At 42.9% G+C, this 288358-nt stretch overlaps 6 protein-coding genes and 1 pseudogene across 27 annotated transcripts; 5 read left to right on the top strand and 2 right to left on the bottom strand.

The window, feature by feature from the left end:
* Window positions 1-113343: 113343 nt before the first annotated feature.
* On the top strand, window positions 113344-153221 carry LOC143844162 (uncharacterized; annotated as a pseudogene). The gene is made up of 5 exons (XR_013233831.1): window positions 113344-113767; window positions 123615-123684; window positions 127945-128102; window positions 149182-149460; window positions 151980-153221. The product of XR_013233831.1 is annotated as an uncharacterized LOC143844162 (transcript).
* A 3372-nt stretch (window positions 153222-156593) lies between these two features.
* Window positions 156594-194063, top strand: LOC143845078 (enoyl-CoA delta isomerase 2-like). 6 transcript variants are annotated; one of them, XM_077353101.1, is made up of 10 exons: window positions 156594-156746; window positions 177522-177687; window positions 179037-179135; window positions 180750-180935; window positions 183217-183286; window positions 184318-184420; window positions 186538-186658; window positions 188620-188709; window positions 190445-190588; window positions 193164-194063. In XM_077353101.1, the coding sequence occupies exons 2-10, from the start codon at window positions 177580-177582 to the stop codon at window positions 193317-193319; spliced, it is 1077 nt and encodes a 358-aa protein (XP_077209216.1). In that variant the 5' UTR covers window positions 156594-156746; window positions 177522-177579; the 3' UTR covers window positions 193320-194063. The 6 variants fall into 6 exon arrangements, with proteins under 6 accessions (XP_077209216.1, XP_077209212.1, XP_077209217.1 ...); XM_077353097.1 differs by lacking the exon at window positions 156594-156746 and adding an exon at window positions 156753-156885; XM_077353102.1 differs by lacking the exon at window positions 156594-156746 and adding an exon at window positions 166623-166808.
* On the bottom strand, window positions 193433-200672 carry LOC143845080 (testis expressed protein 56-like). The gene is made up of 3 exons (XM_077353103.1): window positions 200400-200672; window positions 198307-198487; window positions 193433-193745 (listed from the first exon to the last, which is right to left on the bottom strand). The coding sequence occupies exons 1-3, from the start codon at window positions 200638-200640 to the stop codon at window positions 193481-193483; spliced, it is 687 nt and encodes a 228-aa protein (XP_077209218.1). The 5' UTR covers window positions 200641-200672; the 3' UTR covers window positions 193433-193480.
* A 5028-nt stretch (window positions 200673-205700) lies between these two features.
* On the top strand, window positions 205701-222731 carry FAM217A (family with sequence similarity 217 member A). Of its 3 annotated transcripts, none has more exons than XM_077353095.1 (7): window positions 205701-206224; window positions 211477-211576; window positions 212892-212973; window positions 213060-213085; window positions 214234-214302; window positions 214417-214496; window positions 221410-222731. In XM_077353095.1, the coding sequence occupies exons 1-7, from the start codon at window positions 205995-205997 to the stop codon at window positions 222569-222571; spliced, it is 1749 nt and encodes a 582-aa protein (XP_077209210.1). In that variant the 5' UTR covers window positions 205701-205994; the 3' UTR covers window positions 222572-222731. The 3 variants fall into 3 exon arrangements, with proteins under 3 accessions (XP_077209210.1, XP_077209209.1, XP_077209211.1); XM_077353094.1 differs by lacking the exon at window positions 205701-206224 and adding an exon at window positions 208787-209371; XM_077353096.1 differs by lacking the exon at window positions 205701-206224 and adding an exon at window positions 210114-210828.
* Window positions 222732-224179: 1448 nt separating this feature from the next.
* LOC143845076 (protein FAM217A-like) lies at window positions 224180-241183 on the top strand. Of its 3 annotated transcripts, none has more exons than XM_077353091.1 (7): window positions 224180-224677; window positions 229929-230028; window positions 231343-231424; window positions 231511-231536; window positions 232685-232753; window positions 232868-232947; window positions 239862-241183. In XM_077353091.1, exons 1-7 carry the CDS (start codon window positions 224448-224450, stop codon window positions 241021-241023), a joined length of 1749 nt encoding a protein of 582 aa, XP_077209206.1. In that variant the 5' UTR covers window positions 224180-224447; the 3' UTR covers window positions 241024-241183. The 3 variants fall into 3 exon arrangements, with proteins under 3 accessions (XP_077209206.1, XP_077209205.1, XP_077209208.1); XM_077353090.1 differs by lacking the exon at window positions 224180-224677 and adding an exon at window positions 227240-227824; XM_077353093.1 differs by lacking the exon at window positions 224180-224677 and adding an exon at window positions 228566-229280.
* A 3905-nt stretch (window positions 241184-245088) lies between these two features.
* PRP4K (pre-mRNA processing factor kinase PRP4K) lies at window positions 245089-271354 on the bottom strand. 9 transcript variants are annotated; one of them, XM_077353086.1, is made up of 20 exons: window positions 271196-271354; window positions 264321-265517; window positions 263652-263822; window positions 262480-262632; window positions 261123-261204; window positions 259209-259419; window positions 258190-258263; window positions 257563-257653; window positions 256196-256343; window positions 254951-255088; window positions 253955-254108; window positions 252405-252519; window positions 251422-251573; window positions 250675-250761; window positions 249757-249852; window positions 249076-249210; window positions 248503-248548; window positions 247895-247979; window positions 247103-247148; window positions 245089-246195 (listed from the first exon to the last, which is right to left on the bottom strand). In XM_077353086.1, exons 1-16 carry the CDS (start codon window positions 271237-271239, stop codon window positions 249109-249111), a joined length of 3015 nt encoding a protein of 1004 aa, XP_077209201.1. In that variant the 5' UTR covers window positions 271240-271354; the 3' UTR covers window positions 245089-246195; window positions 247103-247148; window positions 247895-247979; window positions 248503-248548; window positions 249076-249108. The 9 variants fall into 9 exon arrangements, with proteins under 9 accessions (XP_077209201.1, XP_077209198.1, XP_077209196.1 ...); XM_077353083.1 differs by having other exon boundaries at window positions 249076-249852; XM_077353081.1 differs by having other exon boundaries at window positions 247895-248548; window positions 249627-249852.
* Window positions 271355-271426: 72 nt separating this feature from the next.
* Window positions 271427-277998, top strand: LOC143845075 (uncharacterized). Of its 4 annotated transcripts, XR_013234275.1 has the most exons (5): window positions 272904-273357; window positions 273911-274176; window positions 274307-274855; window positions 276220-277682; window positions 277822-277998. XR_013234275.1 is itself a non-coding variant. In XM_077353088.1 (4 exons), the coding sequence occupies exons 3-4, from the start codon at window positions 274324-274326 to the stop codon at window positions 276663-276665; spliced, it is 978 nt and encodes a 325-aa protein (XP_077209203.1). In that variant the 5' UTR covers window positions 271427-271809; window positions 273911-274176; window positions 274307-274323; the 3' UTR covers window positions 276666-277759. The 4 variants fall into 4 exon arrangements, 3 of the variants coding, with proteins under 3 accessions (XP_077209203.1, XP_077209204.1, XP_077209202.1); XM_077353088.1 differs by lacking the exons at window positions 272904-273357; window positions 277822-277998 and adding an exon at window positions 271427-271809 and having other exon boundaries at window positions 276220-277759; XM_077353089.1 differs by lacking the exons at window positions 272904-273357; window positions 277822-277998 and adding an exon at window positions 271847-272794 and having other exon boundaries at window positions 276220-277759.
* The last annotated feature ends 10360 nt before the right edge of the window (window positions 277999-288358 follow it).

The raw sequence follows: 288358 nt of genomic DNA, 5'->3' as shown, positions 1-288358 counted from the left end.
CCCTAGTTGACACTTTCATTGACTATCCACTATGATTCCGAGATCTTTTCCTCTTTGTCTCAGCAAATTCAGACCCCATTAGCCAATACTTGAAGATGGAATATTTTATCCCAATATGCATCACCTTATACCTACCAACATTGAATTTAATTTGCCACATTCTCACCCAGTTACCCAGTTTGTGGAAATTCATCACATGCTTCAAATTAAAGTGCCACTGAACTCCTGCTTTATTTTTCTAGTGTGTTACAGTAAAGGCCACTCCACTACAATAAAGGCTATCCATCCACTACTTATAGAACCCTCCCTGCAGGAAAAAAATATATATGGCCTACTATTGCCCAGTGTCTAATTTATCCTTTCTGGGCAATCTCATTGATAGAGCTATAGCTGGCATAATCCAGGCCATTTGGGATAACTCATCTGCTCTGGACTCTTTTTAGTCTGGCTTCAGGCTGGGCTGTGGGACAGAGACAACCTTGGTGACGTTGGCTGGTAACCTATATCTGAACATAAGCCAAGGCCATTATTCTTTGTTGCTCCTACTGGACATATCTGCAACCTTTAATACAGTAGACCAGGCCATCTAGTTGAGGTAGTTGAGGCAGAAGTAGGCCTTACAAGATGTGCTCTGAACTGGTTCTAATCATTCTCACAGACTGGACTCAAAGGGTTACCATCAAAGCCCTGTTCACATCCATGTGGAACCTGTTTGGTGGGGTTTTACTGGATGCAGTCCTATTCCTCATTCTATTCAACCACTCTGTATTACTCATAAGGTAAATCATAGTTTCGGGGTTAGCTGAAATCAATGTTTTGATGACACCCAGCTCTATTAATCCAGATCTCCTGGTGATGTGGTAAAAGTACTGATAACTGCCTGTCTGCTGTATTTAAATAGCTAAGAATGAACAAATTGAAGCCAAGCCTTGACAAGACAGAGATAGTGCTGGTTTTTTAAAAAAACACACACACACCCGTTGCAACGAATATGCGTTGATTCGTTGCAACGGAGAGACCCATCCAGCTAGCAGGTGATGTTTGAGCTGACGTTTCATCGTTATCACGCTCCCCCCAAGTGAAAAAAAAATCCCCCCCCTCACGGGCGCGATTTTCGGCCAAAAACAGTGTGAAAAATAAAGTGGAAATAAACCAGCAAACGGGCCTCTGCGATGCTTGTGCTTGGTGACTTTAAACAGAGGGACTGCAACCGGGGAAGCCTCACTGGGTAAACGAAGGCTTGCCGGTGCGTTGATCTCCATTCGCTCGGAGAAAAAAAAAATGGCGATCGCTTCACTGGAAGATCAGAGGAGAGAGCCAGGGGGAGGGACTTTGCAGAAACCGCAACAATGGTAACGCACAGAACTTTCCCGCTAGTGTTGCAGATTGGTTGCAGGAGTGTAGCGCTTTCCGGAGGGTGAATCCACTTTTTGGGATTTCCCTGAAAGCGCTACAACAAAGCGCTTTTTGCGGATCGGTTTCAGGAGTGTTGCAGATTGTCAACGACGTTGTGCATAACGGCAAAACTGTAGCGATTTCAATTAGTAACCATTGTGCTATTTTGGACGAATGCGGAATGGCCCTCTGAATAACTAGATCAATTGGAACTAGCAATCAAGGATTCCGTTCAGAAGAATTTTCCAGTTTTTCCCTATCAGATTTCGAGAAAAGCTGTCAAGAGTTTCAGAACTGATCTGGGCAGGGAAATATTACAACTCTACTTGATACAGAAATATTTCTCTGGCAGGCTGACCTGAATTTGAAGCTAGCAAACCGAAATGTCCAAATGGGTCTCTGAGATGTAGTACCAGAGAAGTGATACAGCTATAAGCTGACACCATATAATTACTGTAGGTCAAAGTTTAACATTCTTCATTGCCTATTGGCTCTACCTGTTGGAATTAAACCTGAGGACCAAGCTAATTATATCCCCCCTCCATAAACACACACAATGACTTGTTTAAATGGTAGGTAGATACAAAGGCTCAGAGGAGCCTTTACCTGCTGATTGCCAACTCAAGATGGTCTCAAAACAGTATTTCAGTCTGTAGGGAAAGAATACAATTAAGGGATGACAGGATGTACATGCATATGCAAACTATTAATACACTTTTCAGATTTTGGAGGCTAATATTAAATTAAGCTACTGATAGTCCAAAGGATCTTAAAATCTAGATTCAGCCCTGTATAAAAAAAACCTGTTGCTAGTTTTCAGAATCTGCCTAGTACTATGAAAATGAAACCATATACAGGTACTGCTATAAGACACTATATGCCTAGGAAGATCAACCTTATGTTAACTTTTAATTAAGTTCAACTGAGGCGGCCATCCTGTCATTAAATTGCACATTCGACTTGGCTCACCTCTAGCAGTTACAATTGTAAACAAGTGTGCAACAGGAATAATGACATGCTGGATTGCTTTTGGTATTACAGAAGAGGTCAGGGAACTCCTTCAAGTCTGTATCTTTATCTTCTCATACTAGCCCTACTGTCACTTAAATCTACTCCTGTATTCACTTTCAGTACAAACCTAAGCAAAGTTAGACATGTCCAAGTCAATTAAAGCCATATTCAAGTGGTTTCATACCTCTTTCAAAAAAGAAAATAATCTAGCCCGACTATTCGATGTATTCATTCTTTCCCTGGTTGCTGTGGTGCATAACCTGGTATTACTTCTGTGCCACTTGAGATGTCCTTCTCCCATGGATGGCAAGTCAGCCATAAGCAATACGATAATATATCAATTTAAAACAACACTATATTTACCAGCATCATGGACCAGGTTTGTTTTTTGTTTTTTGCATGGCAACAAGGAATCAAACAACTTTAGAGTGCTATAACCGATGATGAGCTACAGCACAGGGAAATGTATCCTTATTCCCGAGATGTCACAAATTATTTTATTACATTTTCTAAAATTTATTTCAAGGGAGTGGGAATGACAAGAGCAACAGGGGTTGTTCTTTATGGGTGTTATAATAAGGGTTTTTAGGGTTGAAAATTTTGCAGGTGGCCAATGCCTCACCCATTCAACAAGGAGGACTAGAAATCTTCTGCAAGCGTGGTTAAACTGAGATCGACTCACACCAACACCAACATAATAAAACAAGATGGAATGCCACTCCAGACAAATGTGGCTGTGCTAGGCCCTACCCAGTATGGAAGCAAATAGCAATGACAGCTCACCCTGTATAAAAGGCTAAGGTAAACACAGTGAATCACCCTGGCTGGAAGACACTTCAAGGTATCCAAATAATCAAAACCATAACTTCTGTATGCTTACCATAACCTCCCTTGCGCAGCCATCAGCCAATGTCCCAAATACCTGAAACACCCACACTGAAGTCCTCAGAACTAGCTGGATTTCTACACCTACTGAAAAGCAAGTGGTACTCTCCCACATCATTTTTGCAGTGTCAAAGGACTTACTCGCTCATCTAGCTCTGGCTGTTATCCTCTAGAGCTAAGACTGTTCACCACAAGTTATGAGGAAAACTTGTGGATCCTGGTCCTAAAAGAACATACCACTTACAGCTTTTGTGCCAACAATAAACACAGGGTTATTCAGGAATCCCTTCCTCTGAATTTGCAAAAGTCCTCTAGAGCAGGGGTAGTCAACCTGTGGTCCTCCAGATGTTCATGGACTACAATTCCCATGAGCCCCTGTCAATGGACTACAATTCATTTGATTGCATGAATTGTAGTCCATTGACATCTGGAGGACCACCGGTTGACTACCCCTACTCTAGAGTATGGTCCCTAAGGACATGTCATCACAGAAAACAACTCATGTGGTTATTTCCACGGGGTTAACTGTTTTTCAAAATGTGGCTGCCATAATGAAGCGAAGCAAGGAACTGAGGTTAATTGTTTCTGTCAAACAGATCAGGACAAGAGCACATATATCTGCTCTGAGTTGGATTGCTAGCTGTGGGTTGGGAAATACCTGGGAATTTGGAGGGGGTAGAGTCTGGGGAAAGAGCCTTTTGTGGCGCAGGGTGGTAAGGCAGCTGACATGTTGTCTGAAGCTCTGAACATGAGGCTGGGAGTTCGATCCCAGCAGCCGGCTCAGGGTTGACTCGGCCTTCCATCCTTCCGAGGTTGGTAAAATGAGTACCCAGCTTGCCGGGGGGTAAACGGTAATGACTGGGGAAGGCACTGGCAAACCACCCCTTATTGAGTCTGCCAAGAAAACACTAGAGGGTGTCACCCCAAAGGTCAGACATGACTCGGTGCTTGCACAGGGGATACCTTTTATACCCTGGGGAAGAGACCTCAGAAGGCTATTATGCCATAGAGTCCATCCTCCAAAGCAGCCATTTCTCTGGGGAAACTAATCTTCATCATATAGAGCAGCCCTCCTCAACCTTCCGGGGGCCACAGTCCTTTTAGGAGCTCTTCTCAGGCTCCAGGGCCCCTGTCAAACAAGGATACAACACAACACGAATAGACAGACAGAAATTCATTTATTGTGGAACATCCGGAAAACCTGAACATTCCAACATACTGGAAAGACTTTGTAAAAGACTGCATGAAATTATAGTTTAGAACGTTCGACCAAGAGAAGCATGTGCAGTCATTGTTTTTCTTGAATGCCTTAATTCAAGCACACACAAAGAAACTGATTACATTATTTCTTTTTCTTTCCCTTGATGGGCAAACTTATTAGCAATTAACGGTGTCATATGTGACCAAAAAAAGGGTATTTCATCGGTTCAGTTACCAGGACACTCCATAAACCATTGGGCTACCCTTCTCCCATGGTCCAGTATGTGGCCTGTTCAAATGTGCCAGGGAGAATGGCTGGTTTAGAGATCAGTTCTAATAATAGGAGATCTCCAGGTGCTGCCTGGAGGATGGCAACCATAACTATGAGCAGAAACTGCATAAGTAAGGTCAAAATTTCTAAGGGTGTACAACTATATCTCTCCCTTTAAGTCCCTGCACTTGAGATCTTCATGAAGCTTTCATCTCCATTCTGAAGGATGCTCTTGGCTGCTGTAATGTTTATTAGATAATGTTTTCCTTTCCCAAAACTTAGCTGATCTGGCAGTGTTGATCTATGGTTTTACATTCTCACAGTTAGATTACTGTGAGGCATCTATGGCTGGCTCTCTGATGACAACCTGGAAGCTGCAGCTGGCCCAGTATGCGCAGCCCAGTTAAAGTCAGGTGAACATATTTCTCGTATCCTAAAATGACTATATTTCCTGCCAATTTTGTTTCTGTGTCCAATTCAAGGTGCTGGTTCAGTTTTGTTTAGATTATTTCCATATAAGATCAGCTCAAGAAGTATTAATAAAAACAATAAAACTGTCACGTACAATAGCCAAACCAACAAAAATGGGTTCCGTATGCCATTATAATCTAGCATTAGAGGGGGAGTTTATTTATTTATAAAATAAATGAAGACCCAGCTTGGTATAGTGGTTAGGAGTGCTTCCTTCTAATCTGGTGAGCCAGGTTTAATTCCCTGCTCCCCCACATGCAGCCAGCTGGGTGACCTTGGGCTCATCACAGCACTAATAGAACTGTTCTGACCGAGCAGTAATATCAGGGATCTCTCAGCCTCACCTCCCTCACAGGGTGCCTGTTGTGGGGAGAGGAAAGGGAAGGCAATTGTAAATCACATTGAGATGCCTTTTGGTAGAGAAAAGTGGCATATAAGAATGAACTTTTCTTTATTTAGGAAGTAGAGCTGGGTGTCATCTATGTATTGATGACACCCCAGCCCAAACTACACAATTAGCTGGGCTGGGGGCACATAAAGATGCTAAACATGGTGGTAATGATGATGATGTTATCCGTTCAGTTGTGTCCGACCCTCGGCGATTCCATAGGAAAGTTTTCGCCATGTGCCCCTGTATCTTACTGCTTCTTTTAGCTGGTTCATGGCCATGGTATCGGCTTTGATTGTGTCGAGCCAGCGGATCCTGTGGCAACCACATTTCCTTTCAGTGCTGACCATGCCGAGCATTAGTGACTTTTCTAGCAAGTTTGATTGCATGATGTGTCCAAAGTAAGTGAGCTTCAGCCGTAATATCTTCCATTTTAATGATATAGCTGGTTTGCTCCTCTCTAAAGCTATCTTGTTGGTAAGTCTGGCTGCCCATGGTATTCGCAGCATTTGTCTCCAACACCATAATTTGAAGGCATCTATTCTCCTCCTGTCTTCCTTCTTCAAGGTCCAGCTTCTGCATCCATAGGCTGTTATGGGGAAGACAACGGCATTGACTAGCCGGCACTTTGTATTAAGGCTGAGAGAACCATAAATACAGTTATTCTATATTTTATACTGTTTTATATAAATTTAATTTGATTTATGCACTATGATCAGCCTATGATGGCAACAATAAGAATCTGAATAGAGGGCCAACATGGTATAGTGATTCTAGTTTTAAGGATAGGACCAAAAAGATCTTGGTTCACTTCCTCATTCTAGCATGAAGTTCACCGGGTAACCTCTGACCAGATTGTCTCTCAGCCTATTCTACCTCATTAGCTTGTTGCAAAGATAAAACAGGAAATAGGGCACTGTGCATGCCACTCTGAGCTTCTTGATGTGATAAGAATGTAACAGATTACTTTAACTAAGGTAGACTTGGTATAGAAAAACATAGACAAATAACCACTTGAGTGATATGCATTTGTTACGGTCTATGAACGTCAGCTGACTCTGTCAGGTATCAAACACTGTTTACTGTTTATCTTCATACCTTCATATTTCAGCTAATATTATTCTATCCTTGTTTTGTTTCTCACAAAAGGGCTCTGAGAAGAACAGAAGTGCTGAGAACATGATGATGACAGTGAAATGCTTGAAAGTCTTCTCAGTGCAAAGCGACAGGGAATGGCCATTCGTGACCTTTTTTGACTGTTCTCTTAAGCAGCTGTGGAACAGGATGAACAAAATGCATCCCAGTCAATGGACGTGTTACAGCTCATGGTGTCCCAATACGGCTGGTAGCATTCTTTCTACAAGCAGCTTTTCACGTTAAACAAAGATCGTGGGGAAGGGAAAGCAAGCCCATGTTGCACTTCCTAGTTCTGCATTTCCCATACAGTTCACCCAGAAGAAGAGTCAGTTTTGAAACCCTGCTTTTTATTATCCACAGGAGTCTCAAAGCAGCTTGCAATTGCCTTCTCTCCCTCTCCCCACAACAGACATCTCGTGAGGTAGATGGGGCTGAGGGAACTCCAAGAACTGTGCCTGGCCCAAGGTCACCCAGCTGGCTGCATGTGGAAGAGTGGGGAATTAAACCCGGTTCTCCAGATTAGAGGCTGCTGCTCTTAACCATTACACCACACTAGCTCTCCCACAGGCCCTCTAGGAGAGCCAGCTTGGTGTAGTGGTTAGGAGCGCTGAATTCTAATCTGGCGAGTCGGGTTTGAATCTGCACTCCCCCACATGCAGCCAGCTGGGTGACCTTGGGCTGGCCACAGCTCTGAGAAAACTGCTCTGACCGAGCAGGAATATCAGGGCTCTCTCAGCCTTACCCACCTCACAGGGTGTCTATTGTGGGGAGAGGAAAGGGAAGGCGACTGTAAGCCGCCTTGAGCCTCCTTTGGGTAGAGAAAAGCAGCACATAAGAACCAACTCTTTGTCTTTGTCTTTCTCTTCTTCCTCTTCCTCTTCTAGTTAGCTTAGCTGTATGAAGGCACAACCCTGCTATAGGGAAAGGTGTACAAGTTTGCATTCTAGATATTACCAATTCAATGTTGAATAAGTAAACCAAAATGAGTGAGGCTGCCATCATTCCAAGTGGTGGCCGGAGGTCTCCTGCCATTATAACTGACCTCCAAGCAACAGAGATCAGTTCTGCTAAATCTCTGGCTGCAGAGATGGATGTGGATACTGGAAGTGATTTTTCTCCATTGTGACCCCAGCATGGTACAACTTAGGGCATTTCTGCACCTGTTAAATGTAGTTATATTCCGGCCCCTCCATATGACGTCACCAACATCCAGTTTCTGGGCAGTAACTGGCTGGCTATATCCTCCGTTTTAAAGCACTATTTGGGGAATCACATAAAGTGGATTCACCAACCTATTTGGCGCTAGCTACCAGAGAGCAGCCAGCAGGATACCAGCAAAGGGAAGGTATAGAGGCTCAAATGCAGTAAAGTCATCTGCCTCATCCCACCCTCGCACCCGCCTCCCTCTCCCTTGTTCCTAGAGACAGGAATTTCAATGGAGAACTGTGAATTAAAAAAAAAATTAGCTGGCTCACGGGACCATTAAAACATGGAGAAAGGGGATTGGCTGCCTGGATTAACTGACAGGTGGAAGAGAGTTGTGTGCAAAGCGCGTTGCTCTCTTCCGCCATTTCCAGCAGCACTTGGAGGGTGAGAATCACAAAAATGCGACAGACGAAAGCGAGACAGCAAAAAGGTGAGGGGGGGCTTGGAGGCTCAATAATGTTTAGTGCTACGCCATTCAGCTGGCGTAACACTATACTTTCTAATGTGCCAATAACCCCAAAGAATTTACCTAATACCTCCCTTTAAAAAAAAACCCTAACATATATACAAGCAAACCATGGTCAGTTTTCATTTAAGCTGACTGGATCCAACAGATGGATCTTTCCCAGTATTGGTCAATTACATTGTAAGCTATGATCCTGCCTCGGACCTCAAACTCAGTCCTTGGCAGGTTTACAGACACAACAAATTCATTGGAGAAATGGCTGCTTTGGAAGGTGCACTCTATGGCAGGGGTAGTCAACCTGTGGCCCTCCAGATGTCCATGGACTACAATTCCCACGAGCCCCTGCCAGCAAACGCTCATGGGCAAACGCTGGCAGGGGCTCGTGGGAATTGTAGTCCATGGACATCTGGAGGACCACAGGTTGACTATCCCTGCTCTATGGCATTATACCCCATTTAAGTCCCTCCCTTCCCTAAACTCTGCCATCTTCAGGCTTCATCCCCCAAATCTACAGGCCTTTCTCAACCCAGAGCTGATCTCCTTACAATGAGTTGTATTTCTTTCCCCCTTCTTCAGTGTCATGAGCAGTTTCTTTCTTTCTTTCTTTCTTTCTTTCTTTCTTTCTTTCTTTCTTTCTTTCTTTCTTTCTTTCTTTCTTTCTTTCTTTCTTTCTTTCTTTCTTTCTTTCTTTCTTTCAGCAGCGGGCCCACAATGGGTTGGTGCCAGTATAGCAGCCGTGATACGGAATTAGGGTGCCCTGTAAATGAGGAGGAAAGCAAATTATGCTTGAAGCTGTTCACTTGAGTTATTTTTAAATATTCATACAGAAGGAAGTGACTTGGCATGCATAACTCTGCAGTAATTTTTAGGAGGTAAAAATATATTTTTTTAAAAAATCACATCAAGACAATATAATTAAAATAAATATTATTTAAAACTGTCTTTAAATTACTAATCCTAGTTTTATCACAGATTCCAGGCAGAGAAAGATTACTCATCATGCTTTATATTACAATGTACACTCTGATCCAAATTCAGGCCTTTGATATTATGTCAGAGTCTGGAATCCTCTTAGTGTGAAAAATGCAGTTTTCAGTACCACATTAAATGAGTAATGATAGAAAGAGAAATATTAAGATCAGTCTACATTCATATGGGAATATATAGGCTTGAATTCACTATTACTTCTATGGACAGAAGGAATTTCTATCTGAAGAGCTCAACTTCCCTTCCTCCCTTCTTTCACTGCAGCTTCGTCTCCTTAGTTTTCTTGGGATCCCCTGTCCCCCCAGAAGCAGTATGGGGAGCATTTTGGGTTGCAGCAGAAGGGGGAATCAGGTACAATGGCCCCCTATCTGTCTGCAGAAATTCTCTTTTGGATCTAAGCCATACATCTTAGCATCAACCTACAAAACATGGAACTCCACTCTTAGCGGCAGACTAGACAAGAAGAGAGGGAGAATCTAGAGATATTAGCTCTAGGGCCACTAATTCAAGGGACAGGAGACTGTCAAAATATCAGCTGTTCCTTTCATGTCATCCCAAGTCTTCTTTCTGTGAAGGGATGTCAACAGGCTTGCCTACTCCAGGTTGGGAAATTCCTAGATATTTGGGAGTGAAGCCTGGAGAGTTTGGGGTTTGGGGAAGGGAAGGACTTTAGAAGGGTATAATACCACCTTCCAAAGCAACTATTTTGTTATCAGGACATCCATTGTAGTTCCCGAGGATCTCCGGACCCTAACTGGAGGTTGGGAACCCTAGATGTTGAGAGCCATGCACAAAGTGTCTCACCTGTTGGCAGGTGGAACAAGGAGAGCATATAACACTGAGGTTTTAAGCAGAGACTGCCTTGGCAGGAAAAGGGTGGGGGGATTAGCAAAGACTTTAGAAAATGCAAACTGTTTTTCCCAGTGTCTCTAGGTCAGGCTTTCCCATCCAGGGGTTCGTGAAACCCTGGGTTTTCTTGATGGTCTTGGAAGGATTTCCTGAGTGGATGGGAATTAATCAAATTTCTATATATTTCTGAATTTGTAAGTTATTTATCAGGTGTTACGACCATATATGGGCCTGGAGGGGTGGGAAAGAGAAGGGCCCCATGTGGGCATGTACTCAGCTTTGCTTCCCAACCATATTCTGCATGATCGTGCCACTTCTGGGTTTCTCGAAGCCTGAAGAATGTTCCAGGGGTTTCTCAACGATAAAAAAGTTGAGAAAGGCTGCTCTAGGGTAGCGATCTCCAACCTGTGGGCTGCGGACCACATGTGGTCCTTTGACTAATTGGAGGTGGGCCGCAAAGGACGCCTTCTCCCCCCCCCCCCCCCGGCCCTTTACTTCATCCCCACCAGCCCTTTACAACACACTTCGGGTGCCATTGTCTCCCATCACTCCCAGATGGGACTATCTCGTTACAGAGAAACAAGCTCAGGGTTCCTATTGATTTGTCATTGTCATGAGTTAAAAATTTCCATGAAAATAAAATGTTCCTTATGTTCATTGTTGTGGTGTGTCTGTATCTTATTTTGAAGGGATGTTTAAACATTACCATAGCGATCAGAGAGCGTTAGGGCAGTGGTTGAGAGTAAAGGAGTAAACTACCCCCCCCCGGGCCTCAGTAAAATTGTCAAGCATTTGAGTGGCCCCCGATGATAAAAAGGTTGGGGACCACTGCTCTAGGGGAACAATGGGATCTCAAACAGAATTACACCCTTCTTACTGATTTGGAAGCTGTATCTCTGCTTAAAGCTGTGCTAGAAGAATTGGTTTTCTTTCTGTTGCTACTTGGACACTGGATGAATATGCTTCACTGGTATAGAGACCTCAGGATATCTCCATGAATCACAGAGGGAGAAGAAAAAATAAAGGAAGGTCAAAAGTAGAGGGACTGTGACCCAATCAAATCGATGGAAGCTTGCCAAAAGTCAGAGTGAGTGCATAACAACAGTAGACTGAGAGAATTTAGGTGTCAGAAACTTTTTAGCACCCAAAAAGCCATTGCAAATGGATTAAGAGATGTTATGCGTTGATATTTCAATGCAATGCTATGCAAATAGCCTGCAATGTGTCCTGACTCAAAGGACGTGGGTTCAAAGCTACTCATCTTTCAACTGGGTAGATTATGGATTTAAAACCATGTGCTGCATAAGTAGAGCAAGATAAGGAGGGTACCAGGCACCTGTCTTTTTCTTTTGGCTGGTATGGTGCAGTGGAAAAGAGATATTGTACGGCAGTTTGGGGGCTGAGGTGCACTTTCTTTTTTCCTACTGGGTACACATTTGTGCCCCATTTTCCTTATCAGATGGGGAAATGTTCAACTTGGCCCCAGAGATAAGAGAAAATAGCAATGTAGACCAAAACATGCAACATTTGTGACTGGGCATTCTTGGAAAAGATGTTGTCCTCATCTGGGGCTTTGTTTCGTGACAGAAAATGTAGACAAACACAAACCATAATAAAGTGGATATTTATTGTGCGCAAAGCTTCCAAAATATGAAAAGACCATTAAAAAACAAGTGTGAACAGGTAGCATTTCTGCAGCTGTGGTTCTCGGGTCCCGTACGATGCCTTATAATTGTATCATTAGTCATGGCATCCACACCATTAACTTCAATAAATAATTCAGACCCATTGAATTGTGAATATACTTTTAAAGTGATTTCAGGATGTGGATCTATGTTTTTGTGCTTTACGTATTATCCTGTTGCATCTTTGGAGTGTGTGATTGTCTCTTCCATTATCAATTAGTGTGGCAGAATGCACATATGGATGCCAAAGTAACAGAAAATTTGCTGTAGCTACAACTATGAGTTTATAGCAGGGGTAGTCAAACTGCGGCCCTCCAGATGTCCATGGACTACAATTCCCAGAAGCCCCTGCCAGCATTCGCTGGCAGGGGCTTCTGGGAATTGTAGTCCATGGACATCTGCAGTGCCGCAGTTTGACTACCCCTGGTTTATAGTAATGTATGGTTTGAAGTAATAAACCCTGCACTATTTTACTGCACTGAATGATAGCTTCTCCCTGCTACCCTCCTCTTACTATTGATACTGGATACTGGGTTTTATTTGCTCCGATTTTGCTTTTCTTTAAAGGTGGCCTTCTGTAAAACTAATACAGACAGCTCTTGAGATCTCTATTCATAGCAACAGGATCCCAAATCCAGAAATATTGTGAATGCAATAAGATAATTACATAGCACTTCAGAATCTGACAAGAATTCCGGTGTAGTTATTTTAACCAATGGTAACTCTAATGAATTGCGAATGGAAGCACGATAGCTTTCCACTACGGAAGATGATTCTCTTTAAGCCTTTTTGATGCATTGGTGATTAATGTAGACTCTATTTGTTAATTTCTTATCAAATCCCGGAAAGCCTTTTTTCACAGACTTCAGTTATGTGCCATATTATTTGCATATCAAATTATCTACTACAGTTTTTTTTAAAATCATGTTATAGACTTCCAGGAGTTTATTGCCAGGTTCCCTACCCCTTGCTGCTATATACTGAATCTCGCTGAAATAATCCTTACTCATTATCTTTAACAATCATTGGCTCTCTTCTTAAATGTTTTTATGTTCTGCCAAGCCCATTGCATTCACAAATACAATGGGTGCTAGATTGGATTGGGGGTGGGGTGGAAGAACTCTGCAGATGGCCTCTCTCTCCCCCCAGGAAAGGCTGCAGGCTGGAGGCCCCCTGGAAGGGAACTCACAGGCAGGGGCAGCTCTCATGCAGCAGGGATCTGCAGCCTCTGAGCCTCAGAAGGAAGCGGAAGGAGGAGGGGGTGGTCAGGGGTGGGGAACGGAAGGCAATTAGCTGGCCGCTAGACAGACAGGCAAGCCGGTTGGAGGAGGAGGTACTCAGGGGAGAGACAACCACCCTGAGTGGGTATTAAACGCTGAGTGGCACAAGCTATGAGACACGCCCCTCCTCCAAGGCCTTACCAGAAATATATTATGTGGGACAGATATCAGTGCAAAAGCACTTGTAGTCCATTATTGCTACTGAGCTTCATGAAAGTGGTTCTTTTGTTGCATGGAGCTGTGTTTGCCATATTATTGTACACCAGAGCCTTCTCTCTAGCTCAGGGACGGCCTTCCAGATGTCCATGGACTACAATTGCCATGAGCCCCTGCCAGCGTGGTAATTGTAGTCCATGAACATCTGGCGAGCCACAGTTTGGTTAACCGTTCCCTAGCCCCTTCAGATTACTGGATCAAGGACTCAATTAAAAAAACAACCTTTAATGTGCAAATTGCACAGAATGCATTTGTGCAATGGCCTTGGGTGGCTACTGCCTTCCTTAGGGTTGCCCTAACTTTGGGGCAACCCAGCACCCAATGAGTGGGAGCCACTGCTGTTGCCAGAAGACAGGTTTGAAAAGGGTTCCAGCATAATGAAAAGGGTATTGCCTCCCTCCAGACCCAATGCAAGCTTGTTTCTTCCCTTTCCCACCAGGTTCAACCAGCAGAGGCTGAAATAAAAGTCTTCATTTTAATGTCACCTCCATGCTCCTTGACCCAACGCCATTTCACCAAAGACATTCATTTTAAAAATATGCATTTTACTGGAACAAGCCTCTTTACTTACAAGTTTCTTTCCTAAGGAAAATACTGGAAGGGCAGAGAGTGATTGCCAGCTTGTGTGCATATATGTGTGAGATAAAGGAAACTGGTGTATTACGTGACAGACAAAGATTCTACGATCCTGTGCCTGTGATTTTGAAGATTTGTATACTTTGTGTACCCTCACTGCGACGAGGAGTGATTATGTGACTGAGCATGGCTGAGGGGGAGTGAGATGGTGTGAGACTCTTTTTTTGTATGAGAAGGATTAGCTGTGGTTGCCTAGCTGTGCGTAGGAGGCTTTGTGGGTAGTTGTAAGAAAAAAACTGGGCAAAATGGGCTTTCAGAGAGCCGATGTGCCTCAGAAAACCAGATCTTGTACTTCACAGCTAGTATGCATAGCCGGGAGTCTGACTGTGTCTCTCCCTTCTGGCAAGCAGGTATGTCCACATGTGCTGTATCAGCATGTAGGCACTGAGGGTGTGGTGTCCCAATCGTTTTGCCAGCGCATCACAAAATGTGCTATTATACAGGTATTTCAGCTATGATTCTCTGGCACTGAAGGCGTATGTGCCAGCAAATGTGCAAATTAGCTTCAATAAAGTACTGCAGCCTGCCTACTTGGTGGATTGCAGCTGTCCCAGTATATGCCAAAGTAAAGGGCACATTGCTATAGTTAAGACATATGCAAGCAGTTCAGAAGCATTAAAAAAATACGCTCTACCTGGGATGTTCCAATGGCTACTATAACACCTGTTCATTTGTCCATCTGGATTTTAAATAGATTTTAAAAGAAACAAAAATGTAAAATGTAGACTAGAAAAATACATCCCATCCCATAACCACGGCTTATTATTCCTCACCTCCTTAAAACTGACAATGAGAACACTTTAAATGTTCTGCAAATAATGTTGCACTTTATTTATTAAAATAGCATATAAATAATGCCTTGCCTTTCTGCATGTGTGAGCTTGTAGTGAAAAAATAGCTATCCTGTATGTCCCTGCTGTTTCTAAACTTTGGTTCTCAGGCCTCAGACTGATCTCTTTGTGAAAGTATGTGCCTTCAATGAAGCCTTAAAGTGAATTGTCCTTGGGGAGTCTTGCACCTGTGGCCTTGAAGCTTAGTAGCTAGTGCTGTGTTGACCATTTGAAGATAAGGCATTCTCTTCCCAGCTTTCTCCAATTAACACCATGAAAATGTGACCCAGTGTTGGTGCAGGTCACAAGTATGTCAGGTTTTTGGGGTTTTTTAAAGCTATGACCCTGATTGGCCATTGTCTTAGCTTACTACCTTGACACCAAGTATGACATTGCCCTAATTATTAATTGGAATACGAATTTGATTGGCCTTGCTTAGGAAGATTTTTTCCAATCTTGTATTACATTCGGTGTTACCCATTTGTCAATCCCCCTTGATGTCTTGGAAGCTGTGACTTCCCTTCAGACCCCTCGGTCCAACCATCCGGAAACTTGGAAACTCTGCTCATAGGAAGCTGACCTGGTTGGTTTCTGAGGATCATCCCCAATGGAGGCTCGCAGGGGCTGCCAGGATCCCAGCAACCCTGGGGAGATGTGGGTATGCAAATGAGAGACCGGAACAAGAGAAAGCAAGATTTAGCATGTGCCGTCAGCTGCAAAACTAGTTGGCACCATGGCCATTTGGACCTATAGCCTTGCCACTGGCCATCTAGGGACAGAGCTAACATGCAGGAAGAAGCTACTGGAATATGTGCAGAGACAACTCGTGGCCACTTGCAATCATCCTAGGGCCCTGTGATTGCAGAGATAGGAGTACCCGCCTGATGCACAGTGGGTTCTCAGGGCTTGCACCACCAAGGGAGCAGCCATCTGTGCAGATGTGCAGTTCCCTCCATGACACCACCGTTTCTTAGTTAGAGCAGAGATCAGTCTGGAGGCCTGAGGATACAGGTAGTTTTGGGAGAAGTCCTTAGCCATTAGGAAAAGTTTACATATAAGTGAGCCTCTTGTGGTGTAGAGTGGTAAGGCAGTGACATGCTATCTGAAGCTCTGACCATGAGGCTGAGAGTTCGATCCCAGCAGCCGGCTCAAGGTTGACTCAGCCTTCCATCCTTCCGAGGTCGGTAAAATGAGTACCCAGCTTGCTGGGGGGTAAAACGGTAATGACTGGGGAAGGCACTGGCAAACCACCCCCTATTGAGTCTGCCATGAAAACGCTAGAGGGCATAACCCCAAGGGTCATACATGACCCGGTGCTTGCACAGGGGATACCTTTACCTTTGCATATAAGTGTGAAATGGACAAACATTTGCAATGGTCATGGGAATTCCTAGGTCTGCTGTCACTGTTGCCCCTTCCCCTTTTCAGGGATCCTGGTATGGTTAAAGAATAGATATTGGATGCTGGCCTCAGTCAAAGAAAGCCTCTTCTGTTTGGCATTGTTTCACAATGGCAATTGGCTCCACACCTGTTTCTTGTGTCTCCTGACTTGGGCCGGCTCCATCACTGAGAGTTAGCTTATTAACATCACCCCTTGGGGAGGGGCTCCATGGGGTTTGGATAGGAATGCCTGTGTCCCCCTCCTGAGTTGTGATGAGCTTGAATGGGGGGGGGGTTGTTCCTATGGAGGACTGGATGTGGGATCCAAGTCCCATGACCCTTTGGATAATTTGGCTGTGTTAATTTGGAGCCCAAGCAAGAGAAGTCATGGCTACTAGCCATGCCAGGGGACTGTCTGTTAGGCAGCTCATTGTCGTTGCTGATCTGTGCATACATCTCCTGCTGTACACCAATGAAAAGGGCAAACATGAGTATTTTTCTAATGCTATATCGGAAGAACCACCTCTCTGCCAGCAGGCCTCATCCCAGAGGCTAGTGCCATGGAGGGATTTGCCAGCTGTGTGAATGTGCATTTCCCTTTATGACCCCCCCCCCCCCCGTTCCATCATCACAGTGGTTGGTTGCTCAGCCAGCTGTAATTGCTCTATTTATATAAATGCTTGATGGCAAAAATGATGATGTGGTTGTCCCAAGTTGTGTTTTTACCATTGCTCTTTACCCTCTTCAGGGGATCCTCGAGTGGTTTAAGGATAGATGCTGATTATTGATCCTGGGCCCAGTGAGCTGCCCATCTTCTTTTTTAAAAACTTTTATTCAATATTCTACAAAATACTAAATAAGAAAAGTAAACAAAAGAAGAGAAATGAAGAGGCATCCGATTTTATCTAAAACAATTATAAACTAAGTTATCTGTTACACTATGATAACATAGAAACATTTAAAACCATTCTTTGTTCTGTGCTTTCATATTTTTCTCTTAATCCTCAAAGCCGTAAACCAACATTTCGTTTTTATTCGCACCATGCAGAAAGTCCATAAAAGATTTCCAAATAGTCGAAAATACTGCGGTTGCCTTTTATTTAATTAAAGCATAAGTTCGGCCATTTCATCCAATTCCGTCATCTTTATCAACCATTCTTCAATCCTGGGTAATAATGAGTTTTCCAGTGTTTTGAGCATATAACAGTCTGGCCGCTGTAATCATACACAGAAATTAAGTTCTATAAATTCTTTTCAATCTTTGCTATTCTGTAAGCTTTGGTAAGTTTTGTTTTCTGAGGTATTCATAGAATGTTGCCAACAGGATGTCTTGACCTTTATGTAAATTAGAATAATACCTGTGGATCTTTTTTATTAACCTCATTATTTGTTATTATATTATCAAATTTATTGCACTTTTGAAATCATTATTTCCTTTTGCTTTTCTCAGTTTGCAAACTCAAAGTTCCTCTGTAACACAGTTCAATTTTATTTCATTTTCTCTTACTTACCATAACCAGATCCAGAGGGTGGCTGTAGGGGTGAGTTATCGCACCCTTATTAGCTCCCTTGTGGAGTCCCACAGGGCGCAGTGCTTTCTCCCATGCTTTTCAACATCTTTATGTGCTTTCTGGCCCAGCTGGTCGGAGCTTTGGACTGGGTTGTCATTAGTACACTGATGACACTCAGCTATATGTCCTCATGGACGGCCGCCTGGACTCTCCCCCAGATCCATTTGCCAGATGTTTGGAAGCAGTGGCTGAATGGCTTGAGCACAGTCACCTAAAACTCAACCGCTCCAAGATGGAGGTCCTGTGGTTCAGCAGTAGGGGGGCAGATCAGGAAGTGAGCCTTCTCACCTTGGCCAAGATGCAACTGAAGATCGCACCCCAGGCTAGGAATCTGGGTGTGACTAACGACGCCTCACTAACTTTGGAGGCGTAAGTCAAAAGAGTAGTTGGCCAGGCATTTTACCATCTTCGCCAGGCCCGGCTACTAGCGCCCTACCTGTCCTCTGAACACCTGGCCACAGTGATCCATGCAACGGTTACCTCCAGAATAGATTTCTGTAACTCGCTCTACACAAGCCTGCCTTTGGACCTGATCCAGAAATTACAGTTGGTCCAAAATGCAGCTGCTAGGGTCCTGACTGGAACATCTTGGAGGGCCCATGTCCAGCTGGTGCTGAGGCAGTTGCACTGGTTACCAATTCTGTTCTAGATCCAATACAAAGTTTTGGTTTTGACCTTTAAGGCCATATGCTGTCTGGGCCCCGTATATCTGAGGGACTGCCTGTTGGCCTATGCCCCCACAGGGCCTTACGCTCTGTGGGTGTGAACCTTTTGGTTATTCCCAGACCCAGAGAAGCGTGCCTGGCCTCTACCAGGGCCAGGGCCTTTTCTTTCCTGGCCCCGACCTGGTGAAATGAGCTCCCAGAGGAGCTGCGGGCCCTGCAGGAGCTACTGGCTTTCCACAGGGCCTGCAAAACGGAGATCTTCCACCAGGTCTATGGGTGAGGCCAGGCGGCCAAGTAGATCAGGGTCCCCCCCACAGAAGTGGTGACAGTGAATTCCATCAGTGCCCTTTCCCTTCCTCTCTCTTTTCTCCTCCCTCCTTAAGATGGTATTAGGGGTTGATTAAATTGGGATGAGATTTTCTTTTTGACATCTTGCTGGTTTTTATGTAGAAGTTGTTTTATTGTCTAGGTGTTTTATCAGGGTTTTAATGAATTGTAACCCGCCACGAGCCCTTGGAGAGTGGCAGGAAATAAATCGAACAAACAAACAAATAAATACTGTGAGCATAGATAACTGTTGCTGCAAAACTCTAGCTTGTTGGGTAATATTTGTATTCCTAGGGATTTCTATGTCTTTTTTCTTAATTTTATCTAGAATATTTTGCGTTTTTTCTTGTCTCTTTTCGTCTTCAGAGTTATGTTTAATTAGATATCTGCTATCAAAGGCTTTACTTGCATCCCAAATCATTCTCAGATTTGTACCTTTATTAAGATTAAGTTCAAAATATTCTCTTAGTTTATTGTTGCAGTCCTCCACAATAGTTTCTTTTTTGAGCAATGCTTCATCCTATCTACATCTAAAAGCACTTGGTTTTTCTTTTTAGGTTTTTCTTTACAGGTAGAATCTCTACTTTTGATACTTTCATAGCTCTTTAGAAGTCCATATATAAATTCTTAAAAGAACCTATGCTTTTCTGAAAAGTATATTCTTTAGAGGAGGCTTTCTCAAACAGGATTTCTTGACAGCTCTGAAAGGGTTTCCCAAATGGGAGGGAGTTAATTTTTATTTATTTTTAAAATTGTTAAACATGTATTGGGTGATATTATCATCACATCAACCTGCTCCCTGTTCCAATGATGGGCCTGGAGGTGGTGAGAGGGAGGGGCCCTGGGTGGGCATGTACATGGTTATGCTTCCTAACTATGCTCTGCATCATGCTACTTCTGGGGTTTCTCAAAGTCTGAAATATGTTTCAGGGGTTTCTCAATGGTAAAAAGTTGAGAAAGGCTGCTCTAGAGGTATGATTCCTATGAGCCAGGAAGTGTTCCTTTGACCCTGCATGACCTAAGCAGTATGGGTGGGGAAAGGAGTGTTGATATAAACTCTTGGCTATAGGGGTTGATATAAGCCCTTGGCTCTCTTTGGCATAGGTCGTCCAAGCAGGCAGGATGACTTACCTGGGCTCTAGGGCTGGGAGCCATCCATGTAGCTGGCTGAGCAGCCAAAATAGCCCTTGAGGTAACAGATATGCAATAGAACTTTGTAATCTCTTAAATCTGCCTTACATCCAATATTTAGTGAGGTATTAGAGGAGGGACAGAGGATTTGAACTTTTTACCCAAGTTCTTTTGGATTCTCTTGCTTTAAAACTGTGCTATGCTTAAAAGTCTGCTTTAAACGTTTTCCTTTTAAGAAATCTTTTATCATTATGAATGCTGTATCAGTTCACAGTCTCACATAATCCCTCACCAGCTTGGAAGCACTAGCCAAAAAGGGAATCCCAGAGTGGGGGAGGGAGGAGGCCCAGCTGCTTTCCCTCCAGGAGTGGACCGATCAGTTAACTGCCCCCATTGTGGCCAAGGTACTGGTCAGCGGGTGGTATAAAGGCTAGGCCTTGGTTTTGGAAAAGGGAAGCTGGGGGTTTTGATACTCCCAGCAGGTAGCCTAGTACAAAGATTAGGTGGTAGTGGTGATACCCAGAGAGAGAAAGACAGAGCTCCTCCAGGAGTTGGCAACCCCTAGGAGTGGAAAGGACAGAATAGGGCTTGCAGAGTCATAGCATGCCTGTTCTGTCACATTAGGTTTAAAATATTTTGGGGGTCATTTGCCTTGTGTAATTTTAATATTTGCCCATTTGCAGAGAAATTACACCCTTCCAATCACCCATCAAACCCTAGCTACTATATGAAAGCTCAATCACTTATGCTTCATTTGGAGCATAAACTCGCAACAGCAAAGTATTAACCCCTGACAATTCAATCTCAACCCCTACATATCTGTTGGAATATGCAAGATCTGGGCCGTTTTCGCAGTGACTAAAAACTTCACTGCAAAACCCATAAAGCTCTGCAGAATTTCCTTACATTCGCATTAAAATCTCCTGATTCAGGTGCAGCCCCAACTGCACTCCCTGATTGCTGCATGTTTTGTGAATCCCAAGAATACGAGAGTTTTCCCCCTCGGGAGGGAATTTATAGTAACCTAAAGTGGAACTCACAAGTTGCATTGGCTTCCTCCACTCCCACCTCAAAATGATGACATTTGAGGTCCAATCAATGCTGTATCTCTGTCCGTCCTCTACTCCCCACTGTATTTTTTAAAACAATATGAACAGGATTACATTACATCGTAATTCCAAAGTAGTACAAGCAGGACACACACAGCCTCCCCATCTCTTCCTCTAGCACAGGGGTAGTCAACCTGTGGTCCTCCAGATGTTCATGGACTACAATCCCCGTGAGCCCCTGCCAGCAAATGCTGGCAGGGGCTCATGGGAATTGTAGTCCATGGACATCTGGAGGATCACAGGCTGACTACCCCTGCTCTAGCAGGATTGAATGTTCTTTGTCAATTTCATGAAGAGAAATCCAGCCATGGTCAGTTTCAGGCAAGGAGACTACAAGCATTGCTAATTTCATCCAGCAGTCTCCTTCCCCAAAGTTCCAAAAAATAAAACGCTTCCTTGTTTTACAACATAAGAGCAAACTGACTGTTGTTTCTCTCCCAAAGAAATAACATGCATTATATGGGGAGGAAGGGGGGGGGGAGGAAATTGAAGTCATAGGATGCTTGCCTGAAGTGGCACGCTTAAAACAAAGGTGCAAGCAGGCCCCATTTTTCCCAAGAAGTCTTTTAATTTGCATTGCTCCCAAAAAGGTTTTTTTTGGGGGGATGGATGAGCCACCCAGCCTGTGGAGAAGGGAAGCTCTTGGGTTCTTTTCCCACAGGAGGGGGAGGAGGGAAGGGGAGGTTGGCAATGAGAGCAAACAAACAAACAAAAACAAGGAAGGGGGTGGCACCATGCACCGGAAAATAGCAGGGGAGGCTGGACCAGCTGCCAGTGTCTCCAAAGAAAATGTGAAGGGCACAACGTGAAACCAATCTGCGGTATTGCTGTTCGGAGATGACATTTGCAGAGAGCTAGGCACAAATTCGATGCCAGCTTCCAGAGACCAATATGAAGGAAACTTGGAGAATATGAACAACTGCAGAAAACCCCCTCTAGTGTGCATGAGTTAACAGAATAAGAAGAATATCCTGCAGGGGGCATCGGAGATTATCTTTATTTAGCATAATTAGATTTGGAACTTCATGGTATTTTTCAAATATTCTCTTCCAGAGTCCTGATTGATTGATTATAGATTTCTTGTTCCTTTGGGAACACTTCCTCCCTTCTTGTCTCCAGAACAGAACAAATAGAATGAACAAAGAACAGAAGAGGTAGACAGGACTTTCTATATAAAGTTTATTTCTCTATATACACTAAAAATATATTTTTAAAGAAGCGTGGTACTTTGCACCACTTTACATATTTAAACACTACCAACGATATCTACATTTATCATCTACCGGTACCAACTTTGACTTTAATGTTACATTTATTAAAAACAGCTCCATTTTTCTTTTTATTATTTGCTGAAATTAACTCCTCACCCAAAAGTTTATATATCAATAATTTGTTCCATTTATATTCCACATTAGAAATGTGTAATTCATATTTAGGCCTTTGGTTGCTCCAAGACTGTTTCCACACTAGTGACATCATATTACAAGGCTGTTTCTATGGTTTTTTTAAAAGCAGTCTTGCACAGCAGCATTATCCTTATCCATTTTTCCTCTTAATATTTGTGAAATGGCCCTGGGGGTGGAATGTGTCCTGGCTGTCCGAGTTGGAATAGGGCCAATCAGGGCGCAGCCAGCAAAGTTGGCCATACCCTGATTGGCCCTGCTCCTACAGCTCCCGCCCTACCTCCCTGGAAACAGGGAGTTGACTCATAGCATCCAAAGGGAATTCAAAGTGAGACTAAAAATGCATGGCTCCTAATGTGGAAATGTTCCAGGTCCATCTCTAGGCATCTGATCCTTTAGTTTCTTGCAGCTGTTGTTGTAGGTCTTGCAGATACTGTTCTTAACTCTCCCCCATTTCCTCTTCATTGATTTTGGATGGAATTCAGTCTAATTCTCTACCTTTTTAGCAAAAATAAACCACCTTCCAATTTGTTCCAGCAAAATGGAATGGTCATCTGTTTTAACTTACCAGCTTGAAAAGCATTGTCTTCTCTATTATGTAAAATTCTAATTGGAATTTCTTTTAACACAATTAGGCCAACATTGTCTATTTTTAGTCCCCATTCCTAATCATAATGGCCAGAGTATATGGCAGTACCCAGTTCCTGGAGATGTCCCTTACTATTATCAATACGATTCTTTACAGGTTGCATCGTCTCCCTGCACCTTACTAATTGTAAATAGGATTTAAGTTGTAAATAAATATGGGATCAACCAATCAGGCATCATGGACTTACCCATGCTACCGTTTGGCATGTGGAGGGTGGGAGAAAGGAGCGGCAATGCTGGCGGCCATGCCATGGGTCCCCTGGGGGTGCGCTGTTGCGGCAGCGTGCATGGCTTGGGAGGCGGGGCCTGGAGCGTCCTTATAGGATGCTGTTGGGCTCCTTCCCGCCTCTTTGCCTGAACGCAGGCAAGTGACCCACCCATCCTCCCGGTTTTATTGGGTTTTCTGGTTTATTGTTGTATTTTGTCACAGCGTATTTTGCACAAGAGTATGACCCTGTTTTGAGGGGAGCCACTGTGCAATCAGCCTCCTCGCGGGGAGTGGGTCCATCTTAGAGAGGTGGTGGTAATGAGCCACAAGAAGACCTGGTGGGGTAGGCTTGGGTAGTTTGTTCATGACCAGATGGCTCTGGAGGTAGCCAAGGAGGTTTGCGCCCTTTGGCCCTCCATGTAGGGAGATAGGAGATCCATATCCCGGCAGGGTAATTGATGGTCTCCTTTTGTGGGTTTGCATGTGATGTGCAGTCAGCGGACTGCCTAGTTCAGGTTCATACCCTTGTTGCACCAGTCCTCAGTGTGAGGTTGCTTAATAAAGCTGTGGCCATTTAAATGCAAACAATCGAGTCCCATCTTCTTTCTCCAAACTGGCCTCCTGCCTGCCAATTAGGTGATTATGGCTGAATCTTTACAATATGCCAACCATTACAATAATGTTTAGATTGGAATGTACTAACAACTGTCCCATTGCAAGGATTCAAAACTAGTGCAGAAAAAACAGTGCAGCATTGTTAACAAACAGTGGAATACAGGAAAGCAATAAGATTTATTTTCCAACACTGAAACTATTTGTGGTTTGTGTCCAAAACAAGTATCAACATGTAATTGAAACAGGCTTCAGGGTAAAGATAATAAACGATTACAGAAGTTAAATAAAATACTACTAATAAAACAAATGCTGTCTATGCTATAACTATATAAAACAAACAGGGATTTATACAAATTAAGAATTGTTTGTATGGGGAGCTTATAAATAATATTAAATATGACAGTAAAGGATCTAGAAGGGCAAAGGACAAGCATCTAGGGAGGTTTTAAGAATACATTAGGAATGAGACCTTGAATGCCCATTGGCTGTTTCTTTTTTGTAGTTGGAAGGGAACAGAAATGATTGTTTAATACAAGCAATTAAATGGTCTGATAAATACTATGTATTAAATTGATACCAAGCAATAAACATTTAAATTAGCGGAACAGGGTAACTCACATCGGATTTTCTTTTTTGTTCTTGCAAACAGCCTTTTAATGGAACTGAAATCCTGGAACTGGAAAAGACCCAGATGATGGATCAGGAAGACTTGAATACCAGTAATAACATCCAGTAGGACAGTACAATTATTGGCTAATTCGTAAGATAGCAATACTGGTCAAAGAATGCAAAGGGTAATATGGGAGTTACTTAAGAGGTAGCTAAATCATAGCAACACTTTTCAACCGGAAATCAAAGCAATCGGTTGTTTGCATGTGAATCTACGAAGGCACAATATGCAGGAAACTTCTCCTGCAGAAGTTCAATTGAAGTAAATGGTAGTTCCTGAATAACTGCTTATTTATTTGATTTCTATACTGCTTCTCCCTACAAGCAGGCTTGGGGTGGTTTACAATAAATAATAATACAAATAAAACCAATATCCATACCTCACCCTCTTAATTTGCCCTCCACTGTGTCAACTGGATTGGAAGAATATTAAGTGGGGGGGAGGGGAGCCAAGATAGAAGAAGGGAAGCCTATATCATTTTGGATAGGAGCAGATACAAGGCCTCAGGGCTTAGGAAAAGCAATGGGCATGACCCAGGAAAATGTAGTTTTGGTACATGGTTTGTGGTGTGCCCAGTTTACAAACCATGGGCCATCATGAACTTTTTGAAGCTAGACAAAATGGTTCAGTTGGTGCAGGGTTGCTGTGGAATAACTAAAGGGGTGTGCCAGAGATGTCAGACTTGCAAGGGATCTCCACTGAATCTCCTCTATCTGCCCTCCAAGTTTGGTGATGATTAGAGGGTGCCCCATCCTCCAACGTTTCCAACCTGGAATGGGGGGGGGGGAGATAGCAAGAAAAAAAAAAGGCAAAAGAAGCCAGTAAGGACAGAATCAATGTTCCCAAGAATCTCTGCAGTAGAAACTGAAGGTGGGGGGCATTTTTGCATGCTCAGTTAAATAATTCCTAAAACAAACCCTTATTACCAAAAGCTTATTTGCCACCACCTAAGTGTTTTAATCAATATCCCTTGAAACCAGAAGCACACTCTTGGGACACAAAACAATGAACCTCAATGCTCCCCCCAAATTCCAATATTTTAGAAATTAATGGGAATACAGGGGGAGAGGAGGATACTGGGAGAAAATGCAGGGAAAAGCATTTAAGATAGAAGAGAAAGCAAAAAGAACCCAAATCAAAAGCTCTCCATAAATACACATCAGACCAAAAAAAAAAAAAGAAAAAGGGGGAAACAAGCAACAAAGCTTCACCCTCCAACCTCTCCCACAAAAAAAGGAAGACAGTGAAGGATAAAGGAGCTACAGAGAGAGATAATTCAAGTAAAATAATAGATTAAAAAACTAACAAACAGGCAGAACCTTCCCCCACAAGCCCCCAAAAGAACCAAAACCAAGTTTCAACGAACTCCAAAAAACCAAAGCCAAGAACCAAAACAGAAGGAACCCTGGGCCTCCCCCTACCCCATACCAGCAGGTCCCAACGGCAACAAAAGCCCACAAAGATATCTGCAAGTCACAGATTTTGACCTGACAATTTAGTTCTGGTAGATATATGGAGACAGAGAAATGGTAACTCTCTAGTGAATATACGTACTTTTCAGAAAGGCATAGGTCTTTTTCTAGAATGTATATGTTTTGGATTTAAAAGTACATATTCTACCAAAGACTTTTTCAAATCATAAACCTGTAACTCTGATTTATAAAAGAGGAACCAATGTTTTTTGATGGAAATTGAATGAAGTGTTGCTATAAAAAGAAGGCAGCCAGTTGGGTGACCTTGGGCTAGTTGCAATTCTTTCAGAGACCCACATATCTCCCAGGGTGTCTTATGAGAAGAGAAAGGGAAATGTTTTTGTAGGCTGCTTTAGGACTCCTTTGGATAATGAGAAGTGGGGTTTAAAAAAAACAGATCTTCATATTGTGGAGGATTGCAAGAATAAACTAAAGGATTTTTTGAATTTAATTAAAAAATCGATAACTAATTAAATATAACTCTAAGAAAAAAAGAGACAAGAATAAATGCAAAACATTCTATATGAAATTAAGGGGAGGAGTCCTGGAGAGATCCCCAGGGAATACAAATATTACTCAACAAATTAGAATTTTGGAACAACAGTTATCTGGGCTTAAAGTAAATGAAATAAAATTGAACTATGTTAAGCAGAGGAATTTTGAGTTTGCAAACAAACCAGGAAAATGGTTGGCGTATAAATTAAGAAAATGCCTGGGAAGGGCAAGAAAGTTGCAAATGTGTCTATTAATTTTTTTCACAGGTATTATTCTTATTTATATACACATCTAGACATCCTGTTGGTAAAAATAAAAAAATACCTTAGAAAAATCCTAACAATGCTTACCAAGCAAAGATTGATTATGAATGACCCTGATTTGATAGGTGAATTGGTATGGGTCATAAAAAATTAAATTAGGAAAGGTTCCTGATCCAGATGGATTATCTGGTTTTTATTATAAATGATTTGATGGTGAAATTTTGCATCCTTTACTAATGACAGTAAACTCTATTTTACAAGGAGGAAAAATGACCGACTTGGAAAGCAGCTAATATAACTTGAAAAGCCCTCCCGAAGAAAGCCACCTATGAAGTCCACCTCCAGACTGAAATCTAGTTTCAAGAGAGCTGAGTGATACATTTGTCTGCTGAAGCTGAAATGGTTTATTTCAAACAATTTTAGCATAATTATATTGTTGTTGTTTTTTTGCATATTTTGTTCTTAATGCCAAGAAAGGCTTCTGTATCTTTAATAATTTTTTTATTTAGTTTAAATCTAATTTTAACTGTATGTTCTTAACTTGCATTGAAATATGTTTACATATTGTACACTACCCTGAGCTGGTTCACTGGAGGGATGGTATAGAAATTTAACAACAACGACAAATACCTAAAGAAGGTCTATATCTGTCTTCAAATTGTTCACCACCATTTTAGCAGAAAGACTGAAAAAGATCTTGCAAGACTTTATTCAGGAAGATCAGTGTGGGTTTTTACCAGACAGGTAGTCAAAAGCCAATTTTGGAAACGTGTTGAATACTTCATTATAATGAGAAAAGTACAATAAAAAGCAGGAAGCACTGATTTCCTTGGATGGGAAGAAAGCTTTTAATAATCTGGATTTCTTCTTAGGGTTCTGGAATATATGAATTTTGGAGAGAAGTTTTTAAAATTGGTGTAATCCATTTACACTTCACAGTCTACACAAATAAGTATAAATGGAGATTTAACTTAAGTTTCAGCTGGTGCAAAATGCAGCTGCTAGGGTTCTCACAGGAACATCTTGGAGGGCCCATATCCAGCCCATGCTGAGGAAACTGTATTGGTTACCAGGCAGAGGTTTCAAAATTCTGCAGGCCATGAAAGTTGGAGCTCTTCTGCCAGATCTTTGGTTGAGGCCGGGACTGTTAAAACCTGGGATCCCCTTGAGCGAATAAGATCGACATTGCTTCCTATAACCTCCCCCCACCCCCAAGGTGTTATATGTCTGTTGTGACCAGGGTTAGGATGGGGGGGGGAGTCAGTCACTACCGATATGTACTGTTTTACAATTTTATGTGGTAAGGGGTTTTCACTGGGGGTTTTAATGTGGGTCATAATATGGCTAGCTGACATGAGTCAGTCAATGGGGGTGGCGGGTTAGAAATGAAATAATAAACAAACATACAAATACTAAGACAGGGTTGCCCAGCTCATTACTATCTGCAATTGAAGAATAGTTGATAAAGATGGTAGAATTGACTGAAGTGGTCAAACTTACTCCTTTAATTAAAGAAAAGGTAACTACACTATTTGTAGCTATTTGGAAATCTTTTATGGACTTTCTGTGTGATACAAACGAAAGTAATATGATTGTTTATGGCTTTGAGGATTAAGTGGAAAAAATGTATGTATAGAAATAAGTGGTTTTAAACTTTATACCATCATATAATCAGATATAAGAACTTGATTTATAATTATAGATAAAATTGGAAGCCTTATCTCTTCAATTCACATTTTTTCTTCTTTTGCATTTTTCCTCTTTCTCACCTATGTTACATTTTAAAATTGTGAATTAAAAAAAAATCTGCAGGTCACAAAACCAGAAGGCTCTAAAACCTAAGAATAAAAGCAAAGGGAACAAAAGATTTCCTCAGACCCTTGGCCACCCCCACCCTCCAATTACCAGGACAAAATAAGTAGCAAAAACTCCAAACTGCAAGCCACAAAAACAGAAGAAACTAAAACCTAACCAAGCAGAACAAATAAATAAAGAAAAGACCTGAGGTACTTGGCCTCCCCTTCCCCCTACAACCTATCACCCACCAAGCCCAAAGAACAACTAACAGTAAAATAAGAAAACTTAAAAAAATGTTCTTTAGTCAAACCAGTAACTGTTTTCACTCTTCTCCAAGCAGACAGGCAGGTTCTAATCCCAAATGCACAGAAGAGTATCTCAGGAGTCGGGTTTAACACAGCAGTTTCTACCAAAGCCAGTGTACAATCTCCAAACCTTTCTCAGCAATGGAGTCTAGCTCAGCCAATCTCTTGCTTTTAGACTCATTGCCCATGCACAGAAGAATTACACACAACCAGACTTCTATAACTGGCTAAAGAGCAGAGTTCCCCATAATCTGAAATTCCTATTTGCCAAGTGTTGTTGCCACTACCATTTGCAAAAACACTACAATGATTGGTTGTAAGGCACTACAGCTTTCCCTAAGATGCTTCTGCTGCTGAGATGCTTCTTCCCCCTCCCTTCCCACCAGAGCAAAAGGTGGGAAAAAGCCTAAGAGAACTGAAAGTAGCCCTTTAAACTTGGCAGCTCTTTAAACCTTGCCACCAGCAGCTATTCAGTATAACTGAATATACCTGGGAAAAAGCTGGAAGAAATTGACTTTATTTGGGACTAGCTATGCCAATAGCCTTGACAGATTCCCTCTAAGTATTCAGCTTTTAAAAATATCCAAAAAATACTCGTATTTTTTGTTTGGCTTGGATACAGCTAAATATACACCCTTTGTATACACCCTTAGTAATGACCATTGAGGAATTATACAATTTTAAGGTTCACAATGAGGAAAATGACTATTTAAATCCTGAGGTTGAGCAGGAAGTGGTCAGAGCTGACAGAAAAAGAGCTGTTTTTTATACCCTGCTTTTTACTACTTGAATGGGTCTTAAAGCAGCTTACAATCACCTTCCTTTCCTCTCCCCACAAAAGACACCCTCTGAGGAGGAACTCAAAGAGTTCTGAGAGACCTGTGACTAGCCCAAGGCCACCCAGCTGGCTGCATATGGAGGAGTGGGGAATCAAACCTGGTTCTCCAGGTTAGAGGTCGCAACTCTTAACCACTACACCAAGAGAGGATCAGCGGAGCTAATCAGGGAGTACTTTGATGGTAGGATGAGCCAGGTGAATGCAATCCCCTCCTTATCTGAAGCCTGAACTACCTGGAGATCAAGACTTTCTGGTTCTTCCACTGAGGATATCCCCCTTTTTGCCAAGCTCAGGCTGCCCCAGGTGCTTTCAGAATAAATCTTTCAGCCTCACCAGAGAGCCAGGAAGATGGAAGCTCCCTTAGATCTTCCAGGAGGCCGTTTCACAACATGGAAGAGCCATTGAAAAATGCAGGCCAGTAATGTTGCAGATTGTGCCTTAGATAAAGGGGATACTGTGAACAGATCTTGATGAGAAGGATGTAGGTGCTTCTTAGGAATATCAGACAAGTGGACCTTCAAGTAGGCCTTTAAAGGTAAGCATCACACATTGAATTGGACCCAGGAAATAATTGGCTATCAGAAAAGGACCTCAGAATGAGAGTATGGCCCTCCTAATAACCTGTTTGCACCACTAGTGTTTCTAGATTGTCTTCAAGGGCAGCCCATGGTGTAGTGGTTAGGAGTGTCGACTTCTAATCTGACAAGCTGGGTTCGATTCCGTGCTCCCCCCACATGCAGTCAGCTGGGTGACCTTGGGCTCACCACAGCCCTGATAAAGCTGTTCTGACCGAGCAGTAATATCAGGGTGTCTGTTGTGGGGAGAGGAAAGGGAAGGCAATTGTAAGCTGCTTTGAGACTCTTTCTGGCCGAGAAAAGTGGCATATAAGAACCAACCCTTCTTCTTCAGTAGTATCAAGGCCCCCTCAGTCTCCCCTACCTCACCGGGTGTCTGTTGTTAGAGAGAGGAAAGGGAAGGGGATTGTAAGCCTTCGGCTAGAGAAAAGCAGCATATAAGAACCGACTTCTTCCTCTTCTTCATGTACAGAATATTGCAGTCATCTAACCTGGAGTTTCTTGGAGTATACTAGCTTCCCTTCCATTATGGCTACCTCCTTCCCTAGCCTCCTACCCAGAGAACAAATGTTGCTGATGTTTGTATGACAGCTGTTCTATGATTACAAGTGGGATTAAATGTCCTATTATGAATTCATAATTGTTTTTAAAAAGACAACTGTTCAGGTGTCAGCTTACTGACACATTTATTTCAGAAGCTTTTATTCAATGTGCTGTGTCAGAGGAAATTAATACAGCAAGCTGGGAAGACTCTTCACTAGGGATTGTTGTTAGGCAACAACCTTTGGTGTATGAACAGGGATTCCTATTCTCAAATGCCTGTTTCCAGACGAGACATGTTGGATGATGTGCTATCTGTTTGAGTTGGTAAACTCCAACATCCTGTAGCCTTGAGGTTGACAATAATAGATTTCAAAGCAGAGCAACAGTTGCTTGTGCTGAAGCAGTATGCAGTGTAACTCCCACTACCATAGAATTAACTAGGAAAAGGCCCATGTATTTGCTGGCAGTAGAATTACCATGCTGCTAGTATTTCAATGGGCCAATCACTAAAAACTGAGGTCTGATAAACTGAAGCTTTTGCCAAACTTTAGACACCTGGTTTGGCTCTATCAGTGGCTTTCAAGCTTCTATTCTGGCTCCATCCTTGTATTGGCACAAGGTAGTACCTATCGGCTGTTAGGTTTAAATGGCTGGTAGCCATTTAAACCATCCATTTTTCTCCCCCCTGCTTAGAAGCAAGTGAAGCAAAATAGACGACTAAAATGGCTGTCAGCTTCTAAGCAGGAGGGAGAAAAATCCATCACTGACATGGCACACAGCCATTTTAGCCAACTGTGGGTTCAGTTTGGAGATTCGGTTAGGAATACCCTGAAACAAAGTGGAATTTTCAAGCCCATCTCTAGTGGCAGCCTAAGAAGAAGAGGAGGAGGAGAAAGAAGAAGTTCGTTCTTATATGCCACTTTTCTCTAAACAAAGGAGTCTCAAAAAGGCTTACAGTCCCTTTCCTCTCCCCACAACAGACACTCTGTGAGGTGGGTGAGGCTGAGAGAGCCCTGATATCACTGCTTGTTCAGAACAGCTTTATCAGCGCTGTCGCGAGCCCAAGGTCACCCAGCTCGCTGCATGTGGGGGAGCAGAGAATCAACCCGGCTCACCAGATTAGAAGTCCGCACTCCTAACCAAGAGTAGGACGAGAGCCAGCTTGTTGTAGTGGTAGGAGTTCAGCTACATACTTGGAGTTTGGTGGGTGCTGGCAGGAGCATCCTCCTTGACATCTGGGTCCTGGACCTCTTCTTGGGGGGAAGATGGCATCTCCTGTTGTTCTTATTCTGGTGCCTGTCTGTGTGGAGGGCTCAGCCACTCTCCTGGGTGCCATGGTACCTGAAGAGGCCGGAAGAAAGAGGTAGTGGGGGACAAAAAAGTGGGACTTGTCTCCTGTTAATTGCGGTGACATGGGTGCCCAGTGATGCCAAGAAAGGTGAGGATTATTGCCGGAAACTGGGATCTGCTGTGGGGTGGCCTGCAATTAAGGGACTCACATCTGCCAAAGGCTTCCAGGGACAAAGACCCCAGTGCCTATGGCAGAACACAGATGGACTCCTGAAAGACCAAGGCATCGTGTCTCCTGTCATTCAAGCCCGCCTCCGCATCTATGAACCATCCAGTGTGGTCCACAGTCCCTTGCAGGAGCATGGAGCAAAAGCTCTTTCTGTTGCCATACTTCCATATGCTTCTGTTTGGGGTTCGTATTGATATACGACAACTATCCACAGTGCCAATTCAGTGGGGGAATCCCAGCCAGTCAAACCCGTCCATGTTCTGTAGGATAGCAATCCCCAACCTGTGGGCCGCGGACCACATGTGGTCCTTCGACTAATTGGAGGTGGGCCCTGAAGGACGCCTTCTCCCCCCCCCCGGCCCTTTACTTCATCCCCCCCCCCGGCCCTTTACAACACACTTTGGGTGTCATTGTCTCCCATCACTCCCAGATGGGACAATCTCGTTGCAGAGAAACAAGCTCAGGGTTCCCATTGATTTGTCATTGTCATGAGTTAAAATTTCCATGAAAATAAAATGTTCCTTATGTTCATTGTTGTGGTGTGTCTGTATCTTATTTTGAAGGGATGTTTAAACAGTACCATAGCAATCGGAGAGCGCTAGGGCAGTGGTTGAGAGTAGAGGAGTAAACTACCCCCCCATGGGGCCTCAGTAAAAGGCGTTGAGTGGTCCCTGGTGCGTGGTCCCCGTCGTTGAGTGGTCCCCGGTGATAAAATGGTTGGGAACCACTGCTGTAGGAGACACACGAACAAAGCAAACCCTTAAGACAAAAGCAACCTCACTCCCCAAACCATGCCAGTTTTCCCTGCAGATGCCCGGGGGGGGGGGCATAGCAGTGCATAAGTATTGTCACATGTCTTTCTTGAAAAATAAAATAAAATTAACAAACATGGCAGGATCCCAGCCTACTTACATTGTCAATCTTTTCTCCCAGGCACATCACCTTGCTATAGAGCTCTGCCTCCATTGCAAAGCAGGCCTCCAGCACGATTTCTCCAACAGTGGGCATGCCAGGCCAACTGCTGGGAGGCATCTCTGAATGGGATGCTGTGTGCCAGCAGGTACCATATAGCCATGGTCACCCTCTTCTCCACCAGGATAGGCAGGCACATGTAGCCTCCTCCAACTTGGCACTGCAGCCTCCTCTGAGCAAAGGTGCCTCGGCTCTTCCTGAAGTTCAGGATCCATCTGTCATCACTCTAAGTTGCCAGGATGAAATTCTCTCACCAGTTGGTGCTTCTCCTGTCCCCCCACAGCTGTTTGGGGAAGCACACCTCTGTGAGAGTGAACCACCTCCGCCTTGCAGCTCTCCTAGACCTTAGGGAAAACCTTATGCAGTGGCTGTGCTGGGCACACCTGGAGAGAGATCAGCATGGGGTCCACTTGAGCCTTTGCTGGATCATCCTCCCTGATCCAAGTGAAGGTGGCTGAGTTGGACAATGGATGCCACCTGACCCAGAATGGTCATCAAGAGATTCTCCATTGTGAATATACTCCTGAAATGGCCACACTCAAAAAAACAAAGGAAAATGGTGGAAAGGTGTGCTGCTTGGCGGGCTTACACAGGTAACATGAGAGGGGAGTGTTCTGGGCTGGGACGTGTGCTTGACATAACAGCGAGCTGCAAAATGAAATGGGAAAGTTAATCCCTATCGTAGAACAAAGCAATGCTTCAGTGCTGTGTTAACGCATTGCAATGCATAAATTTCCATTTAAAAAAAAAATTAATTTTGGTGCTCAGGGAAACTTTACAGACCCCCAAACCTCTGCTGAGAGGGGATTGCTTGCAAGTAGTGATTGACAGGCTGTGGAGTGGTAAGTAAAGTACGTGTTAGTCTCTCTTCTGCCTTCTCCACTGTCTCGTAAGGAGGGGGAAAGGCTGTGGCTGAGAAGTGCGGGACACGTTTCCTGTCTGGAGGGCTGCAAATGTGAGGTTTACAATCGTGTGTTTGCAAGCCAGAGGCCATGTGCATTTTAGCCCTCCATGCAGAAATGGTCTTGCGATTTCTCTCATCCCGAGGCAAATATGGGCAAAACGTGAGCCAGTCCCTGGACAGCCTCGGGATGCAGGCAACTTCATGTGGAGGGGGCCCTAAAACCTGCCAATAACCAGATGCTGTCCAGGGGTAGATTCCTCATATGGAAACGGTCCTTGAATATAGGCTTAAAGAAATGTAAATGGGAAGGAAGTTCTGTGGTTTTGAAGGTTAGGATTGAAATGTCTTTCAGTTTAAAGCAATACATTTCAGTTTAATTTGGTTATATATCTGATTTGTGGGAAGAAAGTTTGTCCCTCTGAAACTTTATCTTTAGTAGTATAAAAGTAAAGTTTCTGATAAATAACGAATGTCCCAAATGCAATAATCATTGGGAATTCAATAAGACTTTTTTTGCTCACAAAGGTAGACAGAAATTGTTTCCTTAATCTAAATTCCATGACTCTATCATGATATTTACTCTTACTTGCCATGTGGTACTAGATTATTCAACCTGCATAACAAAAAACTTCAGTTCAGCAATTTCACCTTTCTCTGCTTCCAAGACAGATAATTGAGAGGCTATTCAAGTATGGAATTGTGCTCTTTAGGTCAAAACACTCGACAAGCCTATACTTTTACACTTAGGAAAAACATGATAGCAAATGAAATTTGTCTTTTTTCTCTTTAAAAGGGCGTGAAGAATCTGTAGCCCCTATTTCCATAGTGACGGCATGTGTTGAACACAGTGTTCCATTGTACCAGCCTTTTTGTACTGAAGATTAAAACAAGCATTGTTTAATTTCTCGATATCATGAAGATGTCAATTCAGAAGAAATGTGTTTGGCAGTGTCTGCCATATTGCTAATGCAAGAACATGGCAATAATGCAAATAGCTTCCAACTTTAAATTTAAATTATTTAAAGTGTGTGGGTTTCTTTGTTGAATAGTTGTAAAAACTAATATATAGCAAACACTAAAAGAAAAAAAAAGAGTTGGGCTTTATACCCTGCTTTTCACTACTTGAAAGAGTCTCAAAGCAGCTTACAATCACCTTCCCTTCCTCTCCCCACAACAGACACCCTGTGAGGTAGGTGGGGCTGATGAAGCTCTGACAGGACTGCTCTGTGAGAACAGATCTAACAGGACTGTGATTAGCTCAAGGTCACTCAGCTGGCTGCATGTGAAGGAGTGGGAAATCAAATTCGGCTTTCCAAATTAGAGGTCACTGCTCTTAACCACAGCACTAAGTGGTTCCTAGACATCTGTTCTAACTTTATAAAAGAGTGAGAGATGAGAAGGAGAGAGTACAAATCCAGAGATTTTATGCTGATGGTAGTCAGCAATAATAAGAACCAGCAACTTTTGGGAGAGCTCTCCCAAGTCCTGAAGGGAATTGGTGGAAATCAATGCAACCTTATATATTCAAACTGGTACATAAAAATAACTTGTATAAATCTATTGTTCAAATTTGTTCAATAGTTAGGGGCTAGCTTAGAGACAGACTATGGAAGCATAAGATCCAGAATAAGAAGAAGAGTTGGTTCTTATATGCTGCTTTTCCCTACCCGAAGGAGGCTCAAAGCGGCTTACAATCACCTTCCCATTCCTCTCCCCACAACAGACACCCTGTGGGGTGGGTGAGGCTGAGAGAGTCCTGATATCACTGCCCAGTCAGAACAGTTTTATCAGTGCCGTGATGAGCCCAAGGTCACCCAGCTGGTTGCATGTGGGGGAGTGCAGAATCAAACCCGGCATGCCAGATTAGAAGTCCGCACTCCTAACTACTACACCAAACTGGATCTTTACTGTAAGTTCCATATCTACAATTTTTGTGTGTGTGAAATTCTTGGCCAGAGAAGCCTGGAATGATGACTTCACAGCTCTGCTCAATAAAAAATTTAATTTAAGGAACGTACAGTCGCAGTATTCACAGAGATGCTGAGTATTAAATTTAAAATTATTGAGATGAACATGAGGCTAGGCTGTTAGACAGAGCAAAGCTAGAAACAGGTGGGCAGAACAACACCAAACCTGCAACACAATCTGAATATTGTGTAAGTTAAACAAGGCTCTTCACCCCCCACCCCCCCATCCCCCCATCCCCCCACCCCCATCTTTCCCAAACTACAATCTATGGTTGTAGTTCTTGGTGAGGAATTGAGGCCAGTTTTTAGGGGAAAACTAGATATGGGGCTGTCATTTTATCCTCTCCCCCAGGAATACTTAATACATGACATCATGGGATCATACTGCTCCTTTACTTTCCCTTTCGTTGTCTTAGGGGTTAAGGAAAGGCCAAGCATTACTATTACTATTACTATTACTATTACTATTACTATTACTATTACTATTACTATTACTATTACTATTACTATTACTATTACTTAACCTGCCACTCCCTTAAGGCTCGCAGCGGGTAACAACATATAAAAACCCATAAAACCCCTAATACATAAAAACATCCTACAAAACAAAACATTGACATGCTGATGATGCATCCTAGATATTCTGGACCACGTTTTCTAATTCCAGTTTAGGCCTTTTTAGTTTGTCCACAAACAAACTCATTTCCTTGGCTTCGTTTACCCAAGCTGTGCGTCGTTAGCGGCCACTTGGCTCAAAGTTATTACATTCGTGCCTCCAGCTTCTTCTGCTGGGCTGTAGGGGCCTATAGCAGAGAGCCAGGGCTGGTCCAGCGTTCCCTCCCTGCCCCCCCATCCCCATCAAGGTAACAGTGCAAGCTCTGTGTCTGTAAAAATGATCTCACTTGCCAACAGTGAAACAACAGCTGCTGCTGCTGCTGCTGTCTCCCAGCCAGGCTCTGCAGAGTGAAAAAGCTTCTTCAGGCATTGCCTACGCTGCAAAGCAGCCAATCCGCTATCCCAGGGCTACACAAGAGAGCCAGGGCACACGAATCTGCTTTCGGCATGGGGAGGCCATTTTAAATAGCTGCTTGTAGCCCGGTGCTGTGTCCTCTGCCAAGTGCTGCTGCCAATTCGCTAAGGGCCAAAGTTTAAACATGCAAAGGGATGAAGCACTGGCTGCTGGAAGAATAAATAGTCTTATTGAGAACTGAAACAACTTTGTAAAGAGAGGGGAGGGGGAGAGAGTCCTAGTGGTTGAACCTGGTGACTTTGGGGGTGAAGCCAGGAATGGGAGAGATTTGGGGCAGGGAGGGATCTCAATGGAGTCTCTTGCTTTGGGGGCCACCCTCCAAAGCAACCATTTTCTCCAGAGGAACTGATTTCTGTCTCCTGGAGATGAGCTGTAAAACCAGGGGATCCCCAGGTGGGACCCTAAGTCCAACTGACTATGTTCTTCTACTGATGGCAATTGGGAAGGAAGTATGCTCAAAGGAGCAGGAAGTTTCCAACAGCCAATCAGGACACAGGAGAAGATTATTTGAAAATATCAGGAAGTTCCTAGCCTAAATACGTTAATTATACATCTGCTCCAATGCCCTTTGTAGGATATTCTTCATGTATGCTGGGGCGTTACAAATCCTGCATATTCCAGAACTAAGTTGGCTGCCTCTACTCAGTAATTAGTTTCTGTTCTGATGGTCGCCATGGAAATGGGCCATTTCTCCACACCAAATTGGCCTTCATTTTTGGAGGTGTTCTGTAGAATTTTTTTTGTTTGTTTCCTGTGTCTGTGGAACACAGAAGTTTGGCCACATGGAAGCAAGTCATTACCACACAGTGCATTTTGAATTAGTGGCTCCCAAAGTCGACAGTACACCATCTTGGGGGTATTAGAAGGATTCAGGGATGCAGTGAGGAATTTGGGGGCAGTAGGGGAGCCGTAGTCTGACTCTTCCTGCTGTGGCTGTGTTTTCCTAGCATGAGAAATTCCAAGGTTGCTTGCCATTGCCTGCCTCTGGGTACCAGGTACCCTGGTCTTCCTTGATTGTCTCCCATTCCAGTGCTGACCAGGGCTAACCCTGCTTAGCTGCCGGAAGAAAACAACAGCTTCAGAAGGTGGGCTGGAGAGATATTGCGGCTGAGCTCCTTCCCCTCCTCAGACTGGCCTTCCCAGGGTCTACTCCAGATCTCCAGGAATTTCTTAAATCAGGGTTGGCAACCTTTCCCCAAAAGTCTCCATCTGGAAAAGACTTCTCCTGCTTGCTCCTGACCATGGGCTTTTCCATTGCTTGCCCCCCCCTCCTCTTTCCTTCCCTATCTCTCTTTCTTGTCAAAGTGGCTTTTACAAATGACTTTTTCCCTGACTAAAATATGGCTGCTGCACAGCAACCCAAAAAAATGTAGGTCATATAGTATGTTTTGAATTTGCAGTAGACCAAACACCAGGAAAGAGGAGTGTGTTCATATACATGGGGGGGGGGGCACTAGGGATGTGGCCTGGGAACCAAGAGGGTGGCAGCTTGAAAAAGTCTGGTTTAAAGAGACCTCCACAACAGGATTACTTCTCAGGCTGTCTCTCAAACAATCCTTATCCATGGTTCCTCTATATATTTCTGAAACAGCCTGGAGGGGTGGTGGAATGTGTCCAGCTGTCCCTGCAGCTCCCGCCCTCTGTCCCTGGACTCTAGCCTCTTTGCTCTCAGACGCGCCTCAGTGCCTGGAGCCAGCAGCAGGTAAGGGGAGAGGGCCCTGGGCAAAGGGTCGTGGTAGAAGGCCTGCTAACAAGGTCCTCTTGGCCTGCTAACGAGGGCCTCCCAGCCTGCTGACTGCCTGCTAAGGAGCTCTGTCCAAGGCCTGCTAATGAGCTGGCCAGCCCCCGCCCGCCCCACTTGATCTGGCTGTGAGCTGCGGCCAAAGCCACCTTAAACTGTCTAGCCGGGGGAGGGGACCCTTTCAAGGCCCGTTCTTAGGAACGGGCTTTGAAGCTAGTAGAATTATGAAGTTGCATTGTACAAAGTAAAGAGATAACCATCTTTTTGGACACTTATGTAGCTGGCTAGTTAAAGATTTTTCATAATTGGTTGATTTGATGTATTTGTACCTCTTTTCAGATTGGGTGTGCAAATGGATTAGATCACATCTTTAACACTTAGCTGTAAAAAATATTTGTGCAGAGCCCTCCTGGGTGGAACAGGTCCGGCCTCTGCTTCCGGTCCCTGGAACAGCAAAGCTGTGCGCATCCTGATTGGTCCAGCCCCATCCCAACAAACTGGGCAAGGAGCACTCTGGTGCACTTGCCACCATTCAGAGCTTGAACGCCACCAGGAAAGGAGGTTATCATCTATACCTCCAAGCACGAATGCCCCAGAAGATAGACCTTGCCAGCGAGGGCACCTACGGCCCTCCAAGTGCAACCCCCCCACCCCACAAGCTCACCCTTCAGAAACTCCTGAGCCTAACTCACCCCTTCATGGCACAGCGAACGGCAGTACAATGCAGCCCCCCACGGCCCCAGCAGACAGCCCCTCCCCTCCCCTCCCCTCCCCTTCCCACTGATGAGCCCAACACACCCTGTGGCACTTCGCCCCATATGGCTGCCTGCTGCCACTGAGCCCTTCCAGAACCCCCGGCGCCCACCTCTCATGCTATCACCCATTGTGTTTGCAACTCTAACGGCCTCGGCTGGCCAGCTCAGCATGAGGGGGGGGCTAGTTGTATTTTGAGATATAATGGGGTTTTTTGCTAGTTTTTAAATAAAAGATGTTACTGCGGGTCACAGTTCTTCTGGATTTCGGATTTGACTTGCTTCAAGGTCAGTGAGAGCTTGGCATGCCACTCATACCTGTCTAGCATTGTCAACTCTGTGTGAGGAGATTTGAGGGGTAGAACTTGGAAAGGGTGGAGTTTGGGGAGGGGAGGGAAGGAACCTCTGCTGGGAATGGCAGAGTCCACCCTCCAAAGTAGCCATTTTCTCCAGGGGAACTGATCTCTGTAGTCTGGAGATCAGTTGAAATTTCAGGACAACTTCAAGTCCCACATGGAAGTTGGCAGGTCTATTTCTGACTGAGTCAAGACGAAAAGACAGCATGGCATAGATGACTGAAAAGGAACAGTTTTGCTTATTTTTAATTTAACCAGAGAAAAAGTCACATTGTTTGGGATGGTGGCGTGTCCAGAAGCAGCCCTGGAGAGCTCCAAGGGTATGCTGTTACCTTTTGGGATGGATGCTGCTTTGAGGCTAGTGATATTGCTGTGAAATGTTTTTATTACATGCTAAAAAATCAATCAAATTTCCCCCACTTGTAACACCTTTTTCTTTGTCTGATTGATTTCCACGCATATTTGAATGGCTGAAATGCATTTTTAAATTAAGACCTGTTTTGTGTTCGTGTGCTGCTTTTGCATTTATACAGTGGGTTTTCCGTGTCCACTGTCAATCTGACAAAAGAGAGGATATACCCCTGGGGCCTGGCTAACACCCAACCAAGAGTGGCTTGAGAAGATGTGATGGGTGTGGCTTCTGCCCAGCATTGTTTCCTAAAGATTTACCACTCAACCAAATCTAAGACTATCCCTGGCAGCACTGGGCTTAAATACACAACAGGGAATGCGCTGAATCTGCTTGGGTCAGCAAAATGTCTTAAGCCTACTGTGTAATACAGAATGCATATAGATGCCTTCCAAGCCAGACAAACCGCATTTCCCCAAGCAGCAGAACAAAAAGGTGCATGCAAAAATAGTTGTGATCTGATCTCCCAATATAAATCAAGTCCCCCCCCCCGAAGTGTTTGATGCTCCTCAGAATTTGGGATCAAAGGACAATTCAAGTGGAAGAGAATACACAAACAAACTAGCACTGCCTGCATACCTCCTCACAATGAATGTTGTCTTTTAAAGTTTTCTGAGAATTTTATATTGCTCAAGGAAGTAGAGGGCATAAAACAGACTTTATCAACCAGGGTTTTGTGAAACTCTGGGGTTTCTTGATGGCCCTGGAAGGGTTTCCTGAATGGGTGGGAGGTAATTAATTTTTTATAAATTTTTAAAATGTGTTAAATATTTATTGGGTGTTATGACCATATTTGACCACCCCTCCCAAAATGGCCAGCGATGGGTCTGGAGGGGGTGGGAAGGGGAGGGCCCATGGGTGCACTACGCAGCTATGCTCCCAAGCATATTTGGCATGATTGCTCCACTTGTGGGGTTTCTCAAAGCCTGAAGAATATTTCAGGGGTTTCTCAGTGATAAAAAAGTTGGAAAAGGCTGGCATAAAGTAATATGCAGTGAATGGGAAACTTTTAAATGATCACTGTTGAGCAAATAGACAATTTTCTTTTTTCTTCTTTTTTTTATCCTCCCCTCATAAACATTCACCGCTCCATGTGGAGAAGATACAATTATCTCCAGGCTCAAATAAACATAGCAGGAATAGAATAAAACAAAGATTTCCTGAAGAAATTTAAGTTTAATATAATGGATTTCTTCATATATTATTTGAATAATGGCATATGAGGGAAAAATGAAAAACAACGTCTTGTAACATGCCCATGATTTTCCTGGCATTTGATATTATAACAGGAAGCCATCTTTAGGGTTCATCAAGAGATTCATTATGGTCTTTCCTCATTCACTGTGCATATAAAACCTTTACAATTCTTAATGGATTCTGCTTATTTTGTTTCACACTAGAGTTTTACACTATCCCTGATTAGATTTTATGTTTATCCTGCTCTGTCCATCCTCCAAATTTATGTGTATACTTTACCAAATTTGTACAAATTGATTTCTCTTTGGCTATTGTTTCAAAGTGTCCCCTTTCTAACATCTCCCCAAACCAACCCACCTGTTACTTGTAACTCAGAGTATTTATTTATTTAGAACATTTCTATGCTACCTACCCAGGAAAACTGCTTGAAGTGTCTTACAGGTAAAATTTGATAAGACTGTCACTCAATTAAAAACTGTTAAAAATTAACAACCTATTAACGTAGCATTTTAAAAAACAGTCAGAGTGTAAAGCATTTACCAAATATTTAACAGTTTTAAAGGTATCTTATAAAACACGCTAGAGTGGATGGTGAAAACAATTTTAAAATATCAATCTCTAAATTAGGCTTTCTCAACCAGGGTTTTGTGAAACCCTGGGGTTTCCTGAGAGCCCTGGAATGATTTCCTGAATGGACGGGAGTTAATTATTATATTTTTAAAAAAATTGTTAAATCTTTATCAGGTGATAAAACCATATATGGTCATGTTGACTCACCCACTCCCTCCCAAAATGGCCAGTGATGAACTTGGAGGAGTGAGAAGGGGAGGGGCCCTGATTGGGTATATACACAGCTATACTTCTTTACCGTATTCTGCATGATCATGCCACTGAGGTTTCTTGAAGCCTGAATAATGTTTCAGGGGTTTCTCAATGGTAAGAAAGTTGAGAAAGGCTACTCAAATTACAAACCAGGATGCATTCTGCACACATTGGATAATGCACTTTCAGTGCACTTTAAAAGTAGAGTATCCTGTTCTGCACCGAAAAATCCAGCTGCAAAAGCACATTGAAAGTGCATTATCCAAGGTGTGCAGAATGGGCCCAGGATAGAAAGGAATGTTTAGCCTGGCAAAAAAAATACTGACAGCACCACAGGACTGATAAAATCCCTGTATTCTATCCCTGATAAAGTAGCCTTGTTGCCATGTTTTCGACTGGCTGAAATTTCCAGACAAGACAGCCCCACATAGAGCACATTGCAGTAATCTAACCTGAATGTGATTAGAGCATGGATCACCATGGGTAGATCACACTTCTTAGGAAAGCTGCCATAAAGTTGCTATGTGCCACAGACGAGACCTGCACCTGCAGCCAAAGGTTGAGAGTGAGACTCAGACCCAGACCCATCCCCAAGCTATGGACCCATTCCTTCAGAGGAAGTACACCCCCCTCCAAGACAGGCTGCGTCCTCCATACTCATGCAGCTTTATCATTGATCAACAACACCTTAGTCTGTCTTGACTCAGAGTTTATCAGTCCCCATCCTCCCCATTATCTTCTCCATTTTAAGGGCCGACCTTCCCCAGGCAGCTGATGAAGAGAGCCCTGCTTCTCAAAAGCTTGAATACGAGTGGTTAGTGTTAAAGATGTGGCACTGTTTTATTTGGCTGCAATTGTTTAACAATGCAATCCTAAACAGAGTTAGTCTTCTAAGTCTATCGAAGGCAATGAGTTTAGAAGGGTAAAGCTCTCCAGGATTGTGTCAACAGGATTATCATCTTCTATTTCTGTTAAACATTCTCCAAGGAACCTACTTTAGGGTTTTGTGGCTTCTTTGCTTTATTTTATCCTTGTTTAATGTGAACATCTCTTTGCAGTTTCCAAAGCTCCCCTCATTATTACTAATTCTTTTTGTCTTTGCTGTAAAACTATTCCTGAATTTTGCCCATAGGATCAATAATGAGCTTCCATGAACATTTTCTTAGTATTTTCAAAAGTACAGGTTACAGGACACAGTTCTTCTGCCAACTCTCGAGTCCCAACAGGAATCCGAATGGGTTTCTGATGCCTTCCTCTGACATTTGTAATGTTCAGCAGTGGTCTTCATATCTGATAGCATTGAAATAGAAAATAAAAGGGAAGTTATACTGCTTACATTTATTAATATGTGATAAGTATTTATTTATACCCTGCTTCATTCCTCAAAGGGGACCCAAAACTGCTTATATAACTTTCTCCTCCTCCTTTTTATTTATTTATTTCTTAGATTTATCCCTTGCCTCTCCCCGGAGGACCAAGGTGAGTTACAACATATAACCCCCCCACTAAAACCATCTAATAAAACATATAAATCACATCCTACACAATCCCCCAGACAGTAAAACAAGATGCAGTAAAAAGCACAGGTCATATCTGCACTACCCCTCGGTAACCCACTATAGAAGGGGGGAGGACAGAGGGTGCCAGATGGACTTTGCTACTGCCGCTGTAAGGGGGGCTAGATCATCCATGCGGCCCAGCCTCATCCCGCGACCTGGCGGAAGAGCTCCATTTTGCAGGGCCTGAGGAACACTGAGAGCTCCCCCTCTCCACAACCAAGTTATGAACAAGAAGAAGAGTTGGTTCTTATATGCCGCTTTTCTCTACCTGATGGAGTCTCAAAGCGGTTTACATTCGCCTTCCCTTTCCTCTTCCCACAACAGACACCCTGTTAGGTAGGTGAAGCTGAGAGAGCCCTGATATTACTGCTTGGTTAGAATAGTTTTATCAGCGCTGTGGTGAGCCCACAATCACCCAGCTGGCTGCATGTGGGGGAGTGCAGAATTGAACCCGACTCACCAGTCCGCACTCCTAACCACTACACCAAACTGGCACTATGAGACAGCAAAGTTGATAACTGGGTCTGGGGCAAGTTCTGGTACCAGTGTCCATGTTCAAACTAGATGTATTATTGTGGATGAGGAGTTGTTTGAGACTGGTGGATTATGATATTAATACATTTCAGGAGAGGAGTCTCCTTGATCTGTAGCAGGAAGGACAACTTACAGCACAGTCACAGAGTTACACCTTTCAAAGCCCTTTGATTTCAATGGACTAGGAAAAGTGTGCCTAGTGTTAGAATTGCACTGTAAGAGACCTGTGGCACTTTAAAGACTAACACATTTATTGGCATTCATCCATTTGGGTAGCCCTGTAGATTCAGATACCTTTATTGGCATAAGATTTGATATACATAAAACAAAATTTAAAACAGAAACAAATTCCGGTCATAGACATATGGACGACACTAAAAAGGCCTTATGTCGTGTAGTCGATCTGCAGCAGAGATAGATTAGTTCTTGAGGTAATTGACAGGATTTTTGCAAGGCTCCTTTACACTCAGCAACATCTTAACTAGATGTTTCTCATTGATGCACAGATACTTCACTTTTCCCATAAACTCCGCCCAGGTAATGATGGAACATCTGAAATTTGGAGCAATTGAATAGTAGGTGGCTAAGGAAATCTGGTACATTGCACCCGTGAAGACAGCTTCTCTCATTTCGAGGGATTTGAAGGAAGCTTCCTCTTGTTAGGTTTGAAGGGAAGATGTTTAGGCGCACAAGGAGAAAGGAAAGAGTCATCTAACACTTGAAGATATAGGGGCATTAATTTATAAGACCAGGGGATGTCCCAGTGGCCTGGTGAACAGATCCTGTGGGTTGATGCACCTATTATCTGAATATCCTGGTTTTCTAGTCTTTTAGTGATCAGCTTCAGGACTGTGCTCTCATCATAATTAACTAGAGTAGACAAATCTAATCCTAAGCAATGAAGTTTATGGGTAACCCTGTAGTGCATTTGGGCCATGATCTGTTGGGGGAGATTAGGGATGCCGTTCTCCAGGTGGGACCTGAGGATCTCCTCGTATCCAGACTAAAGAGATCAGTCACCCTGAAGAGCTTTGGAAAGGGGACTCCATTGTATTGTATTTCACTGTGGCTCCTCCCCATCCCAAATCCCACCCACTCCCAGCTCCACCCCCAGATTCTCCAGGACTTTCCCAACCCAGAGCTATCAACCGTAAGAGAGATAATGATACCACTAAGGCAATGTTCACTCAGCCAATAAAGGGAGATGTGTTACAATTCTATCTAGAATTAATATTTGTTCTGTTGCTGTGTGCCCCAGCAATAATCCTGCAAGCCAGCGTGAGTCAGAAGGAGTTTGGCTAGAACTCACAATAAATGGAGCCCTTGATGCTCACTGGCAAAGACAGCATTGCTCCACCTGGCCTTCCCCAGTGCAGATGGGAGTTCTTCTGGACTTAAAACAATAACAACAGCCCTGCTCTCTTCCCTTAATGTAAACAACATGCAGCCTTCCACAAACACAGAAGCCTTGCTACTGTACAGCAAGAGATACAAGATGAGACATAACAGAGAAAAGGAGTGAAATGCCAACAGAGCAAAGCAGCGAACTGGGTGTGTGTCTCTTTGTCTGGGAAGGTCTTCCTCTCTTGCTGAGTAGCCAATTAACCAACACCCAAAGGCCAGTCTAGCAGGAACAAGGTGGTGTCAATTCAGCAGCTGAGCTCAAAGCAAAGCCCTGCATTAATACTGTGCCTGACATTAATAAGCTGGAACCTGCGCCTAGACACCTGGCCATTTCATGTTTAAATGTACACTACCTAAATAAGCTCACCCTCTGTATTTTACTTCTCTCAATAGTATGTGTACTTTTCATACAACAGTGCAAGGAGATGTGTTGGGTGCCATGTTAAAAACAAATAAGTAATTTTCAAACAGGTTGCGTCCAATTTCTTTACATAAACATTTCCAGAACAGATTGTGAGACAATATAGCACCTAGCTGAGACCAGTGCTATTTGTATCCTGTGGAGATGGATGATCCCCCATCTGTGCATGAGTATCAATCACAGAGGAAATTTCTTTTAAATTTATGCTTTTGAATTGAGTCAATAATCTTGATCTTCTAAAGCACAGTGAATTCTCAGATAAGAGTTGAAGACATTGGTACAGTATGGATGGGGGTCATAAACATACCGGTCAGGTGACCCAGACAACAATGTGAAGATGTTCTATCCTTTTGCAAAGACACATTGGTTCCTCTGTTACTGAGAGGTATACTCTGCAAAGATTTGTGAAGTTCTGCTTTGAAAATGACAGGAAGGGGGTAACAAGGTTAGGATGTTTTCATCTTGATGGAGACTTGTCTAGGATGGAAAATTCTGCTATCTAAATGTTCATGTTAACCACATTTTTGGTTAGATGTAGCTGTTATCATATAATTAAATCAGGAGATTAAACTATACTCAAACACCAACTAAATGGAAAGGGAGATGCAGAGAGTATCTGGGAGGTCATAGAGATCTCACAAAGAAGACTGTATGTTTTTATTCTTAGAATGAAATAACCATGGGTGAGAAACAGGGGAACAATAGCCCCAATTATGCCTGTGTGCATGCGGTCAGCTAAGGCAGGGGTAGTCAACCTGTGGTCCTCCAGATGTCCATGAACTACAATTCTCATGAGCCCCTGCCAGCAAATGCTGGCAGGGGCTCATGGGAATTGTAGTCCACGGACATCTGGAGGACCACAGGTTGACTACCCCTGAGCTAAGGGATACACACAGATATAGATCAAGGTCTAGCCAGAAATTTGCATTCTATTCTATTTACGTTCTATGTAAACATTCTAAAATGTTTTATGTAAACCGCCCAGAGCCGTAGGGAAGGGCGGTATAAAAATCTAAATAAATAAATAAATAAATAAATAAATAAATTAGTAGCAATCACCAATTGACTAAATTCAGCTCTATGCTCCCTTTCCAAAATAACTGATCAGAAGTTTACCATGTATACGGTCAGCTGCACAACCGCATTCCAAGTTAATATGTAAACATAGGATTAATTTTTTAATGTAAAATTGCCTATCTGCCTAGGTATCCTCACAAAGAAGCTTGTTCTTGTGCATTTGAAGCAAAGTGTTGAAATGATTGGAGTTAGGAACCACAAAGGTTGAAAAGAAATAAAGTTAAAAATGAATTGAAATAAATCAATTTATTATTCAATGTACTTAAAATACACATTACAAATACACAGGCTTTGAATTTAGCCATTAGATTGAAACTACCAGACTCAGAAGTCCTCAATGGGTATTATGTAATACAAATGAATACCAATGTGTGGATGACACACATCAGACCATAAGTACAGTAAACCATGAGGCTGGGAGTTCAATCCCAGAAGCCGGCTCAAGGTTGACTCAGCCTTCCATCCTTCTGAGGTCGGTGAAATGAGTACCCAGCTTGCTGGGGGGTAAACGGTAATGACTGGGGATGGCACTGGCAAACCACCCCGTATGGAGTCTGCCATGAAAACGCTAGAGGGTATCACCCCAAGGGTCAGGCAGGACCTGGTGCTTGCACAGGGGATCCCTTTACCTTTACCTTTACCTTTACCTTTACCTTTACCTTTACCTTTACCTTTACCTTTACCTTTACTGTAAACATAGATACACATTACACTTCAAGAACACTTGCTGGTATACCAAGCCAAAACATCTGTGTTTTGAATTTATATTTTAAGTGTGCTGTACAATAAATGGATTTATTTTGTTTAATTCATTTTTGACATTATTTCTGTTTAGTCAAGTTCCATTTAAGTCAATATCAAGGAAAGTCCAAGAACATGCAATAAAGGTAATACTAAAATGGTATTATACCTCAATTAGGGTATATCAAATGAAGAAATCTGGGGATAAAAAATGTTGGAGAGGCTGTGGAAAGGAGGGAACTTTTATTCATATGTGGTGGGAATGTCCAGCAATAATGAAATTCTGGGAGAATTTTTTTTGGGAAATTAGTAAAATTATAAAAGTGAAATTGAAACCTTCAGTCCAGTTGGTTCTCCTCAATTTATTTCTCAATGAAAATGCTCAATGTAAGCAGAAAATATTGGTGAACTTTCTGATTCTAGCTGCCAGGATGTTAATTGCTACTAACTGGAAAAACGCAGATAATATCTAATTAGATAATTGGCGAAAGAAATTAGGCAGTTTATGATGTTGGAAAAGTTAACAAATAACATTAAAGTAATTCAAGGGGAGAAAAAGATTGATGATTTCAATATAATTTGGCTTGATTTGGCAAATTACTTAAGGAAGTTTTCAGACTATAAGGTATATGAACTAGTGTTGTAATGGGTGACTTGGAATTATGATGAACAGTTGAAATGTAATAGATGAAATGGACATTGTTTACAGGATTCAAAAGGTTTTTGAAGCTACAGAGTTATGTTGGGGTGAATTTTGTTTTTGGTAGGGTGTTTCTGTTGATTGTCTGTTATTTACCAATCAAAATAAAATAAAATAAAAATTCTGTTTAACCTTGCATTTGAGGAGAGGGGCAGCCTATCAACTTTCATTCAATCAGTCAGTCAGTCAATTCACATTTTGTCCCAATGGTGACATTGTTAAGATCATGGGTCTTGTTCCATTATTTTCAAGCTCTAGCTCAGGCATTCTCAACCCTGGGCTTTCTTGATGGCCTTAGAAGGGTTTCCCAAATGGGTGGGAGTTAATTAATTTTTTATATATGTTAAAAAAATTGTTAAACATTTATCTGGTGATACAACCATTGTGTTACTGGAAATTTGTTTTAGGTAATCCTGACATGTTTTTATAGTTTTATAATGTTTTAAATATTTCATGTAAGCATGTTTTTATTGCTGGATTTTTGTACATTGCCCTAATTTGCTAGATTATGGTTTCATAAATTGTGTGGGTTTTGTAGCTGGCTAGGAGCCGTATTACAGTAAATCTAATCTAAATCTAACCTATGATCATAGGTGTTCATGTTGACCCACCCACTCCTCTCAAGATGGCCAATGATGGGAATGGAGTGGGCAGGAAGGGGAGGGGCCCCGGGTGGGCATGTACACAGCTATGTTTCCCAACCATTTTTTTCTGCACCTTTGTGCCACTTCTGGAGTTTCTCAATGGTAAAAACATTGAGGAGGGCTGGGTTGTAGGATTTGTACATACATTGACTGCAATAATAAGATGTAGGAGAAGGAACCAATGTAGCAGTGAGAAGTGGGATACTCCTGCTATTTTGCCTATGAGAATGACAAGCAGAATTTCTGATTACTTTACAAATTATGTTCTGCCTGCATTTCTTCATTGGGCAGGAGGGCTGCAAGGGGGCCTGCCACAGGTCAGGGCGTGCTAGCGCCCATTGTATTACAATATACAATGGGCTTTAAATCTAGTTATTATATATTTATCATATGGCAGAGTTAGAGCCAGGATGAATAAAATAATACAAAATATGTAACCAAGTTGATCGAACTGTTATGCAGACAGAGTGGGCAATCTCCATAAATACTAATATCCGGACTCAAGCTTCAGACTCATATGACTACTCACCTGAATCTATATTTCAAAATGGAGAGCCATTAAAGAGCAATTAAGCAGACTTTTCCAACCTTTTGATCATGGAGGAGCCCCTGAAATAATTTTTCAGACTTTGAGGAGTGCCAAAAGGCATGTTAGCTGGCCATGCCCCTGGAAGTAACATCGCTACCCGCAACCTTAGCCCTCCTTTTGCTCCCTCCCCCCACCTTTTCTACTGCTATGATGGCTCTGCCTCATATAGACTGGAAAGAAGAGTAGGAGCTAAGAAGACAGTCTGCCCCCCATAGCACAGTATGACCCCCTTCCCATGGACCCCCTTCAGAACTCCCACAGACCCCCGGGGTCCACAAACCCCTGGTTGAGAATCCCTGGATTAGAGTGTCAGGCTAGGATCTGGATTCAAATCAGCTATGGGATTGTGATGGGTGACCTTGGGCCAGCCACTTTCAGCATAACCTACCTCACAGGGTTGTTATGCAGATAAAATGGAGGAGAGGAGAATAATGTAAATTGCTCTGGGTCCCCACTGAGGAGAAAAACAGAGTATAAATGTAGATATATTTGAACACGGCAGGTTGTTTGCAGAATTGAAAATGTAGAAACGATGACTCCACAATCATCATGTAAATCTTCCCTTAATCTGGATTGGTGACGTGAAAGTCACAATGGATGCTTCCACAGCCACTGTTTCCCCTCAAGTGGATAGTAGCCCTTGCCTTTTCTCTTAGAAGGATAGTCCATGTCAAGTTGTGCACTTTCTAAGCATGACATGGGCTTCTCAGGGCTTGCCCCATTGAGCTGGCTTTTGGATGTTGGTCTCAGCTGAGTCTTACTGCTATTTTGTACTGTGGCCCAATGGGCAAGAGGAAGGATTGCCAAGCTGTGGGGTGTCAAAATTGTCGCTTGTACTGTCAGGCGTGGCTGCTTCTGCACTGGTGACACAGTGGGCGGATAGGAGGGAGGGCATGGTGGAGGTGGCACCAAGCACAGGGAAAACAAGGCATATAGACACCTTGCCTGGCTGCCAGACAATCCTTGGACCTCCTGGCTACTCTACACATATCATACGATAAAGAAATAGAGAGGGTGCATTTCTGTACCCCACATGTGGAGGCAGCTTTGGTTGCTTTCTTCAAAAAGTGTCTTGAGGAATGGCCTTAGGGTTAATCGTCTTATGCAATGCAGAAGAGGAAGTAAAATCTATGAAACAAAGAATTGTCCCCGGCTGCTGAAGAAACTGGGGAGGGAAAGTGGCATCGAGTAGCACTTGGAAGGGAGAGCACCACAGGAGAGTCTACTGAGGAAAGCAATGGCAAGCCAGTGCTGCTTCTCACTTGCCTTGAAAAAACTTGCTAAAAACACTAAGCAATGGATAAAAACAGAAGATCAGTGCAAAGAGACACACAAGGGAACCCATAATCATGTTTTACCCCCCCCCCATGCTTCAAGCTGATCGGCTTTCCAATGTCATATAATCCCAAATTAATAACTGTGGCTTACTGAGCTGCATAGTGACAAGGACATTGTTAAGCATGTTCTACGACGTTGGCATTTCAAATCACCATTTCCTACAGAAGAAAAGGGAATGATTGCCGTGTTTAGATGCATTTAGCGCTGGGACACCGCTGCTGGTTCATTGTGCAGCTTCCAGAAATAATCGAATGTTATTGAATCATATGGAATTCATGCAGGCTGTGCTATTGCAGCCATAAATTAAAATGACAATTCACAGGGGCGGCTGCTTTTCCTTGGGAGCAGTATCTCTAATCTCGTGTTGTCTTTGCTAAGCGGCTTGCCTAGTACGGCACGGATGATGTGATTTTCTTTTACAGCTAAATTATGATTCTGGTGTGATTGATCTCCCCAAGCTATGTTGAGATTTCTAGCTGCCCAGTAATGTCGATACTGGACTGGTTATTGGCTAAGTCTTTGCGCATGTGAACCCTTTCAGTGGTTTTGATGCCATGAAATGGTAATTTTATCTGAAGAAGTGTGCTTGCGCATGAAAGCTTATACCTTGAATAAAAGTTTGTTCTTCTTAAAGGCGCCGTTGGACTTTGTTCTGCTGCTTCAGACCAACATGGCGACCCATCTGAATCTATGATAATTTTATATGTGGCTTACCTGCAGCACTGAAGCCAGAGGCTTGGCCAGTCTTGGGATGGTATAACACTCTTTTGGGTACTTCTGAATAGGATTTCCAGCTCTGTATTTATTCATTTAAAACATTTGCATACAATGTAATGCTGTGGAAACATTAAATTTTTGAAAGCAATTTCCTTTTAAACCATATATTGTTTATAATCCCCCACTAGATTAACTTTCTTTCTGTTCTAGTTTCCCTTCCCCCTTGGTGGTGTCACGGATTCCAGCTTTCTTCACAATTTTGCAGGAGAAATCCAAAGGGCTGCAAAAAGAGTTTGGCATCTCTTGCATTGTGCTTCGTCTAATGGCCTTGAGAACAGCTCTGTTGTTTTGAAAAGCTGCCAAAAGGAATGTAATGTTAAAAAAAAAACCTCAAGAATTTTGCTTCTACCACTTCATGGAATATGTGAAATTCTCATCACTCTTGGAGTAACATCACTGAGTCTCAAAGTCAGGTTATGCTATGTAGTGTTTATGGAGTATATTCATGTAACGAGATCACCGTGTAGCAAATGCAATGCCCTTGAATATCAGGCGACTGCCAGTATTACCTCTTTTTCACAATTTCTAATCTATCAGATTAAAAAAAAAGAAATATGGTCCAACCAAAAACACATCTAGATATTTTCTGTGCCAGGTGAGAAATTGAACAAAAATGGATTGAAGCATTCAGAAAGGAATCTTTTTCTCCATTCACACACACACACACACAAAATGTGAAATAGTAATGTTTAAAATCTGCATGAGCTTAGTTCTGGTTGAGAAGCAACAATCCATAATTAGGGAACAGCAAAATAATATATTTTTGTGTAATCTGGGGTTATTTCTGTAAGTGTTGTGGGAGCTGCTGGGGGTGAGGATATTTCATATTTCCCATCCACCCTGACTCCTCAAGAATCACAAGACCATGTGCTGCTGTTGTATTGTTATAATTTGAGGTAGTTGAGGCTGCAGCAGGGGTAGGGGACCACAGTTACTCCACTGGCCACTTTTGTGGCTCCCTTTAGCTCTGAACCATCTTGGCAGCCTCCTGGAACTAGATGCCAGTCTTTGAAGGTCTCTTCTACCATATGCTCCAAGACAGAGATCACCCTGCTCACCATCTCCTGCCATTTCACTGACCTCCTTTACTTTGGTTTGGTCCCATAACTTCATTCATCCCAGGAAGACTTTCCCTCTCACCCCTCCCCCCTCCCCCAACAGCCAAGCCCAAGTGCACCTGGGTGTCCATTAGGTTGGGCTTGCCATTCCAACCACACCTACCCTGCCAGGACAAATTTCCTCCTCGGCTCACAAGGGGGCATCCCCCCTCCCACTGCCATGCTGAATGGGCTGGCTCAGAGAACACCTTCCTCTTCCACAGCCTTCTTAGATGGACAGTGACTGCAGGATGCTTAGGAAAAAAAACAACAAAAAGTAACACAACATTTTCCAAACTGCTGAATCCCTTTCATTTCAGGGCACTCATGACAATTTACGACTGCTGAAGAGACATCCACTAAATATTATGAGCCACCAACATGACAAAGGACTGTTCAGCCAGCAGTATTGCAGGTTAGAGAAAAGCTACTTTTCATCCATAAACTCTGAACCACAGACCCCCCAATGCTGATGTATATTTTTGGTTCACTGTTTGCTCCTGCAATACCAAGCCCCAGAAAATCAGGATTTTTTGAGGGGGGAGGCTTCTTCTAATTTATAAAATTATATTTTAGTATGCCACCCAGGGAGTCCTCCAGCCATGAAAAAAACCTCTCCCTAGTTGATGGGTGCCTCTGTTTAGCTGATAGGCACAGAACCGTTGAGTTCTCTTTTGGGACAACATGCCCAGTAGCAGTGCTAGCATTTCTTGATGAAATTCTCACAGAATGTCAAAAGGGAAACTATATAGATCAGGGGCTACATACACTGAGAGACTTTGAGAGCCAAACCAGCACTTTTGATTTCTGTATCACTGGGTCTCTGGAATGAAAATGGGGATATAGGTGAACAGAGGGAAATATTATTCTCACTCTGATCATTAGGATTGCTACGAGTTCTGACCCAGTAGTAATGTAGAGCAGGGGTAGTCAACCTGTGGTCCTCCAGATGTCCATGGGCTATAATTCCCATGAGCCCCTGCCAGCAAATGCTGGCAGGGGCTCATGGGAATTGTAGTCCATGGACATCTGGAGGACCACAGGTTGACTACCCCTGCTGTAGAGAGCTTGTCTCTGTTTTCTTCCATATCAGTGAATGGTATCCAGTCATCCCTATCTAGAAAAGTCAAGTGCAGAGTGTAAAAACAGTACTGGAGTACAGATAACACTTGCTCAGCACTCCAATACCGTATGTCTCTGCTGAGGAGTGTCCTTGGGCAATATGAAACTTCTCTCCCAAAACAGGAGTTGGGTTTGGCAAGAAGATGAGGGAAGACACATATGCAATAATCTGTATAGGTAGGAATTGACATTTAAAAATCTGTGCCCAGAAAAGCATTTTAAAAACTATTGGCTTAAAGCCATATAATTGTGATCAGGAGAGAGAATGAAAGTCTGGCTTCCCGAGAGGTTTTGCTTTCCAAGTGAGTCAATTTTCCTGCTCCATTGGAAACACTCTAGAATTATGGACTATGATGAGGTTTTGACAGTTATTATCTATATTTATTACAGATCTATATTATACCATAACATGTGTTTAAATTGAAATGTTGCTGCCTAGTAAGACTATGATGGTTTACATTAGATATGGTCACTGTATCTAATACAGTATCTAATACAGGTAGCCTTGGACAGGCCTCAAAGTACATTTTTGGTGAGTGCATTTCCAGTCCTTTTAAGAGTCATTTAATTGCATATCTATACATTGGAGCTGAAACATGGGTATTTGTCACAAATGTTGGTCCACATTAGTTTTCCCTATGCTAAATCTGCCATGTATGAGGCAGCCCCTACAATGCCAGGGGGTGCAGCTTTCATCTTAAAATAACAGGAAGAAAGGAAACCACATTCTTACCATCAATAAAGGGCAAGCAAGCAAGCAAAGAATGATGGCAAATATAGATTGGGTTGCCAGGTGGTAAAAACAAAAAAGAGGTACACAGGGAATGAAAAAACCCAGAAAGTAAGGGAGCTGTGTAATATTGGCTCTAAGAGAAAATAAATGCCTCCAAAAGTGCAAAAATATTATTTATAGAAGAAGAAGAAAAGTTGGTTCTTATATGCCGCTTTTCTCTACCCGTAGGAGGCTCAAAGCGGCTTACAGTTGCCTTCCCTTTCCTCTCCCCACAACAGACACCCTGTGAGGTGGGTGAGGCTGAGAGAGCCCTGATATCACTGCCCAGTCAGAACAGCTTTCTCAGTGCTGTGGCAAGCCCAAGGTCACCCAGCTAGCTTCATGTGGAGGGAGTGCAGAATCAAACCCAGCATGCTTGATTAGAAGTCTGCACTCCTAACCACTACACCAAACTGCTCTCATAAACTATACATTAAAACAAGCATGAACAAAAACATGTACATTTATAGATTTGTATACAAAAATACAATGGGTATAGTACCAAAAAAGGTTCATCCAGTCTAAGTACAAAGGAATAGTTAGTTGGAACTAACTGTTGTACTACATCTGTAGTAGGACGTCTGTTATTCTTATTCTGCTGACACTCAGATCTTTCTCCTGATAGATGGTCAGCTAGACACCCCTCCAAGCTCAATGGTGAAGTGTCTGGAGGCTGTTGTGGAGTGGCTCAGAGTAAGTCACCTGAAGCTGAACCCCTTGAAAATGGAGGTCTTGTGACTGGGGAGGAAAGGGTTAGACCAGGAAGTGAATCTTCCCAGACTGGATGGAGAGCAGCTTTCAGCTACATAGATGTCCAGGAACCTGGACGTAATCTCTGATGCCTCCTTATCCATAGAGGCTCAAGTTATGAAAGTAGCGCAGCCAGCATTTTTACATTTTTGCCAAGCTAAGCTACTCAGACCCTATCTGGCCCCAGAGCACCTGGCAATAGTGATCCATGTAACAGTTGCTTCCAGGTTTGATTACTGTAACTCAGTTAAGAGGGACGGTGAGAGGCAAAAAAACCCCAACAACAGCGAAATATTTAATAAACTGAAAATGAATGAAAAGCAGAATTTCAGAATCAAAGAAAATCTGCTGAACTTGAACTCAATTGAAGAGTTATCACTTATGTTCCAAAAATAAATAGAGCTCGGTAAACAGCATTGGGTGCAAGCTGTTTTCTAATCTGATTCTTCACCAGAACCTAATTATTTATCACTGTTCATGTTCATGAACTTATTGAGGAACATACTTCTTCCTTGGATGCTCTGGCTTGGTGGAATACAGGCACTCTCATACTGGAGGGAGGAATTGGCAAGTGCGTAGAACCAGCACCCCAAACTTAAGAAATCGAGCTGCGGAGGAAGATCTCCCTGCGTATTCCCTGCTGGCTCTGCCGCTGGGTGGGGCGTTCAAGGGCCTTTGTTCTATTGTGAGCTGCCGGCCTGGGAGGCCTTCGGAGCTGTGCTACCACTTTAAGCTACGAACCGGCATTACGAAGATCTACCATCCTGCACTCTCTAGTGGCTCGACCTGGCAGGGTCGTGAAGATCATCCGGGAAACGCAGCCCTGGACCTCCAGCGTCATCTACTGGCCTCCAGAATAATCATTCAAGATTATCAGGATCATTCTGCTGGACTAGCAAAACAGCTGCCTCCTGGAGTTACCATTGGAAGCAGGCGACCGACTAAAGTGGAAATTGGACTCAGCACCTGCACGAATCAGCTCATTAGGGGGTTGAGGGGGAGGGGCAAGATAAGGATAAGATAAGGGAGGGAGGTTAGGGTGGGTTTAGTGGGTGGAATTGGGTTGGGGGGGCTAGGGTGGGATATTCAGTGCGACCTAGGAGTATTAGTGCTAGGGTTCTAGGGCAGCTAGTTAGCTGAGGGTTTGTTCCCCTGGGAGTATGATTGGAGGGGTACCGCCACGAGGGGGGGGGCCAAGTTGGGGCCGGGATCTCGTCCATAATGGGTCAAGGGCGATATGGCTGGGGGAGGAGGTTAGACAAGAGAAGGTCAGAGAGCACTTGTGTTAGTCCTTGGGCCAAGCTGTGGTTACACGGCAGACGCCCGAGGCGTGCTCGCTGCCCTTCTAACCTCCGTCCCATCCCCAGATATACGGGGGAGGAGGCAAGGGTGGACCCGGTCTTGGTCCTGTGCAATGCAAGGTCAATCAACAACAAGGCCTCAACTCTGCAACAATTTTTCGCGGAGTCTGGGGCCGACCTTGCGTGTGTGACTGAGACCTGGGCGAGGGGTGGCGAAACAGTCGCCTTAAAGGAACTTGCCCCCCCCAGGGTTTGCGGTCCTGCACCAATCCCGGGTCCATAGGAGGGGAGGGGGGGTGGCAATCTTGGTCCGGGAGGATTTCTCCTACAGGGCTCTCCCGGCCCCAGACATCAGGGGAGTGGAGTGCGTCGGTATTGGGTTGGACTCGGTCGAGAGTTTGGCCATCTGGTTGGTATACCGTCCGCCCAACGCCCAACCAGATGTCCTGCCGAGCCTGCTGGAGGCGGTGGCCGCCTGGGCCTTGCAGTACCCCAGGCTTATAATCTTGGGGGACTTCAATGTCCATGCGGACGCGCTGCCCCCAGGACTTGGCTCGGACCTAGTGTCGGCCATGGCGACGCTGGGGCTCTCGCAATTTGTTGCTGGGCCCACCCATCAGGCCGGCCACACCCTCGACCTGATCTTTGGGGCAGGGATAGAGGTGGTTCTGGATACAGCTTTGGCCGTACCATGGTCAGACCATTATGCCCTGCGGGCTCGGATCAAGACCCCACCCCCTCCCCAGTTGGGCGGCGGGCGCATTTTTGCCCGCCCAAGGAGACTCATGGATCCAATTGGTTTCCAGAATGCTCTGCGGGACCCGAAACCTCCCGGCATCTCGTTAGCGGCCATGGTGGAGGACTGGCAGTCCCGCCTGTCGGCTGCCATAGACGAGATTGCTCCTAGACGTCTTCTCTGCCCTCGACTCAAACGGGCACCCTGGTATACTGGGGAGCTCCGGGAGAAGAAGAGGGAATTGAGACGACTAGAGCGAGTGTGGTGGAAGGCCCGTGACGAGGCTACAAGAACATCTCATCGCACGTTTATGAGGGCGTATGAGATGGCAGTGAAAGCGGCTAAACGTGAATTCTTTGCCGCGGAAATTGCATCCGCTAGCTCTCGCCCAGATCAACTATTTAGGGTTGTTAGATCTCTTACCGCCCTGGAAGATGGGCGCCAAAATAGTAGGAATTTGACCATCAGCTGTGAGGCATTTGCGAGCCATTTCGCGGATAAAGTCTTGTCGCTCCGCCACTCCCTTCCAGCTACAGTTAATACAGTTAATGAACTAGAGGCCCGTTGGCCGCCTTTGGAGGTAACGTTTGATGGCTTCAGGCGGCTCTCTTTATCCGAAGTGGACGGGTTGCTGGGGAGGATGAGGGCAACCACCTTCCCCCTTGATCCCTGTCCGTCTTGGCTCCTTAAGGGGAGGGATGGACGGATAGGTGAGCAGCTCAGGGATATTGTTAACTGCTCTCTCCAGTTGGGGGAGTTTCCTGAGGTGCTGAAGGAGGCGATGGTGTGCCCTCTCCTCAAGAAGCCATCCCTGGACCCACATGACCCTGCAAGCTACCGCCCAGTAGCGCATCTAGCGTTCCTGGGTAAGGTGGTGGAAAGGGCTGCGGCGAACCAGCTCCTAGTGTTCCTGGAAGATACTTCGGCACTCGATCCATACCAGTCTGGCTTCTGCCCTGGTCATGGGGTGGAGACTGTGTTGGTCTCCTTGTTGGATGACCTCCGTCGCCAGCTTGACCGAGGTGGCTCTGCTGTGCTAGTTCTTTTAGATCTGTCGGCCGCGTTTGACGTGGTCGATCACGAGCTGCTAGCGAGCCGCCTTGCCGGTACGGGGATAAGGGGTACAGCGTTACGCTGGATACGCTCCTTCCTCCAAAACCGGACACAGAGGGTAGCCGTGGGAGAGGAAGTATCGGGCCCTTACCGGCTCCCTTGTGGGGTCCCACAGGGCTCGGTGCTCTCTCCTACATTATTTAACATCTTTATGCACCCTCTGGCTCAACTGGTACGGAGCTATGGGCTGGGTTGCCACCAGTACGCTGATGACACCCAGCTCTTTCTCCTCATGGATGGCCACCCGGACTCCCCCCCAGATCCATTTGCCAGATGTTTGGAAGCCGTAGCTGGATGGCTCGAGCAGAGTCGCCTGAAACTCAACCCCTCCAAGACTGAGGTTCTGTGGTTGGGCCGTAGGGGGGCAGATCAGGAAGCGCGCTTACCCTTTCTGGCTGGGACGCAACTTAATATCGCATCTCAGGCCAGGAATTTAGGGGTGACCATCGATGCCTCACTAACACTCGAGGCACAGGTTAAACAGGTAGCTAGCCGGGCATTTTTCCATCTTCGCCAGGCTCGGCTACTAGCGCCCTATCTGTCCTCTGAACACCTGGCCACAGTGATCCATGCGACGGTCACCTCTAGACTAGATTTCTGTAACTTGCTCTACACCGGCCTGCCTCTGGGCTTGATCCGGAAACTGCAACTCGTCCAAAATGCGGCTGCTAGAGTCCTCACAGCTACACCATGGAGGGCTCACATCCAGCCAGTTCTGAGGCAGCTGCATTGGTTACCGGTCGCCTTCCGAATCAGGTTCAAGGTTTTGGTTTTGACCTTCAAGGCCATCCGTGGTCTAGGCCCAGCATATATGAGGGACCGCCTTTTGCCCTAGATCCCCCGCAGGGCTTTACGCTCTGCGGGGGCTAACCTACTGGTCGTTCCCGGCCCCAAGGAAGCCCGCCTGGCCTCGACTAGGGCCAGGGCCTTTTCGGTCCTGGCCCCAACCTGGTGGAATGAGCTCCCGGAAGAGCTGAGGGCCCTGCGGGAATTACCAGCATTCCACAGGGCCTGTAAGACGGAGCTCTTCCGCCAGGCTTATAACTGAGGCCGGGCGGAAAGAAGATCAGCCCCCCCCTCACAAACTGGCGGTAGAGAGCGTCACCCCCCACCGTAGATGAGGATGCGGAGAGCAAATGAGTAGGCTACGCCATCGCTGTTACAATTATTGTAAATCATTGGTTTTTATTGTCATTTTATGGTTTTAGGGGACGGGTTTATGTAAGCCGCCTCGAGCCTTTGGGGGGAGGCGGGGTATAAATATAATAATAATAATAATAATAATAATAATAATAATAATAATAATAATATAATGCTGGGAAAATTCTAACGGTTATGTTTTGTCAGTTAGCGTCAATCAGTTAACAGAATCTCAGTCAGTCAGTGAATCCTTCTGCATCTCTTTACTTATGTGTTTCAGGCAGAGTCAGTGTCTCAATAAGTAACTGAAGCAAAAAGAAATGTTTCCCTCAGTAAGAACATATGAGATTGAATCGATGTTTGTTATTACAATTTTACCAACTGAGAAGAAAAGAGAAGAGTCTGTCAGCTGCATAAGAAACATTCTTCATGTTGGTTAACTATGAATAGAAGAAAACGTCTCTAACAGTTATTCAAAGAAAACAGAACGATCATTTCAAGACTGCCTAAATTCAAAACCAGCTGATCTTGTTCTTAACCGATGCAGCAACATTGCCTCAAACAAAACCTTCCCCGATTACTCTGGCTAGGACTCTGTGAAGGCTAAGAGCTATCACGCAGATTTATTCTCACGTTCAGCAAGGATATTGGTTTAAATCATGAACCCGGCACAAAAAAATTACATTTTTACAACAGTACCTTCCATTTTACGATAAAGTTACCTGTCGTTTATGTACTCGCAACGTGACTGCCTCGTCTTCAGGATACAAAACAGCCATATTTCAGTAGAGAGGAGCGAAAGACAGAGACAAAGGAAAATAATGAATAAAATGTAGGCTTTCTAAATATTGCCAGCTCAGAGGCCGTTGATTTGTTTAACACATTTGCAACTCAGCTGCAAATAGTTATGACACTGCAAGAGAAATGTTGGGAATACTGCCACCCTAAAGTAAATGAAGCCCTTGAGAGAGATTAGCTACATATGAGAGCTCCGGAAAAAAAGAGAGGCAGATACTTTTGAATCTTTTATTATGAGTCTCCGACCCAGACGTGCCATTTTGGAGATTTGCCCGCAAGAGATCAGGTTATAATTGGAATTAGGGATTGAGACTTTACGAAAACAGATTGTCAAGGATCTCGATTAAACTTGGGAAAGGCAGTGATCATTTGCCGAGCTACAGAAATGGATGAGGTCAGACTGTACGTCTGGAGAGGAAACAAGACAACACAACTCAACAGCAAACTGGATCAGCCAGGCAAACTCAGAGCCAAGAGAGCATGCAAAAACTGACACAGCATGGAATATTCCAGTGTGAAGCACTCTGAATGAATCTGCAAAAGACTATATAAATGATTGCTCACTGTAGAAGCAGGCACAGATCGAGTCAGTGTCCTACTTTTGGAAAGTCCTATCGTGTTGGCAGGAAACAGATCACTTTGCAGGCAAGCACAGAAGGGCACCACAAAGAAATAAGCTCCCAGAGTTTATTGCGGTACAGAAAGCATCACCATTGATCCGTGTAGAGAGGACTGTAGCAACAGAAAGGGAGCACTCTCTTTCTTGGGAGGTCTGCAAGAGCTATCAGCATCCAATGGCAAGATGGTTACATAAAAAAAAAAAACTCTTGTTATTTACTCGCTAGACACCAAAGCTCCGGTGAATGTGTCATCTGAGAGGTTACCCTAAGAGGCTTTAAGGGAAAGCCAAACCACAACGCACAAACAGATCTAATTCAGCATGCAAATACACATGACCAAAATAGGATGCTGCATTGGTAGCTGTATAATTACATGAATAAATATTAATAATCTAGCATTACCAGTCGTACTGAGTTGACAAAATTGTGAGGTCTGATCCACACACATTAAAACTCTTCTGGCTAGTACAAATACTTTTGCTCAGACATGTGTTTGGAGTAGTGTACTTGGAACTCAGTTCTCAAGCATGAGCAGGCATTGCTTGGATCAGGCCCATGTCACATGGGGAGAATGGACTGAAACCGTCCCGGTCACATAGGGGTGCCAACCTCCAGGTGGCGCCTGAAGTTCTCCCACAATTCCAATTGATCTCCAGACAACTAACATCCGTTCTCCTGGAGAGAATAGCTGCTTTGGAAGGTGTGTTATATGGCAAAAGCTGAAGGCGGCAAGAAAAGAGGAAGACACAACATGAAATGGGTTGGCCATTTAAAGGAAGCTGTGGCTCTCAGTTTGCAAGACCTGAGCAAGGCTGTTAATGAGAGGATTTAGGGTTAATGGAGGACTTAGGGTTGCCATAAATCGGAAGCAACTTGATGGCACTTAACACATGTTTTATGAGATTATACCCAACTGAAGTCCCCTCCCCAGGTTCCACTCTTTCTTTCTTGATCTCTAGGCATTTCTCAACCCAGAGGTAGCAAGCAACCCTACCACTGCACCATTTTCCTGACCAGAAATGGTTCAAGGGGATCATTACTTATAGGGAAAGCTTCATATAAATTTCTCCAGAAACAAAGAGCAGATGTTCAGTGCCATTTCTGGTCTGAAAAACTACCAGGGTTGGGGGGAGAGCTAAAAGCCATCTCCCCATCTGTGCTGATTCTAATCTGAATCAGTGTTATACATGCCTGGGAAATGTGTGAACCATATCTGTCAACTCAACACAAGGACTTTATAAAGCATAGATAAGGCCTATGGTTAGGGGCTCAGCAACTGAGGAACATGTTTTGCTTGGATGAGTAAGAGCATGTATTGTGTTGACAATATAATGTTGTTTGCAGATGAGACAGTTGGTGAAGATAACCCAGGTTAGCCTGATCTCGTTGGATCTTGGAAGCTAAGCAGGGTTGACCCCAGCTAGTATTTGGATGAGAGACCTCCAAAGATTCGGATGGAGTTCCTCCAAGAAACATCAGGGCTCATGATGTGGAGGCAAAAAATGGCAAACTGTCTCCAAACTTCCCCTGCCTGGTTGCCAGGCAATCCTAGGATCTTCTTGCTATACTACACACACCATATGATAAATAAATAGATCCTGTTGAACAGATACTCATAAGGAAGGCAAAGCATAACGCAGGTAAGACCCTCCCTCCAACAATGATCAATGTAAACAATGCTTTGAAGCATGTTTTGAAGTGTCAACCTTGATATTTATGAGTGCAACCGCCCCCCATTATGTTTTGTTCTTTCAGAACCCATTATATTGCCTCATCCTTATCTCTACCATATATTAATGTATTTCCAACAACCTAGAATACTTTTGGCATCCCATTGATACTGATAAAAATAAGCTTGACTTTCCTACTTCATCGGTGAATGCTGAATGAAGGACATATGCAAGACACTTCATGAATGCAGATCATTGGACTGTGAAAAGGCGTCATTCTCCGTTTTATAGAGTCATCTGGAAGGGCCACTGTAGAGACATGGTTCATGCTGTCAACCAGAAGATGGACCAATATAAGTAGGAAGCCTGTGAAAAGAGGATAAGCCTGTGAAAAGAGAATAAGAACTTTTACCATGCTGATGGTAAAAACATAAGAGTTGCATTCAAAAATAGATGATACTTGCTTTAGACCAGAGATTCCCAAACAGGGTTCATGGACCCCCAGGTAGATTCAGCGAACTTTTCCCTCCCACCTTAATGGACTTGGCCATTAAGGGAACCAGCTGATTCCATCACTCTCCTTCCCCCCACTCCTGAGTGTGAGTTTTCTCATGTTTTCTGCTCTCAGGAGGGAGTGAAGCCTGTATGCCTACTCCTGCTTTAAACTGCCTCTTGTCCCTCCCTCCTCAGTCCTCCTTGAGCCTGCCTGTTAATGCAGGTGATGAAGTCACTTCTGGTGACATGCCACTTCCTGGGGGGCATGACAGGGAGGCATGGCCATCTGACACCATTTCTGGGGTTCCTCAAAGCCTGAAAAATTATTTCAGGGCTTCTCAACAGCCAAAAGGTTGAAAAAGGCTGCCTTAGACATACCATGCCTGTTGAAGCTTGATGTTGTGTCCGTCTTCTACAACAGAGCTGACTGCCAATTCCACTATTTCCCCACCAAGGTTTCAAATTATAAATGTTTCCCCAAACTTCAGTACTATGGATTGGGAATGTCTTTCTGTGAAGTGAGGAATCTTCAGTTAATGGAAAGCTCTTGGTGAACATTAAGCTTTTTTATTATTAGGAAATTCCTCACATAGCAAAAGATATCATTATGATCTAATGCAGTGAGGTCATTTAACTCAACACAGTCTTTCTGCCATCAAACATAGACTGTATGAGCAGGGCTACTACAGGGATGCACAGAGAGAAATGACATGTCTGTTCCAGAAAATTCCTGCCCATTCTCAGGGAGCATTACAGTACATTGCAGCTTATCAATCTGTTGAAATGCTAACAATGACAACAAACACAAAATTTTGTTCTATGGCTATGACTGAGCAAGAAGATGAACTGTCAATCTCTACTATCATCCAGCATATATTAAGTGCAGGGCCCAAATGTCTAAAGACATAAGTGTGAGTAAAGGGTTCATAGTTTGAACATATTTGCACACAGCCCACATTTAGTCCATACTAAATTTCTAAGATATTTATGTCATATTACTAATGTGGAAAGGCATGTACAAGGCACTTCATCAATCTATGTTTCAGCTTTAAGCAACATAATTCTGTGGGATTCAATGCACACAATTATATGTAAGTGTACATGCACACAGGTACACTAGTGTGTCTACTTCTACATACATACATACATACATACATACATACATACATACATACACTTGAAAATAGACACACTAGTGTACATATGTAAGGGAAGGGCAGCATATAAATTGGATAATTAAATGGCAAGAAGCTTGTTTATCTGCAGGAGGGCCTCTTACCTCAGTGGAAGTCTCCTCATGCTGGAAGGAGTTGTTGTTAGTGGAGATCCAGCTCAGTCCAAGGGAGATCACACTGTAGCTGAAGATGGAAGGGCCACTGCTTTAAATAGGGTTATTTTTTCAAACATAGTTGGTACGTAACTTCCACAGAAAGACTAAATTCACGTCTTAAGGTCTTCTCTTGTAGAAGAAGACCGCAACAGCCACTGTCCCCCTTGTTACATCTAGTTAAAAAGGTAAAGGTAAAGGTATCCCCTGTGCAAGCACCGAGTCATGTCTGACCCTTGGGGTGACGCCCTCTAGCGTTTTCATGGCAGACTCAATACGGGGTGGTTTGCCAGTGCCTTCCCCAGTCATGACCGTTTACCCCCCAGCAAGCTGGGTACTCATTTTACCGACCTCGGAAGGATGGAAGGCTGAGTCAACCTTGAGCCGGCTGCTGGGATTGAACTCCCAGCCTTATGGGCAAAGCTTTCAGACGGCTGCCTTACCACTCTGCGCCACAAGAGGCTCTACATCTAGTTAGAGTAGCTTTTAATTACTTCTTTTCACAACTGGGAAAGTGCCTGCCATTAATCACTGACCTGACATTTTTATTGTCTCAATGTTTTTGTAAATGACAATTGAACCCATAGGACTGATTGGCTTTTATAGCAAATAATTATTATACTGCATATTTGGATTTATGATGCTGTTTTCTAATTTGCTACTAATTTACTTCCTTCTTATATCTGTATTCTTATGATCCCTGTTCCATTGTCTGAGGAAGTGAGCCTGCCCACGAAAGCTCATCCCTGGAATAAATCTTTGTTGGTCTTCAGTATTTAATTGTTTTCCCAAACTTACCATCCCAATCTCTAAGTCTAAGTAACCTCACAGGATAAAGTGGAGGAGGCAAGAGAAATGTGACATGCCACTTTGGGTCCCACGAGGCAGAAAAGCGGGATATATTTTTTAAAAGAATCATAAATAAATGCAACAAAAAATATTCCAAAAATTTAAGTATTTCTTTATGATTCTTTTTAAAAAATATATCCTGCTTTTCTCGCTTGTGGAACCCATTACTCTCACCTGGGGTTCCTCTTCTCCTCAAACTCCACCTTCCACAGGCCTTGCCCCCAAATCTCCATGAATTTCCTAAGAAGAAGAGTTAGTTTCATCACTAGGACATCTTGAGGGGCCCATATTCACCCGGCACTTCGTCACCTGCATTGGCTACCAGTCTGGTTCCGGATCAAGTTTAAGGTGTTGGTATTAACCTTTAAGGCCATACACAGGCTGGGTCCTGCTTATCTGTGGGACTGCTTGGTTGCTTATGCCTCCCGCAGGGCCCTTCGCTCTGCGGGTCTGAATCTACTGGTTGTCCTGGGCCCCCAGGATGTTCGCCTGGCCTCAACCCGGGCCAGGGCCTTTTTCGGTCCTGGCCCCAACCTGGTGGAATGAGCTCCCGGAGGAGCTAAGGGCCCTGCGGAATTCCACTCTTCCACCAGGCATACGGTTGAGGCGAAGGAAGAGCCCGGGTTCTATCTTCCATTGGCCAGCTCCCTCTCTCGTGAGACCAATTTTATGACCTCTGACTGAACAGGTGGGGGTTATAGGATTAGAACGCCATCGTTGTTATTATTACCTATCATATAATGGAAACTTATGGGGTTTATTGTGATTTTAATGTTTTATTGTGAACCACCATGAGGCCTCCTGGCGAATGGCAGTATACAAGTTTAAATAATAAATAAATAAATAAAATATTTTTGGGGCCCCACTTTTCACTACTCAAAGGAGTCTGAAAGTGGCTTACAATTGCCTTCCCTTCCTCCATCACAATATATACCCTGTGAGGTAGGTGGGGCTGAGAGAACTCTGACAGAACTGATCTGTGAGAACAGCTCTGTGACTAGCCCTAGGTCATCCAGTTGGCAGCACTGGAGGAGCGGGAAATCCAGCTTGGCTCTTCAGATTAGAACTGGCTGCTTTAACCACTACACCAGCCTGGTCTTGGCAACCCTACCTACCATTGAGCAACAATGAAAATGGAAGGAGTAGTCATTACTGGAAGGCACAGAAATGGATTCTGGGGAGGCATCATGGTGCGGTGACAGAACATCGGCTTTGCATGCAGAAAGTTCCAGGTTCAGTTCTCACCATTGCCAATTAAAAGACTCATGGTGCAAAAAATTCTCTATCTGAAATTCTGGATAATACTGCCCTTGACCCTGTTGGTAGAGTTTAAATATACAAATGTGAAGGACCAGCTACTTAAAGAATAAGTGGCTTTATTGGGATCTGAAAAATTTGAGAGAGTCCTATCAGACTAACTGTTCTTCAATTGAAGGCAAGTAGGGAGGAAGTGTGCTCAAAGGAGCAGGAAGTCTCAAACTGAGCCATTCAGGACACAGGAGGAAATTATTTGAAAATAACAGGAAGTTCCTAGTCTGAATAATCTAACTATACGTCTTCTCTGATTTCCCCTGTAAGACATTCTTCAAATATGCTTCATGCACACTACAGATCTTGTGTATTCCAGCAGATAGATCAGCTGGAGACCCAGCACGGTGTAACGGTGGACTAGGATTTTAGAGACATCGTATTTTTAATGTTTGATATCAGAATAAAGAGGCAGCCTGGTTTTAGACAAGAGAACAGTTTAATAAGTTCAGTACTTTCACTGTCTGGAGCTATAGTAAATACCATTTCCTTTCTCCCTGTTCCTGTCCACACCATGTCCTAGACTGCACTACGAGTATGGGCACAAGCTGGCTGATGAACTAGTTGTTATGTTGTTAGTTGCGAAGTTGTTTCCGACCCATCGCGACCCCGTGGACAATGATTCTCCAGGCCTTTCTGTCCTCTACCATTCCCCGGAGTCCATTTAAGCTCACACTGACTGCTTCAGTGACTCCATCCAGCCACCTCATTCTCTGTCATCCCCTTCTTCTTTTGCCCTCAATCGCTCCCAGCATTAGGCTCTTCTCCAGGGAATCTTTCCTTCTCATGAGGTGGCCAAAGTATTTGAGTTTCATCTTCAGGATCTGGCCTTCTAAAGAGCAGTCAGGGCTGATCTCCTCTAGTTTGTTTGTTGACTGGTTTGTTCACCTTGCAGTCCAAGGGACTTGCAAGAGTCTTCTCCAGCACCAGAGTTCAAAAGCCTCAATTCTTTGACGCTCGGCCTTTCTTATGGTCCAACTTTCACAGCCATACATTGCAATTGGGAAGACCATAGCCTTGACTAGACGCACTTTAGTTGCCAGGGTGATGCCTCTGCTTTTTAGGATGCTGTTTAGATTTGCCATAGCATTTGCTGCTGTCCCCATCTGCAGTGATCTTGGAGCCCAGGAAAATAAAATCTGTCACTACCTCCATTTCTTCCCCATCTATTTGCCAGGAATTGAGAGGACTAGATGCCATGATCTTCGTTTTCTTGATGTTGCGTTTCAAGCCAACTTTTGCACCCTCCTCCTTCACTCGCATCAAGAGGCTCTATGGACAATATCATCACAAATTTTGGCCAGTTTGTGGTTTGTGAAGTGATGTTCATGAACTGAAGAACCATCATTAACTTCCATGAATTTTGATGGAGTTTATGGTTGTTCGTGAACAGCAGAAAAGCAAAAAATCAGCTCAGCTTTAAATGGCTCAGAGTGGTCCCACTGCTCAGCTCTTTGGAAACCAAACCCCAAACCTATATGAAATGGGAGGCTGCTTTGTTAACCCACCCAGTTTGTATCAGTTTGTGAGCCATTTAAAGGTTAACCCTCTGTTTTCTGCTCCCCACAGCTTTCCACAGGGAGTAGAAAGCAAGGGGTTAAACTTTAAATGGCTCACAAACCGATATGAACTAGGTCGGTTCACAAATCAACCTCCCATTTCATATGGTTTGTGATTTGCTTCATGGTTCAGCCACAAACCATGAACCAACCTGCAAAAAATGTTATTTGTTTCCACTCCTAGTAGACAACGGTAGTCTAAGCCACTCCGCTGGATTGAAGGAATGGACTTGTCACAACACCACACACAAGTTTTCATAAACACTTGAAGTCACCTGATACTGAATCAGACTATTGGCCCACCAAGGTCCGTATTCTCTGCTCCCACTGTCAGCGACTCTCCAGGGTCACAAATAGAAGAAGCTTTCACATCAACTCCTGCCTGATCCTTTTAAGTGGGGATCCTGGAGATTTAACCAGAGGCCTTCTGCATGCCAAGCAGATGCTTTACCACTGAGCTACAGCCCCTCCCCAAGAACTGAACCCACTCAACAATGGAAACTCACTGTCTCAGTATAACACACTTGACAGAGTTATTGTATAGAGAAACTAGAGTAGGGGAAAAATATTGTAAACCACTTTGGGCCCTCATTAGGGAGAATAATGGGGTATAAATGAAGAAAATAAGTAAATAATAAAGGAAGTGTACTGTGGATGAGCAGCAAGCAGTGCCTGATATGGCCAGTGGCATTCTCAATCCATGTCCATACAGAGGGTGTTGCTAGACATCCACTAGCAGTGTGCTGGTATAGTGCTGTCAACATAATGTTGTTTCCACTGTCCTCTAATGTTGCCAATGACCCCAGGGGTGGGGTAGATTCCAGTCCCTCAGTTCCTATCCAGTGGCAGAAGCCATTTGATTGGCCGTCTACCGAACCTCACTAGCATTTGCAAGAATACATTAGTAAGTACATTTCAATATTTTCCCCCCATTTGAATTATTTGTAGAGAGGAAACATGTGATCCAATTGCAATTTGAATGAAAGCTTGCAAATAAAATGTCAGCATTTTGCAAAGAAGGAATCCTGCTGTGAAAATTCCTACTGCAGGACCAACCTGTCCTGTTCCATCTGTGAATAACAAGGAACACTGAGGTCTGGGGAAAACAACAAGTAAAGTATACTGACCTTGGAGGAAAAACATGTTTAGACTTGATCGGTGAGTGTTCGTGTGCTCTGGTTATTTCCAGATATTATACAGTAATATCTATGACCGCTACTAATAACATGATTTCAGACCCAGGGATGTACCATTAAAATAATTGCAGTTGTTTCACTTGAATTGATTCTCTGTCGACAGGCATGCCATACCAAATACTGTGCTATTAATTACTATGTTGGTAAATGTGAGCTAATACGATAATGCTTACTTGTTGATACAACAGGTTGGATCGTAGAAGCTCCTCTGCTAACATGAGAGGGCAAAGTAGTGATTTGATGCAAATGCCACTCTTCACTGCATCCCCATCCCACATGGCTTTGTCTGTGCAGGTCCCACAATTCCTGCTACAGACTTTTCAGGGGTCAAAAGAGGGTTCTCCTCCTTCTGGCACCAGTCAAAAATACAACAGGATCCAACCCAGTGCAGAGAAAGCCAGTAATTTACACATATACCCAAGAGAAACCAAACTGTGCAAGACACCTTGGAATGAAAATACCATCTTGATCTATCAAAAATTCAAAAATTTCTTGTAATCTGATGTGCACCAGAAGATGTATTCAAAATGATGATTCTGAAGTACCTGGGAAAGTGTCTATGAACACTGGGACATGTGGCTTCTGAAGTATCAGAGTACACCGTCTTGAATAATTTACTACTTAGTTCTGCTGTTTCTGTAGATCTTAATGCCAAAAGTTAATTAATACTGTCTTCAGTAGTTACTGTGCATTGCACTTCAAAAATATGTAGTGTTATCCAGTAGGAATGTGTACAATCCAGCCTGTATGAAATAGATATGCAGGTTGCTTAGAACCATCTTTTAAAGGGACTGTCACTCTAAAAGGAAAAAGAAAAAGAACTAGTGTGTGCTTCTAAGTTATGTAGAACTTTTCTACAAACCACACATGTCCATACAAGCAGTTTCCTATGATATCGAGTTACGGAGAAAGAGAATTAAAACACAATAGAAAGCAGTCAGATTTGCATATGGGTTATGCTTGCAATCCTAAACTCAGTCCAATTTCAAAGGTGTGACACCACATCACTGGATATTCAGGAGATTTTATTTAGATTCTGTTACAGAACCAGCATTTCATTTTCAGCACTGGTTACTTAACTCTTTTACTCTGTGGCCCTGATAAGTCAAAAACAGTATCCAAGAATGTGAATGATACTAAATACATTTTTAGAATTCTATTTTTGTAAACAGCACTTTAAAAAAATCATAGTGATATGTTTCTTGTTGGCTTTTGAGTCACTTGGGGGACACAAAATAGTACTGGTATGGATTATTATGGCACGGATCCTAAGAACTGCAAGTGACCATCCATCGACTGAATGATAATGCAATCCCAAACAGAGTTATTGACTTACAAAGGAATAGCTCTTTTTAGGACATCCATGAAATTCTCATTTTTTTAACCCCTTTTCTCCTACAGTCCCCTAATTTCTCCCAAAAACTACTCTTGGGGTTCCAGGTCCGGCATGGAACATGGCACTGGAGAACATATAATGTCATGGGTTGATACATGGAATGACCTAAACATATAACATAGTCAAAAGTAACATCTGTTCCACTGAAAGGGGATGGCAGGTTACAGTGAATGAGTGACAGGGTTGTGAGTGTCCTGCATAGTGCAGGGGGTTAGACTAGATGACCCAGGATGTCCTTCTAACTCTATGATTCTATGATTCTATGATTAATATTTCTGGTAAGGTCTTGGAGGAGGAGCATGTCTCATGGCTTAAGTGCCAATCAGCACTTAACACCCATTCAGGGAGGCTGTCCCACCCCTGAGTGCCTCCTCCTCCAACTGGCTTTCCTGTCTGTCCAGCCAATCACTTTCATCCCCCCAACCTTGACCACCTCCCCTCATCCTTCCTCTTCCCTCTGAGACTTGGAGGCTGCACCCTGCTGCGTGAGAGCTGCTTCTGCTGGTGAGTTTGTTAGGGGTCCTGGGGGGAGGGAGAGGCCATCCACAGAGTTCTTCCCCTCCACCCCCCTAATCTAGGGCCCATTGTATTCCTGAAGGCAACAGGCTTGACCCCTAGTCAACAATAATCCAACAGTGGTTCTAAATCAACACAATTTCAATGCTTTTGTTCATGTAAAAACTAGTTTGGAGCAAAACCAAGACCTCCTGGCATTCAGCAGCATTAGATGAGAGCCAGTTTGGTGTAGTGGTTAGGAGTGCAGACTTCTAATCTGGCATGCCAGGTTCGATTCTGCGCTCCCCCACATGCAACCAGCTGGGTGACCTTGGGCTCGCCACGGCACTGATAAAACTGTTCTGACCGGGCAGTGATATCAGGGCTCTCTCAGCCTCACCCACCCCACAGGGTGTCTGTTGTGGGGAGAGGAATGGGAAGGCGACTGTAAGCCGCTTTGAGCCTCCTTCGGGTAGGGAAAAGCGGCATATAAGAACCAACTCTTCTTCTTCTTCTTCTTCTTCTTCTTCAAAGTAAGAGAAATTTAGAAAACTGGAAGATGAGACATAGAGGGGAAATAAGCTCACAGAAATTAAGGCATAGCTGCAAATTCTGAGTAGGCATGTTCTTTCTCCCACAGGTCAAAGGCTGGTCATATAGCACCATATACAAATGTTGTGGACAGTAAGGTTTTACACACTGAGATCTCGTAGTGAACAACACATAACAGCTGTGGGAGTGTGCAAACTAGATATTCAGGAAGATCATGATACAGGAAAGTTATTTTTTGCACTTCTGTATGCATCTCAGACAGTGACTTATGATTTGGGGTGAATACGTATGGCCTTTTACTAAATGGTAAGTTACTGTGGTGGGCGTGTACTTATGTGAGGTGGTGACCAGTATATAACTCATATAATTAGGAGAGGTTCTCTAAGGCCACACCAAATAGCCAAAAGTGAACGTTTCCAGTGCAAAAAGGATGCTTTTTCACTCTTCCAAAATACTCACCAAATCTTTTGGCTACTGTTTAATATTTATAGGTGTAAGAGTCTTCTTGTTGCATACAGAATCCCACCCATTCAAAGATCATATAGGTAGTCCATGTAGTATTGCGTCGGTGCCCAAGAGGTAAGGTGAATTAACCATAATGACATCAAAAAGTCAATGGAAGCAACTAGTAGAAGAAGTCTTAGAACCACTGATTCTAAGAAAAGATAAATAAACCTCATTTGTTTAAAGGAGGACAGGGCTGCTACCAATGTGCTTCTCAGAGGTACCTAAACCTTGTGCTGAACTTCCCTCTCTTCCACCATTCTCCTCCCACTCATCTTAAGTAACTATTATTTGGGGCTATGATTGTACCTGAATGGCCTTGTATGCTGCCATTCACTGCCCTTCACAAGATCACAGGTTTAAACTTGTTGGAGGTGTTGCCAAGGGTGCCAGCTAGACTACCTACTTGCCTTCCATGTTCTCTCCCCTATTCTGAGAGGAGCCACTAGTCCTGCCCACCTTAAGCACTCCTCCCAATCTCTTGCTCATTGTGAGGGGAAATGATCACTGCTAGATGTGCACTACAGTGGTTAATGGGTTATGAATGTGTGTGTACTCCATAAGAATAACTCACCAGAGCCCATTATCTGCATTGGGTGCACTGAAGAAAATCAAGGCAACACAGTTCTTAACAAATGTGCTGTTCCAGTTCAGCTGTATTCATTGTTCAGTTACTTATGCATCTTTGTTCTAATTAGCTCCTCCTGGCAACTAACCCCTCCTACCTATATGTAACATTTAAGGAAATCTGCTCCAATCCGAAGGCATGTGCATCTGGACATGCCTTGTGTTAAATCTGTGGGTTCAAGATTGCCAGGACCCCTCTTTATAGTGATCTCAACATGATGTTATAAGAGGCAAAACTGAACTGAGAAAAACCCACCAACAGCCCCAATTTATATATATATATATATATAAAAATTCAGAACAAAAGGTTCTCTCCACCCAGTAACCTCATGGGTCCTAAGTGGAGACCTTTCATTGGTTGTTAACTCTGGCAATTCATTTGTCACCGGATAGGGATAATCCTTGTTCCCATTGGCTGTTCTTATGATCCCCAGCTGGGATCTCAAGGTCCTGATTGGGTACTTTATAATCCCAGCTCAGATTTCAAACCCTGGTCATCTGGGGAACTACAGAAAAACTGTGGCTACCATCCATTGTATAGCTTTGTTGTCAAGATGGTATAGTATTGCTGTTTGCATGGGGATATTGTATTTTATCATTTTATGTTTTATTGTAAACTGCCATGAGCTGGCTGGTCAGAGAGTGGCAGTATATATGTTGAATGAATGAATGAATGACACAACACAGTCTCCCATTTCCAGCTGACACTGGACCCAAACTTCTTCTCATATCTGTTCATTAACTCTTGCATTTGTGTGCTTATTCACAGCCATTCAAAGATCTTGATTACTGCCTAATTTCAGGTATTATTTCTTATACATATTCACTCTAACCAGCCCATTAACCACCCTCTTTTCCTATATATAATGGTTGAGGCTATTCTGTTTCATTGTATCTGATGAAGTATGTAGGCTCACAAAAGCTTATATATCTTGAATAAAACTTTGTTGGTCTTAAAGGGGCCATTGGACTCACACTGACAAAATAAAGATCAATGCCCCCCCCCCACAACGATATGAGCAGTAGATCGAATTTTGACCTCCTTCCTCATCCCTCTGATAGTGGAGATGGGTGGTGGTGGAGGGTTTCCGCCATGTTTGGGATTTTTATATCTTTTAATGGGGTTTTAATGGTTTTTTATGAGACTGTGTAACACACCACAAGCCTGCCTTGGAAGTGGTGGGAAATAAATCTTAATAATAATAATAATAATAATAATAATAATAATAATAATAATAAAGCATATTCATATGTTCAGTACAGCCAGGAAAAGGAAGAAATGTTATCCCTATATTAGTTGGGTACCTGAATATTGGGGGAGAGAAAACATTTTTTAAAGAAACAGATTAAATTAAAATATATGTGTTTATTACACAATGCACTAAAACTATACATGAAAAACATAGGCACATACCACCCTCAAAGTGGTAAATGAAGTAAAAGTCCTGAATCTATATCATTTAATACATATCCATATTCCTAGGTTAAAAACTAGGTTGAAAACCTTGAACCAACAGCACAGACCAATAATTCAATATATCTAGGTTGATAGCCTTGAACTTTTGCTTCCTATCCCCATCTTAGTGACGTGGAATTTAAGTACAGAGATAGGAAGGAGAATGATCTAAAATAATGGTCTACTGGGGGTGGGGGAGGCAGCAGAAAAACCCAGATCTTCGTGGTACCAGCCTCATTCTTCCCATTAATTTAAATCTGTCCACCCATTTACAAGGTCTTGAAACATATGGGAGACTTTAAGTAGAAAGGGAAGTCTGGAAAATTTTATCATACGGTATTAAGGCAGATGTGGAATCTTTCACAAAACGATACTGAAATCACTGCTATAAGAAATGCTGAAGGGAAATGAGAGCGCAGGATGTCTCCAAGACTGCATTGGCTACTGTTTACTGTTAGATCATTTTCTTGCACCAGTACATTTCCAGAAGGATGTACTCCTTGCCAACATTTCACACATGGAGTCCGGCCAAATGTAAGAGGCTACCTTACCTAGACATCTGTGAATGTTGCAATGTGGTGGGGGTTTATTTCCTGGAAGTTTATGTTTTCATGAGCTGCTTTGGATGGATGTTTTTTTTTTTTCTTCTCTTGCTTCTTGAATAAAATCTTAGCGTGGCTTGTATGTGCTATGTAAGCTGTCTCCATATAAGTATACCCAGTATAAGTTTATCCTTCCTCCAAGGAACTCAGGGCTGCTTACATGGTCCTCTGTAGCGTTGCCAGGTCCTTCTAAATGCGGCAAGGGAGATGGGATAGGGCTGCCAGATCCAAGTTGGGAAACCCCTGGGGATTTGGGGTGGAGCCTGAGGGGGGGACAGGAACGTCAGTGGGGTACATTACTATACAGTCCATCCTCCAAAGCACCCACTCTCTCTAGAGGAACTGATCTCTGTAGTCTGGAGATGGGCTTAAATTCTGGGGAATCCCCAGGTCTCACCTGGAGGCTGGCATCCCTAGTTTCCTCCATTTGAGGCACTCATTTGTGAGGTAGTTTAGACTGAGAGAATGATTGGCCAAAAGTCAAGCAGTTTCAGAGGCTACCACAGAAAATGTGTGAGATACTCACACCTCTTTTTTACCTCAGAAGCTTGTGTGACATTTCAAGGAGCTCTCAGAGCCGACTTAAAAGCCCATGACCAATATGATATGGGGGTGTGGGAAATATCATTTTACACAAAGATTAGTTTAAGAACTTCTCTTCAACAATTAAGTCAGCAAGGTTACCTCTGAGTTGCTCTGAACAAGTGCCCCACCCCCAATAATGCTTCATTATTTTCCCATTCTAGTATTTGCAGATGATATGAAGTTGGCTCTCATTAAGTAAAATTGGATTGCCATGTTTTTTTATCCAGGTTTAATCATTACTGTTCTGGGCAGTATCTAGAAGAAGGAGAAGAGTTGGTTCTTATATGCTGCTTTTCTCTACTGGAAGGAGTCTCAAAGTGGCTCACAATCACCTTCTTATTATGATAGATGTCAAGTGATTATTTTTTATATACTTGATTCCTTGCTCATGATCAGGTGCCAACTGACACGTTGATTCCCGCACCTCCCCTCACCTCCACAACACGGCGCTGGCTACTTCGGGCACGAGTGACCGTTTCGGACGCAGAAGCGCCCAACCCTACTCAAAACCAATTGTTACCCCACTGATGGCCCTGATTTTCCAACATCACTTCCAGGTGACACCAGCATTTCACATTAATTTCCTGTTTTCTTGACTTTAAAGTTAATAGGAGGGGGACAGGGATGAGGTGCACCCAGAAAGTGGGACACAATTGACTCAGACCAGGGTACCTGGCAACCTTACACTAGTTTCAACCAGCGAAGACCCGTCATCCATGAAGCGATCAGCAGAAATAAGTCTCAAGCTGGCAATGGCAAGCACAATTATTTATTTCAGTAAAGGACAATGTCCCAAAATTTTCAAACCCTTCATCGATCCCTTCATCAGTATATAAATACATGAAAAACCATATAGTATGTGAGCATATTATCCCCATGCAAAATACAAGCTTAATTTAATACATAAATAAAACTACACCTTAATGTTATTTTAAACAATACATTAATCTTTTTCAGTTGTAGAAATGTATCAGAATGAAACTGACCTTGAAAATAAATAATGTTACATACTTGTTTATAATATACAATAACGCAAAATAATAATTAAATAAACCCATTCTACCTACTTAATCCTTTGTTATGATATATTTTGTATATAATATCAACCAAGAGAGGCATGTGCATTCTTTTTTCCCCTTGAATGTATTAATTCAAGCTTGCACAAGGGAATGAATTACATCATTTTGATTTTATTTCCCTGGACAATGTTGAACTTTCTAGCAATTAATGACAAAAAGGGTATTTAATAGGTTCAGTTAGCAGGGCCCCCCACAAAACCTTTGGGTTCCCTTTCTCACATTTTTCTGTCTGTGGCCCCCTTCAAATGTGCCAGGGCACCCAAGGGAGTTATAAGACATGACTCATTAAAACACATGAGGGTTAGTTGATGTTTAGCCAGTAGGTAGGTGGGTTCTCAAGCAGGGAGGTCAGTATCTTCATGGTGTTATTTCCTGCAGAAATACATAAATGAGAGATTTTGCAACTGTTTGCAACTGTTTGCTGTTACAACAAATCAAAAAGACCCACACTATTAGCAAACTACTAACAAACAGCGGTTGCCTCCAAACTGAAAGAGACAGAATGACAACACGATCCTAAGTGGAAATACTCCCGTCTAAACTCATGAACTTCAATGCATTTAGAAGGGTGTAACTCTGTCTAGGAGTGCACTGTAAATAACAGTCATCACTCAAAGGGAAGAAGGTGAATTGGAAGATGGAAAGGAGGAAGATTTGATTTGCTCAGTGCTGCTGCCGCTGCTCCTGCTTTTACCCCCCAAGACAAAGCGTTATGAACCAGATCAGCAAAAATGATATGAGCAAGGAAGGATGCAAGTAAGGAGAGGGGAAAGCATGCATGAGAAAATATTCAGAACATCAGGCTGAAATTATCAGCAGGAGGTGATGCAATACTCCCCAGGGTGCTGAAAGAACTGGTAAAGGAAGTCTCAGAACCACTGATATCTATCTTTCTAGAAAATGCAGAGGACAAGCAAGGTCTCAGAACACTAGAAAGGGTTTTCTTAAAGTTATTTTATTACAGGATAAGTAATTATTAAGGCAGTCCAGGGACTAGGGATGCCAGTTCCCAGGTGAAACCTGGGGATCCTCTGGAATTATAGCTCATCTCCAAGTCAAAGTGATCAGTTCCCCTGGAGAAAATGGCTGCTTTGGAAGGTGGTCTCTATAGCATTATACTCCACTGAGGTCCCTTTGGGGCCACCCCCAAAGTCCCCAGGTATCTCTCAACCCAAAACTGGCAACCTTAGGTAGGACCTGGGGATCCTCTGGAATTCTAGCTCATCTCCAGGAGACAGAGATCAATTTCCCTGGAGAAAATGGCTGCTTTGGAGGGTGGACTCTATAGCATCATACTCCACTGAAGTCCTTCCCCACTCCCAATCCTGCCCACTCCTGGTTCCACTCCTAAAATATCCAGGTATTTCTCAAACCAGAAATGGTAACCCTTGGTGGGACCCAGGGATCATCTGGTATTATAGCTAATCTCCATACTAAAGTGATCAGTTTCCCTGGAGAAAATGGCAGCTTGGGAGGGTGGACTCCATAGCATTACGCTCCACTGAGATCCCTCCCTGTTCCAAATCCCACCCCTCCCAGTTCCAGCCTCAGTCTCAGGTATTCCCCACCCCAGAGCTGGCAACCCTATCAGTGACTGAACATCTTTTCTTTGACCCAACACATACTTCAAACTTGTATTGTTGCTGTGTCGCCTCTACTCATATAATACACTATTATGTACCATGAAAACCACCACCACTACCACCCTATTTTATTTTATGGTGTTTATAGATGAAGTCATAGAAAAGGGGTTGCAGCATGGACTGTCCCAGGCTCATACAGAGTATACTTGTCCCTCCTCCCCATCATGGGACCTGGAACTGTAAATACCCAGAAGAACATCACAACAGAGTCTCATGATGATAGTACTTAAAGGATAAAGAGGGAAGCTACCAATGCTAACCAGACTAAGGGCTGTCGGAAACAAGAAATTGGTTGAGCAAAGTGAAGCATTTGGTTTAGCATGTCCATCTGGCATACCATTTGTTTGTTATGCAATTGTTTTGCAACGCTACTGAGATAGCAGAATGAAACTTGATGAATGTGTTGATCAGGACACTTCTCTGGTCCGCACCAGTCTGCAAAATAGGGAGGAAAATGCAATATGTTGTATGGAAGATATCTGCCTCGACAAATGAGATGCTGGGCTGAGTATTGGTGCACAAGCCCAGGACATTCCATATTCCAAGTCTGGACAAGAATGTGGCCTCTATACGCATCACTATCTGTCCTTAAGCACTGAACTTGATTCTATGAACCTGGAAGAAGTACAGGGGATAGCAAGCAAGATGATTAGGGGTTTAGAGCGGGGCCAGTGTATCCATGTAGCACATATAGCATGTGTTACTGGCCCCACACTCCCAGGGGCCCCGCATGGTCTCTCCCCCCTCTTGGATCAGGGCTGTAGTCTCTCTCCTCTCCATTTTTATTTAAGGACACTCGGAGTGACACCCCTGTTCAGATACCCCAGCCCTGGCTGTCCTCCCAAGCCTCCAGGCCAGAGACTGGATGTCCCAGTGACCCCTGAGGAGCTGCCCCCCCCAGATGGCTCACTGGTGGACAATTTTGGGTGGTATACTAGGAGGTGGTATAGATAATCAACTTTTGTGCATATCTTTGTGAGCAGGCAAAGGGAAGTAAGGTGCACTATTGCTCCTGGTTAATAGCAGCAGAAGTGTCGAGGTGTTACCTGAAACAGATGTGTCTCCTCAATTTATGATGGGGGAATTAGCAGTTCTAGGAGTCAATACGCTATGCAAGAGGGGCAAGAATTAAGATACTCCACCAGAGTACATGATGAACGTATCTAGTCAAAAATCTTAGGCAGAGGAGTTCTTAAAATTAATTTAAAGGATTTTATTAAAACAAATAAAAAGGACCCAAGCAACATTTTAACCTAAACACAATAATACAGATGAAAAAGCAAGAGACTATCCGGTGCGATAGAGGATTACATTTCGGTCAAGGAAAGTTATAGTTATCATCTCATGAGAAGAAAAGAGTCCGGAAGCTGAGTCCCAAAGCCCATCTGCAAGCTGGGTTTCATGTATAGAAGAACCAAACATGAGAATGGTGAAGCTTTTCTTTGTACAGGCATCGTTTGGCTTATTTCTGACACACAAACCATTCTGGGTAGGCTTTTCTTGGCCTGATCATCCTTGCTTATAAAGGTAAAGGTATCCCCTGTACAAGCACCAGATCATGTCTGACCCTTGGGGTGACGCCCTCCAGCGTTTTCATGGCAGACTCAATACGGGGTGGTTTGCCAGTGCCTTCCCCAGCCATTACCGTTTACCCCCCAGCAAGCTGGGTACTCATTTTACCGACCTCGGAAGGATGGAAGGCTGAGTCAACCTTGAGCCGGCTGCTGGGATTGAACTCCCGGCCTCACGGGCAGAGCTTTCAGACTGCATGTCTGCTGCCTTACCACTCTGCGCCACAAGAGGCTCTTATCCTTGCTTATAGTGAACCAGAAATAAAATGGAGGATGGCAGCTGCTTTTCTATTTGGGCTGCAAAAGGCATACCTGGAGCATATCAGGGTGTGTGTGATGTGAGATGGGCAGTCCTTGTGCAACATCACTGCTCATCCAAGCACTGAGCCACTGTGGGTTTGCTCAAATGCTGGTCACCCATTTGGCCAGATTTTGAGGGAACTTGCGCTAAAGTAACAGGGAAAGTTATTAAGTTATTCATTTTCAAGGATAATAATCAGTTGCATGAAAATGTCTGTCAGTAAAGAGCCATTGCCCAATTTAAAGAGCTTTGGGCTGAAACTCGTTCCAGTGTTCAGAAGCACGCATATCTGCATGAAAATCTTCTCCATAATTAAATATGTGAAGTCTAAATGCTATAAGAAGGGTGGAGAGTGACATGCTTGGCTGTTCTTTCTCACTGTCATCACAAACATGAATGTCACCAATGGGATTGTTCTCAGGGATTTTACTCATGCTTTGCATCTGTTGCCCCCTTTTCTCTCTCACTCACCTAGGCCTTCTTCCCTCATTCTGTCTGTCCGTCTGGTTTCCCCCCCCCTGCCCACAGATCTAATCCCCATTTCAGCATTTATTGTACACAGTCATTCCACACCCTCATCACTGAAGGAGGCCTAGGCACAAGTGAGACGTACTGCATGGCTCAACCATATGCCACAGGCTACAAAAACTGTAAGAACTCTACCATACATCTCTGAATCTTCTCTCCCCATCTCAGTTTTTACCACCAGACTGGTACATCTTAGGCCAAGATTTACACATGAAGAAAAATGAGATAGCAAAGTCATGAGGTGATAGAACGGATGGCATTCCTGGTGGAAGATCACCAGGTTTCTGATTCTCAGTTATGATTTGCTGGCGTATTTTCACCACATTGGATTCTAAATGTCGACCCTGAACTTGCACTTAACATTCTTCATCTGTGGTTTTCTCCCGTCACTAGTCAGGAATCCCATTTTGGCATGTGTTTTGCATTCCTGTCAGCAGAGTGGGCGGTCTTGCTTCCCATCATGTGTCCCCCCTTTATTTTGGTCTAAGCATACGCAATAATGCACGTGCCATAATACAATCAAAAATTTAAAAACTGCACCCTCTTCCCTTGATTCCTGTGGCACGAATCACCCAAGCAAGGGGAGGAGTCTCATGTTGACATACACTCAGTCATTATACATGCATGAAGGCAAAGCATGTTGGCTGCCATTACACATCTGCACGAAAGTTACAAAGTGACTTCTTGCACCTTAAATCATGAAAGTAAAGTGAGTTTAGATGCTGGAGGGGGAGTTGGTGAGGCAGGACAGGAATGTGGAGTCCTCAGTTTTGACTTATGGTTAACTTTCTGGAGTGTCCCCAGAAAGTGGGTACTATTGTTCTTAGAAATTTGTGTTATAATACAATCAGGTTAATTTTTTTTTAAATAAGGGAGGAAAGAAGAGGGAGGGTGGGAGGCAGGCAGAGCTGATACGTATCTTTGACCATGTTGCTGGAGTTGGGAATGGTGGAGGAAGAATACTTGAATCCGGAGCTTCCTCATTGGATTATTGCAAATTGCCTTCCAAGGGGAGCAGGAGAAATTATGTTTTCTGAGAATTCACAAACCATGGAGCAAACTGGGACTGCATTTGGATCTACACCTTAAGAGCCAGAATCTGGTGTAGAACCTCTGCTATTCCTCAGAGTTTTATGAGTGCTGCAGCAGTTTTTTTCATGACTGAGGAACCAGTTAATGTTTCACCAATGTGTAAAGTTTAGAAAGCAGGAACATACAAACAAATCCTCCAAATCCTTCCTTATACACAAATCAAGTATTAATTCTCTTTAGTAGAAGCTATTTCCTTTTTCTGGCTTGAATGGGGAATCCTCCTTGATCCACTCACTCTCTTAGCCTCCTTCCCAACCCACAGTTAGCACTTCCTCTTCTTCAACTGTCAGTTCCCAACTGCCATTCTTTACCTGACTATCTCAACAGAATTCCGTTTGAACAGACTGTCACTCAGTTCTCAGAGTCTGATAAGAGTTAACCCTTGACAATCCATCACAGTTCCCGTCTGTGAACTCCCTAAAGCTAAAAAAGTAGCACAGCAGAGCAAGAGAGCTCTCCATACACACACTGTGTTTGTTTTCTCTGCCCAGAGTTGTCTGTGTGAAATAACATTCAAAGTTGGGACCCACCACCTATAATCTGACATGGTACAGTCCAATCTTCTTCCTCAGGTCTCTATCACCTCACTGCTGTCTCATTCTTCTGTTTGTGAAAACCAGGCCTTAGATGTTGCCACAAAGAGGTGGGAAAGGGCCACAAATGGTAGAAATTTGTACTTCTACAGGCTGAGGAGCAATTTGTTCATGGAAATGAAAAATGTAATGAAAAATGTAAAACAAATGAAAACTGTAAGAATAAAAGGGGACAAAAAGAAGAGGAAACCATACTAGGCTTGGTGGGTAAACTAGCACAACATCACTAAAACAAAGACTTCTTTAAAAGAAGAAAGGGTTATAAAATAATCAGAAGCAACACTCTGTACTTTCACTTACTAGGGGGCACAGTCATGTTAAATGAACCTATTCTCTTATCCTGCCCCCCCCCCCCCCAAGCTGTAACTGGGGAATTCACTCAAAGGATCATTAGAAATCCAAGTTGTGGCTGACTTGGAGAACTAAAAAGCAGCAAATGCTCTATTACAGATAAACATCGAAATGTGTTACATGGCTTTTTAATGCCTTGAGGATTTATGGGAATATTAAACAAGAATATATAACAAGATCATAAAATGCTGTTTAGCAAATTATTCATCATAACCTGTATTGATTTTGAGTCCAGTGGCACTTTAAAAACCAACAAAGTTTTAATAAAGTATACATGAGACTTTGAATAAAACTTTGTTGGTCTTCAAGGTGCCCCTGGACTCAAACTTTGTTCTGCTTCAGACCAACACAACTACCATATGAATCTATCTTGGACTGACTTTATTCTGCACATGTTGGATAATGCACTTTCAATGTGCTTTTGCAGCTGGATTTTCCAATGCAGAACAGGAAAAGCTACTTCTAAAGTGCATTGAAAGTGCATTATCCAACATGTGCAGAATGGTCGCTATGCAGCCCAGGCTAGCCTGATGCCATTCTGCACATGTTGGATAGTGCACTTTCAGTGTGATTTTGCAGCTGGATTTTCCAATGCGGAACAGGAAAATCTGCTTCTAAAGTGCATTGAAAGCGTATTATCTAAAGTGTGTGGATTGGGTAGAACTCGCAAGCTAAACAGGGTTGGCTCCAGCTAGTTTTGGGGAGAGGGACCACCAAGGAATACTGGGGGCCATTCCGACCAATGTTGCCAATTGCTTTCACAAAGTGGAAACGCTATTTTACATAGTGGAATCTCGGCGTTCCGCATACCTTCATATGTAGTGGAATCCAGTAGTGTTTCATTCGTTCCGCACAGGTTTCCGGTCTTCCAGGAATCGCTAGAAACGAAGCGATTTTTTTCTGTGCTTGTTCCCGCCTCTGGCCGTCAATCAAATGGAACAGCCAATGGGCGGTTGTTATCATGCTCCCGAAAACCCCCTTCCCTTTAAGCGCATGTTAAAAACACACACACACACAGACGTGTTGCAACGAATATGCGTTGATTCATTGCAACGGAGAGACCTGTCTAGCTGGTGTGTGAGCTGGTGATTCATCGTTACCACGCTCCCCCGAGTGGAAAAAAATCCCCCCCCGCACGGGCACGATTTTTGGCCGAAATTAAAGGGAACTGGCAAACAGGGAGCTGTGTTGTGCTTGGGGACTCAGGGGAGCTTTAAAGCACTTCTGTGGAGGGACTGTAGCCAGAGAAGCCTCGCTGGGTGAATGAAGCCTCGCTGGTTCGTTGCTTTCCCCGCTCTCAGGGGGAAAAAATGGCGATCGCTTCGCTGGAAGTTCGGAGGAGAGAGCCAGAGGGAGGGACTTTGTTGCAACCGCTACATTGAGAACGCACAGGTCTTTTTTGCAAGTGTTGCAGGTTGTTGGCAAGAGTGTAGCGATTTTCTGAGGGTGAATCCAGTTTTCCCAATTCCCCGGAAATCTCTACAACGAAGCGATATTGGCGCTAGTGTTGCAGGAGTGTTGCAGATTGCTCACGACGTCATGCGGAATGTAGTTTTAGTGGCGAAAACAAAATCTTCCTTGTCCCTTTCAAAAGTGATTTCTAGATTAATTATGATGAAAATATTATTCAAATTCTGTGACTCCTCCTTTTTCAAATGCACCAGGAAGTGGCAGGAATGTATCATCTTTAATGTCCTGTGCCATTTTATCAGCTACTCCTACTCCACTGAGCTGAATTGCCAAAATGTGTCTTTCCATCGGATATGGCAGCTGTACGCTGACAATATCAGCCCCAACACAGGTAACAATTAGGTGTGACTAAGATCTTAACCATACAATAAACTGGCCCTATTTTCCCCCACCTCTAGGTTTACCCCAGAGCCTTCCTCTCAGAGCATCTTGGAGGAAGGGCAGAATACAAATGTGATACAGCGTGGTGTAAGAGCCAGTATGGTGTAGTGGTTAAGAGTGGCAACTTCTAATCTGGCGAGCCGGGTTTGATTCCCCACTCCTCCACATGCAGACAGCTGGATGATCTTGGGCTCGCCACAGCACTGACAGCACTGTTCTAACTGAGCAGTAACATCAGGGCTCTCTCAGCTTCACCTCCCTCACAGGGTGCCTGTTGTGGGGAGAGGAAAGGGAAGGTGATTGTAAGCCACTTTGAGATGCCTCCGGGCAGTGAAAAGCAGGGTCTAAAAAACAACTCTTCTTCAATGCATGTGGGTAGCTGTATTGGTCTGAAGCAGTAGAACACAATTTTAGTCCAGTGGCACCTTTAAGACAAGATTTATTCTAGATACTAGATAGAAGCTTTTGTGCCTGTGCACACTTCATCAGATACAGTGAATGGCCACTTGACTTAAACTTCTTGAATTTGTTCATGAACACTTGAATTTGTATGCTGATTTATAACCATTCACAAATCCTGCCTACTGCCTTAATCCAGTCTCAGCTATTATCAGCCTATTATTTATGGCTCTTGACTCTTCCTGGCAATTAACCTCCCCACCCTTTCTCTACCTATGTGTAACAGCTGAAGATATTCTATTTCACTGTATCTGAAGTGTGCATGCACATGAAACTGCATACCTCGAATAAAATGTTGTTGGTTGTAAAGATGCTACGGAGCTCCAAGTGTTTTCTATAAATGCAATCAATAGGTTTACCCTATTTTGTAGATTATGCAGACTGATCAAAGATGAAAAAAGTCTGTGGGCAAATAATAGTAGAGAAATATGATTTTTTTTACTTTATTCTGTGATATAAAAAGAACACAAGCTGGGCTAGAGAAAAAGGTAGAAACCCAAGGAAGTTGCTCTTCTGCACCTGCAAGGAGTCCCTGCTACAATTAAAGACAAACATGACTTTCTGTGGACAACCCCTATGTGAGACGGACACCGTATTTGCTGTTGAGTCTTTCATTCTTCTAATTTGGCTGCCAACACAGACAGCTGCTGTATAGCAACAATTTCATTTTTGTGTAGTGATTAAGAATGGCAGCCTCTAATCTGGGTGTAAAGTGCACGGAGCTTTTATTACAATCCCAGGTCAATTCAGTCCCTGCCGTCTACACAGAATGCGATTTCCGTTTTGATTTTGGGCAATTTAAATTTTCCTTCTGCAGCAAGAAGGATTGATCCGGAGGGACCCTACCTTTATTGTGCGATATCTTAGAGTGCTTTTAATGCTCAATATTTTTCAAATCCAGATTGAGAAAGCAGGCTGTTTTGAACCTCTGTGGTAGATACGCCCTGATTGGCCAAAGGTGGCCATGTGACAAGCTTGCCTTAAAGGAGAAATCCCTAATTTCTCTCAACTTCTGTCGGTCTTGGATTTTTCCTCCCTCCTCTGCCTTCTTCGATCCTCTCTCCCCGTCCCCTCCAAGAAAAGAAAGAGACTCCCTGCTTGGCTCCCCTCACCCCCCCTTCAAGAAAAGAAAGAAGGAGGCTTGGCTCCCCCCCCCTTCTGAGCCTCCCTAAGCACGTGCAGAACACTTTCCTGTTTCAAAGGGGATGGAGGGGAAGAGAAAGACCCGAGTTCAAATTGATCTGAATTGAACAGGATTGACAATGGAATAAACAAAGTAAGTGCAGACTCTGCCCTGAAGAGCTGGGTTTGATTCCCTGCTCTCTCTCAGGAAGCCACCTCGGTGACCTCGGGCTAGTCACAGTCCTGTTAGAGTTGTTCTCACAGAGAGGTTCTGTCAAAGATCTTTCAACCCCACCTAACTGTTGTGTCTGTTGTGAGGAGAGTGTCTGTTGTGAGGAGAAAAGGGGAAGGTGATTGCAAGCTGTTTTGAGACTCCTTCAGGAATTAAAAAGCAGGATTTTAAAAAACAGCTCTTCTTCATCCCTGAGAACAGTGGTGTGTGACCACTGTGCCCTGTTTTCCTCAGCTGATGTCATTTTATCATCAGCTGGCATGAGTCAGCTATGAGCAAACAGCTCAGAGGTGGAAAACCAGTAGAGCTGGTTATCACCTTTGCCCTCTTTGAGCAGCAAGATTATTAGAGATTCCAAGAGGAGAGGCATGTCGCCTCATGAAATGGGGCAAACACCATTTTCGATGAAGACATCATAAAGGAAACCATTTTCATGAGAAAGGGGAAATGCAGGCCTTTTCAGATTGCAAAACTAAACAAAATCGTTTTGCTCTAAGGCAGGAGCTTAGTGCAAAAAAGAAAAAAGAAAAAAAAAGAATTGACTTCCAGTTGCCAGGTTCATCCAGATGCATATGGATGTTTGCAAATCACTGTGGAGACATCTCCAGAATGGATTCCTCTCATTTGGCTTTACCACTTAAGCATTTCAAAGTAGTTTATTCACTGACAAGCCCCATTTGTTCAGAAAAATAGCCTGCCTTATGAATGAGATATTAATAATTTGGAGAGGGTAGTTTTAAAAAGTGGGACACTTAATGCTATGGTAAATGCATGTCGGTAGTGACACGTTTAAACATCTTTGAACTTTCTGGCATATGAGCAGCATAGTAGTAAATTGTGCAGTAAATTAATTTCAAAAAAATCCATCTTTTGAGTGACGGAGATAAGGTAGCCACTTAAGAGAGAAGGACAAAAGACAGTAAACTGCCAGCTTTTCCACTGGTGAAGTACGGAAGTAGTCATTTGACCACCCAAAAGCTGTACCGGGGAACATGGAACTCCTTATGAACAAAAGCCACACAAGCTGGACTGTGTCCAGAGGTGGGCAAAAAAGGTGGCGAGGGGTTTAGAGACCAAGACGTATGAAGAATGGTTGGGGCAGCTTGGTCTGTTTCGCCTGGAGAAGAGACGACTGAGAGGGGATAGCCATCTTCAAGTATTTAAAAGGCTGCCATATAGAGGATGGAGCAGAGTTGTTCTCTGTTGCCCTGGAGGGGCAGACCAGAACTAATGTGATTAAATTAATTCAAAAGAAATTCCATCTAAACATCCGGAAGAAGTTCCTGACAGAGTGGTTTCTCAGTGGAACAGGTTTCCTTGGGACATGGTAGGTTCTCCATCTTTGGAAATTTTTAAACAGAGGGTAGATAGCCATCTGATGGAGAGGCTGATTCTGTGAAGGTTTAAGAAGGTGGCAGGTTAGAGTAGATGAGCGATAGTGACGTGAATGTCCTTCATAGTGCAGGGGGTTGGACTAGATGACCCAGGATGTCCCTTTCAACTCTATGATTCTGTGATTGTACCCACAGAGGACTGGAGAATCAGAAGAGATGAAGATCAGCTGGTATGAACCAATCCCAAAGGAAATAGTTCCTTGTACAACGCATAATTTGGGAACTCACTAGCACAGGACATAGCTACTAGTTCAGATGCATGGTAGATCATCCTACTGGTACCTGTAGCTAAAATGGCTTGGGTCTGGGGTATCTTGAAGGTCACCCATATGTTCCTACCTGAGAATTAAGATCAAAGAGAGAGGCCCTCCTGATTAGCCCATCAATCAAAGAAGCTCATTAGTGGACACACAAGACAAGGCAGCCCCACAAGTATGGAACAACTTCCTCCTGGCCTTGTCACAGCTACCTTTAGGAGGCAGGTGAAGACTTTTATTTTGGACTACATCTGATTAAGTTTAACAGCAGTCACGAGTTGTGATTTTAAATTTTAGGTTTATATTTTTAATGTATGTACCGCCTTGAGGAAGAAAGGCAGCAAATAATGTTTTTAAAATAAATGATGCCTAAATGAAACCTCCAGGTGTGGAGGCCATGTACCTCTGATTACTACTTACTGGGGAAGCAACAATAATGGAGACTTGGCCTCTGCACCTAACTTTATGGGCCTTCTGGGAGCATGGGCTTGGCCACTATGGGGGAGAAAAGATGCTGAACTAGATGGGTTATTGATTAAATCTAGAGAGGTTTTTCTTATGTTCTTAGCTGGGATTTGATGAAAGGCAATACAGAGTAGAACTGAGCAGTATTCTAGGCTCTGTGGCATCCTTGGGGGATTCTGCAATCATCTTTCAAGGCCGTTTTGGAAAGACTCCCATACATGCCATCTGAGCTTTGCAAGAATTATTTGCATGCTTCCATATGCATAGAACTTCCACCAGCCATATGCAGCCAGTAGCTGGAAGTGAAATACATTCAGCAACCCTCCCCGGCCCCAAATTCCCACGCTAATGTGCATCTTTAAGAAAATAAGAGCATCCTTCACTATCCATTATGATGATGTTGAGTGGTTGGTTATGTTACTAAATTCTTTCAGATCTGGAAGGTTTTATTAGGTATGAAGTTAGAATTATGAAATCAGCCAGGTAATGGACTAGGAAATTAATATTTTATCATTACATATGGGGCTGTGCTTTTATCTGATGAAAAGCAAATGAGGTTGTTGAAACCATCTCTCTTGAACAGAAAGAAATAAATTGCATTAGACTTCAACAGCAGGAGAGGGGTGAATCCAAGGTCTACTTCAGCCTCTTGAGACACCCTCAGGCCCCTGAAAGGGTATAACCATGGACTTTATCATGGACTTTCCCTCTAGCCAGGGAAAATCTGTTATCTGGGTGGTGGTAGATGTGTTTTCCAAACAAGCCCATTTTATCCCATGTACCATGATTCCCTCCACCCAGAAGCTAGCCTCCTTGTTCGTGCAACATGCGTACGAACTCCACGGGATCCCCACATGTTGTCTGTCCGATAGGGGCTCCTAGTTCGTTGCCAAGTTCGTTGCCTGAAGCTCCTAGGATGGAGCAAGCTCTCATCTCGGGCTGCCACCCAGAGACGAATGGACAGACAGAACGGGTTACTCAGGTCTTCGAACAGTACCTGAGATGTTTTACTAACTACTAGCAGACGGACTGGGTTACTTTGCTGCCTTTGGCTGAATTTGCATATAATAATGGGACTCACACCAACACAGGGGTGTCTCCTTTTGAAGTGGCTTATGATACTAATTTGTTGGTGGCCCCCACCTGGACCCCAAGCCTGAAAGTCCTCCTGAAAGCCCTCCTGAAAGTCCTCAGATTCAAGCTGCCTGGCCGAACATTGTTAAATTCCTGGAAAATGCTAAAGCTGATTATAAGTGTCATGCAGACAAGCACCACAGTCTGCCCTCCCCCTCTTGGAAGGAAGGGAACCTGGTGTATTTATTCAGTAAGCATTTGCATGCCAGCAGCCCTCTAGGAAACTGAGCCCACTTATCAGTCTCCTAAGCCCATTGGCTGCTTCCACAAAACAAAGAGTGAATCCTTCACAAAAATGGAGCTGGAGGTGCTTCAGAAAACCCCCTAAGGCGTCACTTCTAGATCTACAGGGAGTACCTCTTTGGAAACAGCTGCCCACATCACAGGAGGATGCTTGACTAGGGACCTTGCTACCATTGGTGATTGACCTCCCATAGCAGCAATTTTATGACTGATCTCGTCTCTCATAGACCATTTATGCACTGGAGGTTTCACTCCAGGCTGCAGGCTGGAGTTTTAGTCATGGCAGGTTGCCCCACCTCTTCCTGCATCCACAAGGGGGAGCATTTGGCCTGGTGCACCTCATCCACCCCCGATTTGTGCTCCTGCACGGGAGCTGGGGCAGTGAAGTTCCCAGTGCATAAACGGGCATAGTGACTATTTTCTGGAAGCATCCATGATTCTTTCTCAAAATTCTAAAATTCCCCACAGGCTCAAAGAGATGGGGAACCCCTGCTCTAAACTAACTCCCTGACAAACTGGACTTAAGCCCATCAAACTGATGTCATAAACCAAGGCCTGAAGAAACAACATAGACAATCTTTGTAGGAAAAGGATCAAAGTTATTCTTTATTGGGTCCAAGAGAAGTACATCTGGAACACCATGATAGGAAAAGGATCTATTGCTAAGAACAGTTAACTACTACATACAAGACAGTCTGAGGAAGTGTGCTCAAAAGTTCACACCTTGAATAAATCTTTGTTAGCCTTAAAGGTGCCACTGGACTCTGATTTTGTTTTGTTGTGCTGCTTCAGACCAACACAGCTACCCACTTGAATCTACATACAAGGCTAGTTATCGACTTTACCCCAGCCCACCCTTTGATTTTCAAATTCTCACCATTTGCACTTCTCACAGCTGAGGGGCTTCGATCTCCATAAGACAGTGAGGATAAAACAAAAGTTACAGTCTTACACCAGGCACCCCAAACGTGCTAAGACATCAACTATACAACAAGCACCCTGTACATAGTATTGTGAAGGACATATCTGCATTTTCTTGCTGGCTGGCTAAGGATGTAGCAGAAGGGAGGAAAGGGAGGGGGAGGCAAGAAAGCTAAAGTTTGCAGAGGCTGTGGGGCTGCTTATAGTTTTTTGTTTTGATGGCATGGAGTGGGGCACAACATGACAAATGATCCTACAATGGTATATGTTTTATTGCTCTTACATACTGGTGTACAAGCACAATTACAAAGTCCACCTCCAAATGATTTCAGCTTTGGATTTCATAACATGAAATCATAGCCAAATATTTCAATTTTCTTAAGTTAGCAATACCTATTCGCAAAGGGCATTTGACTCTTGTATTACACAAATCTCTGTAAATTGATCTACTGAAATTAAAACTTCACAGCAGTGGATAGTTTGCAATAATTCAAACCAGGGTCCTCTCCTGAAGACCTCATTCGATAAGTGACTACTCAATTAATGGGTGTACATCCCTCAATTTGTCATTGTGACAGATTTCCAACCTAATACTTGGCCTATCCAGGTCAAATAGTTTATTTGATGCTTTCAAAAGCTCACTTCAAATGGATCGCTATGAAAAGGAACATCTTGAAAAGAGTCAAACTACTTATGTCACTTTGTGGCAATAGTCCATGCAGAGAAATGCCCTTCGCCCTAGAAGCCTTCTAAATATTTTCTTAAATGGGGCTCCAGTCTACACATGCCCTGGGGGTTCAATACTGGTAAAGGACTAGCTAAAGGAAAACTACTGCAGATGTGTTATCTCTCTCCCAAGCACAGAGCACTCCAGAACTTAGTGATGCAAATAGCTGAAGACCAAGTAAAAAGGATTACCACATCACACCTAAAGGAACAGAGACTGGAACAGCTGAAAGACTCGCTCTAGCCTACCCTTGTCCTTGAACTGGAAACTCCAGATGGTGCAGAATGCAGCTGCTAGCCCCCCCCCCCCCCCAGCATACCTTGGAGGGCCCATATCCAGCTTGTGCTGAGGCAGCTGCATTGGTTGCCTGTGCTGGCCCAGATCAGTTTCAAGGTGTTGGTACTTACCTTTAAGGCCATTTGCGGCTTGGGCCCTGCCTATCTGAGGGACCGCTTGTCTCCTTATGCCCCCCTCAGGGTACTTCACTCTGCAGGGTGCTAATCTGCTGGAGGTCCATGCCCCCAGAGGTGCACACCTGGCCTTGCCCTGGGCCAGGGCTTTTTCGGTCCTGGCCCCAACCTGGTGGAATGAGCTCCCAGGAGAGGTGAGGGCCCTAACGAAGCGATCATAGTTCCACAGGGCCTGCAAAATGGAGCTCTTCTGTCAGGTCTTTGACTGAGGTCAGAGCCAGGAACAACGGGGAACCATCCTCAGGTTGCACAATAACATCCAGCATCACTGCCACAGGATGTGATGATGGTTGCCAACTTGGAAGGCTTTAAAAGGGAAGTGGGCAAATTAATGGAGGATGGGGTTATCGGTGGCTTCTAGTCATGATGGATATCTTCTCCTCCCAACAGCAGAGCCAGTGTGCCTCTTTATATCAGTTGCTGGGGAACATGGGTGGAAACATGCTGCTGGGGTCATCCTGCTCACAGGCTTCTTAGAAGCAGCTGGTTTGCCCCGCAAAGTATTACAACCTGCCATCCCTTTCATGCTGCCATACTGGAAGGTTCCACCTACAATCCGATCATTAATACCCCGAAAGGAGGTCAAATTATACAGTAATTGCTCCATATCTCTAGCTTTTATACCAGGCTTTCTCAACCAGGGTTTCATGAAACCTGGGGTTTCTTAGTCTGGGGAGGGTTTTCCAAATGGATTAGAGTTAATTAATTTTTATATATTCTTTACATTTGTTAAATATTTATTGGGTAATATGACCACATATGGTCATGTTGACTCACCTGCCCCTCCCAAAATGGCCAGTGATGGGCCAAGAGGGGGTGGGAAGTGGAGAGGCCCCAGGTGCGTGTGTACAAAGCTCTGCTTCCCAACCATATTCTGCATGATCAAGGGTTCTTGAAGCCTGAAGAATGTTTCAGGGGTTTCTCAATGGTAAAAAAAGGTGAGAAAGGCTGTTTTATACTGATTTCTCTTGGACAATGAATCGGTTCAGAAAAAAACAGCCAGGGTGAAACATTATAAAGGAAGAATATAAGCAATGATGCACAATAATAAAAGAATAGCAATGTGCGGGGTTGATGCTCCTATCATATTGATCCAGGTCAAGTAGGCTTACATATACTGAGCACAGAAATATTTTGTGCAGCACGTGTACAGTCATCTCACACTCCAGGGCTGTATCCCTGACACCAGCCTTTCTCAACTTCTTTACCAGTGAATAGCTTGACATTTTTTTGTGAATGGGCCAAGGCTTATGCTTAGCACAGATTTGAGGAAACAGACTTTCATCTGTACTCTTACAACCATTGTCACACCACATTGGTTGTTAGCAGATAAGATCTGGCCTGAACCAAATCTAGATAGGCGTTCTGTTAATTACAATGGCAATGAAATTATTGCATTGCTTGCTTATCACATGCAGCCAGCTGGATGACCTCATTAGGCACAGTTCTCTTAGGGCTCTTCTGGCAGAGCAGTTCTGTTAGAGCTTTCTCAGCCCCACCTACCTCACAGAGTCTGTTGCAAGGAGAGGAAAGGAAAGGAGTTTGTAATGTGCTTGGGACTCCTTTAGGTAGTGAAAAGCAACGTCTAAAAAACCCCAGCTCTTATTTTTTGTTTTTGTTGCTGTATCACAAATATTTCCCGCAAGTCACTTTCAGCCAAACACATTTGCTCCATAAGCCAATTTGAGTGGGAGGGTGAAATCAATTAAAAATATTTGCTTTTGTCCTCCCTCTCAATCCTCCAGCACGGGGACGGCTCAGTCACAAATCAGTCTTCGTCAGACCACCGGAGCGAGAAACAAAGCCTCAGCTTATTTGCTGGTGTCACATAATAAGCCAGATATAGTCTTTTAATAATGGGATATTCAAATAAATGGACCCACTGATGGCGCTTTGAGGATTCTTCCACAGCTGTTGCACAGTCGAAATATGCCGAATGGAGTGTGATTTGAATGTTAGCCAGACATGTGATGAATGAGTCAATTTACAGAGTTAGAAACATAAATATCTCAGCGTGCTTGGCTTGTAGATGGAGTTTAAATCAGTTTTAGATCAGCTGCACATAAAGGGGTGGTAAACCTAAAGGTATCAGGATTAACAGATCGTGTTGATTAGCAGCGCCACCAAAATACATGGGCTTGTGTACCCTGTTGCCAAGACTTCACTCATGTTCTCAGCAACCAGGCAGGTTAGCTGTTCAACAAGGAATGGGGCAATCCCTTTTGCCTTCTCAACAGTTTATAACTGACAGTTTATAACTGAGAGCCAGTTTGGTGTAGTGGTTAGGAGTGTGGACTTCTAATCTGGCACGCCAGGTTCGATTCTGCGCTCCCCCACATGCAGCCAGCTGGGTGACCTTGGGCTGATAAAGCTGTTCTGACCGAGCAGTGATATCAGGGCTCTCTCAGCCTCACCCACCTCACAGAGTGTCTTTTGTGGGGAGAGGAATGGGAAGGCGACTGTAAGCCGCTTTGAGCCTCCTTTGGGTAGGGAAAAGCAGCATATAAGAACCAACTCTTCTTCTTCTTCTTCTTCTGATAATCTGATGTGTACAGTATGCCACCCTGGCTGCTTGACTGTTTTGGGGAAACTGTTTGCACAGCACCCATCATGCATATATAGCAGCCTTTCCCAACTTTTGCACCATTGAGAAACCCCTGAAACATTCTTCAGGCTTTGAGAAACCCCAGAAGTGGCGTGATCATGCAGAATATGGTTGGGAGTTAATATGGCCATATATTACCTGACAAATTTAACAATTAAAAAAATATATAAATTAATTAACTCCCACCCATTCAGGAAACCCTTCCAGTGCCATGAAGGAACACCAGGGTTTCATGAAACCCTGGTTGAGAAAGCCTGATATATAGTCTCTGGAATCAGGGTAATAATATACGCTATATTGTTTTTAGTGCTTTGCACTCCAGGGCATGTTTTCTTCTCTCTGGTTTTGTACCAAGTAATTCCACCATAATAAGCAAACTGAAATGAAAAAGGAAGTGCTTGAAGAAGAAAAGGTAGACCCAAAAGGAGGGGGCAAATGGAAGGGACGTGGACAGAGGCAAAAGGAGCTGTACCAGATGTGCATTGATTGTTATTTGCTCAGGGGTTGCTCAAACAATGGACTTGCCAGAAGCGATGTAAGGTAGCTCTAGGACTTGGCAGAAACTCTATAGTAAATCCATAGTATTTCTAGCAATTCCTAGAGCTCCTGTACATCACTTCCAGGTTTTTCCACAGGAGAGACATGACGTTGGATATGATGCTGACTATAAAACAAAATTCTCCTGCTTCCACTTGGAATTTCAATGGGCAAAGAGGGCTGCCAGCAGTAGACCTCCCGTTATAGCAGAAAACCTGGCAACCCTATATATTGTTGGTTGTATGTATTATACTGCTCTGATTGCATTGTTTCGGACTGTATAATTTGCCTTACGTCACACTGAGAAACACAAGCTATAAATAATTTTTTTTTTTAATATGCAACTGAAAATCTTTGATTTGAGTCTAGCCATAGGGATGAGATTGTAAACATATGTGAAACTTCATTGTACCTTATAAATTGCTTTTTCTGACATCCATGTTCATGATGGCAGAGGGAAGGTCAGGAATATTCATCATGCACAAAGTGTTCATTTACTGTTGAAGAAAATAGTTTAGGGACTTAATGCCATCTTGGAATGAGAATCACAATCAGGGGAATTCTGCATGCGATAAACATAGTGAAATGGGTACCTAATGTAGGCGTTATATTCCGGCCACTCTGCATGATGTCACCCACATCCAGGGTCTGACAGCTCGCTACATTGTCCATTTTAAAGTGCAAGTTTGAAAATCACATAAAGTGGATTCACCAACCTAAAAGTGCAATCCACCAGCGGACAACCAGCAGGCAACCAGCAGAAGGAATGTATGGAGGCTCAAACGCACTACAGTCATCTGCATCATCCCACCCTCACACCCACCTCCCTTTCCATTGTTCCCGGGAACGGGAATTTCTTTTCTTTTTAAAAATGGCAACGTGCCTGAAGCAACGAATAGGCAGACACACGTGTAGACGATGCCAGAAATAAAATATTTTTTTCAGTGTTGTATCACAAAGCATGCCTCTCGAAAGTTTTCTTACCACAAAATCAGGAACTATATTAACTTTTTGTCATCCCATAAGGGGTGGCATTCAAAAGGCACTATGCATCTATGATTCCATGCATAGGCATGGAATTTTAAAAGTATGAATTAAAAGTATGTATTAAAAAAACAATTAGTGGGGATCACGGAACCTTTAAACTGGAGGGAGGGGATTGGTTGCCTGAATTAATTGATAGGCGGAAGTGCAGCGCATATAAAGCACATTGCTCTCTTTCCCCATTTCCAGCAGCAGATGTGGAGGGCGAGACATGCAAAAATGCGGCAGACAAAGGCAAGACAACAAAAAGGTGAGGGGGGGGGCTGGGTAGAGCAATAAAATGTCATGCTCTACCATTCCACTGGCATAATGCTATTTTTACTAATGTGCGGAAATGCCCTCCGTTTTAATATTGGGCTCTTTTACAATTAATTATTTGAGATACGTTGTTTACAGCCCCGCAAGGTGGCCAAAGATTTTTATGTTTGTGGTAGTTCCCATTATGATTCTGAGCAATGACTTCTTACTTCCACAATCTTTGTCTGAGGCCCAGTCGACAAAGACCCTTGCAATGTAATCTTAAGCAGTTATAACCCTTCAGTGTACCTAGAAGGGCATAATTCCACTTAGGATGATGCTGAAATAGATGTTCTTGGTAGCTGATGCCCAATTAGGGAACTCACTCCTACTTCAGAATGATCGCATTTCAAACTAGAGTATCTTTTGAAAGTGTTGCTAAAACCTTATTTGGGTAGCCCCCTGGGGTTCAGAGTTACACTTCCGGAGGGGTGGGAAGGTTAGATATGGTTGATCTAAATGAACAGTTTCAGTTTTACTGACTTATTTTTTGCTTTGTCACCCCTGAGCCCTTGAGATGTGACAGGATATAAATAGAACATATATCCTTCTTTTATTGCTTTATGTTTTTCAGCCAACAAACAGTAAAACTGTAAATCAAGAATAACTCTGTGATCGTTTCCTTTTCCAGACTGTAGCTCTGACACCCACCGTTTCAAGGGTATATGTGTGTGCCAGGGAGGGGCTTTTCCTGAAGAAAACTGCTACCTAATCTAATTATTCCTAATCTAATAATTTTACCAGTTCTGGGTAAAAATGCTGATGGATGACCCTGTCTGATTTTCAACCCAATGGATGAACAGAGACAACTTGCCATTGCCTTCCTCTGTGTAGGAGCCCTAGATTTCCTTGATGGTCTCCCATACAAATACTAATAGGGATGCCAGCCTCCAGGAGGGGTTCCTTGGAATTAGTAGTAGTAGCAGTAGTTTATTATTACGGCCATAAACCATCAAATATCAAATACAGATAAAAACAGTAAAAAGCCACCTGAATTTTTAAAAATTACACAAAATCATATGAAACTTAAGCATTAGACATCATAATATGCCCTAGCTAATATTACCATCCATTATCTTGTTTCAGGTTCTGCACAAATAAGCACAGAATTTGCTCACCGCTTGAAAAAAAGACAGGTTTTCGCCTGTGTCTAAGCAAGTCTCCTCTGACCAGTCATGGAGTTCACCCAGGAGTGGGAGAATAAACTTGGCTTTTTATGGTAGAGACAGCGAAAGAGAACATGACCTGCCCATTTTCTCTCTCCCATTGTACATTTCATTACTACTCATCTTAAGTCTACAGAGATCAGTTCCCCAGGAGAAAATAGATGCTTTGAAGGGTGGACTCTATGACATTGTACCTCACTGAGGTCCCTGTCCTCTCTAGGCTCTACCCCCAAATCTCCAAGAGTTTCCTGACCTGGATCTGGCAACCCTACTTCCCCACCTTCTAGAGGTAGCCATGGGGGGACCTTGCAACCCTAAGGATTAACCAAGTCTGGCCAATGTTAGCTTCACAGTGCCTGGCCAGGGCCCCTCAGTTCAAGACTTCGGGGGGAAACATAGGTACTATTTACTTTCTGCATGAGATCTAAGTTGTGCAAAAATCAGATTAAATGTTGGTCAGGAAGGACATAGGAGGAATTATTAAGAGCTCCTCTTAATCCCCTAGTAAGTAGCTGCAATCTATAAAAGGAAAAGGTCCTCTAAAATGACCACAAAGCCCTAGAGAACTAAATTTTATCAGAGTAAGATTGCCCTTTTCATCACCAGTAACTCTAGTATGGCAATAGCATGTTATTTCCTTGTCAGCCCATGGAAGTGCTGAAAAAGCCAGCCAGCAGGGGAGGAAGCAAGCAAACAAGAAAGAACTAACAAAGTTAGCTGTGACTTGTCAGAGACATTAGAAGGGAATCCACCCTGTTCATTGTGACTGAAGGGAAATTAGTGACTATCAAGGGCAAGTGCGTGACTCCACTGGGATTAATTTGTAATGAAAGAAACTTGGAATTTTTGAAACAATTTCATTCTTGCATTGAGTACTTCTACTTTATTGATTGTTCTTTCCTTCCTTGCATTGTGTAGCCGAACAATCCCCTATATTGCTTTCATCGGTTCCATTGTAACTATACATATATCACACTTTTGGCTATTGAAGGTACCCAAGGAAAAATCCTTAACAGATACGCAGTCATTAATCTTTTTCCTAATCTAATAATTAAATTCTACAATAAGGTGACGAGTTTTAAATGAGCAGGCTACAGATTTTAATAGCACCTAATGTTGCTTGGTTTGTTTCATTTATTTAATAGATGGCCATTTTTTTTACTGAATCATAAAAGCTGTCTTCATTATATAAATTCTGTTTTCATATAAATCGGTGACCCCCTTTAAAAGGTATATTGAGATGGAGGATATAAACTAGGTATAATAATTGCTTAGAAAAAACAAATGGGTTGTTGAATGGGGGTTGGGGTGGGTGGGGAGGACCTACACCTAAATGTCCACCACTATCATAGTTACAAATTAATATAAATATGGTAGTTAATCTCATTGTTTCAGAATAGCTACTTATGCGCTACAACAGCCTTTTTCCCTTTTCTTTTTTTTTTGCTGTCAAGTCACCATTGACTTATGGCAATTCCATAAGGCAGCTGTTCCCAACATTTTTACCATTGAAAGACCCCTGAAACATTCTTCAGACTTTGAGAAACCCAGAAGTGGAACGATCATGCAGAATATGATTTGGAAGCAGAGCTGTGTACACGCCCACCTGGGGCCCCTCCCCTTCTCATCCCCTCCAGCTCCATCATTGGTTATTTTGGAAAGGGTGGGTGGGTCAACATGACCATATATGGTTATATCACCTGATAAATGTTTAACACATTTTAAAAAATATATTAAAATCTGTTAACTCCTACCCATTCAGGATACCTTCCAGAGCCATCAAGCAACCTGGGGGGTTTCATGAAATCCTGGTTGAGAAAGCCTGCCATAGAGTTTTCAAGGCCAGAGATGTTTGAATGTGGCTTGCTATTGCCTGTCTCCGCTATGCTACAGTTGAGAAAACTGTCTATGGAAAATCTACAAAAGGCATTTTAAAAAGATGTGCTGGTTTCTGCCATGTTATTTTTCTACCTCCCAGAACAAGGGAACATCAAGGGGTTGGGGTACCTTTTCTGTAAAGAAAGTCTATGAGACTGAGACTTTCTAATTTAGGGAGAAACATGATGAGGGGATGATAGATTATGGGGTGGCAAGCACGGATAAAAAAAGTTTTTTGCCCTCTCTTATAATATTAGAACTGAGGGGCACCTAGTGAAGTTTATGGGTCAAAAATTCAGGAAGGACAAAATGATCTATGAATAATTTAGCTGTGTGATTCACTGCCACTGCATGCAGTGAGGGTTGGCTTTAAGAGGAGATTAGGCAGATTTAAGATTGTTGCAGCAATGACAATAAGCCATGGTGACCGACAGGGATCTCCACGTCTAGAGGAAATAAAACTGTCTACGCCAATGCTTGGACGTAACATCAGAGAAAGACCTTCATTCCCAGTTCGTTGGCCTTCCAGGTGAGTTCATTATGTGAAACCAACATTGGGTGAGATGGGCCACTGGTCTGATCCAGCAGGACTCTTATAGCCACTGCTAAAATTGCTTTGCCTAGGATCTGTGATTAAAAGCATGCTGTAATAAGCTTGCTTGAACATATTGTGGATACTTCAGAAATTACCCATCCCACCCCTCTTAACATAATGCATCTGGCACGGAATGAGAAGCTCTTTCAAGCTCTGTAAATGGCTTGGACTTCCTCCAGTAGCAGAAATGTTTTGGAATCATTTTGATGCCTCATAAGTCCTGCATTCCTGCACATAAGGAGTTCTACTTGCAGAGAGACTGGGGCTTTTCCAGGACATATGAACATATGAAGCTGCCTTATACTGAATCAGTCCATTGATCCATGAAAGTCAGTGTTGTCTACTCAGACTGGCAGTGGCTCTCCGAGGTCTCAGACTAAGGTCCTTCAAAACCTTACTGGAGATGCTGGGACCTTCTGCATGCCAAGCAGATACTCTGCCACTGAGCCATGGCCCTTTTAAAGTTACGTATGCCAACGATAATAGCACATATTAATCATGACATACAAAGATCAGTGCATTTGCAAACGAACTTTAATACTAAAAAATGTAACCTTGAGTTTCTTTATGGTGACATAATCTAGATGTCGCTAAAATGAAATATGTAAGCTTATTTTAAAAGGGGATGGCAATAAACTCTTCTAGAAGATCACAGAAAATTTACTAAACCAAGACTGTACTGGGCATCCTAATGTGTTATGATTGTGAAGATTTTCTTTTTAAGAACTCCCCCAAATCACTAAACATTTGTTTAAAATGTTACAAAAGGCTACCAACATACAGGTATGAAATGACTCTTTTGTTGATTCAAAGACCGTTTCCATACAAGAAATATGTTCCTGGACAGCCTTCGAATGTTGGCAGCTTTTAGTGCCCCCTCCACATGACGCCGCCTGCATCCCAAGGCTGTCCAGTAGCCGGGTTACAATTTGACCATTTTTAACTCGAGTTTTCAGGAATCAGCAAAACTGGATTTACCACCCTAAATCGCACGTCCCTTCAATGAGCAACCAGGGATAAGACCGTATGGAGGGGGAAACATGCAATAGTCTCAGCAGCTTTGTCCCACCCTCCCTTCACAATTTCCTGCTCTAAGTAATTTAAAAAGAAAATGGCGAGGAGCATGTTGCAGCGCAACTGCAAACCTACATGGTCAAAGATGAAATAAAATCTTATTTAAAGTGTCCACAGTCTTTTAGGGATCAGGCAGGCAAAATACAAACCCTTTTCTGTTTTCTGGAGGTGGGGAAGGAGCTGGGAAACGGGGGGGGGGGGGTGGCAGTAATTGGGCCGCTTTCTCCCGATCACACAGGGGTCTGAGCACCTTGTTTTAAAGCCAACCACTTATACAAAATGTCTTTTTGGGCTTTAGTTACCTGTTCAGCCTTCTAACAACTCAGGCAGGCAAAAACTGCCCTGTTAGTGTTTTCTGCAGGTGGGAAATGAGTTGGGAAAAAGGGGGGGGGTGATCTGGCACTCTTCTCTCAGTCATATTGGGTCTCAGCACTGTTTTAAATCCAGCCATTAGCACAAAATGTCTTTTTGGGCTCCAGGGACCATGTTCAGCATCTCAGAAATCCACCCAGACAGAAATAAATTGCAAAAGAACACAAATTCCAAAAAAATATAAAGGGGGAGGGGGAATGCTGTATCATTCTGGTGATTCTTCATAGCAACGGAGCAGTGTCGATTTCTATTAAAAATGCATCTGTGTTGTGGCATTACCACATAGCAACGTGGAAGTGCCTTTAAAAATAATTTGTGGGCTTGTGGGCAGAGTTTCAGTTCACAAGAGAACTGCTGTGCTGTGATTGGTGGCTTGTTGTGATTGACAAGCCAAGAAACAGCGGGAGAATTTCGGCTTGTTTTTCCTTGCAGCCTCATCAGGAGGCAAAAATCTGCAACGGGGCAGAGGGAAAACATGTGAGGGGTCTCCCCATGAGGAGGGCTGCAAACACAAAAGTTACCATCCCGAGTTTGCAAGGAAGAGGCCACTTGTGTTTTACCCCTCTGTGCGGAAATGGTCAATATATCTGTGCACCTTTTAGAATTCCCTGGGAAAATGGGTGCAATATATGCTTCCACCAATAGAGGGAGCATATCACCATTTCTCTTCCTTAATAAATTTAGGTCAAACTAGGAATAGGTGAAACTAGTAGAGGAAAGGCCTCATAAATTATCCAGCATGGATCGACTCTTTGCAGCAACAGTAGTCTATAAAGATAAGTGATCATTGTTTCTTTAGTCAGTTGGCTAACTGTAATTCAGATGGGGAAATATAAATTGGGTTGTTCTCATTCATTTAGCACAGGCTAAAAATGGAAGATACAAGAGTTTCATCAAAGGGACTGGGGCACTGCAGTTCTTCAGGAACAACCAGAACCAAGAATGTGTTGGGCACTGACTGATTCAGTCCTAGAGTTTATCTTGCATTAATATTTATTTGTTATTTGTTTTATAGATTCACCCTTCTCAGCAGGTTGGCTTAGGGCAGTTCGCATCAACAGATAAAATTAAAAACTACAAGCTATTAAAATACCATCCTAAAAATTAAAAACTACCCCATCCCCCACCCCACCCACCTCAGCCATCTTTAGTCTGGCCAGCAGGGATTTGTGGGTGGAAAGGTTTTAAAAATAACACTTACAGGTTGGTCTGAAGCAGCAAGACGAAGTTTGAGCCTGATGGCATCTTCAGGACCACCTAATTTTGTTCAAGGCATATGCTTTCATGTGCATGCACACTTCTTCAAGTACATTGAAATAGAAGTTACCAGTCCATATATACATATTCTCAGGAAATCAAGAATTTTTCAAATTATCTTTGGTGGAGACTGGAGTTAATTTTCCCTGCAAACAGCCCATTGCGCAGAAAATCTAGGGAACGAATTAGAAAGTAATTAATATACTGTGATGCTTTTATATTTTTTTCCAGGCTAATTATAACTCTGATAATGGGTAGAATGGCTCTGAAGTCAGCATTTAGCTAGGAATTCCCTCTCCATGAATCACAATAACCTGCTTTACTGTTTACACCAATGAAAACAATCAAAATGAGGGTGGAAAATTGCTTTTTCATATTCCTCAAAATATAGTTGCATTTTCTCAGGGTGTGAGATCCATTGATAATGAATGAGGATCAGCCTTATCCAGAAAATGACAAAACACTTGAGAATAAAGTCACCTTTCAATAAATAAATAAAGTCTTCAAACAGCGACGATTTCAAAAGCCAAATAGCCCCCTTTGCAGCCGTTTGCTACTGTGGTCATCTTGGGAGAATGCTACCAAGGTACATAATGGCTTAAAATACACACACACACACACAGACTGCCCACTGCAGTATACACGTTAATGTACCTTGTCTTGAAGGGGATGCAAAATCCAAAGCTGATCTTTCCAAACAGCCATTCTGGCAGGTGAACGAGAAGCAGCAGTTTGTACCAGGCACAGCTAATAAGTGGTTTGGATGTTCCCCGGCAGACAGACACACCATTTTCCAGTCTGTCTCCATTTCAAGAGCCATCTGTTATCTGTGTCAGCTTGAAAACTTCATTTCAGTCAGGGAGGCACGCTCTCCTTCAGTAACAAATTTGACACTATTACTCTACTGAATGTCACTAGCGAATTGCTAAGCCAGAGGAGGCCAGGAAAGGTGCCTTGAGTGGAGCTATCTAATCCAAAGTAGGCATCGGGCTTATTGTACAGCATACACAGAAGTACTCAGCAGGTAGTTCTCCATATCAGGAAGAAGGTAGCAAGCCAAACCACACTACTGACAATCAAGAATTCAGGGCAATGATGTTTCTTCTCCGGGGCTAATATTTGGATCAGCCAGGTGTCATGTCTTCATGGATGTAGAATGCGGAGCCCCCACGCTTTTGCCAAATCCTTCTTGGAGTAAACTGAAACGTATCCTATTGTCGGAGCCAAATCAAGACCCCAGGCAGCTGGTCTCAAATCTGAACCTCAGATACGGCTGCCAACCTAAAGGGGATGGCTGGAGATCTAGAATCACAGAATTATAGAGTTGGAAGGGACCATACAAGCCCTCTAGTCCAACCCTCTAGTCAAGGCAGTTCCTGAAGTTCCTGACAGTTAGAGCAGTTTCTAAGTGGAACAGGCTTCCTCGGGAGGTGGTGGGTTCTCCATCTTTGGACATTTTTAAACAGAGGCTGGATAGCCATCTGATAGAGAGGCTGATTCTTTGAAGGCAAAGGGGTGGCAGGTTACAGCAGATGAGCAATTGGGATGAGAGTGTCCTGCATTGTGCAGGGGGTTAGACTAGATGACCCATGAGGTCCCTTCCAACTCTATTATTCTATGATTCTATGATTCTAAGGCAGGATCAACCTAAAACATTCAGGATAAGTATCTGTCCAGCTGCTGATTGAAGATCTCCTGGGGTTATAATTGATTTCCACACAACAGAGATCAGTTCACCTGGAGAAAATCACCACTTTGGAGAGTGGACTCCATAGTATGCTGAGCTCCCTTCCCTCCCCAAAACCTGTCCTCCTCCAGCTCCATCCCCCAAATCTCCAGGTATTTCTCAACCTGGAGCGGGCAAACCTAACAACCGCTTCTTTGAGAACAATGACAGAAAACGTGAACAGAATACACCTCTGCTGGCCAAAGAAACACAGACATCAAATTTGGCTTGGCAGTTCTGCCAGACCTGATCCACCCTCAGGCTTTGTACTTCCTGCCAGTCACTGTGGTTAAAGCTGCATTATCTCACCAGGTTGCTACACTCCAGGTGGTAGCTGGAGATCTCTTGTCATTACAACTTCTCCCCAGGTGACAGACATCAGTTCAGCTGGAGAAAATGGCCACTTTGGAAGGTGGAAGGCCCGTTACCCCACGGAAGTCTCCCCAAGTCATGCCCTCCTCAGGCTCTACCCCCAAATCTCCAGGTGTTTTCCCACCCAGGGCTGATAGCTTGACACCAGAATGGAATCCCAAGGCATAGACAAGCTTTCTTCACTAGGCTTAGTCCTGGCCTCAGACTCTGAGGGAGTTCTGAGAGAACGTCACCCAACTGGCTTCATGTAAAGGAATGGGTAACCAAGCCTGGTTTTCCAGATTAAAGTCCACCACTCTGTTTATTTTTGTTAATTTATTTTTGACTTACTTGAGCTGACTTTGCCTATTTCTTCCCTCCCCCCCTCCCCCCTCAAATGTAGTAACTGATTTTGTCCCTTATGGATTCCGATTTTCTTGGTACCTGTGGTAGTTATATGATTCAGTCGCTGATCGTATGTGGATTTAATGACTCTTTAAGCCATCTCCTGAGATTTGGCCAAGAGAGTGAAGGGTATAAATGTTTTAATCAATGAAGAAAGGTAGATACTAGACTCCTTAGTATTTCCTACTGTGTAGCCGTATACTGCTGTCAATGTATTGTGAGAAAAAGGTTAGCATGACTAGCAGCAGCAAATTCTTCATTAAGGTTCAAATCTTGTCACCGGTATCCTGGTGTAAATTCGAATCCCAGCTCCATATACCATTTCACATTTAGTAAAGCAATGAGATTTTGTTCCCAAGTTATCAATTAAAATGTAAATGTCCTTTTCTAAAAATAGGCCAATAAAATTTCATTCTCTATTTAAATGGAATAGCAACAGGAGACGTCTCACCTTACTATTCATTAGGTCCAGGATGGAATTGCTTTCCATCTATTATTATGATCTAGAGGCAGTTTTGTTTAATACTGCTTTAATAATGCTTTAGAAAGAAAACCCTGTTCTTGAAACAGATTGTGTGTTTTATGGTCATGGAAGAATTAGCAGCAATGCCATGTTGTTGTTATGTGCGAAGTCGTGTCCGACCCATCGCGACCCCATGGACAATGATCCTCCAGGCCTTCCTGTCCTCCACCATTCCCCGGAGTCCATTTAAGCTTGCACCTACTGCTTCAGTGACTCCATCCAGCCACCTCATTCTCTGTCGTCCCCTTCTTCTTTTGCCCTCAATTGCTCCCAGCATTAGGCTCTTCTCCAGGGAGTCCTTCCTTCTCATGAGGTGGCCAAAGTATTTGAGTTTCATCTTCAGGATCTGGCCTTCTAAGGAGCATTCCGGCCTTATCTCCTCTAGGACTGACCGGTTTGTTCGCCTTGCAGTCCAAGGGACTCGCAAGAGTCTTCTCCAGCACCAGAGTTCAAAAGCCTCAATTCTTTGACGCTCGGCCTTCCTTATGGTCCAACTTTCGCAGCCATACATTGCAACTGGGAAGACCATAGCCTTGACTAAACGCACTTTTGTTGGCAAGGTGATGTCTCTGCTTTTTAGGATGCTGTCTAGATTTGCCATAGCTTTCCTCCCCAGGAGCAAGCGTCTTTTAATTTCTTTGCTGCAGTCCCCATCTGCAGTGATCTTGGAGCCCAGGAAAATAAAATCTGTCACTATCTCCATTTCTTCCCCATCTATTTGCCAGGAATTGAGAGGGCCGGATGCCATGATCTTTGTTTTCTTGATGTTGAAGCAATGCCATACAATGCTATATTCCTACTGTTATGATGGTCAGTTCTTAGTCTGAGGAAGAGTGCTTGCACTTGAAAGCCTTGAATAAATCTTTGTTGGTCTTAAAGGTGCTACTGGACTCTGATTTTATTGTGCTACTTCAGACCAACACGGCTGCTCATTTGAATCTATACAATGCTAGGTGTTAGCTTTAAACTATTTATTTATTTATTGAAATCTTTAAAGCCCACCATTAAAATCTTTAAAGCCAACCATTAAAGTCATGACTAGATGGCCCCTTCCAACTCTATGATTCTATGATTCTTTCCTTGTGGCTGAACAACCCTTATTGGTAGATCTTTACTAACTTCTACTTTACTAACGTAGATCTTTACTAACAGAAGAAGTCCCAGCTTACAAACTCTCTCTCTCTAATAAGTAGATCCAGAATGGTGGTTTGTAGATATGACTTTTACTGTTGCAATCAAAAGTTAAGCCAATTTTGAAAATGCGAATATAGTGACCACATAAAAATGACGGCCTTTGTTGTTGCTTTAAATGACAAAGAAACCTTTCCATGTGAATGTGTTTAACAACCAAAGTATCTGATAGAAGTCAGTTGGTAACCATTCAAATAATTAATCTGAAATCAATTTTTAATAAATATTTTGTTTTCCATGCAAGTACTTCTGAAAATGGCTCTGATATCAGGCAGACCCCTCTTCTCACTGACCGTTTATACACTGAAGGTTTCATGCCGAGCTGCAGGCTGGTGCTTTAGACGTGGCAGGTTGCCCCACCTCTTCCTGCACCCACACAGGGGAGCATTTGGCCTGGTGGGCCTCATCCGCTCCCAATTTGTGCACCTGCATGGGAGCTGGGGCACTGAAGTTCCTAGTGCATAAACGGCCACTGAGAGGCACTTTACACCCAGAAACACCCCTTCTCTAATATCATGGTAAAATATCATTTGCTATATACTTCCTGGCCAAAATGATACTTAAAAAACTGAACAAAGTTTGAGTCCAGTGATACCTTTAAGACTAACAAAGTTTTATCCAAGGTATGAGCTTTCGTGTCATGCACACTTCCTCAGATACAATGAAATGGGAATTACTAGTCCATACATAAATGTAGAGGGTGAACAGTTACTTAAGATAAAGCATAATGAAGATGTTTAACAGGTCCAAGGACCAAACAGGACTCTGTTAAATATCTTCATTATGATGTATGCTGATTTACTGTTCCCATTACATTGTATTTGACAAAGTGTGTTTGCACACAAAAACATATATATTTGGAATAAAACTTTGTTGATCTTAAAGGTGCCCCTGGACTCAGACTCTGTTCTGTTGCTTCAGACCAACATGGTGTCATGAACCCCGATTCATGCCAGCTAAGTTTCGTTTTCTTTCAAGCCTCTTTGCTTCTCACCAGCCTGGTAAAGCCAAGGCCATCAGGAGTTTCCTGTTGCTGATGTATCAATCTCACTATAAGTGTCCTTGTGGAGACAGCCCAAGTCTCAACAATGTGGCAACGACTCAGATAAGATTCCGGACCATCTGGTCTCTTGGGAATCAACTCACCTTTGCTGCCCTTTGTGCTCTCCCGCCAAAATGCCTATGTACCCCCTCCCTTATGTGCTGGGCTCTATATCTGCCCTGGGTTTCCTATTGTTCTTTGTTATTATCAAGATCTTTGCTTAGGAAGATCTTGGCTTGCTTTAGCGTTCTGTGGACTCTGTCTAATAAAGCTCTCTTCGGATTTACAAATGCCTATTGAATCTCGGATGTGCCTTTATCACGGACTCTGCAGGCTAGGCTCAGCCTGGTTCCTGACACATGGCTACTCACTTGAATTTCTCTAAAGTAGCTCTTGCCAATTCTTAAGTATAAAACACACATATGACTTAAACCAGTATGGATGCCACTCCCCAGGACAAGCCTAGACAGATAGGTTAGCTTTTGAGAATGAGAGGCTGAGTCACTAACTACCTCCTTCACATGAAGGACATGCATTTCCCAGGAACTAACAAGTCATCCTGTCAATTTACCAATCATACATCCCTTGCACTTCCTTGAATTAGCATACCCTTCCCAAACATAATAGCCTCCCAAATGGCAGTCAAAGGGGTTGTCAAGAACCATTCTTTATCCATAGATAACCTCAGGTAAAGCAATTCTAGACATTGTCTATCTCTTGTGGTCCCATCAAAGTTTTACCCGGAGCATTGTCCTTCTTCAGGCAAACCCATTGCATGTTTCCCAAAATTGTTTCTTAAACACTGGAGATCTCATCAGCTCATTGTTTTAGGGGCTAATACATCAGCATTGCTCCAGGGAAGATTTTCTCTATAAAATATGGACATCTTGTACAAAACTGGTAGCAGCCCAATGAAGCAACAAATCATGTAAAAAAGAAGTCCAAAAAAATGTGATCCCCAGTAATGATCAGTTTCAACTTGTTAGAGTCTTCTTCAAGAATATTTTACAAAAACAAAATAAATAGTTTTTTCTACCATACAGCAATAATAATAAATAAAATACAAAATAGAGAGACAAATAATGCAATATTAGTTCATTTTTACCTCGTCAGAGCCTCTTCAAAGTAAGTTTTTTTTTTCTTTCAGAGCTGTTGACTTTAAGAAAAAAACACAGACAACAAGATTAAATGTCCGTGAAAGGTGCTAGTAATTAGCTACAGCTGGACCTGGAATGATCCCAATGTAGACAGAAAATTAAGAGTGGAAAAAGAGCTTAAGAAAGGAGAAAAGCATTCTCAAATAAAAGATTATGAATAGAACATTCTCAAAATAATTATGAATAGAACACAAAAGGTCCTATTCTGACCAATCTCCAGTGGATTTCCAGTGCCCCTTACGAGGGCTGAATTTGAATTATCATGTATAAGAGTGTGGGTTAAGCTAATCACCCTTAAATATTGGGTGAAATGCACAGAAAAAGAACTCTCAGTTGCCAGAGTTTAAAATTAGCTTCTGATAGTGATAGAACTTACTCAGAGTGCATAAATAATATTGCCTTGTGATATTTAATCCCTGATGATCTAATTAGGTACGGAAACTCTGCAAAGGAGCTCCGGAAATGGATCTATCAGATTGGAGTAATATTAGATAGTGATATATTGCCCATTCTTGAGCTGCCATTCTCTTTAAATACTTTAAGAGATCCCATCATAGAGCCTCATATTTGGAGAGCTTGCCAACTTTCTTGTATATTGTATACTACTTTGTGTGCTTATTTCTTTAACTTAAAAAAAGTCAGCCTGACCCATAGGCTGGCTTGTCTCTTCTGACAGTGAAGGCCTCAGAACAAGCATGAAAGTAGGACTCAGTAACCGATTATGCATGGGCCAGGAGGTTCAAGGTGGTGGTGGCAGGGCAGCAGGGCTAATCTCTGATTGTGCATGACACTGCCGCCTTCCTGGCCCCAGCCCAGAGTGGTTGCGATCTGTGGGCCTTCCAGCCTGGCCCTGTGCAGTGGCTAGTTTGGTGTAGTGGTTAGGAGTGCGGACTTCTAATCTGGCATGCCGGTTTCGATTCTGCACTCCCCCACATGCAGCCAGCTGGGTGACCTTAGGCTCGCCACAGCACTGATAAAACTGCTCTGATTGAGCAGTGATATCAGGGCTGTCTCACCCTCAACCACCTTACAGGGTGTCTGTTGTGGGGAGAGGAAAGGGAAGGCAACTGTAAACCGCTTTGAGCCTCCTTCGGGTAGAGAATAGCGGCATATAAGAACCAACTCTTCTTCTTCTGCAGAGACACCAGATGCCCCTGTCAGTGCCATGGAGCCACATAGCTGACCAGGGGGGTCTCCCACCCCCACGATGGGAACGTGCAGCTCTGCAGCATTGCACCAGTGGCAACCTGGAGTTGCGCCACTGGTGCAGAATCAGTCATTGACTTCTCATCATTTCCTTCTCTTCCCAAAAGTCAGATTTGACGGGTTCTTAATTAATGAGCTAGTTTTGCTGGTGAATAATCAATGAGAAATTATTGCAGTGTTATTCATCTCCTCTGACCTTCAATTAAACACTATCAAATGCAGAGGTCTGAGGTTATTATAATGAGATAAATGAGAAAAATTAGTTAATTAGCCACTTATAATTTTTTTTGCTGCTTCTTTTTCTGCAGGGTCTGCACATTATGTGCAACAATAAAAAGGCAATCAAAATACTACACAAAAATACTATTATATATACAAAGAAACTGAATATCCAGCTCTGTAAGCATGAAGGAGACTTAGCCATGAAGCATTCAGACCCAACTGAGTTAAGTAGCTCACACAAAGACAGGAGCATAAGGTGCAAAGATTCTATATGCTTCAAGATGGCAAAAAAGAAATTCCACCAAATCTTGTGGACTGGTCAAACAAAATGGCTGAATATGTGGCAATAGCAAAACACATATCTGATGAACAACGGATTAACATCAGACTTCAGAAGAAAACTGAGTCTAAATTAGACTGTATTGAACAGTAAAATGAGATGGAAAGAATTAACTGAGTTATAAACTGTAAACTGCAAATTCATAGACTGGAAAACATTTAGAATGCAGTATGTGGCATGTGACATGATATCATGAGGATGTAACATTATGGATCTTTTCTTCCCTCTTCTTTTTCTTAAAAGTTGCCTTTTAGAAAAAGATTTGGGTTTCCCCCCTGTTTTTTAAATTATAAAATAGCAGATTAATGTTTTTAAGAAATAGTTCTGTAATATGTAGTTTATTACTTTTAAATGAAAATTATGTTTTAAGACAGGAAGTGCAGCTTATATTAAGACAGGTCAGATTCAGAGCTTGTGAAGAATTAAGGCCTAAGGCAGGAATCCTGTAACAACAGCTTAAGTTTGATTAATGGCATTTAAACTTAGACCTCAATTGAACTTAACCAAAGCCAACTTTCAACTTTGTACCCTCAAAGGAAACTCTTGGATTCCGGTTGACCTTCTTTCCAACAAATTGCCTTGAACTGAGTCATATATTAAATCAGTATCCATCTAGTTCAGTGTTTATGCTTACCAATGGCTACACTGAAGTCTTCCCTTTGAGGCAAAACTTCCCGGGATTGGCTCAGATTGAGAAAACTGTATGTATACAGTACGTGGAGAAATTTAGGTGGGTTCATGAGTGGCTGGAGATTAAGTTCCCATCACAGAACTCCTTGAACATGGTTCTCAGCATGGATGACACATGGTGACTTGGTCCTTTTAATCCTTCAACTAGGTATTTCAAAAACTTAGCTTCATAGCAGCTACTTTATAGGAAAGATTCATGACATTTTGATCCTGCCCTTCTTCCAAAGAGGTTAGGGGAGTGTCTCTCTCCCTTTTATCATCATGAAAGCTCTGTGATGTAGGTTAGGCTGAGTGAGATTGGTTGGCCTAAAATTGCCATTCCTGGATTGGGAAATTCTTGGGCATTTTAGGCATGGAGCCTAAAGAGGGCAGGGATTGTTTATGGGCGAGACTTTGACTCATTATAATACCATACAGTCCATCTTTCAAAGCAGCGATTTTGTGAATTGGAATTGATCTCTGTAGTCTGGAGGTAGTCATACGAATAGGAGAACCCTAGGCCCCACCTGTAGATTGGTAGTGCTAGATTAGACCAGGGTCACCCAGTGCATTTCAGGGTGGAGCATGGAGTTGAATCCAAGCCTCTTGGCTTAATTTTCTCCATTGTCAGAAAGGAGTAGGCAGTCCTTTACATGCTTTAGGAGATGTTAGTCTGTAATAAAAACCACAAAGATCACTATTAGAAATGAATTTTATCTAGAGGCCATTAGGCACTTGTTTTCAGTTTAGGTCCACTGAGGAAGCAGTTGCAGGCGAAACACAGGCTTTACTGGTTCTTCTTTTGGGTTTGACAGGAAGTGCTTTTTAAAAATGGAGAACAGCCTGGAGCAATGAATAGGCAGACAGTTACAGCTGGAGCATTTCTAACCTTTTTCTTAGGTATTAGGGGCTACGCCATTCAGTTGGTGTAAGGCTATTTTTACCGATGTGCGGAAATGCCCTAAATAGCCACTAGTCTACCTTATAGTCTACCGTATAGAACAATTGTAAGAATTATAAAAACAATGCATGTGAAACTCTGAGCATTAAAAAGAAACCTGTCAGGTAAGAGCTCCACCGGGTAGAGCTTCATCAGTGACCTGAGCAGCAAAGAATAAATACTAGAATTGCCGCTTTATCTCTTTGCTCCAGTAGCTGCAAACAGATAAGTGAAGCACTTGGAAAATGAAGACCAATCACAATGGCATAACAGATTACTGAACAAGGTAAGTGTAATTCAGAAAGATTAGTGCTTGGGGGAAAAATCTAAACAATAGTAGTATTAAAAAGAATCTCTCTCTGAAATATTTGCTTCTCAGAGGGACATAGGGGAGGATGGATTATTAAGTACATTATAGCTGAAAGTGTTTTGCACAGAAAGCAGTACCCGTATTTCTGTCCTGTGGACATTTATTTTGTTCTATAAAAGTTAAGTGGTGGAAAGTGTTCTCTTTATGTATATAAGTCAATTCCATACATACAATAAGTGCTGAATGCTCAGTGTCTCATCCCCCACTGTGCATGAATAAAAACTACAGTGTTCAAGAATGAAGTTAACCCATGCAAGTATTCAGGTACTGACTATTATACTTTTAATTATGGGTGACATACAACATTTATTCTAAATTTAAGGACCATTTCTGCACAGAGGAGTAAAACTTGCGTGGCCTTCTGCTTGCAAACGCAGGATGGTAAACCTCACGTTTGCAGCCCTGCATACAGGAGACACCTCCAGCGTTTTCCCCCTGCCCCATTGTGTCTTTTTGCCTCCCAATGAGGCTGCAAGGGAAAACAAAATAAACTTCTTCTCCCACTCCTTGGCTTGTCAATCACAGTAAACCACCAATCACAGCACAGCAGTTCTCTAGGGACTGAACTTTCACTCTCCCCAGCCCCGAAATAAATATATATTTTTAAAAAGGAACTTCTGTGTTTCTAAGTGGTAATGCCACAACACAGATGCTTTTTAATACAAAAGTAACGCTTCTACATTGTTATGGAGAAACACCAGAATGATACAGCATTCTGCCACCTTTTGGGATTCATTTGTGGTCTGGACTCTATTTATGTCTGGGTGGATTTGTGAGAGGCTGAACATAGTACCTGAAACTCAAAGAGTGCTTGTGTGTGAACGGTAGACTTTAAAACAAGCAGCATGCACATCTGGATGATTGGAAGAAGGCTGCTTTAATCTGTTCTCCTCCTCTTTCCCCATTCACTCCTCACCTCCAGAAAACAAAAACAGGACTGTGTTTTGCCTGCCTGGGTTGTAAAAAGGCTAGACAAGTTAACTGGAGCCCAAAAAGTCAACTAGCTTTAACAGGGCTCGGATCTCCTCTGGGACCGTTTATGCACTGGGAACTTCACTCGCCCAGCTCCTGTGCAGGAGCAAAAATCAGGGGTAGATGAGGAGCACCGAGCCAAATGCTCCCCCATGTGGGTGCAGGAATAAGTGGGGCAATCTGCCAGGACTAAAACTCCAGCCTGCAGCTCGGCATGAAACCTCCAGTGCATAAACGGTCCGGGAGCTTCCTTGAATCTCTTGAGTCTTACTGACGGCCAAATAGTTTTAGGAAGAACCACCAGTGATCTGCTAAGAGGAGACAGCAATGCAAACTGATACCTTTTAGTTGTTGGCAGATTTAATTGTCCTTATAGCTAACATTGATAAGGTGCAATCCCTTAAATCTACACATACCCCACTGCTAAGTAGGATAGATGCCCATATAGACATAGGAAGAAAATATGAAAATGTTATCTTGGAACATCACAGGCTGGTCACAGAGCATCACAGAACAAATCACAGCATGAAGTCCTTGATCTTCTATTGTCAGTCCATGTATTGCTTCTGCAAGAGACCAGGGTTAAGGGTGTTTTGTTGTTGTTGTTTTGTTTTGTTTTGTTTTTTGAAATTCAGAGCTTTAATTCCTTTTATCTTCCTGCTTTGGGTACTGTGGGGCAGCCTAATGCACGCCTCGCCTGGCTGATCGCTAAATCCCTGGACATAAAAATAACTCAGATGGCCCATGGGAATTAGTGCCATGGTTCTATATTTGGAAGCTTTCCCCTTTAATAGGGTGATCATAAATGCTTATTTTCCTCTCAGTTTAACTGCTGGTAGTTTGGATGAGATACGGTTCAATTTTGATATATCTCTGGAGTATATGAGGAATGATTATCCTGTGGCCCCCATATTATTGGCCGGGGATTTTAATGCTCAGTCAGGAGCTTATGATAAGCGATTGTTTACAAGGAGTATTCTCACTTAGAAAATATTCAGATATTCATAGGTTGGGTTTTGGTCAATGGTAATAATATAGTGGATGGCCCTGCAGATTTTACATTTGTTTCTAAAAATGGTTCTAGTATGATAAATTTAGTGTTGTTTTCATTGTTTTTTTTAAGATAACTAATTTTAAAGAATATGAATCCATTATTAGTTATCATTTTCCTGTTTTTTGGTAGCTGGATAGTAAAGCAAAACAGGTCCCTGAGGAGTTAAATACTGTTTCTGAGTCACCATTTCCCCTGATACCAAGGTGATGGAATGGTAAGGTCAAGGAGGAAGTGGCTCACTTACTTTATTCTGAAGAAATGCTCATAAATAGGAATGAATTCTACCTCTGTCCAAGAGATTTCAAGGGAATTCCAGGAGATGCTAGATCAAATGTAACCTTTATTGGTGAAGAGGGGTAGCAATAAATCCAAATGGAAAAACAAAAAGGTTTGGTTTGATGCGGAATGTCAAAATAGCAGGAGGCAAGTGAAGAAGGACTAGTATAAATCTGAGAAATCTAATAACGTTACTACACAAACAGTATATCTTAATTCAGTGTGTAGACAATAGGATCCTTCTTTGGCACAAGAAATACCACGGGGTCCAACAATCTTGGGCTGACCTGATTGAGGAATTCACCAGTAAAGTCACAAGATCCTTTCGGAGGCTTGTTAACAGATCATTAGCTCAAAGAAAACAAAATACAGATAGGTTCATCTGTAATAAGTGGGTGGAACACTTTATACGTACATACAAAGCCTATGTTAATTATTGTAAATACAATAAACTATGCAACCATTTTAAAATGAAGAAGAAACACTAAGACAAGTGTTGCATCTGGTTTTAACTATATTTTACAGCTTGACAGGGATCCCATGGATCCACTCAGCAGGTGGAGATGCTTTCCTCCAGCAGAAACAGCCTTGTCCTGAAGAAGGATCTTTCAGAGGAGAACATCTCCAGAGGATCCAACACTATATTTGTAGGAATCTCCAGGATTCTACATCTATCTATCTGTCTGTCTGTCTGTACGTCCGTCCGCCCGCCCGCCCGTCTGCCCGCCCGTCCGTCCGTCCGTCCACCCGTCCGTCTGTCCGTCATTGGATTTATATGCTGCCCCTCCCAGCAAGCAAGCTCGGGGCAGTTAACAACATTAAAAGAATTACAGAATAAAAACAATTTTACAGTCATAGATTAATTAGGAAAAAAGTTAAAACCATTCCTTAAAATTCCATTGGCAATATAGTATCAAGCAGTTTCCAATCCAACAGTATCTAGTAATTGCCACATCCAGGGGAGATCACTGCAGGAGGGAGCCAAGATGTTTCTAGTCAATCGCCCCAACCAAATTCCTGAAGGAAGAGCACCGTCTTCCAGGCCCTTCGAAACCGGGCTAGCTCCTGAAGGGCCTGCAACTCATCTGGGAGCTCGTTCCACCAGATGGAGACCCTGGCTGAGGCCAAACATAACTCTCAAGGGCCAGTAATCATCAATCTGTTTGTATTAGCTGAGCAAAAAAGTCCTTCGGGGTAGATTCAGTTATCTGACCTATCTTTTTTATCTGGCTTATCTGTTTCTGGCATCTGTGTATGGCAGAACAGCATGAACCTATGCAAATTTAGCTTGCTTTTTTCCTCAGTACCATCACAACCGCCAATGTTCGCTGGAAGCTCACACCTGCTAATTTACAAGTGAGAAAATAGATCTTGGCATTCTTGGGCAATGAACCAGCTGCTTTGGTGACCTTCATGACAGAATCAGTTCCCCCAGGAATCCCTGACATCTGTAAGGTCTCCACGATCTCCCATTGCTTCTGCAAAACAGCCCCTGATGGCAGCGGCATCCCTAGCCTGACACCGGGAGCAGATCACCGGGAGCAGAGTCTCTCAATACAACTGGCAGGGAGGGGAGGGAAAATACTTCTTGCCGCTTTAATCACCCCCCACACACACACACACATACATATCCCCTCTAAGAGCTCCATCTTATGCATTGTTACTTGGCAAAGCTTTCCAGAGCTCAGTGGGATTTACTTCTGAGAAAACACCTTCAGGGGATGGAGCTACAAGCTTCTTTTTTGAGAAGGAAGACAACCGCAAATAGGCAGAAAAACAAGGACAAAGAGATTTCTTGGGGAGATTGCAGCACCGATCCTAAGCACATTTACTCAAAAGTAGCTTGCATCCACATGAAGAGAATGCCTTTGCATTGTGCTAACTTAATATTTGTTTCTAATACCTATATCTATCTATATTTTGATATATAGATTTATAGGTTGATAGAAGTACAATATTGGGTCAGATCAGAAACCAGGTTTACTTCTCAGTGGTCAATTCTACACAGGCAGAAAAGACCGAGAGGGACTCATATGGAAGTGGGGCTAATCCCCATTTCCATATGATGCAGCCACTGGGCCAGCCCCCTCTTGGGCCTGCCACAGACTGGGCCCTCATTTGCTCCAGGCTAAGGGAGTGTGGGAGAATGCATGTCCCTTTCACTCTCGGGGAGGGAGGGGCAATGGGACCTGTCCTACAGCAGGCACATCCTATGGTGGCCTAGAGGAGGCAAAAAAAAAAGGCCCCAGTCCATTTTGCTGCCCCACAAGGTGGACCAGGATTTTTTTTTTTTTTGCAGGATTGCATCTCAACCAGCAAAAATGAAAAAACCCACTGCCCTCCACACACACAGCGGAACCTGTTTGCCACTGCTGTGTTCCCAGCAGGACACATTTCAGCGAGGGACCAGGTGCCCTGATGAAATGTGTCTCCCATGGGGACACCTTTCAGTGGCAGGGCAGAGCCCACACTGAAATATGTTCCCCACGGGGATACAGCCTATTTCTAATCCTACCCTGGCAGGAGCTTGAGTACTGAACCTGATAATGGTTCTAATGGAGGAGAAGAGCTTGCTCTCAGCCCCCAGAGCCAAACTGTAGTCAACAGCTGTACTTCTCTGCACAACTCCTGTGCCCTGAAACTGACTTGCAGCTGCCTCCTGGCCATGTTTTCAAGGCTCTGTAGCCTACTAAACCCTGCCAGACTGTAAAATATGTGGGTTTGTAGGAAGAACGCCAGGCTACTGAGAAAACAAACAGCTCTTTATTAGTGATTTCAGCAGTGAGTACATGTAACAGGAGACAACAAGACTGAGAAACCCTTAAGAAAACCCTAATTTATATACACAGATAGTAGGTCTCCCCACCCATGTGTGCAATTGGCTGGATTAGCATTGATTGGTTTAAACTGATTGGCTAGATTAGCATTAATTGATTCAAACCGATTGGTCAGTTACAGATCTGCTTGGATCTTGTCTCAGACCTCAAGCTCAACACAACACTGACAATTCAGAAATTTGGAACTGAGAAGGAACTTTTAGTCCAATTGTCTCTCTGATGCAGTCCTGAGATCTTCATCTCACCGGGTTCTCTTTGTCTGGAATTCATTTTGCAGTATGACAATGCACCCCCTTATCTTCTGCAGTGAAAGCAGATAAATGCCCTGTCCTTGGTATACTGCTGCTTGTTGGGTGGTCAATGGTTAAATTCACAAGTGTGCGAACATCTGATGGCACATATGCAATTTAGAATCTGAGCCAAGGTTTGACTATATGTTCCAGGAGACCAGCCGCTCATCGTGAATCTCTTTCATGCGATTTATATACCAGAGATTTGGGAGATAGATTTACATGCACTTATTTTCTCATTTAAAATAATGATACCCTTCCCTCCCTTTCTTGAAGCTAAAATCAAAGCAGCTTGCAACAAGTCAAAGAATACGAAAAATATAAAACTGTTAGTAAAGAATAAAATCAAAACAATCAATAGGGGGAGAATCGAACATAAAAGCCAACAAAAACTTTCACAAATTTTGTGTTCTCCTCCCCCTTTATTGTAAAAACCCTTGTTGTGTTGTGCTAGGGAGGGAATTTCAGCCTTTAACTGAGATGGTTCTGCCCACAGTCCAATGATTCTGACTTGTAAAGCCCATGCATGGCCTTCCTGAAAGGAAAGCTTCTAGAACTGATTTGAAGTGGCACTTCAATAGCTTTACCAAGTACAGTCATTTAAACCCAACAGATCAGCTGTATACCCGCACTACTCAGCTGTAGCTTTAAATGACCCTAACAGCCATACAGGAAAAAAGTCCTTAACCAGCCCAGGTTTGTGCTGAATTTTTGACTTGTGAGCCAGTTTATGCAAATCCCTATTCATGATAATATGTTTAAATTATGAGTTTAAATTATGGGTGGAAAGATACCAATTAGATATTAAGAATTTTGTTTTGTTTTTTACAATAAGAGTGGAATCACTGTCTCCGAGCAACAGCTGACAATGCTGGTTGTCTGGATGGCCTGGTTACATCTGTTACTGTTGCCCATGAGTCAGTCAAGAGGGATCTGAATAATAACGGGGTTATTAGCACCCCATCACATAGTGACCAGAAGCCGTGGGAATTAGGTTTCTGTTGGCTACCAAGCTACAGAAATAAAATATAAATTGTTGTTGTTAGGTGTGAAGTTGTGTCCAACCCATCACGACCCCATGGACAATGATCCTCCAGGCCTTCCTGTCCTCTACCATTCCCTGGAGTCCATTTAAGTTTGCACCTACCGCTTCAGGGACTCCATCCAGCCACCTCATTCTCTGTTGTCCTGTTCTTCTTTTGCCCTCAGTCTCTCCCAGCATTAGGCTCTTCTCCAGGGAGTCCTTCCTTCTCATGAGGTGGCTAAAGTATTTGAGTTTCATCTTCAGGATCTGGCCTTCTAAGGAGCAGTCAGGGCTGATCTCCTCTAGGACTGACCGGTTTGTTCGCCTTGCAGTCCAAGGGACTCGCAAGAGTCTTCTCCAGCACCAGAGTTCAAAAACCTCAATTCTTTGACGCTCGGCCTTCCTTATGGTAGATCTAAATATAAATTAGATCTACTTTATACACAAGAAAGTAGACTTGAGCTTCTTACTAACCTGTGTGAAGAAAACACGGGGGTTATGATGCCTGTGCAATCAAGAATGCTTGATTCAGCAAACAGCCTCAGAATCCATGACATTCGAAACAACCTTGGTTGCCGATTAGGATTCTGCACATGAGGCATTACCACCACCCTCTTGCTCTGAAGCGGCAACATCTTAGTAAATCAATAGAACCTTAATTAGGATATTTCAGTAGGTTTTAAAATAATCTGCAAACTGTTTCTGTGCCCTATTGGGAAAAAATCCTGCAGCTCTTTTCTGAGAAAGAATAGAAATGGAAATAAATAAGATGCTTTTTATTTTGGACAGAAGTTCATATTTCCACATGTATCAGCATGCATGTACATGCATACATACACTTTGAAACAACATCAGTCCACAGCAATGAGAATCCCTCTGCAACCTGTTTTATTTTATTTCCAGTTCACTTGCTGTAACCTCCCAAGAACCGACCACAATCTCATTATTTTCTTAACAGAATTAGCATTTCTGTAGTTTGTTTGTTTCGTGCTTTTTCATAAATCCCCCCAATAATGTGGGACTGAAAGCTACAAGGCTCAAGGGACATTCTAGCGAAAGTCAGGCATGATGGGAGAGAGACTGGATTCTAAATAGCTGGTTTTGTCCGGATGACAAAGCTTTCCATTTGATTTCTCTTGGTTTAGTGCAGTTCTAATGTTCCCCAATCATGGCTGCTTTCACCTTCAGAAGCACCCCAGAGACTGTAAGAAGATTTTATATCTTCATTTTATGAGCGTGAGGCAAGCTATCTGCCACCCATTTCCGATTGTTTGTGCAAGCCCAACAATTTCAGGACCAGTTCCGCAGGGCAGTAATTAGCTGGTTGTATTACTTGATCACCAGGTAATGACAATCTAGGCATTCATAGAATCATAGAGTTGGGAGGAACCTCCAGGGTCATCTAGTCCAACCCCCTGTTTTAGAGATTTCTGGAAGCCAATTTCTGCCATTCTTTTCAAATCTGATTTCAGAGGAATGGTGCCACTTATTATTTGGGTTTGGGGCAGTTACAAGTTTCTGGGGAGTGAAATGGTTCGAAATAAATTCCATTGATCACTTTTGGTCCCCAGCAGGGCTCAGTGCTGCACATGCTGTTCTGCTGCTTCTGTGAGAAAGTGATGCATGCTTTGAAAAGTGGGCTCAATCGTTTTATATCCTTCACCCCACAAACCCTGGCCTTCTCAGGCTCCACCCCCAAAATCACCAGCTATTTTCCTAACCCAGAACTGACAATGCTATTACTCAATAAAATAAGGTTTGCTATGTTAAAGTACTAGTTGAAATTATAATTCAAGGACCATTCCAGGAACCCCCAAATATGTTTAAAGTCCCTTTGCTATATAATAATTATTGGCTGGCTCCGATTCACAAACTACTAAGGAGATGAAAATCAAGCATCCAGGATTCCTCTGGATTATTCTTTGAAGCAGTTCTCAAATGGCCCATGAGAAAGGAAACCTCAGCGTTAAAGCAAGCATTTAATGCTTTCCCGTTTCAGTTGCTGGATTTTAGGGATATGTCAGCATATTGCCCATGTGGTATACAGACTGTTCAAAGTCTCCTCAGGGTTGTCAGCTTTGGGTTGAGGAATACCTGGAGACTTGGGGGGGGGGGAGCTGGGAGTGGAGGAGAATTGGGGCGGGGGAGGGACCTCAGTGGAGTATAATGCTATGGAGCTTATCCTCCAAGGCAGCCATTTTCTCCAGGGGAACTGATCTCTGTCACCTCCAGATGAGCTGTAAAACCAGGGCATTCCACAGTCCCAACTGGGGACTGGCATCTCTGCATGCATAAACTCCCTGGAAGGCTCCTTCCTTGATGTGAAGCAGGCCATTGCCCCAAATGTGGTTTGCATTGTTGTTTTTCCTTGAATGGCAGGTATAGACATGGGTGGCACAATACTCGGAACAAACTGCAAACACTCAGGAAGACCGTGTGCAGTTCACTCTGTTAAGCTGTGACAAATTGGTTTGCTTTGACAAGGGCCAAACGACTGTTCTCCTGATATATGATTATGCTTGTAACACTCTGTCAGCCTCCTCCGTGCAATAAAACTCGATTTACTGACGGAAAGAAATCGCATATGTCAGTTCTGAACAGAAAGGCCACAGAATGGAAAGATAACTGGTTAACATTCGAACATTAGAAATGGGCGATTTGAGTGCTAAGTATTATTAGACCCACATATCAACATTCGAGATATCCGTGTTCCGTAATATATAGGAGTTCAAATACTTGCTAGAGGAGGGGGTAATAGGTACTTGCCAGAAAGGGCTAGTTAGAGTCAAGATGTGTAAGTTACTTGGTGATTATAGGAGAGATTAGATCAAGGCAGCCTTTCTCGACTTTTTAACGATTCTTCAGGTAAACATTCTTCAAGGTTCAAGAAGCCCAAGAAGTGGTGTGGTCATGGTTGGGAAGCAGACCCTCCCCTTCCCACCCCCTCCCAGCCCATCATTGGCCATTTTGGGAGGGGGGGTCAACGTGACCATATATGGTCATAACACCTGATAATGTTTAACATTTTACTAATCATTAATTAATTGATTGATTGATTAACTCCCACACATTTGGGAAACCCTTCCAGGGTCATCAAGAAAACACAAAGTTTCACGAAACCCTGGTTGAGAAAGCCGGGATTAAGGTGTTTGATAAGACCTGTGAATAGCAATCAATTAGCATACAAATACAGATTAGTGTCTGTTGCTCATAGCCATTAAAACACACTGTTCTGACTACGGTATTTAGGTAGTACAAGATCAACTATTCTCCTTCCTCCCACCACTTTCCCATTTCTCCTTTTGTCCAGATGTATGACGAAATTATGCAAGCACTTGATGACACTGCCAAGGATGACTCCACTTTAACTGTTATAACAGGTATGTAGACTCTTGGGAGTTCTGCGAGAAAGTTTGTAAATGGAGGCCAAATGTCTACTGTGACTAGAAAGGCTGAGCATCTGCCTGGTAGAATGAAAGACAGTCTTTCACAGAATTAAAAGCTGTCTGGATTTCCTGCAAAACTCAGACTTAAGTCATTAAAAAAGGACAAGTGTTTCCAGTTTTCACGGTTGTGGATAAATGCTAAAAACTCATGGAAGTTTTTAAGCAGAGTCTAGATAGCATCTGACAAATGTTCGTTCTGTGAACTGAGACAGATTGTGAAGGGGTGGACAGAAGGGATTGTGTTGGTGCTTGGCTCTTGTGGCCCTTTCTGGCATGCCCAGGGGAATGCTGATCACTACTTTGGGATCAGTAGGCAAATTTCTTCCAAGCCAGACTGGCCAGGAATTCTGTTTTTTTTCTCAGGGATTTCATCTGGGCCTGGAATTGGGGTCCCTGTGAGTGGGCAGGTAGCTGTGAGATTCCTGCATTGTACATGGGATTGGATGATCCTGGAAGTCCCTTATAATTCAATGATTCTAGGATTCTTTGGTGAAACAGGGCTGGGCTTTCTGGTCCAGGATGCATAAGTAACAGTGACATCCTGTGTTATCCTCCAGTATGCACCGCCACCATTTTGTGGGAATGGAGCAATGTGTGCATCTTCAATGAGCATTTAGCTTTGGTATACATCAGCTGGTGTGGCCAGGTCCCTCCTGGAAACCATTGGAGGGTGAGAGGGACTTCCCAGGAGAAAAAGGAAGATCCAAGTGAAGTCAGCAGCAACATGGTGACATCATTTGTGGTCTCATAGAAAGTTATGTCATCTCACCATGGTATTGGAGCAATGTATTTGGGCAAAAACTCAATGATAAAAATGGATTCTACAGTAGTTTTTGTCCAAATATCAGAGTGTTGCCTAGATGTTGCTGACATGATGTCACTTCCTGTGTACGCTAGAAGTCACTTTGCCACATTGCTGGGAGTGTCACATATGCCTTTTTCTTTCTTATATATTTTCGCATTTATGTCACCCTTCTTGGAGGGCTCAAGGTGGCTTACAATATACTATTTATGTATTTATTTATTTCATTTCTATACTGCCCTTCCATATGGCTCAGGGCGGTTTACATACAACATGGGGGGATACATGGAATGAATTAATATAACATAAACAAATACAACAACAACAATAATCTAAGTAACACAATTTCAGTGATCTTAAACAATATAATAATAAACAATATATACCAAACAATAACACAAGAGTTAAAACATTTTAAACATTAAAATCTAATATACATTGAAATTATAGCTCACTGCCTCCCCTGGTGGTGCTGGGTTAAAGTGTTGTGATGTTATTAACTAGGTAATGTACAGATGGTTGTCACTCATGTAGGGCGGCCACCTACTGATGGTGTTCTGTAGGTCTCAGCCATAGGCTTGATGGAACAGCTCTGTTTTGCAGGCCCCACAAAGTTGTTTCACATCCTGTAGAGCCCTGATCTCACTTGGGAAAGCATTCCACCAGGTCGATGCCAGGGCTGAGGCCATTTCCATGTCTGCAAGTCTTCCGTGAGTTATGGAATGGCCCTGATGGAGTTGGCGCAGTTCCTGCAGGGGCTGCAAGACAGAGCTGACACCCCTGGAGAGTTTCTTCCCCTGAGGCACTGCGGGCAAGGGAACAGAGGGGGGGGGGAATAGCTGGGGGTCAATCTCTTTTTTTATTTGCTCACCACCAGGGTATTATTTTAATATGGATTATTGGATTTTTTAATGGTTCTGTATTGGGGGTTTTATTTTTATTGTAACCTGCCACACAATATTTATTGAGAGCAGTGGGTAATAAAGCCAATGAATGAATGAATGAATGAATGAATGAATGAATGAATGACAAATCAGGAGATATAACCATATATGGTCATGTTGACCTACCCACCCCTTCAAAAATGGCCAGTGATGGACCTGGAGTTGGTGGGTACACAGCTAAGCTTCCCAACCATGCTCTGCATGATTGTGCCACTTCTGGGGTTTCTCAAAACCTGAAGAATGTTTCAGGGGGTTCTCAGTGGTAAATTGTTGAGAAAGGCTGCTATATTCATATTAATGTCTCAATGCCTCTTTCTGACTGAGATGCGGAAAACATATGACAAATTTCAGCACTCTTAATCATTGGCTCTCCCACGAAGAAGATATTGCTGTGTTGTATCTTGCATGGTGGCATAAGGAGGCCTTGGATCTTCTTGACATCTGGGGACATGGGACAATTCAGCAGTGGGGCTGTGATATTCTGTTCTGTTATAAGCTCAAAGAGGAAAAAAGAAGGCAGAGAAAATAGAGTTAGCCAGCTGTTGTGCCAGTGTGATACAAAACCCCTGGTTTTGCATTTAAATGGTATTCACTTGGTTCACACAACAACACTTCTAAGATATTAATAGAGCAGTCCTAACCAAAGTTACACACTTCTATTGAAGATAGTTTCAGAAGGCAGCCGTGTTGGAGCTGTGGGCCCTACGGGAGCTTTCAGCGTTCCACAGGGCCTGTAAGATGGAGCTCTTCCACCAGGTTTACAGTTGAGGTCGGTGCGCAAGAGTACATCTGGGCCCCCCCTGCCTTGCCCTGCTTTTTAAAATCTAGCGGGGCCACTAGGCAGACTGAGGTCATCAGCCCCCATCCATCCCACGGTTAGTGTTGGTAGGAAGGGGATTCTTTCCCCCAGTTTTTACCGCCGTGCTTGGATTGTTCTATGTAGATTAATTATTGGTTTTGATAAGTTTTTATTGGGGTTTTTAGGCATTGGGATTTTATGTATTGGGTTTTTTTTATTGTGAGCCACCGCGACCCCTTGTGGGAGTGGCGGGATAGAAATGTAAGGATAAATAAATACAAAATAAAAGCTTAGATGGGTGGAACTTTGGCTAGCATTCCTCTGCCAGAGAGCAAGTCTCACTTTATTCCAGCTAAGCTCACAGAGATGTTTGTGCCCTCCCTATTATGCATTATGAATCAATAAAGCTATTGCAAGAGAAGGGAGGGGATTTTTTTAAAGCAATTTTGAAGACATTTACTAGAATTTGTGGATGGTGAAAAGTCACATTTCACACTGCTTCATTGTTTTTCTCTAAAAGCAGTCAGTAATGATAGACCTATTCCTGAGTGGTACGAGCATGAATACTGAGTGATTAAATTTGGGGGTCAGACAGTAGCCTAGTGTTTCCCTTCCGACATGTGCATAGATTATTCTCCTTAAATACTATGCGATGGCTTGCAATCTATCTATCTATCTATCTATCTATCTATCTATCTATCTATCTATCTATCTATCTATCTATCTATCTATCTATTGCAGAACTCATGTGGGGTGGGAGAGATGAGAACCACATAAATTGTCAAGCTGATCTGGATTAATTTGTTATCATTCTTAATGTGGTGCCGCTGCACATATCCTCCCTCCACCTGAAGGGTCTGAGAATATTATCTTAAAATAATAGATATTTGTGATACTGAATAGTAGACATTTGTATTACTGTCATATGCTTTTTGGAAGTCAGCATCTAAAAGCAGGGGACTTATAGATGCTATGTTATTCAGCCTTTCAGCTTTCTTTCAGGTAAAAGGCTTCATGTAAACATAGGCCTCTGGGCTGGAAGCCTTCTCAGATAAGCTAATGGCTCACTATAGATAAGCAGGTCTTCACTAACCACAGAAGGCCCCCTGAATGTCAGAATGAAATGCAAGTGGATTCATGATACTATATGATATAGTGAGAGTTGTTGTTAGAAGAGGATTGATAATGCCATATGTTATAGTAAAAGGTACATAATGATAAAGTAAATGCATTTGTCAGTAGATGATAGATGATTTAAATGCATTACTAGGAAAGTAGTAAGAGGTCTGGCTTATGTCATGGCTCACGTTTAACCCAGTCTGACTTATATTGTAGTTTATGGTTAACTCAAGAGGTTAACCATTATGGTTAACCTTCTGTCTGGCAGTGTTCATTACAGCATTTTCTCTCTGCTCTTGGTGGAGAGGAGACCTGTCTGGCATAACTTGTCTTGGCCAATAAAATATGGTGGGTTTTTTTAGACCTTGCCTCCTTCCTGATTGAGACTAGGGAAGAGAATGTGGTGCAACATTTCTGGTGCCCAAACGGGGACTCCTCACCCGCCCTTAGGTCGAGGGGTGTCAATTCCCTTCAGGGGGCAACACACATTAGTGTAGCCTGGCCTTCGGCATTTGTCTCAGGAGAAAATTGATGTGGGACTAGCAACGTTTCCTGTAGTGCGCACCCAACCTGTTTTCATTGGTGGGACCTCGCCAGTGCTCCGTTGGCAGACTCCAAGAAACCGGGACTGAATGCCTGCATAAAAATCTTTACAGAGGAGAATGAGGCTGATCTCCAGCATCAAAGGGTGAGCATTCCTGCAAATTAAAAAGGGACGGCAGGGGGAGTGTGTATCCATGGCTGTTGAGTGGTGTGTGACTGAGATGGAGAATTGCCTATGAAGCGAGTATGGATCTATGATTCTGTCCTGTTGCAAGACAGCTGTTAGAGATGGACTAAGTTCTAGTTGTTTGTCTTTCCCTTCCTGTATCAAGATTAAGGGACCCCTCACTCTGTTTTCCAGGTTCATCTCATCTGTGTCTGTTTTGTTGGATTGTTTGAGAGTCATGGAAATCTGGTTTTAGGGGAGCACTGCCAGGTAGGGAGATAGCCTAGGTTAAGACAAAGGAAGGGTCAACCAGCCCCACTGACAAATGCTCCTGAGTTGTGAGGATGGGAGGAAAACTAAGTGCCCCCAGGAGGGCCATTAGAGTGTGTTTTGAAAAACTAGAGATCTAAGAAACTGGAGGACTATCCAAAAAGAAAATGGTTTTCCTTTGTAAAATCATGTGGCCACAATATAATTTGGAGGAAAAAGCCAAATGGCCCCCAACTTGGACCTTTTCCAACTGGACCTTTTTATGACTAGGACAGGAAGGATAGCAAAAAACTTTACATGTTCCTGTTTTGGGGACTATGGGGGAAACCCCATTTGGCCAAACAACATGGTTTGGAAGTTGCTCATAAACCCCGTACTGCCTGATTATTGTTAAATACTAAAAGGACAAGAAGCTCTATCCACCGCCTCTGCCCCCAGAGGAGGTAGAGGATGATTTTTCTGCCACTTTACAACCTAATCTACCACCATCTCCGATGTGATCCCCCACCTCAGGATTCCCTAGTAGCTTCAACCCCTCAGTCATGGGGGTCCAAGGACACCCCAGCATCGTTGTCATCTCAAACTTTCCCGATAGCATCATCTCCTTGTTCAGGAGGATCCCCAGACACCTTACCTTCTTTGAGCAAAGGCCGCAAGGATAGCTCAGACAATGAAGTTGTGGATGAGGAAACTAGAAGAATTGCCCAGAACCTTCAAGAAGAACCTTGAATCCATGACGCCCATCACAAAACACACTGGGCTCAGGACAGGGGGAACCACAATAATGCCCTTGCACCAAGTAGCTTCAAGTAATGGGTTGGTTGACTTTCGCACTCCTTTCATGACTAATGCCTTATTCAGTTGGTGAAATAGATTTCCAACCTATCGGGAATCCTCCCAGTCTTATGTTGAATTGGTTCAGTTGATTTCTGCTACCCATCGCCCTACACCCATTGCAGACCTTCAGACACTGCTGACAGCCTTGCTGTCCGGAGAAGGTAAACAGCAGGTTTTAGTGGTTGCAGACAAGGAATATCAGAGAGTCAGGAGAGGGCATGATAATTGGTCGGAGAAGGTTTTCACAGATCCTACCACTACCATAGATCCCAACAGAAATGATGTTCTGGTCAAGACTGGGTGGAAAAGTAAACTAACATGGACCCAATTACCCCAGGGATATAAAAACAGTCCCACTGTTTTTGCTGCTGCCCTGAGCAAAGACTTAGGAATCCTGGACTTACCCCAGTGCACCCTGCTACTGTATGTTGATGACCTGTTACTGGTGTCTGAGAGCAAATCAGCCCTCCATGCAGCATCTGTCATGACTCTTAACCATCTGTCATTTTGCAGCTATAAAGTCAGTGAAGAGAAAGTGCAATGGGTCTGGGAGGAAGTTCAATGCTTAGGATTTGTTCTCAAGGAAGATCAATTGCATGCATCTTAGTAGGGTCCTTCTCATTCAGTGCTATCCCAATGCAGTGTTTCCCGTCAAGATGGATACTATTAGCCTTGCATAAGGAAACTAAAGGAAACTATTTGAAAAATATCAGGACCTTCACTCTAACCATAGGAGGAGGAGGAGGAGAGTTGGTTCTTATATTGCCTTCCCTTTCCTCTCCTCACAACAAACACCCTGTGAGGTAGGTAGGGCTGAGAGAGCCCTGATGTTACTGCTCTGCGAGAACAGCTCTATCAGGACTGTGATGAGCCCACAGTCACCCAACTGGTTGCATGTGGAGGAGCGGGGAATCAACCCCAGCTTGCCAGATTAGAAACTGGCACTCCAAACCACAATGCCAATAAACATCTCCTCTCATGCCATCATTGGATATTCTTCATATGTTTTGAAACATGCACAGTACAGATCTTCCAACATATTTCATACTCAAATACAATATTCCTTTAGGCAAAACCCTACACATTCTGAACAAAACTATCTGGAAACAGACCTAATAGACTAGGGACATTACTTCTCAATCCAAAACAGTAATAAAAACATAACGTTGCTAGTCATAATATCTCGATCTCTCACATCAACAATCTGCCCATCACCCACTGCTTAGACATCCCCACTCTCAGGCTGAAGATCCCTCTGTCAGTCTAAAGGGATATACTACAGGGGCTATGTCCACTGACATTGCTCTCCAGAGCTTTCTTGGTGATGGCACCAAGCAAAAACAAAAGGTCAGTCTGGCACAGAAAATGCTGACACCCAACTGGTATGGAGTACAGCAGATGGCGCTATTTCTGATGGTAAGGCAGGACTTAGGTCCTTCTTCGCTGTGCTTTCCTCCGTAACATAGCAAGCAAACCTTCAAAACAGAAGGCAACAGCCCGTGGACTATAGCAGAAAAGGAAAACTCTCTGACCATAGCAGAAAAGGAAAAGGGACAGTCTCAGCTTTGGCAAGGCTTGCCATTTGTTTGGAAAGCTTAGGAATCAATGGTGCAATATATAATAAGATTACTGTCCCCTTAGATGGCTGTATGCATGGGTGGGACACACCAACGAAGAATTTCAACACCAGTAAGCTATAATAATGAAACGACTCCTCTGTGTTCAGAGGAAATACACCTCTGAGACCATTTCTACCTTCTGAAACTGAGAACCAGATTGTGCAAGAACTACCATGGGAAGGCTATCCATGCTCTACTTATGACTGTTCATAGATATCAGTAGCAAACAGCATGCTGGACTAGAGAGACCATATCCTGCAGGAGAATTCTTATATCTTTAAGATGCATATTCCCATCCAATTTGGGATGTGTTTCTGACCTCATTCTCATTGTTTCAATTGTTGCTAAATGCAGCCTGATGAAGTCTTGCAGCTAGTGATGATTTCCCAATGATGGACAAGAAGTTCAGTATAGCTTAACTTGGATAAGGCAGTTATGGGATATGATTGCAAGAAACTCTATAGGCTGGCCATCAGAGAAAAGTTTTTTTCTGCATGGCACAAGGAAACCTCAGTAATGATCTGAAACTGCCTAAGGCAGGGGTAGTCAACCTGCGGTCCTCCAGATGTTCATGGACTACAATTCCCATAAGCCCCTGCCAGCAATTGACTACCCCTGGCCTAAGGGACATTTGTTTGCAGCCAAGGAATGTTTCTCAGATGTGCCCTACCTCAGGGTCCCCTGCAGAAACAGCCTCCCAGGAAATGATCGAAGTCAACAAGGCAAAGCATTTCAAATGAGTATGCAGGGAATGTGCAAGGGCCACAAGACCCGCTTGCTGTTTTCAGCTTGGATTAGTACCGGAAGGATAATAGGCTGGCAATAACATGCCAAGCTTATAGTGCAGGTGTTCATTTTTGTGCCATGATATAATCGCCGTCTATTGAACAACATGGAAATTGTTCACAGATGCTGCAGGGAAACATGTTACTGGAACCACAGGCCTGGCCTCCATCATCATTGCTGTATCAAAATCAAATTCAAACAACTTTAATGGCATAAGAAGCGTCTATAAAAACAAAAGGAAAAAGTGTTTTCACCAACAACAACAAAAGTAAAAATAAAATTTAAAGGTTTCCCAAAACACCCCCACTGAATGACACCTAGTCTGGAAACTTATGGGCAGTAAATTTCTGGATCCTTCTAATTTGATACTTATGTTTTTATTTGTTTTATATTTTAAATTGTTGGTGTATTGTGTACTGCTGGTTTTTAATTATTGTTAATTTTAACTCATCTTGTACACTACCTTGAGCCATACTGGGAGGGCAGTATAGAAATTTAATGAAGAAGAAGAAGCTGTACAATAAAGAGCTACAGAAGTGGAAATCTGTGGGATTTATCCACAAGAAGAAAATAAATCAGCAGCACATCAGTTATATCTTACTCCAATAATGGAGTAAGATATAACTGCCATTCCAATGAGAGTTTGGGACAGTGAAGTAGCATGTGAGCTTGACTGAGCTGCCAAGAACAGAGTCGTTCAGCATAAGGAGTGTTGTCGAACTGTTCCCTTGTCCAAGCAGGTGGTAGAAGGTTTCATTGCACTTGTATAAAGCAGTGCCTAAGAATTGGATTATTTAATGTATTAGCTACAACGCCCGTTGCATCAAAGAATGCAACGGGCACTACAGTGGGGCACAAAATGGCAGCCTACTGTTGGTCAGAGGAACACCGGTGGATGGTGGGCAACCCAAAGTCGGGGCTGGAGTCCGGTGTCCATGGTAGGGAAGGCGGGCATGGCGATGGTGGAGACAGCGGGGTGTGGGCAGGCCTGGGGTGAGGGTAGTGCTGGGAAGGACACTGCAGACATGCTCCCCCCCCCCCAGCAGCCAGACTTGTGCACGGTAAGGCTAGCGGAGAGACGTGCAGCCACCTAGGGAGGTAGGACCCTCCAGGGGCCAGCCCAATCAGGGTGCGGCCAGCTTTGTGGAGCATGTCCAGCCAGCCAGAAATCAATTCGGGACACTCTCCGCACCTTGGATACGCTCCACCCACCGGGGTTTTCCCCAAATATTAGTGTTACTAACTAATGGTTCAGATGAAATATGAGGGAAGGGCATTGCTGCATCACTAAGCAAACTTATGGTTCTGTATATCTAAAGCAGCTATTCTCAACAGGGGCTATATGGTGCCCCAGGAGCCTTGGAACACTTGAAGGGGACCTCAGATTGAAAAATGTGAGGAGAACCCAAAGGGGTTTATGGGGGACCCTGGCAATTGAACTGATGAATTACCCTTTTTGTCACATATGGCACCATTAATTGCTAAAAAGTGCGACTTTTGTCAAGGGAAAGAAAAAGCAACCATGTCATCTGTTCTTTTGTATGTGCTTGAATTAATAAATTCCAGAAAAAAATGAACTCGTGTTTCTTTTGGTTGAATGTGCTAGAAATCTGTCTTACATACAATACATAGAAGACGGGGTGTGTCAAGTATAGATAGTTCACTCTTAGCTTAGACCTTTTTGAGCCTAGCTCATTGTGCAAGTAGCCAGCCTTCTGCAGGGGGCCCTGGAACCTGAGAAGAGCTCTTAAACGAGCCATGGTCAAAAAAAGATTGAGAATGGCTGGTCTAAAGCTATCTCCACACATCATTGGCTATTGCATTATTGTGCTATCAAAATCGTTTGGAAGTGGATTTTCCTGTATGGACAAGACAATCTAGTTTTGAACGACTGCTATTGTGAAACATGAAAGCCGGATGACTCCAAGCTTTTCCAGAAGAGGTATGTTGTTTAGATCCCTTCCAATCTAGGTTTAGGCTTGGTTGTGGGACTGAAACAGCCTTGGTTGCCCTGGTAGATGACTTGTGCTGAGAGATGGACAGAGGGAGTGTACCTCTTATTTCTCCGTGACCTTTCAGTGGCTTTCCGTTTTCAGCTGAGGTCATCCAGAGATTTGGGCTGGACTTGTTGGAAACTTCAGTTTCCGGGAATTTTGCTGAAGTATCTTGTAGGGATCCTATCGCTCCAGTCTTGGCCCATCTACATTGACTCCCAGGTTATATCTGGACACAATTCAAGGTGTTGATGCAGACCCCTATATGGTTTGAGACCTGCTTTCTGAGCAGGGAGGTGGTAAATCAGGAGATGGTCTTCTCTGTCATGGCACTAAAGCTCTGGAGCTCTCAAGAGATTCATCTCTTCCCTTCTCTCACCACCTGAGAACTAGTGCTGTGTAGCGGTTAAAGAGTGGTCAACCAGGTTTGATTCCCCACTCCTCCTCTACATGCAGCCAGATGGTTGACCTTGGGCCCGTCACAGTTCTCTTAGAGCTGTTCTTGCAGGGTTCTCTCAGCCCCACCTACTTCATAGGGTGCCTATTGTAGAGAAAGGAAGGGAAAGGTGTTTCTAAGCCACCTTGGGACTCCTTTGGGTAGTGAAAATCAGGGTATAAAAACCATCTCTTCTTCTTCCTCATATTTTGTCTGATATTCCCTCACTGATTCCCCCATCCTAGCCAATACTTTAATTTCTGTTTTAATGTTTCATATGTATTTTAAAGAAGAAGAAGAGTTGGTCCTTATATGCTGCTTTTCTCTAGCCAAAGGAGGCTCAAAGCGGTTTACAATCACCTTCCCTTTCCTCTCTCCACAACAGACACCCTGTGAGGTGGGTGAGGCTGAGAGGGCCCTGATATCACTGCTCGGTCAGAACAGCTTTATCAGTGCCATGGTGAGCCCAAGATTACCCAGCTGGCTGCATGTGGGGTAGTGCAGAATCGAACCTGACATGCCAGATTAGAAGTCCACACTCCTAACCACTACACCAAACTGGCTCTTGTTTTAATGATGTGTATTTGGGGGATTGTTTTTTTATGTTTTTTAAATGTGATTTTTCTCACATATGTTTTAAATTGGTAGGTGTCTTGGTAGTCCTTGTAAGCACAGAAAGGTGAGATACAAATCTGGTAAATAGATATAGTTGCTGCTATACAGTTACATGCAACTGCAGTCCTTCCTATATAACCCATGACTCCAATGAAAGGTTCAACTTTGCTTAAGATAGCATTGTCAATTCCTGGGGTGGGTGGGAAGTAGAAGCATTTGAATTTGCCTTCTGTCACAATAAGTCAGTTATTTGTATACCTCTTGTTGTTATCTGCCTTGAGCCCGCTGGGAAGGCAGGTTATGGAAATAAAGTTGTTGTTATTTTTATTATTCTTTGTCTATCTAGCACAGTCTCATCAGCTCTGAATGATGGCAGCTCTCCAGGGACTTGGGGCCAAATTCCACATTATTCTTTTTAAAGATACTTGCGTTCCCTGCAGCTATACAGCAGTTGTGTGGAACAGATTCTTTAGAAAAGGAGAGATCAAGCAGGCTCAGAATCGCACCACGGGGAGGGGGGAGACTCCTGCCTCTCCTCCCAAGGACTTATTTCCTCTGCATGCTGCTAAAATGGAGAACTCAGACCCAACTCTTTCAAAGCAGGAACACGTAGTTTGGCTCTCAAGCAGAGGTTTTGCTGAGCCCTGCTACTAGAGATTCTTTCTAACTAGAGCTTTTCCACTCCAGGATTTTGATCCAGATTGGCTTTTTTCAGATCAACATGGGATAAAACTTTCAGAAAAATTGCGATAATGGGAAGATGTTCAATCCGTGGATTTAGGTACCAGGACACTCGAAGTTCATTTCAGCTCTTTATTGATCCCAGCTCTAAGGTAGAGCTTCCTTCATTGGAAGGAAAATACTAAAATAGACAAAAATATATTTAGCACACTAGCAATCAGTTGTATAGGGAAAAACAGAGTGGGAAAAGAGGTTTCAGTATAATTACCAGTCTTGAAGAGTAGAGAGGCAGAGAGCAACACGAACCAGCGTGAAGAGTGTTCCTAATGGGTTCCGAAACAGAAAGCACAAGGTGTTTATATATGTTTTATATATGTTTTGGGGGAGGGGGCTACATGATGTAACCCAGGTCAGCTCCACGGTATTTTACATGGAGCAGGATGTTGGGCAATGTCCTGGCCAGGTCCAGAGATGGGCATTGATGGGCTTAGACAAAGGAGTTAATGGGTCTAAGAAAGGGAGCCATCATGTCTCAATAGGTCTAGTTGCTGAGTTTGGAGATGAGATTTTCCCTGGCAGAGGGGCCAAGCATGAGTCATATGTGAGAGGCAAAGAGGTTTGGTTAGGAGCCCCTGGGCAAACAGATTTTAGCCAGGCCCCTGAATCAGCAATACAGTAGGGTGGGAGGGAAGGAGGAAAGCAATTCCCATCATTGGGAAGTCAAGCGGTACCTGTGATTCCCAATGTATAGTGAAGGACAAGCTGAAAAGGAGGGGTCCAAGATGGAGTTATTCCCAGCAGTGTCTTCAGGTTTTTACAGGGCCTGGCTTTGGCACAAGCCTAGACTATGAACAGTACAACTGGTTGTGGAAAAACAGTGTGCCAGTCTGTGAGGCAGGGGCCCAGCAGACTAAAGTGACTTAGTCATCCTCATTTAGGATTACTAGCTCTGGGTTGGGAAATACCTGGATACTTTGGGAGTGGAGTGGGCAAGGAGGGACCACAAAGGAGTATAATGTTATGGAGTCCACCCTCCAAAGCAGCCATTTTCTCCAGAGGAAGTGATCTCTGTTGCTTGTAGATAAGCTGTAAAACTGGGGGATCTCCAGGTCCCACTCTAGGTTGGGAAATACCTGAAGACTCTGAAGGTGGAGCCTGGAGTAGGCAGAATTTCGGGTGCGGAGGGACCTCAGTAGAGCGTAATGCTATGGAATCCACCCTCCAAAGCATCCATTTTTTCCAGGGGAACTGATCTCTGTCACCTGGAGATGAGTTACTATATAATTTCAGGGGATTTCCAAGTCTCAGGGGACATATTGGTATAGGAAAAAGTAATGCTGTAATAGGGAAACACTGCTTTTCAATCAGTGTTGTGGTGAAAAATTCCATGGGTTTGTACTTACATGCTTTGGTTCTCTCAGGAGACAGCACTGGAGATGTCATCCTTGTGGTACTTGTTTTATACAAGTACAGCACTGGTAGAAGCAAAGAGGCACTCCTATAGGGAAGCAGACCCACAACCCATTTCAGGTCAATCAGTCAAATATTTATTGTGACTGAGAGCCAGCTTGGTGAAGTGACAGGCAACATAGCTCCGAAAACCCCAGCAGTGGCTGTTTACCCATCACTCTAACTCTCTCTGAATCCAAACTCCCTGCATTTTCCTTTCACAGAGATTCATCAGGTTCCCTTTTCTTTGCACTAGCAAGGCCAAAAAACTCAATTTTCCAGGGCAGACTTTGGTCAGAGCTGCCTATAAAAACAATGAAGGGCCATCAAGAAGATTGCCAAAACCACTGAGACACCATCTTGTGTGTTTTTATGGTTGTTCTGTGTTGTAAACCATATGTCAGCCATGATCCCATGTAACTTGGGCCCTAGTTTCTTTCTATTGCAATGGAAACTATGGAGTTTTAATTGCTGTCTCCTACAGAGAGAACTCTAAATTCAAGTCATCTCACTTTCCTGTAATTTCAACATTTGTCTGTAAATTCTACAAAGAACTGTTCTATTTTTGTACAGCAGATTTTTGGATTTTTAAAAAATGTCTTGTACATTTTGCAGTTACAGCATGGACTAGGGAATTCTATGTTGAAGACATCTAATTATATGTGTGAAAAGTAATTGAAAGACTTGTCTCCGCCTGGCAATGCAAAATATTTGAACTCTGTCCCTAACAGTATGTTTTTCCTTTCATCATCTTGATTATTCTTTTTCAAGCCTGCCGGATTGAATTTTCTGAGGTTCATATAACAATCCCCACAGCTTGTGGCTTGGAAAGATCAGATTCATGCTTCTGATACTCATGAGCTCCCTTATATCTGCATGTTCTGACAAGAGGAAGAAAATTGACACACGGCCCAAACTTATTGTAGAAGGTTTTTCTTTATCCATGCGGTAAGCAACAGGGATTGTGGGAAGCAAAAAAATGACTGCACAATCAACCTAGATCAGTATCTGGCTTTTCTGACTCAAGCTGTGGCTAATCAAGTGCTCCAATATTTTCACAAATACCAGTAAGCTATAGTGGTCAGGGTAGGCTAAATCCAACCAGCATTTCTACTGGCTAACAAGGAAGGAGGGGTTCTCATTGATCGCTACAACAAAAAAAACTGTGCTGTGGATCATTGGACTTGCAAGTACAAAATCCATTTGAGCCCAGGATTGTAGTAAGGACAGGAAAAGGTGCCTAGATCCAACCATAGGAGCCATAGGAATGAGGAGATCTAGATTCGTTTGCTCACTGGGTGACTCTGGGCCAATCCTATGTTCTTAGGCTAGGGTTGCCAGGCCCCTCCTGGCAACTGGCGGGGGATGGGGGGGACTTGGTAGGTGCAGAATGGGGGGGATTTAGCGCAGGTTATGTCACTGAAAAGAGGTGGTATCGCTTCTGGCATGTGCTGGAAGCGACATTATCACATTGGGACATCCTGGTGGCACCCTGGCCTTTGGGCAAAAACTCTACGATAAAAGAGGCTTCTAGCATAGACTTTTTGCCCAAATACCAATATGATGATGTCACTTCCGGTACCTGATAGAAGTGATATTGCCATGTTGCCAGAGACCTAGCTTGGGACTCCTTCCTGGTCCTGGTAAATCCCCCCACCTGCCAGCTGATTGGCTGCAAGGGATGGGGCCCTGAGGAGGAGGATCTCCTGCCTCCAGTGTGAGGCTGGCAACCCTATCTCAGGCTAAACTAATTCATAGAGTTGTGAGGATAAAACAGAAAAGAGCTATGTACTTGATCCCTGTGGAGGAAGGGCAAGGTGGAAATTTAAAAGTTAGAACTGGGGCACAGCGGAACTATCCCATACCCAGCACCAGCTAGTAATCAGAGGCATACAGGCGTTCACTCTGGAGATTCATATTTTAGCTTTCCCATGGCTGTTGCAAAGCGGATCCTCCATCCATTTGACAAAACCATTAAAAAAGCCGTCAACGTTAACTTCAAGAATCACATTGCGGCTGTGAAGTTTATAGGCTAATTACACCTTGTGGTAGAGAAGTACTCCTTTATTTAGTTATCCTTAAATGAATGCCAGTCAATTTCATTACATGGTTTCAAGAATTGAGAAGGAATCACTGCTCTCTAGTTCCCATTCACGAACTTCTATCACATACCCTTATGGCATATTCCCCCCCCCTAAATTAAAGCATAGACTGTGGGGAGATTCAAAAGGATGCTGAGAAAGCTGAGGGGGGCGAGGAAGAGAGCAATTAATCAGTGCCTTAATTAGTTAAACAGGAGATTCTTAAAATACACCTACCTGCAAATCATTCAGTTCTGTTGTTTATGAAAACATTTTCACCTCACCTTTCCTTTGTGGAGCAAGGTAGCTTGCAATAATAGCCTAAGAACCTTTCCATTTAAAACAAACAATAAAACCTCTCCCCAAATCCCTTTTATGGCTTGTTAGCAGCTTGAATAGCAGGATTAGTTGCGTACCGACAAACTGTGGCTATCTCACAACATTTGGCATATAAACGGAAATAAATGGAGAAATCAACAAGGATGTTTTCTTTGAAGTGAATTTCTACAAATAATCCTAGAACTGGTCGAATTAGTGGAAGCATGTGTAAGGTTGCCAGATCCCTCTTCCCAAGCTCCTGGCAGGGGATGTGGGAATACGGATGCCAGATCCAGGTTGGGAAACTCCTGGAGCAAGGATTCCCAACCAGGGTTCTGGGGAACCCGGGGGTTATGCAAGAGCTCCCCAGGTGTTCCACAGCCTTTCCCAGGAGTTCGGATGGCCGCTGACATCACTAGACATCACTGGAGCTCACTTCCCCTTTACAGTCCTAGGCCTAGTCTGCACACAATAGATAATGCACTTTCAATGCACTTTAGATTTTCCTGTTCTGCACTGCCAAAGCACGTTAAAAGTGCATTATCCTTTGTGTGCAGACTAGGCCCTGGTCTCTTTCTCCACAATGGAAATGGTAAATGATTGCTCGATTGATTGGCTGGCTGGATCCCGCATCTTATTTCTGCACCCATTTCTCTGAAGGAGCATGTCACCATTTCTGGGGTTTCCGGAAGCCTGAAAATATTTCAGGGGTTCCTTCATGGCAAAAAGGCTTGGGAATGGAGTCTCAAGAGGACAGGGGCCTCAGTGGGGTCCAATGATATATGGTTCATCCTCCAAAGGATCCATTGGCACTGATCACAGGGAAGGGGGGGCACACATGAGCATGTCCTCATGCATTTGCACCATGCAGGTGACTCAGTGACTCTGCTGCGGCAGGGAGTGAGGCAGTGTGTTTGTGTCTGCTCTGCCTCTCCATGCAGTGTTTTAACTCATGGGTGAGTTGTCTGCACAGGGCTAAAGTGCCATACTTCCTTATGCAGGGTATTTTCCACATTCAGATATTATGTATGATTCCGATTCCCACAAGTTTAATAAAAATTGTAGAGAGGGAGACTATGTATAAAAGAGCTACTTGAGCAACCAAAGGAAGGGTGGAGTATCAGCTCTGAACAAGTGCTTTAGCATTTCAGCAAACTTTTAAAACAATGAATCTCAAACAAATGTCTGCCTATCATTTGCAAAAGAGCCTCTTGTGTTGCAGAGTGGTAAGGCAGCAGACCTGAAACTCTGCCCATGAGGCTGGGAGTTCAATCCCAGCAGCCAGCCTCATTCCCTCTCATCTCTACCCTGGATGAGGAGTTAAAACACCCTTAATAGGTGTTTCTACTTTGAATAGAAAATCTATCAGAGTAGCTCCACACACTCTACATGTGTTGTAATCTGTATTGATCAGTTTTAGAGGTTATAAATGGAACGTCAGATCCATGAATCAAGGCAAGCTGGACGTGGTTAAACAAGAAATGAGAAGACTGAACATCGACATTTTAGGAATCAGTGAACTAAAATGGACAGGAATGGGTGAATTTAATTCAGATGACCATCAGGTATACTACTGTGGACAAGAATCTCGCAGAAGAAATGGAGTAGCATTCATAATTAATAAGAGAGTAGGAAAAGCAGTCTTGGGATACAATCCCCAAAATGACAGAATGATCTCAGTTCGAATCCAAGGCAAACCATTCAACATCACAGTGATCCAGGTCTACGCCCCAACCACTGCTGCTGAAGAGGATGAAGTTGATCAGTTCTATGAAGCCCTACAACACCTTCTAGAAGCAACGCCCAAAAATGATGTGCTTATCATCATGGGGGATTGGAATGCTAAAGTAGGAAGCCAAAAGATAACCGGGATAACAGGCAAGTTTGGCCTTGGAGTACAAAATGAAGCAGGGCACAGGCTGGTAGAATTTTGTCAAGAGAATACAATGGTCATAGCAAACACTCTTTTCCAGCAACCCAAGAGACGACTCTACACATGGACATCACCAGACGGTCAACACAGAAATCAGATTGACTATGTGCTCTGCAGCCAAAGATGGAAAAGTTCTATCCAGTCAATAAAAACAAGACCAGGAGCTGATTGTGGTTCAGATCATGAGCTTCTTGTTGCAAAATTTAGGCTTAAATTGAAGAAAGTAGGGAAAAGCACTAGGCCACTCAGGTATGAACTAAATCATATCCCTGACGAATACACAGTGGAGGTGACAAATAGATTTAAGGAATTAGATCTGATAGACAGAGTGCCTGAAGAACTATGGACGGAGGTTCGCAACATTGTACAAGAGGTAGCAACTAAAACCATCCCAAAGAAAAAGAAATGCAAGAAATCAAAATGGCTGTCTGAGGAAGCTTTACAAATAGCTAAGGAGAGAAGGGAAGTGAAAGGCAAGGGAGAAAGAGAAAGATACACCCAATTGAATGCAGAATTCCAGAGAAAAGCTAGAAGAGATAAGAATGCCTTCTTAAATGAACAGTGCAAACAAATAGAAGAAAACAATAGAATGGGGAGGACCAGAGATCTTTTCAAGAAAATTGGAGATATGAAGAGAACGTTTCATGCAAAGATGGGTATGATAAGGGACCAAAATGGTAGGGACCTCACAGAAGCGGAAGAGATCAAACAAAGGTGGCAAAATTATACAGAAGAACTATACAAGAGCGAGCTTAACATCCCTGATGACCACAATGGGGTAGTTACTGACCTGGAGCCAGACATCCTGGAATGTGAAGTCAAATGGGCCTTAGGAAGTCTGAGCAACAATAAAGCTAGTGGTAGTGACAGCATTCCAGTTGAACTATTCAAAATCTTAAAGGACGATGCAGTAAAAGTGCTACACTCAATATGCCAGCAAATTTGGAAAACTCAACAATGGCCACAGGATTGGAAAAGGTCAGTTTACATTCCAATCCCAAAGAAGGGCAATGCCAAAGAATGTTCAAACTACCGCACCATCGCACTAATTTCTCATGCTAGCAAAGTTATGCTCAAAATCCTACAAGCTAGGCTCCAGCAATATGTGGACCGAGAACTTCCAGAAGTACAGGCAGGATTTCGAAGAGGCAGAGGAACTAGAGATCAAATTGCCAACATACGCTGGATCATGGAGAAAGCTAGGGAGTACCAGAAGAACGTCTACTTCTGCTTCATTGACTATGCTAAAGCCTTTGATTGTGTGGAGCACAACAAATTGTGGCAAGTTCTTAAAGAGATGGGAATACCAGAGCATCTTATTTGTCTCTTGAGAAATTTATATGCAGGTCAAGAAGCAACAGTGAGAACTGAACATGGAATCACTGACTGGTTCAAAATTGAGAAAGGAGTTCGGCAAGGCTGTATACTGTCGCCTTGCCTATTTAACTTGTATGCAGAGCACATCATGAGAAATGCGGGATTAGAGGAGTCACAAATTGGGATCAAGATTGCAGGGAGAAATATCAACAACCTCAGATATGCAGATGATACCACTCTAATGGCAGAAAGTGAAGAGGAACTAAAGAGCCTGTTGATGCGGGTGAAGGAGGAGAGTGCCAAAGTTGGCTTGAAACTCAACATCAAGAAAACAAAGATCATGGCATCCGGCCCTCTCAATTCCTGGCAAATAGAAGGGGAAGAAATGGAGATAGTGACAGATTTTATTTTCCTGGGCTCCAAGATCACTGCAGATGGGGACTGCAGCAAAGAAATTAAAAGACGCTTGCTCCTGGGGAGGAAAGCTATGGCAAATCTAGACAGCATCCTAAAAAGCAGAGACATCACCCTGCCAACAAAAGTGCGTTTAGTCAAGGCTATGGTCTTCCCAGTTGCAATGTATGGCTGCGAAAGTTGGACCATAAGGAAGGCCGAGCGTCAAAGAATTGAGGCTTTTGAACTCTGGTGCTGGAGAAGACTCTTGCGAGTCCCTTGGACTGCAAGGCGAACAAACCAGTCAGTCCTAGAGGAGATCAGCCCTGACTGCTCTTTAGAAGGCCAGATCCTGAAGATGAAACTCAAATATTTTGGCCACCTCATGAGAAGGAAGGACTCCCTGGAGAAGAGCCTAATGCTGGGAGAGATCGAGGGCAAAAGAAGAAGGGGACGACAGAGAATGAGGTGGATGGATGGAGTTACTGAAGCAGTAGGTGCAAACTTAAATGGACTCCGGGGAATGGTAGAGGACAGGAAGGCCTGGAGGATCATTGTCCATGGGGTCGCGATGGGTCGGACACGACTTCGCACATAACAACAAGAGGTTATAAATATGGAAGAGTGAATGCTTTAGTTTCAGTATAAATAGAAGCAAATTAAACTTTGCCTTAAATATGTGACTGTAATTTCTGTTCTAGACTTAGTTAACGCACAAGTGACATTTAAGATTAGACGTTAGAACTAGAAGTGTATCATATTGGTAGGCATATATGTGTATATAAATATAAAATTACAACATTAGACACAATGCTGTAGAGAGAGGCACTGAGTGAATGATCTAGAACAGCGGTCCGCAAGCTTCCGCTTGTTGCGGACCGCTGCGGCGTAGTGGGCGGAGAGGGCGGCCCTGGGGCCCGTGCACGCGCGGCAGCACCAGCACAAACGCGCATGCGCGGACTGCCGCGCACAAGCGTTTGCGGCAGTCCATGCATGCACGTTTGCGCCACCGCCATGCCGGCAGCCGCTGCTTTCCCTCCCGGCCCCTCCGGACCGCGACCAAATCGGCTGCTAAAGTGGCCGATTAGCTTGCGGCTCGGCAAGCTTCTCTTCCCTCCCCTCCCGAAGCGAGAAGCTTGCTGGGCCACGAGCTAATCGGCCGCTTTGGCAGCCAATTTGCTCGCAGCCTGGCGAGCTTCTCGCTTCAGGGGGGAGAAGGAGCTGCGTCCCGGCCCAACAGCTGGCAGGGGCTCATGGGAATTATAGTCCATGGACATCTGGAGGACCACAGATTGACTACCCCTGATCTAGAGAATCCTTTGGGTGAAGATATTTTTTACCGGTACAATTGGGCTGAAGAGTGGTAAGGAAAGCTGCCACTGCTTTTTTTACACAGACAATGCATCCACCTGAAGAACTAGGTTTTCTGTCTCATTACCAATGCTTATTTTTTCCACACCAAATTTTTTTAGTCTTTAAAGTGCTACTGGACTGTTGCTCTTTTCTCCTGTGAATAGAGTAATAAGTGTTCAGTAGGTTCATCTTGGCAGTAGCATGTGCAAAAAGGATCTAGGATTCTTAGTAGACCATACATTGAACATGAGTCAGCAGTGTGACTCGATTTTGGGCTGTATCAAACGGAGTGTCATGTCCAGATCATGGGAGGCGATGTTACTGCTGTACTCTGCTCTGGTTTGGCCACACTTGGAGTACTGTGTTCAGGTTTGGGCACAGCAATTGAAGAGGGATGCTGACAAACTGGAGCATGTCCACAGGAGGGCAACAAAGATGGTGAGGGGATTGGAGACCAAGACGTATGAAGAAAGGTTGGGGGAGCTTGGTCTGTTTAGCCTAAAGAGGAGACGACTGAGAGGGGATCTGATAACCATCTTCAAGTATTTAAAAGGGTGCCATATAGAGGATGGAGCAGAATTGTTCTCTCTTGCCCCAGAGGGACAGGCCAGAACCAATGGGATGAAATTAATTCAAAAGAAATTCCATCTAAACATCCGGAAGAAGTTCCTGGCAGTTAGAGCAGTTTCTCAGTGGAACAGGCTTCCTCGGGAGGTTGTAGATTCTCCATCTTTGGAAATTTTTAAACAGAGGCTAGATAGTCATCTGATGGAGAGGCTGATTCTGTGAAGGCAAAGGGGTGACAGATTACAGTAGATGAGCGATTGGGATGTGAATGTCCTGCATAGTGCAAGGGGTTGGACTAGATGACCCATGAGTTCCCTTCCAACTCTATTATACTATTCTAGGTAGGAAACGTTAAAGGAAAAGGAGCAGGATTATTAAAGAATATATATATATTACTTCACATCATTCAGTAGTTTAGAAACTTCTATACCAGCCTTTTTCAATCTTTTGACTGTGGAAGTACCATGGAAGTGGTGGCAGCTGGCCACATCTCCCTGCCACAGCCCCAGAAATGAAATGCCACTAGAGGTGATGTCACCCAGACACTCCCCCTAGGTGTGACCAGGTCACATCCACTACCACAACACAGGAAGTGATGTCACCAGGCATCCCCCCCTTCTTCCTGCATCAACAGAATTGACATGTCTAACCCTACCTACATTTGACTGTCACATATTAATGTAATAACTACATTGATAGAGTTGCCAGCTTCCAGGAGACCTCCAAGAACTACAACTGATCTCCATTTCTATGTATTGTAATGGCTCACTTCACATCTGAGCCAGCAGCCTCAGTGGAATGAAACTTACGTCTCTGTCCTATAACCACATTTACACCCACAACAGATTGCAATCACATCTAGTCCACATAAGTACAGGACTGCCACTCTCTCTGTGCTCCACCATGACAGCTTCACTCATCTGAGCAGGGCTTTCTGCAGGTGCCATTCTGCAAATGGAAAAAAAATCAGAAACTTCTTGTACACATGAATGGCATGTCTTTCACACAGGCAATATGGCTGGAATACAACAAAATCATTCAAGAAAGATGTTTTGGTAAAGGAACTGGGGCTGTGGACTATATTAGAAGAAGAAGAAGAAGAAGAAGAAGAAGAAGAAGAAGAAGAAGAAGAAGAAGAAGAAGAAGAAGAAGAAGAAGAAGAAGAAGAAGAGTTGGTTCTTATGTGCTGCTTTTCTCTACCCAAAGCAGCTTACAGTCGCCTTCTCTTTCCTCTCCCCACAACAGACACCCTGTGAGGTGGGTGAGGCTGAGAGAGCCCTGATATCACTGCTTGGGCAGAACAGCTTTATCAGTGCCATTGCGAGCCCAAGATCACCCAGCTCAGTGGTCCCCAACCTTTTTTTCACCGGGGACTGGTCAACGCTTGACAATTTTACTGAGGCCCCGGGGGGGGGGGGGTAGTCTTTTGCTGAGGTTGCTGCCACCTGAGCCCCTGCTCCACTTGCTTTCCTGACGGTGCCCCTGACTTCCTGCCACCCGCTGGGGGGCAGTGCTGTGCCAAGGGGGAGCTCCAGCCATGGAGGCCGCTGGAGAGCACCAAAAGTGAGCTGGTGGCAGAGTGGCAGGGCAGCCCCCAAGACAGCAGCTAGGGAGAAGGACGAGGAGGAGCCGCGGCCCAGTACCAACTAATCTACGGACCGGTATCGGTCCCCGGACCGGGGGTTGGGGACCACTATTTTAAAGCACTCTGATATACTAATAGCAAATTCTAGTTAATTAAGGGTTAACCAATCTTCATTGTATGTCACGCTCCCTCAGTTTTCTTTCTGGCAGGGCTTTGAAAGTTTAACAACTTACACAACACGTATAAATCTGACTGCTGAGTTTTTGCCTGCCCTGCAGTTCTCAGAAATAATCGGGTTCCTTTGCCCAAGACAAATGATTGCCTCACATAAGTTCAACCTTATTAGAGGCTGTGTCGCTTTTAAAGGCAGGCAGGAAAACAGGCAATATGTTAGAAAGAAAACAGGTAGGCAGTGGCACATCTATCAACAGAACATATACCACAGAGTACATCGAGGAGTTGCTATATTTTACAATCCCGTAGCTTTCAAGTGGCCTTTAAATGTTTTATCCAGGATTGGGAGGACGAAGGTGACCTTTCAGTACGTCAGAGTTGCCCCATGGCCCCTTGTAGGCCTGACTTTGGGGCTGGCTGACTTTGGGGCGGACAGCTGCCTAACCTGTAGGGCAGCCTCAGTGAGAAAAAAAGAGTCTCCTGTCCCTACATTTCAAGAGAAATAAGGCCTTTCTTCTGCACCAACCCCTTACCTCTCCTCCCTTACTTCCCACCAACCCCTTACCTCCTCTTCACCAGCATCTACACCAACCAGCTGAAAAGGCTCTCTGGTGACATCTTACACTTTGAGTTTGGTGATGGATTCCCGTGGAGGGGAAGATAAGGGAAAGGCTGAGCTGATGGTGGAAGTAGGAGGATCATCAGAGGGGGAGTTGCAGAAAGGCAAGATGGTGGAGTAGCTTGCTGAATTGGTTTCCCCTGCAGCCTGGGCAATGCAGATTTCATGGAGCAGATGAGATGCTTCTGCAAGATGGTCTCAGCATGCAGAATGTGTTTTTGTGGGGAGCATAGAGCCCAGGAGATAGTAGCTGGGCATAAGCTGTGGAGCCCGTAGAGCAACAGGGGAAGGGTGCTTCAGTGACATCTAGTGATGTCAATGACCACCTGAACTTCCGGGAAAGGCTGCCTCAGACTGGGGGAGCACTCACATCACCCGAGGGTGCCATGTCACCCTGGTTGGGAATCCCTGTTCTAGTTTACATATTTATGAAAGCATTCATAGCTGTGTAAAAAAGTAGTGGCAGCTTTCCTCACCTCTTTTCAGCCAAATTGTTCCTCCTCTTCTATTAATTAAAGATTCTAAAAAATCCCCTGTTCTCTACGTATCATCCCCAAGGATTCTCTATGTCATTTACTCAGTTTGCACAGCCTGTTTATCTCTGTATTTCTCACTCCATGGCCTTATGTCTAATTGAGTAATTTCATATATACACAATGTGGCATATCACACCTAATTCAACCATACCTGCTGTTCTCATTCACCTGCTATTATTTACCTTCCAATGTCATTTGGCATCCGAAATCACTCCACTTTCCAATGATTAGGACAATGGACTTGCATTCTAGCCATAACTGAAGAAGTTAGCAGTGACTTGCAAAAGCTGCCTGCCACAGGTGCCATTAGACTCTTGCTCTTTTCTGCAGGCAGACTAACAGAGCTACTCATCTTGATCTATTCTGTTCAAAACAAGAGAAAGCCAAGTGATTTGTTTTGCTATGATATTTGTTTTGGATCAGAGCCATGCAGGGAGGGCATGGTGGCTCTCAGCAGCCCTGCCCTCCAGCCATCAGGGAAAGGAATTTCTAACTCTTTTATCTGAGATTCTTGTTGCTACTCTAAAGGATGGACTGCAGAATGACCTCTGTGACATCCTACATCATTGTAAAGTAGAGCAACACGTGTTCTGTCTCAGGCTGTCCAGGCATTCTGTCCAGTTATGAGCATTGCAGTTTCAATGCTGTCATAAACTTGCACATACCTATAACACAAAGGAATCTTGTGGCATCTTAAAGACTAACATCAACTTCCATTAGCTAGAATGCAGTCCATCAAATGGCTGAAATGCATCCTCAGTAGATAATCTGACAGATATTTGCTGACAGAGGATTCACTTCAGATATCTCCCTAGCCCACCAAAGCATTGGTTGCAATCAATTGGTTAAACATCAAGATGCCACAGAGACTCCTTCCTTCCTTCCTTCCTTCCTTCCTTCCTTCCTTCCTTCCTTCCTTCCTTCCTTCCTTCCTTCCTTCCTTCCTTCCTTCCTTCCTTCTTTAAGTGCATACAGAGATGATGGAGGGCTGTAAGGGCAGGCCCAGCACAAGTAATAGGCCCAGAGCCAATTTAAGGACTCGTGGGGCTCTAGCAGATCACAGTTGGTGCTTTTACTCCCAGGAATAGTTGGAACTTTGGAAGCAACTGACAGCTTCACTTTGCTGAAAAAATTTCTCAAGCCTTGGTGGGATGTGTGAGCACAATATCCCAAAATCTAAGGCGATCTTCACATTTATGTGGCTTGTGGTCTGCACACATGCTTAATGAGGGATGTGCATGTTCAGTTACTAACAGGGCATGCATACTGCCCTTTTTTTGTTCATGCAGTCCACAAACACTGTAAACACCCCCTAGTACCACAAACACAATCACAGTGTGAAGGCCTCCTAATCATATAGCACTGTGGGAGCCCTGGAGCCACGGGTCCTGTAGTACCTGCTACATGAGCTACTATGACAAGCTGCTTCTGTGTAAGGGTGTATATAAATGAAGCAAACCCTTTTGTCCCTTCATTTTTGTTCTCTTTTATTTAGGCAAATGAGATGCTTCTTTTCAACAAGAAAATTACAGCAGACGAAACATGTGCCAGGGGACTTGTGACTGAGGTTTTTGCTGACAATACTTTTCAGGGACAAGTTTGGACAAGGCTGAAATCATATGCAAATCTTCCTAAAAGTGTATGTTATAACTATCCATGGTGGAATACTGCACACGCATCATTAGTCATTACCGTGGGGCATATATTAACAGAGACGTATGCGCTTCTTCAGTCACCAGTGCCCAACGAAAGTGCCCATTGTATATTCACTCATTAATCCTATATTAAAGGAACAGGATATTATTTTCTCCAGCCAGTTGCTAACCCTGCCCAAAAAGAGAGAGGAAAGTCTATGGTTCTCTAAAAAGACCAAAGCACAGGAAAACGGCTTTAGGGTAACTGTGAGCACCATGAAACAATAGTCTACAATTACAAGTTGTTGTTGTTGTTGTTGTTGTTAGGTGCGAAGTTGTGCCTGACCCATTGCAACCCCATGGACAATGATCCTCCAGGCCTTCCTGTCCTCTACCATTCCCTGGAGTCCATTTAAGTTTGCACCGACTGCTTCAGTGATTCCATCCAGCCACCTCATTCTCTGTCGTCCCCTTCTTCTTTTGCCCTCGATCGCTCCCAGCATTAGGCTCTTCTCCAGGGAGTCCTTCCTTCTCATGAGGTGGCCAAAGTATTTGAGTTTCCTCTTCAGGATCTGGCCTTCTAAAAAGCAGTCATGGCTGATCTCCTCGAGGATTGACCGGTTTGTTCGCTTTGCAGTCCAAAGGACTCGCAAGAGTCTTCTCCAGCACCAGAGTTCAAAAGCCTCAATTCTTTGCCCTCTATTAGAACATCCCTCAAAGAAAAGCTAAAATATTCTGCACCTTCTAAGCAGTCTTTGAAAGCAGTTTCTTGTACCCCTTAGGTCAGTATCTATTTCTTAAGGTTACCAAAGCATGAATTACAGTTTATTATTGCTCACTTGCTCTAAAAGGCAACTTTGTGATGCTTAAGATCTCTTTATGGTTCAGTAAAATGCATCCAGCTTATACAACAAAATGGACTCTTAAACCTGATTAAAAGCTTGGCCACTCACTATACGTCTCTCAAAAACTGAGAGCTGTCATGGCCATGATTACTGAAATGTGATAACTACTATCCAGCATTCTGCTTTGGCTCCCATTAAATTTTATAACAAAAATCCATACAGAGGATAGCATTGCAGTCACCTAAGACATAATAATAAATTATCTGTAATATTCTTCACCAAATGAGTGGGGCTGATCTACTGCCAGAGCTGCTGAGAACCAGTATAAATACCAAGAAAAACATTCCTTCGCTCTCACATGTTTAAAGGGGAAAAGCAGGGGACGGAAGAATTTCCCCGTGCTTAATAGGGCAGAAAGCATCTCTAGGAATCTGTAATCACTCACTGTAACCCTTCACTTATATAGAAAAGCTAGTAAGTGCTCTCTTGATGCACAAGAGCTCTTGATCTCATTTCAAGTTAAGCGGAACTTTCAAATGAGTAATTAGAGATTCCTAGAGAGGCATCTTGATGTTGCTGAAGCCCTGAGATTAGAGACATTGTACAGGTGAGAGCAAAATGAAGTAGAGAGCCAGGTTGGTGTAGCAATTAAGAGGAGCAGCCTCTAATCTGGAGAACCGGGTTTGATTCCCCACTCCTCTGCCACATGCAGCCAGCTGGGTGACCTTGGGCCAGTCATAGTTCTCTAGCAGCTGTCTCAGCCACACCAACCTCACAGGGTATCTGTAGAGGGGAGAAGAAGGGAAGACAAACGTAAGCCGCTTTGAGACTCCGGGTAATTAAAAACAGGGTACAAAACCCCAGCTTTTCTAGATGGACTTCTCAGCTCTCCCCTTCCAGCTCAAGAGTGGAGAATTTTGTATCCCTGATCTTTCTCTCACCTGATCTCAGCAGCCTTGCATGTATCTGTATACAGCAGTGGTCCCCAACCTTTTTATCACCGGGGACTGGTCAACACTTCACAATTTTACTGAGGCCCGGGGGGGGGTAGTCTTTTGCCGAGGGATGTTGCCGCCGCCTGAGACCCCGCTCCACTAGCTTTCCCACTGGCGCCCCTGACTTCCCGCCGCCTGGAGAACACCAAAGGTGAGCTGGCAGCAGAGTGGTAGGGCAGCCCCCGAGGCAGCAGTCGGGGAGGAGGATAAGGAGGAGCCGCGGCCCGGTGCCGACTGATCCATGGACCAGTACCGGTCCCAGGCCCGGGGGTTGGGGACTGCTGGTATACAGCACATTAGACTAGTTGGCATCTAATCTAAAAATAAAAACAAATAAACTAGTGCAATGGTCCCCAACCTTTTTAAGCTGGTGGGAATAACTACAAAATGGCTGTTGCAGGAGGTAGAGCTAACCACAAAATAGCTGCCACTTTTTACCTTCTTATGCTGTGGTAACCGCTGCTGCCAAAGTGATGTTTTTAAAAATCAGTACAGTCAAACCAGTGACGAATCAGAAACCTTGCTGGGCAAAAGCCTCAATTGGCTTCACCCACTTTCTAAAACTACTTGGCAGGCACCACAAAAATTGTGGTAGCATGATGCCCACAGGTGACCTCAGAACTAATGACTCGATTTTGAAAGCAGGGGAAACTGTTCAGAAACTACTATATAGTTCCCATTCACCAACTGCTGATTGTGCAGGGGAATTTGCTGGTGACATTTGCAGCAGATCATGTCTTTTCGATTGCAGAAATTTAAAATGTGTGGGTTTGCCTTCATAACTGATTTCCCCCCATTTTCTTTCTAATCTCTAAACAGTTAATGAGAAGTGTAGAAAAATAAATCCTGCATGCAGTCAGTTTGCAAGAGAGTAAGCTGCTTGTGAAAAAAATATTTTCAGATGACATCAATCAACAATGGCCTCCACAGCTTCTTGCAGAAGAAATCAAAACTGTAATATTTATCAGATATACTTTTCCTTTCCCATCACTGAATTTACATTTGTATCTACATTTTGCATGAATTTTCAGCTTTTTTACATGTGTCACCTGATAGAATGTCATGATCACCAAGAGAATGCATTTCTCATCTAGATAATTTGTGTAAAGATTGGCTTTGCAGTGCCAGTCAAGATTTTTCTGCAGCACTGAGTCCTTGCAGCAAATGAGAGAATTTGGCTTATGAATCCAGTGGTACCAATAGCTCATCGATATTATGATGAGAGGTCCTCAGAGAATCATTCTGTCTAATGGGTGGTTGAAAGGTGAGAGTTTCTGTAGACTTGAAGACTTTCTAGGTATGTGGGGTTAAGTGAGAGCTCCCCAGGGGTTATACAGCCTTTTCCAGAGGTTCAGATGGCTGCTGACATCACAAGACGTCATTAGAGCCCACTACTCCTGTTGCTCTACAGGCCTAGTCTCTTTATCCACAAAACGGTAAATGATTGATCAATTGATTGGCTGGCTTCTGCATCTGATTCAATTGCATCTGCACCCAATTCTGGGGTTCAGGAAACCTTTCCAGGGTCATCAATAAACCCCAGGGCTTCATGAACTCCTGGTTGAGAAAGCCTTCCCTAGAGCAGGGGTAGTCAACCTGTGGTTGCATGGCCACCTGGGGATACTAAGTAAGAATAAATGGTAGGCTATACATATTTTAAGCAAATAAAACTACTAATTTGTATGCGAACTTGATCCTGTCAGAATTCATCTGTAACAACTTCTTAAAGGGTGGGGGGAACCTTTATTATTTGGTTTCTAGAGTGGAAATACAACATTAAGTAGTACAAAGAAAACTGTCTTTGAAAGTTTACAAAGGATCCCCATTGTGATAACTCTGCTATACCTACTATGCCCCTCCAAGAGCCATAATAAAGCACCCAAGATACTGTATACTACAATATCATTAGCATTTTAAAAAGTTTGTAATAAATGTGTAGTCAAACATTTGATATAACAACAAAAGAAATGACAGTTCTAAAATGATCCCTGTTTTATTTCCTTTCTGTTTGTTCCTATAAATTCTTTGCAAAGGAAGCATGTGCCAAAACATAAAGAATTTTGAGGGTTGTGGGTTGTTCTTTTTTTTTTTTTTTAGGTTTCTAGCCTTTTAGCCTGCAAAAAAAAGGCCCAAGTTTTAGTGGATTGGGTTAAGACATCAGACTCCTTCTGTCTTACATAAACAGAAGGATATTTGCTTTCTTTGCATAATTCACTCTAAAAACAGAATGTATATTATCTTATATGTATGGGGGGGGGGGAGAACCTGCAATATACTTTGGCCTTTATAATGGATTTAAAGTTGCAGGGGGAATCTTACAAAGGTCTCAGACTTATATAAAGAACATGGTGGTGGAAAGTGTCAAATCACGGCCAATTTATGGCAACCCTCATAGAGTTTTCAAGACAATAGACATTCTTGGATGGGTTTCTACCATCTGCCTCTGCATAGTAACCATGGACTTCCTTGATGGTCTCCCATCCAAGTCCAAAATAGGGCCAACCCTGCTTAGCTTTCAAGATCTGACAGATTGGACTAGCCAGGTCAGGGTGTAAGGAACCTAGGTGCACAGATTTACCTAGAATTATTCTTTGTTTTCAGATCTTCTGTGCCACTGTTGTTCTGTAGCACTCTTTGCCACTTGGTATTTAACTCCCTTTTATGAATAGTGATGCACTGAATTCATTTTTTGATGAGAAAATTGCCTTGGGAGGATACAGTTGAAGAGATCACCAAAATAACTTGTTACTTCCACATATTCTTTTGTACTAGTTCACAGGTGCTGCCCTCTGAATTGTTGTCTTTTCAGCACCCTTTTAAAAAGGGATTCTGTAAATCTTGAGATCTTTTCCTGGGACTATGCTGCATTGAATAATATGGGATGAAGCAGACCTGCTTAGTGCTCTTAGCATCACAAATCCAATCATATTTAATAATGGGATTATACTGTTACTGATGACCCTGTATTCTTCACTTGAAAGTGTAAGCAGGAAAAATGTAATACATCCCTCATAGGGAGGCAGCTGGGCCAGTGCTAGCTGTCTTGCAATATTATGCTAGAGGTTTCATTGTCCACACATTATGGGCCCAGAAGCATATAATGTCTGAATACATAGCCTGTTGAAAGGATTGTGTTGTATTAAAAGTATACATCCCATTAGGCACAATTCCACCCACACTCAGCTGATACAACTGAAATTAACATTGGCTTCATTGACACTCAACAAGGATGCATTTCTTATTCCCTAGCACCCATTCCCTTGTGAACAGTATGTGCACCTTTTTGATGAAATTGTTGGCAGAGACTAAATATGCAGTAAAGCTCAGCACAAGCTGCTTATGAATAAATCAGTTTACTAAATAATAGAACAAACTTTGTGGGAAAGAGAAGAGCGATATAGAAGCCCATCACTTCTATTCTAGCTGGGAGACAGGAAGCAAGCCAAAAGTTCTCTGAAGAACCAGGATACTTAATACGCCAATCAAGAGACAGGAAGGGAACAATTTGAAATAGGGGGAGGTCACTAATTGTTCCTACACATGCCTAACCTTGTCTTTGACCCCGAAATTACTGCAAAATGCAGCTGCTAGGGTCCTCATTGGTACATCTTGGAGGGCCCATATCCAGCCTGTGCTGAGGCAACTGCATTGGTTGGCAATTGTATCAGAGGCATTTAATGAAAGATGTCATTTTTAGTCATTAGCTCTGTTCTAATGGCTGCCCCAAATTCTCAATGGTATGTTTTCTTATTAGTGCATGTATTGTATTATAGTGCGTATATTGTATACAGAACAGAAAAAAAATACTATTTATTTATACATTACAGTAACTGTTCATAGAACAACCCGCAGAATTTCATAGAACACAGATTTAAAAGTTAGCATCCTGTTTTTTTTACCTCTAAGTTGCAGAGCAGATATTATATTAACCCTTTGATTGACATCAGCTTTGATTCTGTTGTTCTAGATAGCCTATTATTGGCCTCCATTTTCTTCTGAATTCTGATGTTGATTTATTATGTATTAAATTAAATAGGTAAGTTTTGCCATTGTCCCATATTCTGTCAATTTGTTTAGCCAGCCCATAATGTCTGGTGATATTTTCTTCCCATCTTAATGCATTAAGGATCCTTGCAGCTGTTACCATATATTTTACAAGTTCTTCATACATTTTAACATTATCTGGTACTGTATTTAATAACAAACAGTTTGGATCTAGCACAAATGTAACTTTCAATACCTTTTGCTTCTCATCATGAATCATAACCCAATATAGTGTAATTGTAATGTGTACATAGTTGTGAACCGCTCCAAGTCAGAAATTCTGAAAGGGGCAGTATATAAATCTAATAACATTTAAATATTTCTGAAATAATTCTCAAATGTCTTTGTAAATACAGTTGCAGGTTGAAATTCCAGAGAAACCTATCAAAATATATATTTCAGAATATCGTAATACAGAATCAACAGCAAATGCAAAAATTGCACTTATTCCTGTAAAATGCTTCACCAGATGTGAAGCATTTCTTAATCTACGTGGAACGTTGTTCTTCCTTCAGGGATACAACTGTGGGGAATGTTTTTTGTTGTTAAGAAAATAATTTCTATATTTTTAATTAAGAATTTCTAGACAACGGTAAATTCGCTATTTGAACTCTTCCACTGGGAGCTCAGCTCCTTATTACACCTCTGAACCCGCAAGAGTACCTGAAATGTTGACTCTGCCCCATCAAATATTTATCATTGCTCCACAGAGAGGAGTTGAAACACGAACAAGGCAATACTCTTTTTACAAACCTGTTGGCTCTCTGAGAAGAGAATCGGGGGTCATAACTCCAAAATAAAGCTGAGAACAGTAAATTATGCTAGCCGGTTGTTTTCTGTTTTTTTTTTTTTTTTTTAATAACAGCATACAGAAAGGGTGAATTATGAACCAAACCAATGAAAACTCTGTTTCCAGGGGGACCCTTAAGCCCAACAAAGTTTCATTCTGCAAAAGTGTGCTTGCACGCGAAAGCCCATAGCTTGCCTAAAACTTTGTCGCGCTTAAAGGCGACCCAGGACTCAAACTCTGGTCTGCGTGCATCGTGTCATCCGTACCTCCCAGGCTTGCTGCAAGAAATACGAATGAAGCTCTTGCGTCCTTGCAGCAGCCGGACGGAGCACAGGCCGTCCTTGGCTGCCTGCCCTCCCCGCCAACTTGACAAGCTTCATTTCGAAAGTCCAGCAATGGCCAAACCCTGGCCCCAGCCTGCCCCGCCGGCTTCTACGCCATCGCGCAGTGCCGACTGGACTGCGCCCTATATGCGGCATCCTTGGCGGCCTAGGTTATGACAAGTGCTTATTTAATGGAGCTCACTCTGCCACATGGTAAAGGGTGAGAGAGAGAACCAGGCTCCACCGCGAGCACGCCCCGAAAGCCGCCTCCTTCTCCTCCTCCTCCTCCCTCAGCTTTCCCAAGGCCGCCCTTTTCTCCGCCTCTTGCAGGCCCGTCAGCGTCGCTCGCCCCCCGCAGGCCCGCCGGCGCGAACGAGCCTGGGACTCCTCCCTCCCTCCCTTCCTGCCTTCCTCTCTCTCACTGGCCAGGTAGGGCCGCCCCCCCCCCCCCTCAGGCGCCCCGTTTTGCCGGCTTCTCCTCAGCGATGTCCTCCGCTGCGGCTAGCGACGCCGTCCAGTTCCTGGGCCGGAGCCTCCTGCGCCCTCGCCGCCCGCCCTGCGGGGTTAGGTGAGAGCGCCTGGTTGGGGCGAAGCTCCTTGCACAGGAGGGAGGAGGGAGAGGGAGAGAAGTGGCCCCCCAGTGACCGCCTCTCTCTACCAGGGCCCGGCGGGGCTCCTACTTCTGACTGAGAAAGGGAGAAAGTGGGCTGCACCCAGCAGTGTGCCATGAAACAGAAAGGGGCGTGATAAGAAATAGATTTATTTCACAAAGGTCTTGTGGGTTTCACTGTGCAGGCTTCATCAGAGGAATCGCTAAAAATACAATTTTATGTTTAATTATGCTCTATTTTTACAGTTGTTTCATGTCCAATGTGTAGTTTGTCTTCCCTGGTCTATTGACAAAGTTGGGGTACACAATAAGTGCAGAACTGGAAAGGACAATGTGAACTTGTGTCTTATCTATGTTATAAAGAGGTCAGGATAAGTCTCTTGCATTGCTTTCTTTAATCTAGCACATGCCAGCACATCACAGTAGTAAGGGCAACAACCTCAGGAGTAGAGTAGACCAGCCTGTTTCGAATATGTCTTCTGCAATACAGTTTCTACAACGCAAATTAATACAAACAGTGATAGTCAAAGTAACATCTACATCCTGACCTTTTTGATAACATAAGTCACAGAGTTCTCATTGTATTGCTTACATGGTATATTGACACATATATCTCTCAATTCTGATCCTGTCTTTTAAATAATTTTAAATACTTTTACTAGGGGGTCTTCCTATTATGTGTATTAAATACAAAATTGTAAAATAAATCTATTTCTTATCACCTGGCATTTCCCCCTTTTTGTTTTGTGTCTAATTGAATGCCATTTTGTTTCCCAGTTTATGATGAAGCAGTAAAAAGGAATCAGCACAGTTATTGACTCCTGTGCCAATTTTGAACTGCAAAGGGCTTTTGATGGGATATGAAGCAGCCTTGTATTGAGCCAGACCACTGGCCTACCTAAGTCAGCTCTCGCAGAGTTAATAGCGTGACCTTCTGTGCAACTCTATCTGTGTTCCTTACAGTGTTTAATTTATAGGAAAAGGAGAAGCTGAAGCTCAAATTCATCTGTCTCTGAAAGGAAAGGGATGATTTGATCTATAGGGTCTCAGCTGCTCCACTGTTTGTGCTTCATAGTAACCCCTTACAAGGAATTCAGAGGCTGGTGAAAATTAAGCCCCGAGGCCTTTAGTGCTGAAGGAGGACCCCCAAATCAACATGAATGCATTGCCAATGGTGCTGCATGACAAAGAAGCAGAGAGTGAGTGGGTGCAGGGCTGAATGGGGTTCCCTTCGGGCACGTGGTAGTAATGTAGGAAGTAAGAGCAAATTAAAATCCTGGGCCCATTTTTCATTCTATTAAGAAACTATAGAGACTTCCCAGCTGTGAGGCATGGAGCCTTCCAGATAGGGTCTCTAGGTCTACGGTACCCTTTAAGGCAGTTTCATGGGCTCATGTGAACCCCCTGCTTTTTTGGAAAATTAAGCACAGAAGATAAGGGTCAATCACGAGACAAATGGATTTCTAAGGCCTAGCTCTTGGACAGCCCCTGTAAGTCTAAGGCCTGCTTCTCACAAGCTGGCAAACCAGTGTTCGAACTGTGTCTGATGTCAGATAAGGAGCTCAGAGTACTATGTTCCTACATTCAGAAACCCTATACAAGTAGAAAATTAGATGTTTAAGGAAAAGTTTATAACCTATAAATAACTGACATACTAGCTTTCCTTGCCTAGGGCAGCTTTCTCAACCAGGGTTTTGTGAAACCCTGGGGTTTCTTGATAGCCCTGGAAGGGTTTCCCAAATGGGTGGGAGTTAATTAATTTTTAATATATTTTAAAATTTTGTTATGCATTTATTGAGTGATATGACCATATATGGTCATGTCAACCTTCCCCCACCCCACCCCATAGCCAATGATGGGTCTGGAGGGGTTGGGAATGAGAGGTGCCCTGGATGGATGTGTATACAGCTCTGCTTCCCAACCATATTCCGCATGATCATGCCACTTCTGGGATTTCTTGAAGCCTGAAGAATGTTTCAGGGGTTTCTCAAGGGTAAACAAGTAGACAAAGGCTGGCCTAGGGATTATGTACCTGATGTTTAAAGATACATATATGTTAAAAAGGTAAAGGTATCCCCTGTGCAAGACCCGAGTCATGTCTGACCCTTGGGGTGACGCCCTCCAGCGTTTTCATGGCAGACTCAATACGGGGTGGTTTGCCAGTGCCTTCCCCAGTCATTACCATTTTAACCCCCAGCATATATGTTATCTATCCTTTATAGCCTTGCTGTGGGTGTACATTAAAGAAACACTTGGTAAGATGCTGCAAGCATCAAAGGTGGAGCTGTCCACATTTGAGGACCATGACATGTGACTTGGTGCACTAACAACTTTATATAAATTACAATATTTACAATATAAAAGCAACTTCCAATTAAATTAACGCATAGCCTACAATATAATTTAAAAGCATAAAATATCTCAGTGCAAAATATCTCAGTGCAATATGTCTGCCTACCTCTTGTACTCTGAGCATGCCAGAGAATTGGAGGCAGCACTAAGGACTGTCTGGTGTTTTGTTGAGCTGTAGAACGGGGTTACCCAGAGATGTTTAATAGCTCAGCACTGCATGAGGATCTCCCCAGCCCTCAGCTAAATTGCAGAAGAAGAAGAATGGGGACAGGATATCTCACAATGATTGTCAAAGCTCAGCAAGACATAAGAGACATCTTCTGAGTTCCCTGCAATTTGCAGAGATCAGACGAGGTGGTGGTGATGATCTACATGCTGGTACATCAAGCTAAGACAGGGGGATCATTGAAAACAAAATCCAGCCTGAGAAAACAAGTTAGGAACCCAAAGACTGAGCAACAAAATAAATTAAAATTAAAATAAAAAATTATTTAAAAGTGCACATTAAGAAGATTCAAAACAACATTAAAACCGAAGAATCAGAGCTATACAATATTGCATATTACAATATTGCATGTACCATCGTTTGACCATCGACCAATTGCCTTTCAACCCACAGGGTCTTCATCAGTGTTCAAATAAAATATATGCACATGTATACAATATTACAATAAAACCTTTTTGGTGGCATAAAAATCATAAAATGTGAAGCTCCCAACAACTTATAATAATAATTTCAGGCTCACAATTAAAAATCAAAGTAGTTAAGAACCGTGAAATGATATTTGTGTATTATTATATAATATTATATTATATTACAAATTAGTAAGCATGGTAAACACCTAATTGAATTTTAAAGATTCTCAAGAGGATCCTTGCAAGCTGAGTGAAAGGACAACAACATGGAAAATGGTACTGGGGGAAACGCTAATAGGGTCTGTAGTGATGGTGACAGAACTGGAAAGAAATCTTGAGGTTGTGGTGGAAAGATCAGTGAAAATGTCAGTTTACTGGCAACAGTGCTGTGAAAGTGGCAAATTTATTCCTAAGGAATGAAAAGAAAATTTTGTAATGCCCTTGTATAGATCTATATGTTATGATCTCAAAAACATCATGGTAGAGCTGGAAATGGTACAGAGAAGAGTAACCAGAATGACCACCATGCAGAAAAGAAAAGCTGGATTTCCCACCCACAGTGCTGTAGGGAAGCTGGGGGGGAAAAACTCATTTCCCAACAGCTTTGAAGTAGGGGTAGATAACCAATGTTGAAATGGCCTAGACTCTTTAAAAGGGATTTAGGCAAACCCATGACAATTAAGGCTTTCATTTTTAGAGACGTGACGTTCTTCTGAAGAAGAGTTGCTGAAGTTCGGCATCAGAGAGAGTCTTTGTTCTCTGTGCCCCTGTTGTAGACCAGCTAAGGTGTTTGGTTGGCCATTTTTTCTCTGACCCAGAATAGCTTTTCTTAATACCCTGGAGATGAAATTGTCTTAGATGTCACCTATTTTATTTTGTACTTTTGGTAGTCATTTGGTAGCAGCCAGGGAGGAAGACAAGGAAGAGCCATGGCCCGGTACCGAATGATCCACGGACCGGTACCAGTCCCCGGACCGGGGGTTGGGGACCACTGGCTTAGAGGAGGGCAGGCAGCTGTTCCTTTTGGCAGCAAATGATAAAACCCACAGTAATGGGTTTAAATTACAGGCAGAAAGATACCAGCTGGATATTAGGGGGGATATATGGTAAGAGTAGCTCAGCAGTGGAACTGGCTGCCTAGGGAGATGGTGAGCTCTCCTTTACTGGCAGTCTTCAAGCAGGAGATGGACAGATACTTATCAAGGATGCTTTAGGCTGATCCTGCATTGGGCAGGGGGTTGGACTAGATGGACTGTATGGCCCCTTCCAACTCTCTGATTCTGTGAATATTGGGGTAATCTGGCAGTACTTGAAGGGCTACTTTTAATGTCACCAAATCCTCTGACCTAGTCATCCTCTGGCTCTTCATTAGCTCTAAAACTTAAATGACTGATGCAATTGTAGTGTCCTGCATTTTCAGCAATTGTGGTCTTTTGACTAATGTTATTTTAAGCTAACCATTCAAGGCTTAATTATGGCGAGGAGGCCTACAGATGTTTTAGAAAAATAAGTAATTGTAGGTTCTGTGTACCAATCCACAACGAGAAAACAGGTTCCTTAGCATATAATTTATTTTTAAGTTTTAACAAAGCGGGGGGAGGGAGAACAATTATAGGCTGTAGGTCACAGAGTGTGCAGAGTGTTATCCCCTTGCCACCCAAAAAAGTGAGATTGTCTTTTAACAAAACCTTGTCTGTGTAGTCTTGCTGCAGAAGCTATGTAAGCACAATAACACTCTGTATGTTCATTTTGTTTAATGTTTCCATAAACATTTAACTAGCTGCAAATAATACAGGGAAGAAAGAAAAAACTGTGAACAAAAGTTTAGCTCATCTTCAATCTTACCTCTCCTAAGTGACCTTTCCTATTAAATAAGTGTACCATTATGGGTGTTTTTGTATAAGCCCTGAAAGTGCTGGAAAGAGCTTTCAGGGCATTGCTAACTTATGGAGACCCTTGTGAGTTTTTCAAGGCAAGAGACTTCAGAGGTCTTTTGCCATTGCCTGCCTCTGCACTGTGATCCTGGACTTCCTTGATGGTCTCTCACCCAAATAGTAACCAAGGCTGACCCTACTTAGCTTCTGAAATCTGATGAAATTGGGCTAACTGTCCGGGCTAGCTTAGTTGATTTTTGTGAAAAGAGCAAGAATTCAGTATCACCATAAAGGCTAACAACATTTGTGGCAAGGTATGAGTTTTGCACCTTGGAGCAAACTTAAATGGACTTCGTGGAATGGTAAAGAAGAAGAAGGCCTGGAGCATCATTGTCCATGGGGTCGCGATGAGTCAGACACAACTTCGCACCTAACAACAACAATGAGTTTTCATGAGTCACTGGTCACTTCTTCAGTTAGTCTTTTAGGTGCCCCTGGACTCTTGCTCCTTTCTACTGCTACAGACTAAAACAGCTACCTTTATTAATTTTATGACATGCTGACATACTTTATTTTCAGTAATGTGCATTCCCCTCTCCTTTTTCTAACTAGTGGATTTGCGAGAAACTGTTGCATAGCACTCTAGAAAACTGCTGGAAACACAAAACCGATGGTCAGAGCGTGCATTTTGCCCTGAGTGATTATATAGGCAGTTTTTGCTGTGGGGATGGGGACTGACATAAATATACCACGAGGTCAGGCAACTGCAGGGCCATTGCTCTGCCCCCATCCATATGCCCTTTCCCCCCGCTTCGGTGCTCCACCAGGCGCCTTTGCCACCCAGAGCAACTAGGGAAGGGTAAGCAGGTGGTACACAGCTGCAGTGGTACCTTTGCCATCCATGGACAAAGCACTTGTACCTACATGCACTACCCTGTGCTGTCATGGAAAGGGTTGTGGGCAGTGCAGGTGGCTGTGAGCATGGGTGGTAAGCAGGTGAGAGAACACAGGTCAGAAGGTCATGTGTGTGAATGGTCAGGAGGGGAAGTGAACATTGGTCCCTCACAATTAGTATTATCTTCTCAGAGTGATAGCAACCAGTGTCTTATCTGCTGCCTGGTCCTTTTAACTGGAAAAGTCACCTGATGGCTGCAAGAAAGAGAGGCTATGGCAGGCCATTTCTGGGTAGGGGGGGAGGGACGAGGGGAGTCTCTGGCAGTGCTCCCCCACCATCCCAGACAGGCCCACCCAGGCCAGGAGAGCCTGTAGCAGGCCTTTTTGGGGTTGGGGGGAGGGAGTAGGGGAGTCACTGCCAGCACTCCCCCACCACGCCAGGCAGGCCCACTGAGGCTTGGAGAGGCCTTTTCAGGGCTTGAGAGAGGGAGGAGGGGATTCCCTGCCAACGTCCCCCCCCCCCCCGCTCCAAAAAGGCCCGCCACGGCCTCTCCAAACCTTGGCAGGCCTGCCCGGGGTGGTGGTGAGGAGTTAAGGCTAGTACAATGGGCTTTTTTGCTGGTTAATTTATAAAAAGCAAAGTTCACAAGTCTATTGGGCAACCAATCTTTATTCTTTGAGAGACTAGAATCATAGAATAATAGAGTTGGAAGGGATCTCCTAGGTCATCTTGTTGAACCCCCAACACTATGCAGGACACTCACAACCCTATCGCTCATCCACTGTAACCTGCCACCCCCTTGAACCTTCACAGAATCAGCCTCTCCATCAGATAGCTGTCCAGCCTTTGTTTAAAAATGTACAAAGATGGAGAACCCATTACCTCCCGAGGAAGCCTGTTCCACTGAGAAACTGCTCTGTCAGGAACTTCTTCTGGATGTTTAGACAGAATTTCTTTTGAATTAATTTCATCCCATTGGTTCTGGTCGGTCCCTCTGGGGCAAGAGAGGACAACTCTGCTCCATCCTCTACATGGCAGCCTTTTAAATACTTGAAGATGATTATCAGATCCCCTCTCGAGGCTAAACAGACCAAGCTCCCCCAACCTTTCCTCATACGTCTTGGTCTCCAAACCCCTCACCATCTTTATTGCCCTCCTTTGGACATGCTCCAGTTTGTCTACATCCGTTAATAATTATAGAGTAATTTTCAGATGCTAAATCAGGGATTCCCAGCCATGGCTATGTGGACCCTTGGGGGTCCTCGAGAGTTCTCAAGGGGGAGCTCTGTGGGAGCTCTGAAGTGGTGTGGTATGGGAGGAGGAATCCGGGCTGTCTTCTCAGCTTCTACTTTTTTTCTGGTCTACATGAACCAGACCCATCATAGTAGTAGTAAAGGCGGGGAGAAGCAGCAAAAAGAAGGCTAAGGATGCAGGTAGTGATGTCACTTCCAGGTGTGGGGCAGGGGTGTGTGGTCAGCTCACATCACTTCTGGGGCTCCTCAAAATCTAAACAATTATTTCAGGGACTCCTCCACAGTCAAAATGTTGAAAAGGACCTTGCTAAACAATTACACCAGCACTTCCCCTTGGAATACCAGTTCAATGTCGTTTTTGTACTAATGCTTAATATTTTATTTCCTCTGCACTTCTTAATGCAGCAAGGGTTAGAATCAGGCTGTAAACAGTGTAGATGCTAGCCTTCTCATTATGTTGAAAGCAATGTTATCCTTGGGGGTGATATACAAGTTTTCATTTTTGCCGTAGTGTCTATTGAAACCAGTTTGACCGCTATCTGTAGCAAGTAATTCAGGCTACACAGGGCAAGTTTAATGGACTGGCTGCTTGCAGCATGAACTGATTTAATTTCATAATTCCATTTGCCTTTATAGAAGTAGCAAAGCTGCAGCTAGGAAAATGGAGCAAATGGACTCCACACCCTACACCTCGCAAGATGCCGTTGATAGTGATCTGGGCTATTGCCATAGTAGAGAAAGAGAAAATGCTCTCACTATGCAATAGGAATTGTCATTGCTACACTGCTTCTGTATTCTCATAGGTAGTGTATGCATGTATACTGGGTGCCCAATTAAGAGAAGAGAAGAGCTGGGTTTTGGTACCCCTCTTCACTACCCAAAGGAGTCTCAAAGTGGCTTACAATCACCTACCCTTCCTCTCTACACAACAGGTACCCAATAAAGCTCTGAGAGAACTGTGATTCGTTCAAGGTCACCCAGGAGGCCTCATATATCTCAAAGCAACTTACAATTGCCTGCCCTTCCACTCCCCATGACAGACACCCTGTGAGGTAGATGAGGCTGAGAGAGCTCTGAGAGGAACTGTGACTGACCCAAGGTCACCCAGCTGGCTGCATGTGGAAGAGTGAGGAATTAAACCCAGTTCCTCAAGTTAACTCTTAGCCACTACATCAGGGGTAGTCAACCTGTGGTCCTCCAGATGTTCATGGACTACAATTCCCATGGACTACACTGGCAGGGGCTCATGGGAATTGTAGTCCATGGACATCTGGAGGACCACAGGTTGACTACCCCTGCACTACATCAAGCAGGTTTACTTACTTAGTAAGCTAGTAAATATGAGTATCCTATTATAGGCATATAATGTGATCCAGTAGAAATACCTTGTTGATAACTGAGGGTTTCTGATTTTTAAATGCTCAGAATCCAAAATGAGTCTCAGTGGTACACATAGGAGGAGACAGACTGCTTGATCTGTTGTCCTTTAATCTTTTGAAAGATCATCGAAGTACTGCCCATAGAAACCTTGTTTTTCACATGAAAGTTTTTTCAAAAGTAATATATGCCACCTTGAATTTAGTTGGTAATGGAATTTGGGGGGAGATGCTATACTTATTTTCACCGAAGTGCTGCTACTACTGAGAATCATTAGCCTCATCTCAAATGTATTATAAACCTGCTCTATTTTTAGTAATATCCTCAGCTAGTGATAGTTCGAGGAGCCACTGAATGCCATTTAAATATTTGTTTTTTACCTGCATTTTTGTCACACATTTGGAGTTTTGGGGGAACTGCTTCCTTTGCCTTTGGCATGCACATAGGCCTGTGAATAATTTGAAAGGCTGGCATAATGCTCAGCATGCACTGCCCTAAAGCATGGATATTTTATTTTATTCCAGTTAATTCACTTTCTAACCTCTAGGAACTCAACTGAGTAATAGCACTGGAAACAGTAACAGCTGAGTAAATTGAAGATACTTTAATACTCTTTAGAATATAAATCCATCACAATGAATTAGAGCACCTCAGAACTCATGGAGGATAAACTATTCAAAATACGAACACCATCCAGAGTCAAGATTTGCTCTTTCTGTATCCTTGCAGTTTGATCTTGCCATATGACTGGTCATTTCAAGAGGACTTTGGGTTAATATAAAGATTGTGGTGGAGCACAACAGAGGCAGTAGTCCCTAAAGTGATCTTTGCCTCACAATGGGGCATGCAAAAATCAATGTTGTTTGTCCTTAAGGTGGCACTGCTCTTCTGTTTAACATTGCTGCCGTAGACTAACATGTCTTCCCCTCTAGCCCTCAGACGGCAAATCACAGTTCCTCAAGAGGTGATGTAAAAAGATCCCTGTAGCCTTGAGGCTCCAGTACTTTCAGAGCACAATAGGTAGTTACTTGCTGAATTGTACAGTATAAAATGAGAGAAGGAAGAATCGTTTATTTGGATCGCCAGCCTGTTGTTGAAACGTTCAAAATGAATGTTTTCTTTTAAAGCTGAAATTAATTCTGAGTGAGTCAGGTCAATATGCTAATTGTCAGGGGAGCTAGATTTTCACTGGCAGCACAGAATAAGAGCCAGAAATGGAAGAACAAGAAGAGTTGGGCTTTATACCCTGGATTTCACAACCAGAAGGAGTCTCAAAGCAGCTTCCTTGCCTTCCTCTCCCCACCACAGATACCGTGTGTAATAGGTGGGGCTGAGAGAGCTCTGACAGGACGGCTCTGTGAAAACAGGACTGCGACTAACCTAAGGTCACCCAGCTGGCTGCATGTGAAGAAGTGGGGTATCAAATCTGGCTCACCAGGTTAGAAGCCGCCGCTCTTAACCACACCACCACTCTTAGCCACCAAAGAACATTTGGTGAGAATCTTCAGCTGTTATATTTATCACGTTTTATCCCACCCTTCCTATGAAAAGGTCAGAGTGATGTGTACAGTTTACCCTTTCCCTATTTTATTTAAACAGCAACACTGTGAGGTAGATTAAACTGGGAGAAAATGTGACTGGCCCAAGGTCATCCAGGAGAATTAAACCCTGGTCTGCCTGCTCCTATTCTGACACTTTATCAGCTTCATCATACTGACTGAAATGTTTGCACCAGCAGAGTACCATGGGCTATGATGACTGATAAGTGAAGAGATGCGGGGTATAATTTACCATCAGCTATATAGGTTAGGACGATATTTTATTGTAACTGTGGAAGCATCCTAGACACTTTGTAAACTTCCCATATGTGACCACTCCTCTGTATAGCCCTTCACACATTAATTATCAACTATTCCTAAATCTTGTTGCTGCTTGTTTGTGCCGCTGCTTTTGAATTCTGTTCTAAGCCCGGCTAGTTCCAAGACTTGCCTTAAGGAGGCCTGCAGTGCTAGTAACTTATTTGCTTCTAATAAAGCTGAAATGCAGTGTGATAAGGATGTACACAAAGTCACATAAACAAATTAGTGGCTCTTTAACACATTTTAATAACTTTTTCAAAATTCGCATCCGTGATAATTAGAACGATGCAGGGATGAATTTCCTCTTGCTCTCTGAGGAGCTCTCTGCTTATTTTTGCTGAAGTGAGAGTTCTATTATGTATTCAAGATAAATAAACAAATACTCAAACTTATTGTCACAGAATCCGGGGATGGTTGTAGGGCCCTAGCAGAGTACAATTGTGGTAGGAGCAGCCAGGCTGGGGGCAGAGGGGCTCCCTACAGTAGATAGGGGTGTCACTCTGAGGTGCTAAAGAGGGAAAAGGGGGGAGGAGAGAGACTACAGCCTTGATCCATGGGGTGAAGGCACCACGTGGGGCCCCAGGAAGTACAGGGCCCGTGGCACATGCTACGTGTGCTTCATACATACACTGGCCTTGTTGCCAGCTCTGGTTTGGGAAATAAGTGGAGATTTTGGGGGCGGAGCCTGGAGAAGTGGTGCTTGGGGGGGGGGAGTGACTGCAGTATGGTATAGAGTCCGCCTTCCAAAGTAGTCATCTTCTCAAGGGAACTGAGCTTGATTTTCTGGAGACCAAATGTGATAGCGGGAGATTTCCCTACCCAAGCAGCGTTGAGTCCTCCTTTAGTGCCATAGGCATTTTTATCAGGATATTATGAATAAATTATAAAAGCTAAATCTTTAGGTTTATAAAATCTTTGTAGTAATACGACTTAAACAGAGCAGCATCCAACTAAGCCAATTGACCCATGAGCTTGGAAATTTGTAACTCCGCGACTCTCCTTGGGATGCCAGTTAATCTTCCAAAGTGTGTAAAAAAAGTGGGGTACCTGGCTGTGCTAAGATAAAATGCCTGGCATAAAAAGAAAACTGCTCTCCTGACATTGGTCAGTCACGATCAAATAACTCTCATCTTCTGCTTCCTGCTACATTATTATCTGCCTGCAAAAGGGAGAACCTGGCAGAGAAAGTTTATGTGCCTGTGATTTCCAAATAATTTTTAAAAAATGTCATGAGCTGTATGTGAGGCAACAAATGAAAGGCAGTAATGTAAAGAATGGATCCTGGGTTATAGGTGTTTCCACAGAGAGAAATTGAGAACCTTTGTTTTGTATAACATGAAAGTGTTGAAGCTGAAATGAATCATAAAATAATGCTGTTCTTATGTCTATATTCCCTTGCTGCGGACCTGCTGTTGGTAAGTTTATTAAAATGTGATCCTTTGGCCTTTATGAATAAATTTCCCTTTATGGACAAGTCAAAGCTTGCCATATTTTGAAGCATTTAAAAGATATTCTAATTGGGATAGTTTGATGGTTGAATTAAGTCTGTTGGTGATAATTAAAACTAGGTAAAATGCCCCATTGTTTTACATCCTGATGTACTTTTGCACTATCAATTAAAATTAATTATTTCTAGGTTTCTTTCAAAAATTCAGCTTTTTAAGGGAGCCAACTGATGTCTTTCAGTAATACAATACAGTCATTAAAGCAAATTGCAGATTTTGTACTTCTATGGTTTGGAGATTTCTTTCAGTATCCAGGATCTAGTCTTAGTGGCTACATTTTAAAAATAGCTACTATTACATAAATATATAAGTGTTCCTGGGAGCCTGGGGAGGTTGAGGTATACCATCTTTTGGATTCATGTCTTGTACAGTTTAAAGCCAAAATAAAGCGTTTCGCTCTTTGGCTTTATCAAGGGACTTCAATTTTCATATTTTGAAAAACAACTTCGGGATAGAGAAATAATCTCCTAACAGAGAGTAAGATAGTTTCAACAATTGCTATTCATAGCTAAGGGCGTTCAAAGCCAAAGAGCGAAATGCGTTGGGATTTATATAAAAGAATAAAGAACAATGGAAGTTTGAAGATTCCATAAAAGTCATTTTGGTATATTTGTTTTGCCATATTGGTATCCCAGTGCCTCTGTACTTGCCTTGTACAGTTTAAAAGCAATAGGTTAACATTCAGGAAAGTGTCATTTGCATCTTTTAATTGTTTTAAGCCAAAAAAAGCTACTAGATTCCAAAAGGACTAAAATTCAGAATTACTGGCTGTGTTTACCCAAAAGGAAAGCTAAGTTTTTTTTCCCATTTGTGTTGCCAAGAAAGTATTTGTAGCTGTAACATTTAATTAGCTTGTTTTGTCAAACTTTTTTGGGGTTGTTTGGGTTTGGGGGGGTTACTTTCTTCTAGAAAATCTGTCATTTGTGCTTTAGTCTATTAATTTAGTAATTGAAAAGGGATTATGAAATATCTATAAGTACATGTTGATAGTAACTGAGATACTCTTTAGGTAAGAGGAACATCAGTGGTTAATATTGTTAACTCCGGAGATGTTACAACAAATAAATTTAAAGCAAGAAATAGAACATCAGTGAAAGAACATAAAAATTCAGTTGATAAATTAACTTCTAAATTTCCTTTCAGTATCTAGAACAGCCTTTATCAACTTGTTTACCATTGAGAAACCCCTAAAACATTCTGCAGGCTTTGAGAAACCAGAAGTAGTAAGATCATGCAGAATAGGGTTGGGCAGCATAACTATGTAGAAGAAGAAGAAGAAGAGTTGGTTCTTATATGCCGCTTTTCCCTACCTGAAGGAAGCTCAAAGCGCCTTCCCATTCCTCTCCCCACAACAGACGCCCTGTGGGGTGGGTGAGGCTGAGAGAGCGCTGATATCACTGCTTGGTCAGAATATTTTTATCAGTGCCGTGGCGAGCCCAAGGTCACCCAGCTGGTTGCATGTGGGGGAGTGCAGAATAGAACCCGGCATGCCAGATTAGAAGTCCGCACTCCTAACCACTATACCAAACTGGCTTTGTACATGCCCATCTAAGGCTCATCCCCTTCCCACCCCCTCCAGGCCCATTATTGGACATTTTGAGGGGTCAACATGACCACATATGGTCATATCACCTGACAATCCCCATTGAGGCCATATGCAGCCTGGCCTAGTGTACCTGAGAGATCGCCTTTCTGCCTACACACCTCAAATGCTCCACTACCTCCAACTTCCTGGTGATCCCTGGCCCCAAGGAAGCTCACTTGACCTCAACCAGGGTCAGAGCTTTCTCCATCCTGGCCCCTACCTGGTGGAACGAGCTCCCAGAGGAGGTCAGAGCCTTAATGGAACTTGAATAATTCCACAGGGCCTACAAAAGGGAGTTCCTCTGCCAGGCATTTGGTTGAGGTCAACCTTCCAATGGCCCCCCAATCCTCACTCCCATGAAAATCACTGCCTGATTCATCCAAACCATGGGTACTGTTACCATTTATATTTACTGAGTTATCTGTACTGTTCCCTGTTCCACTACGTTTTATGTAAACCACCCTGAGTCCCAGGGGCGGGTGGTATATCAGAGAGAGAGAGAGAGAGAGAGAGAGAGAGAGAGAGAGTTTGAATCGGCTACACCAACCCCTGGGCAGCTGCTGCACAACCCGTGGGGCCAAGGCATTGGAGAAGGAGCAGGTAAGTGGGAGGGGGAAAGGGAGTGAGGGAGTGCATGTGCACGTACATGGGCTTGTGGGGGTTGAGGTAGCAGAGAAGGAGCAGGTAAGCGGGTGGGGGGAAGGAGAGAGAGGGAGTATGTGTGCATGTGTATTTGCTTGCTTGGAGGGAGGGAGGTTGGGAAACCCATAGGTAAAGGGGGAAATGCTTTTTGCTTTGGGGTAGAAAATGAACATGCTGTTCCAAAAAACGATTATGTTGGCTCCCTAATGTAAGATGTTTTTGAGGTTCTTTCAGGAAGTTCAAAGTCATTCCATCAATGTAGGATACCAGTCTTCAGTTAATTTTACTCCAGAATTGTTCTATTGAATTGAGTGAGTCTCCTTCAGATTGGCTGACTTCAAGATTGCAGTTTTAAGAGAGCTAATCTTAAAAACAATGACAGTGGGTGATCTGGGAGCACAATTACTAGCAAGGAGCTAATGTGCTGAAGTGTGTACTGTTACACTAGAATTAGCAGGTAAATTGGAGGCCTTTACAACTTCATTTGCTAGGGCCGAGAGAGTTTCTTAAGGATTAGATTGTTATGGGAACTGAGCTATACGTTTCCAGTGGGAATCAAAATTGCTTTTTCAAGAGATCCGAGTATGGATTGTCAGTGTTTGATGCTGGGTGGTGGATTCTGCAGGAAACATCAACCATTAAACAGAGTTTCTATGCCAGTGGTTTTCAAATGTTCTGCTTTTAGGGACTTCAATAAGATCTTGTCTGTTTAGGAACCTCTGCATATTCTTATGAAGGACATTGTGGGGAATGTTCTGTGGCATGTTGCAGCTCACTGTCACTCCCTGTGCTGGGTGTAGTGGTTAGGAGTGTGGACTTCTAATCTGGCGAGCCAGGTTTGATTCCGTGCTCCCCCACATGCAGCCAGCTGGGTGACCCTGGGCTCGCCACAGCACTGATAAAACTGTTCTGACCGAGCAGTCCTGTCAGAGCTCTCTCAGCCTCACCTCCCTCACAGGGTATCTGTTGTGTCGGGAGGAAGGGAATGTAAATGTAAGCTGCTTTGCGCCTCCTTCAGGTATAAAATATAAATATTAACTCTTCTTTTCAGAATGCAGACCAACATATGGGAGGTGGAGGCATATCAGGGTAGTTTGTCCACTACTATTAATTGTATCATTGGGGAACCTGCAACATGGTATACAAGCTACTCTTCTATGCTGTTTCATTATAGTGTGGCTATTTGAAATTTCCCAAGGTGGAGTATATCCATCCTACTCATTGATTTTAAAAATGGCTTCCTGGACTTTGGTGAACAATTGTATTAATTTTGTAGTGTAACCTAGTCCAGGGGTAGTCAACCTGTGGTCCTCCAGATGTCCATGGACTACAATTCCCATGAGCCCCCTGCCAACGTTTTCTGGCAGGGGCTCATGGGAATTGTAGTCCATGGACATCTGGAGGACCACAGGTTGACTACCCCTGACCGAGTGGATCACTTGTTGCCGGTTGTGCCAGCACAGTCACTACAACGGCATGAAGCTCCAAGACGTTTTATCTGTAAAAACAGACAACTAGCCATTCTGTGACTGGTCAACAGTAATACTCTTCTTTATCAGGAAACCAATGAAATCCTAGCTCCGAGTTAGCTCCACTCCTAACCCACCAAGTTCTACATTAATTCCACCTGCCCTGGTTGTGTCTCATCCCCACAAGGACCACTGTTTTTTAAATCAGAAGGTGAATATCTAATTGTAGCTCAGTAATTTTAGAAATAAAAAGACTCAGAATGGAATCTGCAGTGTCCTCCCTTGTTTTCATGTGCTCGGTCGCTTTAGCAATTAAAGACTGTGCTTCCTTTCTCTACGTAAATACTAATTATTCCATAGACTCTTACAGTAATTAGATTCTCATAAAAGAAAGTGGTATAGAAATACTAAATACAAAGAAGGGAAATTAGAGAAAAGAGGATGGAGAAAGAAGACAACTTCAAAGGATGTAGAAGAATTTATTTTGGAGGGCAGGAATTGCAGAGGAGAAGGCGTACACCAGAGCTGGTTATTTTTATACTTCCTAATTGCATGGGGGGGGGGAGAGAGAGAGAATAGCCAAAATGTGATAACTATGGACCAACTAATTGATTATTAAAGTATTATCGTTTAATATAAAAGCCTTTCCCAACAATAATTTGACACTATGTCACTTGGGCTTGGGGAAGGATCATTAAAAAGATGGAAGAAATGCTGCTTTTCTGCTTTAGAATATATTGACAAGATAGTCTTGCAGGCATGCTGTTCATTTGATAGGATTATCTATAATAAGATTATTGCACCATGACAAATAGCTGTTAATTTACAATCTTCCTGGAAAGAAAGGGGAGGGGGAGAGAGAACAATGTAGTTCCTTTTCCAAAATAAGAGGGGGAAAATAACAAGATTTACAGAAAACGGTTTTAACGAGCTAATACCCGGGTAACATTCACACATCTGTTTTGAGTTCAGTCTGTACTTGTGTTATATATTATCAATGACAGCAGATGGAGAGATTTAGGTCAGGCCCATAGCCAGAAAACTTTTAGGGAGGGGGGGGCAAATTAGTACAGTGGTGGTGAGCACATCATTATTTATTTATTTTGTGTATTTCTTATCCATCAAACTCTATGGCCTGCTACTTTTATAATCTTATAACCCCTTCTTATCGGAGAGCTTCTATGCTGGGCCAGATTCAACAACTTCCTTTTGACTATGGTGACGGGCAGATACAGGGGCAGTCCCCATAACGAAAGAATTTGCACTAACTGCTACAATGAACCAGGCTCACTCCATCATATTATATTATGTTGTAGCAGTTATACTCAACGTCACCGTTGTTTGATTCTCCCTCTGCTTCCTTCTGTCAATGTATCAGATGATAAGGCTATTACCTATTGCTAGATGACAAGTCTTTGGAAATTACTGAGCAGGTTGCAGAATTTTATCTATGGTTTTGTTGCTCAGGTCCTTAGATTATTTTGGTATTATTTAGACCTATATCTGTTTTTTTAACGCCATTAAAGGTATTTATTTTGTTATGAATGGGCGATGATGTAGTGCAAAGTTTCTACAAGGGATCATTTTATAGAGAAGAAGATGAGCATTTTTGTACCCTACTTTATACACCTAAAGGAGGCTCAAAGCAGTATACAATTGCCTACCCTTCCTCTCCCCACAAAAGACATCCTGTGAGATTGGTGAAGCTGAGAGAGCTCTACGAGAACTGTGACTAGACCAAGGTCACCCAGCTGGCTGCATGTGGAAGAGGAGTGGGGAATCAAACCCAGTACAGCACATTGTTTCTCCAGAAGCTCTTGACAGTTAAGAGGACATAAACATATTACTTCCTTGCATTGATTTTTCTTCTCGATGTTGTTTTGTTCTGTTGGCTACTTCAGTTACTTAATAACATATTTCCCTTCATCATTTGTGTGTTCCTTGCCTCCATATCCTTTAGAGGAGTGGTCCCCAACCCCCGGTCTGGGGACCGGGACCGGTCCGTAGACCAGTCGGTATCGGGCCATGGCTCTTCCTTGTCCTCCTCCCCCGGCTGCTGCCTCAGGGGCTGCCCTGCCACACTGCCATCGGCTCACCTTTGGTGCTCTCCAGCGGCCGCCATGGCTGGGGCTCCCCCTCGGCATGGCACTGCGCAGCTGCTGCTGGCAGCGCCCCCCAGCGGGCGGCGGGAAGTCAGGGGCACCAGTGGGAAAGCAAGTGGAGCAGGGACTCAGATGGCGATGTCCCTCGGCAAAAGACTACCCCCCCCCCAGGCCTCAGTAAAATTGTCAAATCAAATCAAATTTATTTGATACAGCACTGTGGCCAGATAAAACAGATAGCGAGGGAAAAAAATTTAACAGTAAAAAATTGCAAAATCAGGGAGCCAGTACAAAATTTAAAATATATAAAATTGTATAATTAATGAGTACATTATAAAAAATGCATAGTAAAATACCTCTAAAAAATTGTCAAGCATTGACCGGTCCATGGTGATAAAAAGGTTGGGGACCACTGCTTTAGAGGGAAAGAACCATTGCCCATACATTATTGAAACAGCCAGTCGCAAATACTATTGCATGACTGGAGAAAATCAGCGAGTTTATTACTTGCCATACTTTCTGAAAGTGCAGTCATCCACACAACACTCTATAACCTTTGTAATACTGGTGAGTTCCTCTTGATGAATGTTGACGCAGCAGAGAGCTGCATGTCTGAAGAACTGGCTGTTTAGTTCATGTCAGAGATCAATTCTACAAGCAGAGAGTCAGTATCATACAGGTAATTTATTCTCACACACAATTTACCAGCAGTTTTCCAGCTAAGCAGTCATTCATGCTGTGCAGTCTTTTAAAAGCTCTTTGTATTGGATTAAGGCTTTTGTGGACTTTCAGGGGAGAAACCGCTTTGATTCTGGCTGGCGTCTCACAAGGTCAATAGTCTCTTGATAAGGGAGTTCATCTTGTGGAAAGGGTAGTGTTTTCTTAACGTCTTCTTGCAGCAGAGGTCATCTTGTGGCTTGTAGAAGCCAAGGCTGTCTTTATTTATTAATTAGGGATTAACTGCAAAGTAGAAGCTCCTAGCGTTGAATGGAGAGGAAGCAAATGATGTTAAAACGTTTACTGCGGTCTGTAATGAGGTAAATAAAGTTAACGGCTCAGAATTTCAATGAAGAACCCGAAGAAGGATGTCAGGGAGAATCCAACCAAGTCTGAAAGGGGAATGATTTAATTATTGCCAAGAACAGGATTTTAGAATGGGAAGGGGGGGGTGGATTAAAATGCAACTGTGTTTAATACCAATACATGTAATTGTATAACCCTGAGTTCTGTATGAGTATGTAATGATTTCAAGGCTGGAGGTTTCAAAAAATTGGGTTTTTGAAAACCAGAAATGTATATATTATAATGACTGAAAGTGCGGAGGGGAGGTTGAATGATTCAAGGCCTAACTACACCTTATTACTTCTTCCTCCTTCATTTTAATAAAGTTAATGAGGCGTACGAAACACACCCAGCATCACTGAGACTGTTTTTGCACTAGTGATATCCTTGAGATTTACACTTTTAAAGGGTCGACTTTTTCCTCTGTTTCTGCACTGAAATCTGCTTCTTCAGGTGCAGACCTGCATTGGCCCCTCAATTGCCCTCCAGGTGGGAAGGTATATTTTTGGGTTAAGTGGGCTAAGATCAAGTGATAGTCTAGAGGTCTGAAGCCCTTTCTAAAGCAGTTTGTTCCCACCCTTTCCTTGAGTTTGAGGTCTAAGTATGAAAAATACAATTTCTCCACTGATGAGAGGAGGCTGATAGGGCAGTAGTTTGCTGGGTCAGATTTGAAATCTTTCTTGAAGATTGGAACGATGATGGGGTGTTTCCAAAATGGAAAGTGGATATATAACAATATTCATTTGTCAATTTAAAATACAAGGCATTGGGAGAAAGTTGCTACCACTGGGAAAATGACTCTCATGTGGACGGGACTAGCAAAAACTGAACTTGGCCACTCAAATGGCAATCATCCAGGCTTTGCTGCAGTCTTTCCCAAAACTTCAGAACAAAGAAGGTTTGGGAAAGATCGTGGAGAAGCCGGGGAAACCCCAGGAGGTGCGCAAATGCACCATGATACTGTAGGGAAGAAGGAAACATAGTTATGGTAGGTGGATAAGGAGTAGGGCCTTCTCTGTTGTAACACTCTGGCTACGGTTGCCCGGTCCCTCTGGGCAGCTGGTGGGGGATGAGAGTTGAGCTTACTGGGAGCTGGGAGATTCTTTGCACATTTCAGTGACATGCCCATGTGACTTCTAGTGTGACCTGGAAGTGATGTGAGCATGTTGGTGCAATGCTCTGGTTTTTAGACAAAAACTCTGGTAGCATTTGCGTGTATCATAGAGTGTCGCCCCAGTGTCCCAAATCATCACTTCCAGGTCACATTGAAGTTACATAGGCACATTGCTGAAATGTCAGGTATACCTCCTTCATTTTAGGGGGGGGATCATTCCCCCCACACACCCCAGTTGATCTGCAGTGGAGCAATGCAATCTGGCAGTGGGACACCCATGCCCCCTCTGGAGAGTGAGGTCTTGTATCCCTTATTCAGGTTCTGGATCTCTAGACTGAGAGGCCTCTCTGGTTCTTCCTTCCTTCCAGCTTTTGAACAACTTGTTAAGATATTGGTGTTCCAGCCAACATTTGAGTTACAAAGCGATTGGATTTATTTCTGTTGCTTAGTCTCCTTTTCCTTTTGTAATGGCTGATGTTCTGTTTTGGTTTAGATGTTACTTGATAGGACTTGTTGATTGTGTCAGTTTTCTGTTTGATATCACTTTTAGTACTTACTGTTTGCTGCATTTGACATTTTATTGATGATGGAAAGCTGGGTTCAGAAACATTCTGAGAAGCAAGCTAGGTAGTACATTTCCTTTTGCTTGACGAAATCCAGAGCTCAATGTTTACCGTAAGAACTAGGTTGCATAATCTTGCCTAAAGGTTATTTATGCCATAGCTAAACTTTAACTGTGATTTTAATCCAGTCGCTCTTTGCTCCGATGATAACTTGCAACCTTTCAAACAAGGAATTCAAGCATTCATTCTGCCATTTACTAGATATTTTAATTGGACAAATACTAGCTTAATTTTTTTTCTTTCCAGGAGTACAGAGTGTGCTCTTCATTTTCCTCTCGTACAATTACACACCACTAAACCTGGCATGCAGGCCAGCCAGCAAGACTTCGAAAAGGCCCAAGATCGACTGAAACTTTTGAAGATCGATCCTGGCAATGAAGTGAAGTTGAAGCTTTATGCACTGTTTAAACAGGTAATTCCAGCCATTTTGATTTTATGAATGCCATGGTGTTTGTTAAGAAGATTGTTAGAAACCTTTGCTTAGGCAGTCTGGCTCAGAGATTTCCTTAGAATATGCATCCAGTTGCACAAATTGCATATTGTTTTTGAAATACGAGGCTAACCATGTTCAGTGAGTTGTTTCAAGTTCTTCTCTCTGTTTTTCTTAATCCATATTTCCTCCCTGTCCAGAATATATAATGGAGACAATGAGAGCTGATTCATATGTAGGGTTGCCAGCTCTGGGCTGGGAAACACCTGGGTACAATGCCATGGAGTCCAGGGGAACTGATCTCTTTAGTCTGAAGTTGAGCTATAATTCTAGGGCAGTGGTTCTCAACCTGTGGGTCAGGACCCCATTTGGGGTCGCTTGGTCCCTTCCCCAGGGTCCCCAGATTGCTGGGTGCTGCCACCGTGGTACTTTTCTCCTGAAATAGGGTTACTGAAAATTGCAAAATACAACTACAGCAACCAATTTCAATAATACAATTAAAATCAAACAAGCAAGCACAAACTGGGCTGGTCCTGCTCCATTAAGCTGCCAGGGCAGGACTCTGAAGTGGCAGCATAGAAATATTCTAAATAAATAACACAGCCCCCACACTGCTTGCTACAAGTTAAGTACCTGCAGTCAGAGGAGAAGCAAACAGCCCAGATGGTATTCAGCTGCCACTAGCAAGCAAGCAGGAAGTTACGTTTCCCATCGAGGGAAGCCAGTCCCCAGGTGGGAACTGGGGATCCCGTAGAATTATAGCTCATTTCTAGACAACAGAGATCAGTTCCCCTGGAGAAAATGACCGCTGAATGGACTGAATGGCATTATGTCCTATTGAAGTCTCTCCTTTCCCCAAACCCTGCCCTCTGCATGCTCCACTCACAAAGTCTCCAGGTTTTCCCCAAACTGGAGCTGGTAACCCTATCCAGTGAATACTACAAGGTGGAGAGGAGACAGTGCATAGCCCTGCCAAGATACTGAACATGCAGCCAGACACACAATCAGGATGCAAGAACTGCATGAGCTCTTCCAGAATGGCATTCGCTGGCAGGGGCTCATGGGAATTGTAGTCCATGGACATCTGGAGAGCCGCGGTTTGACTACCCCTGATTATGATCGAAGGCATATGCATGCCTTGAGATGTTATAGTATAAAAATGTTGAAAAAGGTGTCTAGAAATATCAGCATTCTAAGAACATTGAGTAAACTAGCTCCAGGTTTTTTCTAACACGCAAGCTGATTCTGTGCATTTGATTTCTTGGTTATGCAGTTTAAACTAATTTGAAAGGGCAGAAAAATAGAAATATATATGCATTTCCTTCATGCAGGCAAATCAAGGTCCCTGCAATACTCCAAAACCAGGCATGCTAGATTTTGTCAATAAGGCGAAATGGGATGCATGGAATTCACTTGGCTCTTTGACACAGGTCAGTCAGTATGCCATTACTTGCAAACTTATTTTTATTTGGGGTTGCAGCTATGTGCATGTAAATTTGTTATGTGTTACCAGAATATAATTAAGGCTTGACATGAAAAACAAAACAAAGATTCTGCTCATGTAGTTAGTTGTATATAATTGATTCTTCTTCTGCCAATCACAGGAAAGGGAGGATGACAGTACAGGGCACTGAACTTCTGCTGGCCACTGGAAATTTAATTTGTAAATGTTCTGTTATGTACTCTTACGTGAGTGAGTGGTGGTGGATCCTAGAGAAAGGGTGGAAGATGAAAATGGACAGGGAGGCCTGGAAACTTCCAAATTTGGTAGCGTGGTATAGTGGTAAAAGAGTGGTGACCTCTAATCTGGAGAACTTGGTTTGATTCCAGACTCCTCCACAGGCAGCCAACTGGGTGACCTTGGGCTAGTCATAGTTCCCTGAGCTCTCTCAGACCCACGTACCTCATAGGATGCCTGTTGTGGGGAGAGGAAGGGAAGGCGATTGTAAGCCACTTTGAGGCTCCTTCGGGTAGAGAAAAGGAGGGCATAAAAACCAACTCTTCTCTTCTTTTTCAAACTCCCAATGAAGAAACAGGCCAGCAACTTGCAGAGGCCAGAGCAAACCTTCATAACCACCACACCGTAACAAAGAATTTCCAAAAGATCAGCTAATTACTCTCTGCATTACACAACTGGGGATGTATCTGTCCATTAGTCTCCAGTCTTGACATATTTATTTCCTTCACTTTGTTTCCTCCCCAGAGTTGAACCTAAACAAATGATAACCATATAAATTAGCTTATCATTCATGTATGGCAACTGAATCTGTTAAACATCTTCATTATGCTGCATACTAATTTATTGCTCCCCTCTGCCTATATGTACAGACAGATAATTCCCATTTCATTGTATCTGAGGAAATGTGCATGCACACATAAACTTATCTGTTCCACTTAATATTTCTGGCAAGGGCTTGGAGGAGGAGTGTGTCTCATGGCTTAGGTGCCACTCAACGCTTAACACCCACTCAGGGCAGCTGTCCCACCCCTCCTCCTCCAACCGGCTTACCTGTCTGTCCAGCGGCCAGTTAGTCGCCTTCCATCCCACACCCCTGACCATCCCCTCCTACGTCCACTTCCCTCTGAGACTTGGAGGCTGCAGATCCCTGCTGCATGAAAGCTGCCCTTGCCGGTGAGTTCCCTAACACCTGCCTGCAGCCTTTCCAGGTCCTGGGGGAGGCCATCCACAGAGTTCTTCCACTCCACACACCCGCCATCTAGCGCCCATTGTATTTCTGAATGCAATGGGTTTGGTGCCTAGTACCTTGAATAAAACTCCATGGTCTTAAAGGCATCATTGGTTTAAAACTTTGTTCTGCTGCTTCAGACCAACACATGTACTCACCAGAATATAGCTTCTGACTTTTCTGAAAACCATTGCAGATACATTTATCTTTGCCACCATCAAGAGATTTGAAAAAACTGGCTCAGGCTCTTACTGATGCTGAATTCCCATTATGTATTTTGATTCTTCTTTCTAGGTGGCCAGTCAAGCCATCATTTGGTATTTCTCTGACATTACTTAAATGCCTTTCTCATTACAGGAGAGTGCCAGACAGCAATATGTCGATCTTGTGTCCAGCTTGATGCCTTCAGAACCTTCGAGTCATGTTAAAGAGAACTCTTCTGATAGCAAGTCTGTCTATGAAACAATAGAGGTTTCTACCAAGGACAACATCACAAAGATAGTTTTAAACCGCCCCAAATTGAAAAATGCAATCAGTGTAAAGGTGATGCAATTAACTTCTGGGTCTCTACATATTATCCTTCCATCTATAATTTAATTGGGCTCTCTGTGTAATAGTTATATTAGCACTAATCCCGAGCGCCAGCTTGGTGTAGTGGTTAGGAACACAGACTTCTAATATGGTGAGCCGGGTTTGATTCCCCACTCTCCCGCATGCAGCCAGCTGGGTGACATTGGGCTAACCACAGCACTGATAGAGCTGTTCTGACTAAGCAGTAATATCAGGGCTATCTCAGTCTCACCCACCTCACAGGGTGCCTGTTGTGGGGAGAGGAAAGGAAAGGCAAATGTAAGCTGCTTTGAGACTCCGGGTAGAGAAAAGCGACATACAAGAACCAACTTCTTCTTCTTTAGAGAAGAAAGAAGCCTGAACCTCTACCTCTTTCCCTCAAAAAACAAAAACCTTTAGTAACCAGCAGACTTAAGAGAAGCCAGCTTTGGCTAATGAACTGAATGAACGTTACAAGGAGTTGCTGAAAATGGATGTCATTTGTCAGGTACTCACATAGACCATTTACGCACTGGAGGTGCCCCACCTCTTCCTGTACCCAGACAGGGGAGAATTTGGTCCAGTGCGCATCATCCACCCCCAATTTGTGCTCCTGCACGGGAGCTGGGACAGTGAAGTTCCCAGTGCGTAAACGGTCATAGAGTTACCAGTTCCAAGTAGGAAAATATCATAGGATTTTTGAGATGGAGACAGAGGTAAGCAGGTTTGAGGAGGGGAGGGAGTTCAATAGGGCAGTGGTCCCCAACCTTTTTATCACCGGGGACCGGTCAACGTTTGACAATTTTACTGAGGCCTGGGGGGGGGGGTAGTCTTTTGCCAAGGGACGCCGCCACCTGAGCTCCTGCTCGACTTGCGCAGTGCCATGCTGAGAGGGAGCCCCAGCCATGGCGGCCGCTGGATAGCACCAAAGGTGAGCTGGCAGCAGAGTGGCAGGGCAGCCCCTGAGGCAGCAGCTGGGGAGGAGGACAAGGAGGAGCCACGGACTGGTACCGACTGATCCACGGACCGGTCCCGGTCCCCGGACCAGGGGTTGGGGACCATTGCAATAGGGTGTAATGCCATAGAGTCCACCTTCCAACAGCAGTCATTTTCTCCAGGTGAACTAATCTGTGTTGATCTCCAGCTACCATCTGGAGATTGGCAACCTTGTTGTGTCTGAAGTCCACACACAGTACAATTGCTCACCTCCACTTCAGTTTTTTGGCTGCTGCTGGCAGGACAGGAAAAAGCATAGCATGAATGGGCACTTTGTAAAGCAAGCACAGGACTACTTTAATTTGGCTTTGCACTCATTCCCCAAACCAAGCACATCTCATCTCCCGACACAGTTAAAAGGATTCTATACATTCTTTTTGTAAAGTCCTTGATCCTTTGCAAGTGTCCCCTTGCTCCATAGATCCAATTACAGGAGAATCAAAGCATGTCTGCAGAGCCACAAAGAGAGAAGAGCGTAGTGTTGTGTTTGCTTAAGAACTTTTGGTGGGGGTCAGTTGGAAATCTCTGTACATGCCTGGATTGATTCTTGGGATGCATATAGATGTACCTGGAAAAGGGAGTAGGTTTCAGGTATTTCTGCTGCAGGGTAGTTCCCTTTGGCTGATTCTGTGAAGGCTTAAGGGGATGGCAGGTTACAGTGGATGAGTGATAGGGTTGGAGTGTCCTGCATAGGTCAGGGGGTTGGACTAGATGACCCATGAGGTTCCTTCCAACTCTATGATTCTATGACTTTGCTGTAGTGATAATGTGAATGCTATCTTCTTAGCCCTTCCTTCCATGTTTCAGACATGCTGTCTGCTATGTATTGTCTTCAAGCACCTTCATATTTCATTTGGTTATGACTTCTGTCTGCTTTTTTTTTAAAGAAAGAAAGCTTAAACACTATAAAACTGCTCCAAGAAACTGAATGCTGTAGCTTTATTCGTGACTCAAGATCCAGCCTATGAGCATTTTGAGTATCTGGCTTTTGCTACTAGTCAAGGGGTAGGGAAGGCTTCAGTTGACTTCACTCCAGGGAAGCTGAGAGTTTGTCTGCCCAAAAGGTACTTTGGGTGCTTTTGTAGAGGCTTCCTGTTCAACCTGTTTGCTGCTAAACATAGCCTTCCTGCAGTTGAGAAGCCCCAGTCTTCTGAATCACCCCCCAAATCTTTGATGCAGCAGTAACTTGAACTTTGGTGGCTCACTAGTTACAGTTATTCTTTCTCTAGCATCCTAATATTTCTTTGGTTTTCTTTTTACTTTTCCCCCTCCAATGCAGATGTATGAAGAAATTATCACAGCACTTGAGGAAGCAGCAAAGGATGACTCTGTTATCACAGTCCTGACAGGTACTGTCGTTTTTTTGTTCTGCCATGTTTGTTTTTCTTTGGGTTACGTTTTCAAAATAAAGGCATATGCTGTTAGATCCGTAGGTTCAAAGGAAGCCAGGACACTAGAGCCCATTCTACACACGTTGGATAATGCACTTTCACTGTGCTTTTGTGGCTGGATTTTCGAACAGGAAAATCTACTTCTAAAGTGCATTGAAAGCGCATTATCCAACAAATGCAGAATGGGCCCGAGAGTTCAATCAGCTCTTTAATCAGACCTTAGCATGATACAAGTAGAAGCAGAACTGAACCAACAACCGTCCCCCAAGAAACATATATAACATGGATCTTCAAGCCAGTGCATGCTGTTGATCAGTTTCAGGTTTAAACTGATTCAATCTGGCAGACGGAATTTAGTGGCCGATTGGTCAATTACATGTCTGCTTGGATCCTGCCTTGGAGCTGAAGCTTGGTCCTCAGCAGATCCACAAACACGACAATCTCTCATTTGGCATCTAAACTGCATGACTTTTGCTGTATCATGTCTGTAATAAACAGAATGTGGAAATTGTTTTTATGATGCCACTAAAGGTATTTTGAATAGAATAAACTGAATGTTTTAGTTTAGAGAATCCCTACAAACATGATATGGTTCTTTTCCATTTGACTGTTTCACATGGACCCATTATGCACGGGGGTTTTAGCGCACATTCGGGGTGGAATGGCGGCGACTAAAAGCACGGATAACGCACGGAGCCGGCTGCAACCAGCTGCAGCTTCGGTGCATGCCGCCGAAAAAGCCGCGTCAGTGAAACGCGGAAGAAAGCGCAGCTTCCGGGTGAGCGGGGCGCAACCAGAAGCGGCGCCCGGATCGGCGCGTGCATAATCGGTTACTCTGGGTTTTGCCGCCGTTGCGCCCCGCCCCGTGCATAACCGGTATGCGTCGCGTCTTCCCCCTCCGCGTTTTCCACATGACCCGAAATCGCCGTTTCGGCGGCCGTGCATAATGGGCCATGATCAGAATTTCTGATATGTGTTTTTTTCTGCAGGAAGTGGAGATTACTATTGTAGTGGAAATGACCTGAACAACTTTGCGAATGTCTCAGCGGGTGGGATAAAGGAAATGGCAGAGAATGGTGCCAAGCTGCTCGAGTAAGTCTTGTTTCAAATTATATTGACAGGCACAGGAGGCATCATGAAGGGTTTGCCAGGACAGAAAGAAAGCCGTATTGGGATTTTAAGAAATGAGAAATGAAATGTGTAGCCAATCGCTCAGAATTCATAAGAACAATTATGTATCTCGGTTTTCCCTGTTAGGGCAGGAAACGACAGGTTTAAAAACAGTTATGTAAAGATCTGATTAGTAAAACATTCTAAAACATTTTTAAAAACAGCCTCCTTTTAAAAATGTAGAACCTTACTGAGCATGGTGGAACATTAGATTTTCCAGAAGAGCAAATAATGGCTCCCACAGACATTTTAGGATGGGAAAACAGGGCAGGAGAGTCTTAAAGCCTCCTTGCCTTCACCACAGTCTCAATGCAAATTGGTCACCTATGCACCTGATATGTAATTAAAAAAAAAGAGATTGGTGTTGTGACAGAATTTCAAGACATATTAGTTTAATATGTTGACTTGAAGACTTTCCCAAGGTCACATGTTCAAGTGGCCAGTTCAGCTAGTAGAGAGTGCTTGCATAAACCTGATGGAGTTACTCCTTAGATCATCCTTTCTCATTTTTTTTTACTGTTGAGAAACCCCTGAAACATTTTTCAGGCTTTGAGAAGCCCCAGAAATAGCGTGATCATGCAGAATATGGTTGGGAAGCATAACTATATACCTGCCCACCTGGGGCCCCTCCCCTTCACACTCCCTCTAGGCTCATCATTGGTTATTTCGGGAGGGGGGGAAGTCAACAATGACCATACATGATCATATCACACAATAAATGTTTAACAAATGTTTAAGCGTATATACAAAATTATACAAAATAAGGTAAGGGTGGTATCCACTTAACACAGCCCTCACTGAGGAGTATAGCTTGGTAGTCAGTGGCTAGATGTTACTGTAGCCTCCACCATAAGCCCAGCAGAATAGCTGTTTTACAGGCAATGCAGAACTGATCTTTTGTTACAGCGCATTCCACTAGGCTGGGGCCAGGACTGAGGAGGCCCTGGCTACCAGCATTTTAACAAGCATTGAGTTCAATTCTCACTCTGACATTCTACACAAGGGGAGTAAAGTACACCACCACTGAAAAAAGCAGCAATGGAGGGAGTTGGAAGCCTGGGGTGGGGGGGATGGAGATAGTCATTCAGTGATCCTTACAGACCAGCAACTCCCCCTTTTGGATGATGGGAGGAATCATAGAATCATAGAGTTGGAAGGGACCTCATGGGTCATCTAGTCCAACCCCCTGCACTATGCAGGACACTTACTTTTTATCACTCTCACCCTTCCCAAATAGTTTCTCACTTTGTTTCTGCTTGCTGTTCATGAGAGTCCCCTGACCCTCCCTCCAAGCAAATGGAAAGGGCTGAGATGCACACTGAACATTCAGGTTTTTGGTAAGTTAGGTCCCGCTCCCTACAACCATGCAGCAGATGCTGGATATGGCTTAAAACTGAGAGAACCCAAACAGGCTCAGAACTCCATTGTGGGAGGAGAGAGGGCTCTTCCCCCCCCCCCAGCCCTTTTCCAATGCAGAAAATGCTGAGGGGAGTTTTTAGCAGCAAAGCCAGGGAAACAGCTGTGTCCCAGTGCTGCTTCATTACAGGGGAAATGTCTTGGGGGAGGGGGTGCCAGGATCCCTTCTCCCCTTGTGGCACTAGTCCAACCCCTTTGGGCTCTCCTTTTCTTTAAAAAGCCAATTCCCTCAGCTGTTATGTGCTGCAGGGAATCTGAGCTGGGTCCAGGGACCTTAGACCCTGCTTGTTCAGAACCTGAGCATGTAGACTGGCCCTTAGCGAGCCACAGGAGGAAAGGGAAATGGGAAAGTTCCACTCCGTTGCTCTTGAGGGGCATGTTAGATACTCTAGTTTTTGTAATTCATCTTAAGGATGGGTGCTAAGGAAGAATATTTATATGCAAGGCTTAAAGTAACAGAAAATGTTAGCATTTGCACTGGGTATTTTAAAATGATTTGTCACTGTTCATTCGGGGACGATGGAATGTCCGCATTATTACCCTGCGGGGCAGAATTCCAGTGTGTGTGTGTGACACAGGCTAAATTACTGGCAGTGAGGAAGACTGCGCCTTTCTCTTTTCAGAAACTTTGTCAATCATTTTATTGATTTCCCTAAGCCTTTGATTGCTGTGGTGAATGGGCCAGCTGTGGGGATCTCTGTTACAGTCCTTGGGCTTTTTGATGTGGTCTATTCTACCGACAGGGTAAGTCTTCTGCACTATTATCTCCCCTCTCCAATAGGAAGCCTTCATAGAAAGAGAAGCTGCTTTATGGCTGCATGTATGCGTTTAATTTGTAGGTTCCCTTTTGTTCCTGAAGGACCAGCTGAGAGCATCATCAAACAGTAATAAAACTACAGTAAAACTCATACAAATGAACAGGCTTGGTGCTCAGCTTGCCTGCCTGGTGATACAAAATGGAACCATTACAAATAGGGTTGCCAGCTCTGGGTTGGCAGATACCTGGAAAGATGGCAGTGGGTGGGATTTCGGGCAGGGAGGGACCTCAGAGGAGTACAATGCTATGGAGTCCCCCCTCCGAAGCCTCCATTTTCTCCAGGGGAACTGATCTCTTGTCTGGAGCTGACCTGTAATTCTGGAAGACCCCCAGGTCCCACCTTGGGACTTTCACCCCTAATTACAAATCCTGCCTGAAAAGTGCTCCTCCACGAGCTGATCAATGTGTCAGTGGCCAAGATTGCTCTGAATTGAAGCCGCTGCGGAGTCCAGATGGCGAGTAGAGGGTTTCTGTGAGATTTGAAAGAGGGGTCCTCTTCTGTTGTTCCTTTGGGACTGCAAGCTGGAACTGCAGAAAGGGGCTGCATTCAGAGATCGAACAGTCCTTGGGTTAAATCAGAATGGGCAAGAACCTACCTTCTGCTAGGCTTAGACACATACTCAGCATTTCCCCCTTTCCTTCTCACACAACCCCACAATGACCCATTATGCACGGGGGTTTTAGCGCACATTCGGGGTGGAATGGCGGCGACTAAAAGCACGGATAACGCACGGAGCCGGCTGCAACCGGCTGCAGCTTCGGTGCATGCCTCCGAAAAAGCCGCGTCAGTGAAACGCGGAAGAAAGCGCAGCTTCCGGGTGAGCGGGGCGCAGCCAGAAGCGGCGCCCGGATCGGCGCGTGCATAATCGGTTACTCTGGGTTTTGCCGCCGTCGCGCCCCGCCCCGTGTATAACCGGTATGCGTCGCGTCTTCCCCCTCCGCGTTTTCCATGTGACCCGAAATCGCCGTTTCGGCGGCCGTGCATAATGGGCCAATGAAAGAATTTGGAGTTTAATATTAACTTTCGTTAACTATAGCAACCAAACACAGGAGTGCAGCCTAAATGGAGTCAGTTTTATCCATGCAGGCTGAACCAGGGTGTAGTCCTGCTTTAAGTTCCCAGTTAGCTGAAGGAAAATAAATATCTAGAAATGTTGTGTGTGTAAACCATCATTCTTTCAAGAAGAGAGGGGGTGGAGCAGTCAACATGCATGAGTCCGGTAATCTGGGTTTGTGAACATTTTTATATAGCTGGTTAACTGGGTGTCTGAATGCGGCCAGCCCATAGCATAGTCTGTTTGCATTGGTTTTCTCCTAGCTGCTGAAGCTTAGTTAAGTGGTGGATTTACATGAGCTGTGGGTATAAAATGTTTTGCATATGAGTCCTTTTAGAAATGATGTAGAAGTATAACTGCGCTGATATACAAGAAGCTATCTCCTGTTATTTCAAATGAAATACATTTGGAGGTACAAAATACTTGCTGATCAAATTGTCTGTTCTAAAATGGTTTCAATAATAAACACAAGTTTTGCAAATAATATACATTTAAAAGGTGGCATTGTTTTCACATGAACTTTATCATGCCTACCAAGTACCTGGGCTTTAGTATGTTAAGTGTATATACTAAGCTGCATTTGGCCTTATTCTGGATGACTTGGGTATCATTAATTGTGTTTGAGAAGTCAAGGTGGGCACAGTTCCTTCATATTCCATAAAAGTGACATTGGTTTTTGTTGCTAGAGCCACGCATGTTGCCTAACTGCATTTAAATGCCCTCCAGGGCAATTGTCATTAGTACCCCTGGTTTATAAAGTCCCTCTCTGAAATTGACATATTAATGTTTGGGGTCTTGAATTTAAATTGTCTGTTTTGGTTTTTTTAATGCAGGCTACATTTCACACCCCTTTTAGCACGCTGGGTCAGAGTCCAGAAGGATGTTCCTCATATGTATTTCCAAAAATTATGGGCTTAGCAAAGGTGAGGACCTATTGAAATTTGAGATTCTGTGGTATAGGAGGCTCATTTTATCATGAAAAACACTTTCAGTTTATTTTAAAAGTAACATTTTAAAGTCCTTTTGTGATTTTGTGCAGGCAGATTTGTTACATGTACCCCGCCACACACACACCACCCAGGTTTCCAAATGTCCTATGTATAAACACTTCTACACATATAGTCTCTATAACATGTTCATAGGAACATGCCTAAGTTGGGAGAAGAGGAAGAGGCATAAGGAGGACAGGCTCTTTTTGGTTCTGAGTCCATCAGAGCAGACAGAACGCTTAACTATAAATGGAATCGGCATACCCAGTTCTGTAAGAAGAAACAAATAACACCCACAGGTAGTTTTGAACTAATACACTTCTGATCTTCAAGCTGGCATCTTACTAATTGAGCTATACAGCCTGACTTGGAATCTAAAGCGCATAAGTAGCTTACAAAGGTTTCCCTCCAAAGCATAATTAGTGCAGTGCCATCCACCCCACCTTCACTTAGAACACCTTCTGCTCACTTAGATCATCTGAAGAGCTAACCAAAAGAATAAAGCTATGTTGCCATAAGCACAGTGTTTTAAGGATGTATGCTTTGAACGACATTTCTGCATGCACAGCTTGATTCTGATTATCACTGAATTGAAGCCGGAATCATAGAATTATCGAGTTGGAACGGACCTCCAAGGTCATCTAGTCCAACCTCCTGCAGAATGCAGGAAATTCACAACTACCTGCCTATCACAGTGACTCGAATTCCATACCTAGATGATGCCGCCCCACCCACCCCAATCTTTGGCCAGTCTGGGCTGGAGGAAATTCTCCCTTTGATTTGCATCCTAGTCACATTCTGTTCCTGCATTCTGCACATTTCTTCTTTCTCTGATTTTTCTCCTTCAAATTCCAGGTATTACTCTGCATACTAATGAGAAAAAATTGGATTGCTGAGTTTTTTTCTTTTCTTTCTTCTATGCTGCTGGTTGGTCTTTGCTCGTTGGTCAGTTTCAGCCAGGGGATGACTTTTGAAATTGTAAGGAGAGATTCTTAAAGCTGCTTTCACTTCCGAGTTGCCATCTTAGTAAGAGGAGATTTGGAGATGGGAGGAGAAGGACCTCAGAGGCTCAGAGAGGTACCATGCCACCCTCCAAATCATCCATTTTCTTCGGGGGAATGGATCTGTAGTTTGGGGATGAGCTATAATTCCAGGGGATCTCTAGGTGGTCACCTGGAGGCTGGTGTCCATGGTTTAACCCTGATTTGGAATCCTGAAGAAAATGCAGGTTGTACTTTGCCATGTCAGATGTAACAGCAAACTACTGTGTGCCATAAAACAGAAATAACTCACTCGCTAGTGGTATGTGAGGAGAGGCAGAGGATGCAGAAACCCACACATCTCCAGGCATAGTCATATTAAGAGAAAACTAGGGTTTGATCAGCGTTTTTATTATTACTATTACAGTTATTTTATTCTGATTTTAACACTGTTGCAGGAAATGTTGTACGCCTCCCTGAGCCTCAATGCAAAGGGAGGCAGTTAATAAATCAAGTAAATAAATTAAAATAAAATAACTTTTGCGCCTGAATTGATGCTGTCCTGGAAAGCAAGAATCCTAGCAAGACTGGGAATGCTACCAAACAAATATTGAACAGAATGCCAAAATTAGCAGCTGATGCAACAAATCAGACTGGGAAGTGTTGTTTGCATGTTTTCTTCCATGCAGGCGACTGAGATGCTGCTCTTCAACAAGAAGCTGACTGCGGAAGAAGCCTGCTCAGTGGGGCTTGTGACTGAAGTCTTCCCTGACAAGACCTTCCAAAAAGAAGTGTGGGCAAGGCTCAATAATTACGCGAATCTCCCCCCAAATGTCAGTATTAAAAACCATTTAAATAATTGTATATATGCAATGCTTGGGAGAAGAAGAAGAGCTGTTTTCTTTTTAATACCCCGCGTTTCGCTATCCAAAAGAGCTCCAAAGCGGCTTACAAACGCCTTTCCCTTCCTTTCTCCACAACAGACACCCTGTGGGCTAAGCAGGGCTGAGAGAGCTCTGAGAGAACTGCTCTTAGAACGGCCCTAAGAGAACTGTGACTAACCCACGGTCACACAGCTAGCTGCATGATTAGATTGGGCCCTCCAATTGTCAGTCCGAGGAAGGGGCTAATCGGCACCCTTCCACATCCCGGACAGAGCCCGCCCTAACTCCTCCCCACCAGCCCTTACCGCATTATTTAGTCCGCGGCGCTGCGGGCGGTGTTAAGATAATGAGACTCAGATTGAGAGGCAGAGAGATGTCTGGTCTGGTGTCATGCACCAAGTCCAAGACTTGGTTTAAGCTTTAATCCAAATCTGGCAGATGACGTCTTCTTTTTGCAATAAATGGCAAGGCCTGTTTATTTTTAACTCCTGTTTTTTTTAAATTCCAAAAGGTAGCAACAGTACTGGCTGGTTTAAGCTTATCTTGTGGACTTTTGTGATATCCTGGGGTTTCTTGATGGCCCTGGAAGGGTTTCCCAAATGGGTGGCTGTTAATTAATTTTTAATATATTTTAAAATTTTATTTATCAGGTAATATGACCGTATATTGTCATGTTAACTCCCTCCCAAAATAGCCAATGATGGGCCTGGAGGGGGTGGGAAGGGGAGGGGCCTCAGGTGGGGGTGTATACAGCTCTGCTTCCCAACCATATTCTGCACCATTGTGCCACTTCTGGGGTATCTCGAAGCCTGAGGAATGTTTCTGGGGTTTCTCAATGGTAAAAAAGTTGAGAAAGACTGCACTGGCATAAGGGACCTTCTTCTCATGCAAAATAGTCAGCCATCAGGGCAAACACATGGAGGATCAGTAGCCACAAAAATATACCTCCTGCAGTCACTCAACTAAGAGGTGAGACACAAGCCATTGTGAAACAGGTGCCATTGAGAGCTTACGTCCTGATACTTGGCTAATGCTGCTGAAAAAAGTTACAAAACAGACTTTGTTGTACTGGAATCCTGTTCAGCATGCATTATAGAGAAATTTTCCTTTGGCTTCCAAGAACTGGATAATAAACAGGACTCGTAATTTTTGATTTACATATTGTTGTATTATTGTGCATATTTTTATACATACAAACTTTTTTTTGCTTTCACCTTTAAGACCAACATATTGTAAGAATGGCACACTTCATCAGACAATGAAATGGTAATCACCCAACTACATATATAAAGAGAAAGTCAGTCATGGTTTAGTATACAGTATAATAAAGATGTTTTGCAGATAAACAGGGCCTACAGGAATAACAAACTAAGTTCATAAGGGCATCTTTCATTTTGATTCAACTCAGGGTGAAAGAAACGTTGCAAGGAAATAAAAATGTCAAGATGGAAAATTAATGGACACGGGCCTCCCCAATTGTGGATCCTGGGAGTAATTAAAAGAAAACCTAGAGTACAGGGACACCTTTATGACCAACAAAGTTTTATTCAAGGTACTAGGGGCAAAGTTTTGTCCCTAGTACCTTGAATAAAACGTTGTTGGCCATAAAGGTGCCCCTGGACTCCAAATTTCTTCTGCTGTTTTAGAACAGCATGGCTACTCACTAGAATTTAAAAGAAAACATGTCACTATGTTCAGTCAGTCTCCATCCAAGCAGGGAGAGTTCTGTCCCCAGACCTGAGAATTAAATTTCAGTCTCCAATTACATTGCATCCTATTATTCTACATTAGGGGTCTTCAACCCCCGGTCCGCAGCCCGGTACTGGGCCGCTAAGGCCATGGTACTGGACCGCCAGCGGCCGCGCCTGCCTTCCCCCCCCCCGCAGCAAGAGGGGGGGAAGAGGCAGGCGCAGCCGCTGGCACGCCAGCGACGCAAACACGCACGCACGGAGCCGCCGCGCATGCGTGTTTGCACCCCCTGCTGGCGAAAACGCGCACTTGCGGCTGTTCTGCACATGCGCGTTAGCGCCACCTAATGGCGGAAACACGCATGCATGGCAACTACGCATGCGCATTTACGTGCAGCTGCTTTGGCCGGGCCGCCGGCTCTCTCCCACCCTCAGAGGCGGTCCCCGACTACAAGAAGGTTGGGGACCACTATTCTACATTATGTTACACTGCAATCACTATTCAATTATATTATCCCAAAGAAGGCCTAAAATAAAATGAAGAGGATGTATGGCTCTTTTGGGGGATTATTAGCATATGTAGTGAGATAAGAAAGCAATATCCCTGTTGAGTCCTGGGGATTCCCTTGTTTGGAGTGCTGTAATACACCCCCCCCCCCCCCAAATGACATTTAGTAATTTCCCTGTCTAGTCTGTTCTTGAAGTTCCTTTGCAATAGAACAGCTATTGGGGTATTTTGAACTTTGTGTATGTACAGCTCTGGTTCCAGAAAAATGTTGCTTGGTACTGTTTCTTCCATACTAACCATGGGCGTTTTAATTTTATTTTCTCTGTAGTCCCTGGCAATCTCCAAGCAGTTACTCCGAAGCATGGAAAAGGAGAAGCTGCATGAAGTTAATTCTCAAGAGTGTGAATGTCTCAAAGAAAGGTGGCTCTCCGATGAATGCATGAATGCTGTCATGAGCTTCTTGACAAAGAAATCAAAGCTCTAATTGCTCACCCAACTGTGCCAAGTAGTTTTCTGTAAAGCTAGTTTCTAATCCCTTTTCCTACAACAACAAATGTGGCTAAATTAATATTCCAGGTAAGTATCCAAGATGGTGCCTTAATTTTGACAAGGGTAATCCATTTATTGCATTGATCCCAGAGTTGCTTAAGCCATTAACGGTGGCCACCTCAGATTTCTATCCCTTTTGTATTTGGACATGAATTTATGATGCCAAACACACTGCAAATTCTGGTTTGGGCCACGAGGTGGGAAAGCTCTTATCGCTTTACATGCGGAGCGAATCTCTTTGAATACGACGACAATAGTTTGCCTTCCAAAAGAGGTCACTGATTCAATGTCACCAAATTTTGCAAGCTCCTGAACAGTCGATTGCTGGTCGTGTTGGCCTGAAATGCTGTTTGGTGTCCACCTGTTGTGTAAGAGGAAACACAAGAAGACTGTCATGACGTGTATTAGTAGAAAATCTGACTTAATGTATTCATTTACAAAGTTTTGTTTATGGGCCCAGGGGTTCTGACTGTACAACAGTTTCATATGTTTTGTTGTGTGATATGACGCTTGTTGTGTGTCACAACTGTTTACTGAGCAGATACTTACGACATCTTCCCTAAGGCAGAAGAGCTGTAAAGACTGAAAGGATGTGTAGAGGGATTTTAAAGTATTTTTTAACTACTAAAGGCTGAAAGGATATATGAAAAGATTTGAATAAACAGTCTAATTCTGCAAAGCCTCCTGGTATTGCCAAACTTTTGTTTTGCCTTGGATTTTAATTGCGTTTTCTACCTCTGTGGCTGCCCTGACGCGACATTCAGGTATGTAGCAAGGTTGGTGCCTGCAAATCTAGGAGAGAGCTGAAGTTTTGTTCACCCTTGTGTGGCCGTATTTCACCCAGTTGCATTCTGAAAAATAAAATTTTCTCATTCACGGACATTTGTCATTCCCGACTATAAAACGGCTACAGGGCTATTACCCCAGAGTCTGCTCCCAGTTGATCCTCTTTAACCTGTGGGGTGTATGGATCTTCTGGGGGATTATTAGCAGGTTACTATTTTTAACAGAGATTATTAACAAGTTAAAGATACTAGAGGGAGGGGGGGATACAATCATACATGGCATGATCCTGTGTAATTTGAGCCTTTGGTGCCAAGAAAAAGAGTGAGTGAGAGAGTGAGTGAGTTTGTTTGCTTGAGTTCAGTCCACCAGGCAACCTCAACTAGTTGGAATTGTACATGATCAGGCAGTGGGAGAAACAAGTAGAACAACATACCACTGAAACCACTAAGTTAATTCACTAACTGAATGGTGTTTTATTCCCCACAGAAAAAAAGCTTTGGCTTTACATTGCTATTCCCCTATTCAGATGAATTAAACTGTGACTCTCTCCTGTAAGACAAAGAACATCTTCCACTTCCGTATTCCATCATCTATAGCTTTTTGTGTAGCTAAAGTACCCTAGAGTATGATACCTGATTCTACTTTGTTTCCCTTTTTCAGTCTTCTGACAAGTATAAATTGCACCGAGTGGTCTGTTCCAGAGAGAACATTGCGTAAGGAAGTATGACCTGATTATTTCCTACCTAGCCATTAATTTAGCTTTCCTTATTTGAAACCTCAAAGTTTCATAGGTAGATTTTTTTTTCCTTCACAGAGTTTAACTGTTAGGTTTTAAATTAGCTGCCAGGAGAACAGAGTTAGAGGTTGAATATAAATGCTTTTAGTAGTATAGTGATTACTGAGCCAAATCCTAAATTTAAAACAGGCAAAGAGAGTTGTGTTCCCTAAAGAAACAGGAGTACTTGAAAAAGTACGAAAAATGAGTTCCTTTCTTATTTCTTGGCAGGAATATTAGCATGCCTTTGGAGTTCATCTCTAATTCTTTGGAAGCTGGTAAAAAGTCAGGGGAAAACATACAAAAAGATGTCTATAATTAAGAACTATTGTGGCATACATAGAATTGCTTTAAAAACACCTATTTCTCTTCCTGCACTTTTATCAGCAATTTGGCTTGTGGAAATGTAGCAGATAAAAGATTACCAGGCAGAGAAATCAGGTGCAGTTTCTCTCGTATTGCTCCATCCCAAGAAAAAGTTTCACAGCTAAACTTCTGTAAGCGAAGAAATGCTGTTAAAAATACAAGCAGAGCTAGTAATAAAAGTTGAAGTCCCAACAAAAGAGTGAGAATCATATGAAAACTGGGTAGGTAGGCAATGAGACATTAAGGAGTTGTGTTATAAAGAAGAGGCAAGATAAACTTAAGCGTCTGTGTCTTTCTTTTGAATTTACAATTAGACCCATTCATTGATTTTGTCTATGTTAACGTAGATTAGGTTTTCTCAACCAGGGTTTTGTGAAAGCCTGGTGTTTCTTGATGGCCCTGGAAGGTTTTCCCTAATGGGTGGGAGTTAATTATTTTTTTAATATATTTTTAAAATTTCTTAAACATTTATCAAGTGATATGACCCTATACGGTCATGTTGACCTGCCCCCCCCCCAATTGCCAATGATGGACCTGGGGAGGGGAGGAGCTCTGGGTGGGCGTGTCCACAGCTAAGCTTCCTAACTACATAAAGTTGAGAAAGGCTGGTCCAGATTCTGAACATACTTCAGATGCTACAGCTTCACCACCCAGATCCAGCTAAGTGTGCTATGAGTACCCAAGTAATTTCCATACTCCCAGAGGAGTTTATGCATATGTAGGCACTACACATATTGTTACCATTCAAAAGGTGAGATTGGGTACACTCTACACTTAAAAAAACCCAAAACTAACCACTGTCGAGATGCCCTGTCGAAGGGGAAAGACAAGTGGATCTTTTTCTGCTGTTCTTCCTTCCCCACCAATTGGTTAATTCAATGGGATTCACTGTTTTTTAAAATGTCCATTCACACAGTCTCAGTTGTTTGGAGTGCTCTGCATTTGGATTGGGCTGGGTTTATTTCTATGGTATCATGTGAATGTAGATTTCCCCCCTGTTCAGGAATTATGTATTTCTATACACAACAACTCTAAAAATCTGAGCACTTTGTCGTGCACTGTGTTGTTCAATAATCTTCTTTACATCTTTAAATAGCTAAAACTGCAACCAGTACTGGCTGTATAATTAGATTTTAAGAATGCTTTTAATCCTTATACCAATCAACTGGCATAACCTTTGATTGCTACACAAGAAACAACATGGAGAGAAAGTGTTTTCATATACATTTTTCTCCTGGCCAGTAGGCAGCCCTCCTTCCAAGGGACTAGGAAGGAAATCTAGAGACCAGGTTGCTTCTCCCTTGCAGTCAGAAGTCAGGGCTTAAAGTATGTCAGCTGATCTTTGAGAAGGAAAGGACCCTTCATTCCCAGATATGGTTCTGCTGGTTCCCATCAGGGGGCTGGTTTCCACAATACACAGGCCTGGTCTGGGGTTTCGTACTATTTTCTGTGTAACTGTTATACATGCCACTTTTACTGTTGAGTTTTTGGCCAAATACTGGAACATCACTGGGACATCACTGGTGTGATATGTCATTTCCTATACAACACCAGCAACAAGGCCTGAGCATTACTCTTTATCCAGGTAAATCTCTCTGTGAGTCAGGTGACTGGCAGCAGGGGAGGCAGGGCCTGGCAGAGGGGAATCCCTGCCTGTCAAGGAGGTCTGGCAACCCGGGGGGGGGGGGGATTTTAATGGTTTTATAGTGTAATTTTGTTTTGCATGTTTTAAATTGACAGCCTTTGGAGGGGCAGAAAAGTGGGATCTAAAAGACATGTTGGCTGGCAGGTGGGAAGGAAGCAGGGAAACAGGAGAGGCTGTAGGGGCTGCCAGAAGAGGAAAGAAAGAGGAAATATCAGAGCGTCACCTGGACACAGCTGGTGTGATAATGTCACTTCCTGTGCAACACCAGCAATGAGGTCGGTGCCTTTATCTTTTCCCAGGTCTATTCCCTTTCCCCTGCTGGTTGCCAGGAGGGACCTGGAAATCCTTCCCCCTCCCAATCATATCATTAAAACAATTTAAAAGAGTGTAAAACCCAAAATTTAAATACATGCAAAATAGTTAAAATACATGCTAAAGATATAAACATTGGTTAGGATCATTGATGGAATCAACAATGAAACAAAACAGTGCCCAATTACTGGCGAAACACAGCAATGGAAGGAGACAGATTAATTTGCCTCGGGAGAGAGTTCCAGTGGTTTCTCCTGGTTTGCTACCTCTCTGAACTCAGTTAGGTGGGGCCACCAAAAGCAGATTCTCCAACAATTGTTAGAATGTACAGGCAGCTTCATATAAAGCATTAGGCAGTCCTCTGGGCAAGCTGGTTTATTAATTATATACTTTCTCCCCAGTGGGCACCCAAAGCAGCTTACATACTTCTCCTGACTTCCACTTTTTACTCACAACATCACTGTGAGGTACGCTACATTGGAAGTGTCTAGGACAAGGTGACCCAGTGAGCCTCCATGGGAGAGCAGGGATTTAAACTGGTGCCTCCCAGATGCTAGTGTGAAACTCATATATTGGCTTTTGTACAGTGATTACTGCTGAATAGTAGTGAACCGTCAGGCCTGCCAGTGGTTGCTGCTGGCCCTCATCCATGGATCCTCTTTCAAAGCCCAAATCAGGCATGGAAAGAGGCCTTTCCCATCTCCTTATCTTTTATTAACAGAAACCAAGATTTAAAAGCTAGTAATATTTTTTTAGCTGCCTAGCAAGCACCACAATGGCCACTGCAGAGGGCATTTTTCCATAAAGGTACAGGTCCTGTTTTTTGTGGGGTTAACTCACCTTTTAAAAAAAGATTTCAGATTTTTCTACAAATCTGGGGGCTTTCTCATCTAGCCTGATCATGGCTGCAGTCTCCAGATGTAAGTATCCACAGTAGGGGCAGTGTTGAGAATTAGATATATCGATGATATCTAATTGCATATATATTTGTAATACCTCTTATGATACAACTGTACCTTGCATTCTACAGTATCTTACCTTGCAATTACAGTCGCCATTGGGGCATCCCGTCTGTATGTTCCAGAGCCTTTATACGTGTCGGCCATCTTGTTGGAATATGTTCTGTGCTTTAGGGGCACATGATCTGGCTTTGGTGAATTGTAAACCTCCTGAGGTAACTCCCTGTTAGCAGCAAACATGGCAAAGGAGGTTTCATCATCTACAGAGAGAACAGAAAAATAAGAATTTGAGGATATTATTGGGACCTTAATGTGCCGCCCTCTTACTGGTCCTCTGGAGTGTCATTAACACTGGAGCCTAGCACATGAAAACAACATGCCGCTGCCCTCATTTCACAGAGACATGTTGAAAATTATGCTCCCAAAGCTTAGGAAAAGTCTCCTTTAATTACAAATGCTAATTTTCACTGTTATGTGTTACCCTGGATCCAAGAGACATCAGCTGTTACCCTATCTATGGATTGTATCCCATGTTCATTTTCCTCTGCCGGATGGGTACTTCTGATGATGAGCCAAGTTATTTTTGCCAATTTTTCACTCACCACACAAACACCATTTCTCCTCACCATTCCCTCACCACACAAATTCCACTGTTCTTGATTCTGAAAGTTCCAATGGTGGGGTAAGGTGCAATCATTGGACTATTGCAGAATATTATCGTTCTAGCCACAGCTACAGCAAGAGCATGTAATGTTCTGCTGCGAGAGGTATGGATGAAAAGGGACATGGGATATAAATCTATTTGTTTTTCTACTCCTGTCTTCAAATGAGAAAAGCGGACTAAAACTGAAGTAAATATATTGGTTGCATGGAAAAACCAGTTTGCAGGCCTTTAATAAGATCTGGCAAGCTTCTGTTACATTGTGAGCACTAATCCCATAACCGTTTTCAAGAGAGGAAAATTTTCTCCTTAAGAAAACTATGACACCAGATGAAAACTCTGTGTACGCCATAGCCTACTGATGCAAATTTATTCCAGTGTTTAGTGCCTGCCTTCTCGGATGTAAGTTTCACTTGTGTACTTTGTATGCGGCAAGATCTGCCATGGGGAGAGCAAAGACCTTACATTGAAAAGAGATGGGAATGCATTTTCTAACCTTACAAAGATCATATAACAGGATCACAACAATTTACCATCAAGAGCTGTTAAATCACAAATGTATAGCTCAAGCATGTCTTTTTACTGTCTGTGTTCTATTCAGGAAAATGTGGGATTCCACACACACACACACACACACACACACCCATCTCTTTTTCAACAGGTTTTTACTTCTTTTATTCTTACACTTCTTAAATAAAGTATTTCTCGCAAAATATTGGAGCTTTCCAAATGGGCAGTGTTAAAGCTTTCCCTATCTAGGGAGGATTAATTTTATTGAAATATAATCTTTACTTTATCCCACTTGAGATATTCCTTTAATCTTCTGCAAAGTAGCATTAATGCAGTTTTTGGCCTTTGTTATCATCTCTCTTATTAAGGAACAAGCATGACTTCTCAGGCTGCAGCAGCTAAGGGTTATAACCCTAGATGCAGACTCGGCAAAAAAACAACAACTTCAAAACAAAACAAAAAACATATAAAGATGCTGCAATATGGTATGATAACAACACTTTAGAGTGTTCAACCCCTTCGGAATGCAAGTGTCACCTTATGTTTTGGAGGCTTCAAGATGTCCTAAATAGTAAAAAGTTCTAAAGCAAGATAAAAACAAGCCTTTGTTCATGGCTATACCTGCCCGGGCTATACTTGCCCTATCCTAGCCCTATTCCCTATACATACACACACACACATATATATTCCCACCCATTCAGGAGGCCCAGAGCTGTCAAGAAGCCCCAGGGTTTCACAAAACCCTGGTTGAGAAAGCCTGGCCTAGAAGTGTGTCACTACTACAATTCTACTCCTTTGAGCAAATATTTTTCATATCCCATTTTAGCTTTGACTAAGCTTCCCCCCCCCGCCCCCCATCTCTTCTAGTTTAGATAGGTATTAAAAGCCAAGGGTCCCCACGCCCAATCATTGTTGCTTAGTAGGCTGCTGTTAGAAGCCCCAGAGCAGGTCTGATAAAACTGCCAGCCACCCAGCCCCACCTATGTACAGTATGCACATACGTCGTCCTTCATCTCCACAGGCACACCAGAGGAGCCGCTCCTTCAAGGGATCATGCAGTTTGCAATGAAGTGCCGAGATCTTTAGGAACACTCTATTTATGTCTGCATCATTATCACTGCGCTTCAGCTTCTGATAAGTGACCAATGGTGGCAAGTTCAGAGAAGACCTTGTGGCAGGTGTAATGACAGGTCCCATCTTTCTCGTTCGCTGACACCATGATGACAGCTTCCGCAACGGCATCCTTTTGGAAGTTATCGTGCCTTTCTTTTTAACCTGAGCTCCCGCCCACCCACGCCCTGAGGACAGTAAACTACCACCGTAGTGAACAAAAACAATCTTTTCTGTCTCTTCTTTCTACACCAGCCACAGACAATTTGTTCTAATGGTGGATAACTCTTCCCTAACCCCTACTGCTATGCAGCCTAAGTGTCACAAGAGCAGTGTGACATCACAAGAAGATACGGGGAAGGAAGAAGCCTCATTTATTACAGGCCAATGTTGTTGGCCAACAACTGAACTCCTAAAATCAATGGTTGCCAGATTTTACTCTCATCTAAATAAACCCGGCTACTTTGTTGCTTTCATTTGTTGAATATTTATATGCTGCCTTTCCTACCATATCCAAACAGTTTAAAATATGTAACATAGGTCAAAAACACAACACAGACTTTAACGTCATAAAACAGAGCGGTATAAATAAAACAGTAAGGGGTAGGGGTGGGTGGGAGCTGTCCGGGATGGGGGGGGCAGTGATTGGCCCCTGACCCCGGACTGACAAGCAGAGGGCCTCCCGATGCACGGCTGCTGATAGGCCCCTTGCCCCAGGACTGACCCCCCACCCCCCACATGCCCCACCTTTGCCTCACGGTGGCCATTCCTGCGCTGGCAGACTTGAGGTCGGGTGGGGGCCGGCCAGGATACGGGCCTTCTGCCAGGCCCAGGGAGACCCTCACTGCATCTATGACAGGGCAAGTCTGTTCCTGGGCCCGGCAGAAGCCCCGAGGTTCTGGCCGGGCGGGAGGGGGCCTTCTGCCGGGCCCAGGAACAGCAAATCCAAATGCAGAGCATTCAGAACAACTGGGACTGTGTGAATTGACATTCTAAAAACCATTTGGTGGAGAATGAAGAACAGCAGAAAAAGATCCACTTGTCTTTCCCCTTAGACAGTCCATCTCGACAGTGGTTAGTTTCTTTTTTTTTTAGTGTAGAGTGTACCCAATCTCACCTTTTGAATGGTAACCATATGTGTAGTGCCTACATCCTATATCACTGAATATTATTGTTTCCTCATACATGAACAGGGTAAATTACCAAGTTTAATTACTCTTCAGAAAATCACAGTCACACATTATTCAAGAAAGAGAGCGTCAGTTCATTTTAAGAACAAGAAAACATTGATCTTCGTTCTTGTATAACTTGGTATCTGACACTGACAGTAATTTTCTACAAGAGGAAAACAGTGAGCCCCAGGATAATAAATCCTAAAGCACAATTTCTAAAGAAAAACAATGTGGAACAGAATATTAAATGCATGAAAATGAGACTATAATGCAAAAGTCATACGTAACCTTTCTAGCACTGTCAATATTAGGGCTAATCACTTTAATAATTATAATAATGGGAGGAAATAATGTCTAAAGTCAAGTCATCAATAGTTCATTAAATACAATGACTTTTGAAGTCATTACTTTTATTACTTGGATCCATACCAGGCCCTCCTAGACCGAAGTTATTCCAAAGTCAAATTTTAAATTTCCATTCTAGGGACTTTGACACATTTGAAAAAGGTATTCATGCTATCATATTCAAGGCTTCAGTTATAATTGACTTATTTGGCATCAAGTCCCATTGATGAGCCTTCAGGGAGGGCGGTATATAAATCTAAAAAATAAATAAAATAAATAAATAAATTGAAAGTGGAACTAATACTTTTAAATAAACATGCACAAGATCATGCTATGCAAGTCTAAATGAATATTTATGCCCGCTATTGCAAACACTCACTAAGATGTTCAAATTGAAATCATTGGGAAGACATATCAAAGTCTGTGTGTTACACTGTGAAGATATCCTTTTGCATAAATACAGGGAGGTGAAGAAACTGGGGGACACTGGTCACTGGCTAGAGGCCAGTTAGGCTCCCAAATAAATTTGTTTTTCTGATCTTATGAAACTAAAGTTGCAATCTTTTTACTGGTTCTGCTCCTGTGGCCTTAACAGCAGTCTGACACATGCAGATCCAACAGGCAATCCTAAACTTAAATTCGGCATGCCAGGTTACTACTAAGGGCATTCCATACGTACTATGTATCCATACAAGTAGGACAGAACCACAGTCCAGATATACAATAATTTAGGAAAACTTTATACTGAATGTGTATACAGGGTTGCCAGCTCTGGATTGGGAAATACCTGGAGACTTTGGGGATGGAGTTGGGAGGGGCAGTGATTTGGGGAGGGCGGGGACCTCAGTGGAGTACAAGGCTATGGAGTCCACCCTCCCAAGTAGCCATTTTCTTCAGGGAAACTTGTCTCTTTAGTCTGGAGATGACCAATAATTCTGAAGGAACCTCAGGTTCCACCTGGAGACTAGCATTCCTATGTGTTTACTACTAGATTATTACTATTACTAAATTACTGTATGATTGATGCCTGGCAGCTCAATATGTGAGCCAATTCTATTGACAAGCATTGCAATTTAGCTGAAAAGTAATTGTTAGCATTGGATAACTCATGTTCCAATTTAAGGCATTCTTTTTAGTGTTTAAGAAAAGGCCAAATTTCTTACTTACTTCATTGACCTTGATAGCTGTTTTATGCCTTCCTTAGTTTCTGACAAGAGGGTAGTGTCATCAGTATACTGAAGATTATTCCAGTGTTTGATTGAGTTCAATCTCACTCATAACGATTTCAGCATACAAATTAAACAGGAAGAGGGAAAGAATACAACCTTGGGGCACTACTTTCTCTATTATGAACCAGTTACCAAATGGTCCATATACAATGGCTTCTTGGTTTGCACAGAGCGACTGCATAAGTTTGATCAAATACACTGGTATCCCAAGATTTTGCAGGGCTTCCCACAATTTGTTGTGATCCACACAATCAAAAGCTTTCTTGTAAATAAAGCAGATGTAGACAGCCTTCTGATATTCCTGTAACTTTTCCAAAATCTAGTGCAGGTTTACTATGTGATCACGAAAGCCACGCCCCCATCAAAAGCCAGCTTGAACATCTGGTAATTCTCTTTCAATGGTTTTCGCTATGCATTGTTGTATGATTTTGAGAAGGATCCTACCAGCATGAGAAATGTGGGCTGTTGTACAGTAATTGGAACAGTTTTCTGAGTCACCATTTTTAGGTAGTGGGATGAACACATATGGTTTCCACTCCTCTGGCCATTTATTAGTTTCCCAGATTTTCTGGCACAAAATTGTACACATCTCAGCAGTTCCACTGCTGTCAATGCCCGGGGACTTATTGTTTAGCGATGGACTCAAGACTTGTTCAACTTCCTCCTCAAGAATGGCCGGCTCAAGTTCTATTTCTATTTCTTATTCATTTTGCAGAGAGTGAATTTCCATACTGCATTCATACAGTACTTCTGTATATTCCCGCCACCTGTTCTTGATGCTTTGTTGGTTAGTCATTTCCTTCCCTTCTTTATTTTTGTAATCTTCTGACTACTTACATTTCTGATTCTTGCTTCTTCCCTTTTTCCTGCAGCTTTTGCTCCTTTTCTACATTCAGCCATTCTTATAGTTTTATCTGAGAGCTATTTAGATTTTTTCCCCCTGGCTTCTTGTGCAGTATGTCCTCTGTCACATCCAATAGTTGAAATGGATTTTTGACCTCTACTGCATATGTTAGCAGAATTTTATTTACATCAAACATCCCTAACCCTGATGTTCTCTTTATGTTGCAGAGCTTTGTTTTGATTTTAGCCAGTAACAGTTCATGATCTGAACTGCAATCAACAACGGGATATGTTTTGACATCAAGGATTGAACTGGACCATTGTCAGCTGCATAAGATATAGCTGATTAGGTTTCTGTGTAGTCCATTTGGTGATGTCCAAGTGTATAGGAGACATTTATGCTGTTTGAACCAAGTGTTCATGATGCAAAACTGATTTGCATGACAGAATTGTGCCAGATGATCGATCACCTGCATCATTCTTTTCTCCCAGTCTGAAGTTCCCACTAATGTCTCTGCTTGTGTACCAACTTTTGCATTCAAGTCACCCATTATGAAAATAACATCAATTTGGGGTACTCATTTTAAAGTGTCTTGAATGGCAGTATAGAAATCTTCAATTTCTCCCTCTGTTACATCAGTTGTCAGAACATATACTTGGATAGCTGTGATATTTATTGGCTTGGCACAAATTTGAATTGTCATGATTTGATCATTGATTGTTGAAAAACTTTCCACTGCTCAGTCATTTTTTTTTTTTTTTTTGCTTGCAATGAAAGCTACGTTTCCTTCTTATGGAGTTGTGTCCCTGAATAGTAGATGGTAAAATTCTCCAATCGAAAGAAACTATCATCTGTCCAATGTACTTCACTGATACCAAGGAGGCTGATGTTCAACCTGGCCATTTCTCTTTTGACAACTTCCAGTCATTCCTCTAACATTCCAAGTTGCTATTCGATGCATCTTCGTGAAGCACAGAGCCTTGCTTTTACCACTGGCAGCATCAGCACCTGGATTTCCTGCTGAATTTGCCTCAGGTGTGTCATAAAATCTAGAGCGTGTCATAAAATCTGCAGGTCCTTGCTCCTCCTCAGTCACTTGTTGGGTACCTTCTGGCCTGAGGGGCTCACCATTAGGCAGCATATTGAAATTGTTTGAGAGCTGTACCATAGGATTTTCTTGGCAAAATTTTTACAAGGTAGTTTGCCGGTTCTTTCCTTAACTTTCCCCATTTACCTGGGCTTGGAACTGGCATGCTCAGGTGTGCATGGCTGTGTTAATAACACTGTATAGACCAGTGTCCCCAACCCCCGGTCCAGGGACTGCTACCGGTCCGTAGATCAGTTGGTACCGGGCCGCGGCTCCTCCCTGGCTGCTGCCTCAGGGGCTGCCCTGCCACTCTGGCGCCGGCTCACCTTTGGTGCTCTCCAGCAGGCGCCATGGCTGGGGCTCCCCCTCGGTATGGCACTGCGCAGCTGCTGCTGGTAGCACACCCCCCCCCAGCAAACTCTGTACCACATGTAGTTTGAACCTGAGTCATAATGACATAATAATGACACATAATGACATCATAAGATTGTTAGAGGCTAACTGTAGCAAATACACTCAAGCCACACTGGGTTTAGGGAAGTGACAGCGTGAAGAGGTATTTCCTAGCTGTGGTCACTTTTACTAGATCTCTCATTTCTGGGCTTTGAAAAAGCAGTGTTTTTGAAGTGAGAATTTAACAATACCTTGCATATCTCAATTGAGATATATCAGGAGAAGAACAAAGCAGTTTACCTCTGCTTTGGATAACAATATTTTACATTGTTACAGGTGAGGTTTATTAATTAAACCAACCTCAACCCATAATTGCTCTCAAGTGCTTGGGTCCCATAGTCAAGGCTGCTCTTACAATGGAATTGAAGCAGAAACCACTTCGTCTACCCAAAGCAACCGTTGTGTACTCTTCAGAAGGAGGCAGCTCCTCCAATAATAATGCGACCCGGCCTGCTGCTGAAAAAGCACAAAGCAGCAGACTACCCATAGTGAATTCGTGTAGCACAAATTTTTATTCCGGGAAAAAACTTCTGCGTAGATTTCAGGCTGAAGAAAAGGATCAACCAGGTCTCCCTGACATTAACATGTAAGTTTCAAATGGGCTAAAAAATAAGGCATTGATACATAATACTTTTACATTAAATTTAGTGGAGATTTTGTGGCAATATTTCATAGATATGAGAAAACAAGCTTGTGGGCTGGTTACTATTAAATGTCACTTGAATATGTCCGTAGAGGCTTAGGTCTCAGACCCGGCAAAAGTCCTATTCCTTTTCTCGCACTGAAATCTGACATAGTATTTTTAATGCTCACATTGATATTAAAAAGTGCTTAACTTTGGTTGGATCATGACCAAAATCAGCACTAAGACTCTATAAGTACTAGGAAGAATAATATATACCCCAATGAGATATATGGCTGCATCACCACAGTATGGAATTCCCCCCCCCCTCCGCATCTAAAGGCAAATTTCACACTGGGATTATTAGGAATATTAAAAGGAAGGCTCCTGCATTGTAATACATATATTTAAAGTGCAGCTGCAGCTAGAGATGTGAAAGCTGGAGAGGGGGGAGGTTAGGAAAAAATGGGGGGGTTCATTTTTTCCATCCAAATTCTCCCAACAGAAAAATTGAAAATATTTGAAAGTACTGAAAAAACTCCCATGAAATATTTTCACTTTTAGAATGAGTTAAATATTTTTCAAGACAAGGGTAGGTATGCTGAAGACAAAGACAGCTTTTAAGTCCAAGATGCATTTAGGCATCTCATCTTCATGATGGGAGAATGAATGCAATGATAATTTCTAAATTCCACAAACATGTCACATGTTGCAATTTTATATACTAAGAAAGTTATAAATAACACATTTTATGTTGTTAAAACCATAAAATTAATTTAGGGCTGATTGGACAATTAGTACTGAATATATCACAGTTTTTCTGCCAAATTTCAATTCCCGGGGGGGGGAAGGTGGGCAGTGTGGGGGCCCACCCCAGAAACAACCCAGAAAAGAAAAAAAACATCACATTTTCCTGGAAATTTTACATCATCTCTAGTTGAATCTCAAATACCCCATACAGTTCTGGTTCCATCTCATAACAGGTAGTGTAGAACTGGAACCTGCTGCCTCAGGGGCTGCCCTGCCACTCTGCCGCCGGCTCACCTTTGGTGCTCTCCAGCAGCCGCCATGGCTGGGGCTCCCCCTGGGTATGTGTAGCTGCTGCTGCTAGCACCCCCCCCCCCAGCAAACAGCGGGAAGTCAGGGGCGCCAGCGGGAAAGCAAGTGGAACAGGGGTGGCAACGTCCCTCGGCAAAAGACTACCCCCCCCCCCCGGGTCTCAGTAAAATTGTCAAGCGTTGACCGGTCCCCGGTGACAAAAAGGTTGGGGACCACTGGTATAGACAAAGTCTACCACCCTATAGGTATTCTCCCTCTGCCCAAGCACAGACTTCCTGAAAAGCTCTTTGGACCAGCTGTTTTTCAGCCTTGCTGAAGAGCTACAACGGCAGGAACGCCTCTGATCTGTTTTAGGAGGCCATTCCAGAGACACTGGGCAACCACTAAAAAGGCTCAAGCCTGACCTTTAGCCAAACATGCCTTGCACAAGGGAGAGACCTTGGGATGAATGAAGCTGCCTATGCAGATAAAGGCAGTCCTTCAGATATATGGCCCCAGGTCTTTAACAGAAAAGATTCAGCAGTTCAAACTGTGGAAATTAATGCTATGGAGTCTACCCTCCAAAGCAGCCATTTCTTTAGGCTGGAGATGAGCTCTAATTCCACCTGGGGTCTGCCATCCATAGACAGGGATGAAAAATGGCTTTCTCTTTCCCCCTTTGCTGACATATACTCTGAGTATTTTTATGGTGCCAGATGAACTTCTTGGTTTTCAAATAGAATGTAACCCTCTACTGTTTTTTTTTAAGATGCTGCTTGATAGTTAATTTGGCTATGTATGCTGTTTTGCTTTATTGGTATTACTTTTCTAAAGTTATATTCTGTTGTATTTTAGTAACTGTACACCACCTCAGACATTATTAGAGGAGAGACAGAATTGAAATGAATAAAAATGTTTTTTTTTAAAGTAATTTGGTGACATTATGATTTGGAAAATCCACAGAAGTAAGCAGCCTCTCTCTATTTGCCCCCCTTGGACTTACAGTTTGCCCAGGCTGCTTTGGGTTCCAAAAGGTATAATAGAACAGTGGTCCCTAACCTTTTTATCACCGGGGACCGGTCAACAATTGACAATTTTACTGAAGCCCGGGGCGGGGGGGGAGGTAGTATTTTGCCAAAGGACATCACTGCCGCCTGAGCCCCTGCTCCACTTGCTTTCCCACCAGTGCCCCTCACTTCCCACCGCCTGCTGGGGGGTGCTGCCAGCAGCAGCTGCACAGTGCCACATCGAGGGGAAACCCCAGCCATGGCGGCCACCAGAGAGCACCAAAGGTGAGCCAGCAGCAGAGTGGCAGGGCTGCCCCGAGGCAGCAGCTGGGGAGGAGGATGAAGGGGTGCTGCGGCCCGGTACCAACTGAACCATGGACCGGTCCCGGACTCCAAACTGGGAGTTGGGGACCACTGTAATAGAAGGTATAACAGAAAGAATTTTGAACTCAGTACCACATGTAGTTTGAACCTGAGTCAGAATGACATAATAATGACACATGACATCATAAGATTCTTAGAGGCTAACTGTAGCAAAGACACTCAAGCCACACTGGGTTTATGGAAGTGACAGCGTGAAGAGGTATTTCCTAGCTGTGGTCACTTTTACCAGATCTCTCATTTCTGGGCTTTGAAAAAGCAGTGTTTTTGAAGTGAGAATTTAACAATTCCTTGCATATCTCAATTGAGATATATCAGGAGAAGAACAAAGCAGTTTACCTCTGCTTTGGATAACAATATTTTACATTGTTACAGGTGAGGTTTATTAATTAAACCAACCTCAACCCATAATTGCTCTCAAGTGCTTGGGTCCCATAGTCAAGGCTGCTCTTACAATGGCATTGAAGCAGAAACCACTTCGTCTACCCAAAGCACCTGTTGTGTACTCTTCACAAGGAGGCAGCTCCTCCGATAATAATGCAACCCGGCCTGCTGCTGAAAAAGCACAAAGCAGCAGACTACCCATAGTGAATTCGTGTAGCACAACTTTTTATTCCAGGAAAAAACTTCTGCGTAAATTTCAGGCTGAAGAAAAGGATCAACCAGGTCTCCCTGACATTAACATGTAAGTTTCAAATGGGCTAAAAATAAGGCATTGATACATAATACTTTTACATTAAATTTAGTGGAGATTTTGTGGCAATATTTCATAGATATGAGAAAACAAGCTCGTGGGCTGGTTACTATTAAATGTCACTTGAATATGTCCGTAGAGGCTTAGGTCTCAGACCCGGCAAAAGTCCTATTCCTTTTCTCGCACTGAAATCTGACATAGTATTTTTAATGCTCACATTGAAATTAAAAAGTGCTTAACTTTGGTTGGATCATGACCAAAATCAGCACTAAGACTCTATAAGTATTAGGAAGAATAATATATACCCCAATGAGATATATGGCTGCATCACCACAGTATGGAATCCCCCCCCCCCCCGTATCTAAAGGCAAATTTCACACTGGGATTATTAGGAATATTAAAAGGAAGGCTCCTGCATTGTGATACATATATTGAAAGTGCAGCTGCAGCTAGAGATGTGAAACCTGGAGGTGGGGGGGGGGAGGTGCGGAGAGCGTGGGCGACTTGTCCTGCTGGGGACCTCTTGCTCTTCCCTCAATGGGGAAAACGAAAGAGGACGCTTAGATGGGAGTCGGCATGAGGGACCCCCGATGTCCACAGCCGCTAGGAGCGGGCAGAGCAGGAAAGCCAGCGTCGCCATCGTGGGCCTCGTGGGCTTCTGCTGCAGCTGCTGCTAGGCCCGTTCCCATAGCGACCGGCTCCCTGCACCGCGCAGAGAAGGCCTCGGCGGAGGAAAGGCCTGGGCCTACCCAGCGGTGCCCTGCCCTGCCCTGCCCTGCCCTGCCCTGCCCTAGCCGGCCATGTACCCGGGCGGGAGTGGCGCGGCCAGAGACCCGCACGGGGATTGCAGGAGCTGCCCGGGGTAGGGGTGAGGCGGTGGCCGAAGCAGAGAGCCTGGGGAGAAGGCGGGCGGTGTGGGAGTCTCCGCCCCCGAAGCAAAAACACGCCCACCTTTCCAACTTCGCGGTTTCCGGAACGCCTCTTGTTCCCGCCCCAAGTTAGAGCCCTCCGTTGCAGACGGACGCCGCGGCTTGCGCTTCTCGTGCTTCGCTGCCCTTCGCTGCCATCGGACCGAAGGAACTCCACGTGCTCTGGTCCAAGATTAGAAAGGAAACTGCCCCCGCCCTCCAGTACAACTAGGAAGGAGCCTTATTTCTAGCATAAAAATCAGATTTGCTTCACGTATTGTGCACCATGTTGATGCTGCCTCGTGGAAATGGAAACATTTAACAATCAATCAGGAATGTGAGGGGCCAAAGGACATCATTAGGATGGGTGTTTGATTTTAAACGTGCTTCCTGCTGCTTTCTGAGTTAGCAAGAGGCGCTCAATTGAATAGCAAAAATCTCGCAATCTAACAGATGCAAACATTGTTAAAACAACTATCTGAGGAAGTTTGTGTGCACATGAAAGCTCGTACCTTTAATAAAACTTGGTTGGCCTTACAGGTGCTGCTGGACTCTATATTTATTCTTAAAACAATACACACTCTCCTCTCGAAATGCAGAAAGCTGGTGTGGTTTTTTTTAAACCTCTTTCTCCAATGCACTATTGGTTGTAGGACTGGCGGCTCTGGATTGGGAAATTCCCGGAGATTTGGGGATTAATTGTGGGAAGGGCAGGGTTTGGGAAGGGGAAGGACTTCAGCCAGGTATATAGGGCAACTGATCTTTTTTGCCTGAAAAGCACTTGTAATCCCAGGAAATTGCCAGGTCTCACCTGGAAATTGGGAACCCTTGGCATACTATGCTACTGTCAAAGAGATGAAGTTACTCCAAGTATTTCTGTATAGGAAAATCCCTTGGAATGCTTTTTTTGGCTTGCATCCTTCCTGCCACTGGCCACCTTTTCTAATATTTCAGCCAACACACCTGAATGCTGCCATTTCTCCCTTAGAGATGGGGGGGGATCATGATCCAGGATGGGTGGGTGACCAGACACCCTTTCATTTCATAAGGCTGCAGCCCAAGGCAGCATTTGTATTTTCACTTTGACAATCCTAACTATAGTAGTAGGTGACCTAACACTGCTACTTGCACCAATGAGGCTGCTTATGCTCTCATAAATTGTCCATTTTTGCTATCAATTTTTCACAGGGGAAACAAAACGAGCAAGTCTCCTAACGTAATGGAAAAAAATGAAATTGTTCCTGGCATTTATGGGACCAGTCTCCCACTAAATCGCTTTACACGCCAGGTAGGTGAGCTTTGGTTTCGGGGATCACTTTCTACACAGAATATTTCCCCACATGTGTTTCATAATCAAGTAGGTAAAAGTGCATCACATTAAGAATGAAAAAAATATTGGACAAAATCCAAACTTCAAGCCTGAGGGTCAATGAAAAGAACATTGTAGAACAGCATAAAACAAGAGTCTGCCATGTGTTACGGCATTTTTGTACTTGTTGAATCTTGAGAACTGAAAGTTAAAAAAAAAAAAGTTTACCATTATGGCTACTGAGTACATTGAAAATTTGATGGCAAAAGAATTCTAAAACCGTGTTAGCTACAGGCAAAAGAAAGTAAGTCTCATGAGTTTTATCTCTGTCAAAATTCTTTTATAGTTGAGCTAGTGTTTTCACATTTGAGGAAAACATTTAGGAATAAGAATATTCTAACTAAATGAAATGTTTTCATGAATTGCAGTTGTATATCTGGCAAACATCATGAGAAATGATTAACAATGTGACCCCAATAAGCAAATTTGTGGGACACTTCAAATTTATTATGTGTTTCTGGTGTGCCTACAGAACTCAATCCACCAGAACGCTTGGTGGTAGGACGATACCATTTGTTTGCTCATGATAAATTCTTGACTAAATGACTGAGGGTAGGATTTTGCTGAGTGGTCATGCTGATGCTGACATCTCAGCTAGATGGCCCTAGTTTTCCAATTAATGTTCTGTGCTTCCAGTCCTCATAGTGCCAGATTTTAGTGAACAGAATTCCTGATAGTGACCAGCACAGAATTGATACAAGCAGCTCATTCCATTTTTCTTTTCCTGGAATATTTGTATGCCACTGATTTTTTTTACTATAGCTGCCCTCTGGATGTTCCCTTCAGTATGGATAGCTGATGTTCATGGGAACGGGGGAGTGTTAGATCATGAGGGCACATGGAACGTCATGTACAACCCTTTGAATCTTGGCCTTTGTGGATACCCTTGATTTATGCTGTAACATATTTCCCCCCAGGACCAGGTATTATTTGAGACATTTTAAAATCGCTTGCATTTCATATGGAAACTGACTAGATAAAAGAAAGAATCTTCAGTCAGATCTATTTATGTGGACCTCAGTGAAAGAAGGAGACTTTGGAATGTTTAGTTGCTTTTGCAATAAATACAGGAACAAGTGTTCATTATTCATGCTGATGGATCTAGTTTATATAGTTCCTGACTGCAGTTCTTGCACACACACACACATTCTTTATAAAATACAAACCTAAATTATGTTTGATATATATGCTATAAATACAGTTGGCATGAAACAATAAAAATATGTCCTTGCAGACACAACACAATTGTGATCCGGATTCTGATGGCTCTGCTGAAAATAGATTAAATATACCAGGACTCAAGGTTGGCAGTGGAGGTAAACAAGTATAAATATTTTCAACACAAGCAAATTCAATACAAGCAAATATATGTTAATAAAACATAACTCCTGGTCTTTTACAGGTCTACTTGGAAGCTCATACTTTAAGGTAAGAGCAAAATAAGCATCACTTTTTAAATAATACTTTGCAACTATGGTTTCTTGTTCCAGTTTTCAGTTCACAGAGATATCTACATTATCCAGACATGGATGGGTGTCCAATAATAACTGTCTGCCATTGAAGGATTCCCCTCTGGCCTTTTCTTTACAGAAAGAACCAATATCTTAATTTGTGAGGTTATGCTAATGCAACTGTAGTCATAACACCTTCGTAATGTCAAATATCCTGTGAAGTACCACCATGGGCCAGCATCGCTTAGATTGCTAGTTGCCTTTGTTGCTGCAGCTCCCTGGTGGGAACTGTTTTTGGCTGGAATTTATTTATTTATTTTTTAATTTCTTCAATTTCTAGGCCGCCGCTCCTGGCCTGCCAGCTCCTGGTGGCTTACAACATAAAATAACAGTACAACAGTAAAAATCCATTAAAAATCCCACCCACATCCCCACACCAGATATTCCCCTCCTGCCCCAGCTCCCAGACTGGCACATATCCGGGGAGCTAATATCATTGGGCACATTGGAGGAGGCTAAGATTTTCCTTCCATCTGGCTTTAACCAAATGCCTGGAGAAAGAGCTCCATTGTACAGGCTCTGCGGAACCGCATTCGTTCTGTCAGGGTCCTCAGCTCTTTTGGAAGCTCCTTCTACCATGCGGGGGCCGGGGCCGAAAAAGCCGTGGCCCTGGTCGAGACCAGACAAACATTGTGTGGGCCAGGGATCTCCAGCCTGTTAGCATTCGCAGATGTTTTAAGCTCAGACTTTGCAAAGGGTCAACTGCCTAAGGTTGTCAGCAACACCACCAGCTATTTGCCTTTGTAGAGTAAATAAGTTAACAGCCCAAACAAAAATTGTAGCAAGAAATAATAACATCTGTATTGCCACTCTGATGCCCCTTCTGGGGATGCTTCCTCTCTTCTTTTGGCAGGGTTTTTTCTTGAAATCTAGAGTTGTATATCTGTACCTTTTGACAAAAGGTCAGCTCAGATGCATATTCTGTTGAAACTTGTATGAAGTTCATGGGGGTTTAACAGGAGGAACTAAAATTAGTAGTGGGATCAAAATATGGAACACCAATGAAAAATTAAAGTTTAGAACTAATGTACCTCTCAGTATTGCAGTGACTCTGCTGTTTTACAGGAACATTATAAAGCTGCAATGGAACAGATGACAGCTCTTAACGTGACAAAAAATAGCAGGACAGCACAGGTAGTATTTATTTGCTGAAATCCTTTAATACCATTTGATTCTTTGTGTATTCTCTGTGTTTATTCTGACTTGCATATTAATAGCTTGTTGCTGGACATGTTTTGCTCATTTCAGCTCAATCCAAACAGCAGCAAACAAGAGGCCAACCAATCTTGGAGCCATACATATCACCAAGGAACCAATTCAGTGAGCAGGTAAAGAAATTTATTAGCACTGTAAATGTAAATTAAGTGGAACAACTGGACAGGTGTGCCAAAATATCAACCTTATAGTGTATCAGAACTCCTTTGTTTTGAAGTTTCTTATGTTCTTCTGTCTCTTGGTTTTTTGTGTGTGCATAATTGTGTCTTTCTGCAGTGATTTGAGACTCGTTTTTTTAAAAAGTCCATCATATACGCATAGGAACCTATGAAATTTGATTTGCTGAGTACTGCAAAACAGTGAAAAGTGTTGGGGCGAGATGCGTCATTGGATGCTTAAGTGTCTAGGGATGTTCAACATAAGAAAAAACGAAAGGAGACAAAACTGAAAAGAGATGTGATCATTCATAGAGATTATTGCATTGTTGGACATGTGTAAAGTTATATCTGCATATACATCATCACATTACATTTTAATAGTGGAAAAGTAGCAAAACAATTGATAGAATGGAGGGATATTAGGAGATGCCATGCCTGAATACTGTCTGTCTGCCTGCCTGCCTGCCTATCTATTATTTGGTAATGATTATGGATAAGCCAAGATTGACACACAAACAATGCCCGAATACAGTGAACACTTCAGGAAGAAACAGTAGCATACAGTGCACACATTAGGAAGAAATGTGTAATGAAGACATATCTTTCATGTGCTCCTACTTTACTAAATTGAGATAATATTTTCAGATGAAGTGTTAGGGTCTAGAATTCTGCCATGGCATCTTGCACCTCATGTTGCGGGATGTGGTCTAACCTCCTGAATGATCCTACTCACAGAAGAAAATACATACATTTATATTACTTGAGCTGCATACCAACCTTTTGATTCTAAATATTTGCACAAGTTTAACTGCCTGCACTGAAGTTTCTGCTTGCAATAAGTTTTGACAAAATTATATTGTTATCATTTCCATCATGATCATTCAGTTGAAACTCCCGTTTTGCAATCTCCATCTTAAAATCATTCAGCTCAATCCGGTGTATGTTTACTTAGCAGTCCCATTGATTTCTCTCCAGTAAACATGGAGTAGATCCGTTACATATTAAAACAGCTGAACCAGCTGACAGCCCTTTATTTCTGCTGAATAATGCTGGAACTAGACATTAGGGCAGGGTAGTCAAACTGCGGCCCTCCAGATGTCCATGGACTACAATTCGCTGGCAGGGGGCTCCTGGGAATTGTAGTCCATAGACATCTGGAGGGCCGCAGTTTGACTACCCTTGCATTAGGGGAATGCAGATCTGGTGCTAAAAACAGCAGTCCCATGCCCAGTTATGCAAATGTGTGACATGTTATTAATTTTTATGACTTCCCTTTCCTATTCAGCAGTATTGGCTATCACAGTGATGTCATGTCGTGCTTTGACAGACAGTACTTTAAAAGCAAGCCTCAGACTGCTGAATCAGGAGTCTAAAGTGTTAAACCTTCACACAGCTAGAAAGAATGTCCAGGTGGTTGATAGTTTCAGTATGCCAATTGTTTTGTTGCATGGTTTGTTGGATGTCCCATCCTGTTGATTGTCTTTACTTGCACAGTCACTTAGAGTCTCATTGAGACATAATGGAAATAAATTTTAAAAATTAATAATAAATATGCCTGCAGAAGTTGGCTCAGCTCAAACATTTGACAAGTAGATTACAGGACACAAAAGCTTATGCTAGAATTATGCCATGTGTGAAGTATAGATGGTGGCAGGAACAGGATGGATTTAGGCTTTACCGAAAGATACAAACGACTTACAGCCATTATAATCACATGTCCTTTTAGTTACTTACATTGCAAATTTTAATTTTTATATCACCTAACTTTTTTTTAGGTTTTTTAAAATGCTTAATCTTTCTATTCTGATCTGTGAATATACAAATAAACGTGATTTGACTTTAGAGCAGGGTGGCCAAACTGTGGCTCTCCAGATGTCCATGGACTACAATTCCCATGAGCCCCTGCCAGCACTGGACTACATGGGAACTGTAGTCAATAGACAGCTGGAGATCCACAGTTTGGCCAACCCTGAGGCTTAATGCTGAGGCAGCTTGCTTTGAAACTAAATTGTAACTGCAATTGATTGATCAGCTAACCGGCTGAAGCTCATAGGATTAACCAATCAATTAAATATGTATATGAGTGTATATGAGGCTTTTGAACTCTGGTGCTGTAGAAGTCTTGCGAGTCCCTTGGACTGCAAGGCAAACAAACCGCTCCATCCTAGAGGAGATCAGCCCAAAGTGCTCCTTAGAAGGCCAGATCCTGAAGATGAAACTCAAATACTTTGGCCACCTCATGAGAAGGAAGGACTCCCTGGAGAAGAGCCTAATGCTGGGAGCGATCGAGGGCAAAAGAAGAAGGGGGCGACAGAGAATGAGGTGGCTGGATGGAGTCACTGAAGCAGTCGGTGCAAACTTAAATGGACTCCGGGGAATGGTAGAGGACAGGAAGGCCTGGAGGATCATTGTCCATGGGGTTGCAATGGGTCAGACACGACTTTGCAACTAACAACAACAACAACAACTTGTAGTTGTAGACTTTTGTTTCTTGGTTCTCACAGTTACTCTAAACTAAAGCCACAATGGGGCGGACTCGACTTCGCAGCTAACATCAACAACAAATGGGTAAAACATCGTTCTGACTCTAGATTTTGTTGTTGCTGCTGTTACTGAATGATGAACATGTATTTCATAATAGTCATTATTTTTACATTTATTTAGTTAAGTATACAATCCTGTGTGTGGGAAGGGAATGCCTGCCATCTGCAGTTTTTATAAGTATTGGCAGGGGAAGATGGCAGATGCTTATTTCCCAAGCTCCATCTTACAACGTTTTTAACAAACATTGTCAAGTTACCATGGATAAACATTTCCATCCAGGAAGCGCCTAAAGACAGGGTATCTCATCCTTTGCCTTTTGCTGTAAGAAGCTGATTATGTGAGATTCGTGGACTTGCTGGTATTGGAAATTATCAACAAGTTCACTAGTCAGGCCATTTGAAATCAGCTTGGAAGGAACTTGCATGCAGCTCGTGTTTAGAAACTGAGTAAGCTGCACATGTTGCTTGCATTTTTTCCTCCTCCTTCTCCAAAGAGCTGTGCTTCTGTATCTTAAGAGGAGCATTTGTATTAGAAACAAAATGTGTAAGGTGATGGGGGTTCGAAAGTGCCCAGGTGGACTGGGTGAGTTTATCTCCTTTCCTGCTCCTAAGCAAAGCTAAGATTAACAACAGGAGCCCTTTAATAAAACAGGAGTACTGAGTGGACAACAGCTGCATAGACACTCCAGGGAGGAGTATTGTAAGATTATGGAAGTGTTCCCAGCTCTTCCTTGTCTGGTAGCAGAGGAGGCATCTCTCATTTAGTTCTCCAGCCACACAAGGTTTGCTTGAGCCTTTTCCAATTCAATGGCTACATGCCTTTTTCGAATACAAAATCTCATGCTGAGCAGCACCAAGAACTTTATTTGGCAGCAGAATGAGCCTTTTAAAACTGAAATCCGTCAACCTCTTTAATCCTTACAAAGCATTACTGAGTTTTGACTATCCAGTTGTTCGCTCATTATTAATCCAACAGAAAGCCTTCCTAAAATCGAAGGGAATATTCCCAACATGGGTTTTTATGAGTACATTTCAAACTCTACTTTTCAACTGGAAGACTTCACATCTTCCCAGCTCTGCAGCCCAAGACAAGCAACCAAAGCGACATCAGACTAACTCTTTAGACCAAGACCTAATAAGCTGGGGTGACCCTCCTGCGTAACGCAAACACCAATGAAGAGAGCTCTCCTCTTAAAGGTGCTTAGGAGCAGGATCTAATAAGCTCTTTTGCTGCTTTCCCAGCTTCAGGCCAACAGTAATTACTGACAGATTGGAGCAATTGAGATCTAAAGTTCTGGAAATCAAGGAAAGATCCTTATTATTAACAACTCTGACTTCCATCCCCAGTGTGGTAAACACAGAAGTGGTTCTGGTAAAGTCAACCCTAGCCCAATTTTTTTCAATGTATCCAACCCTACATAGGCACCTCTTGTTGACTGAGTGTTCCCCCTGCCCGAAGAATACCTTTATACTCATCCCTCTAATAGGGGTAAGGGTAATGAGCAGATATTTAACCATTTCCTTGAGGATTACGATTTGGATACTGAAGATAGATAACAACTTCCCTGACCCCTACCAAGTGTCCTTCAAAAACAGCTGCATTTTTTGTAGATTCTTTAGGAGGGCTAGATAAAATAGAGAGACCCAATTGACAATTACATCTGTTGTTGCGTAATCCATTGAAGTGGGAACAAACTCCATGAGGGTGATTTTTTTTCTTATTCTTATACCAGCTTTACATATTATGTCTGCAAGAGACATGGCCCCAGATGTCTAATCCCACTATTCTTCAGAAATAGTGAACCTTTGCTATACCAGCTGTCAACTTGTGTCCAGGGATGGGGGACTGGGGGGCCTGGTAGTGTTCATATACATCAGTCTTCATAATGATGTACAAACCTTGCAAAGTGGATCTCAGGACCCACCTGATCCAAGGCCAGTCCATTGGCTCTGTCCATATCACCTAAACTACATCCCACCTAAAATCCCAGTGCATGGAAGACTTTGGGGATCATTTGTCCACCAGTTTTGACACCTTAGTTCTACGATTTCCTAAATCTCACCTCATGCTCTGTGGAGATTTCAATGCCAGAAGAGGATCTGGCTGATCTTATATCAGTAACCAGGGTGCCAAACAAGTCTGTTTCTTGGACCAGTCTTCACATTACATAGTTATAAATAAGCCAGGCTTAAGATGAGCAGAACTGCTGTCCCTCTCTCAGCAGCATATTGTTCTCCACAGCACAAGGTTTGATGTGCCTGGTGGTGGCACATTTACATTCTTATCCACATGAGGAGCCAGCCCAATAGATTACATTGTAGTATCCCCCTTACTCTTGTTCGAGACCTGCTGTTTTGAGGCTGGCAACAGAACTGAGAGTGACCACTGCCCTTTAAGGCTTCTGCTTCAATTTGTGGGTAACATGTTGCTTAATCCTACCCTGGATTCCCTTGAGAGATTTCAGTTCTGCTTAAGGAGAATCGAGTGGTCCTCAATTACTCTCCACTCTAGTTCACTTTCTGGTGAAGGATGAACTTTGGTCTCTGCATTAAGAGCTAATGTAGGGCAGCTCTGATGTCATCAAGTACTTTGAAGCCATTACTCAGTTCATTTACATAGTTTATATAATAATTTAAGCAGAGCACATATTTGGGGTTAATTACCTATATCAATTTTTTAAATCCTCCCCTTTAAAAAAAACTTATACTAAATACTAAATAACCAATACCAAATATATCTACTACTATATTCAACCCGTATAACCTGTATGACAGTTCTTAATTCTTCTTAATCTAGCTAATAGTAAATAAATTTCCTATACTCAAAAGTAACTTTATTAAACACAGTATTTGACCAAGTAATATCAATTCAATAAAACATTAGAAGTAAACCTGCTAAAAAAGAAAATGAGAAGGAAAATAATGTAAAGCCTCTTTATTGATAACACAATACACCATATTCAGTATGCACTACCTAGTTTGCCAGATTGTTGCTGTATAATCGGGTTTCCATTTTCTAGACATAAGAAAAGAGTTAAACCATTTTTGTTAATTATTATAGATTTGTTTCAGAAATGTCAACCTACAGTCTGGAAAACACTTTAGTTACTTATGCTGGACTTGTCAGACTAACTACAAAATATTAATAAAAGCCCAGCAGGACTGCACGGTCTTGGCTAAAATTTAATTTTCAGTATTCCATCTTTTACTAAAGACACTACATCATGCTTTCCTTTTGATCTATTTAATTCCTTTCTAGCATACAAATTGGTCTTTTAGAGCAAAGTCAAAGGCCAACCTCAGGGGAAATATATGCCCCTTGCAATCGTCATGACGATACATCACCAGGACTACATCTTAGCACAGAACTGTGCACTGGACTCGTTGACTGATCTTTGTATCAACCAGAAGCCCATCAGTGTTTCTTCTAGGAGTAGTTTTCAAGGTGTAAGGGGGTAGCTTTTAAAACATTAATTATAAAATGTTTCAACAGACAACTATCCAGGCTTTGCGGGTGTGTGTGTGTGTGGGGGGGGGGAATATCTCTCTCAAAAAAAATGTGGGCAACACTGCCTGGAGAGCAGGGGAGATCACTTCCAGTCCTTAGGCTGCACATGTGTCAAAAGAGGAGTGAAGTCAAGAAGAAGTAGAGTGTGCTCTGCTAGAACTCCTCTGCCTTGCTCCATTCAGAAGGCACTGACCACATTCAGCTACATCACGCCCCCCTATTCCCTACCACTGAGAGGTGTATCATCTATTGATGACAGATGAATTTCAGGATGAATTCCATAGATAATGTGAGGTCCAAAGAAGTCCTTATGTCTTGTCTTTCCACAACTACTAGTCATTTTTCTAGCTAGTTATTGAATTAGAGGTGGGAGAGTTTTCTTTTTGATGAGACTGATTAATTCCCCCTTCCTTCGTTCTTTGCACAGCTTGCTTGCGCCATCTAGTTTATTTGACTAAACATATTCCTATTCCTGTTCTCTTGATCTGGCATGGTAAAATGCAGCTTGGCCAATTCTCTGCATTTATTGTGCCATATCTTTCAACTGATGACATACTAATCAGTTGAAAAGACTGAGAGGAGCGGACGTGATAGGCAATGTTAAAGAACAGGCTGTTTTTTTATATGGAACATTTGTATATTAGTGAGATTAATAAATTGCTGATAATATTGAAGTCTCACTTCAATATGTATTATCATGGAGTTTATCTGCTAATGGATTTATTCTTCCTCTTCAGCAGCAGTGACAGTAACAACTGTCTCCGAGATAGATAATGTCATGCCTGACCTTATTAATACCGTTTCTCTCTTTCTCCAGAGATTTCAGTAAACATTTAGCAGAAATGCCATCTAGCTCCAGTGATACTCCAGGAAGCTTCATCAACACCAACCCAAAGCGGGTAGGTTCTCACCCTGTGAAAAAATACCAGCCCGTTTCATATCCTGGAACCCAACAGACAAAGTTAGTGAAGCGTTGTAGAAATGGAGATGGGGACGTTTCTACAAAGACCCATGAACCTTCTGCTTCCAGTTCTTATCCTCTTACAGACAGTGGTAGTGATGAAACGCCTGCTGTAAAGAAATTGAACTGGAAAAAAGGAAACAGCCACAAAAAGGAAAAGCTTCTAGCAGAGGAAAAGTATGCATCTGAGGGTGCAAAAAGCAGGGCAGTTTTGTTAAAATATTTACAAAAGTCAAACCTTAATCTTAGGCCAGAGCCTATAGAAGACATAGAAGCTTCCTATTCAGTGGAGCATAATACATCTTCATATCCTGATTTCCTTCCGTCACCTTACAATACATTGGATTTACAAAAATTGGCCTCATCCAAGGGGGACGACTGGAAACGATCAGTTGAACCACCACTGGAAAAGTCACTTGATAAATTCATTTCTCGCTTGGTGGAAATGGAAAGGTTACAGAACGTGACAATATTGAAAGAAAGGAAAAAGGACTCATCTGCTTCTCCTATCATTAGCAACCACCCCGGTTCTACAAAAAGGAAGCTTCAGCAGAAGCAACGCAGAGCAGTTGATCCTTCGCGTCCTCAGCCTACCTTTAATGGAGACGTTCATAATGGTGGCACTCGTGTGCAGGAAACAGACACGTCAAAGCGGACTTGCCACAATTCTCAAAATAAGTCGAATTCTGGGCAAATTTCTGCTTTACATTCAAAGCATATGCGAGCATCCTCCAATAAGTGCACTAAAGCGCCAGTGACTTTAGACCCCAGCAGTGCAGCTGCCCAAAGGTCTACGCCATGCGCTGGAAATTCAGCAAAAACCCGAACGGCAGTCAAAATGCCACCACCCGGCACACCTGCTGTTAACCCCTTAGCTGACGGTGAAAGTTCAAAGTGCAAACAGCCAAGGACCAAAAGGAAATCTTGTAGAAATGATGTATCAACGGGCAAACCTCTCAACTCTCACAGACTATCTGTTCTGGCAAAGCCCAAACATTCTCAGGCTGATAATCAGTGATTCACTGTAAAGCCAGCATTGTGTCCATTTGTCATTTGTATTTATATTAGATTCACCCCTCCCCGTTTTTAGCAATCATTTTCATTATTCCTGCTTTAGTAGTGATGAACTGGCTAGTAACAATTGTAAATTACAATTCTCTTGTAGGTGTTGTTTTAATGCAGTATTCAGATTTTTTTTACTATATTTGTATTGGATTTGGAAATAAAGTATAGCATGTGCACTGATTTGTTATTATTCTAAACTGAAAAACAGTAATGAGAAATTAAATAAGACACTTTGATAGAAGCTCTGTTACAACTGAGAGCCCCTCTATTGTTGTGTTGGTGAGAGTGAGGAAAAGAGCAATACTAAATGAGTTAAGGATGAAATCTCCCATGTTCAGAAAATGCGTAGCTTTGATTACCCAATACTAAGGCTGTATCACCTGGTTTAGCCATTCCCCAAACTGTTCTGAACGTGGCCAAATACTGTGCATAAATTACATAACAACCTGGTTTTCAAGTTCTCCTGACTTTCAAAAGGTTGCGGTACAAAAGGAAGGTGGCAGAAATCAAATGCTAGAGCACTGCCAGAAGAGTGGAATTAGCTTTGTGGTTTTGTATATGGTAACTTTCCCTTGAGGACCCAAAATGTTTTACATCTTTGTGTGAAGTGCCATCACGTTACAGCCAAATTACTTTCCAACTTCGCGGTTTCCGGAACGCCTCTTGTTCCCGCCCCAAGTTAGAGCCCTCCGTTGCAGACGGACGCGGCGGCGTTGTTCCTTCTTATGGAGTTGTGTCCCTGAATAGTAGATGGTAAAATTCTCCAATCGAAAGAAACCATCATCTGTCCAATGTACTTCACTGATACCAAGGAGGCTGATGTTCAACCTGACCATTTCTCTTTTGACAACTTCCAGTCATTCCTCTAACATTCCAAGTTGCTATTCGATGCATTTTCGTGAAGCACAGAGCCTTGCTTTTACCACTGGCAGCATCAGCACCTGGATTTCCTGCTGAATTTGCCTCAGGCGTGTCATAAAATCTAGAGCGTGTCATAAAATCTGCAGGTCCTTGCTCCTCCTCAGTCACTTGTTAGGTACCTTCTGGCCTGAGGGGCTCACCATTAGGCAGCATATTGAAATTGTTTGAGAGCTGTACCATAGGATTTTCTTGGCAAAATTTTTACAAGGTAGTTTGCCGGTTCTTTCCTTAACTTTCCCCATTTACCTGGGCTTGGAACTGGCATGCTCAGGTGTGCATGGCTGTGTTAATAACACTGTATAGACCAGTGTCCCCAACCCCCGGTCCAGGGACTGCTACCGGTCCGTAGATCAGTTGGTACCGGGCCGCGGCTCCTCCCTGGCTGCTGCCTCAGGGGCTGCCCTGCCACTCTGGCGCCGGCTCACCTTTGGTGCTCTCCAGCAGTCGCCATGGCTGGGGCTCCCCCTTGGTATGGCACTGCGCAGCTGCTGCTGGTAGCACACCCCCCCCCAGCAAACTCTGTACCACATGTAGTTTGAACCTGAGTCATAATGACATAATAATGACACATAATGACATCATAAGATTGTTAGAGGCTAACTGTAGCAAAGACACTCAAGCCACACTGGGTTTAGGGAAGTGACAGTGTGAAGAGGTATTTCCTAGCTGTGGTCACTTTTACTAGATCTCTCATTTCTGGGCTTTGAAAAAGCAGTGTTTTTGAAGTGAGAATTTAACAATACCTTGCATATCTCAATTGAGATATATCAGGAGAAGAACAAAGCAGTTTACCTCTGCTTTGGATAACAATATTTTACATTGTTACAGGTGAGGTTTATTAATTAAACCAACCTCAACCCATAATTGCTCTCAAGTGCTTGGGTCCCATAGTCAAGGCTGCTCTTACAATGGCATTGAAGCAGAAACCACTTCGTCTACCCAAAGCAACTGTTGTGTACTCTTCAGAAGGAGGCAGCTCCTCCGATAATAATGCGACCCGGCCTGCTGCTGAAAAAGCACAAAGCAGCAGACTACCCATAGTGAATTCGTGTAGCACAAATTTTTATTCCGGGAAAAAACTTCTGCGTAGATTTCAGGCTGAAGAAAAGGATCAACCAGGTCTCCCTGACATTAACATGTAAGTTTCAAATGGGCTAAAAAATAAGGCATTGATACATAATACTTTTACATTAAATTTAGTGGAGATTTTGTGGCAATATTTCATAGATATGAGAAAACAAGCTTGTGGGCTGGTTACTATTAAATGTCACTTGAATATGTCCGTAGAGGCTTAGGTCTCAGACCCGGCAAAAGTCCTATTCCTTTTCTCGCACTGAAATCTGACATAGTATTTTTAATGCTAACATTGATATTAAAAAGTGCTTAACTTTGGTTGGATCATGACCAAAATCAGCACTAAGACTCTATAAGTACTAGGAAGAATAATATATACCCCAGTGAGATATATGGCTGCATCACCACAGTATGGAATTCCCCCCCCCCTCCGCATCTAAAGGCAAATTTCACACTGGGATTATTAGGAATATTAAAAGGAAGGCTCCTGCATTGTAATACATATATTTAAAGTGCAGCTGCAGCTAGAGATGTGAAAGCTGGAGGGGGGGGAGGTTAGGAAAAAATGGGGGGGTTCATTTTTTCCATCCAAATTCTCCCAACAGAAAAATTGAAAATATTTGAAAGTACTGAAAAAACTCCCATGAAATATTTTCACTTTTAGAATGAGTTAAATATTTTTCAAGACAAGGGTAGGTATGCTGAAGACAAAGACAGCCTTTAAGTCCAAGATGCATTTAGGCATCTCATCTTCATGATGGGAGAATGAATGCAATGATAATTTCTAAATTCCACAAACATGTCACATGTTGCAATTTTATATACTAAGAAAGTTATAAATAACACATTTTATGTTGTTAAAACCATAAAATTAATTTAGGGCTGATTGGACAATTAGTACTGAATATATCACAGTTTTTCTGCCAAATTTCAATTCCCGGGGGGGGGAAGGTGGGCAGTGTGGGGGCCCACCCCAGAAACAACCCAGAAAAGAAAAAAAACATCACATTTTCCTGGAAATTTTACATCATCTCTAGTTGAATCTCAAATACCCCATACAGTTCTGGTTCCATCTCATAACAGGTAGTGTAGAACTGGAACCTGCTGCCTCAGGGGCTGCCCTGCCACTCTGCCGCCGGCTCACCTTTGGTGCTCTCCAGCAGCCGCCATGGCTGGGGCTCCCCCTGGGTATGTGTAGCTGCTGCTGCTAGCACCCCCCCCCCCAGCAAACAGCGGGAAGTCAGGGGCGCCAGCGGGAAAGCAAGTGGAACAGGGGTGGCAACGTCCCTCGGCAAAAGACTACCCCCCCCCCCCGGGTCTCAGTAAAATTGTCAAGCGTTGACCGGTCCCCGGTGACAAAAAGGTTGGGGACCACTGGTATAGACAAAGTCTACCACCCTATAGGTATTCTCCCTCTGCCCAAGCACAGACTTCCTGAAAAGCTCTTTGGACCAGCTGTTTTTCAGCCTTGCTGAAGAGCTACAACGGCAGGAACGCCTCTGATCTGTTTTAGGAGGCCATTCCAGAGACACTGGGCAACCACTAAAAAGGCTCAAGCCTGACCTTTAGCCAAACATGCCTTGCACAAGGGAGAGACCTTGGGATGAATGAAGCTGCCTATGCAGATAAAGGCAGTCCTTCAGATATATGGCCCCAGGTCTTTAACAGAAAAGATTCAGCAGTTCAAACTGTGGAAATTAATGCTATGGAGTCTACCCTCCAAAGCAGCCATTTCTTTAGGCTGGAGATGAGCTCTAATTCCACCTGGGGTCTGCCATCCATAGACAGGGATGAAAAATGGCTTTCTCTTTCCCCCTTTGCTGACATATACTCTGAGTATTTTTATGGTGCCAGATGAACTTCTTGGTTTTCAAATAGAATGTAACCCTCTACTGTTTTTTTTTAAGATGCTGCTTGATAGTTAATTTGGCTATGTATGCTGTTTTGCTTTATTGGTATTACTTTTCTAAAGTTATATTCTGTTGTATTTTAGTAACTGTACACCACCTCAGACATTATTAGAGGAGAGACAGAATTGAAATGAATAAAAATGTTTTTTTTTAAAGTAATTTGGTGACATTATGATTTGGAAAATCCACAGAAGTAAGCAGCCTCTCTCTATTTGCCCCCCTTGGACTTACAGTTTGCCCAGGCTGCTTTGGGTTCCAAAAGGTATAATAGAACAGTGGTCCCTAACCTTTTTATCACCGGGGACCGGTCAACAATTGACAATTTTACTGAAGCCCGGGGCGGGGGGGGAGGTAGTATTTTGCCAAAGGACATCACTGCCGCCTGAGCCCCTGCTCCACTTGCTTTCCCACCAGTGCCCCTCACTTCCCACCGCCTGCTGGGGGGTGCTGCCAGCAGCAGCTGCACAGTGCCACATCGAGGGGAAACCCCAGCCATGGCGGCCACCAGAGAGCACCAAAGGTGAGCCAGCAGCAGAGTGGCAGGGCTGCCCCGAGGCAGCAGCTGGGGAGGAGGATGAAGGGGTGCTGCGGCCCGGTACCAACTGAACCATGGACCGGTCCCGGACTCCAAACTGGGAGTTGGGGACCACTGTAATAGAAGGTATAACAGAAAGAATTTTGAACTCAGTACCACATGTAGTTTGAACCTGAGTCAGAATGACATAATAATGACACATGACATCATAAGATTCTTAGAGGCTAACTGTAGCAAAGACACTCAAGCCACACTGGGTTTATGGAAGTGACAGCGTGAAGAGGTATTTCCTAGCTGTGGTCACTTTTACCAGATCTCTCATTTCTGGGCTTTGAAAAAGCAGTGTTTTTGAAGTGAGAATTTAACAATTCCTTGCATATCTCAATTGAGATATATCAGGAGAAGAACAAAGCAGTTTACCTCTGCTTTGGATAACAATATTTTACATTGTTACAGGTGAGGTTTATTAATTAAACCAACCTCAACCCATAATTGCTCTCAAGTGCTTGGGTCCCATAGTCAAGGCTGCTCTTACAATGGCATTGAAGCAGAAACCACTTCGTCTACCCAAAGCACCTGTTGTGTACTCTTCACAAGGAGGCAGCTCCTCCGATAATAATGCAACCCGGCCTGCTGCTGAAAAAGCACAAAGCAGCAGACTACCCATAGTGAATTCGTGTAGCACAACTTTTTATTCCAGGAAAAAACTTCTGCGTAAATTTCAGGCTGAAGAAAAGGATCAACCAGGTCTCCCTGACATTAACATGTAAGTTTCAAATGGGCTAAAAATAAGGCATTGATACATAATACTTTTACATTAAATTTAGTGGAGATTTTGTGGCAATATTTCATAGATATGAGAAAACAAGCTCGTGGGCTGGTTACTATTAAATGTCACTTGAATATGTCCGTAGAGGCTTAGGTCTCAGACCCGGCAAAAGTCCTATTCCTTTTCTCGCACTGAAATCTGACATAGTATTTTTAATGCTCACATTGAAATTAAAAAGTGCTTAACTTTGGTTGGATCATGACCAAAATCAGCACTAAGACTCTATAAGTATTAGGAAGAATAATATATACCCCAATGAGATATATGGCTGCATCACCACAGTATGGAATCCCCCCCCCCCCGTATCTAAAGGCAAATTTCACACTGGGATTATTAGGAATATTAAAAGGAAGGCTCCTGCATTGTGATACATATATTGAAAGTGCAGCTGCAGCTAGAGATGTGAAACCTGGAGGTGGGGGGGGGGAGGTGCGGAGAGCGTGGGCGACTTGTCCTGCTGGGGACCTCTTGCTCTTCCCTCAATGGGGAAAACGAAAGAGGACGCTTAGATGGGAGTCGGCATGAGGGACCCCCGATGTCCACAGCCGCTAGGAGCGGGCAGAGCAGGAAAGCCAGCGTCGCCATCGTGGGCCTCGTGGGCTTCTGCTGCAGCTGCTGCTAGGCCCGTTCCCATAGCGACCGGCTCCCTGCACCGCGCAGAGAAGGCCTCGGCGGAGGAAAGGCCTGGGCCTACCCAGCGGTGCCCTGCCCTGCCCTGCCCTGCCCTGCCCTGCCCTAGCCGGCCATGTACCCGGGCGGGAGTGGCGCGGCCAGAGACCCGCACGGGGATTGCAGGAGCTGCCCGGGGTAGGGGTGAGGCGGTGGCCGAAGCAGAGAGCCTGGGGAGAAGGCGGGCGGTGTGGGAGTCTCCGCCCCCGAAGCAAAAACACGCCCACCTTTCCAACTTCGCGGTTTCCGGAACGCCTCTTGTTCCCGCCCCAAGTTAGAGCCCTCCGTTGCAGACGGACGCCGCGGCTTGCGCTTCTCGTGCTTCGCTGCCCTTCGCTGCCATCGGACCGAAGGAACTCCACGTGCTCTGGTCCAAGATTAGAAAGGAAACTGCCCCCGCCCTCCAGTACAACTAGGAAGGAGCCTTATTTCTAGCATAAAAATCAGATTTGCTTCACGTATTGTGCACCATGTTGATGCTGCCTCGTGGAAATGGAAACATTTAACAATCAATCAGGAATGTGAGGGGCCAAAGGACATCATTAGGATGGGTGTTTGATTTTAAACGTGCTTCCTGCTGCTTTCTGAGTTAGCAAGAGGCGCTCAATTGAATAGCAAAAATCTCGCAATCTAACAGATGCAAACATTGTTAAAACAACTATCTGAGGAAGTTTGTGTGCACATGAAAGCTCGTACCTTTAATAAAACTTGGTTGGCCTTACAGGTGCTGCTGGACTCTATATTTATTCTTAAAACAATACACACTCTCCTCTCGAAATGCAGAAAGCTGGTGTGGTTTTTTTTAAACCTCTTTCTCCAATGCACTATTGGTTGTAGGACTGGCGGCTCTGGATTGGGAAATTCCCGGAGATTTGGGGATTAATTGTGGGAAGGGCAGGGTTTGGGAAGGGGAAGGACTTCAGCCAGGTATATAGGGCAACTGATCTTTTTTGCCTGAAAAGCACTTGTAATCCCAGGAAATTGCCAGGTCTCACCTGGAAATTGGGAACCCTTGGCATACTATGCTACTGTCAAAGAGATGAAGTTACTCCAAGTATTTCTGTATAGGAAAATCCCTTGGAATGCTTTTTTTGGCTTGCATCCTTCCTGCCACTGGCCACCTTTTCTAATATTTCAGCCAACACACCTGAATGCTGCCATTTCTCCCTTAGAGATGGGGGGGGATCATGATCCAGGATGGGTGGGTGACCAGACACCCTTTCATTTCATAAGGCTGCAGCCCAAGGCAGCATTTGTATTTTCACTTTGACAATCCTAACTATAGTAGTAGGTGACCTAACACTGCTACTTGCACCAATGAGGCTGCTTATGCTCTCATAAATTGTCCATTTTTGCTATCAATTTTTCACAGGGGAAACAAAACGAGCAAGTCTCCTAACGTAATGGAAAAAAATGAAATTGTTCCTGGCATTTATGGGACCAGTCTCCCACTAAATCGCTTTACACGCCAGGTAGGTGAGCTTTGGTTTCGGGGATCACTTTCTACACAGAATATTTCCCCACATGTGTTTCATAATCAAGTAGGTAAAAGTGCATCACATTAAGAATGAAAAAAATATTGGACAAAATCCAAACTTCAAGCCTGAGGGTCAATGAAAAGAACATTGTAGAACAGCATAAAACAAGAGTCTGCCATGTGTTACGGCATTTTTGTACTTGTTGAATCTTGAGAACTGAAAGTTAAAAAAAAAAAAGTTTACCATTATGGCTAATGAGTACATTGAAAATTTGATGGCAAAAGAATTCTAAAACCGTGTTAGCTACAGGCAAAAGAAAGTAAGTCTCATGAGTTTTACCTCTGTCAAAATTCTTTTATAGTTGAGCTAGTGTTTTCACATTTGAGGAAAACATTTAGGAATAAGAATATTCTAACTAAATGAAATGTTTTCATGAATTGCAGTTGTATATCTGGCAAACATCATGAGAAATGATTAACAATGTGACCCCAATAAGCAAATTTGTGGGACACTTCAAATTTATTATGTGTTTCTGGTGTGCCTACAGAACTCAATCCACCAGAACGCTTGGTGGTAGGACGATACCATTTGTTTGCTCATGATAAATTCTTGACTAAATGACTGAGGGTAGGATTTTGCTGAGTGGTCATGCTGATGCTGACATCTCAGCTAGATGGCCCTAGTTTTCCAATTAATGTTCTGTGCTTCCAGTCCTCATAGTGCCAGATTTTAGTGAACAGAATTCCTGATAGTGACCAGCACAGAATTGATACAAGCAGCTCATTCCATTTTTCTTTTCCTGGAATATTTGTATGCCACTGATTTTTTTTACTATAGCTGCCCTCTGGATGTTCCCTTCAGTATGGATAGCTGATGTTCATGGGAACGGGGAGTGTTAGATCATGAGGGCACATGGAACGTCATGTACAACCCTTTGAATCTTGGCCTTTGTGGATACCCTTGATTTATGCTGTAACATATTTCCCCCCAGGACCAGGTATTATTTGAGACATTTTAAAATCGCTTGCATTTCATATGGAAACTGACTAGATAAAAGAAAGAATCTTCAGTCAGATCTATTTATGTGGACCTCAGTGAAAGAAGGAGACTTTGGAATGTTTAGTTGCTTTTGCAATAAATACAGGAACAAGTGTTCATTATTCATGCTGATGGATCTAGTTTATATAGTTCCTGACTGCAGTTCTTGCACACACACACACATTCTTTATAAAATACAAACCTAAATTATGTTTGATATATATGCTATAAATACAGTTGGCATGAAACAATAAAAATATGTCCTTGCAGACACAACACAATTGTGATCCGGATTCTGATGGCTCTGCTGAAAATAGATTAAATATACCAGGACTCAAGGTTGGCAGTGGAGGTAAACAAGTATAAATATTTTCAACACAAGCAAATTCAATACAAGCAAATATATGTTAATAAAACATAACTCCTGGTCTTTTACAGGTCTACTTGGAAGCTCATACTTTAAGGTAAGAGCAAAATAAGCATCACTTTTTAAATAATACTTTGCAACTATGGTTTCTTGTTCCAGTTTTCAGTTCACAGAGATATCTACATTATCCAGACATGGATGGGTGTCTAATAATAACTGTCTGCCATTGAAGGATTCCCCTCTGGCCTTTTCTTTACAGAAAGAACCAATATCTTAATTTGTGAGGTTATGCTAATGCAACTGTAGTCATAACACCTTCGTAATGTCAAATATCCTGTGAAGTACCACCATGGGCCAGCATCGCTTAGATTGCTAGTTGCCTTTGTTGCTGCAGCTCCCAGGTGGGAACTGTTTTTGGCTGGAATTTATTTATTTATTTTTTAATTTCTTCAATTTCTAGGCCGCCGCTCCTGGCCTGCCAGCTCCTGGTGGCTTACAACATAAAATAACAGTACAACAGTAAAAATCCATTAAAAATCCCACCCACATCCCCACACCAGATATTCCCCTCCTGCCCCAGCTCCCAGACTGGCACATATCCGGGGAGCTAATATCATTGGGCACATTGGAGGAGGCTAAGATTTTCCTTCCATCTGGCTTTAACCAAATGCCTGGAGAAAGAGCTCCATTGTACAGGCTCTGCGGAACCGCATTCGTTCTGTCAGGGTCCTCAGCTCTTTTGGAAGCTCCTTCTACCATGCGGGGGCCGGGGCCGAAAAAGCCGTGGCCCTGGTCGAGACCAGACAAACATTGTGTGGGCCAGGGATCTCCAGCCTGTTAGCATTCGCAGATGTTTTAAGCTCAGACTTTGCAAAGGGTCAACTGCCTAAGGTTGTCAGCAACACCACCAGCTATTTGCCTTTGTAGAGTAAATAAGTTAACAGCCCAAACAAAAATTGTAGCAAGAAATAATAACATCTGTATTGCCACTCTGATGCCCCTTCTGGGGATGCTTCCTCTCTTCTTTTGGCAGGGTTTTTTCTTGAAATCTAGAGTTGTATATCTGTACCTTTTGACAAAAGGTCAGCTCAGATGCATATTCTGTTGAAACTTGTATGAAGTTCATGGGGGTTTAACAGGAGGAACTAAAATTAGTAGTGGGATCAAAATATGGAACACCAATGAAAAATTAAAGTTTAGAACTAATGTACCTCTCAGTATTGCAGTGACTCTGCTGTTTTACAGGAACATTATAAAGCTGCAATGGAACAGATGACAGCTCTTAACGTGACAAAAAATAGCAGGACAGCACAGGTAGTATTTATTTGCTGAAATCCTTTAATACCATTTGATTCTTTGTGTATTCTCTGTGTTTATTCTGACTTGCATATTAATAGCTTGTTGCTGGACATGTTTTGCTCATTTCAGCTCAATCCAAACAGCAGCAAACAAGAGGCCAACCAATCTTGGAGCCATACATATCACCAAGGAACCAATTCAGTGAGCAGGTAAAGAAATTTATTAGCACTGTAAATGTAAATTAAGTGGAACAACTGGACAGGTGTGCCAAAATATCAACCTTATAGTGTATCAGAACTCCTTTGTTTTGAAGTTTCTTATGTTCTTCTGTCTCTTGGTTTTTTGTGTGTGCATAATTGTGTCTTTCTGCAGTGATTTGAGACTCGTTTTTTTAAAAAGTCCATCATATACGCATAGGAACCTATGAAATTTGATTTGCTGAGTACTGCAAAACAGTGAAAAGTGTTGGGGCGAGATGCGTCATTGGATGCTTAAGTGTCTAGGGATGTTCAACATAAGAAAAAACGAAAGGAGACAAAACTGAAAAGAGATGTGATCATTCATAGAGATTATTGCATTGTTGGACATGTGTAAAGTTATATCTGCATATACATCATCACATTACATTTTAATAGTGGAAAAGTAGCAAAACAATTGATAGAATGGAGGGATATTAGGAGATGCCATGCCTGAATACTGTCTGTCTGCCTGCCTGCCTGCCTATCTATTATTTGGTAATGATTATGGATAAGCCAAGATTGACACACAAACAATGCCCGAATACAGTGAACACTTCAGGAAGAAACAGTAGCATACAGTGCACACATTAGGAAGAAATGTGTAATGAAGACATATCTTTCATGTGCTCCTACTTTACTAAATTGAGATAATATTTTCAGATGAAGTGTTAGGGTCTAGAATTCTGCCATGGCATCTTGCACCTCATGTTGCGGGATGTGGTCTAACCTCCTGAATGATCCTACTCACAGAAGAAAATACATACATTTATATTACTTGAGCTGCATACCAACCTTTTGATTCTAAATATTTGCACAAGTTTAACTGCCTGCACTGAAGTTTCTGCTTGCAATAAGTTTTGACAAAATTATATTGTTATCATTTCCATCATGATCATTCAGTTGAAACTCCCGTTTTGCAATCTCCATCTTAAAATCATTCAGCTCAATCCGGTGTATGTTTACTTAGCAGTCCCATTGATTTCTCTCCAGTAAACATGGAGTAGATCCGTTACATATTAAAACAGCTGAACCAGCTGACAGCCCTTTATTTCTGCTGAATAATGCTGGAACTAGACATTAGGGCAGGGTAGTCAAACTGCGGCCCTCCAGATGTCCATGGACTACAATTCGCTGGCAGGGGGCTCCTGGGAATTGTAGTCCATAGACATCTGGAGGGCCGCAGTTTGACTACCCTTGCATTAGGGGAATGCAGATCTGGTGCTAAAAACAGCAGTCCCATGCCCAGTTATGCAAATGTGTGACATGTTATTAATTTTTATGACTTCCCTTTCCTATTCAGCAGTATTGGCTATCACAGTGATGTCATGTCGTGCTTTGACAGACAGTACTTTAAAAGCAAGCCTCAGACTGCTGAATCAGGAGTCTAAAGTGTTAAACCTTCACACAGCTAGAAAGAATGTCCAGGTGGTTGATAGTTTCAGTATGCCAATTGTTTTGTTGCATGGTTTGTTGGATGTCCCATCCTGTTGATTGTCTTTACTTGCACAGTCACTTAGAGTCTCATTGAGACATAATGGAAATAAATTTTAAAAATTAATAATAAATATGCCTGCAGAAGTTGGCTCAGCTCAAACATTTGACAAGTAGATTACAGGACACAAAAGCTTATGCTAGAATTATGCCATGTGTGAAGTATAGATGGTGGCAGGAACAGGATGGATTTAGGCTTTACCGAAAGATACAAACGACTTACAGCCATTATAATCACATGTCCTTTTAGTTACTTACATTGCAAATTTTAATTTTTATATCACCTAACTTTTTTTTAGGTTTTTTAAAATGCTTAATCTTTCTATTCTGATCTGTGAATATACAAATAAACGTGATTTGACTTTAGAGCAGGGTGGCCAAACTGTGGCTCTCCAGATGTCCATGGACTACAATTCCCATGAGCCCCTGCCAGCACTGGACTACATGGGAACTGTAGTCAATAGACAGCTGGAGATCCACAGTTTGGCCAACCCTGAGGCTTAATGCTGAGGCAGCTTGCTTTGAAACTAAATTGTAACTGCAATTGATTGATCAGCTAACCGGCTGAAGCTCATAGGATTAACCAATCAATTAAATATGTATATGAGTGTATATGAGGCTTTTGAACTCTGGTGCTGTAGAAGTCTTGCGAGTCCCTTGGACTGCAAGGCAAACAAACCGCTCCATCCTAGAGGAGATCAGCCCAAAGTGCTCCTTAGAAGGCCAGATCCTGAAGATGAAACTCAAATACTTTGGCCACCTCATGAGAAGGAAGGACTCCCTGGAGAAGAGCCTAATGCTGGGAGCGATCGAGGGCAAAAGAAGAAGGGGGCGACAGAGAATGAGGTGGCTGGATGGAGTCACTGAAGCAGTCGGTGCAAACTTAAATGGACTCCGGGGAATGGTAGAGGACAGGAAGGCCTGGAGGATCATTGTCCATGGGGTTGCGATGGGTCAGACACGACTTTGCAACTAACAACAACAACAACAACTTGTAGTTGTAGACTTTTGTTTCTTGGTTCTCACAGTTACTCTAAACTAAAGCCACAATGGGGCGGACTCGACTTCGCAGCTAACATCAACAACAAATGGGTAAAACATCGTTCTGACTCTAGATTTTGTTGTTGCTGCTGTTACTGAATGATGAACATGTATTTCATAATAGTCATTATTTTTACATTTATTTAGTTAAGTATACAATCCTGTGTGTGGGAAGGGAATGCCTGCCATCTGCAGTTTTTATAAGTATTGGCAGGGGAAGATGGCAGATGCTTATTTCCCAAGCTCCATCTTACAACGTTTTTAACAAACATTGTCAAGTTACCATGGATAAACATTTCCATCCAGGAAGCGCCTAAAGACAGGGTATCTCATCCTTTGCCTTTTGCTGTAAGAAGCTGATTATGTGGGATTCGTGGACTTGCTGGTATTGGAAATTATCAACAAGTTCACTAGTCAGGCCATTTGAAATCAGCTTGGAAGGAACTTGCATGCAGCTCGTGTTTAGAAACTGAGTAAGCTGCACATGTTGCTTGCATTTTTTCCTCCTCCTTCTCCAAAGAGCTGTGCTTCTGTATCTTAAGAGGAGCATTTGTATTAGAAACAAAATGTGTAAGGTGATGGGGGTTCGAAAGTGCCCAGGTGGACTGGGTGAGTTTATCTCCTTTCCTGCTCCTAAGCAAAGCTAAGATTAACAACAGGAGCCCTTTAATAAAACAGGAGTACTGAGTGGACAACAGCTGCATAGACACTCCAGGGAGGAGTATTGTAAGATTGTGGAAGTGTTCCCAGCTCTTCCTTGTCTGGTAGCAGAGGAGGCATCTCTCATTTAGTTCTCCAGCCACACAAGGTTTGCTTGAGCCTTTTCCAATTCATTGGCTACATGCCTTTTTCGAATACAAAATCTCATGCTGAGCAGCACCAAGAACTTTATTTGGCAGCAGAATGAGCCTTTTAAAACTGAAATCCGTCAACCTCTTTAATCCTTACAAAGCATTACTGAGTTTTGACTATCCAGTTGTTCGCTCATTATTAATCCAACAGAAAGCCTTCCTAAAATCGAAGGGAATATTCCCAACATGGGTTTTTATGAGTACATTTCAAACTCTACTTTTCAACTGGAAGACTTCACATCTTCCCAGCTCTGCAGCCCAAGACAAGCAACCAAAGCGACATCAGACTAACTCTTTAGACCAAGACCTAATAAGCTGGGGTGACCCTCCTGCGTAACGCAAACACCAATGAAGAGAGCTCTCCTCTTAAAGGTGCTTAGGAGCAGGATCTAATAAGCTCTTTTGCTGCTTTCCCAGCTTCAGGCCAACAGTAATTACTGACAGATTGGAGCAATTGAGATCTAAAGTTCTGGAAATCAAGGAAAGATCCTTATTATTAACAACTCTGACTTCCATCCCCAGTGTGGTAAACACAGAAGTGGTTCTGGTAAAGTCAACCCTAGCCCAATTTTTTTCAATGTATCCAACCCTACATAGGCACCTCTTGTTGACTGAGTGTTTCCCCTGCCCGAAGAATACCTTTATACTCATCCCTCTAATAGGGGTAAGGGTAATGAGCAGATATTTAACCATTTCCTTGAGGATTACGATTTGGATACTGAAGATAGATAACAACTTCCCTGACCCCTACCAAGTGTCCTTCAAAAACAGCTGCATTTTTTGTAGATTCTTTAGGAGGGCTAGATAAAATAGAGAGACCCAATTGACAATTACATCTGTTGTTGCGTAATCCATTGAAGTGGGAACAAACTCCATGAGGGTGATTTTTTTTCTTATTCTTATACCAGCTTTACATATTATGTCTGCAAGAGACATGGCCCCAGATGTCTAATCCCCCTATTCTTCAGAAATAGTGAACCTTTGCTATACCAGCTGTCAACTTGTGTCCAGGGATGGGGGACTGGGGGGCCTGGTAGTGTTCATATACATCAGTCTTCATAATGATGTACAAACCTTGCAAAGTGGGTCTCAGGACCCACCTGATCCAAGGCCAGTCCATTGGCTCTGTCCATATCACCTAAACTACATCCCACCTAAAATCCCAGTGCATGGAAGACTTTGGGGATCATTTGTCCACCAGTTTTGACACCTTAGTTCTACGATTTCCTAAATCTCACCTCATGCTCTGTGGAGATTTCAATGCCAGAAGAGGATCTGGCTGATCTTATATCAGTAACCAGGGTGCCAAACAAGTCTGTTTCTTGGACCAGTCTTCACATTACATAGTTATAAATAAGCCAGGCTTAAGATGAGCAGAACTGCTGTCCCTCTCTCAGCAGCATATTGTTCTCCACAGCACAAGGTTTGATGTGCCTGGTGGTGGCACATTTACATTCTTATCCACATGAGGAGCCAGCCCAATAGATTACATTGTAGTATCCCCCTTACTCTTGTTCGAGACCTGCTGTTTTGAGGCTGGCAACAGAACTGAGAGTGACCACTGCCCTTTAAGGCTTCTGCTTCAATTTGTGGGTAACATGTTGCTTAATCCTACCCTGGATTCCCTTGAGAGATTTCAGTTCTGCTTAAGGAGAATCGAGTGGTCCTCAATTACTCTCCACTCTAGTTCACTTTCTGGTGAAGGATGAACTTTGGTCTCTGCATTAAGAGCTAATGTAGGGCAGCTCTGATGTCATCAAGTACTTTGAAGCCATTACTCAGTTCATTTACATAGTTTATATAATAATTTAAGCAGAGCACATATTTGGGGTTAATTACCTATATCAATTTTTTAAATCCTCCCCTTTAAAAAAAACTTATACTAAATACTAAATAACCAATACCAAATATATCTACTACTATATTCAACCCGTATAACCTGTATGACAGTTCTTAATTCTTCTTAATCTAGCTAATAGTAAATACATTTCCTATACTCAAAAGTAACTTTATTAAACACAGTATTTGACCAAGTAATATCAATTCAATAAAACATTAGAAGTAAACCTGCTAAAAAAGAAAATGAGAAGGAAAATAATGTAAAGCCTCTTTATTGATAACACAATACACCATATTCAGTATGCACTACCTAGTTTGCCAGATTGTTGCTGTATAATCGGGTTTCCATTTTCTAGACATAAGAAAAGAGTTAAACCATTTTTGTTAATTATTATAGATTTGTTTCAGAAATGTCAACCTACAGTCTGGAAAACACTTTAGTTACTTATGCTGGACTTGTCAGACTAACTACAAAATATTAATAAAAGCCCAGCAGGACTGCACGGTCTTGGCTAAAATTTAATTTTCAGTATTCCATCTTTTACTAAAGACACTACATCATGCTTTCCTTTTGATCTATTTAATTCCTTTCTAGCATACAAATTGGTCTTTTAGAGCAAAGTCAAAGGCCAACCTCAGGGGAAATATATGCCCCTTGCAATCGTCATGACGATACATCACCAGGACTACATCTTAGCACAGAACTGTGCACTGGACTCGTTGACTGATCTTTGTATCAACCAGAAGCCCATCAGTGTTTCTTCTAGGAGTAGTTTTCAAGGTGTAAGGGGGTAGCTTTTAAAACATTAATTATAAAATGTTTCAACAGACAACTATCCAGGCTTTGCGGGTGTGTGTGTGTGTGGGGGGGGGGGAATATCTCTCTCAAAAAAAATGTGGGCAACACTGCCTGGAGAGCAGGGGAGATCACTTCCAGTCCTTAGGCTGCACATGTGTCAAAAGAGGAGTGAAGTCAAGAAGAAGTAGAGTGTGCTCTGCTAGAACTCCTCTGCCTTGCTCCATTCAGAAGGCACTGACCACATTCAGCTACATCACGCCCCCCTATTCCCTACCACTGAGAGGTGTATCATCTATTGATGACAGATGAATTTCAGGATGAATTCCATAGATAATGTGAGGTCCAAAGAAGTCCTTATGTCTTGTCTTTCCACAACTACTAGTCATTTTTCTAGCTAGTTATTGAATTAGAGGTGGGAGAGTTTTCTTTTTGATGAGACTGATTAATTCCCCCTTCCTTCGTTCTTTGCACAGCTTGCTTGCGCCATCTAGTTTATTTGACTAAACATATTCCTATTCCTGTTCTCTTGATCTGGCATGGTAAAATGCAGCTTGGCCAATTCTCTGCATTTATTGTGCCATATCTTTCAACTGATGACATACTAATCAGTTGAAAAGACTGAGAGGAGCGGACGTGATAGGCAATGTTAAAGAACAGGCTGTTTTTTTATATGGAACATTTGTATATTAGTGAGATTAATAAATTGCTGATAATATTGAAGTCTCACTTCAATATGTATTATCATGGAGTTTATCTGCTAATGGATTTATTCTTCCTCTTCAGCAGCAGTGACAGTAACAACTGTCTCCGAGATAGATAATGTCATGCCTGACCTTATTAATACCGTTTCTCTCTTTCTCCAGAGATTTCAGTAAACATTTAGCAGAAATGCCATCTAGCTCCAGTGATACTCCAGGAAGCTTCATCAACACCAACCCAAAGCGGGTAGGTTCTCACCCTGTGAAAAAATACCAGCCCGTTTCATATCCTGGAACCCAACAGACAAAGTTAGTGAAGCGTTGTAGAAATGGAGATGGGGACGTTTCTACAAAGACCCATGAACCTTCTGCTTCCAGTTCTTATCCTCTTACAGACAGTGGTAGTGATGAAACGCCTGCTGTAAAGAAATTGAACTGGAAAAAAGGAAACAGCCACAAAAAGGAAAAGCTTCTAGCAGAGGAAAAGTATGCATCTGAGGGTGCAAAAAGCAGGGCAGTTTTGTTAAAATATTTACAAAAGTCAAACCTTAATCTTAGGCCAGAGCCTATAGAAGACATAGAAGCTTCCTATTCAGTGGAGCATAATACATCTTCATATCCTGATTTCCTTCCGTCACCTTACAATACATTGGATTTACAAAAATTGGCCTCATCCAAGGGGGACGACTGGAAACGATCAGTTGAACCACCACTGGAAAAGTCACTTGATAAATTCATTTCTCGCTTGGTGGAAATGGAAAGGTTACAGAACGTGACAATATTGAAAGAAAGGAAAAAGGACTCATCTGCTTCTCCTATCATTAGCAACCACCCCGGTTCTACAAAAAGGAAGCTTCAGCAGAAGCAACGCAGAGCAGTTGATCCTTCGCGTCCTCAGCCTACCTTTAATGGAGACGTTCATAATGGTGGCACTCGTGTGCAGGAAACAGACACGTCAAAGCGGACTTGCCACAATTCTCAAAATAAGTCGAATTCTGGGCAAATTTCTGCTTTACATTCAAAGCATATGCGAGCATCCTCCAATAAGTGCACTAAAGCGCCAGTGACTTTAGACCCCAGCAGTGCAGCTGCCCAAAGGTCTACGCCATGCGCTGGAAATTCAGCAAAAACCCGAACGGCAGTCAAAATGCCACCACCCGGCACACCTGCTGTTAACCCCTTAGCTGACGGTGAAAGTTCAAAGTGCAAACAGCCAAGGACCAAAAGGAAATCTTGTAGAAATGATGTATCAACGGGCAAACCTCTCAACTCTCACAGACTATCTGTTCTGGCAAAGCCCAAACATTCTCAGGCTGATAATCAGTGATTCACTGTAAAGCCAGCATTGTGTCCATTTGTCATTTGTATTTATATTAGATTCACCCCTCCCCGTTTTTAGCAATCATTTTCATTATTCCTGCTTTAGTAGTGATGAACTGGCTAGTAACAATTGTAAATTACAATTCTCTTGTAGGTGTTGTTTTAATGCAGTATTCAGATTTTTTTTACTATATTTGTATTGGATTTGGAAATAAAGTATAGCATGTGCACTGATTTGTTATTATTCTAAACTGAAAAACAGTAATGAGAAATTAAATAAGACACTTTGATAGAAGCTCTGTTACAACTGAGAGCCCCTCTATTGTTGTGTTGGTGAGAGTGAGGAAAAGAGCAATACTAAATGAGTTAAGGATGAAATCTCCCATGTTCAGAAAATGCGTAGCTTTGATTACCCAATACTAAGGCTGTATCACCTGGTTTAGCCATTCCCCAAACTGTTCTGAACGTGGCCAAATACTGTGCATAAATTACATAACAACCTGGTTTTCAAGTTCTCCTGACTTTCAAAAGGTTGCGGTACAAAAGGAAGGTGGCAGAAATCAAATGCTAGAGCACTGCCAGAAGAGTGGAATTAGCTTTGTGGTTTTGTATGTGGTAACTTTCCCTTGAGGACCCAAAATGTTTTACATCTTTGTGTGAAGTGCCATCACGTTACAGCCAAATTATGATGACCCACAGCAAAGAACTTTCAAAGCAAGTGAGAAACAGAGGTGGTTTGCTGTTTCCTTCCTCTCGAGAGCCTTCTTTGGTGGTCTCCCATCCAATCACTGACCCTGCTTAACTTCTGAAATCTGACAAGATTCCTTCCTTCCCACTTGCCATTTTTAGGCCTGCTTGAAGTAGTAGATCTAGTCCAGTTTCAGTATCCTGTCTTAGACAGTGGTGAACCAGTCCCCCTGGAGGACCAACAAAGAAGGGAGGCCTTCTGCTGATGTTGCCTTCTAGCTAGCATTCAGAGCTTCTGCCTGAATAGTGTGGACAATCCCTTTAGCCAGCATGGCTAGTAGCCATTGATAAACCTGTGCCCCATGAACCTAATCCAGCGTGGGTTAGAAGCCTCGTTGTGCCATCCACATTACATGGGGAGGAGAAAAAGACTCTTATGGTGTTCTAGACACTGAACAGTTGAATTGCTCTAACACTGCCATCCACCTGAGGGATAATGCTAAAAATGGAAGGCACGCTACTCCCCACCCATCCTCAGTTGATCACTGCTTTTAACACAATCCATTTAGCAATGGGGGAAAATCCTTGCATACCTATGCTGAGACCAAGGAAAGGCAGGGCAGTTCTGATACAGGATTTCAGCTGTTTAGACTTGGGAGGGGAACTGCCCTCATTTTATTGCCTGAATTTGAATAATAGATGCAGCAGTTTCCCACTTTCACATTGGGATCTGTCCTAAGAAACATATTCCATAGTATATGGAAATGTTGAGGGGAAAATTATTGTAAACCTTATAGATGTTGAGGGTGAAGCTGAAACTCAGGGCCACTTAACTGATGTGAGGCACAGTGAAGTTGGAAACCAAGCCAAAGATTGAAATGAGTAGTTTTCATTGTCTTGCAAAGTCACTGGCAATAGGTGCTGATTAAAATTATAATTTGTTGAACACTCTCCAGCCAATGCTTTTTGCAAGAGAATGATATAGCACACATACACAAACAAACAGGGTCTGCGACCTCATTCCCCCCCCCCCCATGGCCCCTAACTAGGAAACTTATGGCTCTGTTGTGTGGTTCTTGCTGTTGGGCTGGGGCCCAGTTCTGTAATAATGAACCCACAGGGACAGGGCACCTGCATTTCCCATACCCCCCCTCCCCATACTTTTTCTCCTCCTGGCCACTCCCATATCCTCACCTTTCCAGGCTTTTCTTTTTATCCCAGCCATCAAACTTTTTTCTCTCCCCTGGTCCCATATTCAACTATGTTATTTACCTTTGATGTGGATTAGGCTGAGGACCTAGAACTGGCTCACGGTGACCCAGGGATTCAAACCTGTCTCCCAGACACTAACTACTGTACAATATTGGCTTTTGTAGGGTAGCTAGCAGCTGGGCCTGGCTGAGTTACGCAAGCCAGATGGTAGCAAGCTATCTGGTGACTGCTGCCAGGCTTGGCCCTTGAGTCCTCCCTAAAAATCCAAAACTGCCCTGGGAAGTGGCCCCCCCACCGCCCAAGTCTGGCAATACTGTTGTAGTTGCTTAACAACTGTCATTGAGGACATTTCTTTCATAAAATTACATATGCTGCTTCTATCATTTGGGGATTTTAACCCCTCTTAAAAAAATATTTCAGATTTTTCTGTAAACTTGGGATTTTTTTAAGTTTATAGAAAGATCTGGCTTGTCTGTCAAAGGTTCCTTCCAAACTTTGGCTTAGGTTTCCAAAGATGGGGCCACAGTCAAGAGTTATATTATGTGGCCCACTGGTGTTAACACTGGTATCCAAAGCCATGGATGGATTTCCAGTTAGCAAGCCAGAGGGAAATCTGAGCCAGCATACAATCACTTCAGATGGTTGCTGGGAGCTTTGGGGAGTGCTGAGATCCTGGATAAAAGGTTAACTTGAACTGTTCTCCCCAATATAGAGTTATTGCTATCCAAGGAATGTATTTTATAGATGAGCACTTCAATCATTCAAGCCAAGGCTCCCAAATGTGGTGCCCATCTGGGTATCCTGGCACCCACTGTCACCGTTCCTGGTTGCTCATCAGATTTTTAGAAAGAAGGTGGGGCCAGGTAGGGGTTTTGCTTAATAAGGCTTCTGATTGGCTCTGCAGGTTATTAAAAATGCAGGTTTGCCAGCCGCTGCCATCACAATACAAGGCTCTTCACTGTGGTACTGAAAGTAAGCTGTGGTAGCCATTTTTTTAAGCAATGTTTTAAAAAACTGCAGCCAATCCAATCTCCAATCACAAACCCTGCAAAGCAAAAGCACCACCAGGCACCTCCCACATTCTACATTCTTGAAATGCACCAGGAATGTCGGTGATGGGCATTAGGGTTGTGTGCTTCGGCCGTCAAAACAGCCATTCCAGTCCAAAACAGCCAGCGCCGTGGCGCGGGGTGGTGGTGGTGCCGGCTCACCAGTTGGTGTCCGCATGTGCAACCCTAGTGGGCATTATGCCACCTACATTCACTTCTGGTCCACAGAACCCTTCAATCCCAAAGTTCACAAGTATGTACTAGATCCCTGCAGTAGCCACTGAGTGAAAAGAGATGCAGAGACATGGACTTTAGGTGGCACTGCGGTAGAGTGCTGAAATGCTAGTTTTCTGCAGGTGATGCTTGAAAGGTTACAGTGACAACGGGCATACCCAGAGAGATGAAAATAACACAGCAGTAAGGAAAAGTGGAGCCTTGCCACGTAAACTCCTGGGATTGCTGAACTCCTGAGTGGACAGAACTGTGGCTGCAAGCAGTGGGGAGGATCCAACCATACTCTAAGTAGCCCTTCTCCACCAGAAGAGCTACTTAAGTTGGAGGAAAGCTCCTTATTAAACTTGAATGAATGAATGTTGCTCAAGTGAAACGGTAGGATCCACAGGGATAATTTAAAAGCCTGCAAAAGTCTACATGAAGAATAGTTAAGACATTGCTTTAACCTATGTTCTAGTAGGATGAAAAACAGGAAAATGGGAACCTATATGTAACAGTACAAGATGCCTCCACCATTTAAGAGATAAAATTTAGATAAGGTGCAGAGGCTTAAGCTTGATCAGGACTGTGGCATAGTGAGGAAGAGGGGTCCTTTCCCCTCATCCTATTTCCAAAAACTGAAGCCCCTGGCAATGGGGCTCTTGAAAACAGTACAAGGACAGCGGAAACAGGTGGCTCCCAGTCAAGTCTCGATCAACATCCCTAACCCCCCACCCAGTGACAGTTGAGAATTGAGAGACTTCGCCTCTAAAAAGGCAGAGGTGTCCCTGTGGTGGACTTGAGATGCTTTCAAGTCTAGTCTGGCACTCTGATTACCAACAGAACATCTCTGCTAGTAACAATACGGGAAGCATGAAGACTACTAGAACGAAAACAAGAATCTTGTAGCCTTTTAAAGATTAATAGATTTATTGTAGCACAAGTTTTGAAGTAGAAATCCATTCCATCAAATACATGAAGTGTTGCTATCAGTTGGCAGAGCAACATAACACAAGTACATAGAAAACAAGTTTGGAAACAAACATGCTTAATAAAAAGAGAGAGGTTCTAACTGTGTTACCAGAATGGAATAGTGAAGAACACAAAAATGTTCAGGTTGACGGCTTGCTTGATGATGAGCCTTGAACCATTTTCAATTAGCTCAGTTTCTAAGGCGGCTGACATTTATATAAACTTGCAAGAGGAAGCCTGACAGGGCACTTACTTTCAGTCTATTGTTTCTGGACTATACCGTCTTCCTTCAGGTAACCAGCAGAAACTGTTATATGAGTTTCATTTTAATAGTCACACCAATGAACAAGTCCATGCTTTCACAAAAAGCAATTACTTGCAAAAGCAAGATCTAAGAGTTAATATAGAAAGAGAGAAGCACCCATGGAAAGCTGTTCATGATTACCTTGAAATAGCAACCACCTTGTGGTAACACCTACAAAACTGCTTAGATGAAAGAGAAAACAAACATAACAAGAACAAAATGTTTTCTTTTTTTAAAAAACTCTTAAGTTTGGTCCCAAGCCCACAAGATGCACCTAAAATCCAAGTATTTCTGGATAGGCAGCCACTGTTGTAAAGTGTGAACAGAATTAAATAAGCTAAATTACCAACTCAGATTTGGAACAGGAGACAAAGATTAATCATTGCTATTTGGCTGCTTGAGGTCATGGTGGCTCCTTCACCAGAGGAAATCAAAGTCCAAAGAAGTAGTAAATCAATACAGTGACCTTCTTTTGAACCAATCCCTAAATTGTATGGGTGCCTAATATTTAAAAGCCAGCACTAACAGCTTGCTTATCTGAAAAAATTTAATTAAAATTACAAATAAATCTTAACAGGTGATTTTCAAAACTTGACGTCAACGACCACTTTATATTCTGCTAGGCAAGTCTCCATTACAGCTCGTCAAAGATGCCAGCATTCTGTATTTTCATAGACTGATCTGCCTCTTGAGCACAAGTCAATCCATGCAAAAGTTTCTCACAGGTTCTCTGCCACTTACCCTACACAGGGAGGGAAAAATATCATTAGCAAGAAAGAGAGATGATGACGCATCAGATTTACCAAAATCATTCAAATAACCACTTATGGCATGTCAACCTACACTGTAGCACAAAACAGCGATGAATATATATGCATCAAAAATCAAAAATAAATCCCACAATGCATTTCCTAACCTGTTATGCCATTATAAAAGTAGAGTATTCAACTGAACAGTGCCAATGCATGAATATCAGCCTTAGTACAACAAATGTTGTGGAGGTTAAAGGAAATCTTAATTCCTAACTGTAATCCACTCACTGCAAGGTTGACAGAGAATTGTACCGGGAGTGGGGAACCGCAGCACCTCCAGTGCTTTCTCTTACCAAATTCATGGATCTGGATTAGACTGTACAGACCTAGTTTAGATGGATCTATATAGTCGCTATTTGCTTTCAGGCACACAGCCACGTAGCTAATATGTGCTGTCAGAAAAAAATATAGTGGTCTGGAGAATCTAGACCTAAAACCCACAACAGTATTAACCTTTATTTGGCTGCCAAAGCACACACAATGCATGCTCTGAAGGCTGCTCTAATCACACTTTTTAAAAAGCCCATCAGTGATACTAATCTACCCTCAGACTTGGTTGATCCTTGCCAAGGGGTAAAAGATTGTAATACAATGTTTCAAAACCTACTGTGCCGTGCATACCTCTATTTTATCGCAACAAAAATCACATCACTCAAAAAAACAAAATGGACGACATTTTACGGGTTTAACGAATGCTATGATAGTACTAAGCTGAGACTTTCCAGAGTGTAATGGAAACCTATATCTGAGTGCTGTGAACTAAAAAAAAAAAAAAAAAAAAAAACTAGACATAACTAAATGGAAGCATGTTTTTCGTATCTTTTATAGAACGGAAACCTTGGTTCATGTCTTCTGGTTGCCATCATCTTCATTTGAGCAGCACCTACAACACAAAGAACAAGTGAACAAGCAACTTTGCTTTCCTTGAGAATGGCTTTAAAATTATTTAGCCATAAGGCACGCTGCTGCTACTGGAGTTGACATGACCAGTTCTTTTCACTACTTGTGTAACAGTGATATGGAACAAAGGTGGAGGCAACAGAATTGTACAGCATCTGTGTTGGACTGCCACCAGATGTGCAAGTTAGGCTGGAAGCGTCACCAAAAGCACTGCACCACATTACTTGTGTGCAAATAACTATCATGTAATCTACTTCTTCGAGTGTCAATGCTGCATTCTGTCTCCTGCACGAACAAGAAATGTTTTGAGTAAGTTGAGAGAGAAATACGTTTACTACTCATCAAGTAACGTTAAGTTGAAGGAGACGGGGGAGAAGTTCAAAGCAGGCAGGTGACAACAGCCACCCCGTCTGCCTTCCTGGTGGTTCACTATGTTGCTGTGGTGGAGATAATCTCACAAGGAGCGCTCCACAAGCGGCATGACTGATCGCCTTAAACTGTTCACATTGGAAGCAACTCTGTTTTTTTTTAAAGCCTATTTAAGGGACTATTATAAAGCGCTTGGTTTCATACAGCTGTGGAACATACACAAAACGTACAGGAAGAGATCGCTTTTAAGAACTGGATCGGCATTCATGAATTCATTGATTTGGGGGTCCTCACGATGAACAACAAACTACCGTTTACGTTGCTGCTAAATGTTTATCTACACATGCTGTCAGAAATAACCTTGTTGGGAAGGTGAAGTTGGTGTCTCAGCAAACCAGACCCACTGGAGTAGGCGTTGAGTGGCCTGTGACTTGCCTTCCTTTGTCTCTCTCAGCACCATCAAAAAGGAAAAGTAAGAGAAACAGCACAAACATTAGTTAAAACCTGTATCCAATCCCAAAACCTACAGGAATAAATTTCATTACAATGAAAGCCGACAGTATCTGTAGGGTGCTTGGGGGGGGGGAGGAACGGGGATATTTATACTACAAAGTTGGCAATTAGCCTTAAAATTTTCAAAGGACTGTATTGTTTAGTAACAGATTTAACTAACGTACTATTAAAAATGAAGATTTCTTCCTGTGGATTACCTGAGTCGGCAACACTGGAGACAAAAGAAATCTTTTAAAAATGGCTACCAATGCCTTGTTCACAAAAGACTTTATTATCTAATGATGCATACTGAAAACATACAGAAATCTGCATGGTCCACTTTACATGCAGCAGAACAATCTTCACTTCACAATAAGTGAATGTCAACTGTTTTATGCAAGAGACAACACTTTAAAGTCACATTTCTTAAAGAAAGCTTCATTTACAAAAGAAATAAAAGGTAAAGAAGCAATTACCGCTTTTAAAAAGCAGCTGCTTTGTTCAAGAGTGGAAGGTTTATGCCTGTATTGAAAGACAACATGATCACAAATAATGAAAACAATGAACAAATTAAAAACACCTTTAGCATAAAGCAGTACACTTTCAAATGACATACAAATAGCTAAAACGTTTATTACGATGTTTTCTATCTGGCCGTGAGATAAGGACTTTCAGAATCGGAGTTCGATATTTGTTGTTAGTAAATGAAAGCTCTTCTCTAAGCTCTGGGTCTATGCCATAGTGAACTGTATTTAACAAAATGTATATAAAGTCTATATATACAGCAAGTTGATTTCTTAAAAAAATGATGAAGGTAATAAACAGTACACTGAAGGCGCTCTCTCCATCAAGTGCCCACTCCTCCAATTTTTTTTAATGGGATGACCAAACAGAAGTGGGAATTATGCCACAGTTGTAATGCCAGAAAACAAAAAACAAGATCATTTATCAAACATGCAGGGAATTCTGCTACAAAGCTATTGACCCTCCTTTGTCAGTTGTCTCAGTACAGTAACTTAAACACCAGTGATGTTGATGGTTTAGCTTACCTTCAGTGTACTGAAAGTTGTACACAACCTGCTTTAAAAGAGGAGACCATCCCTGCGGGCAGGCTCAAGAAGGAACAGACCCCCTTCGGCACTGACTACACCAAGGGCATGCTGCTGTGGCCTGCACGCACACACCTAGGAAAACGTGATATAAACAGCATTTATGCTGGCCATTTTTCAGAGACAAAAATGAAGCCAAATCTGTTAAAAACTAAAATCAACCACCCGGTCTTACTGATCTTTCTCTGAACAGGTTTCCTGTTCTAGGTTAACGTGTATTCTGCGTGTGTTTAGATAGGAACTGCAATCATATACATTAGGCGTTGTACTTTTGTGCAGTCTTGGCAATTAAAACAGTTCTACAGTGAAAAAAAAATCTTCACATGAGAGACAGAGATTTACTCTAACATTTCTAAAAGAAATATCAGCCTTGGTGTTAATTCAAATATACCATTCTTTCTCAACTCTGCAGGGAAATTATTTATATGTTTTATGTACACTTATAAACTGCTGTGAAATTTCATCAGTCTTTGTATAATAACTATTCAAACCCTTTGAACTTCTTCGCTGGATTTAAATTTTCTCCTGGATGAAGGCATGCTGCAGAGCCTGATTGATACTAATCCGTTTAGCTGGGTCTAACATAAGGATCTGGTCCAACAAGTCCTTCAGCTGGTGAACCTTTTTACGCTGGTCTTCAGGAAGGCGCTGGCACCCAATTAAATCTGCCAGCAGATCTTTTGTTGGATTAATGGTGCTCATGACAGTTACTTTTTCCTAGAAAGACAATGGAATCAAGCACTTAGTTTCAAGAAGTCTAAGAACATTCATAAAACTGAACACATTTCTAATTAAGAGCAGAACCTGTCCATCTTTTCCACAGGACACAAACTCATTCAAGAGCCAAATCCAACACCCAAGCTATATCTTACAGAATTCTATCTAGTGAATTATAAATGTATGCATGGGTGTGGAAGAATTACACTCCTGATGCACCCCCCCCCAAGCAGACTTTTACGAGGTTGTGGGCTGAATAAGGAAGGCATAGAAGGAAGAATTCTATTCCGTGAGCTCTCACGGTTCTTTAAATCCAACCCACGTTTGTTCAACTCTCAACTTAATGCAAAGAGTCAGCCACTCTATAACTAGATGAGAGAATGGAGATCCACCTAGACAGAATTTATAATTAATGACAGGCAGGTGCTTAACTGCAAGCCTGAAAGTATGAGCTGATCAATATACTCCTCCAAACATCTACCTTGTGCATACTCAGTAAGACTGATCTGTATGTAGAATGCATTTGACAAATACAACTGCGATATTAGTAGATCTGCATTGTCCGCTAAATCATTTTCTTGTTACAGAAACTTTATGTATGGGGCCTTTTCTGCAACAAGATCTGCATCAAATTCTAGGAGAACTTGTCACTTCTGCCAAAAGCCAGCACATCATACTGTTGCAACTTTTAAACTGACAACAAATGTGGCGGTAATAAAAAACTTTATAGTGCTGAACTGGTTGAACCATAGCAATGAACGAAATTTCAAATTCTATAAGCAAAACGCATGCAGAAATTCCCACAGAGTAGCTCACACTTACCCTTTCAGTTACTTTATCTACCTCTATATACATAAAGTTGAGATTTTGATCGAAGTGTTGATCTTTGAACACACCCTTTCGGATCATCTGCCAATAATAAAGTAAAAAAAATATACTGCCTTAGAGTTACAGCCACATGTTAAGTCAAAAAATTGAAAACACTAATTCCAAGAGGAAACCTAGCAATAATCACATAGTAAACTGATAAATTAAGTAGTTTCCTCTATTTAATTGGATCTGTATCCTCTCCTAACTTTAAAAAGCTCAAATGAAGAACAGGAACCTGCACAAATGTCCCGCTAACAGAACTCTGGGCAATTTTCACCAATGCTCCTTTTCCTACTACAGTCCTCCAATGCTCCCTCCACTTTCATTCCGGGGGGGGGGGGGGGAGAGGTTACGCAGTGTAACATTTCAGGAGTAACCAGCTGGTGGTGATAGGGAAGAGAAAGGGAAGTCCCATTCTGCTGATATAATTCACTTTTGTGAACATTTACTACAGAATCAGAGCAATGGGGTGCTATAATAAAATAGCCTAGATCAAAAGCCTCACAAGGTGCCTTCAGACTGCAACCTGGGACTTGTCTTTGTAGAGGGAAAGTTTTACAGTAAAAATGAGCTCTCACTAGTTTGCTTTGAAGGGATGATATAGCTACTGTCTGAGCATATCCCAAAGATCATACTGATTCCTACATAAAGGAGAAAAAATTCTAAACTTTGTCCATTTATTATAAGCACTTTATTTACCTTGTTTGGCATCTTTCCCTTGAGGTCCATAGCAAGCTTCAACATATGGTTATTGGTTTTCCCAGGAAACAATATTTTTCCTGTGTAAAGTTCATACAATGTACAGCCTACAGACCACATATCTATACCGTAGTCATAGATTTTGCCTATAACTGAAGGAGGAAAACAGTTTCAGAGTTAAAACCACTTATCTAACAGATACTGAAATTAAAGGTCACTCACAATTCTAGGGCAAGATAGCAACAAAATAAGAAGGGAATTAATTACAGTACCTAGACCACTTAAATGGGTGCACTAATTAACTGTGCCCATAATTTATTCCCTTCTCTTAGAAATATGCTGATGTTGCATGAGACTCCACTTACAGCCTTATCTGCTCAGAATGGTGGTTGAGAAGTAAAAAGGGATGGCAGTTAGGTGCAGCAGAAAGTACACAGGGCAAAAACATGTAGACTATATTGCACCATTCATTGGATAATATATCAAGTGGACATCTCTAACTGTCCATTCAGTTATGAGAGACCAAGTCTGGATGCTACGATCACACATACAGGCATTCCACACACAACTCCATTGTTGGCTAAACGCAGAGGTGAGCTGATGAAAAGGGAAGAAAACAATGGGACCAAAGAGGGGAAAGAAGGAGGGAAAATGGCAAGGGCTTTGGGGAAGGAGAGAGCAAGGTGTATGAGATGATAACCGCCAAGGAGACAAAAGAAAGCAAGAGCAAAGGGAAGTTGTGAATGGCACTCACCCTCCCACTCAGCTGTAGCCTGTCTTTATGTTCACATTTCCGTACACATTCCCACCATATGGCGGGCATCTCACACTAGTTGACTAGATGATTATAAAAATCTAATTAAGCACCAAGAAATGTTATGAGGCACAACTTTTAATTGAATGTATGCTTATCTTCTTCATAAAGGCATTAATTTAACATGAATATAAAAGGAGAACTTGATCAACAAAAGCATTTCACTTACTAATTTCAGGAGCTCGATAAAATCGACTGACAAGGTATGGAGTGATGTCATTATCAGCTACATGTGAGGCTGATCCAAAGTCACAAAGCTTTAGAATAGTTTTAGATTCATTTACCTAAAAAAAAAAAGACATCTCATTTCAAGTCATAAACTACAGCTATGCATACTAACAGCCAATATCAGTGCTGATCCCTCCCAAGCATTCCAATATATGTGAATGCATTAAGTAAATATTTAACTTTGATTACATTGGGTGGATTACTGTTTTCAGAGGCACCTCTGGACCCCAGCTGTTCCACAGAGAGAATATTACTTTCATGACCTATGTGTAGGCACTGCTGAAAACCATATGCTGGCCTAGAGGGACCACGCGCTCTGATGCATCAGGGATTTTTGATGCTGTTAGCTGCTTCTACAAGTAGAAATCTCAAAAAACCACTGAAGGGGATGCAATCAACCCCTCAGTAGCCTCTTTGTAAGACGAACCACTTAAGTTGAAGGCAGACTACAAAACCCAAGTCGAATGGTGAGGTATCAGTACTGTAGTGAACACGTGGATATATAAAAGAACTTTGGCCTGAGGAGTGGTAGGGTAAGGAAAGACTCCAGCCCAATTTCTGGAAAAGCAAAATAAACAGTAATGCTGAAACTTGCCAGGAATGACAAATTCTAGTCAGATTGTCCTAATCTAATTTCCCCCCTGCATGTTTATTGTTTTTAATGTATTGGAACCCAGATGTCCTGACACAGTAATGAATCCCTGCCTATTCCCTGTAACAGCAAAGCAGCTTATGCTAAGGCAATCACTAATGGTACCAAAATGGATCCAGTCACAATTATAAGGAAAGCCATAAGAAAGCTACTGAACTTACTTTTCTCAATAGGAGATGAGGGCATGTGTGAAATCTCTCAATACAATGCAACTGATCCACACGGCAAGCCAGGCTCTCCACACTGTAGTGGCATACTGGTTCAGTCACCACACAGTAACTTCTTCTAGTAGCTCAAGGCAACAGCAATGGGGTAGTTCAAACATGGCTTAGTGCTATATGAACAAGCCTTTAAAGAGCCTAGAAATCACTCACACTATCCCACCTCCATTCACACACCATGAGCTTTTCAGATCCTCAGTAAAATACAATTTGCCTTTACATTTGAGCCAGTTCTGCAAAGTAGAATTCCCAGCCAGGAAGGAACCAGTGTCTGGAATCCTGGTTTGCTAGCCTAGCACATTCAGATTCTTTGGAATGAACGTAAACTACGGTTTTGAAAGTACTAGGTCACAATTCACAAGTGGAAGAGGAGGCAAGAAGATACCATGCCAAGTGTGCCCCAGACCTCTTATACTAGCTGCCAAAAGAATGGCTTGACATAACAGCCAACCCTTGCCAGCATGCAGACCAGGCTTCAATTAAGGCAAATCCTCGTTTTGCAGTTCTGAGAATCTGACTCAAGTTTTTGCATCTTTCAGTTTTGGGGAATAAAGCAGGGCAAATGGAGACATTTAGGCACATTACTATATATTCCTTCAAAAACTAAACATTACTTACCAAAATGTTATCTGGTTTTATATCTGCATGCAAGATGTTACATCTTTTTAGAAGTTTTAATGCCAGAAATAGCTGCTGACTATAGGATCGTACAGCCTTTATATGGAGACCAACATCCTTTCCATACTTCTTCAGAACCTCTCGCAAATTCATACTTTTAAACGATGAAAAGATACAACAGTAGAGGAGACAGGAAGGTAGGGAAAAGACAAAACGGGGTCAAAATATATTTCAAAAATACTGGGTTAGATTCTCTTAAGCAAAAACATTTAATTAGAGGAAGATCAACTCCTGCAGTGGGAACCCTAGGAACCCGCACAATATACAGCACTTATAAATACTAATGTACAAGACATTCATTATTTGGGTCAAACCAGAACTGAACAAGACTGACTTGAAAAAAAAAGTATTTTAAAATACATTTCAGCCCTCATAAGCAGACAACTGAAAAGAAAAGACTATTGACAGAATCTATATAAAAATCTAACAGTTTGTATTAACACTATGGTTGTTTTTCAGCCTTCAAAATTCATCATCATTTCAAGTAAAACAGGATTGAACCATAATTCTAAGAACACAAAGCATCATTTCCAGTATGGAGAACTGCCTCTGTATTGGCAACAGAAAGATCATGTACAAATGTTCCCACTGAATGTCAGAATCGATCATTTTCCTATTTGAGTTACATAGGACTTTTTTTTCTATTTCAGTTCTTAAAGCCCAAATGAAACTTTTATAATCACTTTTAATTCTCCCACTCTATGTGCATATGGAAGTTATAAAGAAAAACTGTGTAAAATTTAATATGTAACAGTCTACAATACATTGTGTACTATATATTTACTTGTATTACAAATATTGTTGTTGGCCACAATCTTGCCAATATTCTTCTTTACACATTCGGAAAAAGAATTATTTGAGAACTAGGCAGTAAGATTAAGAAGATGATTTTTAAAAATTTTAAACAATGCTTTAAATTTACTTTTTAAGTCTCACCTGAGTGGTTCAAATACCAGACAGAGATGCTGCTTGTGATAAAAATGCCTGAACAATCGTAGACAGTGGAACTTGTCATCTGGGTCTGCATCATTGAGTTTTTTCAAGAATTCTAATTCTTTTAGACCAGTTTTCTGCCTGAAAAGAGATTAATTTACTGTAAAAATGCAGCAGTGCCTAAAACTACTAGTTTGGAAACAAGGTAGCAATAATAGTAGTATAAAAGCTAAAAAGATTGACACAACCTGAAGCTAACCATGACTAGCAGGTGACACAATATTCTGAGGACAAGGCAAAGCAGAAGAAGGCAGAACTGCGGCAACTGAGAATACAAAGAGCTATTTTCTCCGACAACTGGCTGCTCTGAGCAGTTTCCAATTTGCGATGGTGACTGAAAACAAATGCAGGAGTGGAACTTGCACTATGTTTTGAAGGACTAGATTCAACTCCAGTAGCAATATACAGACAAACAATACTCTGGGGCTATAAACTTTCAAGAGTCAAAGCTCCCTTTGTCAGATACAAGTAGGAATGGAGATTCCTGAGGCCTTCTATCCCAGAGAAAAAATTGGAAGGGTATTGCAAAGAAGGGAGTTAAGGATGCAAGCCCCAGCAAGGGAACAACAGAATGGAGCTTAACGGGCAGAACTCATGATCGTAACTGGATGGGAAACAGCCTCTTCTTGCTCATAACTGAGTATGACACAGTTCCGTTCTCTCTAGGGTCACCATATTCTTTCTCCCAACTCTTTCAGGAGTAGGCTGCTTGTGAATAGCTCCCTTTAGCCATCACACAAATTTGCAATCAAATTTACAAGCAAAAGAAGAAAGGAAACACACAGTACTGGCATTGGATTTTGTCACATGTGTTTTAAATTGTTAGCTCCCTTGGTGGCCTTTATGAAAGCAAAAACCCAAATAATTAGAAATGAAATTTTACAATGCCATGAGTAATTCTGGAGGGCATCTTAAACCTCAAAGTATTCCAGTTTTCAGATAAGAGCACATAAATTATTTTCCCCATAAACCTAACAATTAATATGAGACTGATAATGCTAAGTACAGCACACAAAAAAAATTACTTCTCAAGTATGCATGTTAAATTTCACAACAGGTTTTCTATTTGCATATTGAATACTGAAACTACTATAAGATTGGGGCTTCCTTGCTATGATATAGGGGCCACAACCAGCCCACAGATGCTGGCTCATTGTAACTTATGATACTGAGAAAACCTTTACTTACATGAGCTCATTGTTCCTGATGATTTTGACAGCCACTTCTTGATTTGCTCTTGCCATATCTCTGGCCCTTACCACGTTACTGAAAACTCCTTGCCCAGTATAACCATACACATTGTAACGTTTATCTAGAACTTCACCAATATTAACACCTAGAGAGTAGGGGAAAAAAATTACTGTAGAAGAAATTTGCATTGTACATAAAAGGTGGTGGAATAATTAATAACACAAAGTTTCTTGTATACAAATAACTATACTGAGTAGGGGTCGCCAACACAAGTAGCCTGTGAAATACCACAGCTTACCAGCTGGTACAGAGCAGTTTAGGCACCCCTCCCCCCCCCCTAGAAAACCTAGGAAAAGATCTGCAGTGGGTTTTTTAAAATAGCTTTTATTTCATATGATTTTTTCTTCTGCAGTAGTCTGAGGTATGTTCCTTACTCAGCTCTCATTAAAGTAAACCCTGGTAACCCTGATATAAAGACTATAATTACTTACCAGGGAGTAAATTTCATACAACTGCCTACTACACTAGGCATAGGGAGAAATTCAAATTCTATACCACTATGCTCATGATTCTCAGTAGGAGAGATTACAAGGAAAGCACACAAAATTTGCATGTTTCACCCCCTACTACCACTAAACTAATTCTGAACATGGTTCCAGAGCATGGATCAAAAAATCCACACAATTGTACACACAGGCAATACTTCCACAAACCTGGGAGGACCTCAATATTTGCAGAAAATTTAAATTTAAAAAACCCCTTAAAGTTAGGAAAGAGATGCTTGAGCTTGCACCAACATCAGAATTTCAACAAGACCTATGAATTCTAAAAATTGTAAGATTGGCAGACTTGGCAGGAGACATATCTACCCTTTACAAACAGTAATTGTTGGTGCTCTTTAATTCTTCAAGAATGGCTGGCAAATTGGAAACAGAACTCTTTGCAGCCACCTTACAGGCACAGAACGCAATGCCTACTGGGGAGGATCCCAGTCAGTGTCCTTTTAGAACCTCATTCCTTGGGTCTCAGTTGTATGAAACATGCTGACGTTTATTTTCAGAAAAAACTGAAAGAAAGCAAGCTACACAGGAGTCACTTCAAGCTAAACAGAAGAATATTATCACGTTATTTCAATTGTGACTGAGGATAGTTAACTGACAGCTATACTGTTTAATGCCATTCCAGAGGCTTATAAAATAAATTTATATTTAATAATTCTATCACACGTTTGTTTCAGGAGATGGCATGTCATTATTATTTTTTGCTTTTTTAATTATTTTTTAATTATTTTTTTATATTAGTTTAATTTAACAACAGTACTTCATCAGCAGATAATGTAAAGGAACTGTTGTAGCCACACTCACGGTAATATCCCTCTGCATCTGTCCAGTTATCCCTGAGATTAGGGTTCTCTTTGAAGTCTTTTCCAATGCCCGCAGCCCTAAGGCGTGCACTCTGAAAGAAAGTCATAATTTAGCCTTATTCTTCATGTTCTACATAAATAACTAATTTAACTAAAAATCTATGAAACAAAATAAAATGTAGCAATTGCGTTATATTTCTAAAAAACTAATTAAGCAAATCTACGCTGGTTGCCAAAGCATGTCTAACTGATCAAGGCACTTTAATTTTATTTGCAAATGGTGCTTTATCTCTGACAAGGAAGAAGATACAATTTATGGGGGGGGGGGAGAAGAATCTTTGGCTATAAAAGGGACAAAAACAACACAAAAATACAGATCTCAAACACTCACAATTAACTTCACTGAGAGATGCACTTTTTAATACTTAGGTCAACTGAATACTATTCAGTAGTTCTGGAGTAACAATTCTTAAGATGGTCAAAGAATTACATCCTATAATGATTAATGTTTCAGAAATCTGCTCAATTACCTTTAACAAGTCTCTAATATATGGTTCTTGTTAAAAAAAATAGCAAAAGTAAATATGATGAACATTATTGCAATGTATTTGTTTGTAAAACTACCTACATCAAAATATGCAGCAAACATATCATCAGATTCTGTGAACATATCAGGTGCTGTGATTTTCTTCTGAGATGAACCTTAAAAAAAAGTTTGTATTATTAATACTAAAAATATAAAAAATGAATACATTGAGAACCAAAATGGGTAGTGCAACAAATTTCCATAGACAGAAATTCTATATTGTTTTTGCCTTTCTGTATCTCAAACTTTGGCTGCAACCCAACCACAACTACGCCTGTTTAAGGCCCTAAGATTTCATGGGACAAGCATCTGTAGCAGAGGTTAGCAGAAACTTCATTTAGCTTATTATTCTGTATTGGGGCTTGCTGCTAATATTAAACTTGTGTTCTGACTGCCCCTCACACTCTTCTAATGTACTACAACACTAGCATGTATAATGCTTGCAATGCTACACATACATGCTGATAAATAAGCTGCACCGTAAACTCCTTAAATCAGGGTCCCCAACCTTTTATCACTGGGGACCGGTCAATGCTTGACAATTTTACTGAGGCCCATCGGGGTAGTCTTTTGCCGAGGGACATCGCCGCTGCTGCCTGAGTCCCTCCTCCACTTGCTTTCCCGCCAGCGCCCCTTACTTCCCACCGCCCGCTGGGGGTTGCTGCCAGCAACAGCTGCACAGTGCCATGGCGAGGAGGAGCTCAGCCGGTAGCGACTGATCCACGGACCGGCACCGGTCCCCGGACCGGGGGTTGGGGACCACTGCCTTAAATACAGATCTTCAGATGAGAACATAAATCCTTGCTACCCTAAGAAGTCTACAGAAATGTTATTGAAATATGACAGCTCAGACCTCCAGCTATTCTTATTTTCTGGTGACTGAGCAGGGTAGGGGCATGATATTATTTAACTAGGATTCTACAAATAACTTACACAACCTTCCAATGTTTTCAATACAAGGGTGCTTAACTTTCAATCATAGCTGTCTTGCCCTCATCACACATTTGACTTGTGGTCACATCATTCTTTTAGAACCTCATAGAAATACTGCCCACTCTTACCATTATTTTGCTCAACAGTCATGAGGTTGTGTTTGGCCTTTACTGAGGCCTCAAATGTGTCCACATTTTCCCGTTCGTACTCTTTAACATCTGCTGCCACCCGTTCCAGAATGTCATCAGGCGAATTTGAGCGACTTCGGGGACTGCTCTGAGGACTGCTTGGTTCAGATGGCACAGACAAGTTACTGTCTTCAGCTAAATACTTGTATTTCTAGGGAAAGAAAAAAAAATATTGCACGATCTTGATATAAGACAAAAATAAGATTCTCTAAGCTACAGAATACTATATATCCAATTGCTGCATAGTCACTCAATCCTTAGAATACTGGCAGAAGGTTACTGTTCAATCACCACTTGCATTAGTCAATGTCAGACTGTCAGCAGGCTGTAATAACCCAGCATTCAAGTCTTTCAATGTGTCCCTTGTCTGCTCCCTTCATTTACAGTTCCTGTCCACACATGGGAAACCATGGTTGGAAGTTTCTGATGGTAATAAAATATGTCAGAAAGCTGAACCGATAGCTTTTGGAATTGAATGGCTATGCTTATGGCCGATGCACTTCATATTCCAGTTACAGAGGAGGAGTCCTATTAACAAAGGCATTACCCACTCTCCTGCCCCAATTCCCACCAAACCTCTTGCCCTGTCATGACTGGCTCTGAGCTTGACAATGATTACCCTTGTCAAAGATCACATTGCTTTAATCAGTCATACCTACCCAAATTTCACTGATTTCATGTAACTCACTGGGTACAAAATTGCAGGCTAAAAGAGTGACTATTTTAGAACCCACACAGCAGAGGCAAAAGTTATCATCTGGTACATTAAAGATGGGGCAGAAGGTCATTTGTGAACAACCAGTCACTCTGCATGCAATTAAAAGCAGTTTTCCACTCCTCCTCCAGCGCTGCTATAATCACTTTCTTTAAAGCTAACACATAAGTTTCTATCCTTTTTGTGTTGGATGGGGAAGCAACAGCACCCTTTTCTCATCTGCCTCCTCCACACAAACACCTGTTCTAGACTGGAAAGGAGCTATTGATCATTTTTTTCTCAATCAAAACTCCTGTTAATCTCTATCAGAAAAACAATGATGACTACATAGTTTTCCCCGATAGGCAAGTTACAATTTGGGTTGCTGGTGGTAACTTCTTTGGAGAGAAAAAGAAAAAAACAGAAGAGGAATGAGCACATGCTCTGAATTGCTCTAGTTTGTGCACAAGCTGAGTTTATGACTAGCTTCCCTGGCACTGTGTAACTAGGTCACTTACAACAGTGGTCTGCAACCTTTTACAGGCTGCGGACTGGCGGCAGCAGGGAGGGCAATTGCCCAGCCGCGCATGCGCAATGCGTGACCAGGCCACGCATGCGTGTTTTCAGCCACACATGGCGCATGTGCATTGCACGCGCACAGGCCTGCTTCCCTCTCCCCCCCCCTCCCACAGTAAGAAGCTTGCCAGGCCGCAAGATTGCAGCCTGGGAAGTTTCTTACTGCGGGGGGGGGGGGGGGGGGAGAAGGGAGCCGCAGCCCGGTGGTTGGGGACCACCGACCTACAAGACACCACTAGGAGAAGTAGCTGCCAATGCTCCTGAAATAAACTAAGTACCATGTAGAAACATGAAGTCTTCTCTGCCCTGTTGAACTGCACTTCAAGAGTTCAGTTCATACATATTTTTGAAGATAAAAAGCTATATTCTTCACAACCACTTACACAGGTGCTACTGGTTTTAGATAAACAACTATTTAAAAAGCTAAAATATCAACTCATGCAATATTTTTTTAGGTATTTGTAATTTCAAAAGTATATGACAGGTTTTGACAGGACAACACAGATGACAATGTTTTTACCGTATTTACTGGTGTAAGGAGGAAATCGGATATTGTGAGTGTAGAAGTAAGCACCATTATATACCTGCACAATTGCTTGCCTCTGTAACCTTCTCTGTTCTATAAGAGCTTCTTCATCTTCTTCTTCAACATCAAAGTCTTCAAGGCTATGTAATGATTGACACATTCTACTTTAGTCAAGGAATTTATATGCAATACACGTGCAATACATATTTGCCCCAATATGCCATTTCAGAATTTCATTTGCTTATTTGTGTAGAAACAAAAATAGTAATCCTTTCTGATTTTTTTTTTCATCAAGTGTCCACTTAGCAAATTTTAATTTTTCCAAAATACATAAATTGCCTGTTTTGTTTTGTGCTGAAGGGAAGTATTAGGCCTTTTGCACTGAGGTCAGCTCCAAATTTGGTGCCCTTTAGGACAACAGACTGCGACAGTACTGGCAGCACCCTAGCCAGCCCTAGAACAGCCCCCTGGGCAAGACCTTTGCTGAGGTCTTCAGCCTAAAGGAGGAACTCAGAAGAACCTAGTGTGCTGCACAGCCGTGAACAAATCACCAATAAGTAAAGGAAAGCAAACTTGTTGTGTTGACAGTAACTTAGAAACTGGACATAATTAGGAGCAAGATATAGCTGATTGATGTGTGAGTCTGGCAAAGAGTTGTCAACTATCTATATTAAGCACTGCTCATGAACCCACACACACTTGAAAGATTTTCTCAAATCACAGCCCCTCAAGTAACAAGAGATAAAGAATTTGTTAGAGGGAATAAGATGTCTTCTCCCTCTAGGTTTCCCACTGGATCTTCAAGGGAAGAAGAAAAAGAGAAGATTTATATACCCATTTTCCTCTACGTTAAGGACTCTCAACGCAATTTACAATTGCATTCCCTTTCCCACAACAACAAGCACTTTGTAAGGTAAATGGGGCTGACAGAGTTCTGAGAGAGCTATGATGGCGCCAAGGTCACCAAGCAGGCTTCACGTGGAAGAGTTGGAGAATTAAACCTGGTTTCTCCAGATTAGAGTCTGCCACTCTTAATTCACCACACCACACTGGTTCTTAGTGTTCTCAATGATTGCTATTGCAAACAAAACTGACACCTTCTCTCTAGCAACATCAGTTCTTTAAAAAAAAACATGCACATAGATTACTATTAATTTGTGGAGGGAAAACCATCAATTTGGAATTCTTTTCTTAAAATCTGGATTTTTCCTACAAATATTTGGTTTTCCATTGATTCCTAGAACTTGATACTTTGGATAGATCTTGTTATCCACTTAGAGGATAACATAAATATTAACACTTGCTTCGCATCTGAAAATACTGCAGGGTTTGAGAAATAATACTTCATTAATTACGTTAAACTGCTTATAGAAGTGTAATTTTATGAGGTATCACCAAGTTAATTCAAATCATACTTTTCATCTGATGAAGAATCTTGTTCAACTTTCATTCCTTCAGATAGACTTCCTTTAAATTTATCTTCTATTTTGCTCCTACTCCTCCGCCTATGGCCACCTCGTGACCTCGATCTTCTCCTGAGACGAGATCTACTTCGTCGACCCCTATCTCTGCAAAGTGTGAAACAATATTTGAAAAAAGGTGTAAGACAACAAAATATTATCTTTTGTTTAAAATACTTACCTGTTCTATCTTAGGATAAAAATTTGTTTAGCAAAGGGCTTATCTGTTACTAAAAGATGCTAATATGCAATAGCCAACAGAAGCCCAAGATAAAGTAATAGACACCTTTTATTATCTGAAGTAGCAGATAAGAAAATTATGGAATTAACCTACTGAAGTGGTTTTTAACATATGGATTGGGACCCTCAGGTGGATTCCACCTATAGGACCATGAGTCTTTAGAGGCAGTCTTTTCTGTTTTATGGCAGGGTAGATTCCTAACACAAACACAGATAAAGCAAAGGAAGCCAGTTTCTTCTCTACCCTTTCACACACAAAGAACAGCAGAACTATAAGAAAACATCACTCAATTGCAAAGATAATTCACTTTCAACACAAGCAGGTTCAAAGACCATCCAAACAGTCCTACAAAAGCTCCCCCTTTGCATGGTCATTCCTTGCCCCCACCAGTCAGCTGTCCAATACTGAATGTGAACTTCTAGCACAGAACCTCCCATAACTCTGGCTCCAGCTCTTCCAGTCACATGTATGTGTGCATAAAATACAGTCAAGTTGCAGGTAACTTATAGGAACTCCATAGGGGTTTCAAGGCCAATGGGAGGCAGAGGTAGTTTCCTAATTTCTTCCTCTGCAGGGTCTTCCTTGGTGGTCTCTGATTCAAGTACCAACCTTGCTTATCTTCCAAGATTTGATGAGACTGGGCTATACTATACCATATTTCATCTCCTCCCATCACATGCCTAAGCATTACTGAGAATTCCCGTCAAGTTTGCATCTTAGTTAAGTCTAATACTGTTGTCTGGGCGTTAAAGGTGGGCATCGAAAATGTAAAGAGTGCTAGCATACTATGTCATTTTGACAAAAGAACTGTTTAAAATATTATTACATGACATACAATGCTTATTTGTACTTACAAAATACTGTACAATGAGGTCAATGTGCATACCTCCTCCGAGGAGATCTACTACGCCTTCTTGGAGACCGGCTACGGCGAAGAGGTGAACGTGATCTTCGCCGAATGGGAGATCTGGATCTTCTTCTGGATGGGGACCACCTAGGTGGGCTGGCATCTTTTGATCTTTCACGTCTAGAAAGGATATCATCCCTAGTTCGTGTTCTTGAAGTTGGGAGAAAAAAATACGGTAAAAATGAGTGTACAGAAATGTATTAGTTCCCTTGAAATCTTATTCAGAAACTAAAAAATATCATTGATTTATGAGTCTTTACACAATTAGTTTTTGCTTTCTAGTTACAGAAATATTTTATTATTACTATCTTAGCAGGTACAGGAATAGAAGTGTAAAATGTCACTTTTAACAGAGCCTAAAAGGTCTATTTTAATAGCAGTCCCTACAGAGAATTTAGTTCTTAAAATTAATTACATATTATTTTTAATAGACCACATCTTGGAAGCTGAAAATTCTAAAATATGTAATCCTATTCAAAGATTACATAATTAAATCTGTGTAAAGTATATAGCTCACATATTTTCTAACTGCAAAAATGGTTTCTTGTATTAAGCCATTAAAAAAGAAAATCATTTTTTCAGCATCAATTAAAGGAGGCAGGATATACATATTTAAATATAGTAAATAAAATTTAATACTGAAATTACCTTGGTGAGGAAAACCGCCTCCTTTCTGATTCTCTTCTTTTTCTCTCTGCTGACCTGCTCTTTGCTCTTCTACTAGGAGACTTGTTTCGAGATGGTGATTTGCTCTGCTTAGATCGGCGATCATTAAGAAGAGGCGATCTACTACGTCTTAATTTATCACGCAGCTTTGGAGACAAACTTCTTCCTTTAGGGCTGCGGCCCGGTCTCCTAATAGGAGATCTGTTTTCTTTCCCTGATGAAGCATCTTTTGAAGGAGACTTAGTAGGTTTCTTTTCTTTATCAGTCTCTAGTCTCCTGGATTTTCGATCCTTGGACCTTGATCGTCTGTCTTTGGATTTACTTCTTTGTTCTACTGGAGATTTGGATTTTTTGCCACGATCTCTACTTTTACTTTCACTAACAATTGGAGATTTTTTACGATCTCTTAATTTATTCTTATCCTCTACTTTAGTCTTATCCTCGGGAGGAGATTTGGACTTCCTATTTTTCTCTTGAGAGCGCCTTTTAAGGGTTGGAGATTTGGACTTTCCTACTTGGTCTTGTAACTTATTTTTTTTAGAGGGGCTTTTGGATTTTCTTCTCTCTTTCGATTTACTTCTAGTTGTTTTCTCTTTGACTCCATCTATTCCTGACTTACTTTTCTTTTTATCAGATCTATGTCGAGTCCGTTCTTTTGATTTACTTCTGCTCCGTTTCTTTGAAATAGTTTTGTCTGCAACGTCCTGCTTTTTGATATTTGATGATTTAGTTGTAGATCTAGTCCCATTTCTAACTTTGTCATTGATCTCTCCCTCTTCTTCAGACCCTGACTCATAACCCTGCAATATTAATCCCATCCCTGACTGAACTTTTCCTTCCATTAACTCATTTTCAAGTTCAGCCTTTAGCAGTGCTCTTTGTTTTTCCAAGTCTTCTAGAGGGGCTAAGACATCAATTTTAGTTCTTTTTGCCGGCCCATCTTCTTTATCAGAAGCATCAATAATAACCTCCTTTCGTTTATGTTTCTTATGCTTGTGTCTATGCTTATGCTTTTTGCCCTTCTCTTCTTCTGCAAGAAGTTTGTGTTTCTTATGCTTTCCTCTATGTTTGTGTTTCTTTTTTTTATGTCTGCTGTGCTTATTTTGAAGTTGGTCTCCTTCTGAAATGTCCCCATTTTCTTCATTTGCACTCCTCTCTGAAATATCTACATCTTCAATTCTGTAAACATGTTAAAAAGATAAATTAGTTATTAAAGACAATATTTTAAATGAACAGGACAGTAATTGTCTCACATTCTTCATTTAATGGCTTGTTTTTAAAAATGTGGCTTTAATTGCAAGCCACCTTGAGCAGGACTCTGGAGAGATGAATAAAAGTACCCTAAATAAATTCAGAACATTCTTAATTTGCTCTAAAACTTTTAAGTCACTGAAACATTCACTTTGATGTATGGAAACATCAAGATGCCTCATACAACAAAGCCAGGAAAGTCCATATATACTAGTACTTGGATATAAGATATCAATAGCATCAGGGATTATTTGTTACTACTTCTGTTACAGATAGGGAAGCTGAGAACCACCATGGGTTGTAAACCATTTCCTCTGGGCCTTTCCTCCCACAACCCATACCTCTTCATCACATGAGCTGCTGCTAAGCAATTATTACCCTAATCATGCCGCATAACTGGCTTTCCATTCTATTCCCTATAGTAATATCACAGCACTACAGAAAGGGTCTTCAGAAAAGGCCTCGGAAAATTATTATCACCATTGCAAATATGAATATTCAAAAAGTTAATAATGTTAACATTTTAAAAATTAACTGTCTCTGTAGACATTATTCAGTGTAGATGATTAACCCTTAAACTGCATTAGTTTTACATTTTCTACATAAAATATTAACTATATATTAGAAAATAAGCATTTTTGTGCCATAAAATTAGGTACATTCCATCTTACTTTTTGGTATCTGGAGCAATCTGTCCCCCTTAATAAAACAGTAAGGGAGGTTGGGGTGGTCCGAGTCCGGGATCAAAATCGCCGGATTGGCCCCTTGTCCCCGGACTAACAAGCGGAGAGGCCAATCGGGAGGCGCAAAGCGCCTCCCAATTGGCCCTCTGACTGTCAGTCCGCCCCTATGGCCCAATCAGGCGGCATCTTTTAGACCAATGAAGTTTTAGTCAAGATATAAGCTTTGAAGTGTATATACACCTAGTTATACAATGTACACAAAATCATGCCTTGAATAAAGCTTTGTTGGTCTTAAAAGTGCTATTGGACTCAAACTTTGTTCTGCTGCTTCAGACTAAGAGGGCTACCCACCTGAATAAACCTGATACATATTTGAATTAGAGCTGCCAACAGCCTGGAGGGAAAAAAGGGACAGGGCATTTGCCTCAATTTCATGAAAAACTTCAGCTACCCATTTGCACACATTAGGTGCATATTAAAGATACAGAAGATATTTTTCCAGGCCAATTGCCAATCCTAATTTGAACATACGTTCAACTGTGGTTACATTCTATCTACTAATCACTATGTTATGCAGGATTTCCCCTTCATCTTTATTCTTATTTAACTAGTCATAAATACTTTTTAAAAGCACACACAGAAAGCCCCTGACTACAGGCCAATAGTTCATAAAGGTAAAACATGCCACTAAGGGACAACCAACTCATGGCCACCCCATAAACTTCAACCTTATGAGGTTTTCAAGGCAAGAGATGAGCAGAAATGGTTTGCTATTGCCTTTCTCTGCACAGCATAACTGAATTTTGTTTTTAGTAACTGCTGTTATATATGCTTTATATTTTTAATTTCATTTTTAAAAATCCCAAACATTCTCATGCTACAAGATGAAGTTAAGAGTGTTCAATGATATAAAATTATAAAAAGCTTACCTAAACTTTCTTACTATTCATAACACATTTTACAAATTAATGTATTTGTTTTGGAATGACAACTAAATAATTTGTTTTGTTAGTACTAGTATCATACACATGTAGATGAAGTAATTATCTTTGTTATTCTAATGTAACAACATTTGACTGTTCAATTAGCAAAATCCAAGCCAATGGCCAACATCAGGACAACTAAATGACCCCCCTCAATAAAACAGCTGATTGGCATGATCACTAGTTTCCAAACAGGACTCTGAAAGCACTTTTCCAACAGAATTAACAGTGGAGACCACATGCATGGCATCTATTAGAACGTGAAGTCTCTCATCCAGCTAAGAATATGCATGTGGAAACCTGCTTCTGCTGACGTAAGTTAGATGAAAGCAACTAAATGCAAAACACTGCAGGTAAAAAGAATCCGAAAGGAAGACTATTTAATAATCAGTGTCATCTCAAATTATTTTCTAATATATATGTTTTATAGTAAGTGTTCAAAATACAGATAATCACAAAAACACTGTCAATTCTTTGTACACCTGGAAAATCACCTAAATAATAGGATCAAAACCCTCTCTGAAGTTTAAGAGCATGAGTTTGGACATGCTTCAGTTTACCTTCACAGACGGTGAAATTAATAGCATCACTACACAAAGGAGTCTCAAAGACTGTTTATGCACTGGGAATCTCACTGCCCCAGCTCCCATGCAAGAGCACAAATCAGGGGCGGATGAGGCACACCGCTCTCCCATGCGTGTGCAAGAAGAGGTGGGGGCAACCTGCCATGAGTAAAACTCCAGCCTGAAGCCCGGCACGAAACCTCCAGTGCGTAAATTGTCAAAGCAGCTTACAATTGCCTTCCCTTCTTCTAGCTCTTCAGATTAGAGGCTACCACTCTTAACCACTACACCAAGAGCACAATGACAGCTGTCTCAATTTACTACAGAGTAACACTTTACTGGTTATTTTTATTTTAAAGTTAAATGCTATGAGTTTTATATTGCAATCACCCAAGTATTTAGATTTGATGACTGCTAAATTCAGTTTTCAAAAACCAAACCATATTTTTAGAAATCTGATATTATCTCTTTTAAAAACAATAATGCCAATTCGACAAAGCTATAGCGTTGAGATTCCCTTATGGCTGTTGAGATTCCCTTCCCCCCTCCCGTTTCCACTTTACCTGTTGGTTTCTCTGCCCCCTCCCCAGCTTTCCCTCCTTCCCAAGCAAACACACCACTTACCTGTTGGTTTTCCAACCTCCCACCCTAGCAACATACAAAATACCTTTGAAGGAAGATGTACACTATTACAATACGCACACAGATCTAGTTTATACACATATTCTTAGGGAGGTGAGAAATCATCATGAAGTACTGAAACAAGGCTGAGCAGACCCCGATGCAAATGCACACAGAAATTAGTTACCTTAAGGCCAGTCACCAGCTGTCAGTATAATTTGCATCACAGCACTGCTATGATGAAGAGCTATATGCATATCAACTATCCTGAACTCTTAATAAAAAACTAATAAAAGTCAATCTCATAAATCATAGTCAAGCAAAAAGATGATCTATAAGTGTCCAAGGCCAAGATAAATATGGAAATTGCAGTTGTTATATACCTCCACCTTACGTTTTGTTCTTCAGCCCAAAAGAATACTGGGAAATTCTATTTAATTTTATTATGTTCAGCTAGAGATATACATTTGAATTCCCTTGGAAAAAAAGACTGAACATGTCTGCAATATGAATCTAAATTTGGATGTATAACAGTTGCAGTATAAGCTAACACAAAGTATACACATAAATGTATTTAAAAGATAAAATTCTGCACAAACAGGACAAATGTTTTCTTCTATGTGCTAACTAGTTATTCGACTTACACTAAAATAAATGTTACCCAATGCACTGTTTTAATGTTTGTCCCCTTATAAAGTAATATGTTGGCACTGGGTAACTAGCCTAATGTGAAAACAGCTCTGATTTTGTTAAAGAGTCCCTACACAACAGCAGCCCTCATCCAGAGTTGCTCACATAAGGCAGACTGTCCTCTTTTTCCTGTAGGATAGGCAAATTCTATTCAATTTTACTCAGCACAGTTCCACCGAGTTCAAAGGGTCTCAGTCCCAATTATGCCAGCAAAGGACTATAGGTTTAGAATCACTGTTGAAAATGGCCCAAAAATGGTCAGCCTACCATCAAAAGCATGTCAGCTTTTTTCTGAAATCCTGGCCATAAACTTCTATCTTCTATATTAAATAAAAGTGAAATATAATCCAGCAGTGAAATTTAACAGGTGAGTTTCCCCCTCAGATACAAGTTTTCCCATCTTTTTTCTAGTTAGTACATTTTGCAATGTCTGAATTTGTGCATCACAAGCCAAACTGCAACTGCAACCAGTGTGAGCTCCTAAACCTGCATGTTTTTCTCAGCATAAAAACACGGACAGAAATCTTCCCAGCAAGAATTCTAATTTGGATTAAATCCCAGTTTAGAATCCCAGTCTGAGAGAAGTAAACAACCTCTGATTTGTTAACGTTTATATTAAGACCAATAGAGATTTGATCAAGCAGGGAAGTTTCCAATTCAATTTCATGCACAAAAAGGGAATATGCAAGCACAGCAACCAATTGTGATGGCCAATTCCAAACCAATCTGTGTAATTAGTGAGTTGCAATGCCTAAATTAAGTGTTTACTCACAAACCTTTCCCAAGCAGAATTTATTATAGAAGACTTGGGACAAGGGATGCATAGCCTGTCCTGTATGAGTTTTGTGGGGGGGGGGCAGGGGGGAAGCACACAGGGGCACAGGTCCTGTAAAGTTCCCATTCTTTTGAGGGATTGTCTATACAACTGTGTATGATCCACAATGTCTAGACAAGAAATTTTTCCAACAGTGTTATAAACTTATTTTCAAATGTAATTATACACATAGTTCACTTCATTTATACTATGTGTACTTACTTAAGAACAATTGCCTGACAGAGTCAAACAGGATACCTACTTTCATAACTTCACAGTTTCATCAGTCACATATGCCAGTGTAACGCGAGACTTATTTTTATGTCACCAGCAGATTTTCAGACACATACAGTTCTACAGACTGTTTTATGTAAGGTTCTCTGTTATAATGTAAACCACCCTGAGCCTCCGGGGAGGGCGGTATAGAAGTATGATAAATAAAATAAAAATAAATACATAGCTGCTTTTCTACCAAGTCATATCAGTCATCGGTACAGTCCACGACTTTGACTGACAGTAATGCCCTCCCCCCTCACAGCACCTCAAGATCCTTTACTAAAGATCAAAACTGCGTCCTTCTGCATGCCCAAGATGTGGCTCCTGAATTTATGTTTTCAATATCAAGCTTTCCCACAAAGCTCATATTCCAAAAAGCACCGCAGGAAATGAAGAACGTTTAACAGCACGTTGTACTGTGTAAACCATTGTGCAGCGCCGCTTTCTCAGCAAAGTACGTTACACTTTAACAACTTTGGGCCGACTTCAACCGAGTTTATTACCAAGGCGACAGCACAGGAGCACAGCCATTACTTGCGTGTGTAAGAGTGGTGTGGGGGAAGGAGGGAGATTTAGACATGTATTCCATAATTATCGCGTTCTTTTAAGGATCTTCCCGGAACCCTCAACTGGGCCCCGGGAGGAGCGACTCCCCGCTAAGCGATGCCCACAGAGGCCTAAGTAGAAAAGCTGGGTGGGAAATTGGGGCTTTTTTTGGGGGGGGGGCACGAGGAGGGGAAGGAGCGCGACGCCCAGCGCGAGGAAGACGCGCCAGGCCCGAAGGAGGCCTCCTCGCGACCGTTATAACGGCCTCCCAGCGGCCGCTCGCTCTGCAAGGCCGTCCCTGTCCTCGGCCTCCCCCACCCTATCGCGTCCCATCGCCCTCCGCTTATCCCTCACCGAAGATCGGCAGGCAATATGGCAAGGCCTACAGTTTGCTTTTAAGTATCTCCCCCCCCCCTCTTCTCCCTCTTACCCGCGACCCCTCAGCGCCGTCTCCACCATCGTCGCGGCCGCCATTTTGAACTCCCGAACTCCTTCTCCGCCGCTGCCGAGAACTGGTAAAGAGACTAGGCGTGGCGCATGCGCGGTAGGCGGACAGCGGAGAAACTGGCCGAACGTTGGGCCGCCTCTCGCCAGCGACCGGAAATGAGGTAGACAACCCGCGCCTCGGAGGGGGAGGAGCAAGGGTGACTTCCGATGGTTGGACGTGGTTGGGAAGACTGTGATTACTTCCGATCCCCAGTTGAAGAGTGACTTACGGAAGAGGGAATAAATGCCAATGTGTCGCCATTATGATTTTGTGTTGGAAAGGGCTTTCCATTCTGTATATTACTTTCGCTCAGCGTGTGGCCGTTGTCGAATGTATGCCGGAAGTGAGGAGTGTAGATCATACTTGCGTGTGTTTTCAAATCTCTATGGTTCCAAGTCATTGAGGAGGAGCGAATGCTGGAATGTTCTGTTTTAGGGAGTGTCTCTAAAAGGCACCTGGGCCGTAGGCGTAGAATGCGCCTGATAGTTTCTCAGCCCTTCTACAATTAGTCGAGGGGAGAATATTTGGAGTCCTCGTCGTCTCGAAACGATGCCAAGGTACAGATCCACTGTATCCAGGACTACATACTCCCATCATGTGACTGCAGCTGTTGCGGCTTAATCCTTTGCTTGATTACGAGACGTTAAATGTTTTGCAATTTTCTTTTTGGCTTAGAGATCACATGCAGTGAACGAGTCCTTATCACACAGACTTTGTCCAGTGGCACCATTATTCAGGAACAACTTCTGGGGGAAAAACTGGTAACAAACTACCACAGGCTGCACTCTAATAGAGGAGGAAACAGTTAAAAGATATTGTTCAGGTGACTGTCATATATAAAGAGAGGAATGCAGGCCCCAGGTCATGTAGGGCTTTAGGGTCCAAATCACCTTAAATTGAGCCCAGGAAGGAATACAGAGCCAGTTTAATGAAACCAGAGTCCAGTCACACCTTTATTTTTAAGCCATTTTTGATATTCTGGTGTAGTGTTTTGCCAGTGCTGTATCCTCATCAAATTATCTGTAGTTTCTAAGTTGCCTTGAAGGGCAATTCCACATAGAGCAAATAGCAATGGTTGAGTCTCAGTGGTATGAGTAAGTGAGGCTAGATAGGCTGAATCCAAATAAGGGGTTAATGTATGGGTTAGATGTCAGTGGCAAAGGGTAATTTTAGTAGCACTGTCACTGTACATTTATTTGTTTATTCATTCATTCATTTGGATTTTTATACCGCCCACTCTTTATGACTCTGGGCAGTTTACATGAAGCATTGCATACATTTAAATGGAACGTTAGAACAATCAATAAAATTATACAAATTTCAATAGAACATGACAACACAATCTATCACATTCTTGTTTCTGTATCACAGCAGGCCATTTCTTAGTGTCACAAACTGTGAATTAGTACGTCATCACTCCGTAGTACGCACCAAAGATTTTTTTTCAGCATATTGTCTATTTTTCGATTATAAGTGTGGGGTACTCTGTTAAATATAGAGAGCGTGATCTCCTTGCTGCTGTACTGAAAATTTCACAAGCAGGTATGTGCATAGTAGGTAGGTAACATTCTCACATTGCAGAGAGATAATTGGGCTGAAATGTCAGCTTCTCAGGACAAAGAATTGGATTCTTGAATATGATGGTTTCTGGCTTTATACTATTTCTGGTTTCTGTCTTCATACTATTTCATAGCATGCACTGGCAGGGGCTCATGGGAAATGTAGTCCATGGACATCTGGAGAGCCCCAGTTGGGCCACCCCTGGTTTAGAGTAAAGGAAGGCGCCTGGGTATATTACAGTGACCCAACCTCCCCATGTGGGGATCCCGTGCTGCGGCCGTTTGCGCGTCCTCCTTCTGCGCTTCCGAGGGAAGGGTCAAAGCCGAGGCAAAGAGGGGGGAGCGGAAGCGGAACGAGACCTGCTTTGCCTCCCCCCCCCCCCCCCCCCGTGGAGGGCAGTGGAAGATTCCTCTCGCCCGCCTCGGCTAAAGCAGCGTGCCTACCGAAGATTGGCAGCGGCTGGCGAGGCGCTTCCTCCGGCTCAAGGCGGACGAGCAGGCGATCCGAAATGTATTTCCGTGCAACTTTCTCCAAGGACCGCAAAGGTATTTCTTTAAGGGCCGCGGCCGCCTCTCCGGCAGGAGCACCTCCCGAGAAGGGTTCCAGGCAGCATCTGCTGGACTGCGTTTTGCAAGACAAAAGCGTCAAGTGTTTGCGGATCCCTCCTCTAGAGTAGAATCTGTCTCCTTTGGGAAAAAATCCCAGCCTCTACTTCTGCTTCTCGTAAACATGAGAGACTGTGCTGGTCTGTCTTGCCCTGTCCTAGCCAAGAAACGAATTCTTTTGTATCTGCTCGAAATGGCCTGCTAGGGATCTGTGGGCCGTTGGTGGGTCATATTTGGAATTTTGCTTCTAGTATTTTTTGAAGTTTGATATGATGCATGTGGAGCGAGGGTGGCTGGAATTTCTTTATGAAGGGCTGTCTAAGTGTAGCTATTTACCCATTTTAAAAAATGTGTGCCCAGTTTAACTTATAGTGTTAACAGGTCTCTGAAACCTCCTCCTCTCCTGAAAACTATATAATTGTAATTTTGCCAGTTTTAGGAAGCTAGCGCAGCTACGCATGGGACAGAATTTGAACTCTTCTTTCTCTTGCAGGTTTGTACACCACCACACTCTGAAGGCACAGGAGTTTGATTTGACATATTAACCTTTCCGCACATAATGCTCAAGTCACTTAAGGGGGAAAATGCACACACAAGCTGTTTTTGCAATTGACAGTTGCTTATTTGGTATACTTGAAATGCACCAATAGAAACACTGCTAGAGACAATGGCTCTTACTGCACAAGAGATGCAAGTTGTTGAGGACTTTTCCCCCTAAAAAGACCATCTTTTCCTATTGTCATCTGGATGCTGCTTGAGGTAAGTATTTAGGAATATTTATACAGATTTAAATAATCAAATTATTGTTTTGTTTTTGTGAAGTCGTGTTTTGCTTGAAAATGCTATCTCCGCTTGATTTGCAATTCTTCTTTTTGACTTAAAAAAACAGGTTGCAATTTCTACAAGATGAGTCGCCGTGGCAACAACTGGGCCTACACCGAGGTCGTTGACCTCCTGGATATATGGGGAGAACAAAAGATCCAAAAGTTGCTTCAGAGTAGCTATCGAAATATGGACACGTTCCAGGTCATTGCAAGTGAGATGGCAAAGCGGGGACACGAGCGCACAGCGCAAGAATGCCGGACCAAGACAAAAACGATGCGCCGGGATTACAAAAAGGCCAAGGACAGCTCCTCCTACGGGAACGGACGTCTCATGTGCCCTTTCTATGAGCAGCTTGATAGGATATTAGCCGGGGATTCTAGCTTCCACCTTCCTAAGAGGCAACAGAATGCCGTACTTCCAGAAGAATCTTCAGAGGATACCAATTCCCCATGCCCCGCAGTCGAGGGAGCCGTGCCATTAATGAACAGGGACTATGTAGAGGGCCAGGATCAGTTGCCCATGGAAGTCTCTGGATCTGCCACGCCCAGTCCAATGTTCTACATGAGGAGAGCAGCACCCGCAAAGCCTCCCAGCATGCCTTGGCCAACAGCAGGTAGGCACTCGGCTTATTTCTCTGAGTGGACCAAGCTGCCAAAGTAGTTATGTGCTTGTCCTCATTATCTGGATTGATTAATTAACTAATTAAAATGGTGCCCTATGTGATTTCCCCACAGAGGACTCTGGGTGGCTCACGACATTTAAAAAAATACAATAATCAACACAAATAAAGGAACACGATAAACAGAGCAAGAAAGCCAATTAAACCGTTAACTGATTGCTCAGAGGAATTAAAACACGTGGCCAGCTCCCTGGCTTGTAAGATCAACCAAAGGCTACACAAAACAAAGGCTCCTTGCCCGGCGGCCTGACACGGCCAGAGGCCGCCGACCACGGGAGCCCCCAGCAGCCGCGCTCCACGCGACTGCCGGGGGCTCCCATACCTAGCGCCCACTGTATTTTAAGTACAACGGGCTTGATTACTAGTACAAATGATAAAATGTTAAATCAACAGATAATTTAAAAACTGCCTCTTCTATATCCAGTATACCCTTACGGAGGTGGGCTTACCAGTTCTGAGGGATTGGGTGGGTTGGTTAAGCCACCTTATATGTCCTGTGAAATGGTAGAAAATCCTGCAGGGCACAAACTTCCCCCAGGGAGCTGATTCCAGAGAGACGGGTAACCACTGAAAATGCCCTTGCCCTGGTGATTGACAAGCAGACATTTGTGAGCCAAACACTTGTAGAAGGCCTTGCCATGGTGAATTTAGGAGACCGGGGGGGGGGTGATACTTAGAGAGGCAATCATGAAGGTAAGATGGTCCCAGACTGGTTAGGGCTTCATGGGTCAAAACCAGCAATAGGAATTAGCAACAGAAGCCAGTGCAGTTGCCAAAGTATTGCTATTATATGTGCAGGCTAGGGAGACTGAATCAGCAACCTAGCAGCCACATTCTAGATCACTGGAAGCTTCTGATGCATCTTCCAAGGCAGCCCTATCTAGAGGGACTTGCAGGAGCCTAACCTGGAAGTGCATCACAGTGGCAAAGGCAGAGCGGGATGCATGGGGAGCAACTGGTGGGCTCAGCATAGGTGAGTCAGCGTCACTCATGTCTATCCAGAGTGAGGAAGGATTTGAGCCACATCCCTGAGCTTCTAATGGAGTCCACTGCTGAGAGCTGGACTCTTATCAAGTGTAGGGAAAGCCGGCCACCGCTGAGTCCCAGACCTACCTGACCGTATGATCTCTGCTTTGGAAGGATTTAACATTGGCCAGCTCTCACCTAACCAGGCCGCTACAGTGGCTAAACGCGAGGCTGCATCCCAGCAGCTGGCTGCTTTTTAAGCAGGAGTTAGAGCTCGGTGCCATCTGTATATTAGAAGAGGGAGAATTGTTTATATATTGTTTGTTTTTTAGATGCGGCAAAGCCATCGTCACCGACTCTGCCGCACAACTATGCGACCCTGGCTGCCGAAGGCTGCCTGACCAGAGTCCGAAAGCGCCAAAGGAAGACGAGGAATGACCTGGTCATGGAATTGTCGAGGATAGCGGACAGGAGGGTGCAGACGGCCACTGATCGGATCCTGTCTTCCCTGAATCGGTATGCCACAGCGGACCTGCAGGACCGTGAGAGAGACCGGGCGGACACTGCACAGATCATTGCGATAATGCACCGCCAGACAGAACTGCTGGAGTCCTTGGTGCAGATGCAGTCCATTGAACAGACTCCCGTCTCTCCTCCGCCATCGTGGCATGCCCGGCCTCGCTCTGCTATCTCTCCTCCCTCTCGCTCGGGCGTCCCCAGACGCACCCTCGTGCCCAGAGTGAATCACAGGAGAAGGCCCCAGAAGTATAGCCCTTAATTGCACGGCTGCAGTTTTGTCACTTGACGTTACTCTTTTATCACGTTCCGGTTGGTTCCTTTGCTTTGATTTCTTAAAACGTTATACAAGGTATAGACTCCCTCTTCCTATTTCATTTCTTGGAAGAGTAATGCAGTGATGAGCAGGAGACAATCTGTCTCTTCCGTATAACCCTTCCTCCTCCTTTCGTGGTTGGAGCCAACTTTCCTCTCCTGTGCAGTATACAGGACTACAGTTATATCACCCTCATGGGTATATAGGCGAAATTATATGATATTTTGTAGGGGGTGAATATAATAATATGATATAAGCTAATACTTAACACTTACTTAGGGAAAAAAGTAAGCTAGTGGAAATACAGCATGGACTTGGGCCCGGCCTAGAGGGTTTTATGTACCTCTACATATCCCTTTGTGGCCAGAATGCAGAACTTTTGTGCCGATAGGAGAAGAGCTGTGTTTTTTTACTCTACTTTTCACTACCTGAAAGAGTCTCAGAGTGGCTTTCCCTTCTCCTTACAACAGATTGCCTGTGAGGTAGTGAGACTGAGAGAGCTCTAAGAGAACTGCTCTGTGAGAACAGCTCTGAAAGAACTGTGACTAGCCCAAGTTCACTCAGCTGGCTGCATGTGGAGGAGTGGGGAATCAAGTCCAGTTCTTCAGATTAGTGTCCGCTGCTTTTAACCACTATGCTGCACTGACAATACCTTATTCCAGTGAGAGCAGCACTAAACAGGATAGAAAGGAACTGGGTATCTCACAAGAGAGGTGCCAACTGGGATTTCGTGGGGGGGGGGGAGGCATGATTTATTACTGTAGTTCTTTTCATCACTCTTGCTGTGCAACTGATGCTAATCCCACAAGTTTATCCAGACTAGCAGCAATAAAGACAGGGATTGGCAAAAGTGGCTGGGTTGAGACATTCTGTAATAAATAGGGCCTTTAGATAATGGAGAACAATTTGTTTTGTCTTTCAAAGATGGTGGCAGTGTGAGTGAATATCACACTTTCACTGCATGTGCACACTCCCTAGAGCAGGGGAAGTCAAACTGCGGCCCTCCAGATGTCCGTGGACTACAATTCCCAGGAGCCCCTGCCAGCATTTGCTGGCAGGGGCTCTTGGGAATTGTAGTCCATGGACATCTGGAGGGCTGCAGTTTGACTACCCCTGCCCTAGAGACTAGGTGGGGGTAGGATTCTGTTAACGAATGGAAATTTACAAGAGATGTTCTAATTTTAGAATTGTATTTTAGGATTTTTTTTTTTTTTTGTAATGGCAACCTCTTGTTCTTTGCTTGTATTATGAATTCTACAGCATAAAATCCTGATTTAAACCAATCGGGTCCCTCTCTTTTCATGTGAATTGCTTTTAACAAGCTACAGTCATTAGAAGGTAGTCCTTTTGACACCTCAGAAAATAGCGTTGAGTGAGATCTGAATATGCTGGAAAAGTGGCAAATAAGAACAAAATGTAATTCAATAAGGATAAGGACAGAGTTCTACATCTGGGTCACAAAAAATGAGAAGCACACATGCTGGGTGGGAGATACACTTCTGGGTAGCAGTGTGTGTGAACAAGATCTTGGGGTACTTGAGGGCTGTAAGCTAAATATGAGCATACAGTGTGATGTGATAAAGAAGGCAAATGCAGCCTTGCACTGTGTCAACAGAGGTATCACATCAAAATCACAAGGTGTCACGGTCCTGCTGTATACCACATTGTCAGACCACTCCTGGATTACTGTGAGGTTCTGGAGACCTCACTTCAAAAAAGATGTGGACAAAATTGAGAGGGTGCAGAGGAGTGTGATGAGGATGATCTGGGGCCCAAGCCTTATGAGGAAAGGCTGAGGGCCTTGGGAATATTCAGCCTGGAGAAGAGGAGGCTGAGAAGGGATATGATTATTCTCTTTAAGTATTTGAAAGCTGGTTACTTGAAGGAGGGTAGGGAGTGGTTCCTATTGCCAGCAGAACCTAGAACCTGCTCGAATGAGTTTAAACTATGTGTAAAATGGCACTGGCTAGATAATGGGAAAAACTTTTTCATAGAGTAGTTCAGTAGTGGAATCAGCTGCCTAAGAAAGTTCACCGATGGTCTTCAAGCAGCAGCTGGACAGATAATTATCCTGGATGCTTTAGGCCAGGGGTAGTCAAACTGCGGCCCTCCAGATGTCCATGGACTACAATTCCCATGAACCCCTGCCAGCTCTCACCACTAGGACTAAGGGCACGTTTCTAAGGAGGGTCAAGTCCTGTCTAGGGGTTAGTCATCTCCAGGCAGTGCTGGGAGATTCCATCCCTATGGCCATTGGCCTGTGGAGTGCAGCAGGGTTCTCTCTTCACCCACGTGTTATTTAATAGCTGAATATGTGACAACGGCAAAACTTACATATCTGATGCACAACAGACTAACATCAGATTTCAGATGAAAACGGATCCCTATTCTAGACTACATCGATCAGTAAAATGTGACAGAATGAAATAACTGACTTATAAAATGGAAATTGTAATGTGGGTCTTCCCTCCCCCTTTTTTTTTTCTAATATATATATATATATATATATATATATATATATATATATATATATATATATATATATATATATATATATATATATATATATATATTCTTCTCAGGTCTATTGGTTATGAAAACAATTGGGATTTCTCTTCAGGAACATCAACATTGTGGGAGGGGGAGTTCCAGTAGACCTGAGCCCATTCCAGGTGTTGACTTAAGTCTTACAAGGCTTGGGACCAGGTATCTGGAAGACTAGCTTCTAAGATTGCCCAAGAAAGACCAATTTCATCAGCTCTCAGAAGGTAAGCAAGGTCGACCCTGGCTAGTATTTGGATCGGAGACGTCCAAGGAACACTAGAGGTCATGATGCAGAGGCAGGCAAGGGCAAACCACTTCTGAACATCTCTTGCCAGGTAGCTAGACAATCCTAGGATCATCTGGCTGAACTACACACGTGCCACACAATAAACATATATGAACACCTACAAAATAATCTGAACTGTAACATTGACACCCAACATTATGTTTCTCATAAGGGAAAATGAAGGCATTTCTATCAATTATTCCTTTGTCTACAGCCCCTCTCTTTCTTGGCTTCTAAAGAAATGTATAGTCAGTAGAATAAAAGGGGGGGGGGGTGCCAGGTGATAACTCCTGATTTGTTTATTATCATACAAAGCTCACACAAAGGAACTATTTAATATGATCAGACTGTCAGATGAGAATGTCACACCATTTTTATCATGTTTTGCAGCTTTAAAGGAACCACTGAAACAAAATGAACAGGAAAATGTTAGAAGAATAGTTTTTGTTAATCAGTAATGCAAAAGGCATGGGGAAGCGTTAATAATTTTCACCAAGATTTTTTCCCATGTTCCAGAAGAGGGCAGCAAAACTCTAATTCTGTTCTCATTTCTAAATGTTCTTTTTGTTAATACAGTTCATTTTAAAATTGGGAAAATTTAAAAACTTATGTCTGTGAAAATGACAAGCACGGTAGATTGGTTTGTACAAGATTAGAATCAAGAATGTACATCTGTGAATAGTTTTCTGCTTTTATTTTAGTACAACTTCAGAACAGTGATGTAAACTACCAGGGAATTGCTTATTCCTAATTGACAAATAACAGAGGTATCTGCAGAAATGATGGCTTCAGTTCCTGATTTCCAGATTTTAACACATGTAAGGTTCAAAACTACAACGTATGTGACACTTAAGAATTTAAGATGCACCATGTACTAATTCCTTGAAAGCTGGAATAGTAAGGCAATATTCCCATAATTAGCAGACTGTGCAATGGCTAAAAGCTACAGCAGAAGCCATATGTTCCTTGTATATGTGCAGGTAAGAAAACAACAAACAAAACCGAAGTTATCTTTTCAATCTAATTTAACTATTTTATTATATGGAAATCCATTTGTGGGTAGGACAGTAGAGGGACAGGTTTTTAGTCTATTCTAACTAACCAGGATGGCGAAAGACACAGGAATCCATCCTGCTGTCATGGTGCCAAGATGGAGAAAGCCCATGTGTTTGAGAGAGAGGAGGAAGAGGCAGGAAGTAGGAAGGTCTCTGAGAATATCGGTCTATATCAGCGGTCCCCAACCTTCTTGTAGTTGGGGACCGTCTCCGAGGGTGGGAGAGAGGCGGCGGCCCGGCCACAGCAGCTGCACGTAAACGCGCACGCGCAGTTGCCGCACATGTGCGTTTTCGCCACTAGGTGGCGCTAACGCGCATGCGCAGAACAGCCGCACGTGCACGTTTTCGCCAGCAGGGGGTGCAAACACGCATGCGTGGCAGCTCCGCGCGTGCGCGTTTGCGTTGCTGGCATGCCAGCGGCCGCGCCTGCCTCTTCCCCCCCTCTCGCTGCGGGGGGAGGGGAAGGCAGGCGCGGCCGCTGGAGGCCCGGTACCATGGCCTTAACGGCCCGGTACTGGGCCACGGACCGGGGGTTGGAGACCTCTGGTCTATATAACAAAAGGACAGCAATAGCATAGAGACAGGAAGGATCTGCCTATGTCTTTCTAACTCTGATAGCCCCCTTTGGAGACTGAGGCTAAGAGACTTCACAAAATCTTTCATCTCCGACAATGGAATTGTCACAGTATGGAAAAAAGCCAAGCTGAACAGTAGTATCCATAGTAAAACGTAAAGGGGAAGAAGGATATAAGCATGATTTGGGGGCAGGAAATATTCATCTGTGGTTACTGTCTGTTGAGTGTAATCATGGAAACTATATATGAGAATTCCTCCAAAACTGAAAATGTGTCTTCTATGATATACATTAAATAAAGGATCGTAACAAAATGGATAAGCATACTCAGGAAAATCTTGAATACCTGCCCTGAAATTGCTAGTATGCAAGAATCCTTTAAGAAGAAGAGTTGGTTTTGCTCCCCGCTTTCCATGACCCGAAAGAGTCTCAAAGTAGCTTACAATGGCCTTCTCTTCCTCTCCCTACTACAGACATCCTGTGAGGTAAGTGAAGCTGAGAGAGCCCTGACAGAACTGCTCTGTGAGAACAGCTCTAACACGACTGAGACTGGCCCAAGGTCACCCAGCTGGCTTCATGCGGAGCATGCGAAGGACTAGGAAATCAAACCTGGCTCTCCAGATTAGAAACTGCCGCTCTTAACCACCACACGAAGCTGCCTTTAGGAAATCATAACTCTAGCTAAACTGTAGTATCAAAAATATATAAGAATGCTCAATTACCACCTGTGCCAAAAGATTGCCTTTTGGACAGACAATTAAATGAAATTCATCCTTGTGATTTCCCCTCAACAGATATTCTCTGATCGAACCAAAGTTAAATACTCTGTAGTTTCCTTGAGCCTTGGGCCCTCATTTGCCACTGTCATCATTCTGCTGACAGAATGACAGTTCCATTTGCAGAGGGAGAGGAAGGCAATTTTCACTGATTCCCACCTCCCCCCCCCCCACCGCCCATGCACACTGGAGACCAGCATGTTGCTGCCTCACAGAGTTCCTAGGGTAATGTGCAGTAGCACAATTTTGGACAAAGAGGACTGCAGTGAGAAGGGGTATTGGGGGTGGGAGCATTGCATTCCTCAAGAGTGACATTACTGACATTTAAGGCAATATTGATAATGTGGGGGAAAGCACCTTCAGCAATGATGCTCTGGGTTGGTTTGTTTTACTGTCGTGGTTGCTTATTAAGCACAGCAGCAAGGAGCTTCCACACTGTGGGGTTTCTCTGTCCCACTTCTCTGCAGCAGCCATGGCACCTTCCTGCACCAGCTTTTGGGGGTAGGTTTCAAAACTTGGTAATTGACAAATTACTATAGCATTACAACACAGGATTGGTAATTTATTCAGAAACAGCGTTGTAACGCGATCACCCCTTTAAAAAAAGTAGTCTTGCAGTCTTATACAGCAGTGTTATGATGTTATAATGCGTTTTTTTTAATTACATTTGGAACACTTTGGGGGGAAGGGGGGAGGAGATCAATGGCACAGAATGTTGGGATTAAGGGGTGCAATGAAAACAAAGGTGGAAGCAGGCATCTTTTTTATTAAAAGGCAGATTTTTCAGAAGGAGGGAAGGGGAGGGAGGGAGGGAGGACAGCAATGAGGAAAGGGGTGTTTCCAAAGAACTCAAAATGGCAGGTGTGGGGGGAAAACCCGATTGCATACATTTCTGCATTCAGCAGCCTCAAATTAGACCCCATTAGCCTGTGCTTCAAAAAATGAAAACTGGTTTTGTGGGGATTCATTTATTGCAGGACAAGACAAGGGCAATTTGGGTCTGCACCTAAAGAGGCAAATTTCAGTGCAGAAACAGACCAAAAACGTGACCCTTTAAAATGCAAATATGAACAATTTGTGGAAACAGTCTATGGAAGGCTGGGGCAGGCAAAATGGTATCATGTGAGCACAACCAGGATAGATCCCGATTTTCCTGTCCATAGGGCAGCTGCCCTGGATTTGCTGCAGTCTTTCTGGGGGAAAGCCAGAAGGACCAGGACGCTTTGTGAAATCATGGGAAAACCCTGCTTTCTATTAGCACTCAGGCCAGGCCAAACACCCGGTGTGGAAGTGACCAAATAATTTTTTCCCTCTGGGTCACCCCTTAGGGGTCAGCTTGAGGCCATTCTATGAATTTCCAGGAAAGTCTCTTTGTATCCCTGGAAGATTTTCTAAAAGGGAAATACACAGTGTTCCCATCTGAGTGCCACTTCGAATTATTTGCAGAGTGCTAAACATATAACACAGCACGTCTTTTTTGAAAGACACATCTGTGTAATTAGCAGCCTTTATTCGTACAAAATACATGAGTGGCACTGGGAAGAGACAGGGGGCTGGAACGAGTGCAGTGTTTCCTTGGGCACAAGATCCTGTCTCTCCCAGGAACAAGATTCTTCAGGGGGCATTTGAGGTTGCTGCAGGAGGAGGAAACAGATAAATTTGCTCTTTGTGGACAGAAAACCCTGTATGGATAGAAATGACCCAGCCCAGCAGCTCCACTTGAGTGCCTGTTTTAAGGGGGGAATGTTACAAGCGTCCTTCGAGGTCTGCTGTCACATCACACTAATTTCTGTCACTAGAATATTTTCTCTGTGGGGTGCACTCAGGAATAAATAAATAGGGTTGCCTGGCGCCTCAGTCTGAAACTGGTATTTCCATAATGGCATGCAGTAGACTTTTGATTGCAGCTCCAACAGTCAGCACAGTGAGAAGGTCTCTTTTCTGTTCACTGGGACAGTTCATATTGTAACATTTATTGCAGTTGCGTTGCAGCAATTTGTGAAAGCATTGTGGAAGTCGTTGTCTTTTTGCACTTCGCCTTTTCTTCTTGTATTCTTTCCTTATAGATCACGCACTCTCCAATTCTGGGAATCTATTGCTAGTGGAAAGAAAGCATCGTTGTTAAACTAAGATTAGGTCACATCAAGAATTTCATGTCATTTTGTCTTTTAAGACTGGGCTACAGGAGCCTCTTGTGGCGCAGGGTGGTAAGGCAGCCGACATGCTCTCTGAAGCTCTGACCATGAGGCTGGGAGTTCAATCCCAGCAGCCGGCTCAAGGTTGACTCAGCCTTCCATCCTTCCGAGGTCGGTAAAAGGAGTACCCAGCTTGCTGGGGGGGGGGGGTAAAACGATAATAACTGGGGAAGGGAATGACAAACCACACTGTATTGAGTCTGCTAAGAAAATGCTAGAGGGTGTCACCCCAAGGGTCAGACATGATTCGGTGCTTGTACAGGGGATACCTTTACCTTTACGTGATGTAGTAGTTAGGAGTGGAAGCCTCTAATCTGGAGAACTGGGTGTGATTCCCCACTCCCCATCCACATGAAGCTTGCTGTGAGACCTTGGGCCAATCACAGTTCCCTCAGAATTCTCTCAGCCCCACCTATCTCACAAAGTGTCTATTGTGGGGAGAGGAAGGGAAGGAGATTGTTAACTCATTTTGAGATTATTATTATTTTGTTGTTATTATTTATTTTATTTATAGTCCACCACGAGCCATCTTAAAACCCCACAATAATCCCATTATGGTGACAAAAAACTACCCTCCCCCACTCTACAACTTCCCAACTCACTGCCACAGGGGATAGATGGTAACAGATGGTAATCTGGGAGTAGCTGCTATCTAACCAATGGGGGGGGGGGGCTAGGTCTAATTGCCCTGGCCATGCCCAAAGATCTGGTGAAAGAGCTCCATCTTACACGCCCTGTGGAACTGAGAAAGCTCTGACTGGGCCCTCAGCTCACCCAGGAGCTCATTCCATCAGGTAAGGGCCAGGACCGAAAAGACCCTGGACCGTGTTGAGGCCAGGCATACCTTGCATGGACCAGGGATCACCAACAAGTATTTACCTTAAAGGTCAATACCAAAACCTTGAACCTGATCTGGGCCAGCACAGGCAACCAATGCAGCTGCCTCAGCACAGGCTGGATATGGGCTGTCCGTGGTTTGCCTGTGAGAACCCTAGCAGCTGCATTTCCCACCAGCTGCAGATTTCAGGGCATGACCAAGGGAAGACCAGCCTCCATTGATAGGGAGTATCCAGAATTACACCCAAGTTTCTGGCCTCGGGTGAAATGGCGAGTTGCACCCGGCCAGTGTGGGCAGTCGCATTTCCTGATCCAGTCTCTTCTTACCCAGCCACAGGACCTCCATCTTGAAGGGACTGAGTTTCAGGTGACTCTGCTCTAATCATCCAGTTATGGTTTCCAAACATCTGGCAAATATATCTGGTGGGGGGAGTCCGGGCAGCCAGCCGTCAGGAGATAGAGTTGGGTGTCAACCGCATACTGGTGACAATATCTTGCATTATCTTGTTTTACCAGTCCTAGAACCTTCCAACTACCAAGTTCATCAGACCCACAGCCATATAACCAATGGCAGTCAAGGCAAGTTGCCTCACTAATGAGACAACATAGGCAACATCCAAGCAATAAGGATTCTCCATTTTACATTTATTGCCACTGCAAATACAGAGGTGCTCACATTGGCCATCCACATGGCAATTTTCTGTACACTTTCCTCTATCAGCTGCCATTTCCCCTGCATTTATGCTCTGCCATGCTAATTGAGGGCTTTTTTAAAGAAAAGAAATCTGTAATTGCTAAAATGCTATAACACTATATTATAATAATGCTTTATCAATTACCTTGATGCCATGGAGAAAACAGTGACCACAAAGGGTTGATGGAATGAAGGTGACACAAATGTGGGAAGGACCTTCAAAAATGCACACCATCCCTTCCTGACAGTATGAAGAAGAAGAAGAAGAAGAAGAAGAAGAAGAAGAAGAAGAAGAAGAAGAAGAAGAAGAAGAAGAAGAAGAAGAAGAAGAAGAAGAAGAAGAAGAAGAAGAAGAAGAAGAAGAAGAAGAAGAAGAAGAGTTGGTTGTTATATGCTACTTCTCTCTACCAGAAGGAATCTCAAAGAGACTTATAATTGCCTTTCCTTTACTCTCCCCATAAGAGACACCACATGAGGGAGGTGAGGCTGAGAAAGCCCTGATATTACTGCTCAGACAGAACAGCTTTATCAGTGTTGTGGAAAGCCCAAGGCTACCCAGGTGGCAGCATGTGAAGAAGGAGCAGGGAATCAAACCTGGCTCGCCAGATTATAAATTAGCGCTTCTTATCACTACACCAAGCTGATTCTAATGCTAACGCCCTTCGATTCTATCCTTTTTTGAAAAGAATGTAGCAAAGCAGGTTTGGAAAAGATATATACTGAGGACAGTAGATAATCAGAGGATCACATCACAGGGATGCTTCATAAAACAGCATTCCAGCTTAGAAGCAAAAGTGAAAAAAAAGTTATGTGTGAAAGTAGCCAAAGATGCCACAAACACTTTTGGCATATTTAGTAACAGGATACAATGTTCAGCTATTCTCATACTTATTTATTTGGAGGTAAGTCATACTAATTTCAGCAAAATTCTCCAGCAGGTTGTCATAGGGATGCCCCACACTAAAGTCCAGTTTCCCGTTGCCGGTCCTGCAGCACCACAGACTGAGGTGCTCTTGTTCTCTTTCCAAGAGTTGAAACACATACACACACTCACATCACAGTAAAGAATGGAAACTGGACAAAACCACTTCCTCTCTCTCTTCTGCGGACAAGGTTGCCCACAGAGAGGATTTTCAGGACAAGAAGCAGAAGACAGAAAGATCTGCTTCACCAACTCCTTCCACTAACCTTTGCATCTGATCCAACCCAGTACATGTTTTTAAAAGCAGATCACAATTTCCTGCTGTTGGGATGGCTGACATCATCAAATGATGCCTTGACTAGGCACTGTTCTGACTGGTCTGCTGCTAGCATCTATCAGTCCAACTCTCTCATGACACATGTCCTGAGTTCATGTGACAACCTCACAGGAACAGGGGAATCAGGTCCTCCGGACTACCACAAGCACAGTAGCGATCTCAGATAAGGTGCCACTTTTTATTTCTTTCTACAGTTTACTATGCTTCACCTGAAAGGTTCAGGATCTTTAAGATCAGTTCCAGATGCTACACTGTAGGTTGCGGAAGAAAGAGTGAATGGGTGGAAATAAACTTGGTTGCACTTCCACAACCAAGAGTCAGAGAAACATAGTGGTTAGTGTCAGACCAGGATCCGGGTGATCCAGATTCTAATCTCTTTTCTGCTATGGTTATTTGCTGGGTGACTTGGGCCAGTTCCACTCGCTCTCAGCCTAAACTACTGTTGTGTGCATAAAATGGAGAGAGGAGAAAGGTAAGCCACTTTGAGTTCTCATTGCGGAGAGCGTAAGTGCAATAAAATAAATAAAGAAGTAAAGAAACCGAGAAGAAGTGCCTGCAAGAGGGGCCCCTTTCCCATTTCATTCCACCTTCCAATGTCCCCCTACCCTCAGGACAAGGACAGGAAACTGCAGGAAAAAGAGCCAATATCCCTTCCAGAGTAGTCTGGATCCAGCCCAGCTTCTTCTATCAGATATATTCTCATTATTTGTTCAGACAGTGGAGCATCTTCCCTTTGTTACTTCTGTCCCAGAATATCCCCATAACAGATTTCTGGACTTAACAAAAAATGTCTACTGAAAGAATTGCCAAGGGATTTCCCCCCCATGCACAGAAAGTAAACAATGTCTGCTTTGGATAAAAGTAATATATGCTGTCACTTTCTTTGTACAAAGCATTCATTTATGTCCTATTTTCCTTCTGTTTTGAAAAGGGTTCTTTTCTTCACTTTTGTGTCTGTCACATTAAAGTTCAATTCCTCACTAGGAGGTTCAACGTCCCTTTCTTTAAAAAGCACACCAATGCATTTAGATTCTCTTTTTTTTGTTAGCCAGAGGCATTTGTGTACATGGAAGTTGCGTTGCCATGGTTCTCACAAGATCTCCCTTCCTGCCAAAAAAATAATAAAAACTGTGTTAGAAATCCTTGGATTTCCGCACAAAAACTCTTTGTGTCTGTCTTGGCTCGGGACTTGTGAGTGTGTTCTGTGAGCTGCACATTTAACTGTTCTCATTTCTCCAAACATCAAGTAATTTTGAAACTAGAAAGCAGAATGAATAATTGTGGGAGTGAAATGAGGCAAGTACTCACCCTCTCAAAGATTTGTGATTGGTGTGGCTATACAGTAATAGGGACACAGCAGGAGAGCTAATTAGCATCCACTGAACTAAAATGGAAAACAGGCTTGTGGGGAAACAACTT

This window comes from Paroedura picta, chromosome 9, assembly GCF_049243985.1.
Source record: "Paroedura picta isolate Pp20150507F chromosome 9, Ppicta_v3.0, whole genome shotgun sequence".
Lineage (NCBI taxonomy): Eukaryota > Metazoa > Chordata > Lepidosauria > Squamata > Gekkonidae > Paroedura > Paroedura picta.
Note: the sequence above shows the minus strand (reverse complement) of the source record. Positions and strands in the feature narration are given on the sequence as shown.

Bases quoted from the DNA above. Each gene is read 5' to 3' on its own strand.
- LOC143845078 (XM_077353097.1), top strand. From the start codon at position 156,803: ATGTCCTCCGCTGCGGCTAGCGACGCCGTCCAGTTCCTGGGCCGGAGC. The intron at 177,688-179,036 runs GTAATTCCAGCC...TCCTTCATGCAG, and splicing joins TTTATGCACTGTTTAAACAG to GCAAATCAAGGTCCCTGCAA. The intron at 179,136-180,749 runs GTCAGTCAGTAT...TTCTCATTACAG, and splicing joins CACTTGGCTCTTTGACACAG to GAGAGTGCCAGACAGCAATA.
- LOC143845080 (XM_077353103.1), bottom strand. From the start codon at position 200,640: ATGCCGTTGCGGAAGCTGTCATCATGGTGTCAGCGAACGAGAAAGATG. The intron at 198,488-200,399 runs GTATGTGCATAC...TTCTCTCTGTAG, and splicing joins CTGTGGAGATGAAGGACGAC to ATGATGAAACCTCCTTTGCC. The intron at 193,746-198,306 runs GTAAGATACTGT...CTTACACAACAG, and splicing joins ATGGCGACTGTAATTGCAAG to GTGGACACCAAACAGCATTT.
- FAM217A (XM_077353095.1), top strand. From the start codon at position 205,995: ATGGAATTGAAGCAGAAACCACTTCGTCTACCCAAAGCAACCGTTGTG. The intron at 206,225-211,476 runs GTAAGTTTCAAA...AATTTTTCACAG, and splicing joins GGTCTCCCTGACATTAACAT to GGGAAACAAAACGAGCAAGT. The intron at 211,577-212,891 runs GTAGGTGAGCTT...ATGTCCTTGCAG, and splicing joins TAAATCGCTTTACACGCCAG to ACACAACACAATTGTGATCC.
- LOC143845076 (XM_077353091.1), top strand. From the start codon at position 224,448: ATGGCATTGAAGCAGAAACCACTTCGTCTACCCAAAGCAACTGTTGTG. The intron at 230,029-231,342 runs GTAGGTGAGCTT...ATGTCCTTGCAG, and splicing joins TAAATCGCTTTACACGCCAG to ACACAACACAATTGTGATCC. The intron at 232,754-232,867 runs GTAGTATTTATT...TGCTCATTTCAG, and splicing joins AAAATAGCAGGACAGCACAG to CTCAATCCAAACAGCAGCAA.
- PRP4K (XM_077353077.1), bottom strand. From the start codon at position 271,239: ATGGCGGCCGCGACGATGGTGGAGACGGCGCTGAGGGGTCGCGG. The intron at 262,633-263,651 runs GTATGCACATTG...CACACTTTGCAG, and splicing joins AGTAGATCTCCTCGGAGGAG to AGATAGGGGTCGACGAAGTA. The intron at 252,520-253,954 runs GTAAGTAATGTT...TTTTTTTTTTAG, and splicing joins TAAAACCAGATAACATTTTG to GTAAATGAATCTAAAACTAT.
- LOC143845075 (XM_077353088.1), top strand. From the start codon at position 274,324: ATGAGTCGCCGTGGCAACAACTGGGCCTACACCGAGGTCGTTGACCTC. The intron at 274,856-276,219 runs GTAGGCACTCGG...TTTGTTTTTTAG, and splicing joins CATGCCTTGGCCAACAGCAG to ATGCGGCAAAGCCATCGTCA.